This window comes from Nylanderia fulva, unplaced genomic scaffold, assembly GCF_048542155.1.
Source record: "Nylanderia fulva isolate GAGA-0341 unplaced genomic scaffold, ASM4854215v1 Scaffold14, whole genome shotgun sequence".
NCBI classification, from domain to species: domain Eukaryota; kingdom Metazoa; phylum Arthropoda; class Insecta; order Hymenoptera; family Formicidae; genus Nylanderia; species Nylanderia fulva.
Window position 1 is genome coordinate 719,794 of NW_028189622.1, and position 243,385 is coordinate 963,178.

Below are 243,385 nucleotides of genomic sequence, written 5' to 3' on the forward strand. Positions count from 1 at the left end.
AACAATAATTGTATTTAGAGTCAAAAGAAGTATAATTAGTTGAAGTTAAAAATTAATACATTTTAGTTGAAAGTTATAAACTTTTTAACTTTTTTAAAAACTTTTAACTATTATTACCCAACTCTGTATTTTGGATCTACCATATATATCGAACCCTATATACTTTCTATCCGCCCTTTCTCTCTACTTGTACTTGTTGTTGGAAGGTGAACGTCTTCGAAGGTATGAAAATGTGGACGTTGATTTTCGCATTGCAAGACAAATATTTTATTCTATAATGTATAAATGTATGGACATGCAGTCGCATTAAATCTGCATATAAAGACAAAGATATCCGACGATCCGAATTGATCGCAGAAAATATTTTGTCGTGTTGCATATCTGGTCGTTGCCTGATAATAAAAATTGAACGGCTATTTGAATTCAGTAGAACTTCCCTTTTGTAACTTGTAACTCACATGAGTAATTTTTTTCTTACTAGAGATTTCGATGAAAATTTCTGACAGTCGAATTTTATTCTGTAAAGTCCTATTTCAATTTTTGCAAGAAAAAAAATCTTGCCGGAGATCTTGATCTTTTCTATACACCGGTTAATCACAAGTTTCATTGTTTATCTTTTTTAATTAACGTCGCACAATGGTGATATAAAGTGACAAATGCACTCATGATGACAATTATTATGCGCGACCTCTTTTCGGTCAACAAGAGATGTCATTAAATTATACATTAATTACTTTTTCTTCTGCGAGTACGCGCACGTTTTCCCAACAGATTCTCTCGTAATAGCAGGGTTAATATGAGTATAATAGCGGATATTTCGCGGGAACCGTTAAAAGACGAGCGCATATGTCATGCAATGAAACTAGAGAGGAACAGAGAGATTCCACTTAAAAACAGTAATAAGGAACATATATATATATATATATATATATAATTATTACGAAGATCGCAAAACAGACTTTCCTACTCGGTTTAACCAGTTTTATCTGCAATGCACACGAGAAGTGCAACAACTTGTATATATATATATATTTTTTTTTTATTTAATATTATAAATTTATCTTCAGTGACTCTCAGCATCTTAAAACATAAAAAGCTTCTAACAATCTTGGTATTAATTGTCAATTATAATTTCTCGAGGCGGATTTGGGCGAAGGAAACCCTTTAAAAGGTATCAATTTAAATTTAATGAAATTCTGATCTGTCGGAATTGGCGGACAATATGCTAATTGAGTTTATGGATTCTAATGGTAGGCGCTTCGAACACGTATGATAAACTTCTTTTTCTTCCTCTTTTCCTTTGACAGTTAGAGCAATTTTAAGGAGTAGCGTAATTCGTGCGAATTAAAGGCGGACGATTATTATCGCATAAGCGGAGAGAGTAACACCAAAGTTTTTTTTTTTTTTTTTTTTTTTGAAGGACGATGGCGAATTTGTCCGACGAGACTGAGATCGAATCGGGATAAGAATCGAAAAAATGACAACTCGCATTGAGACGCGAGAGAAACGACGACGACGACGAGTCTATTTGAATACAATGCCACGAGAATATGCATTTTCTCGCATTTCTGCCTCCGCATGTCTTCCTTTAATACCAAAATAGCTGCCAAGAGTCGCGTGGTCGTTTAGGACTTTCGATTCCGTTACCCATATAGCGTTTTGCGACATCAAAATATATCAAAATTGATATCATATGCTCTGCCTTTTTTCTCATTAATATATATAATAGGAGAGTTAGTATAATATAATGATAAAAATTATTATATATTTTATATATTATTCTTATATTTATTACATATTATTAATACACTGAGAAAAATGACTAAATATTTATTTCAATACTGACAAATGAATAATTTATTTGAAATAAATAAATATTTGTTTTCAAAAGAATTTTCTTATATCGAATAAATATGTTTCATATATATCAAATCAATATTATTAGTTTCAAATAAATGATTCATTTGGCAATATTGAAATAAATACTTGTTCGAATTCGATACATTTTTTCAGTGTATAATATACAAGAAGTCCTCAAGTTTTAAATTTGCTAGTCGAGTAAAATAAATATATATAGAAATAAAGAAAAATAAAAAAGGATTAATATAATATACAAATAATAAGATGCAATTAAATTCGACGAAAAACTGGCTATTCATTTATCGAAAATAATTACACACTACGTTTCGACTCACATTCATACATAATTTGGCAAGCGAAATTAACATTACATTAACACTAAATTTAATATAGAAACGATATATTTAATTCGACCCAAACTAGCCAAGAAAATTTTTATTTTATTTCCACAACGTTTCGACCATCTGTTTTTGGTCCTTTTCAAGTGAAAAACTAGAATGGTACAATTAATTAAAATTAATTGAAAACGTTGTGGAAATAATAAAAAAATTTTCTTGGCTAGTTTGAGGGTCGAATTAAATATATCGTTCCTATTTTAAATACCACTAGCGTTTTAAGTATTCAATTTGACTAAATTTAGTGTTGATGTAATGTTAATTTCGCTTGTCAAATTGTATTCTAGCACTTGAAAAGGATTGGATTACGTAGTGTGTACTTATTTTCAACAAATGAATATCCAGTTTTTGGTCGAATTAAATTGCATCTTATTATTTGTCAAAATTTTATCACTGGCGATCAACAATTAATTATGAAGATAATATAAAAATATCTTATAGAATCTGTCCGAATTGGAAAAATCTAAGCGATCGCGTTGTTTACGCTTCGAATCTTTCACTATAAGGGTGGAAAAGTGGTCTTCGAGTCTCTCGCACGTTCTTTCGCGAGATCGAGGAGAGATAGGGTGCCAAATAATATTTTAAAATTAATGTCATGCGAGAGCCCATCCAAAGAAGTCCGGTAGGTTCCGCGCCACCCTTCCGTATAAGATAAAGAGCTCTTGACCACCGCGCGCGAGAAAGAAAAAGAGGGAACGAGGTATAAAGAGAGACTTGAGAGCAAGATGCACCGTGCTCGGAGAGAATCCCGCGAGATCGAGCGAGAGGAGACGAGAGAAAGCTCGAGGCGAAGAAAAAGAACAAAAGCGACGGAGGAAATAGGAACTCTGCGCGAGATAAAACGAGCCAGACGATCGTAATTCAGTGGAGCGAAAAGGGAGGAGAAAGCCGAGCGATACAGAGGGAGAAAACGGCGACAGCAGCAGGAAGAAAGGAGAGCGCAAGAGCGACGAAATCGGAAACGCGAGCGAGACGGAAGATGAAAGAATGAGAGGTATGTGAGAGACAAAACGGAAAGGTGGTGGGAAAGATAAACGAAGAGGAGGGAAGTTTTACGAAGTCGCGATAAAGGTGAAGGAGATGGAACGATAGAGAGAGAGAGAGAGAGCAAAAGAGACGATATGTGGATGTGGAGAGGAAGAATAGGAGTGTATAACACACGACGGAAAGAGGGAACAGGAATGCGCGAGAAAGAATAAAAGTGAAGGGAGAGAGAGAGAGAGAAGAGTTGGAGGCAAGGAATAACAGAAGGCATGAGTAAGCCGGAGTGAGAAATCGAGGATTATTGTAGCCGCGAATAGAGAGAACGAAGAAAAATGTATATATTTACATTCCGAAATATACGCGCGTGTGATGTTATATCTTCGGAATAATATTATTCTTAATAATTAAAAAGAGATGTATATTCTTAGGAAGAGAAAGATAAATACAATTGATATATCGAGATGAATATGGAGTTCTTAAACAATTGATATATGTTATAAAAGAATTAAAGGAGAAAAAAAGAAAATTATAATTAATAGAAATAAATAAAAGTTCAAAAAATGAGATTCAAGAAGAGCTTTCAGAAGAGAAATCCAAAGAGACTTGGCAACTTAAATCTTAATAATAAAAAATTGATTTTACCGATATAAATTATTTTAATAAAAAGAAAAGAGTTTTGATGGAAAGCACATGAAAAGAAAGAATAAAATATAGAACAACCTAACGAATCTTTCCACTATAAAAACAAACATGTATATAAAAAATTAATAAAATAAATAAAATATTTTAATTTAAAAAATTAGGGAAAAAATGAGAAGACAAAGTATATGTTGAAAGAGAAAAGAGCGAGATGAGAGGACTTTTCTACTATCTCTTCTTATATACATAATGACAAATATTGGAAAGTTGTAAAAAATGATGACCTTTTTCGACATTTTCGCCGAGGAAAAATCGTTCCCAAATTGACCAAAGAATCCATTTGTAATCGTTGGTCCGTTAGTTACCGGACACCTTGTATATAAAAATTTAATAAAATAAATAAAATATTTTAATTTCAAAAATTAGGGAAAAAATGAGAAAACAAAGTATACATATATGTTGAAAGAGAAAAGAGCGAGATGAGAGGACTTTCCTACTATCTCTTCTTCTATATCTTCAAGGCGATTGACTTAGGAAGAATAGAAGAGCGAGTTCTTCTCTCCCATACACGCATACACATATATTTTTGGAGAGTCCTCGACTTGGTAGAATTTCGACTCTCGACGAGGCTCTTACTCTCCTCTCAATCGTTCGTCGTCCTTCATCCTCGCATCTTCCGTCTCTCTCGGGCTTGGTTAATCCTGTCACTTCCATCGTTGACGACGTCCAGTTTTTCCTCCACCTTACTTTTCTATACTCTTTTCCAACGCCCTTCTGTATCTTTCTGTTTCGCCTTTCTTTCCTTTCTCTCTCGTTAATCATTTATCCCTGCTCTGCCCTCTTCTCTCGTTCTTTCTTGCGCAACTTCCTCGTCTCTCCCACATTTTTAATCTCCCATTCTTCTCTTCTCATTCGTTCCTCTTTCTTCATCCTCTCTACCTGGATTCCTCGAGACCAAAGTGTAGATGAGCGTTTCTTTCCTCTTCTCTTCCTAACTACCTCAATACTAATTCACGTTGACATCTCTAAGCAGCGAATAAACTATCCGAGGGATAGTCGCGAGGATCTTCCAAGGCTCGCATATATTACTATTCGATCGCATAAAAATCTCTTACGGCAAAAAGGATCTTGAAGCGACTTCCCGGTTGGATTTTTATTTTTGGACGACGATATTATTCGAGCATCACTTGAGATGTTACAATCTTCAAACAGATTGTTTACCTAAGATTAATCACGGGGTGATTCATCGCCGCGAAAGAACGCGGCCGAAGAAAAAAATCAACGATTGGGGAACGAAGGAGAAAGGTGGAGAAGAAGAGTTCGACAGATGAACGAATCCCTTGCTCTCGGGAGCACGGTAGACATGTAGTGATTCGTGTTCTTTGTCTCGAGTGTTTGTCTAGATCCTAAATAAATGTAAATCAAGCGCGGGTCGGTTTGGGCGATCGTCCAAGTGGACCAAACCGAATCTCCCCCATGTGTCATTCGATTTTACATTACACGTATGCTCACACCCGTGTCTGACCTTTTCTCTACCTCTGCTTTAGCGTGTCGCTACCTGCCCGAAGAGAGATGTACAGATAGATAGATATAGGTATAGAGAGAAGAAGAGAGAAAATGGTTTTATCCGTGTTTGTGTTTATAAGCGAAAGGATTAGATATACAGAAGGTCCAATTTTTAAAAGGTCCAAAATATATTTTTGGAAGCGCTATTTATCCAAAATATTGTCCCAAATAAAATTATTTCGTTTATATAATAAATGTGCGATATATCTTGCACAATGATTGTAATTCTATTATATATATTCTTTGTGTGTATGTATTTTTATTTATTTTTTCTATTGTTAATTTTTTCCCTTTCATTTATAGAAACATTTATAGAAAAACGTCGCAAAATAATAAATGAATAATGTAGACAGAAAATACATACACGAAATTGGAACGATTACAATTGATCAAACCGTATATATATATATATATATTTTGCGACATTTTTCTATAAATGTTGCCGTAAAAATTATATGTATATATAAAATTAAGAAGAGATGCATATTTTTAGAGTTTGCGTGAAAAGAAAGACACACAATCGCCTGAAATACAATCAATATAATAAAAGAATAAAATTGAAAGGGAAAAAATTAACAATAGAAAAAATAAATAAAAATACATACATACAAAGAATATATAATAGAATTACAAAAGAATTATATATATATATATATATAGGCACTTAATTATTTAATTCGAAATGAAGAGTAGCGCGCAACGCCGTTGTCCATTGAGAGGAAAATGAAAGTTGCCTCCATGGGGGGATGTGTGACAAAATTTGCGACTTTATTTCCCCGGGGTGCCACTTTACGACGCCTACACCCGCAATCTGCAAACCGCCAATTACAGACTCGGACGCGAGAGAGGCGATTCGCAACCGAGCGAAATCGTAACGCGATCGGCAATGCCGATTCACAACACACGTCCTTCGCGTACTGCTTATTAAATAATCGTGGCCATACAATGTGCATTTGTACGTGTACGAGAGCCCCGTGATACATCAATTTTATGTGAGATAAATGTGCGCTGAGAGAATAAAGTACGCGCGATCGCGACGTGTAAAAATGCCTGCTGCGCGATTTATTTGACAGTAAAATTCGAAATTGTTTCTAAAACATGATTGCAAAATCTCCAACATTGATATTAAATTAACTTTATATTTACTTTGTAATAGCAAAATTCTATCTATATACTTTTGTACTCACTGATAATCATATATAATTAATAAAATTAAGATCGTGCTTTAAATTCTATCCCAAATTATGAATCTTCTAAAATGCTTTTTAAATTGTAAGATAAATAAATTTAATAAAATATCGCCGATGTATGTGCTGTGTTAAAAGTCCAATGAACGACCTTAACTCGCGTGATACGATATACACATATATGTTTATGTAAGAATTCCGCCATTCGGATATATAATACAAGTAGAACGGATTGCGCAAAGTAATTGGATCGAGTTGTTACCTAATGATACGCTGAAAACTTGTAAAACGCGCAAAGTGAAGACTAGAAACTAGATCAAGAGTCTAGTGAAATGAATGAAAATCAGGATTTCCATGGTAAACAAATAAGAGTTGAAGCTTGATAGCGATGCATATCAGCACTGAAGAGAAACAAACTAATAATAACAGTTTATATATATATAGATATATATATTTAGTACAAATAAAATAAAAAAATAATTAAATATAGAATTTATTTAGTAGAAATAAAATAAAAAAATAAATATAGAATACGAATAAATAAATTAATTAAATTTTTATGTTTGCAGAGCCACGTGAAGGGCCAGCGTGATTTCCACAATTGGCGAATAATCATGCTGAAGCTGCGGTCAGGATTTATCGGGACAAAAAAGAAGGAAGACATGTATAGATTCCTCGTCGAAATCCGTGGAGATGCGCATCCCCGAAACGGTGAGTCTTCGTCGTATCTGACAGTCATTAGCGAATGCGCGCGCTTCTGAGCCAGAGCTTGAGATAAAAAGCGGAGGACCAACCGAGTAGTATTTTACCTCATGGGACACATAGTTCCCAGGGAATGATCACTATGCGAAGGTCGCCCGTGATTATGAACAGATACTGACTCTTCGGGGAATCGTTCTTTCTACAACGCGCCGCGTTTAAAAGTGCCTTCATTGCAGAAATTGATATGTCCCTACCCTTTAATGATCAACTGGGTAATTAAAGTGAATTAGCGACATCAAAAGACATAACGATTGAGAGAACGAGAAAAACGATTCTCGTTTCGCTATATAGATTATTTCTTACTTGCAATATTAATTGTCGTGATTATATAAATTTTTATCTAATTTTATATATATGCATTTTATTAATAATAATTATATTAATTATAAAAATATAATATTCGTTAAGACATACTTATGTGATGACAGTATTAATATATTTTTATCGTCGAATTTTATAAACAGTTGCACACGAATAATTTTCTTGAAAAACACATTAGCTTCTATTATACTGCAAGTTTTACGACGAAAAAATGTTTATTGGCGCGAGTAAATAGTATTCTATAAAATGATTAATTGTGCAAAACATAGTCTTTTTATCACGCATCTCTGAGAAGAAAAGGAAAAACCGTTTAATAAATGTTTTCGAAAACACAACTCTCTAATAACGTCATAATTGAACAATGTTTGTGATTCATTTCTTTTTCGATTCTTTAAATCGCATAAAAATATGAATGCCATCGAATATATAAACGCAAGTCAAACCTGCTCAATCTGTTGAATCGTTTTGTTCTCTTATAATCTGCGAGCAGGTGTTCGTAAAGACGAATATATATGTATTGTCCTGAAACTTAAAATTCTGAAACCAGGATTTTATTCTTCGAATAGTTTGATTTTTAGCTTCTCTCTCGGCGCGAACCAACCGAATAATCTTTTTTTTTATTCAAAAATTTCATTATTTCCGGTCATTCATAACGCTTAACGTGCGAAAAAGGACGAATAGGCTCTGTAGGTGAAATCTAGCATCTAATACCATCCAAGATTAAAATTGTCCCTCGTTCGAAAGTATCCGATGCTTGACAAGTGGTAGAAGATCTATCTGCCGCACAATAATGGGGTGTCCTCGTGTCAAATCTCGGCACAAGCAGGTAGGATTTACGGGCACACAATGAATACAACATACAATAAATACATTGGGAAATAACTCGAATCTTGATCGCACAAAGAGAAACTTTTCCAGAAGCTTATTGTGAAATACTAGATTCAGTTCGTGAGAGAAAACGAGTCATAAATAATTTTGCCATTTTTTATCGACATTTACAATAAAACAGATTTTGCGTGTTGCAAGGAGTTTTTAATTGATTCAATTAGGAATAATATTTCTTCTTCTATATACGTGATAAAATTATTAATTTTTCCTTGTTATTTTGACGTAAAACCACCGTTCAATCAGAATTATTATAGCGTTTTTCATTAATATTATTAATAATCGATCAACATATGCGAATTGTACTCGAGGATATTACATCTTCTGCCTTTTTTATATGTCCCCAATATTTGTGACAAAAAAAAAGAGAGAAGCAGGAGATCGAATTTTTTGCGAGCTATGCGAAGTTGAAAAATGCAATTGAATATCCGAAAAGAAACGACGCGTTCGCCAATTAGATGTTTCTCGTTGGATTTTATAAGAACCGCAAAGAGCTGCCGCAAAATTCAATTAATTCCGACAGAAAAGCGGATAAACATAATTTGACAAATCTGACATTTTCGCGCGATCAGCATTCCGAAACGAAAATGATTAATAATCAAATATTTACATATATTTTTTTATCACTACATAATCTAACATACATATTTATTATAACTTGTTTTTTTCATTAATAAAAAATATATGTTACATAATATAGAAATATTACATAATATATCTAAAAGTTGTAATACTTTCTTCTTATTATATCTTTCCAGTTTTATTTATTTATTTTTTAAATTATACACAGAGAATTTTCTCTTATAAAATTCACTAAATTAATATTTAATCCCACGATTACCATGATTTTCAAGGTAAATTCTAAGAGAGAATTCTCTCTGTGTATAATTAAAAAAATAAAATAAAATAAAAGAAATAAAAAGAAGAAAACATGTAATATTATGCAATATATAAATATATAATTTTTACGTCATATATAATCCTATATATTCATTTTTAAAAGATTCGCGTCGTTATTCATCCGAAATTAAGATATAACATCAACAAGTATCTAAATACCCGAATGCCCTTCGACACACAAAAAGACTGTGTGCGTGTACGATTATAAAATATCTATAAGTGTAGTCATAGATCAACGAGGTAGCCTCGCGCCTACCATAATCGCAGGATTCGTCAGGTTACCGACGAATTAGTGAGGTGTCCCGCTTGTACCTGCCTTGCCGAGTGTTTGCATCCGAGCGTCCAAGCAGGAGAGGAACAAGCAGGTAGAGATTATGAGTAACACACAATATGCCGCCGGTGCCCGTGCGTTTTCAGACGGGGCTGAGTGGCAGTAGAAGTGGAGGTTCTTTGAAAGAGCCCAGCCAGAAGGGAAGGGAGCCAGAGAGAGAGAAAGAGAGGAAGGAAAAAAGGGTAAAAAGAGAGTGAGAGAGAGAGAGAAAGATCCCGGAGAGATATTCTCTCACATACGACGGTCCGTGGAGAAACGGTATGCGGTTCTGGAATTTGGTCCTTTTTGTTGCACGCGCGGCGAACGTCTCTCGTGTGTGATTTCAATAGACGAATCTCGAAGTCGCCATAATGCAGTCCCGCTGCGCGCGAGTAGTATTCCACGGCGACAATTCTCTCCTTCTTGGGTCTTGGGACCTCGGGGATCCACGCAACCCGGGAGAAGAGAGTAATATTTCAACCGCGCCATCGAATCCGTCAGAAACGTCAGCCCCCGAAAAATTGCTCTATCGACGTCGCAATCTGCATCTTCTCTTCTCTGATATCGCAACATATTACACATTGCTCGATCTTATATTTAAGATCGTTTCAAGTCCGAACGTGGGACTTGAATGGGACTCAAACTAAACTTAACAATATATCCGCATCTTCTCTCCTATGTCTGATATCACAACATTACACATAGGCCGATCTTATATATTTAAGATTGTTTTAATTCCGAGCTTGAGATGCTACCATTTGAATAGGACCTCAAATCAAACTTAAGACAATCTTAAATACATAAGATCGGACTATAGGTAAATACCAGTCATGGATGCTACTTGATCAAAAAAGCGACTTTGATAATATATATTATTTTTCCGACTCGGCTTATCAACGGTGAGTGATAAGCAGCCGAGGGAGATGTTTCTCAATTCGCTCGCTACACTTCACGCCCGCTGATTCGATCCTCTTCCTCTTCTATACCCCTGCTGCCTCGTCCGATTCTTCTTCTTGCCGTGGCCTTCTAAAGAAGACGTTGAAAAATGAACGGGATGACGATTGTGATTACGAGCGGACGCGAACAACGGCGCGACGAGACAGACAGACAGACGGACGACGGCGGCGGCAGCGGTGGATGATGATGATGAGCAAGAGCAGAAGATTAGCGTAGCATTAAAGATGCCATTTCTCCTGCGTTCTTTCTTTAGTCCGACTCTCGTGAGTCGGATCGAGCAGCGTGCGTCCACTGTGTATAAGTGTATCGCGTCGGAGAAATCGTTCGTTTTCTGTTGTGCCATAAAACCCGTTGCCAGAGCCGGAAAGGTTCATTAACAGATAGACCGAACCCTGCTATTCTGCCCGTGACTAGCAACAAGATAAGTAATGGCGATAAGAACGCGGTCATAAGGTGCCGAAAATAGGGCGACCGCGAGAAGTCATGAGAAGTACTTATTTTTTTTTATCAATTTTCGTAGACGTTCTTTCACCATCCAGAATATCTACATCGAGAGAATTTATCCTGAAAATCATGCTAATTGTGGGACAATGTGATATTAGAAGAATTTTATTAGAGTTTCTCTGATTAATATTTACAAGAAAAAATATTAATAATGTGTACGTAGTAAACTTTACTATATATTAATATTTTTATTGTAGTATATATTTAATCAGAAAAACTCATATACAATTTTTCCAATACCATATTGTCTCATGATTGTTATTATTTTCAGGAAGCCTGAGAGAAAAGTCTGAGAGAAAATTTTTTCCGCGTATACGGACCACGATTTCTCGCGGTACTTTAATAAGATAATACTTGATTAAAGACACTTTAATAAACGTTTAATCCAAAAATCTTTACTAACAATAATAGCAGTTTTTATAATTTCTTTAGAAAAAAAATCAGGAGCGATCGCGTAGCATCTCTCTGATTTATCATAATGTAAGATTCTTTTCTTCTTTCTGTGAAGACTTCATCGTCGTCAAGGTCAACCTGCTTTTGTCAGAGACATCTTCACACGGTTCAATATTGATTTTGCATAATGGACTCGTATTTCAAATTAAAATTGATTTTAACGCGGATACAATATTGTCTCTCTTTCCCAAATTTGTATATATATTCTTTTTCAAGAAAAACCTAAAGTTACGTGTAAATGCAACTATACATGAGAATTAATAAATTAATGTATAGAATTTTTCAAAGAATTGAGAATTAAAGTATGGGCTTTAATTCTGTCTTTTCGGTATTCGACCTATCGCACATACTCGAATTGTGATGCTGGGATGACAGATGATCGAGACATCAAGTGGTCAAGTGAGCAGACGACGGCTCGCTAATACGAGAGAGGAGGCACCGAAAAGTATCCGCGAGCAGATATAGATATGAGATCATATCTGCGTATAATTAATTGCCTGTAAACTTCGTCCTGAATAATTAAGTGGAAACTTCGAATTCGCGAGCGCCGCTTTTTTCTTCTGTTCTTTTTTTTCGACAAACGTGCCGTATCTCTCGTCGAAGATCTTCCGATAGAAGCCAAGAGAGAGAGAGAGAGAGAGAAGGAAAGAGAGAGAGAGAGAGAGAGAGATAGGAAAAAATCGTCGTCCAACGAATCTTCAGATTTTTCCTTAGCCAGTCAGAATATAAAAGTACTAAATATCTTGGACATCAAAAGCGATTGTCTACGTTTTATCAGGCATTATTTGATATTAAATTCGTCGAAATATCTTCCGTTCGGAATACATGAAGAATGAATATGGAAATTGAATAACTAAAGTATTATTGTTAAAAAACGAAAATAAATAGCAGTAACGATACCTTCTCGTATATAAATAATAGACTTGTTCCCGATCAAAACTCAATTGAATGAAATAAAAATGTCTCTTAACCTTCTCCCTATAACATACTCGAGGAGGCCTTAAATTGGGAGCCTTTTAAATCAATGGCTCGAGCTGTCACTTTGTGGATAGCCCCGGACACGAAGTGGTTTATATCCTCGCATCGCTCTCGCGCAACCGTAACGGATAACAAATAATCTGCAAACACGCTAAAGCGATCGCGTAACGGCCGCGCGAGTCTGCGAAATAGAAAGAGTTAATTGCGGGGTTTAACGCGTTTAACCGTGCATTATTAATCACGACGGCCGGTCGTAATTATTGCCGGCTATTATTAGACACCTCGCTCTCCCGCGCGTTCGTGTATATACGTTATATAGCGCCCGACATTATGTTCCGTGCTCGTTCGTTCCATCCTCGTACGTAGATATATTTATCCGCCGGAAAAATGAATATCACGCCCACATTTCGCACGGGACCCACCTATGGCCGCGAGGACGGACGATTCGGATCTCGCAGCGCCTTTTGTACGAGAGCATACGTTAACATCACGTTTGCGGCCACTTTCTTAAATCAAACGCCTCGACGTCCTCGTTTCAGCTTGGCAAGACCGTATGGTATATGTAGTGGCTCTAACTACCCTCCTAATTGTCATTCTGACAAGCTGATCTCGATTAACTTATTCTAAAGTGATAGGAAAGTGTTATCAAATTGCTATTTTTTGGTCCCTTCGTATATCGTTTTTATTCAAGGTTTTTTTTCACAGAGAGAATTTTCTCTTGGAATTTATCCTGAAAAGTATGCGTAATCGTGGGACGATATTAGAAGAATTTTATGAGTTTCTCTGATTAATATTTATCACAATAAAAAATATTAAGTGGCTCTAACTACCCTCCTAATTGTCATTCTGACAAGCTGATCTCGATTAACTTATTCTAAAGTGATAGGAAAGTGTTATCAAATTGCTATTTTTTGGTCCCTTCGTATATCGTTTTTATTCAAGGTTTTTTTCACAGAGAGAATTTTCTCTTGGAATTTATCCTGAAAAGTATGCGTAATCGTGGGACGATATTAGAAGAATTTTATGAGTTTCTCTGATTAATATTTGTCACAATAAAAAATATTAAGTGGCTCTAACTATACCCTCCTAATTGTCATTCTGACGAGCTGATCTCGATTAACTTATTCTAAAGTGATAGGAAAATGTTATCAAATTGCTATTTTTTGGTTTCTTCGTATATTGTTTTTATACAAGGTTTTTTTCACAGAGAGAATTTTCTCTTGGAATTTATCCTGAAAAGTATGCGTAATCGTGGGACGATATTGGAAGAATTTTATGAGTTTCTCTATTTAATATTTGTCACAATAAAAAATATTAAGTGGCTCTAACTATACCCTCCTAATTGTCATTCTGACGAGCTGATCTCGATTAACTTATTCTAAAGTGATAGGAAAATGTTATCAAATTGCTATTTTTTGGTTTCTTCGTATATTGTTTTTATACAAGGTTTTTTTTCACAGAGGGAATTTTCTCTTGGAATTTATCCTGAAAAGTATGCGTAATCGTGGGACGATATTGGAAGAATTTTATGAGTTTCTCTGATTAATATTTATCACAATAAAAAATATTAATATGTACATAATAAATTTAATTGAACTTATTTTATATTATTGTGGTAAATATATTAATCAGAGAAATTCTTATAAAATTCTTTCTAAATTCTCTCTGTGTACCCCGAAATTTCTTAGCTAATATTAGATCAATTTTTCTCCTACAAAAATATAATTGTGTCGCAAATAAATAATTGAAGATAAAAGGAGACATACTGCACTGAACAAAAATTTATTGAATTCGAATAAATATTTATTTCAATACTGCCTAATAAATCATTTATTTAAAACATTGATTTGATGTGAAAAATATTTGTTTCAAATAAATGATTTATTAAGGCAGTATTGAAATAAATATTTATTAATCTAATAATTTTGTTCAATGTATAGCTAAAACCTTATAAGCTTTAGAAATGCATACTCAAAATTATTTACTTTAATATACATATATAGCTTATTTTTCTTACGGCCGCAATATTAAGTAAAAAAAAAAGGTGTTCAGAGTTTCGTTGAAACGAAAATGAAATTGAATAATTGCGATTAGATGAGCACATCCGATGGGAATTCTGGAGCGTTCCGTATACGTTTAATGGATCTCGAGGTTGAATATTCAGCGTGAGCAGAAAATTATTGCGTTCCTGAGGAGTCGAAGGCGCACGAACACACATGCGTTGAAGTCATTGGCGCGGCGGCATGGCATCGCGAGATATATACCTACTTCGCCGTGTACGTCTGGATCCAGACGCGAACCCCATTGCGCGATAATTGAAGTTACGCTTCGTGGGAAGCACGGCCTTCGCAGAGAGGCGAAGTGCCGTTCGGTACAAAGAGAGCTTAGATAAAGGGCGTGCTTCGGGGATTTCGACTCTATATATGACTCTTCGTATGAGAGAAAGAGAGAGAGAGGCCGCCTTCACAACCCCGTCGTGATCCACGGCGGCTCGAAGGCAAAAAGCCGTCGACGTAGACGAAGCCATGGATAATGCCGTCCGCGCGACGAAAAACAGCACAGCTTTGGCTCGTAAGAGAGGCCCGAACTGAACCGTCCCGGAGAGACCTCGAGAGGAGCGAGTCTCCGAAAGCGGAGCAAAAACGTTCGAACGGGAGAGTCGGCGATTCCTGAGGAATCGGGGATCCCACAGCGAGTAATCGATCGTAAGAGGAGAGGAAGACGCGACGAAAGAAGGAGAAATAGGGACGGAGAAAAAGAAACGACGCTATTTATCAAGAGACACGATAGTGTCTCTCGCGCAAAGTCACGCACCGCCGAGTGAACCCTGTATCTTATACACGAATCATCCCTCGCGCAATTGCAAGTTTATGTGGACGCCGTGGAATTTTCGATCGATCATTCATTTACCTAATTTTAGCACCCCTAATCACGATCTTCTGTATTAAAAATAATCAATGCAAGAAAAGCTTTTCTTAATTTATATGTAATATATTGATATTAATTTAATTTATAATTATAACACATATGTGTGATATTTCAATTTTCGCAGTACACAACAGTTGGAGACACGTATTAAAAATAATTTTTCCTTGCTAATCAAAATATTGCCATAGCAGCGCCAAGTTTCTTTCTGTGCACTAAATTTTATTATCTTTAATTATACCTACTTGGACCGTAGCATTTTTGCATCGATGCATATTATAAGGGGAGAAAAGATGAACGAAGACGAAGATACATAAAGAGAAGCCAAGGGCGACAGTAGATGAGAGAAGAATGGGGAGGAAGGGGCGAGGGGGAGAACGGGGAAAAGGATCTTCGGAACTAAATAAAGCGGCAAGTGGCGCACACCGGGAGAGGATAGAGATGGAACCGCGTCTGTCTCTCTTTCTCTCTCGACGGTTTTGAGATCCCGGCGCGAGCGCGGAGGTATAAGGGCTGCGCCCGCTCGTCCAAGATCAAGTTTTTCTCCCGAGTCCTCCGAGAACCTCCGGGAGAGCGAGAAGAAAGAGCACGGATGGGGCCCCGAACTCGAATCCGAGTTGATTTCGTGGCACGCGGTTCATCTTGTCGTTTATTCTCTCTCTCTCTCTCTCTCTCTCTGCTAAAGTCGCCTCCCTCATCTCTCACATCGAGCTCATCTACACTTCAATTCCGCGACAGGACTGGACGGGATAAGACCTCGAATTTTTTAAACAATTTCTTGCAAGATGTAAACGTAATAAAAAAATAGCGATATGCGCAGCAGAGAAAAAGGATTTTTTTTCAATTACACGAGCATTATGAAAAGATATTTTGTATTACACGTGCAGGCAAAGTGGCACTTTGTGTGCGTGTTTTCTGTGCGGAAAGCGGCCGATTTCCCACGCCTTCGGCTCGTGCGTCCTATCCCCCGCACTCGTGATCAATTGTCAACTTTCCGCACTTGATACACAATATACTATTTTTCGCAAATTGGAAGAAGAGGAATTTAAAGGTCGAGTGCGATATTGAAATGACACTTCTGTCCGGGAGATAAGATCGCGAATTACGGGACACCCTGTATAAGGGCAGAATAAAAGTGCGAATTAATTAGGATAGCTGTTTTCTGTGCGGAAAGCGGCCGATTTCCCACGCCTTCGGCTCGTGCGTCCATCCCCCGCACTCGTGACCAATTGTCAACTTTCCGCACTTGATACACAATATACTATTTTTCGCAAATTGGAAGAAGACGAATTTAAAGGTCGAGTGCGATATTGAAATGACACTTCTGTCCGGGAGATAAGATCGCGAATTACGGGACACCCTGTATAAGGGCAGAATAAAAGTGCGAATTAATTAGGATAGCTTCGTTCTAATAAAACGAGGCGAGATGGCGGCGGCGGTGGCGGCGAGATGCTTTCGTATAAATTTGAAACGCGCCCTGTAATTTGAGAAAACGTCCCTGATCCTAAACCCTATTTATGCAGCACTGAACCGGCTGTAAACCGTTCGTATTCACGATCTCCATCCTCCGCATCCTTTCTCCCTCTACTCGACGAAGGAAGCTTCATCCTTCCATCGCTTCTCGTCTCCCAAGAATATTTCTCTCTCTCTCTCTTTCTCTTTTACGAATGCGTTAGCTTCATGTTTTGAATAAAGAAAGATGCATATATTACACACGTACGTGCACGCATACAATACAATACGCTATGGTGATAGAAAACTGACGTGAAAAGAGATGTTATTTTCTAGGCTGTCTATTATTCAATATAAAATTGAATTATTTATTATTTTAGAATCAAAACACCCTTATTTGACAATTTTATATTTTTAGAGCCAATGTTGACAGGAAAACAAGAGCGACTTCGACGCATTTTTATTATTTGTTTTATCTTCGTAATATCGAACTAAATTTTTATAAGATCTATAATATATTACTATAAAATTTGAAAAACCAACGTCCCATTTATTTATCCGTAATTACTGGAGGATTTTAAATCAGAGTACTGTTCATTATATTACTCCATCAAAATTTAATACATAAAAAAATAAGTATAAACATGCAAAGACATTAATTGTTGTATCTGTATATTTAGGAAGGATGTAAACAAAAATTGGGGAATTCTTCTAATAAGATATTCCAGAAACCAAACCAATTCAAATAAAGTCTTTTTCTCCAACAAATAATTATTATCGAGATATCATACAGTAAAGAATGTGAAAAATTGTCAATCCTCGCAATATCATTACGATTAAAAGAATTATTTAATTTCACAGAGGAAGAAGAATTTTTTTCTACATAATAATAAAAAATGAAAAATTCCACATGTCTTTAATTATATAGAAAAAAAGAAATTTAATAAATAAAATATATATTAAAGTAAAACTTGTTTGTATATTTTTTGGACAATGAATATAACTTTAATTCTGTTTTGAGTATTCATTCAGTTAATTAGTATGCTTAATGTTTTAATCAATTTAATTGTTCATTTATATATAAATAAATACACTGAAGAAATTATTAAATTAATAAATATTTATTTCAATATACTGCCTTATAAATAATTTCTTTAAAACAAATAAATATTTTTCACCTCAAATCAATATTATTAGTTTCAAATAAATGATTTATAAGGCAGTATTGAAATAAATACTTGATCGAATTCAATAAATTTTTCTTTTCCAATACAAGAATAAATCTATATAGGAATTACGAAATTAATTGAAAAGACTCGAATCATTCTCTGTCGCTCGTCACACATCTATCCCACAAATACATAATTGTAGCAATTAAAACATCCCTGCCGAATCTCGCGCCGTCGATGACAATTCGGACTCGTTTCGCGAGAAAGGGTCTTATCCGGCAATCGAGAAATTACATTACGGGACGAGAGAGGAAAGAGAGGAAAAGAGAGGGGGAGTGGCGGAGACCGCACAAAAAGCACCGACTATCTTTCAGAAGCCGACGAAGGAAGCATCATTAATATCAGCGAGACGATCAATCAAAAAACCAAACGTAAACTCACTTTGGTGGACGTCGTACTGGGTCTGGTGCCGCCTATGCCGATGACGTAGACCTCGATCTCGTACCACTGGACGCCGGTTTCGCGGTCGAGCTTCGTCGCGGTGGACAGCACGCCGGTCTTCGCGTCGACGTCGAAGAGCCGATCGACCTGGGGGCCGCCGCCGGCAGTCACGTTCGTCACGTAATACTCGAGCTCGACGTTCGAGCGTCGAGGGCGCGCGCTCACACGCAGGATGCTGGTACCGACCGGTTCGTTCTCGTAAACGCTGCCCTCGATCTGACCCCGGTGTTGCCAGATCGGCTGATCGTCCCCGTCCTCGCCCGGCACGATCAAGGTCACGTAAGTCTCCGACGAGCGACGTTCCGTCTGGACAGCCTCGTCCGTCGCCCGGACCCCGACCTGGTATTTGAAGATTCGTTCGCTGTTTCCCTTCGGAACGGATCGTGGAGTTCTCATGGTCAGCCGACCGGTGCTACGATGGATCCGAAACATGTCCGAGTAGTTGACGTTCGAACGGAGCAACTCGTACGTCACCAGGCCGTTCGAGCTGGAGTCGAGATCGCGGGCGATCAGCTGGGTGACCACGATCTCCTTGGACGAGGATCGGTGGTGGTCCAGGTTGCCGGCGCGCGCTAGAGGCGGTAACACCACCGCGGACATGCTGACGAACAACGGCGCGTTGTCGTTGACGTCCTCGACGATGACGATCACCAGTTTCTCGGCGGACAAGCGAGCGCTCGGCGGCTGAGCTTGATCGGTCGCGACTACGATCAGTTTGAAGGTGTCTATTTCCTCGCGATCGATCGGTAACATGGTATAAATCACGCCGGTCGTCGGGTTGATATCGAAACGTCGCACCTGGTCTTCAGGATCCTGGCTGAGGATCGAGTAACTCACCATCCCGTTGTCGCCTGAATCCGGATCTTCGGCGGTGAAGTTGACGATCGGTATTTGCACCGAGATATCCTCCCTTATCTGACGCACTATCGCCGTGTTCGGAAATACCGGTGGATTGTCGTTGGTGTCGATTACCTGGACGGTTAGGCTCGTAACATTGCTGAGTCTCGGGTGGCCACCGTCGCTGCAGGTGACGTTGAGCGTGTAATGTTGTAGCTCTTCGTAGTCTAGCGGCTTTCTCAGATACAGGATACCGGTCAGAGGATCGATATAGAAGGCGTCTTTTCGGTTACCAGCCGAGATGGCGAACGTTAGCTCACTGTTGGCTCCTAGATCGTTGTCGGTGGCCTTGAATTGTAGCAGCTCGGTGTTGATCGGCGTGGTCTCCAGCACGGAAATTCGCGATTTAATGTCGATAAAGCGCGGCACGTTGTCGTTCTCGTCGAGTACTTCGATGTGGACAGTCGCACTGGATGATAAACGCTTCTCCAGACTGGCATCGCGAGCCACGACAGTCAATACATAGGTATCGGACGTTTCGCGATCGAGTACTTTCAGCAAGGAAATCTGCCCGGTAGCTTCTTCTATTGTGAAATGACCATGTTGATTACCGTCTTCTAATGAATAGAAGACGTCACCATTTAAACCCTCGTCGGCATCAGTTGTATATACCCTCAGAAGCTGCGTGCCGATCACCGCGCCTTCGCTCACCTGCACTCGATAAGGCAAACGTTGAAATTGTGGGACATTGTCGTTCACGTCCGTGACGTGAATGGTGACCTTGACGCGATCGCGAAGATGGTTGACACCGTTGTCGGTGACGGTGGCCTCCAAGGTGACGTAGCTGCCGCCGGTGTTGCTCACCAGGAGTTCGCGGTCGAACACGCGCAGCGATCTCACGAAACCGTTCCTCGGGTCGACCACGAAGTCCTGCTGGCTGCTAGGTAGCGAGAATATTAGATCAGCGTTACGGCCGACATCGCGATCGGTGGCCAGCAGCTTCCCGACGAAGGTGTCGGGTGGCTCGTTCTCCCGCAGATGGAAGCTGAAGCTGCTGTTGGTGAACTCGGGCGCGTTGTCGTTCTCGTCGATCACGTGCACCACCACCGGGACCATGGAGCTTCGCGAAGGACTGCCTTGATCGGACGCGGTGACCTCGAGCGCGTAATAGTCCTGTTCCTCGCGATCGAGCGCATTCTTCACGTAGAGCTGGCCGTCCGGGAAGATGCCGAAGCGATTCTCGACGTTGCCATCGGTCACGCTGTATAGTATCCTACCGTTGACGCCGAGGTCGACGTCGTGAGCTGTCAGCGAGAAAAATCGCTTGTTTACCGGCGTGGACTCCAGCAACGAGATCTCGTAGCTGGTCAACCCGAAGACCGGGGTGTGATCGTTAACGTCTTCGATCGTCACCTTGATCTGATGCTGAGCGAACAGGGACGGTTCACCGGAATCGGTCGCCGTGACTTCGAGATGGAGGATCGTGCCGGGTGTCGCTCGGATCGGCTTGTTTAGATAAATGATACCGGAATTTTCAGCGATTCTGAACTGCTCGCCCGGATTGTGCGTTAGAGAGTAAACGATTCTGGCGTTGGCGCCGGCGTCGCGATCCCTGGCACGAGCTAAACATATTTCCTGTCCCACCGCCGCGTTCTCCCGTAGAGAGATTTCGTCGCCTCGCTCGCCCCTGGGAAACCTGGGCGGATTGTCGTTAACATCTTGCACGGTGATGTTGACGGTCGTTTGACCGTACGCGAGATCGGCGCGGGCTGACAATTGCAGACTGTAATAAGCTACGCGCTCGCGATCCAGACAGCCGGCGGTGCTGATAACTCCGGTACTCTCGTCGATCCTGAAGTTGCCCTTGGAGTCGCCTAGAACAATGGCGTAGCTCACGTTGCCGGTATTGCTGTACTGCGTGACTTGTACGGAGCCAATTTTTCGACCGAATCCGGACGTGGAGTCGCAATCGCCATGATCCTCGGTGATGCGGAATTCATAGCCGTTGTAAGTTTCGAACTCGAGGTGTTCCAGAACCTCTTCGTGAATGATTTCCACCACGGCGTTCCGAGCTGCCTGTCGATCGCCGCTATCCTTGGCCGAGATGGTCAACTCGTAGAGGGTCTTACGCACAGTCAGCAAAGAATCTTCAAGAACGATCTCACCGGTTGTTTCATTCACTACGAAGAGACTTTCACCGCCAGACTCCAGAACGTATGTTATTTCAGCGTTTTCCCAGGCATCAGCGTCGGTCGCCGTCACTCTACCTATCGTCGTACCTGTGGGAGCATTTTCGGAGACAGACATCAGATATTTCCAAGGAAAGAAGACCGGTGAATTGTCGTTAACATCCTCCAACGTTAGCACCACAGTAGCGGTCGACGATTGCACTGGCGTACCCTGATCTTTCGCAATCACCAAAATTGTATATTCGGCTACTGTTTCCCGATCCAAAGCGATCTTGGTCGTCAACTGGCCGGTCAAGGCGTCCAACGCGAAAGTCTTGGGATAATCGCGCAAGACGCAGGAATGAAAGCTGTACGCGACGCTACCATTAGTACCCTGATCGTTGTCGACGGCCGTCAGGGTAGCTACTAGACTGTTGGGCGGCGTGTTTTCCGACAACCTGATTTCGAGGACGTTTTGGGAGAACCTAGGGCGCTTCGTCGTTCTCGTCGAGGATCGTCACCTTTAGTTCCGTGTTCGTGTACTTGGGGTTCGGGCCACCGTCAAACGCTACCACGTTCAACGCGATGCTACCTTTAACTTCGCGATCCAGGACGGCGACGGTGGTGACCAGGCCGGTGTCGCGGTCGATGACGAACCAGCCCTGGTCGTTGCCATTGTCGAATTCGTAGTAAATCCGCGCGTTCAACCCGGAATCCGCGTCCGTGGCCGAGATGCTGGCAACGAAGCTGCCGATCGGCGCGAGTTCCGACAGCACCGCCGAATATTCGCTCTGCTGAAACACCGGTTCGTGATCGTTTACGTCGTTTACGTGAATCACGAGATAGGCGATAGTCGATCTGGTCGGGATGCCCTTATCGGCGGCGATCACCGTGAGATTGTACTTGGGTATCTCTTCGCGATCCAGCCGGCCGTTGACCCGCACCATATATACGTTCTGCGTCTTCTCCAATCGAAAGTGATCCAGCTCGTTCCCAGCCCGAATCTCGATAATGGTCTCACCGTTCAAGCCCTCGTCGTCATCATGCACCGTCACCGCGGCGACGATATGATCCTTGACGCTGTTCTCGTCGACGGTGGCAAAAGCCGCGGTCAACGGGAAGTAAGTGAACTTGATGACGGGATCATGATCGTTCGCGTCGAGCAGATTCACCGTTACGTAGGTACGACCGTCCTGCCTGGGCGAACCGTGATCCCGAGCGAAGACGGTAATGACGCAGCTCTTGGGGCAACTGCCAACGGAATGCGCTACCGTGCAGCTCTGCTGAGGACATCTCAACGGCTCGGCCGTCGTGATCGTGCCTACTTCCGGGTCGATCGTGAACTTGCGCTCGTTGTCCGGTAGATAATACGTCAGCTTCGAATTGTCCTCCGAATCCTTGTCGATGGCATGCACCGTCAGAACGTTCGTGCCGACTGGTGCGCTCTCGTTTAACGCTACCACGTAATCGCTCTGTTGGAACACGGGCGGATTGTCGTTCACGTCCAGCACCGTCACGTTTACCAGCAAGTAACCTACGCGCGAAGGTTGACCGCGATCGCGCACGCAAATATTGAGGGAATAGAATTCTACCTGCTCGCGATCCAACTTGCCCGTGGTCTCGAGATATAAATACGAAGTCTCACCGGTAAGATTCCCCGTCACTTCCAGACGAAATTTATCGTCCGTATTACCGTTCACGATAAGGTAATCATCCAGCACGCCGTTCTCCGGCGTATCTCGGTCTGTCGCGGCGTCCAACAGAAGCTTGGTACCAACCACGGCTGATTCCGAGAAGCTCACCGCGATGCTAGGCTCCGGGAACTCCGGGTCGTTGTCGTTAATATCGAGTACCAAGATCCGGACTTCGATCGGATAAGTCGGTTGACTCGACAGTACGACGAAGTCGAAGCGATCGCTGCTCAGAGCTTCGCGGTCGAGGACCTTGACTGTCCTAATCTCACCTGTTTCCGGATCAAGCGCAAACTCCTGGGGCGGCTCGTTGAACCTGTAGGTGAAATCAGGCTTGACCGGTATCGTGCCGACCAGGGTGTCTTTGGGCTCGCCTTCCCTGACCTCGAGCTGGACCCGAGTGTCCACCGTTCTGCTCTGCATCGCCAGGCCCATCGTCGCGGCGCTGTCCTGCGGCAACATCGGTGACCTTCGAGGTAGATTATGCAAGGTGAAGTAATCGTTGGACGCCGCCATCGCCGTCGCCGTCGCCTCTTGGCCGACGACCCGGCCGCCATGTTGATCCGCGATGAGTCCCAGGAGCAGGGCCAGAAGCATCAATCCCCTTATGATCATCTCTTCTTATCTCACCGCGACACGCCCACCTGCTCTTAGCGAAATCCCGGCGAAATCACGGGTGGTATGATTCGTCGTCGACATAAAATCGGACGCTCCGATTCTGTCGCACTATCTGTCGTTCTTCCTCCTCATGATCGGCGATAATCCCGTCGTCATCCCCCACGTCTACGTATCGGCGCATCATTGCGCGTATCGCGACATCCTCCAAGGATTGGAGATCGTCCTCTGTTTGGCGTCGCGTCGCATTTTTTTTTTTTTTCTTTTTCCCCACCCTTTCGGATTCCGATTTAAACTCTCTCGACGGCTGTCAAAAGGTGGTGGGTGCTTTCTTTTCCGTTCTCTCTCGTCCTCCGGCTTGTGTCTTTCTTTCGTTTATCTCGGCTCTTCTCCTCCTCCCCTTCTCTCTCTCTCTTTCTCTCGCCGCTGAAAGTCAAGTGTACACCAGAGAAGACTTCACCCGGCAGAGGGGGCAGTGACCTGCCGAGAGCCGCGCCTCGCGAAATGCGCGTCTGCAGATGCTCGCGAACGCGAAAGCGGGACGTTCTAGATAGAACCTCTCCTTCGATCGCCGATTCGTGATCGATTAATCCAAGGAACGTCTCTTCTTCCCTCAGGGGGAACGGATCTTCAAGCTTATTCTCGAGAACACATACCTACGTATCACGTGTTAGTTTCTTCCCTTTGTCAGATCGCATTCCTCTCATACGTATCAATCTTCCCCGAGATGATCTTCGATGATGACGAACAATATCGGCTTCTTCGTGGCGATCTCGAAGAAGATCGCTCTCTCGCAATTCACAGTTTTATCACTGGCCCAAGGATGTAAACACTGCACAGAGACGAGAATACCGCGACATTATTACATACCTGAAGCACAGAAACACGATCGAATAATATACATATATATCCTCGAACGAGTTTAGTGACCGAGCCTCGAGTTTACGATTCACTCTCGAGTTGGCGACTCACCGCTGGACCCGCGCGGGATATCTCTCGCGAAAATCGTGAGGAAGTTCACGCGATGGCGAATACGAGAGCTCGTTCGAATTCGCCGCAGCACAACGGGTTCGCGCGCGCGCGCGCGCGCGTGCCCTTCGGGGTAGGCGTTTTATCAGGAGGGTTGGAGATCAAATCTCACGCGCGAGAAGCAACGATTGACAGCTGGGCGAGCGGAAGAAGAGATAGAGGAAGAAGATAAAAAAAAAAAATAAAAACGCGCGCGAAGGCCCCGAAAAATAAAAGGAAACGCAGAAAACGTGTACACCGCGGAATAGAATATTGCCTCCCCGAGGACTGACCTGACTCGACTGAATCGAGCCGGTCCCAGAACCAGGAGAGGCATTCTTCGGCCTGGCCGACGCCGTCCCTCTACGATCAGGTCCTTTCTCTCTCTCTTTATCCGTCTTCTCCCCGATCTCTCCTCGGGGCCCCTATCGATATCACCTTCTCTGTCCGCTTCGAGGAGCATCGTGACTTCCCTCGCTCTCTCTCTTTCGCGTGAAGAAACGCTCCATCTCCGTCCCTCATTTTCCTCGCTCTCTTACCTCGCTTCTCTTTCCCATCTCCCCTTCTTACACTTTCTCGTTCCCCTACCATTTCGCCATACCTTACGCTGCCTATCGGTGTACAAGTCTCTTCGTTCATCGCACGAGGGGCCTTTCTCTTCTACTCACTCGCACTCATACCTCCTTCACCATCTTCCACGCGGCGATCCTTCCACCTTCGACTTGCGCATCCCGTCCCGCTAAGATATTCTCCCTTTTGCCCTCGAGGAACGAGCAATGCAGAGGCTCAGGTATGCAAGATGGCCGCTGCACGCTGGAGCCCCATGCGACGAGAACGTTGCTTCGGGTTAACGGGAACGAGAAAGATGTAGAATGAGCGAGAGAGTAGGAGGGAAGTCGAAGAAACGAGAGAGCAAGAGCGATCCGCGAAGTAACGAGAGAAAGGGTGACAAGACCAGAGAACGAGAGATGAATAATGCGTGGGGGAGGAGAAGAAAATACCTGGAAGGGCAGGGGGACACCCCGACTTAGGGGGTGAGATCCGCGGACTCTCGTGGACCTATGGATATGTGTCCGCGGGCTTATGCTCACTTTTATAACTAATCCGTTACCTACGATCATGCGCGAGAATATGTTCCGCTTGCGATCCTCTCTTTCCCTTCGAATTAATTCGCTGTCTCGAGATCCTTTCTCGGCTCTCTTCTCATTTCAAAGCCTTGGAAATTCAAAGCCTTCGATTTCGGAACCGACACGTGCATACGAAAATTATTACTGATGTACGTTCGATATTTTTATAACAACATATAGGTACGATTTGTCAACTATAAGATTCTTGGCTGAATGCCTCATAGTCTGAAGGAATCTAATTTTTTTTTTTTTAATGGGAAATTATTATTCAAACGAATAGAAAAATACTTTTGCAACTTGAAAACTAGATATTTTTAGTGATAAAATTAAGATATAAAATATATTGAAACGAAAAAGTAATGGCATTCCAAGCAATATTATGCGCCTGTATAATGGACACTTTAGTCTTCATAAATTATCGAAAATATAAAAATAGAAACTCATAGTCTAAAGGAATCGAAATATTTTTTTAAAAATGTAAAATTATTATTCAAACAAATAGAAAAATACTTTTGCATTGAAAACTAGATATTTTTAGTGATAAAATTAAGATATAAAAGATATTGAAACGAAAAAGTAATGGCATTCCAAGCAATATTATGCGCCTGTATAATGGACACTTTAGTCTTCATAAATTATCGAAAATATAAAAATAGAAACTCATAGTCTAAAGGAATCAAAATATTTTTTTAAAAATGTAAAATTATTATTCAAACAAATAGAAAAATACTTTTGCATTAAAAACTAGATATTTTTAGTGATAAAATTAAGATATAAAATATATTGAAACGAAAAAGTAATGGCATTCCAAGCAATATTATGCGTCTGTATAATGGACACTTTAGTCTTCGTAAATTATCGAAAATATAAAAATAGAAACTCATAGTCTAAAGAAATCGAAATATTTTTTTAAAAATGTAAAATTATTATTCAAACAAATAGAAAAATACTTTTGCATTGAAAACTAGATATTTTTAGTGATAAAATTAAGATATAAAAGATATTGAAACGAAAAAGTAATGGCATTCCAAGCAATATTATGCGTCTGTATAATGGACACTTTAGTCTTCATAAATTATCGAAAATATAAAAATAGACGGTACATAAGTTGATCCTGATTTGGTCCACTGTTTTACGTACACACAGTAAAATGCATCTTCTCTTGCATTTTGTTTTAATTCGAACGGACTTAGATAAGTACAAGTTATTTTTTCGATTGAAAAAATATCCTAGAATAAGGATAAGGAAACGACCAGAATAAATGGACGAGTCTTGTTTCAGTTTGAAATAACAGTGAAAATTGGAGAAGAGTTCATTGATAATTGATAACAATGCATCGAATAATATGCGTTTCACGCTATCTTTAGGTTTGTGGAGCCTTAAGTGAAGTGCATCTGCATCGCTCTCAAATTACATCGAATCCTTACACGTGCGTCACGTCGACGTTAACTGTCAACGTGCAGCGATAAATATATAATTATTTTCCTACATCCAATAATTTATGAACCTGTACGGCGATGAGAAACATAGATGAAACGTGATTTCAATATTATATAAATTAGAAACGAGATTATAAATTTAACAATATAATCTCTTAATTATAATATATATGCGCATATATTATAATATATACGCTTTACTTTAATTTTGAATCTTTTTATTATATCTTCATTAATTACTACCAATCAAGAATGATGCGATAAACAATATTATCATATCATATACCTCGATGTGAAAAATAATTTTGAGTATCATTCGTTACTCGAGCGAAGCAAATTGAAAATTGATTCCAAGATTTATCCTTTGAAGAATGCAATGCAGGACATTGAATCGCTCATCGGACGTGTGATTAATATCCTGTGTAATTTCGTCACGGTAACATGCGCGTACGATTACGCATGTACGCTGTTCCTCGATATTAGAAAGATCACAACCTGAGAAAGAAGCCAGAGGAATCCCTACATTTATCCAGATGTAGAAAAGCCGTGACGTTTTGTACCCCGAAATTATCAATTATATTAATCCTCGCGTACATCGCGTATCCCGAAAAAATGGCGATACGCGCGAGAGCCTGATTAAGAGAAGCTGTTATATATCCGCATTTTTGCGTTAACAAAGTCACACAGATTCCGTTAAAATATCTAATTATATGATAAATAAAATATTTTACAAATAATTTTGAATATTATTCATTATTTGAAAGAAGCAAATGATGGAAAATTGATTAAGATTTATCCTAAGTGCGTATGTAAATTATTTAATATTTGTATATATGCATAAAAACGTACATATATATTTCATATTTCACCATTTTTTTATAAACTGGGAGAAGTGATAGAGGAAGTCATATACGCGATCATTTTTTTTCAATGATCCTTAAAATGTTTTTTCAGAAGATACAAGATACGAACATTTTTTAACAATATTTTTCAGTCGGAGTAATCGATAAATTCATTTTAATACTATTTTATTTTTTTCAATATTGCTGAACTCAAATGTTGGTTCAAATTTTAAAATGTAAATTTAATATAGCAGTCCTAATAAATTTTATACGATTTCGATCAAAATGACCCGATAAAGAATCTGGTTTTTATTAATAGCACTGCCCTTGAATTTAAAATCAAATTTAATCAAAAATAAGTAGATAAATTGATATAGAATGTAAATTACAAAATATTAAAGTAGAAATATTCTCTTTTAATTAAAAGAGAGAACAAAAATATTCTGTCATTGTGCCAGAGAGATAGATGAAAGGATGGAAAGAGAGATAAGCATGAGTTTGATAAAAATTGGAATGAAAAGGAAATAGATATATCTCAATCTGCTCTTTCTACTGTTGCACGTATGGATTTATCTTGTATATTTTATATAAACTTATATATATATACATACGAATTGAACATTATTTTTGCAGAAGAAATCACTCTCTTCTCTCAGTATAAATTTTATTTGTTTCTCCACCTATCTTAATAAGCTAAGTTATATTTTAGGCGCACCATAAGCGTCTGGCATTCGTTCTATCGTGTACCTGTGTTGAGATACATACATTATTGGCACACCTGGTATCTTTCGTATCCTTTGTTTCAAATCTTTATCATTAGTCGCAACAATATAACACTTGTGCTGAAATAATAACATAATGTACAATTTAATTTTATATTTATAGTATTGAACGAAATAAATATATCATCATTGTCAAATACAAATGCAAAATATTTGCTAATAATTGTTATAAGATTTTATGATTTATACTTACTTGCGTCACTCTGTTTACGAGACAGTCATCTGCATAGGTTCCTTTATGCAGGCATTTTAACCTTTCAAATCGTGGATCTTTGATGATTCTCAATGCCAATTTATACTTTTGTCCAAGCTTCTCCAATTCACCCATCACACAATCTGTTATATATGGTGTACATTTTGCACAGAGACATTCCATCATATTTTGTACAATATCCAATTTATTTTTAATGGAAAAGTTAATAAAGTTTGTGTCAACTAAAATATGATATGGTGGCCCGAGTTGTGTGTTATATTGAAAAAATAATGCTGAAGATTGTTGTGGCCTAAAATTATAAATACATAGTTTGTTTTAAAATATAAAATATAAATCATATTTTATGATAATCTTTCATAATGCTATGTAAAAATATCTGTTAAAATTAATGCAAATATTATTAGATTAAATGTGTAGCATTACTTACGTTTCTGTAATTTTTATCTTACTCTGATCTTCTTTTGGAGTTTTTTTAGATGGCAATCGTCTTTCTGGCTTTCTGTAAAAACAATTTATTTTTGATATTTTTAAATATATAACAATAATTCGTTAAAAATTGTATTTTGATCTAAACTTACATTCGCGAATCACTTAAACTAATCATCCTCTTCATCTTAGCAAATCTCTGCATCACAACTTTACGTGTTTTCTTATTTTTCGGCTGTAAAATAATTAATTTCATTGAAAATTTGTCTTTAAAATAGAACAGAAAACATACATAAAATAATAATATACAAAATATTAAGATCAATATAACCTCAATAATTCAAATCAAATTTAAGATTAAATAATATTTCATTGATTTAAAAAGTATATATTTGTTTTTATCGTAAGAAAAATATTCTTACCATTGTAATATATTTTTTATATATTTACAAAATGTCTTATAACAAATAATAATTAAATTTCCAAGACCACACGCTTCACGAGTCGCCAGTAAAGTCTGTGCTCGGGAGTTAAATGAAGATGCGTTCAAAAATCTTCCCGTAGGGTGAAGTAATTTTTGTTTGACCAATCGGAACGAAGGAAACAAAGATTTCCGGACAAAAGTGCTGAACCAAAAACGAACGAACTAATGACTGTGCACATTTAGGACCTTTTTACAATAGGATGCAAATATCCTCATTGCTAGTTGACAATTGCAGATCGACCAATCAGAGCAAAGCAACGTGTCAGCTGATTGGTTAATCCGCAACTGTCCACTTGCAACCTATCGTAGAATGGCCCTTACGCATGCGCGCATATTGTAATCGCTGAAAGGGAAGAACACCATTTTGTCATTCGATACAGTACGATCTATGCGAGTAGTTGACAAGAGGAAAAATGCCGAGAAAAGCGAATAAATCTTGGGGTGGCCGCAACGGACGCGGGAATAATTCTTCCGAGGACAAGCATTATTTCGGTAAAGTATTATTTTTCTATTTCCTCATTGCAATTTTGCGCCTCGCTCGCGTTCTCGCAGAAAGTGCGTTTTACGCAGCAAGACGCACAATGCTCTTTCAATGGATCCCACTGATGCGTTTTATCGATACACTGATTTTTCCAATTTAATCGTTCCTGCCCTTATTCTTTCATGCACCTCACATTTTTGACATTTGAGACTTACGTACGGAAAAACAATAGGCACGTATCATATTTTTACAGCTAATTTTACCGCAAATTTTTCATGTTATTTTTTCCTATATTAATCATTAAGAGATCATTTTCTATATTATATTATGTACGTGGTTTGCACACCAAAAATTTCTTTCATATAAATTGTATAAGAATTAATAATAAAGTAAATTTGAGTATATGGATGATGAAATGATTCAAAGAGGGACTAAGAAAAAGAGAAGGACAGCGAGAGAGGGTGAGTGGGGGTTAGAAGGAATGGGGGGGGGGGGGGGGAATACTAATTTGTAAATGAATATCTTTTTTGTATATGTTGAAAATTGTGAATTGTATTATGATTGGATACATTGTAATATACACATTTTATACATTTTAATTATTTAATAAAATTCTAATATGAAAATACTAATCACAAAAAAGGCATTGTATATAATAGCTTATTGTAAACTACAGATGTTGAACAGTAATATTAGGTACTTATAATGTGCTATTTAACAAATAAATGTATGTTTTACATAATTTCTACTATCCACTTATAGGTCATGATGATCGTATGGGAAGAAATAATGGACCTCATCTTGAAGGAACCAGGCCTCGTGTATCATTTAAAACACTTAGGCCCCATAGAGAACTGTCACGTAATTTAGCGCTGGCAAGCGTAGATGAAGATATTCCAATGACAGGCAACTGTAATAATAATAATAGACAAACGAGACAAGTGTATGTGACCAACATCTCAAGAAGGAAAGAAATGAAAGGATGGCCAAGAATAACTCGAGGAAGAAATAGCCCTCTACCGAACAGAAACTTCAAGGGAGGTCAATCTGGTTCTAGAATACAGCAAACACTTACAATAGGAGAATCTAATTGGTATAGAATCAGTGTAAGTGATAATTTTGTTACATCATAATATATGCTTATATATACATTAAAATTTAAATTAATTTTCTATTTCTGATATTGCTTATGTATTACAGATACCGTATGGACATAAATACGAAAAGGATTACATTTTGAGAACCCTACTAAATTTCATGGCACCTGAAGTGTTCATTCCAATAATGGTAAATATTTTTTTTAACCTCTAATTTTATTGAATATTTATATACTTTTTAATTTGACACATTTAGTAAGCAATTTATAAGTTCTTAATCCTTTACAACAATTACAATATTAAAAGTGAGCAATCAAAGTGATGTAATTTTTTCGTATAAAATGAATTCTTATAAATTAATATACATTTATATAATAAGAATTATCTTTATTTTAATACAAGAAATATATTTATATAATTTATGCCTTCTGATATTGTATCTAATCAAATATGATTGCAATAGGAGTAAAGCTTTAAATCATATAAGGTAGATGTAATACGGTAAAGACAATTTTTAAATTGTTGCTAAATTAAGGAATTTTTTTACAGTATAAGATTATGGCAAACGAAGCTAGCTTTTATGTCGATGATTTCAAGACAGCAAATGCATTACTAAAGTGTGATCGCAAAATCACGATGACAGATGGATTTAAACTACAAGTGAGAGCAAAACCAGGATTTCCACAATGCGAAATTGATGATAAATTGAAGGAACGATTGAAACAAGCTATGTCTAAAAGATATGTGCAAGAAACAAACGCTTTGGATTTGTCGAAGTTTCATCGAGATCCTGGTTAGAATTATGAAATTATAAATTTATTGAGAATAATATTAACTTTATAGATTTATAAGTAACTAATACAAATGACTACATGTATGGAATCTTACAGATCTTATTGGTGATTATTTTTGTGCATTGTTCCGCCCTGCAATGTTAATGACTGTGTTAGATATCGTGGGAGAGCATATACCAACTTTACAAGCCTTAAACTTAGAAGGCAATAAGCTGCAGAGTATTGACAAGCTCAATGTACTAAGTAAAAAATTTCCAAACTTGAAAATTTTATACGTCAGTGATAACAAAGTGAGTACAATAGCTTGTGATTGTATCATATATTTGATTCTATCATATAACACATGAATTATATATTGCAGATCAAGGATATCCATCAGTTAGATGCCATTAAAGACCTAAAATTAGAAGAATTGAAATTGATTGGAAACCCTGTCTGTAACAAGTACAAGTCTCGACAAAATGACTACATTAGGTAATGTATTGTTCTAACAAAATCTTTTCTTTTATTGAAAAGCAGAGTATGGAAAATAAACTAATGTTATTTGACATATAATATTAAAAGACACAATATCGCAACACTATTAATCTTTCTACTGTAATATGTTTAAAGTAGAGATTCTCAAAAATAGTTTAATTCTATATTCTGATAACAGTCGAAAATATTAGTAAAATTACAAATATATAAATAGATAATTAAAATTACATGTTTTCCCAAAATAATTTTTAGACATCAATCTTACACAAAATTAATTTAAATTACATCTATAAAACATTACATAATGAATTTATTTTGAATATTTTTCACTAAATTATTCATATACTTTCTCTTATATTATTTAATAATGAAGCATGTGTGTGTTCTTGTTATTACGATTAAAATGGAACTTGAGGACTTTTCTTTCTCGACCACAGCGACGTTCGGAAACGATTCCCGAGATTGCTGCGTCTGGTGAGTATATGCACTGTTACATATATGTATTGAAAACTATGTACCTTATGTATACACGTACGCATAAATTTTTGTTACATCGTTCGAAAGGACGACACAGAATTACCACGACCGATCGTATTCGATGTTGTTGACGAGGCCGCTAAAGTACCATCATCGCAGAGAATGTTCATTGCTGATACGAAAGCCCAGCAAATTGCAAGCCAGTTTTTGCAACAGTATTTCACAATATTTGATAGTGACAACCGTCAACCTCTACTTGACGCGTATGATGAACACGCGTGCTTTAGTATGACAATAACCACTTCTCACAATAACAAGTAAGTTTTGTTTATTACATATTTGAAAAGCGTATTATACTATCTTATTATTTTTAATTATTCTATTAAAAATATTTTATAAAATATATAATTTTAATATTTTTTTAGAATATTTTTCCTTTAATTACCATATTACTGTAATTAATATTCTTAATATAGAGTATTTAAAAATATTCATATTAAAAATAACATTTTTTTGTTGCTAGGTTAAATGGATATCTCATGGAGAACCGAAACTTGTTCAGAATATATGACACGGCCAGAAGACAGAAACTATTGAAACATGGTAGATTACCTGTAGTTTCTTTCATATCAGAAATGCCGCGAACAAGACATTTCTTAGATACCTTTACCATGGACATCTCTCTTGTTACAGTAAGTTATTAAATTATTCAACAATATTTGTATTGTTATATGTCAAATATTAAGCAAGAAATAGATTAATATTTTTATTATTTATTCACAGCAAGTTATGATGTTCATCACGATAACGGGTTATTTCCAAGAACTTAACAAGGAACAGCCCATTCGCCACTTCAATCGAACATTTATAATTGTTCCGGAAGGTGGCGGATATTGTATTCGTAACGAGCAGTTACATATTAGTCAACCGCCTGAGGCGCAACTGAAACAATTGAACCAGCTACTAAACAGTACTCCGATGCTGAATAATCAATCGGAGACACCAGCAATATTGCCACAAACATCAACGGAGCCAGCAAAGCCTATACTTTCGGAACTGAGCGAAGATGTAAAACAGCAGATGACAATGACATTGAGTCAGCAAACGAATATGAATTTAGAATGGAGTCTCAAGTGTTTACAAGAGACGCAATGGAACTACAATAATGCACTCTCTGCATTTCAAGAATTCTTCAAACGTAGTCAAATACCACCAGAAGCTTTTACAAAATAACATTCGTGAGTAAAAAAAATTGGTCACACTGTGATAATAATATTAAAAAACAGAGAATGCGATCTTCTTGTGAAACACACAATTTCGTAATATCATTCATATTCTTTTGCTTTCTCAAGACACAAAGTATATTTATGTTTCACATCAAAACCTAATGATAAAGAAATCGCTTATCCATCTTGTTTTAATTTGCTATTTTAACAGAAATTTTTGCAGTGTGTATGAGGAAAAATTTATTAAAAACTAAGCCAGATTATATTATATAATCTTAATATACGAAAGACAAAGTAATCTTCAATTTAATTGGTTTTTAATAAATTTCTGGCATAAATACTTATACTATTCAGCAGTATCAATTAGAGTATTGTAAAGTTATGAATTTTTAATAAAATTATTTTGAATAATTTTCTATCTAAAAGCTCAGATTTATTTATAAGAAAACTCGAAATAGAAAAAAGTTAAAAAAAAGTAATATAATAGTTATAAAATTAAAAAAAAATTTTTTGAGGTATATGATGATGTTATTTTCTAATTAAATATTAGAAACTGACTATAACTGAAAATACCACCCGCGAAAAAGATTATTCATACATTTTTCATTAATACTGCTGTGTATTAATAAGTGTATATGTATGTGTGTATGTGTGCGTATATTATAATGGAAATGTATAAATGATGAAAACTATCATAAAAACAAAGATTACCAGTGCGTTTGAAGATAAAACAAGACGGATCATATTCTAATTAATACAGACTATCATAATTTAATTATCTAATTAGTACAGAAAAATACTATTATGCTAAATAATTTTTACATTTGGTTATAGATCTCTTTTTCTTCAGGTTTTGATGTATGATAAAAATAAAAAAAAAAACTTAGTTATATTACAGAAAATAGATAGAAATATTAATACTATATTAAAATACAAAGTTTTTAGTATAATATCTAGATACTATAAATACCAAAAATATTTTTTGGTATGTAACGGAATAATCAATAACAACTATTATTCTCTCTTATCACACGCTCTTAGGCGTTTACAACGTATTGTACATTACAAATTTCAATGTATATCATGATCACACACACAATCCTTTTGATTTACATAAAGTACAAAAAAAAAAGAAATTATATTCCATAGTGCTTTTATACTGCCTGTTCATATTAATGTTTTGCGTATACAGTGACGATAGATATATATCACACTATAGAAAATTTTAATTAAACTTGCAAATAAGACAAGTAAAATATTAGATTTTCTGTGCAAAAAAAATGAAGAAAGGACATTTAGGGATATGAGAAAAATATCAACACAAATATATAAAACTTTATTTTATAAAGGATTTTTTATAAATTTGTATAAAAAATTCTTTGTAAGAAAAAATGTATAAAATTCCACAAAACACAATCTCTAGATCAACAAGATACTTAATTTAGCTAGAGACTTCTCTGTAACTGTCTAGCGTCACTGTGTAGTTAACATAAAAATCGTTATATATCAAAAGGATTAAATAGAGATAGATTAAATAGTTCCTTTATATATTTTAATCTGTATTACATTCTTGATCTAATAATATTAGATCTCATTATGCACATGGATTTGTGTCTACAAATATAAGTTTATAGTCTTTAATAATTATTTTAATTAGAAGAATATTTTCTTTTCTTCCGAAAAAATGTTTAAAATAGTGCAATTTTCTAGAAAATGATATACATATGTAGCAAACAATTTTTTGAAATTGTCATTTCACATGTATGACAGTGCTGTAATTTTTTATTAATTATTTTAGGTTGTATTAATCGTTGAAATGTGTAAATCATTATGCATATATCAGTTTAAAATAATTCGATTACATTATGTGAGTATAAATGATTTGCAATGTTCATGTATAAATTCAATTTTTTTTATTTTTTATTTTGCAATACATGTGTTAGCGATTCGCAAAAGCAATATGCGAAACGCAAAATTCTATATATATCAATTTTTTTCTATTAAAAATGTATTACATTTTACACAACACACGCATACCAATACACATGAGCGGAAGAACGAAGAATAAAAAATGAGAAAGGGGCTATTATACAGGACAGTATAAATTTCTAGTCCTGACTTTCTAACTCAAAGATTGATACATGCAATACATCACCGGGAGACGAATCGATTGCGGTTCGAATCCTAAATATCAGGTGGATGTTTATCGCATCGTGAAACGAGAAGCGGAGAAGAGCGGCACAACTTTCTTTTGAAGGATATCAAGTCCTCCAAACTATAAAGAGAGGTTGAACGTGATTACGAGAGCAGCAGTTGACTAAACAAGCATAGCAGCATTTCTACATCTTATGATATATGTATGCAGCTTATATTATCAATCTGCATTTCATCTGTCTTTGGAAGTAGAAAATCACCTGAAAATATGCTTGAAGAAACAGAAATGACCTTGGTGGCGTGTGAATGTGTCATTAATCATATATTTTTATTAATGACAAAATCGCGTAATAGCATTATGATTATAATATTGTTTAAGCAAGATGATTTTGAAAGAAAAAAGAATGCAAATAATTTATACTCACATATTTGTACATGTTATGCACACAAGTATGACAATTTTTTAATTAAAACAAAGTATATGTATACTTTAATTTGGATAACATGCGCAATAAGGAATGTCAAAATATCATTACTTACAATCATAATTTATTATCACAGATTATACAAACAATAGATAACTAGAAAAACCATGTCTTTTATGTTTTTATATGCAACAAACAATTATTAAGAGATCTTTGATTTGTGAGAAACTTGTATATGAATGGAAGAAATCTTCTTATATCATAAATGTTACATAAATATATTATTTCCCAAAGGAAAACATCATTGTAAATATTCATTTTATTAATATTTTTGGTGATAAGAAAATGTGAATGTTATATGAAATAATGTTATAGAAATACACACCTGGTATCATTAATAACACAAATCTTTGTATGGCAATGTACTATAACTATGTAATAATAAAAAGAATAATTTTTTTAAAAAATTATATTTATTTATATATATATATATATATATATATAATCTACAATATAATAATTTACGTAAATATATTTGCAAAATCTACTCTGATACATTTGTGATTTCCACTTTATTCACATCTTCTGTTATCTGTAAAAATGTTTTTATATATATATTTTAATTTATCAATTTCGTATATTATATGTATCGTTTTATACCTCATTCGTCTTTAAAGCAGATAGTTCTTCCTTAGTTATTCTTTTGAAAAAACCTGCCTATAATCGAAAGCAATAATCAATGATCCCGAACGTAAATTTGTACGTAAAAAGTAGTAACGCAACACAGAAAAGACTTACCATACTTAGTATAATAATAACAATATATAATAATATTAAACCCAACGAGACTGATACAAGCACAATCCATAATTGCAGTTTTTGTGTCTTTGCAGTGTTAATCAATTCTGTCGTAAGATTTATATTACGCCTGCAATTGTATATTTCTTAAATTAATTATTATTTACTAAATATCAGTAATTTATTATGACAACAATATCCACCTAGTGTCTACGCTGAAAATCCTATTTGCCGGGCGTATAATTTCGACGTAAGCATCCGTACTGAATTTTACGATCTTTATTTCATCCGATAGTTTGAAAGTATCTTAAATTATATAATCATTAAAAAAAATAAAAAATATCCATAATAATGACTCATTAGAGAAACTACGATATTTTTTTTTCGTTCAAGATAATTCCCTACCTTTGAGCTTTGTAACGTTGAGAATTAATTTCATCGTTAATCTGCCGACATCCTGACGTGTTTTTAACATACTGAGATCGCAGTATATCGTCGAACAATTGACACCGTATATTGAACAGTTCAAATATACAATGTTACTTTCTCGTACTGTCAGATTACCATTTGATACTTCTGATTTCACTGTTCCCGCATTATACAATAATTGTAACATACGAATCGTCATGCTCATACGATCGTTCACATCTCTCTTGAAGATATCGTGCGCTATATTTGGTAGTGTTTCGTTATCCGAATCATACGCGTACAAATCAGATGCTGTCTCCTCTCGAAACCAATTTTGTTCCACTAGATCTATCCCGCTCGATATACAGTTGTAATATTTTCCAGATATAAATATCTAAAAAAATATATTTAAATATCTTTATGAATTTCTTTAAAAAAATAATATTGTAACAGATAATTGTGATAATTTTCTATATATTAAGTTGTACAGAATAAATACCAACCCGTGGTTTATATAAGAATACTAGAGAACCTGTGTCTTCTGTGGCAGCTGGTACTTTAACAGTAAGACGTGCCTCGTCTATTGACGTTGCACCGAATTTTAGGATCTGATAAGTATGCTGAAACGTTATATTTAATTGATCCTGATCCAAATTAGGTAAATAATAACGTTCTTCAAGCGTTTTCCTGTAACAATTATGTATCTGTTATTATACAAGATATATTTTCCCCTTTTTTTAAATACTGACCCATTTATTGATAAAGACGCCTCACTAAGTAAAGTAAGCGAAGATTTAATCATATGGGTGCCATGATTTACGCTACGAGTTTGTATTTCCGTATTGAACTCCAGAATATGTCCGTGCAATAAACTGTCAGTTAAATGCTTCATATCCAGATCCAATTTTACAACTTTCTGCAAAAATAAAAATTAATTTTTTGAGAAAAATGTTTCTTTTAATATTTTTGTCCTTGTTAATCCTAGCACTGATTTACTCGAAATAATCGACAAGACGATATAGCGCTCTATTTTTATTGATAATATACCTGTTCATTCATTCCAAGCGGATTACCGACATTGCAAATAATTTTCAAGTTATCTCCATCTGTGTCCTCTTCGCAAAATGGTAAAATACTACGTAATATTATACCTTCCGGGAGGATAATTACAATTATCATAAGATACGCCGGTTCAGCTCGATTCTCCACGTGTATTTTGAAAGTAATATCATTAGAGCCAATCACCCATGAATTATTCTCCCTATATTTTATATTTCAATAAGACATAGATGATCCTTTTTGTGATAAACTTTTAACTCGATGTTACTTGCCTGACTCCCGCGAATTTTACTGTTGCAGATATATTGGAATTGCAAACTCTGTCCTCTCCACATCCAATATCGAAGGGAAGCAAAAGCGTTTGCGTACTTTTCGATTTACTGCTTTTACTCTCAATAGGACATACCTTGCAGAATTCAGACGCAGACGAATCGTTATATGTAAAATTGTGAGTTGCATAAATAGCGATTGGTTCGATAAAGTCTTGAATATTGTCCTGCATTTTGTCAAGAAGAGATATCGGTTATTATTAAAAAATTGCATAATACGACATTGAACATATAAATGTTTAATACCGAAAGTGTAACACTGGTATTTACACACATATGAACGGGAGGCTCCATTGAGAATAATTCCAATAAAGTCTTCTTGGTACGTTTATATCTCTTGTCCACAATAAGGGAAATCTTGAAAGCTATAAATTATACATTAAAATATATATTGTAATATAAAAAATAACAGTAATTTATTGACACTTTATTACAGCTTACCACGTGTATTTGCTATGTCGTAGCCGTGATAATCGACACACACTCTAATGAAAAAATCGCTGATGTTTCTTTGTAAAGTACTCGGAACAGTGTAAATGGTCAAATTTGTTTTTACGACTGGTTTGCTTCGAAGTACCACGGCATGTCCTGATTTATACGCGCCTATTGCGATGTCTACATACCTATACAAATCAGAGAACGTTGCAAATAATTAAAAATGAGGAATTCTAAAGGAGTTTAAATATGTTTTAATCCTTAAAAGGTACAGATAAAATTATATAACAAGAAATATTAAATCTGAAGATGAATCTATAAAGATATTGCGAATCTACATGTTATATTTTGTTTTAAGAAATAATTATTGCTCAAATTTATATGATATATATATATATATATATATATATATATATATATATAAAGTTACATATAATGATTTACCAACCCATTGTTATCTATATCGATTGGTTCGGATATCGAAAATCCAAAAGTTTGTATATCCACTCCTTTCGGAAGATTACGACCTGATTGCATTTTGACTCTTTGCGACACGAGAGGTCTTACTTTGTCCTTTAAACTTGCATCGCCATTATAAATGTAAATTACTCCAGATTCCTCCCAGGGTGCACCCACGATAATGTCTAGAATTCAGCATAAATAACGTATCATTACAGGTTCATCTGAGACATTGGAGAAATAATTTCAAATTTTAATTATAGGTGCAGTTTAATCACCACTAAATCCATCTCCATCTAAATCGCCGCTTGCTACCGCATAACCGAAGAGCGCATCCTCGCTAAGGCCTTCCAAAATGGTGATTGCCTCGAATTCTTCCTGTATCAAAATAAACTTGATGAAAACCTTCTATATAATATCAGAAAAATACTGATACTCTTCACTCGTTTTTATCGAGTATTTGCATTTAATTCCCGAGGGAATAATTTTCGTACAACAATAATAAAAGTTTACCTTCGGACTACCTAAATACACGTGGACTCTGCCGTTATCGTTTCCCCAATGCGGTGCTCCGATTACGAGATCATGCAGGCCATCCTTGTTTAAATCACCCGTAGCCAAACTCGCTCCGAAAAATTCGCCGATGTAAGTGCCCCAAAGACGGGTGATCATAGAATTTTTATCCGGATTAACTATAGCGACCTATTGCAAAATATTTAATGCATCACAAATTGCCATACTATAAATATAGCTCTCGTTTTCATGTACAGATAAAAGTAATGTTTTACCTGTCCCACATAGTCCCATCCTGGATCTGCGCAAGCATAAAGAAGTTTATTTCGGTCAAAATAGTATCCCGATGTTACCGCGTAGCCTGCAATAAAGATATCTTAATTGAAATTCATCCATCATATGTGATGAAAGTTTTCATTATAGAGAGAATTCGTACCAAACTGCGATAAGTTGTCGTTTACTGGAATATGTACAGTTTCCGTATATGTCTGAAAAAAATTACGTCTCGCAAAATATGCTATATTGATGCTGCCGCTGATATCGTCATTTGGTCTTCCTACGATACGATTTATTGCTCCTTCACCCTGATAATTAAATTACTTTGTCATTAATGCAATATAATGAAAATTTTAATAACAAATTTAGCAAAAGAAACCTGTCCATTGTATCAAAAAATAAAGAAGAGTACATGAACTGTTAATAAATAATGTTAATCATATATACCTGCAGTGATCCAAAGGTAACGGAGAAACCATGGATTGGATCAAACCATGCATCTTTGCTGTAATCTAATGTATAATTTAATATTAATTTATAGTGTATATATTTAATATTAATATTAATATTAATATTTAATATTAATATTATTCTCAAAAAAATATGGTGTATCCATTAATTATATTTTTCTACTAAATATAAAGTGCAAAATTAATAAAAAAAAATACAACTAAAAGCCATAGAGAAAGGCATTAAAAAGCGACAGAGAAATAACTACTACCAAAATATTCAATTTCAGACATTTCTGCATTTAATCTTGTCGACAACATCTGATTGCTGTAGCACATGCCCTGCATAGTTTCCACGTAATTATTCCCCTTGAGTATAATGCTCATAATTGTTCGTGGTGCGCATATCTATATGTAATGAGATAAATAATTAAAAGTTGTCACAAAACGAGGATGTATTTATATTAAAATTTGTTTAGACATTTTTTTAGTACCGTGAAAAAACCACTGTTTCTATCTATCGACATTGCACCACCGAACCAGGAATACTTCTTCCTTATATGTGCGCGCAAACCAAGTTGACTTATATATATTTCTTCATCCCTGACAACAGCAGGTTTGATCTCAATACACGGGCCCGGCAAATCACACCGATAAACCACACCAGGTTCGTTTAAAAAATTCATTCGATCATGCGATGGCTGCGAATAATTTCCTCGAGGTGCTCCTATGAACAGCCTATAAAAATAAAACAAATACATGTTTTTATATGGCTTTATAAAAAACTATAAAAACATCTTATATTTTATAAATATAATCAGAATTATATAAAGTAATCAGAGTTGAACAAAAATACTTTTTATAAAAATTAATTGATATACATTACCATGAAGAATTCCGCAACGAGTCATGATGCAACAGCACTGAATAGCCGAAATAACTGCGTTCATATCTTGTATAGAAATATTCATCCGCATTAGTAGCACTATTCGGATATAATATTGGATGATTTATATCAATGTTATACGCAGATACAATTAAAATATTAGAGATTAATATGAATCTTATCATCTCGCAATATAATTATTTGTTAACGATTATACACTTGGTCAAAATACTTGAATAATTATATAATACTCCTTTGTAAAATATAACATAATATTATTGAATGAAAATATCGCAATTTTTCTTATGTTAGTACATTCCAAAATTATAAAATAATTTTTATTATATTTCCTCTGTATTTGTAATTGAGTAGCACAGAACTTAACAAACAATAGTATGATTTGTCACTGACTAATTGATGAAATATAAATGAATAAATAATATGACTGTGCCATCAGAAGCAGAAGTACAGGAAGGACGATGATAAGACAATCTCAAATCACATTAGGCTATTCGTCATTTATCACATTAATAGAATTTTTGCGTAATTCGCATCCTCCAATTATATAGTAGACCTTATATACTATATATATATATATATATATACCATATATATATATATATATATATATATATAGACCTTATATACTATATATATATACCATATATATATATATATATATATATATATATATATATATATAAACTATAATAATCTATAATTTAAGAGATTAATGGAAGATTATAAATAATTTATATATTGTACATTTATTTTAAAAAATGTTTTATTCACAAATATAAATTTTCTTATTTAAAATAACTATGTACATTTTTTCAAATCAGATTAACAAAATTAATGAAACAAGAAAACAATTAAAATAAAACAATTTCGTATGATTTTATATTAAACATGATACTATACAATATTTACAGAACACTACATATTTCCATAGATACATTTATAATAATACTTTAATTAACTATTTATAATCTCAAATCTATAAATATATCTATATAAACTACATTTCTTTTTGTACTGAAAAAAAATAAATATATTGAAATTTTACTCACAGTTTAAGAATATTTTAATCTTTGAGAAAAAACTATGTTCATTGAGGCACGATAATTGGACGAAAGTCATTTGAGTCTTTGACTCTTCATGAAATGATTCCTTTCTGCCTAAAGTAAATTTCTTGTTCTTTTGGTGATCGTTGATAGAATTTATTTCTAGGATCTACTGCTGGCAATATTGGACACTGTAAATCAAATTAAAGAATTTTTATATGTACTATGTTAATAAAATAGTTTGTAGCAGATAGTATACAAAATGCAATAATGATAGTATTAATATGCATATAAGTTAAATAACATACTCCTGAATCTTTTCGTAATTCTATTGCCTTTGTCATTTCTTCGTTCAAATTTTTTTCTCTGTCTCCATGACTAGGATGTGATGATATCCATGATAATTCTGGAGGCAACAGATGCATTTCCGTAAGTGTTCTCATTGTAGCCCAAAATACAACTGCTTCACGAATATCAATACAAGCCTGTAAAAAATGGATATTATGCATATTTATCATGAACAATAATAATTAATTTTTAATATTAAATAAGCAATAATATAAAATATAATATTAAACTTTTATACACAACATTACATATGTACCTTTGCAGCCAGTGCAAGTCCTACTTCATCAGCTTCATTCTCCAAGACTCTACTATATGGAAGTTTGTACATAATATTCACAATTCGTTCTCCTATTATGTGAATTATAGCAGCTGTTACATCAGGAAATAATGCCCAAACCAATAAAATAGGTATTGCTATCAAAAAGTCCCACAATAGCTGATCAGACAATGACTCAAGCTGTTGACAGAAATCAGCAAAATTCATCATTGTAATTTCATTATAATGAATATGTTTAAAATTTTCTAGTATTACTTACCGAATGTAAAAGCAAAGAGTGTGCCATTTCATGTGCTAAAACAATACCTAATTGATCATCATTTTCAATAATTTTTAAAATATCCAAGGAGACAAAGATATTTCCACCCTAAAAAATACAAAAGAAGTAAAAATTTAGTATATAAAAGATCTTATTGAATATATTGCTGTATAATATTAATATATTTACTGGTAAGATGTATGAATTTGATAGTGGTGTATCAATAACAGTTAAAGTCCATTGTGTATCTCTTATCGACTTTAAGTCTTTATTAGCTGTCACAATTTTTTCAATCACCCTTAGGAGTCTCTTATAAGCAGGATGAGTCTTCGGTACCAAATCTTTTTTGTGAGCTTCTAAATGCTGAAATAAGATGATATAAACTTGAAAAATATTTTCAAACACACAACATCTTTTAGATCTTTAATATATATATATTTTTTGAATATTATATCATTTGTACTTACAACTTCAAGAACCATCTTTCCTAATTGGTTCTCCTGTTCCTTATTAAAGATGATAAATCTTGAGCGTTTGGTCAATGGATCAGTTTCGAGATGTGTTACATAATAGAGAAATAATATAAGACCGTACAGTCCAAAACAGCCTTTTAAACAATTTAAATTAATGAATATAATAAAAAGTTGTATTATAATGAAACTATTTAGCATTCTCAAGAGAATTCACCTAAAATTACATTGCTCCTGTCCTTGACCCATCGTTTGTATTCTCCCTTTTCTTTCTCAGACTTGCGGGCCCACCATTTCTTTATTCCACGTCCCATCAGGAACGCACCAATGCGTAAGGCAGGACGTAAAAACATAGCCACGAACGGTGGAATATGCAAGCTTGGTGTAGTGCGAAAATTGCATTTTTGCAGAGTAATTAAGCACTGTAATTTTCTGCAGTCAGCTGTGTTTCGACCAAGAATTTTCTTACGTTGCCAAGTGTGATTTCTTGTAGAACGAACAACGAATAAATGCTTCGTTGCACTTCGCTGAATATTGATCTGACACAAACTTCTTGATACCGAGAACATACTAATAAAGTTAATATATAAATAATTATATAATAATAAATAATTAGATTCTCAGAATAATCAGAATAAGAAAAGAAATATATACTTATATATCGAAGAGATTAACAGGAGTAATTTGAATCCGAATCGTTTGTTTTATACTTTATACTTTTATCATTGATCTTTGATTTTTATTATCTATAAAACATTTTAGCAGTATATTTTGAAAAAATATTTTAAATAAAAAACGACCAATACTGGATAAAAAATGATTCTCAGATTCTTCACAAATATTTAGTTTGAGTTTGCATTTTGAGTTTGTTCTTTGTTGCTGCACTGGTAAACTGGTGCAATAAATTAAAGTGAGACAAGTATATTTTGTTTCACTCTAACTTACTGCACCAGGGTGCACTAGTTTACCAGTGCAGCAATAAAGAACAAACCTTCTATTTCTCTTAGACCATAGAAAAAACAATTTAATAGATAGGTAATCTGTGTCTCGATATCTACCGGAGAAATAGATTTTCAAACACAATCTATTCAAAGTTTGCTGTTCATGGCTGTTTTTGTTTAGCCGCGATTGTTCGATTGTGTTTTTATAATTTATAAAGTGATATATTTATATATAATAAATTACAGTGCAACGATTTGCGCGTAATATTATAATAAGCATGATAATTTATTTTTCTATAAACGGAAAAGTAACTAGTTGACATGTCTTCTTTATTGAAAGAAAACAAATTTAACTGCCGGTTAGTTTTATGGTTATAATACATAAAATAATATATTAATATATAAAATATTACATAAAATAATGAACAGCTGGAAATAAGTTTGCTTGTAATAAGTAGCTTCTTTTTTTAATGATATAATTATAGAATTATAATAATATATATATATATATATATATATATATATAATTGTAGTATAGAGAGATAATAGAAGAGAAATATTTGCCTTATGATATTTTAATAATGATTTTAATAATGATAATTTAATAATAATTTATACTTTATAGAGTTAGTTCAGTGCTAAATAAGAATGTTCAATCTTATGGAAAGATGTACATGTTTGATAATTCCAATGAAACGTGTTGGAACTCTGATGCAGTGAGTAATTAAACTTTTGAACAAAACTCTTATTAGAAATTAACGTGATGAACAATATATCTTACAGGGAAGTCCACAATGGATTATAATCAATTTTGAAGAAGAATGCAATATTTCTAGTTTCGAAATAGAATTCCAAGGTGGATTTGCTGGAAAAGATTGCCATGTAGAGGCTGGCAATGATGGAAAAGACATAACAATTGTGGAAGCATTTTATCCAGATGATACCAATAAAGTACAACGATTCAATTTAAAGAATCAGATTAAAGCCAAGACTTTTAAATTCGTATTTAATCAAAGTACTGATTTGTTTGGCAGGATTATTATATACAATTTGTCATTATACTCGTGATATTAAATATTTAGTATTTTTATAATAGTATATACGATGCAAAAGATGTTCACAAAAATATTACATTTTACGGGCAGATCTATTTTATTTAATTCTGCAATATATTATACAATTTGTTCTATTTTCATTTATTAATACATGATAAGCAATATTAACTAAAAGTATATATAAATTTATTTGTTATTTTCTTAATTACATAAAGATTAATTGAAGTTAATTTATTCTATAACTAAAATTTTTATTTTATTTGCATTGTATTATTCTATTTTCTAACTATTATGCAATAATAATTAACATATTGTACACATAGTGTTACATATGCATTACCTATTGTATATGTAATAACATGTAATATTAAACATAAATGATGACTATAAGTTAATAAGAAAATAAAATTATTTTAATGTTACAAAAAACACAATTATTATGTAGTTTTTCTTATGTCTCGTTTACAATTGGTTGAGCATTGGCTGGTCGAGCTGAAAAAAGTAATATATATTTTTTATAACATTTATGTTTATCTTCATTATATTTTGTAATTCATCAGTCTTACTTCCGCAGGCTAAAGGCTGAAACTTGATATCATCAACAGCAAAACCTCCATTACTAGCACTTCCTTCGAGAATAAGTCGATATGGGGTTCGCGCTTCAATCGTCACTTGGGCTGGCATCCAAACTGGCCGTGGATTATTCAATCCTTTAGCTGTCAATGACCATAACTGTAATAATGAAGGTGACAAGTTTGAAATAAAAGTACATACTCCATTTCACAAAGAAAAGTAATACTCAATTTGTCCATTTGATACTAAACGTAAAAAGTAAAATAGAGATTGAAAATTATTAATTAAAATTATTAAAATATTAATTATTAAATTAAATATTTTTTTGCAATAAAATCAAAGATGAGTTAATACATTATAAGTGATATTCAATTTATATAGAGTTAACATATTATTAGTAATATTCAATTTATATAATTATATTCTATTTTTTCAATTTTATAGTTTCAACATATGTACCGATTGTTCCTGCTCCTCCTCATCTTGGCTTTCTTCATCAGCGCTCTCGCTGGGCATCTTGATCACTCGCAAAGCAGTGGATTCTTCCACACCAAAGGCAGCGTACCAGAAAGTAAAACACATGAACTCTTCATCGGGCGAAACGTTGATGACGGGCGATCGCAATTGAACCTCCGTCGATTGCTTATTTGTCGTGAAAATGTCGAAGAAGACGAAATCACCAGACGCGCCGAAGGTTCCTATCCAATAGTTGAGCCGGTCGATGAGTTTGAAACGCACGCTGCCACATCACAGATCGGTTATTTGCGGATACAGTTATGTTTTCCCATCCACACAAATTCTTCTCGAAACTGCAATCCTCCGCGCGAACGGTTGCACTCAATGGTTTTACTGTAATGTATGTAAAACATAGATTTATTATTTAAAGTAAGAAAGAAAATACTGGTATTGTGTGCTAACAAATCATTAATTTTTTAGGAGAAAGAGAAGAAATAAACTCGAAAAGGAAGAGAAAAATATTTACCGGTGCAATTGCCTGTATAAAAGGAGATATCATCGATTCCTATGCTACCACTCGCTCTATTCGGACCCCATGTGCCCTCGAAGATGATATTGAAATTCGTCTTTTCATTGATGTTAGCCTGAGCAAAACTCCACGTGGGACCTTGATTGTTGTACAGCTGCCATATCGGTTTGGCTTCCGTCGAAATATCGCCGACCGCTTGCACATATAATCGTAAGACTCCTATAAAATTGGAAAACATATTTTACCTATTTAAAGAATCAATCTATTCCGCGTCAAATTTAATTTTTAGATTTTTTTGTAAAAATTAATAATTAAGAAAAATGTTCCAATTAAATTTCTAATTTTTAAATAAGAATTAAAAATCTCTAAGCTAAATTTTTAAAATTAATTTTGCGATTTCAAAGATAAAAAATTGGATTTTACTGAACAAAAATTTTCTTAATTTTCTCTGTTAAAGGAAATCTACTCACCCAAACTGGGACCTGTGGAATCGATAAATGGCTCGAACATAAAGTACCAGAACGTAATGCAGAGCGGTTCTTCGCTGCCCTTCATCTCTCGACTAACTAATTGAGCGGTACCACCTCCGGACGATCGCGAGGCACCCCGAAGACGTGCGAGTCCTAGAAAGAATTCGTTGCGTCGATTGATCGTGTGTCCGTTACTGTACGGTTTCCTCTGATTTCTCGGGCTTAACACCTGGGTGGACACTCTCTCCCATTCGACGCGATCCGGATCCCGCGAATTGATCCACTCGCATTCGTCGACCTCGAAAGTGCAATCTCGTGGAATCGGACCGGCTACTTGCGGCGAAACTTTCGGACCAACATAAAATATTAGAAGAAAATTTGCAGAGACATTGAAATTTAATTTTCAATCATTAAAATTTTAATCGAACTTCAAGAACCTACCAGGACAAGCACCTGGCCCGTACGAGATATCATCGATAGCGATATCTCCCTGACCCGTATTCCCTACCGATGCTTCGAAAATTAGCTGAAAATCATCGAGGGAACTAATAGTGACTTGCGACATGAACCAGGCATTGCCGGCATTTCCAGAGAGACTCCAGATCTCCTGAGTGTCCGAACTGCGAAAGTGACGCAATAGGAGCTTCAGAAAGCCTACTCCGGATCCAAACATGTGAAACCAGAAGTGCATACACATTGGCGTATCAGCGCTAGTTGGCGGGAAGCTCGCGCTTATCAATTTCGCCGTGTCACCGGGTCTTCGTGGAAAGCTGGAGTCGATGAAAGCGTAACCACCTGCTGTGGCACGGTCACTGGAACTGTCCATTGCTGGCCCGGTCGTGGGATTTCCGCTTCCGCGACTCTGAAAATGTGCTTTCTCAAGGTATCCATTGCAAATAATTTATAATATATTATATATGATATATAATATATAATACATAATATTATATATAATATATATTTTATAAAAAAGTGAAAGAAACAATCTTTGTAAGAAACTTTTATATATATAATATTCTCTATTATATTATCTTTTTTTCACTTTGATAGTTCACTCACTATAGTCCAGTCAAAATCATCTTCCGCGTCGTTGTTCCAGTCGCAGAAACCACCGGCAAAGTTGCAGAATCCAATACATGACGTACCAGCTTGTAAATCTATGTCATCGACGGCAATATATCCACGATAGAGACGCGATGGGTCCGTGGAATCCACCGGAACGCCTTCAATAATCACCTAATTACCAAGATTTTGCCTGAGATTTTACAGAGATATTTATAATAAACTATTACACGAGACGTAAGAAGAATGATATTTTGCAAAAGAACAAAAATATATATCTATGAATAAATTTGCATACTTCTAATTAGTTGTATTAACTTATTCGTCAAATTATCATATTTTAGATGTTAAATTCCCATCATATCATTTGGATATAAAAAAATAGCTCTCTCAGAGTACAAATTTATTGATGTCAATTTATATTTGCTAATTAAATCTCTGACTGATTATAAGAATCAAGTTATATATAATAATGTACCGAGTGTATCTCAGGATAAGTGTACAATATTTGAGCTTGCTGCCATACTCCAAGTGTGTAATATTGTGCGTGCCATAGTACGCGCTCTTCCACGATTTCTACTGGTTCGCAGGGTCTCGTCACTGTGACATTGTCTATTCGAGGCAATTCCTCGGTTTCTTCCTTCTTAAATGAGAACTCGTCTACTCCGAGATGAAGCAATACCCGTAATCCTGCAATACTGAGACCATCCATGGTGTATTTGAACATGAAACAGGTACCAGTGACTCCAGTGCTACCCAGCTGAGGACTGTGAAGAAGACCTCCCGGGCTTCTGAACTTCAGATCTTTTGAAGATATCTCGGATGTCTCCAGAAAGGCATATCTAATACAATAATCCTCAAAATTATTCATTGAAACATGAATAGGAAATTAAAGATAGCTATTACATCTTTCTGGAGTATGTAATGGTATGTGAAAGAAAAATATTATTTATTTCTTAGCACAATTTTATATTGAAAATAATTAATTTTTTTACTGTTATTTTTCTTGAACATTTTTCTTCAATCTAATTAATCTTTACCCTCCGTCCATAGTGTTGGTCGTGGCGTCAGTCGATGGTCCACCTACCCAGTTTGTACCCATGCCTGTACCTGAAATCCAGTCCAAAGCGCCATTACCATTTTGCCACTCGCAAAGTGGCATTGATGGAACCGGTCCGAAATCGCAGAAGACTTCATCAACGGTGACCGTCGGAGGTGGTGCGGTAATCGTAGGATATCTTACAAATATAAAATTACAGGTATGTACAAGACCATTTAATCTTACATAATTACTATTATCATAGTTTGTAAATTATAAAATCGTTTCTATTAAATAATTACCCATATTATTACATTTAAAGCACAATCAAAATTAACTGAAAAATATAATTTTATATTCCTGAAGCATAATTAAGAAACCAACTTCCTTTTTATCACCTATTTATTACTCAACGTTAATAAATCTCTTATTCCTTAGGCTTTTCTTCATAATGCTTAAAAACCTTTGCGTGGAAGAATTTCTTTGCGCAGTAGGATGCAGAGATCTGGGTGATAAAGATGTTTCTGTGGTAAAAGGCGCTGTGCTGCGGGTGGGCAGGATATCCGGTCTGCCTGGCCATTGCCTGGGTTCGATGCGCTCCACTTCGTCCAGCGGTTCGCGATCGCGATCGACGGAATTGATGACGGGAGGCTGACCTGGATCGACGCCGGATTCTGAATCGTTCATCGCATCATTGAAGTCTTCATTGCTTGCGGTGTTTCTCGTCGAACCGGAAGTCACATTAACTGCGCCCACAAGATCGATTTGTTCTCCGAGCATAGCCGCTGGATACCAAGTCATACTCCAAGATAAGGAATACGACCAGCAGCTCAGTAATAAAATCCACCACATGTCTGGATACGATTGCACTATCTGAATTCACTTTGCCTATAAAGTGAGTTAGAATTAGACTCATCTAAGATTTTTAAGTTGTAAAATAAGTGTTAAATAAGTTCTTTCTTCGTAATCTTAAAGTTCTATTTTAAAATATCAGAAACTACAGATTTTGCAGTTTAAAATCTAACATTTTAAAATTGAAATAGGTATATATACATTTTCGTGTGTTTTCTTTTTTTTGTTGTTTTAATTATTGTCAAATTGAATATTTAATTTTATGAATTTCTCGCGACTTTTTTTAATTCACCTATTTCTTGCAGGATTTGCACTTGGATGCATACGTCATGTATCGTTTATTATTCGATCATCGGAATCTTCGAAGACCATCAACGATGATTTTGACATGGAGTTCGTCTGGCAGAATACTTTTCCCTAAAGTATACAAAGGAACTGTTTCATACGTAAAATACGATAACCGAATTATTGGAATAACGTTAAATGACAAAGATCAACTTTAAATCGATGGATTAAACGCAAGAGATAAAGCCACACTTTGTGTAAGCTCTATTTTAAATACCAAAAACTATATCTTACTTATGAATTGTTAGCTTATTTTTGCATTATACTCTTTGAGAACTCTTCTTTTATTTTCACTGTCGCGAACAAATGTTCGGATGGCACTAACAGACTGACAAAGTGATATCTGTACAAACGAAATGCAAACTGTAGGGTTTTTCAGGACCGCGATGGAACGAAGCGGTGTATCCACGTAGTTCCGGCCTTAACTTCCGGTCGTTACGCTTCCAGTATGTTTGGGGCTCGTTCGTCGCGATAGCCAGTCGAACAATGAAATTCCATCGAAGCAGAGTGCCGTAATAACGTCGAGATTAAAATCTGAGCATTTCCACTAGCGGTAAATCGGTTCCGCATATCGCTTCCGAAACGATGGGTTTTCAATCAGTAGACATAATGTGCGTTCAATCATTCATAATTTAATTTACAGAGGATTAATGTAGAGCATAATTACTTAAAAAAACACAGCTTACGTTATACGATATATTATAAAATATGAGAAATTATTAATTCAAAGAATCGCATATCACATGTATAGTTTTTTAGATATCACAATATACATAATATAAAGATAAAAACATTAATACATTATTAATAATATTTTTAAAAAAGTTTTATATGTGTTAAAGAAAAATGGAATAATTATTGAGCTATAATATAAAAATACAATTAACACGCGATAAAAAACTTTTATAAAGCTTAATCAATATTCTTCATTTAATGTATATTTTTTTTCATTCTAAAAATGCACATTAAATGAAGAATATTGATTGAGCTTTTATAAAAGTGCTTTTTATCGCGTGTTAATTGTATCTTCGTATCACAACTCAATGATTTTTCCATTCCTTCTTTAATTTATCTATCTAAAGATATTTATCCATCAGTGTTGTTTTGGTGAATTTAGAAATTTTAAAAAAAGATGCGGCCCAAAGTTTTCAGATTCTCGTTCGGCGACATTAATATTACGTCCGAGATTTAAATGTACTCGAATGATGTAAGGGACAAGAAAAGGGCAAAGTACGAGCTGATCAGTGCTGGGTCGACACGCACTTTGTTTCCTCAACATTTTCGATATGAGATTAACGAGGATTGCCGATGTTTGTGGTGGTAAAGGCCGTGGTGGACTGTTGTATACTAATTTCGTAATTTCCTCTAGACTCTGAAATAAAAAATTGAGAACATACTTTTACTCGTAGGGATATAAAGAGTACAATCTATTATAATGAAACAATACACATTGTAATTGTATTGTACATTTTCAATCACAATTACATTTATATAATTATATATATTTATATATATATATATATATATATATATATATATATATATATATATATAATTTATATGTATAATACTTTATTATTATATATAACTTATATATTAATTTATATATTTTATATATAATATATATACATGTATATATATATATATATATATATATATACATAATATAAATATATATTATAACTACTATATAATTTAATTTACACTTAGAATTTTACAATTGTAATAGTAAATTGCAAAATGTAAATGTAATGTAACTAATATGTTCAAAAATGGATAAATAAAAATATATTTTTGTCGTAAAATTGACTCATTGATGCACATTGACAATACACAATGACTAATACTCGCAATTAAACAATTTAATTTACCGTAGCTGGAAATGGAAGTCTTTTCGTAATCATTTCGTATAGTATAACGCCCATGCTCCATATGTCACACTTAAACTCGTACGGTTGTGCAGTGAGCATTTCTGGAGCCATATAATAATAAGATCCTGCGTGACAACTTATAGAATCTCTACAAAACATAATATGCAGAATAAAACAAGAGAATTATTACTTCATGTGGATATTAGTAGGCATTCGTTGTAATTTCAAAAGAATAGTTTAATACACATATCCTAATTAAATGATTAATGTGTGAAAAATGAATAAAAATATACTTTTTTTTATTGTAAAGTTTACTTATCAATGCATACTCTTGAATACTTTTTGCGAGACCAAAGTCACCGATTTTAACGATATCTCCGCGGCTACCAGTCAACATGATATTTTCCGGTTTTAGATCTCGATGAAGAATTTTGTTTGTGTGAATATGATGTACTCCCAAAGTAACTTGCGAAAATAAGTATAGTGCATCCTAAGAAAATAAGATTTCTTTGATATATTTTTCTCTTTTACAATTAACATAATTAAAGAAATTCAACATATTAAACAAAAAAAATTTTGAAAGATTCTTTTTATTAATTATCGCTGTAATTGCACTCTATCTCCCATATTACTATATCATCTATAATTACCTCCTCTTTAAGTGGTATGTTTCGTTTTTCCAGCAAATCTTTGAGAGTACATCGAGTTGCATATTCCATAAGAATATAGCTGTGATTATCTTTCTCCCAAGCTCCATAATAAAATACTATATTTGGATGTCTCAATTTTTTCAGGCATTGTATCTCTCCTAACGCTCTCTGAATTATAAAATAAATGTCGAATTTTATATATATTTTATTCAAATAGAAGAATTGATATTTTACGATTATATACCTTGGAGGGCGAATAGCTTGTCGCATTTAAATCTTGTATTTTTATAACAAACAGCTTTAAATCTTTCTTTCTTCTCACTAAGTACACAGTTCTAAAAGAACATATCTAATTATATTCCGTAAAAAAAAAATATATATATATATATTCGTTATACATATATATATATATATATAAAACAGTTATATCCATGTCCAAATATAATAAATATCTATAACACATATAAAACATCTCCCTCGTTATGCAAGAGTTCAATAATATATACCCAAACGTTCCCTTGCCGAGTGTACTTTCGAATGTATAATCGTCGATGGATGCATCCATTTTCACTTTCACAAAACAGTAAAAACTTTAAATTATTTTATTTAAAAGTGTTGAAATAATTCAACGTGTCTGCTGACACGTAACTCCTTATTGATGAACTCCAGTTCGTTGTGATAGACTATAGACAGTGACCTTTCTGTTTATCCCAAATAAAAACAAGCACAAATATTGCGACTTTCTTAATTTAATCAACACAAATTTATATGTATTGCTTACATTATATGTACATATATAAAATACAAATTTGCTTCAATCAATGTCAGATATATAACAAAATATAAATAAAAGTTTAAATAAATATCAATTTATTCTAATTAAAAATTAAGACTTACGTGTGATAAATTTTAGTTTTCAATAAAAACTCTCTCAATTATTTTTCTACAGACTTTAAGTTTAAGAAAATTTCTGACTCATTAAAAATATTTTATCGTAAAAATTAATTCAATTAAATTTAAGTAAAAAATATCGAAATTTAAATTTATAATTTAAAATAAAATTTGACATCAAATTTATTATTTATATTATGGCAATAACATTAAATTAAGAGAATGGTTATATTAAATATCAATAAAAATTATAATTATAATTATATATATATAGATGATACTTTTTTTATTTTGCTTCTGTTTTTTTACAACTGCAATGCAGATTTCTCTAAAGCATTGTGATCTAAACTATATTAAGGAAAAACATCACGATTTTATCAAACATATATATGTATATGTTTCTTTTACTTAAAAATTGCATAGTTTTATGAATGATAAATGTCAAATCCCAAAACACAGAAAAGTATAACATTAATCGTGATAAAACGTGGTTATCATACCAAAAAAAAACAAGAAATTTTCTTCAACAATATCAGAATGTGATGCAAACTATTTTTATCAATTTATAATATAAAGGTACACTGCGCAACAAAAAAAAGTTACGCGGCTACTTTATTAGTCTTAACAAAGCGCCTAATGACGTATGTACTAAAAAGTGCCATACGTATGTAATTGTAGCCGTATTGTTGAAAGAGAGATAAAACACGAAAGAGACAAGATAAAAAGAAGAAAACCAAATAGTGATTATTGCAACATTTACTCGAGGATAAGAAAGCAAATCACCTTATGCCCTAGCACAATATGGGATTAGATGATACTGCAATATATAAATGTAATATATATTTATACTCTGATATTTTTTGAACTTTGTCGTTACCGACTGCATTTCAAGAATTGTTAATAGCACTAGATTCTATCGTATTGGCGCCATCGCTTCCGGCAGACACGCGTGACTGCTTCAGACTATCCAAATATTCCTGCTGCGAAGTCGCCAACACTTGTGAAAGTATATGGCTGTCTTCCCAATCTGTCAGACCTAGGAAATCAGAAATTCAAACGTTATTCTATAAAATCTTTTTTTCAGATTTTGTTTTTATTGTGAGAAATAATTTAAATATTATATATATTATGTATATTATATTGTATTTTGATTATAGATATTACATATATATTAATTATATATAATAAGAATATTTTTAATTATATATGTTGTATATGAAACATAATTTAAATATTATTACCAAATACTTCAGGAGGAAGGCGATTGAACAATGAAATATCGGGTGACGCATTTGCTTCTTTGCTACTGCCCGGTACAGGCTCTTGCGATGTCACCTTTACTTCAAATTCTGGTGGCAAATGGGATATGCTAGACCCTTGAGTCGACTGATGCTGCGGCGATCGTTTGCTATATCGCACCGCGTCGCTCACCTAACAATCGCAACAGAAATATCCCTTATAAATAATGTCTGAAGCTTTCCTCACGCGAATAAAATGTAAGACGGACCTTTGGAGAATTACGTAAATTATCTTGGCTAGTTTGTGTCGTAGTCGGAGAAGAGGTATGGCTACGCTGTTGTCCACGACCTCCATGTGAATGAAAGTGTGAATGATTATGTTGCGCGCTCGTAACTGTGCTCGTACTGCTACTACTGGCTGAACGCTTGATTCAAAAGTCGTGACTGAGTCTTTTCGCTCCAATAAAAGAATGGCTAACATGATTTGATTGAATTTTTACTTACTGCCTTACGCATTTCATTATCGCGCAACCATTGTAAATAACTTTCCCTGGCTACTTGTTCTTCGATAGCTTCATTAGTCGCTTCCCAGTCAGTAGCTTTTATTTTATCTTCCAACATTGTCTTTTATATATAAAATCGAAATTTTAGAATGTTTTTTGAATATTTGTAAAGTTAAATTGAAGTGTAAAAGGGAATTCGAATTTGTGTATAAACTTATTATGATTACCTGTTCAATTTGTAATTCCTCACTCTGACGAACTGCATCCGAAATCAAGGCGCGATCAGCAGCACCGGGATTATACGATGGTAAACCAAGCCCAACGCCTATAGTGGCTTTGAATGGATCAACTATGCTGTTGTAATGGCTGCCACGCTGATACGACAACCTGATTGGTTCATTATCACTTTCCACCATAGTATGAAAGATATTGATAGGTTCTATAAAAAAAAATTATCAATAACATAATCAAGAGCAATTTAGAAAAAAACCTTATTGAATTAATAAAAGATGTACGTACCAGTACTATAACAGTACAATTGTATGCTACGATTGTACATTTCTGACATAGCTTGCATTTCTATATGATTTCCATGAACATATTCTTGCCTCTTCCTATCCACATAGGTGCTGAAATCCTCTGCTACAAAATGCGAGAAGAACTCCTGATTGGAAGACTAAAAAAAATATAAATTTAACCAAACTGTGTATGAAAAGAATATTATCTTATTTAGTTTATATACACTTACGATGTAATCCATACAGTGCTTTCGTACGATTCCATGCATTTCTTGATCTCCATAAACTTGATCCGCAACTGCTCTAAATAAGCATGCTCCATCCTCTGCCATCTTCTTTATTATAAGGCTCTTCTTCTTGAGACGCTTCTCAAACCATCTATCCCTCTAGATTGTTACAGATAAATAAAATATGAGATATACATCAATGCAAGATAAAAATCATATTTACTTGGAATATAAGTTTAATAATACTAACTTCTTGCCATTCCACTAATGTAAGATTATTTTCCGTACGTCCTGTGTATTCATCACCACTATTGTAGCCATTTGCCTCCTCCAAATTAGAGGCATTTCCAACAATGTTTACTCTCCCACTTACACTAGAATCTGTACCTAAATAAATCAAGTTTATATTTAATACTTCATTTTATGAATCACAATTTTTTATTTTAATAGTTTTTTGGTTTTGTGATAATAGTTTAATAATCATTTTTAATTGCAATACAAATATAAAAAAAATACATTACCTTGTGAATTGCAAGAAGCAGCTGGTGGTGTAGCTTGTCTTTCGCGTTCTCTTTCTCTCTCTCTCTCTCTGCCTCTGTCCCTTTCTCTGTCACGTTTTGCACGTGAAGGTCTGCTAATACAGCTATTAATTGATAGATCCCTCTTATTAAATGTATAAACATAAATTATAAGCATAAATCTAACTATCATTACAATCTTCTAGCTATTATGCACAATTTCTATATATCTTATTTTATATTAATTATGCATAAATTAAGTGTTGCAATATAAAGACACAATGTAATTTACACATTTTATAAAACATATTTTTTTATAAATTTTTGAACCAATTCAAGTACCTGTGAGGGCTGGCTCTTTGTCTGTGACGTTTCCCATGACTTGGACCACTCCCATCTTCAAAGTGTTTGTCTTCACGACGATCTACATTTGCCTGTAAATATGTATAAAGACATTATGAACCAATAAAAAATATAAATTATATGAATTAATTATATAATTATAAATATTCAATTGTGTAGCACTTGTAACTGTATATAACACAATATTGTGTAATATAATTGCTTATGTTTTTAAATAATAATGCTATTCTTCAACATAATTAATTAATTCACTGATTATTACACATTTACTAATATCATAATCATATTATTTAAGGTTTATGTCAGTCCAATGCACAAAGAGATGATATATGCAAGAGCAAGACATATCCAAGATAAGAAAAAAATAAGCCTCTTTGTTATATACCTCATACGAGTTGCCAGTCAACACTATAGGACCGTTGTGAGATCCGTGATCAGCTGGTACTCCATGTAGATCGAATCCACTGGCACCGCGTACCTAGTAAACGAGTTGACAAAAATATATTTTTTTAAATTGCTCCTTAAGTGAAAAAGAGCAAAGTCCTGGAAATCGCATTGCATCTTACCTGATAAGGACTGTTCGGTAGCGCGATGTTCCCGGAATTGTGCTCGTTCTGAACTACCCCGTGATGAACATCGACCTCTGGACCAGCGCCTGTCTCGCGCGTCCTATCTTTCGAGGCGTTTGTTTTCTTCTTCGATAGAATTGTCATGATCGAGACGTACGATCAATTTCCTCTCTAGCTTTCTCTTTCTCCTCGTTAAGTCGAATCTATGAATCATAAGTAAGGTGACCATCCATCCTTTATTTTTCATTTAATAGGACAGTCCTTTATTCAAGTAACTGTCCTTTAGATTTATACATTTTCCCAAAACTCAATTTTGCCTTTTATTTTAAAAATGTCCTTTATATTACAATTTTGTTCGTTATTTTTTATTATAATGTCTAATGTTGTAGTATTAACATGAGAATTAGTACGAAAACAATGGAACCTCTTTAAAAAATTAAGGATTTGTTTCAACATAGTCGAATCAGTTTCAAACTCTAAGAATATATAGAACTTCTGATAGTCACAGAATTATTATTTTTGCTTGTCAATCTCCATTTTGGTCGCACAAACTGATTTAGAAACCTGTTGAAACAAAATGTTCAGATATGTCCTTTATAATCTCTCAGAAAATATGGTTACCGTAGTCACCAGTCATTAGTCGTAAACAAATTGATCAATTGCAATCGATGATTTCCAAAATATTCTCTCAATAATTAACTATGAATAATTCATTTGCCAATGATTTCCAATCACTCCAATGCACAAAGAAATGATCTACCAAGCCAAAGATAAAAAAAAGAAATTCTCTTTGTTATATACCTAATTGCTGGGTCAGCACTATATAAGGACCCTCGTTGAGATCAGCTGGTATCCACTATTCCGTGATAGATCGACGGCGAATCCAGTGGCACCGCGTACCTGGTCGACGAGTTGGCAAAACACTTGTCTCTTAGAAATCTTTCCTTAAGTAGAGTAGAGAGTGCGCGTGAGACAGAAAGAGAGATAGATAGATATAGAGAGAGAGAGAGAGAGAGAAAGAGAGAAAGAGAGAGAGGGCAAAGCCCCGGAAATCGCGTTGCGCCTCACCTGATAGCTACTCCTAGACCTTCTATAAATCCTCGCCTTCTTGTCTCCTGTCCGAACCTCGCAATCGCGACAACCCCTCGTGATCGCGAACCCGATCCGCCCCCTTCTCTCACCACCTACGCCTATTTAATGCGATTTTTTTTTCACGTACAACCTGGCGATTCGAGACCAGAACTTTCCTCTCCGAGATTCTCTCTCTCTCTCCCTCGCGGTTCCTCCTCGTCGACTCCTCGTCGTTGCGTCACGCCGAAGCAAGAAACCCCGAGCGGTCAGGATGACGTCGTTCCACTGCGCAACATGTCCGCGAGCGAAAGCGATACACGGTGCCGTTGATCGCTGCTGCTATCTCGGAATGTTTTGTCAGGCGGCCATATTTACATTCGTCGCTTTGGCTTCTTCGGGAGAAACGCGAGAGCCATAGACAAGGCCGCGGGGTACCTAGTAACGCGACTCCCTTTATCGTGATCCTCGGCTATTACGTAATATTGATTGCGGAACGTGTGGGTGAAATTTCGGACGGTTTAGGAACGTACTGTCATCTGTTCGTTTCTCTTGACGTTTCGAAGCTTTCGAAGCGTTCGATTCGGCCAATCGGAGCAAAGAACTCTGTCCTTTTCTTCGCTTTTTTTCTCAGCTGTCAAACGAGCCTGACGTATATTATATTATAGGCTGATTACAACGAAAAGCGTATAATTAACGAAATAAAAATGCTTCGCGGATACGAGGGTGTGAGATATATTTCGGATAAGCAGATGATAATTTTTGATATTGGTAGTGCCTACACAAAGTGAGTATTCTGAAAAGATGTTTACAGAAGTTTTATTAGCTTCTTTGTCATTTTGGCACAATATATTTATTTATATATTATATATTTGATGGAATAAATAATATATTATTTATTTATACTATTATATATTTGATAGAATATTCTTATTTTGACACACATAAAATATATTTATTTATTTATATTATATATATATATATATATATATTTGATAGAATAAATAATATATTATTTATTTTTTTATTATATATGTGATCAAATATATAAATTTTATATTAATATAAATATATAAATATTTATATATATATATATATATATAATCCTATATAAAAAAAGTTATATATATATAATAAATATAATTTATAACATAATCCAACAGATTTGGCTATGCGGGAGAAGTTTCTCCACGTGGTATCATTCGAACAGAAGTGAGATGTCCAGAATCCAAAAAGATACGCAGAATTATTGATCATACGGATGTCGAGGACTTGTATCAACTTCTTGTAGAATTTCTTCATCTATTGTTCTTCAAGTAAGACAATACATTTCTACATTTTTATTTTATCCAATCTCTTGGCGTTTTTTTACTCAAAATAACTCTTCTCACACAGATACGTTGTGGTTAGTCCAAAAGACACAAGGATATTACTTTTAGAATCACCATTGGCAGTGACGTCGTTTAGAAATACCCTCGCAAAAGTGATGTTCAAGCACTTCGAAGTTGGTTCTATACTGTTTCTACCGAGCCATTTAGCAACAATTAGCACTCTTGGTATCGATACAGCTTTGATCCTAGATGTAGGATATCAAGATGCAACTTTAATTCCTATCTTTGAAGGAATACCCGTACTCAAGGCTTGGCAAGCTCTGCCTCTGGGTGGACAAGTTGTACACGAGTGAGTTTTCAACTTTTATAATACTTTTCCATTTTTATAACATTTATGTGACATTACTAATTCCATTCTTACAATTTGTAGAAACTTAAAAAGATATTTCAACAATATATCGAGCGATACAGATTTATCGGAAAAACTGCTAGAAGATATCAAAGTAAGAACATGTTTTGTAACTACATTGGAAAGATCTGCAAAGTTGGGAACAAAGGACGCTCCTACTCCACCTCCTGATGTTACATATCCAGGTGTTCAAAGAATTTTGATACCTGGAGAGATTAGAGAAAAGGCGTTTGAAGTACTATGGGAAAGGGACAATGATAATCTCTCGTTGCCGACTATGATACTTGATGCTATTGTTAAAGTAAGAATAATACTTCTGTTATAAAGTAATTTTATCATGTTAGTAATAATCTAAATCTATAACTGTATATATGTTTGTTACATTTAATATTATATCGACTAATTTTGATTCTAGTGTCCTTTGGATATGAGGAGAGTATTGGCTGAAAATATAGTACTCGTTGGTGGAACAACTATGGCAAAGGGTTTTGTAAGTCGCTTAAAATCGGAATTACTGGCTTTAGTCCAAAGCGATTTGTATGAAAGTAAATTAAAAGTACAGTCATTTAAATTTCACACAGCACCTAGTAAAGCAAATTATACAGCATGGTTAGGTGGTGCTATCTTTGGCACAACAGATTTACCATTGCGATGTTTAACAAAAGAAATATATTTAAAAACGAATCGAGTTCCTGATTGGCCCAATCTTATAGATAATCAAAAAGACGAAACATCTTACGAAGTATAAATGAATATGCTGCGATTTATCGACTTATAAAAAAGCAATTTATACTTATAATTATTTATAATTCGATATTTTGTATATATAATTGTGATTGTATCATTGTAGAATACTATTTAATTAATATAATCATTTTTTAAAAATATTGTTATAAATCTTAACAATTGATCAATATTAATAGGAATCAAAAATATATGAGAAATGGATCATTATTATTAATTTTCTGTTGCATTACACGTTTTTATACAAATAAAAAATTAAATATTTTAAATTATAGAGTTGTAAGTAGTGTCAGCTTTTCATTAAGTTGCAACTGTGTTTTTATCAATTGCGATAATGCAACAACCATCAAAAGATCTTTCACATTACTATTAAACATTTCGTCAAATTGATCGCTAGTCATTTTCGGCACAGAATGTACCATATCCAAAAGGGCTCTGCCAACCTAAAGCAACAGAAAATCATTGTATTGATTAAATAATAAACATTTAAAAAAAAGAATATATATTTACTTGATTATCCGGTAATTGTTTCCCTGCTAGAACATCATCAACATATGCAAGCACTTGTTCTAGCATTAAAGAAAGCTTGGAGCAAGCCTCCGAGACTTGTGCAAGGTCCATCATGGGTTCTATTCCTCCCGATTTCATTCCAGATGCTGGTATGTGGGATTGCACTTGAGTTTTGGAGCATAATTGCAGTCCTACAACCTCTGGCTCGTAGCATGTAATCTGTACAGAAAAATTTAACAATGTTAAAGACAGTCTCAAGATATCAAGGGCCATATTATGAGCTCACATCTATCTCTAAATATAAAATATAAGTCTCTCTAACTTTAAAGGTACATTTAAGAGATAGATGTTAACTCTAAATGTGCAATAAAAATATGATTGATTTTAATGTACATTTATTTGCATCCCTAACTTTAGAGGTACATCTAGAAATAGATGTAAATTCATATTATGGGCCAAAATGTTTTTATGATACTAATAAAATATATCTTGTTCAAAATCTGACAAACCTGAACTTTAACCGGTGTGAACATCGAGCCTTGTTTGCCATTAGGCACTCCTAATGGAACACATACATAAGCTTTGATCGCCATTCTAGTTGTATTTGTCAACGTAGTGTCAACAGTCAAATGCACCGGATTGTTACACTCTCGCACATAATATTCATGAATAACGGATGAATGTGTGGTGACCTAAAAATGCATTTTTGTCTGATTATTTTATATTCGCAGGAATACACATCTGGTAAAGGAAGTAAAGAGATTAAAGTTCAACCTCATTGCCGGTAGCCCACCAACCCACGATATTCTCTTGCGCATTAACTCGATGATTTAAATCATACAAGTCCATTCCATAGGTAAGATCAGCCTCTACCTGGCTCTCGGATTCCTTGTGCGGTACGCAAAAACAGTTGGTTACTTCAACTATTCCCTTTTCCACGGTACCTGAAGGAAAAACACGTGTTCACGCGTGGCTGTCAAAACTGTCACATTCCATCAAGACGAAAAATTTTTCGCATTCTTGTTCGACATATATATAAACATTACCTAATAAAGTTCCAATAACACGTAACGATTCCGCTTTTCGTCGTTCGTAAGCATCCACAATCTGGAATAAAACCACGGGATGCACTTTGACAGTAAGATTGAGCGCCATGTTTTCGACGATCTGTGCGGACCATAGAAAAATATGTGGTACCTAGAGGATGAATCAACGTTTTCGCTGCAAAAAAAATCGATATTTATCAACGTTCGATATCGAACGTTGATTGGCTGTTGCGGAAAAAACCTTAGAAATTCCCTATTCGACAGCCAATCAACGATTCGATATACGGGAGTTTCCCGCGGAAAGAGACGTGACGTCATGAAATTTTATAATCGTCGAGCACTTGAGCGAAATTTTGCGTAAATTAATTTTATGTTAATCTTTCCAATTATCACTTTTCGCATGAATTTCGCATGATGAGCTTTTCGCATTCATCAACATTGGACATATTCAAAGTGTATAATTGTAAAGTTTATTTTTACAACCTAATTAGCTTATAAATGGATTAATTTTTTTTTTTTTAATTATCAGGAATCAAACACATGGAAGTTTTTTTATTTAAATAATTAATTGCATTTTCTCTGAGTACGCGTTTAATTTTTTAAGGAACTATGAATTTTTTGTATGGTTGTATTTTTTAGGTTAGCCTGGAGCGAAGGCCGATTCTTGCGAGAGGATTACTGTTAACGATTGCTTATTCATTATTCACGAAATTTGCATGTCGCACAGCGTGATAATCAAATTACGTATAGTATGACGCTTCTCTGGAAATTGATGATTAATCCTGGTATGCTGCGAAAATCAGGATGCTGCGGTATCAATGTATCGAGGAAATACTTGTTCGGTTCTTGCTTAACGAGACACCAAAATATCAGGATATCGAGGAAAGGACGTGTATTTATCGAATTGAGACGTTATACGTCTAACGCCATCGGATCTGACACTTCAATATCCATCGTACGCTCAGTGAAGACGAAAAAAAGCTCGGAATTGAAGAACCTAATCTTGCTGGCCGCACCTGAAAAATGGACCCTGATGAAGGCCATCGCATTTCTACTCGTGTCTTCCAGTGTAACCATGGCTGTCCCGTTTTGTTTTGGCAAAGTGATAGATGTCATCAACACCATGGAAAAAACAAACATGAAAGAACAGCTGAATCAGCTGACGTTTGCTCTCTTTGTAGTATTTCTCATAGGTGGGCTGAGCAATTTTAGCAGAGTCTACTTGATGTCTAAAGCAGGACATAGAATTACGCAGTCTCTGAGGAAAAAGGCGTATGCTGCAATTTTACAACAGGAAACTGCAATGTTTGACAAGGAAAGTACAGGGGAACTAGTCGGCAGGTTAAGTGGTATATATCTTGTTGTTTTGTTGAAATATGTTGACCTTGCAATTTCTTCTTTCTAATTTTTTAATTTTTTTTTTAGGAGATACGCAACTTATTAGCTCTGCTGTTACATCTAATGTATCAGATGGCTTGCGCTCTGCTATTATGACTATCGCAGGAGTTTCTATGATGTTTTATGTGTCACCGTCACTTGCTCTACTTGGCCTAGCTATAGTACCGCCTGTTGTAATTGTCGCTGCCATTTTTGGACGTGTCTTGAGAAGAATAGCCAAGGATCTGCAGAGCAGTTTTGCGGTGCTCAACGCGACTGCGGAGGAAAGAATTAGTAATATAAGAACTGTTAAAGCATTTGCACAAGAGAACCGCGAAATTGACAGATATGGCACTAAGCTGCAAGAGGTTTTAAAAATGTGTTACAAGGAGAGCTTATATAGAGGAATGTTTTTCGGCATGACTGGTCTTTCTGGGAATGCTATTGTTCTTTCTGTCCTTTACAATGGAGTATTTATGGTCTCAAATTCCGAAATAACAATTGGAAGCTTAAGCGCCTTTTTGCTATATGCAGGATACGTTGGAATATCTTTAAATGGATTATCATCAGCTTACAGTGAGTTAAACAAGGCTCTAGGAGCGAATGCTCGTCTGTTCGAATTGATCAATCGACAGCCGCTTATTCCTATCCAGGGTGGACAAATATTAGAGAAGGAATTGTCGGGCAATGTGACGTTTCAAAACGTTTTCTTTGCTTATCCAACACGAGAAACGATACACGTATTGAAAGGCTTTAATTTAAATATAGACAAAAGTTCTATGACAGCTATCGTCGGTGCCTCAGGTTCTGGAAAATCTACCGTAGCATCACTCTTATTAAGACTGTACGATCCTACAAAGGGATCGATACTCTTAGATAATTACGATCTCTGTCTACTCGATCCTATATGGGTAAAATCACAAATTAGCATTGTATCCCAAGAACCAATTCTTTTTAGCGGCTCGATAAGGGACAATATATTATATGGGACGGAATCTGCGACGGATTCCGACGTAGAGGAAGCCGCCAAACAAGCACATGTGTTACAATTCACGGAAAAAATGACAGATGGATTAAATACAATAGTCGGAGAAAGGGGTATTACTCTTAGTGGTGGACAACGTCAGAGAGTCGCCATTGCCAGAGCATTAATAAAAGTAAACATTACTATATAATCACAATTTTATACATACATATATATATATATATATATATTTATAAATATTAATTTACGTAATCAATTATGTAATATAATTATTGAAATAATTCTTTTTATTGGAGCAAAAATATCTTTAATTCTTCTTTTTCTCTTTTAGAAACCAAGAATTTTAATATTGGACGAAGCGACTAGTGCCTTAGATGCGGAAAGCGAATATTTCGTTCAGGAGGCATTAGAACGTGCTATCCGTGGCAGAACGGTAATAACGATTGCTCACAGGCTTAGTACAATAAAAAACGCCGATAAAATCGTGGTACTCGACGGAGGACAAGTTGCGGAAACCGGCACTTATGTCGAATTAATGAACCTGGAGCATGGTTATTTCAAAAAGCTGGTAAAACATCAAACATTTGCATAGATAGATGTACAGAAATCACTAATTATTCCTTGATTTATTATAATGTTCTTTTTATGTACGGTGTCTGTCAGTGTATTATATGTACATATATATATACATATGTATATTTATCTAATTCAAATGTCTAAAATTAAAGTTTTATAATATTAGCATATTTTTTGGCGATAGTATATCATTAAGATGGAATAAAAATAGGGGAGTGCAATATTACACCTAATGCTGTATATTTATTGCTGAATGTTATAGAAAGATAACATATATATAATTCGCGGAAATGATTACAAACGACGGTATTATTTAAATACCCTGTTATTACATTGTGGGGAACGGCATTATGACGTTATCTGATTATTCAATCTGTTTCTTCAATTTTTTATTGAGAATATCAAGGTCAGGTACTCACTACGAATAAAAGATATAGATATTGACAATCTTATTTTTATATATTTTCTTATAAAATAATGTACAGCTATTCTTTTCAAATATCCACATTCGTGTATTATGTTTTTTTTATTAATCTATATTAATTCTTAAATTAATATCCCATTCCTACAGATATTTTTCTAATAACATTTTCATAGATCAGCAATGAATTCGAATCCGCTTGAAAACATTTTGTGCAAGTATATGTAATTGTATAAGCGGTTCGGAATAATCCTAACGGATTTTAATTCGTGAATCGATTTTAATAAGAATTGTATCAATTTGTAATGGGCTGCCTAAAGAGATTTTCGTTTAGATTCGCGCAGAGTCGATAACTTTTATATTTACCTGGAACCAGGATATTATATTTCAAGTCGTAAAGAAAAGTCAAAAAATCAAAAAGCTAAAAGTTGAAAATTTTAGCTTTATATTAATTTCTTTCACATTTTATATATAGCAAACGCTTATAAAAAAAAATACCTATTCACTGATGAAATCGTGAAATATACTTTATACACTGATTCCAGTTATAGGCATAGATACATCCGAAATATCGATCTTAAATTAGCTTAATCAAAGTTTTAATACACATCTTTTCGAAGCAACATTGTTTTAACATTTTCAAATGCTGTTGCGTAATATAGAAAGGTCGCAAGGAATATATTTTTGATCAATCTCGAATATATTTTTTCCGGAATTATTTTACAAAAATTCCAAGATAAATATTCCGAAATCGAAACTTAGTATAAGGCTGTGATTACACGAACGATGCCGTTTCATTTATCTTCGCGAAATGTTCCTCGAATGTGATCCTGGTCTCTCTTACGCACGTTATTTAAAAATTTATTTATTAGATATACTTGTGCAATATACATAATATTTATAGGCACAACCTTATTCTAAGCAGACATTTACGGTATTTGTATAAATCCATATTGAAACGTTTACCAAATCTGGCTTCTATACACAAGCAATTTTTTCAAGTATTACAATCTTTTTTAGGGAGTAGGCAGTGTTCTTTTTCTTTTAAGAGTTAGAAAATTCCTTTCGATAAATCTCTTTATAAGTGAATGCTGGAGCTTATTCAGTCTAATGATAAATCCAAAATAAATAGAAGAGCGAAAAATAATATTTAAGTTACAACTGTCAAGAAAAACTTGATTGAAGGCTACTTAATATTTACTCATAATTTAAATTTCACATATAATTAATAATTAACGGCTGTAGAAATTTATATGCCACGCACTTGCTCATGCGTAAAGATACTTATGTGTTGTGTGGCTCTTATTTCGATATCTATCTGTACAAACAGTAGATAGAATATCAAATGAGAGAGAAACAGCAATTGATTAGATTAGTTGGGATTAACTCTTTGACAATTCCTCCATTGTTTCTTGCTCCATAGGTTCATCCTGTTGAAACGTCGACAGTCCTTCCTCGTCATCGACGTCCATTAATTCCGTAGATTCATGTTCCTTTATACAAATTACACTTTCTATTACAGAAGACTGGTTTTCTTTTGTAGTAATACACACTGTTCCTTTATTATCTTGTGCATTGGTTAAACTATCATCTTGAATTTCTTCCGTTAACTTCTCATCCTTCAGAGATTGACAATTATTATCAGGGCTTTTTGTCATCTCGGCAGGAACAAATTTTTCAATTACGGATGTCGCTTCTTTAGGTTTGTCTATTATATTTATTGGAAGTGATACCATAGATTCGACAAGAGCAGTCTTGTCGTTGGAAATTTCCATGACTTTCATATTATCCATGCCGAATTCAGGAACCTGTACTTCTTCTTGTTCGTTATCATTGCTATTAGGAGACGCTACTCTAGGAACTGCTTCTATAACATTATCCGTTACTTCTGTATTCTCAATTTTTTGGCTTATGGGTTCATCGTGTATAAAACTTTCCTTGGAAGAAATCATCACAGACACCTCTTTAGAGTGTATCTCAGGTTTCTCTGGTTTGTACAACGCTTCACTGTTGCTTACAATGACTGCGCTCATACATGGGTAGGATGTAACTGTACTATCTATTTCTTCGAGTTCAGATTCGACGGATATAGCTGTTTTCGCGTTGTCGTCGCTCTTGGAACGCAAACTTTCCTCGTCCACATCCTCGATAATCGACGTACTCTCTTCCTCCGATTTATTTAAAACTATTTCCTCGGCATTTACACTCTCGGTATTATTATTTGCCAAAGTGTCCGGTCTCATATCAATATCAGTTTGTAATAAATTCTCGGTTAATCTATCTTCATTACAAGACATTTCATTCGAATCCATACATTCGGAATTCAATTTGTTCAACGTCGTTTCCTCGCTCTTCATGGAATGCCCGGCTCCTCCTTCTTCCACGCTGATCACCGTCGATGAAATTGGTGCTTTCTCATCGGATTTACTATCCAGACACTTGTTCTCGCTATCGGATTCAAAGCGTTTTGCTTGGAAGGCGGCCTGTAGATTCCGCGTAGTATCCGTCGTCAATGGTATCACCGTAGCCACCACAGTCACCGTCGTTGTCGCCGCTGATGACGTCGACGTCGCCGCCGACGTCGTCGACGGCGCTACCGTTGTCCCCGCTGTCGTCGTTACCGTTGTCGTCGTCGTCGTCGTGGAACTCGCCGTTGTCGCTGCTTCAACATCCTCGCTCTCCATATCTAGATTAGGTTGAGAGTTAGTGTCCTCGTTCATCATCACCTCCGCAATATCAGTAGCACCGACAGATGAGTCACCGGTGACCTTGTCGTTGATTATCGTCCCAACAGCTGGTAGACTCTGTACGATGGGAACTTCAGACGCGTCTGGCGATATCGGTTCGTGCGACTGTGAAGTTAAATTCGATATAGAAGAGAACTCTGCGGAAGTGGCAGAAATATAATTGGATTCTGATACTTCTGTCCTAGGAGAGGTCTCTCGTTCGACTTTCTCTCGAGTAGCAGCCTCATCCGTACTAAATATGCTCTTGGTCAATGGAGACTCAGAAGTAGGTGCTACGATATCAGGGTTCAGAAGAGAAGCTTCATTCTCAGCGACAGTGTGCACACTGATGGTGACGGTGGAGGTGCAATCCTTCTCCCAGTACTCCATCTCGACGTCCTGGGAAGTCGGTTGCGCAGATTGAGTCTGGGGTTGGATCTGCGACGACGGTGGCGGTGACGACGGCAACTGTGACGGCGACAGGGCTGGCGAAGGGGACGGAGGTGGTGGCGGTGGTTGCTGCTGGGTGACCGAGGCCGTGTCGTCCTCGACGGAACCGTTCACCATCCCGTCACCGGTCTCGCCGCGTCTAGCTATGGGTCCTGGCTCGCGCGTCGACACCACCAGGATGTTCTTCTCGATGGCGCGCATGAACTTGTCCACGCGGTTGTACTCCTTACGCGGAGCTGTCAAAAGCTCGCATATCCGCTGAACGGTGAACGGGGCGTTCGCGAAGGACTCGAGTCTCTCGAGGAGGGTGCTCTTCATCGCGTCGTAGTTGAAGTGCTCGACGTTCGGGCAGGTCGCGAACTCCAAATTGGGACAGTTTTCGTAGAAGTCCGTCATCACCCGGGTGAGCTTCTCCCGGAAGAGGGTCTTGATCAGCGGCCACTGGTAGACCGGGTCGCCGGTCTTCGCGACCCAGCAGAGATAATCCTCCAATTCCTGCGGGATCACCGTGGGGCGCATCTTCGCGAACTCATCGAGCGCCTGCAACACCTCCTCCAAATTTTCCATCTTCCCCGCCGCCGCCGACAACCACCTCCGACGTATCTCCCGCGTTTTCCGTCAATTATCTCGATTGTCGGTTGATGAATATCGTCGCGTAAAATACGAACTATTTCCGAGAGAAATGGCTCTACGCGAGAGAAACAACCAAAAATATAAACTAGCAAACACACCGGCCACAAAACAGCAACAATGAGAACTATGGCAAGGAGGGAGAATGGCAGTGGTGCCAACTGATGAGTCGCAATCTCCGACTGACAACCGCGAAAACCCTACTTTAAAGGCGCCTCCACAACGAACGCGTCACAAGCACGTACGACGCGACAGCCAATGAACTTTCAGCTTTCCGCGAGAACGAAAGATTGATTGGTTGGCGTGCCTCCTGCTACAACTTGCGTTGGTTCAATAAAAAATTAAAAAAAGAAAAAAAGAAAATACGTCTTGTTTATAGAAAAGAGATCTAAATTAAGATTTTTTTATCCATACAGAAATGTATAAAAATGCGTTTCTAATGCAAAAACAAAATTTGTTATACATTATGTAAATTATAATATCTCATGTTAATTTTATTCGATTCAAGATGACTCATTAATTATAGATTGATTAATTTTTTTAATTATGTATCTTTCCGACATACAAACATTAAACTTGTGACGTCATTGTAAATCAATTAAAAATAAAAAAAGAAAAAAGAGAGAGTACAAAGAAGAATGAAACGATGTTCTAAAAGCTAGTTAAAAAATGAATTATTGAAGCCAGACTAAATAAGTAAAATATTTTTGCGAAAATAAATATTATTGAAGAATATGGATGTAAAAAAAATATACATTATTGTAAAGTACATTTAATCTGAATAGGAGAAAGTCTATATTTTGCAAATTTATCTCACAATCAGAGAAAATTATATGCAATATTATATATACTAATTGTAAGTAATATATACATACATATACTAATATACAGATTAATTTCAATATATTTCACAATTTTAAACTTTAATTAGACATGATAAGATCATATAACATGTGAGTATACATAGAAACAATTAACAATGGTAAAATAAACTTATTTGTATTATAAATATCTTAATATACCTTGATATGATAAATTATTGTTTTAATAATCGTACATATGTAATATGTAATAAATAAATATCTAAATAAATAAATAAATCGCACATTCGAAAATTACAAACATCCAATGTCAATACACAGTTTATACACACAAGTCTTATACACACAAAGGTTAATCAAATAGATTCAATAGTTAATGTAACTCCATAAATTGTTCCAGTGTATCTTCTGAATGCACAATTTGGAATTGTTTATTAGAAATATAATATATATATATATATATATGAATAGCTGGATTATCTAACTTTTATAACTTTCCTCTAAAATATTAATAGCATTTAAAATAATATCCTTAAAGACTGATTGAAGTTATTAAGTATTTTAACGATATTATGTCGTTAAGGATAATATTAACAATTAGTTTTTTGAACAATGACAAAAGTACGACAAGTTATGGTATGGTGATTGTGTCAATAATACGAGATTTGATTTACTTTCATGTTTTTTTCACTAAAAATCATTAAAACAAACGTTAAATTAAATGCATTTATAGCCAAATTATGTTGTAGCAAGTGGTCGAAAAAAACATTCTCTAAGATTTCCAAAGAAAATCTTGAAAAGTTTTAAACACATAGTATTAAACTTGTAGTGCTAGTTTTAAAAGCTTTAATTATTTAAGATCATATTGTTGATCTTTATATTTAAAGGAACACATTAGATGATTTGATTTATTCCATAATATTTTTAACATATGACATCAAAATGAATCTGTATCTGTTGATCTAACATTCGTGCATGATACTATACTAGTCGGACATATCACGTAAATTTTGTTTGGATAGACTTGTAATGATCAAAGGCTTAAGAACAATAATTGTATAAGTTCACTCTAAACAGATCTTTGTTAGAACTATCCCATAAATCTGTTGTTATAATAGATTATTAATTTATAGATTTCAATTAAACATACCATATTTTGTAAAATTAAAAGTTCTTCACAAATTTGGTTCACTTAAACATCAACCACCATTTTCTTATGAATATCTGTATTACCAACAACCTAAAGAATGATTATATAGTAATAATGTATTATATGTTATGTAAAAAAAAATGATAGATGTATGTATTTACTTACAGAACAAAATTCTTCAAAACTAATCCTGCCATCTTCGTCTTTATCAGCAAACAATATTGTCTTGTCAACAATTTGCTGCAATTGTGTATCTTTCAAGTTATTTCCTACCATCATTTTTAAGACTTGGAATAGCTCTCCGTTGCTTATATAACCATCATTATCCATATCATAAATTCTAAATGCAAATCGCAATTTGCTTTCTTTGTCTCCCTAAATATTAATAATTTATATAACTATTGTATATATATAAACACATATATATATATAACACAATTGCTGCAGAAAAAGAAATGCTACCATGACACTAAATTGAGACACTCCATGAATAAATTCCTTAAAATCCACTTCTCCATTACCATCAGCATCAAATATGTCAATAACACGTTGCACCAATGGATTTTGTTGTAACTCAGGTAAAGACATAAATTCATCGATGCTAAGAGCTCCGCTATTATCCAAATCTAGCTTCCGAAATCTTTTTCCCAATCTTCTAATCTCATCTACGTCAACTAAAGCATCAATATTTAATATAAAATATATATATATATAAATTTTAAAAATTTAGTTATTTATATGTATTTTTAAAGACATCAAATTATATATAAAGTACAGAGATGCTCTCTAAATGTTTTTATATTCTAATATACAAGTAATTATATATTTATAGGTCTCAATTGCAAAACACTGTGATGAATAAAAATCAGGTTACTTTAAGAAATATATCAATTCACAATATTTCTTTGCAACTTACAGTTGGAACAAAGTTCCATAGGCAGCGAACTTTCATTACCCTGCAAGATAAATAATTTTTATGAGTTTTTTGTTTATATATGCGTACGAAAGATACTTTATAAATAAATTGCTCCGAAATTATTTTTGTAAGAGAATCTCGCGCGGGTTTTAATGGTTAAAAAAAATACAAGAGACGGTTTTGCAATCACGGAAAATTATGTCAACTCTGTATGTTTGAGAAGCACTTGATTACCATTTTGAACTAGTTTTGTGAGTCTGTCGCGAAAACTTCTTCGGAAACGGTAATATTTTCTAGCAGATAGGCTCGGTGGAGCTAATAACGCAATTGCCGTAAAGGGATGCTGCGAGCTGTTGCGAGCGTATCGACGTTTTGCCTGTTTTTCCGTGTTGGTCGATTATCGTTCGTTGCGAACGAACATTATGGTCCCATTTTTAACTGTTGCTGTCAACTGCAAAATCGTCCTTCTATATTAATCTCTTGTTTCATGTCTAACGTGAGTTCTTCATTATGATTGGTCAGACGCTTCGAAATTTTCGTACAAAAATATTTTTTTTGTCTTTTAAAATTTGAATATAAAAATATAACAGCAGAAAAATTCACGAAAAATATTAATATATTTTATTTTAGTAATATTAATATAATTGTTTAATTTTATAATAAATACGTACGTATATTATTACTTTATATACAGAACCTGCAATTATCTTTTACATTCATATAAATAAAAAACATAAAAAAGTTTAGCATTAATTAACTTAATTGTGTGTTAATTTTTTACTTCGATATTTTAATAAATATATATATATACAAAACTCACATAAGAAAAATTGTCTAAGAAATAATCATATATATGTAGTACACAAATAATAATATAAATTTTAATATAAATAAGATATAAATATATAATTAATATATTGTATAACACATTGTGTTAACAATCATTGTCATAAACATATATATGTGGATGTTGCTCGATGATTGCTATGTCTTTTTCGAGTTGTTTTAATTCGCGTTCCATCTTCGCTTTCTTTTGCGCTTTTGGTAGCGTGTCGGCAAGAAATGGTAATCCTTGAAATTGTTTCATCGCTTCTTCCCATTTTTTCTTCATATCCTGAATTTCCAAATACATATATATAATAATTATTTCCATTCAAATTAATTGAAAATTGCAACGTTACAAAAGCCTAATAAATCTATACCTACTTCTAATAATATTCTCCGTTCCTCTTTATCAATATATCGACACGATAAAGGTATTTTTGATATCTTATCTCCATTGAAATTAGGATGTGTAATTACTTCATCGGCTTTCATCGTATCGACAACGAATTTCGGTACTTTTCCATAATTCTGAAGAAAAACATATGACTTTCATTCAAAATATATATAGTATTAATAAAAGTGCAAAATGTATAATTGTAGTGCGTGTAAAGAAATAACGAAAGAATATGTAAATTAAAAAATAAGCGACATTAAGATATATTAAAATTTTTTTTCGTATGCAAATATATATATTCGTACTTTTTTGTGCACGTAAATTGGAAGTAATCCGCTCCTTTTTAAATCATGTGCATTTCCATAACGAGTATCGACGTATCGCTGTTTGGGTTCTGCAGGATAGGAACGTTTGACTTGAAGGATATTTTTTTTGACAAAATCCTTTTCTCGTTCGATGAGCAATTTCTTCGGCAGATCCATTTGTGTAAATTGTGTACGCTTTCATTTCGCCATAGAGAAAAAAAGAATAGAGGAGCACACAATATACATCATTTTTGACAGGTAGATTTTAACACATCTAGATGTAATTTGACACTTGACGTATCACGTCTATCAATTCTGAAGCCAATCAGGAAAAAGAAAATTTTAGTCCTTCCTTCCGATTGGTCGACTGAAAATATGTCACTTTTGACAGGTAGATTTTCGAACGCATCTAGGTGTAATATGACACATGACGTATCGCGTGGCTCAGTTCTGGAAGCTTCCGCGAATGGAATAGGCGCTCTTGTGAGCTCGTCTGCGACACTTTGGCCGCTTTCGTGCGTGACGCGTAGAAGAAAATCCACTTTCTATCGATCGCCGAGGTGAATTTTTCGAATCTCGTGTAGGAATTCTCAGAAACATCCAGCAAGATGTCTTTATTCGGATCCTTTATGGATGATGATATTTTCAATTTTTTTGGGTAAGCTTCACCGTGATTTCTATCTGACATATATGTGTGATACTTCAGATTGTGGTCTCTCTTTCTCTCTCTCTCTTCCACTTGGTGATGGATCGTGATGTCAGAGAAAGAGACACGTTGTTAATATATATTAATGACTTATTTTGCTTGACAATAAAATCTTAATTATCTTTGTCAGAGACATAACTTGCATTTTGATGCAAGAAATTGTTATATGTATCTTCAGAGCTGTGGAGATATATTTTCCTTGTTTCATTTTTTTCTACATAGAATATTTTATTCTAAATTCTAGAAAAACCATTTGACTGATCTCATTTTTTGTCACATAGGAATATGAGATGACTTTTAGCTTCAACTGATGATTTGTTACGAGTACTTTATACCATATTATACATACAACATTCTTATAAATAATTATATATTTTTTAGAAGATTCCTTCTCTCTCTCTCTCTCTACAAACATTTTATTTCTATTACACGCACTCATACGCACACACACATAATACTATAAATATGTAAATATATTTGATAAATATATTTAAATGTTAGATTTATCAATATTTTCATCTGTTTGAATATGTATAGCTCATATTTATAAATTCATATAAAAAAATTTGTTATTAATCCAAATCTTAAATATATAATCAAAATATCAAAGATATATTTTTTTTATATTTGAGGAAATATGTTTAATGAAATTATTTTTCTATAAAATATCTACTGAAATAAAGAGAAGAGAAAAAGAGAGAAAATATACCTAATTGTTTTTTAAATGGATTTGGTTTCCGTGATATGTGTGAAATATATATCACAATTATAATTACTTTTGTATAATTTACATTAAAAATGCAAATTTAAAAAAAAAGAAAGGTCATTATTTAAAAAATATAACACATGTAGCATTTTAATAAAATAATATTTAATAAATCTGAATATTATTAATTGAGAATGTATATTAAAAGACTAATAATTAATTTCAAAATAATTAATTTCTTAAATTTATGTATAATAATTTATATATAATATTAATATATACAATTATTTTTATACTAATGGGAGGTTTCTATAGTAATCAGTCCCTATAGTAATCAGTTATGTCATTTGTCTTCTTTTGTATCTTTAGCCAATAAAATTGATATGTTTTAATATTATTATGTTATATTTAAATTACAAAATCTACAAGTGAGAATATGAATTTTGAAATTATTATTTATGGTCAACAGATCTTCCATGAATACTATGAGGCAGATGAACAACATGATGATGAACTCCATGTTCCGTGATCCATTTGAGATGATGGGGCAAAATGCTCTTATGCCACATCATGGTAGAGTACCTCACAATAATATGCCACTCACCTTGTTTGATCCCCATTTTGGAAGATATGGTTTTGTAAGTATAATTTTAAATACTAATTAATTCACTCACCATTTGATAATAATCATGAACATTACTTTAAAATTATTTTTTACTACAATTTTTAGAACAACATGGCACCTGATGGAAATTGTCAATCATTTATGAGCCATTCTGTTATGACTATGTCCAGTGGTCCTGATGGACGTCCACAAGTTTATCAGGAGACCATGTCTACCAGAACAGCACCTGGTGGCATAAAAGAAACTAAGAAGACGGTAAGTGATTCTCGTACTGGAACAAGGAAAATGGCTATTGGTCATCACATTGGTGAGAGGGCACATATTCTTGAAAGAGAACGTAATATGCGTGGTGAGGAGGAAGAACGACAGGAATTTATCAATTTGGATGAAGGTAATTTTCTTGTAATCTCAAAAATAATAAAAATTACTGATAGAAAGGGAGGTAATTTTTTTATTCTATTATATATCTGTATATTGTAGAAGAGGCAGACTCTTTTAATCGCGAATGGGTATCACATACGCGACGTGCACATACTAGTGCAATTGATAATGGCAATTCAACTAGAGTTGCCAGTAATAGTAGGCACCGACCAGAACCAAGGCAATTGGCTTTACCATCTACTACAGATGCATCAGCAAGGTGAGTTTTAAATTCAAAACACTAAAATATAGTCATGAAATGAATAAAATCTTATATATATTCGCTCAAGGTAAGAATATTGAACATTTATTTTTTTTGCATTGGTAAATTATAAGATTGTATGATTACATATTTTTTTAAATATAATATTTCTTACTTTATTCATATTTTACACTTCCATCATTAATCTTTCATATTTACATACGTAATAGAAGTTTATTTTATCACATCTTAAATAAAAAAATATAATTGAGAATTATTTGAATATTAATATTAGTAGTTGTATATATTTATAACTAAATTAATTTGAAATAATCTGCAAATAATGATCTAGTATCTTAATAAGTTTATTAAATATATTATCAAATTTTAATCTTATGATGTCAATTTTGTTGATTGAATTATTAGTTATAAAAATAGTGCATTAAAAGATTGACATTAGTAATATTCAAAAATTTCATGTTTGCAAATAAAAAATATGGAGACAGATATATTAGAAAAAAATAATAGATAAAAATGGAGAATTTTGCCATATGGTCATGGGCTTTCTATTTTGTATATTTCAATTCTCTTTTTATGTGTATCCAGCTTTAAAATAGATATATGCATGTCTGCTTTTCCATATGTACTAGCATGTATGTTTTTATATTACAACATTATTTTTACAATTTTTTCTTTATATATATATATATTCTTTTTATTATTTTATATAGTAAACAATATTTTAAATTTATAGGAAAATAAGATCTTTATTTCTTCACAAATTAAATTAAAATACCTTATATTTATTACATATTTATTTGTTTGCAATTCTCTGTTGTCATTCCAAATGAAAGAAATAAAACGACTAAAGAATCAGTGACACAAAAAATTAATAATTATGATATATAAAATATTACTCTCATATAATACCTTTTTATTCATTCTTCATTCTTTGTATTGTTACTTATTCATCTATTAGAGCATTTTTCTAGTTTCCTTTGTTTATATATTGGTCTTGTTGTCATGTGCTTTTGTAGTCGACATTCTAATAAAGGTACAAGATGGATACCCGGTGCTAGACGTGCTATAAGGACCTTAAATCCTTCCAAAGTAAAAAATACACCTCCTTCTACACGGTAAGTTTAGCTTCTATTGATTTCTGCTTGCTGAATTAAAGATCAAAAGCTTACAATTTCTGTTTTTGAAAGCATGTCTTTGAAAAAGCAAAAATATGCGATTATTTTCATGTAATTACTTCACTTATTTATCAAATCTGTCTTCCATAAGTACATGCATCATTATCTAAAATCAAGAATAAAAATGCATTACAACATATTAGATATATATAGATGAATGATAATACTCTAATAATAAATATATATTTCACTATTGTTTTATTAATGAGTGACATCTTTATAATATATAAAATCATTCTTAGATCATTTCCAAAAGTATAAATTTTGTAAAGTTCTATATCAATTTTTAACGTTTTTTTAAGAATATTATTAGTCTTGTTTCACAATTTCATAAAAAATTTCCGTAAATTTCATCTAATTTCATCTACAGTTAATATAAATATCTCGTTTTTGTATATAATGTAAACAAGATATTTATATTATGACAGTGAAATGCAAGATTTTAATTAATGTTAGCATCTTTGTTATTAGTTTTATTTTTTTGTGATATCAATACTGTGATTTTAATCATATTTAAATTACAGTGTGTCATTATGGAATGCATAATTCGTAATGTAATAAATCTGTTAAGATTGATATAGAATATACCATCTTGTGTGTGTATTACAGGTACAGCCGCAAATATTAATAAGTTAAAAGCATAGTACATATATACAGCAGTGACACTTGTGCAACGTAAGTACGTTGCGCTTCGTTCTATTATTTATTATTTATTTTGTTCGTTTCAATTTTACTTTTGATACTAATCTGTAATTACAAACTGTTTAACATATTCTGACTAATAATATCTTTGATATCTTGATGTATTAGGATATATATATGTATATCACAACTTTTGGAATGAAAGTAATCAGTTCTATTATAACAGAATAGAAAGAAATATTAGATATTGGATATTATGTTATGCATTATATGCATCTTTATTTATCGAACTACAGAAAATGATTCAAATTTAATGGTGATATTTATAATCAACAATTGACATTAATTATAAGAGTATATAGTTGTACATTATATCACTGTGTTAGATTTCTTGTATGAATCAATCACGATCCAATACTACTTATGACACATTACTAAATATTTTTCAATATTGATAAATAATTGTAACAAATGCTGTTTTTCTTGTATTAGCTTGCAAATATTTTTAAAATGTCACTTATATAACAATATATATCCTTTGTTTATTTTTAAACAACAATATAATTGGAAGAACATAATAGCAATTTTATCTTATTATAAGACAGAAGCATGATTTGCTTATTCCGCTTGCATTCTTTTTTTTCTTGTTTTTTTTTTTGCACCTAAAATTGTACAAATCTTCAACATATCTTCTATCATTGTTCATGCTTCAGCTTCCTTTTTTAGACTTGTCTTCCTTCAATTTTCATGTAAAAATATCATGGCATTAATTTGTTATGTTTATAGCTTCAAGCCTGTAGAATCTGCAATGTCTTCGAGAGCTGAAGTATTATCGGCATCACCGTCTGCATCAGGATCTCGAAAACGCGAACATAAACCGGATAGACAAGTTAGTAATAAGCGTCATCAAGCTGTATCTGATAGTGACGACTAGGATATCTCTCAACCTATTATCTGCAAAACATATACTTTATCTACAACATACCTATAATAAAATCATATAAGATTTAAATTAAACAGAATAGGAATGTATTATTCTTTCTCATAAACATTAACAATTTTCCGTATATTTTTTTCTACAGTTATCTGTTTTCACATTCTCTCATAAGATATTATTTTGATAACCATTTAAATAGTTGCAATAAAATCATTAAATTATTTAAGTATCAAAGTCTTTTACCTTGTATATAAATATTTATTCAGATAGAATTGTGTGAATTTTAATTTCAGTTATGTTTAATTAAAAGTAGCATAAATTTTTCTTCTGTTTATAAAAAATATTGGTGATTAATGTAGCAATTTTTTTCAAATATGTTCTATTTTTTTAAAAATGTTTAATATATCGAGATGTTAAGTTACACAAGGTATCGATAAAAGTAAGAAAATACAATTGTTTAAGAAGTGCGATAACTATTATTAAGTTTTGTTAGATTTATAATTTCTGAGATTTGATATATAAAAAAATGTAGTTTAAATGTAATGAAATACTTGTATGTAATCAAAGATATGTTACACCAACTGACCACCAACTTTATCATCGACATTAGTTTCGCTATTATATAATGGAATATTAAAAAGTATAAAGGGAATAAATAATTTTTCTTGTTTCAAATACGTTTCTAAATGTTTAAATGTCCTGTACAATCAATTTTAAATCTTTTTATCAATAGAAATGTAAGATATTTATCATTTTAAAGTAAATTTATCAGATAGGTCGGGGATATTACCGGTAAAATACCTTTTGTCTCTCAAATTATTTATTCAAATAAAGTCAAATTCACTGTTCACAACTGAAAGATATACATATATAGTATATTATTCTAAAGAAGTAATAAAATAAAATTATCCCTTGTACCAATACAATTTTAGTGCAGTCTCCCCTACATAAATATAGTAATCTATAATTTGCTTTAAGTTCCATTACTCAAAGAAAATATCATCACACTATTATATTAGCATAAAATGCTAATATATAAGAATATAGCATATGAAAATTTATAGTATCCAAGTAAAATGATAAAATACAAAAAAAGCAAACTATAATTTAAAAAATGTTTAGATATTATCCTAACATAAAATGGTATAATCTTGGCCTGCATTCTGTGGATAAAAAAAAGCAAATATAAAATTATTAATCTTAAAAAATCATATATATATATATATATTTTATAAACATATCAATTAATATCTGTGAATTTTTGTTGAAATCATAAACAAAAACAAAATATATTATTGATAGTAAAATTAAAAAAAAATTCTCTTACAAGTCATTATACGGAATGCTTTGTTATATACAAATTAAGTCATGTAATTCAAGCAAGGTATCTCTTGTAGAATTAATGTTTAATATTTTTACATACAATAAAAACTATAGTAATTTTATTTTTTTGCATAAATGTATTTGAAAAATATGTATAATTGTTCCTTTTTAATAAATTTAAATAATTGTATTTTTTTATATTTTAATAAATTTTTCTTATTAGTCTTGTTAGTCTATGTATAAAAATATTAAGCTAAAACTCTTGCAAGATACTTTCTAAAACGTAACATGTTACAAATATTTTACAAGATTACATGACTTATCTTGTATATTTACAGATATTACAAAGTTGTGTAATAAAGTTTCTTATAAACTTCAAATAGTAGAACAGCTAATAAAATATCAAAAGTAATAAAAGAAAAAGAATATAAGAGGAAAGCCAGCAAAAGAATGAAATATAATGTTGTGTAGACTATATTGAGTAAAGTGACCTGTCTGTTAATTTGCCTCTGCTAAGGTGTTGATTCTCGCATTAATAGTCAATAGTTGCGTCACAAATGACGAATCGTTCATTATTGCAGCTAGAGCAGAGAGTATGTCCTTCAAAGCATCTTGCGAAATGTTAAGTTGTCGTGCACATTCCGTTAATACCTCCATTTCCTCGGCGTTAGGACTTATCTGTAATAAAGGATAAATTTCTGTTATTTCATCGAAACAATTTTCCATTTTGATTGATCTCGATATCAATATCAAGAGTTTACCTTATATGACTCGCAGAATTTATTAAATGCCATCTTAACCCGCTTCTTCCCATTATCAGTCTGATAGAAAATTGTGAAGGTCTGTGCTTCGTTCATGTCCATAACGGAGAAGTATATGCCAGCAGTAACGTGACCCTTTGTATCTCTGGCAAGGAGACTTCTGCGATTATAAACCAAGTTTCTACGCTCTGTAACGTCAATGGCAGTTAAATATGGCCTTGCCACATAAATGAGAGCGACTTGTGTTCTCTCCAAGGCACCAGGTTGAGTTCTCTTTTCATGCCATTCGACATAATCAGGATCGTTAGCACACAAACAGTAGTGGTACTCTTTCTTGCAAGTCGGCTCATCGGATTGCGTAAACCAGTTTGTATGAGGGTATGCTCTATCGGCCATTACAGTGATAACGCGCGCAACGTGGTAACCGGGGTCGAGTAGCATGACGCCGCGACGTTTACCAATCATGATTTTCAGGCACACTAATACATGCTCCTTCTCGCCGCTATCTGCCGCTGGTGGACCGCCAACATAGCCGGCAATATCACCAATCGTCTGTAACACAATTGATGAGTTAGCATCGAAGAATAAAAATGATTTCAATTAGTTGATAAAATTCAAAATATGTTGTCTATATAAGAGCTTTGAACACGCTATATATACCATCATAATTTTACTGATGTTTTAAAATAAAATATTTTGTTTTTACAGTACTACAATAACACATTTGTTGAAGTATTATTTGGATGTTTAAGGGGATCCTAAATGTCCTTGAGAAATCTCATATTTCTTGATTACAGAATTATAAATTCTTAAGAATTCACCAAGATAAATGAGACTATACAGATTGATAAATATTTTTCCTATACACAAATTAAAGTATCAATATTAACAAAGAGCGAAGCATTCTAATTTCAGGTAAAAAAACAATCTGTATAGCCAATAAATAGATTTATGGTTTATCTAATCTCATATTTTGTCAATAAAAAAGGAAAAACCACAGACTTCTTAAAGACTTTTTAAGACGTTTAGGATCATCTTAAATATGTTAAATATCTCAAACTTACTTCTTCACAAGATACTAAGTAGAGGCCACTTGCTATTCCTGGAAATCGCTTGTTCAAATTTGTTAATCGATGTAATAATTCAAATCCAAGACCGACGCAAGTATGGTGTTCATGTGTTATTAGAGGCTGATATTTTCGGTAAAATCGATCTAACGCTTTCTCTCCGCTTGCAATATAGTCCTTATAAAACCTGTTGTTGATATTGCTTGTATTACATCTATATATAGAATACATTAAGAATAATGATTAAAATGACAGATTACATACATACCTGAGGAAATTACCAATAGTATCATAGCGATGCTCACGCAATAAGCGTTGCGTTTCAAGTTCAACGCTGCTTGCTAATTCCTCATATTTTTCGACCTTCGAAAAGGTCAGGGCTGGTGACTCGTAATGGGCCCAGACCGGCAGGGGTAGCGGAACACCCCTGATCCAGGGCCCGCGTGCCTGCCCCTGTGGCTGGCACCATATCTCTGCCGTCTCGAGTCAACTCGGCCATTCGTTGCCCCAGCGACCAACCGTTGGCACAAATCCATGTTCGTCCCTGCAGCTGCTTATTGGCTCCACAGGGCTCTCTCCGTGTTTTATACTCTTCTCTCGCTCTGTAAGCATATGTAAATATTAGGAAACATAATTAACTCCTCATTTTATTCTTAAAATATGAAAAGGTATATAGATTTGCATTGCGAATAATCTTTTGAGCATGTTGTGTCTTCAACGACAACTTACAATATGATATATTATTTATAAGAACCTTGTTCCAAAGGTTCTATATATTCAATAAAATTAAATAAATATATTTTCTGAAAATATCTATATATAGATATTAATAAAAAGTGCAACATAGTAAAATAGACGTAATAACGCGTTTTGAAGAATTGTAACAAAAATCTGTCAAATATATATTTCCAATTGCAGAAATACAATTTCGATACCCCTTTTGGATCATGATATGATACACTATGATGCGATACAGTGCGTATGATATTCCTTACAAACAGACACAAGTTTCAATCGTAATGACGTAACAACGCTATGGCGCAACATCTCGATGAGACATTGGCGTTAAATTCCTCCAGTCACCCAGGTTATCTTCCGTACAAGAAAACAACAATACTGACGTAGACGATTACCGTAAGTCCACTGCTATTTGAGTACACGGATCAGCACAGTGCCGTAAGACAAGATCTGCGAAATTAGTGCGGAGAGGCGGATTGAATTTGTCATCGGCTCGGTATCCAACATGGTGGTATGACTCGCTCAGAGGACGCGCGTGGTGAATCAATACACGACCAAATAGATATGTAGCGCGTGCCACGTGTCTACTGGCGACCTTCGTCGTCACGTCTGCGATTTCGTCCGCTAAATACGCTGCGTCGTTTACCGCGCCAAGATACTCCGAGAGGGGTAAAAAAAAAAAAAAAAGAGGAAAGAGGAAAGAGAAATCGCAGAGGGAACACAAATCCGTTATCTGTGCTCTTTCTCGTCGGAGGAATTTCCGCCGTCACGACCCAGGATGCTACACTCTACGAAAACTTTTGTGCTCGATCACGACGAAACACAATCAGCTGTCAAAATTCGTCATACATGGATGACGAGTTTGACAGCCGAGAATCGTTAAATGTCAAACAAAGAAAAAAAGATTACGCGGGCTTCTCTTTTAATCAAAATAAAACTCGTCTCGATGACCTTTTGTACATATATATTTAATTATAATATTAATTGACAAATTAGCTTCCTATCACTTTTTCCCGCGCTGTTATCTTTATTAACGCTCACATTTGGATGCGATGATTCATGCGGATGATTAAAAAAAAATTAGAAATGTTTTCAAATGAAAAATAAGGATTTTCATAATAAAACGTCATACGTATAAGCACGTGTTTCTCTTAAAATCTACGAATCTCGATAAGCTCAATGATAAATAATAAATCTTGATGTTATTACTCGCATTAATCTGGAGCATCGTTCGCGAACACTTACCCATACAACGAGCGCACCAAACAAACAAAAACTTTCCCCTCGTGCGAGCTTTGTTCCGGAAACTCACGTGTCCGAACTCCAAGTAGAACTGAGAGGTAGGACGCGGGCAAGGTTTATATACGTTTCGCTACCCTCTCTCTGCCCCTTCCACCTCTTTCCTGTCTTTATTCGACCCTCCTCTTCACCGCTTACTCATCGTCGGCATGCTTTTATATGTGTGCGTTTTCCACGTGATTGCGATACCAGCATTTACTGAAAAATTCACCAATAAAATATTATATATTATATTGTCTCGCGCTGAGGTGCTTAAGATAGTTCTTTTTTTCTTTTAATTACTGTTCCAGAACAGCAGGCATCATCTAAAAGACATTCCAAAACATCTGATCGGAACTCTTCTTTTAAATATATAGGGTGTTTCTAAAATTGTCAGAGATTTTAAGGTCCTATTGTAGAAGTCAAAATAAGAAAAAAAGTTTTTATATAAACATGAGTCTAAAAATCTCCGAGTTATAACTCCCTTAAAGATGGGTGAAAAAATCGAAAAAAATATTTTAGCTTTATAGAAGAACTTTTTCACAGATCGAGAAAAAGATTTACTCAACGATCTGTAAAAAAGCCTCCGAGTTACAATACATTTAAACAATTTTTTCCCCAATTTTAGGAGCTATAACTCGGAGAAAAAGCATTTTTAGATTCATGTTTATGGGAATTTACTTTCTTATTTTAATTAGAAAACAACCTTAATAAAATCTCTGACATAATTTTAGAAATATCCTGTATATGCATGCGGTGTGAGGTAATTATCTTTCTGTTTTTTTACTCATACTACTTTAGGGAATAAATAGGTTCATCGTAATTAGATATATCCATTTAAAAATGATTAATCTTAATTAAGCCAAAAAAGTCAATGTGTATAATCAAATATAAATATTTTTCTTTTCCTCTGAGATATATTTACGCATAATAATAAGTTTATCAGGAACTTGCGTTATTCCGCGAAATATATATTGCTCAAATGTATGATTAAAGAGATTTCACAAAGAATTATAGATTTTAAAAGATTTAAAGGTCGTTTTTGCAGTAGAGAAACATCAACCTACAAATCAATACAATCTATACAAATACTTGTATATTCTCTTTTTTGTTCGCATATAGTCAACACACACATACATGTATAAGAAGTGTAATAACTCCAGCTGTGTTTCTTATTACACATAATTATCATGATCTTATAATAGGGGCTTAGGGGTGATGGAAAAATGAGGTCAGACTGGAATGTGATTGGTTGATGGCGTCGTGCCTCTCGAAATTATTTCTCAGCTGTTCGGATCATATATTCGTGACGTTACAATCATCGATTACGAAGGATTGCTTTCATTAAAAAGAACGAAAGCGAGAGATAAATTTAATTGCAACTGATTTTAAATATTAAAAATTAAAAAAATTAAGAGCTTAGAGCCTAAGGGAAAGAGAAGCCTTCTTCAGACATGGAAAAGCGTATTGGATAACTATCTTGGGTTTTCATTCTACTTCGCATGTCTTATTATTTCTCAGCAGCTATATTTCGAAAGACCTTGAACGTCACGCGATTACGCGGCTTCGATTAGCGCAGTCGCGCTTTTGAAACGTTATACATTATAGGCAATATGTTTTCGCGAAAGTTGCCAAAACTATAAATCATTGCGGGTTTGTTTGCGCAAGTTTTTACGCGAATAACTCTCGTATCCGAGATTAAAACGGAGCATATCATCTATGCAATGAACGACATGCAGAACAGAAGTTGCAAATCCCGCCAGCTGGCATAATTAAATTCTCTCTTATACAGATTCTTGTATTTATAATTTTAATATTATTTTTAATTCGAACGTCGTGAAAAAGAAGGAGCGATCATCAAAGATTCATTTCCGAAATGTCGATTTCTGCCTATTTTTTTCGATATCAACGAGATTATGGAGAAGTCACAGACCTCTTCTAAGAGAAATTTTTATATTAAATATGCCGACTATCAGCCACGTGATTACTGTATGACCCGATTAGAGCTGCGACGCAGTTCACTCATGAGAATTGGATACGAACCAATTGCCACGTTCTCTTCGTCTGCTGCGTAGAATATATTTCCCGTTTATGCATTTATTGTGTATGTTAATATGTGCGAATTAAATGGACGCGTTCTTTTGTAACATTGCGCAAGAGCTAAAAGTAAAGTTTTCGGAGCGGAGATATTTATCGCGTCACAATTGAGGGATTTAACTTATCTCTAATTTTATCTATAGTGGCAAATATAACGTTTTTATGACTTTATTATATTGCGTCTCTTTTATACGTATTATTTTTTTATATATTTGTCTAAAGTTTCTTATAAATTAATCAATATATATTCAATTACGTAAATTAAAAGGCATTATTTTCGTAATTGTGTACGTGCAGATTGTGCAATCAGCGATAACAGAAAGATCGATTGGAAATTTTCCTAGTATTTTTTATCTACAAGCAATTATTCACGAACATTCGTCGCAAATTTGCTGCGATTGATAAGCGGTACTTTTTTGTGTATCGTGCTTTATCCGGAGTTGTGACTCATGTATATAGTCATATATATGTATAGTGACGTAAATCACATTTACCGTTCACCACAGACACGTAATTAATCACGATCTTTTCCACAAACATTCGAAAGGAGGCTTTTATTTCCGTACCGTTCAGTTTCATCGAATAATTTCGGCTTAAAATGTAATTTCAGATTGTAATGCATAGTATATTTAAAATTTGAATATCTTAAAATCTGTCGAAGAAAAAACAATATAGAAAAAAATATATAATCGAATTAGTCTTTTTCTAAATATAAATGATACTTTTTTGTAACTTATTTTCAACGCACACGTTCGGTTTTGTTAACTATAGATTAGTATATACTTACTAATTAGAGAGAATTTGTTCACAGGGATGCAGCTTTATTCTTTTCTCGTTGGATGAGTATATTTTTTCAATGAACAGGAATTATTCGCAATTTGTGCGTCATCGATGAAATCTGAATACAAGATCCTCGGCGATATGCAACTTCAACAGTCAAATGAGCACCTAAATATATAAATATCTATATAGGAACTGCAATTACATACATCGAGGTGCTTACGTAAGCGAATATAACAGCACGCGTTGGCGTGGTTGAAGAATAAGAAAAAGTGTTTGTAGAAAATTATGTGGCTCAAGGAAAAAACTGTATGAAAAAACGGCATGTTATTTTGCAACGTACGCGTCATTGAATTGTAAAATTGCGGTTTAATTTTGCCAAGTGGATAACATATGATATACGTGAGCTTCATAACGTTAATATAATGATATCATGCTCACGTATATACTTATTAATATTTACGTGCTATTAACATGGTCTAAAACTAAATGATAATTTTTTAAAATCTTGTTTTTATACGATATACATTAGTTCTTTCGGATGAAAATATATTTGCAAGAAATATATAACAACAAGAATCAGTCAAAATGCGCTGGTTAATATATTATTTTCTTAATTTGTACATAAAGAGAATTTTCTCTTAGAATTTACCCTGAAAATCATGGTCATTTTGGAATAATATATGAAAGAATTTTAAGAGTTTCTCTGATTAATATTTTTACCACAATAAAAAATATTAATATTTACCACAATAAAATATACTCGATTAATTTTAATTACTATGTACACATGTAATAATGTATGATACATATTAATATTTATATTTTTATCTACATATGTATTTTTAAACAATATATTCGAATAATATATTTTGTACGCAGTATTTTAGAAATCGTGCTTACACTTCATCCGAAAGATATTTCATATTTTTTATGATACTTTAATGATCTTTTTTGTCATTTGTTATCGCATTTTAATAGCTTTTATGTTAATATATCTACGAGATATCTAAGAGATATATATGATTTATAAATGTTCTGAAGTGTATATGTTCAAGGAGACACACATGTGTAAATTTCTTACTAATTAATATTCAGATTTATTTAAGGAGATAGAAAGCGTAAAGAAAATATATGATGTAATCGGAAACGGAAACATTAATCAAAATAAAATCGCTACATATCTTCAAATAGAAAATATAAGTAATATAACGATAAGATTATAAAAAGTTAAATGAATAAATGACAGTAAATATATTAAAATTAAAAACATTATTAAAATTCGGAAATATTAATAGATTATTAAAAAAATACGTACACAAAATGTAGAGAAGTCGCCAGCAGTAAAATATAAAAAGTTAACTGAATGATAATATATGTTCCAATTTTTATTTTGATAATCTGATAATATCCCCATCTAAAAAGACAAAAGATAAAATTAATAACAACAATATTTAGAAAAGATTAATATAGATGTGGATAGAAATTGACACTCGCCAGTATTATAATAAAAATTAATGAACTCCTTATCTCTTGACCAAACTGGTAAATATATTTGTTAATTACAATCTCGACGTTTTGACCATTATTTTTAGGTCCTTTTCAAGCGATCTATATAGTGAAAAATGGAGAAAATTACAAGATATAGTAATCAATATACAAATAAATGAGAAAGATATAAACTTACAAGATGTAATTAGACAATTATAGGAGAAACTCCTTCTGTCAATTGATACACTTCAGGCACATTCGACAATTATTCATCAACTAAGCGATCTTTATTATTAAGTCATATATGTTATGAAGATTTTTGGTGTCCTTTTGTAAATTTATTGTGTTATTGTTTTTCTTGATATAGACCATTTCAATATATAAATATTTTTTGTATATTTTACATAAAGAAAAACATACTAAGAAAAGAGAGATTATGCTGAAATGTTCTATATTAAGAAAAACAATAACACAATAAATTTACAAAAGAATACCGAAAATCTTAATAACATATATATGACTTAATAATAAAGGTCGCTTAGTTGCTGAATAATTTTACTTATATATATATAAGTATAATATCACTTGAAATAAGAATAATTTCACTTGGAAAGAACCTAAAAATAATAGTCGAAACGTCATGATTGTAATTAACAAATATATTTGCCACTTTGGTCAAGTTCATTAATTTTTAGAAAAGATCTTTTATAATCTTTATATCTTCAGGTGTTAAAAGAAAAGTTTCAGATCTTCCGAGAGATACAAGTAACATGGCAATTAATTGGATTTATTGAAGCTCTAGAAAATTCATAATACACTGTTAAATAATCTTATCGTTCGATAATTGAGCACATAATATATCGCGATTATTTTTATATAATAAAACAATAATTTCTAGCAATAATTTTAATATGATATTTTAGTATGTGAAAAAGATTATCATCTTTGCATATTTAATGTTACATGTCAAATTGCGTTATAAATTTATATATTTTTAAAATATATATTACGAAAGATTATTTATATGTATATTTATCTAATATATTTTATTTTTTCCATAAAAAAATAATTAATTTATTAATGCTAAAAGTAATGCTTTAAATATATAGGAATACAAGATATAGTTTATAAATATTTTATAAGAAAAATGTTATATATATGTATAATACATTTTTGTGTAAATATATAAAGATATTGTATATGTATTAAATATTGATAAAAATTTATATCAACTTTCTATGTTTCTTAATTTAGGATGCAAATTATTCGGCATAACCATATAAAGCTGCATTGCGCTAAATTAAGGAGGTTATATATAAAAAGGATCGAAACGTTCAATTTAAATAGAAAAGTATTTTATAATAATAATTGTTGCTAATTTGTGCATTTTATTCTTAGTCTGTGTCCATCTTGAATTTGTATTTGCATCGAGCCTTTTCGATTTATTATAATAAATCAAATGTAACAAACCATGTATCTCTCCCTTCTTCACGTTCCGGCTAAGTGCTAACATTTTAAAAACTTACTCAGCTGAAATCAGCTGATTACACCTGAACACGTGACTGCTTCGCGCAAGTCATATGACGCGCAAGGAGCCAATTGCGGCGCACTTCGCTCGCTTGCTGAGACCGCCAATATTCGCGACTCGCGACTGCGCGGTTATCACCTGCGACGTGCGTGCAATGAATGGCGTACGTTATGCCGGACTTCGTCCTTGCGCCTAATGATTGATAGCAATCTCGATTCACATCTCTTGTTGCTAAAAATTGAGAATATTCGCCGGTACTCGGAAATTTTCCCTTCTTTTAACGCATTTTCGACTAGAAAAGCGTGTATTTCGAATGATCGACATATTTCTTACTATACAGTGACGTTTTAGGTATTTGTGCGATAAAGTGTCAAATCATCCTGTATATTTTATACTATCAAAACGTCTCGCTGTCTGAAATAACTTATTCTTTTTCTTTAACAAGAAAATAGTTTTTGATTTTACATAATTTTCATATCTTTACATGTGTGCACATATTGAAATACATATTTTTTACAATTGATTTTCACTTTCTCTAAACATATGTTACTAACAAATCTATTAAAGTGCAAAAGAATGAATGTGAAAGCATTAAAATTATATAAAGAACTAAAAGAAAACTCTTGTGTGTGATTACAGGTTCTTGTATTTTTAAAACAAGGATATTCTTTGTTTTATATTAATGGAAATATGAAAACTTCATATGAGTTTATTACACAAAAAGATTACTGTTACAGCATTAATTACGATATATTAAAGAGATGATATTTTATTGATATAACAGAAAGTAGAATTGTATTAATTTAGTAGAAAAAAATGGTATGTATATTATAGAAATAAAATAAATATCCTTTTTTATTATGCTACTTGCAAATTTATATTATATAAGATATTTCTTATCTTATACTTTTTTAAATTTTAGACTAAACAAGAAAGTGTACTATCAACTTATTTATCTTCGAACACCAATCAATATTCCACACAGACGGAGGATGAACCAACAGATAATTTATATCTTGCACTGATACAATGCTTTGGTATTATATTATGTGGGTAAGAATGCATTTATTGATTGTCTAAATAGTCAAATGGGGAAACTATTAAAAATTTGAATATAACATATTCTCAAACCTCTCAGACTGTAATATTGTTCTTCATTCTTTTCACATATTAAATATAAATTAAATGATTTATATAAATGATTAATTGAAATTTTTATACTAGTAATAATGAGAATATATATTTTACAGATATCTAGCAGGAAGGTTTGGTATGATGACCAAAACCGAAGCAAATGGTCTGAATACTTTTGTTGGCACTTTTGCTCTGCCATCATTAATCTTCATGTCTTTGGCTAAACTTGATTTCACATTGGTGAACTGGAAATTTCTGCTTGCTGTATTGCTTGCTAAGAGCAGTGTGTTTATTACTGTACTTGCAGTTTCATTAGTAATTAAAAAGCCATCGAATCCTGGACGTGCTGCTCTCTTTGCAATATTTACTACTCAAAGCAATGATTTTGCTATTGGATATCCCATGAGTGAGAACAATGGAATATTTACACATAATTCTATGCTATTTTATAGTATGTAATTTATTCACACTAAATATCGTCTTTTCAGTTAATGCTTTATATGGAAAAACTCATCCAGAATATGCTGCATATCTATATCTGATGGCGCCTATATCGCTGGCCATTTTAAATCCGATTGGTTTTGTACTGTTGGAAATAGGCAAGCGACGTGTGGAAGAGCACACAAATTGTAAAAATATGGTTTATTCCATTGTGAAAGGTGTCGTATTAAATCCAGTGCTGTTCATGACAGTCTTGGGCATTGTAGGCAATCTTATATTTAGTCACAGTGTACCACGCTTACTCGCCGCAATTCTTGAAGTACTTGGTAACGCTTTCTCTGCTAGCGCATTGTTCCTTCTTGGCTCAATGATGGTAGGAAAGATACACAAATTGAAAGGTACAGCGCTAGTTATACCGGGTATATTGATTTCGGTGAAATTGCTAGTCTTGCCTCTAGTCATAAGAGAATCTATTATTCTCTTGAATGCCGGAGATAACTTGACGGAAACGAGAAATTTGAGCACTTATGGTTTCCTGTATGGTACTATCCCGACAGCACCGGCTCTATTTATTTTCACTTTACGATATAATCTCGAAATCGATCTGATCGCCTCAGCAATGGTAGCTTGTACGTTTCTCTCTGCCCCGCTCATGTTTATATCGGCTAAAGTGATCAATGCAGTTTACGCTGGAAGTACGTCGGCTAATTATGCACGGCAATTAAATATTTTTTCCTTTGACATAAGCGTTGCGTCAGCAATAGCTTGCATATGGTTGTTGATATGTTTCCTTGGATTTGGACGGAAAAGATATAATCAAGTCACTCATCGATGCACCCTGTGTCTCGTAATTGCGCAGGTATATATATATATATAAAACAAATTATTAAGTTGTGTTTCTACATTGTATATAGTCAGTTTAATTTCATATACAATATATTTTTCATATATTTCAGCTTGCAGCAGCAGTGGGTGTGATAATTTGGTCAACACTGGACCCAAACGCTAATCGATCAACATTATGGTAATAAAAATGTTATACTATGATTATTTTCTATTAAATAGAATTTTATTATTAATCGTTTATATTAATTATAGGTATATTCAATTCATTTTAATAACTACTGGCGTATATGCAAGCAGAGTTTGGACGGCTGCAATTGCAGCAATATTACTATTTCTGAGTTCACGTTCGTTGTCCTTTGTTGAAAATCTACAAAAATGGTTTTATCCTATTGGTTGGGGGTAAGGATACATGTTTTTCTCTAATTTTTTATACAAATATTTCTACTCGCGATATATTTATATAATGTATAATAATTTACAGAATACCACTTTTAATGGTGATAATAATGTGCACGACTGTTACATTACCTCCTTCTGAATTTGATTTAAAAAATCCGAATTTTCAATTGGGCAGAACTCAAGCTGCTGCATCTTCATTCATATTAATATTCTGCTTTATAGGTACATTTTAATTAGAGATATTAATTCACATTTTTTATATTTAGCAACATGTATGTTTTAAATTAGTATTATAATATGTTGCTGTATTTTATGAAGACATTTTTAATATCTTAATGATATAGAATTTTTTTAATAACTATTTTTTATATAGTGACATTAGGTTGTTTGATCTTACAACAAAGATATCAAAGAAGGCACATTACAATAGAGTCATATGAACGTGTACGGAATAATACAGAAAATACTATAATTGAAAATAATGAGAGAAATATAGTAGATGTAGAAGATTTAGGTTCTCCATTAATTAATGCATCTCGGTAAGTTCATAAAATATAGAAATATGTGAATAAAAGTTTGCAAATTAACTATAAACAATATTTTCAGAATTGGCTGTGAATTTCAAAATGGTTGTTCCAATGGAGCATGCAGAGCTGATGATGTAGAGAGAGATTGCGATGAAGAAAATGAAACAAATACAGATAACGATCCGCAAATTTTACGACATCTCGTTTTCCTTATTTTACTATTGTGCTCCATGTTTGTTGTGCGTAAATTGCTTTTATCAATTGGACATTATTAAGATATTGTGAAATCAATGCTGACATATTATAGGGCTTATCGATATCTGTTGGAACATTAATAATGGAGCAATTAACTGGTATTTATGCCGAAGTTGCATTTTTGGATGTCGCGTTCAATTTTGGACAATCTTTAATAGCTTTTGCCATCTTTGGATTAGATCCTAGTTTGGGTAAATTAGGAAGTTGGTTGCAAAAAATGTGCAAGAAGTGGCAATCTGGTATGGTTTCTCTAACATAATACTCTAACATCATTTTATATACATTTCATATTTATACACAAGTTTATGTGTATTTATGCACATAAATTATGCACAATATATAAAATTATAACTAGGTTAATTTTTTTATAGAAAATGAACTTATTGATTGATACATGTATTGATTGATATATGTTAATAATATTTTATATTTACAGGAAAAGAATTACAATTACCTTGTGAAGATGCTCTCAGTTCAGAAGCAAGGACGATCCGAGAACAGTTTAATCGATGTCATTTAGAGGCATGTCGAGCACGTATATCTATGTGCCGTAGGCGATTGTTGAAAGTATACAAAGGAGTCTTTTCGGGATCAGATTTGGTCAACTGGTTGCTTGAAGTCGGAATTGTCAGCAGTCGAGAGGACGCTGTACAATATGGTCGTTGTTTGTTAGAGAGTAGAGTCCTGCAACATGTCGATGGTACACATCACTTTTATGATCAAAATCTTCTATATACGTTCAATATATAACTAAATTTTCGAATGTTTTCGACGAGGCAAATTAGTTCTATTTGTATCAATATTTCAAATATTGAATATTTGAATAAGAAAATCGAAAGAAATAACTTAATTATGATAATTTGTTATAAAATTGAAACTTCTATATTCTTTATGTTGATTTATGGCTTTAGATTGAATAATTTTCTTTAAGAGAAAAAGATCTCTACTATTCATAAAAGTAAGAATGAAATTAATATCAAAATAATGCATAGATGAAGATAAGTTTACTGGCTAAACTATCATGACTATGAATAGAATTTAACTGTGTTTGAAATTTTTTGAAAAGCACAACAAATTGTTTTATTTAATTTATTTACACAGTTTTTATTTTGTTAAAATTTTATTTATGTGGTGTAATTTATTTAGGACATCTCGGAAAAACGATCAAAAAGAGAAATATCTTTTTAAATATTTATGTTAATGAAACGCGACGCATAATTTTTTTGCACAGTAGGATAATATATTCCTATTCAGTGAAATTCAGCATCAGTATTAAATGGTTTTTTGTTAACTATTTACTACAATTAATTAATTATGTATCAAATGAGTAAAGGCTGTGTTTAATATATTATATACTTCACTCTCAATATACAGTTTAACATAGAGAAATCTCCTACAAAAAGGCTATTTTTATATGCTAAAATCTTAATTATTTAGTATAATATATTTAATTCAAAGTGTGATATAATGGAAATAATGATTGAAGAATAAAGAAGAAAATATAAAAAGTATTTTTAAACTATTGCAATGTTTATATCAAACATTTTACTTTTTTATTCTGCATTAATATTTAAAATATACACAAAAGATTTAATAGTTTATATTACTGATCATGACGAAAAATGTATGATAAGAAGTTTCGAGTAAGGTTTCTTCAATGAATACAATAGCTTGACATTTTTTATTAGACCGAATCTGATTTTATTTCTTATAATGTACTATTTATTGTTTTATTAATTTATTAGAATAAATCTTTATATATACTATGTATAATGCCGATAGATAATAAATACACGAATTATATCAAAAATGCAAATGCTTATTGATATACAAAATTATTTCCTCTTTTTTTTTATTATTATAAAATATATACTGGATGCTTAAAAAAAATTTGGAGAACAATAAATTACATAAAAGACAGTTTTATATAAAAATATGTATTATAAACATGTTTTTATAAATCAGAACTTTTACAAACCCCTAAAAACATAAATCATCATCAGGATCCTCTTCATCTATATCATCTACATCATCTGGATGATAAAATATTTTAGATGTATTTGTTGCATTTAGAGTATAAGGTAAAGGTGTTTTATCTCTTTGTTCCATTTCTCGAGCATTCATCTCTATCCTAAACGACGATTCAATTTTTACTGATTGATTTTCATTTACTTCTGACTTGCGACCATTTGTTGTTGCAATCTTTTCAGCATAAATCTGATAAGATATACTATCTTGTTTTATTATTTCTGTTTGACATATTAAAGAACTGCTCAATTTTCTAAAGATGAGTCTTGCAGTATAAATTAAATTGTTTGTTGAATTAATTCCAGTAAATTTCTCCAGCTTAACATAAGCAGTACCCAAAGTTTCAACTGCAGGAATTTTCTGTACAAGATCTCTCCGATAAATACATATAAGTTGCGACACCTGTTTACTTAATTGTTCTATGAATCGTAGGGCTTTTGCTAGACCTACATATAGAACTAAGGAACTCAAGCAATTGACAATAACTGTATTCCGAGGTTTCAACTTGACAGTTTTAAGTATATATTCAAGATTTTTCAAATCTTTCTTTGCAACTTCATTTACATTGACAGTATAATAATCGTGTAAATGTACATTTTTGGATGTAAGCGGTCCAGGTTCATTTTCATACCATAGTTTTGGATCAGAAAATGACAACCAATCGATACTATAGTTAAGATCTTTCTCTTTCCATGCCTGTAGCCATCCAGCTATCAATGCTCCTGCATACATTACATCTAATCCTGTGAAGTAATTAATATTTTTTTTGCAAAATATATATAAACTGTTGACTTAGATTGAGTAATTTATTTAAGAAATAACCAACCTTCATCTATAACAATTACTTTTGCTCCTTCTAGTATAGGCAATGTTTCTATGTATGCCATTCTGCGTAACACAATACGTAGTTGCACAAAGAAAAAAAAAGAGATAAAATATTTATGGCACAGTTGTGATAATTACGATGAAAAAAAAAAAAAATACAAAGAAAACCGATAATGTACTTAGAAAAGGTATGATTACGTCAACACTCACTGTGGATATGTGATATTGGATGCTATTTGATATACTTTGTGCAACTTTATCAATAAAATATTAGTAATATGTGTATTTAAACGTAATCATTACACAATGTATCACGCAGACGTCAAGTGACAAACTAATAATTCGACACATGTTGCTTCTTCGAACGCATATCGCATCGTATCGCACATAAGTCAACAAGCATAACCAATCATCCAAGTCATTGGGTTAAAACGGACATTTTATATGTCGAAATCGAATCATCGTTTAGTAAAATGATCACTAATTTTTATTCGAATCTCCAATAAAGATAATATATTTTTATTCAAGAGTCAATATATATAAAAAAAAAATAGATAAATATTTTCCATACACGCTAAATGCGATAATATCGATATTGAGTTTCGAGATAAATCGATTTTTCCAAAGATTGAAATCATCACTTCAAAAAAGTCCAGAAAGAAATATCTACTAAAAAATTCTATATATATATATATATATATATGTATATGTATAAAAGACGTTTATATTATAATAATTGCTTATTACTTTTAAATTCTAGAACACACTGCGCATATTAATTTTTTATACGCCTTTATCTCTCCAAATGAATCATCACAGATATATATATATATATATATATATATGTATATATATATATATATATTGATTCCTCAGCTTATTTCTGTCAAAATTTATTAGTGAATGTTTTTAAATAAAATATAAAATTATATAAATACCTGTAAATAAATATCAAATATCGGGTGTTTTTGTTTCAAAATGAGATTCTTTATAATTCTTACAAAATTCTATTTTTTCTTCTTCCAATATCCGGATATATATACTATAGTAAAAAGAGAAGAGAAGAAAAGAGGAAAATATATATACAAGAAGAAGACGCAAAAGCTGTAGACGTAAAATATCAATATTTCATTAAAAACATCGTGCTGGCTGATGCCTCTCCACGCGACACGAACAAACGAAAATAACAAAGAGAGTGCGTTCCTCGAGCGACGAGGGCGCGCGGTGATTGGCCTCCGCTCGTCGTGGAGGGCGTGTCGCGGGCGACTCGCCGACAGATGGCGTCGCGCTCGCGGACGAGACGGAGCGTCGAAAGGGGCGATCATCGTGATCGCGACTGACGTACGTGATCGAAGGCATAGGCGAAGATGAGTGCCAGAGTGTGTGTCACATCGAGGCAGTTTCGCTCACAATAGGGAGGTTTTATTTTGACAGTGCGATACGCGAGCGGGTAGCGCGATGTTCAGCACCACGACGCGTCCCTGAGCGAAGCCGAGTAGCGTCGATTAGCGCGCGTACGTCGCGTAAGATCAGAAATATCGTCGCTCCAGGTCTCAGCCAGTCGGAGACGAGCGGGCGCGCTGTGTGCACCTGCATGTGTCACTTGTGAGTGCAGTGCGACCAGGGCACGTAGTAGTACCCTACCCTATCCTACACGCGTATTCTTACGCACGAGTAAACGCGCGGTGCGCCGTTGTTTGCGACATTGTTATTATTATTATTATTACTATTGTTATTATTATTATTATTGTTGTTGTTGCTGCCACTGCCGTTGCGGTCTTCGTCTTCGTCGTCGTCATCGTCGCCGCCGCCGCTGTTCCTGTTGCTCCTGTAGCAGACACCGACGACGCTGCCGCTGTCGCCGCTGTTGTTTTCCTCGTACATCCTCACCACGAGTCACAGTACGTCGCCGGTCGTTGTCGTGGCGGGAGCCCGATGCGAGGCTGAAGGAAAGAGAGAGACAGAGAGACAGAGCATCATCGCCGTCGTCACCGATGAGTTTGGCCTGCTGTTCGCTGCTGCCTCTCTAACTAATCGCAAGCGTGTGTGATGCCCGGGAGCCGCTCCAGCACGGACCCAGAGCACAAGTCACCGCGGGAAAGTGGTGAAGACTCCGAGGATGAGAGCGAAATCCTGGAAGAGAGCCCGTGCGGGCGGTGGCTTAAACGCCGGGAAGAGGTACATCTTCCTTTCAATTATTACATTCATTCTGTACAGTTTCATACCTCTCCGCTGGTGTGGGGAGGGCTTTTGCACACTGGACCATTTTGCATTCGAGGCATTGCAACTTTCCACAGTATGCAACATTTTCTAACAAACATCACCGCAGAAAACATATCAGAAATGTTTTTGTTCTTTTGCACGTCATTTAGATGTCTTTTAAAACTTGATTAACATTTCTAATGTTTATTGTTGTTGGAACATAGATTAATAATATTGATTTGCTATATGATTTCTATATTGGTTTTTACTACTTGTTTAGCTGATTGTTCCAAGAGTGATTTTCTGTTTTTTTAGGTTCTTGCAGTCACTAGAATCATATGTTAAGTTATTTTATGTAAATTATTTTATTAATGATGTTTCTAATGTATAATGATCAATATTTTCATAACATAGTATAAGCAGGCTGTAATTATCATAAAAACACTCTGAGGACTTAATCGCATAATATTGCATTCACATCTTTCTTTATATCTTAATTTTATTTGCAATATATTTTTTCTGAAACAGTATCATTAACATGAATTTGTTTAAAATGATTTTGACAATGTATAGTAATAAATATTAGAACAACTTATTTCAAGTTGCATTTATACAGGTGGACGTATGTACACAGATGGTTCTATTATATGCAGATTATTGTGAATTTGCTTTTGTGTAACATAAATATTTCTTTTGTATTATTGAATATCTCTTATTATTTGGTATGCTTCATCTGTAGCTTAAGTCATAGCAGATTCTTGGCAAAAACATCTCACCAATATTAAGCTCATTCATATTTTATCCTAAAATTAGATTGCTGGCGTTCTGTTATCGAATATATAAATCAATGAAATTATTTTGATTATGCTTACCTCATCTCAGCACTTTCTAACATTATCCTTTATAAGTAAAATCATTTTTATCGCTTTAAAAGGCATTATAAAAGACTAGCTTTATACCTACATGAATTTTCTACAATTATGGTTTTGATTTTAATACGATTACATTTTGTGAATACTTTGCATATATTTTGCACATTTTTCTGTTATCTCAATATTAAAACTATGATAAATTTTTTGTTTATAAAAAATAATCTTACTATGCTTTAGGTATATGTATTTTATTTTTATGCTTCTAAACCACAGAGTAAAACTTATAATTTGATTATTATTTCCTTTAAATTAATGATATATGCTTTATAAAGTGTTATTTGTATTATAATATAATCTCTCTTAGCTTTTTTTTATTTTATGAAATAGCTTTAACATTATTTTATATACATCTGCATACGTGTATTTTTATATTTATAATGCCTATACATTTTACATTAATCATAAAAGATATATTTATTTCAGGTATATGTAGGTTCAAAATCTACGTTAGCTGAAGGTTCTAACTTTGGATCGACAAGAGGAATTGAAAACGAAGTCACTGAAATGGAAGTATGTAACATTGTGAAACAGGAAGCAGGATAATTTTTACGTTTCATTATACTTGTGTGCATTGAGTTGTTAGTTTCTCATTTCTTCAAAGCATTTTGCCGAGAATTATAATAATTTGAATGAAGACAATAACAATTTGCATATGTTATACTATTATGAACTAGCTGGACATTATTGTCTCTAATATCTGCGGTGGCAAGCCCTCCTTTGAATCATCTCCCCTCTTTAAATTCTTGACAAGGTCACATCCATGTAATAGTAAATAGGCGTTGAAATCGTTTCAATGTGCCACTTTAAGTACGTTTAAAATGGATGATTACAGTAATGCAATCCATTATACCTATATATAGACCTATAAATTGTATCAAATAAATCTGTTCAAATCGCAGCCTACGATATGCATTTATAATGCATTTACAATAAAGTATTATAAATAATATCTAAAATATCTAGATAATTGTGAACTTAAAGATATTATTAATAAGAAAGATATTATTAAGAATCTCTCATTTAGTCCTTATAAATATGACTGAATGATCTTGGGCTATCTGAATAATATTTTTAAATTTCTTAATATTTGAATGCAGCAAGAGAGATTATTTTCATATTATATACAGTGCCATATATCTGCAAATTTTTATAATAAAATAATTTCATATTTTTTTCATTTATTTTTTGTTAAGAAATATACAGGAATTAATACTTGTTTTTGTGTCTGTAGGTGGAACAGAGAGATGTTTCTGGAATTGACTGTGCTTATCTAGCAATGGACACAGAGGAGGGTGTGGAAGTAGTGTGGAACGAGGTGCAATTTTCGGAAAGAAAAAATTTCAAAGCCCAGGAAGAAAAAATACAACTCGTTTTTGAGAATCTCACGCAGTTGGAGCATCCTAACATTGTTAAATTTCATAGGTATTGGACAGATACCCATAATGACAAACCCCGAGTAAGTGCATGAATTTCTTCGTTTATATGTAAATATAGTTTATGTATATATTATTAATGAGTTTTTCTTTTATATTATTTTTCAGGTTATATTTATAACAGAATATATGTCATCCGGGTCCCTGAAACAGTTCCTAAAACGAACAAAGCGCAATGTAAAAAAGTTGCCTCTACAAGCGTGGAAACGGTGGTGTACGCAAATACTTTCTGCGCTTAGGTAATATAAACAATACTATAATGTATCATGCAAATGCAATATTTATTTCCAATTTATATATATATATATATATATATATATATATATATATATATGTTTAAAATGTTTCAGTTATTTGCATTCCTGTTCGCCTCCCATTATACATGGAAATCTTACCTGTGACACTATATTTATTCAACATAATGGTCTTGTAAAAATTGGTTCAGGTAAGTACTTGTGTAAGAAAAAAAATATAATGAACTTTCTCTGTTACATTAAATGCATAATGTATACAGAAATATCATTTTATATTTAAACAGATAGCATGTCTGTGCATTCTATTTGAATTTATAAAATCTGGTAAAAACAGATTGTCATATGGCAGGATTATTATTTTCTGAATGAAATAATCACAATTATATATCAAGATGAGACTATATGTGAGGTATCTCCATTTTTTCTCATTTGCAGGGTTATTAAAATTATACATCTTTATTTTATTAACTTTGTTTTATTAATTTCTCATAGCAAAGTAGCAAATATTACACTAATTTTTTGTCTGAGAAATGTACAAAGAGAATAGAGCACAAATTGTAATCTTAAAAACTCTCTACTACTCTTTTCTCTATTTATATATATCGTTTAAAAATGAAGAGGGTATGTTGAACTTACACTAAATTGAATGAAAATTGCAAATCTATGTTTAACATTTTTTATTCAATTTAAGTACTGAATACTGCGCCTTCCAATTCCTAAACTCTTTGTTTAACATGCTGTATTTAAAAATATAGGTGAAGCAGATATTTTTAGAATTATATTACATGCTTTTAATTTACTTTCATTATTCAATTGAAAGTAAATAAAATTTATATATGACTCAGCTTCTGATTGAACAAACATGACAAATAATACAATTCATCTTATTGTGTGCTAAAATAGGTACTTGTTTAAAGTGGCACACATGGAACTATTTTCATAAAGAAATATGTATATTTCAATTATTCTTATAAAAAAATTTTTTTTTTGAATAATTATAATTATAGGATAGTGTATATTATTAATTTTGAAGATAAATATCTTTAAAATGATATTTATTAATGTTATGTAATACACACAGGGATGCATAAAACATGAAATTATGTATTATTTAATTGTAAATAGTTAAATTTTCTTTTTTTTTTAGCATTTTCTAATAATATATATTTATATATATATATATATATATATATATATATTATATAAATATATATTTATTACATACATTATATATATATATATATATATATATATATATATATATATATATACATACATACATACATACATACATACATACATACATACATACATACATACATATATATTTATATATATGCTATATGAATGTACAAAACTATGTATGTTAAGAATCGAATATTGATTGTGATGGGAATGAATGTGGTTCTATTGAATTATATTTATTTTTGAAATAATGTTTATAATTATTTATATATATTACTACTCTTTAGATTATAAAACATTTCTCCTTGCATTTCTTTATAATGTTAGTAACATGAGTCCATTAGAAAGATTGTGTTTAAACTACCTTTTCATATTAGGAGTAACTTGAGTCCTCATTTTTAATTGTAGCAAATAGGCTAATCTAGATAATGAAAAAAACACAGCAAAGCCTTTGAAGAGAGAGGAAGTACAAATCGTACTTTCGTCCATCAAGAGGATAAATCCACCAACGTCGGTGTCCTTCAATTGGTGTTATTGTCAAAAGTGGTGAATATTCAAGAAAAAAATCTCATTTGGCAGATTGTCATCATCTAATGTCAGCTAAGTAAATTAGGAAGAGAGGTAAACAATTTCTATATTAATTATATAAGTAGTTTCTCGCGTTAAATATACAAATAATTAAAATTTATTAAAATTTTTTTCATTAGAGTGCCATTATGTTGCATTATTAATTTTCTGATTATTATTAATTGTATTTAACTATAAGAAGGGCAAAGTTTACTTGTATATCTCTTTGTCCTTTTCACAATCATCTAGCGCACGCCTTTTCATTGTATTTTAATATATATACATTTTTTTATTCGTATATCCTATAATCCTTGATAAAAAAAGAGTTCCTCAAAATTTTTCCGCTCCCAACATTTATATTTATTTTTATTCAATGAAAGTGGCTCTTTATATATAGCAGAACTGCAGTCAAATATGTAAAGCTACTTTTTCAATAAAATAATCATTTATGTTTTATTTGTACATTTTTCAAAAAAAATATATATATACTTCTCTTTTCAGAGGCACTTTCACACATGTGTATATGCGAGAATTATAATTAATTGTATGAGGACTCAAGTTATTCTTAGGATAAATATTTAGCAGAAACACAATTTTTCTAGAGTGATTTCATTCATCTCGATGTAGTCAGCAAACATACAGAACGTGTTACAAATATGTATCTAAAATATATTTGATTAATTATTAGATCATATACAATTCTGTTTGATGGCTGTCCTACAAAATTTTCTAACACATTATCAAATGCGTTCACATTAATATGTCATTTTTATGTTGATACTTAGTTTGAAATGGAACAGTTTATAAAAATGACAATAATCTTTTTCTAATTACAGTGGCTCCAGATGCAATTCATCATCACATCAAAACATGTAGGACAAATATGAAGAATACGCATTTTGTAGCCCCAGAATATGGAAGTAAGTGTATTATTTATATCTTTATACACAGATTATATATTTAATTTAAATCTTTTATTGTGTCTTTCTTTAAGATTCCGTCACACCAGCCATCGATATTTATTCGTTTGGGATGTGCGCTCTGGAAATGGCCGCGCTGGAAATTCAGGGAAACGGTGATACGGGTACAATCGTTACCGAAGAGAACATCCAGAAGACAATAGAATCTTTAGACGATGTTCAACAAAAAGATTTTATTCGTAAATGTCTTCAGGTGGACCCGCTTAGTAGACCGAGTGCAAGAGAGCTGCTATTTCATCCTCTTCTATTCGAAGTACATTCTCTCAAGTTGCTCGCAGCGCATGCCTTGGTCAACTCAGCTAGTAAGTTGAAAAGCAATTTCATTCAATAATTTGTTATTTTACTAGATGTAAAAAATAATTATGATTATATGAAATTATTTAATTATCTAAATCTTGTCTCTAATTTAATGTTGATGTTTTACAGCTAACATTTCGGAAACAATCACAGACGAAGTGTTACAAAGGCTATATGGACCAGACACTGTAGTTGTCGAAGTAAAATATCAAGGGATGTCCCCGCAACAAATTCGTTTAAGTGATATTCCGGTTACGGAAAAATTAGAAAAATTTGTTGAAGATGTAAAGTGAGTATCTCAATCACACGTGAGATACATCGGTCTGGTCTCTTACTACATCGGATAAATTGGTAACCAGTGATTTTACATTGCCAGGTATGGAATATATCCATTGACTGCGTTTATGGCGAAATTGCCCCCGCCTGTCCGACCGAGGGCGATATCGCCCGAAGTGACAGAATCGGTTAAATCGGTTACACCCGAGCCCGTGGACGTGGAGTCTCGAAGAGTAGTTAATATGATGTGTAATGTTAAGCCTAGAGAAGATAGTAGTGAATTACTTGTGAGTGGCATGCATAGAATATTTTTAGTATGCGAGATAATCTATATTATAAATAAAGCGATCTCATATCTTAAATCGATCAATTTTGCAGATGACAATATTGTTACGAATGGATGACAAGATGAATAGGCAATTGACGTGTCCTGTGAGCCAAACAGACACTTCGATGCTTCTTGCACAGGAACTTGTACATTTTGGGTTTATTAATGAGGTAGGAAATTTTTCTCGTTTTATGTAATCTGTTAGAGTTTCGGATCTACGAGCAACTTTGCACAAAATATTATATGAAATGTTACAGAACGATCGTGATAAAATAGCCAATTTAATCGAAGAGGCATTGAGGAGATATTTCAACAAGCAAATGGTGACGCCAGGAATAGTATCTTTAACTAATCTTCCTACTCAAACTACTTTATTGCTGCCCGGTTCGGAATTCCCATGTCTGCAACACTTTGACAATTCCATGTGCAACGCCACAACATCCAATAGTGATAGTGCAACTAACCTGCTGCCAAAAACCTCAGGTATATCCGTGTCAAGTAACAAGACGAATCAACGTCATGATGACGCAGAACCGCCGACAATCAGCGAGAGCGGCAGTTAACCATCCAGGATAACGTCTGATAACTCAGTTCACTGTGCCACTTTGCACGCTTTATGTATAGACTGGCTATGTATTTTTATATTTAAGTAAACGAAAAGGGAGAAAGAGTGAACGTAAAGGTGGGAGGGTGCCGTGGCTATATATATATATATATATATATATATATATATATATATATATATATATATATATATATATATATATATGTATATGTATACATACTACTCTAAGCTAAAAACGATTGCAAATTAGGGATTGCTTAGAACGTCTTTATTTTCATTTTTTCTAGACTATCAAAGTAATAACTCTGTTGTCAAATTTCGTTGTCCATCTATATGTCTAGAGTTTTTTTACGTTACACAGGCTATAACCTGTTACATAGATACATGATAAATTGACAAAGAGTGTACGAATCTAATGTAAAAAGACCAAATACTTGTGATTGTATAATTAAGAGGATAGTTAGGGGGCTTGCTGGATATTGATTCATATTTACACGAAGCTACGTACAATTTGATACTTATCTGTCGTAATTTAATCTATCAAGATATAGAGTTACGAGAATTTATTATGTATCGCGTGTTTCTCATGTCTCTAGAATTGCAAAAAGGTGAACATTAATATTTGTCGGAATTCTATATCCTGCTTTTCAAAGTGATCATATGTGTCTCATAAAATTTATTTCGTGTATACAAAAATCGAGCAGAATCAATTTAATCATGCGTACAAAACTATCTCTTCATTGTACAGCTGTTATAAAATTCATTTTAATATTTTAAAAAATATTACAAAATTTATTTTAATATTTTAAAAAATATTACGATGTACGCTCAGTTTCTTTCGAATGAATTTTGATCTCTCACCACTCTTGTTACTTTCACCAAAATACTCAGTCTATTATAAAGTCTGTCTAAAAGTGAGCGAACATACATATACAAGCGTTCACAAGAGAGAGAGAGGGGGGGGAGGGGGGGAGGGAGGAGAGGGAGAGAGAGAGAGAGAGAGAGAGAGAGAGAGAGAGAGAGAGAGAGAGAGAGAGAGAGAGAGAGAGAGAGAGAGAGAAAGTACAGTAACGTTTATTTACCATATTTTTAATTTCATAGGCAAGATTATGTGAATACTGGCTCAATAGAGTAATTTGGTAGTAATCGGATAAAGCCACGGCTCTACTCTATACTTGGGTATTATTGATGTGATTAAACCAAGGTTTATAAAATCTCGATAAAATTAGCTGAAAAATCCTTGTAAATATTTTATATTTTTAAGAAAAATCTGTTGAGACAGAAAAAAACTAGTCATATAGGTATATTTGAATGCTAACAGACTAACACAGATCTTATTATGTCTTTTGCATTTATAACACGTGCTTGGCCAAGAGATACCGCTCCAATTTCTTACCTCGGTCGAATTAATTTTCAGTGAAGCATTTTTCATTAAGTAAACGACTAACCCTAACTAGAGGTATCTGCTACCTACAACAACATAAACTTCGATCTTAAGTATGTAAGTAGATTATCAAACTAAATTGAATGTGTATAGCTTTATAATACAAATTATAAACGACGAAAAAAACGCGACGACTGACTCGTGGATATTATGAAAGGGCTGTACGATGACAGTGATAAATAAATACTTTAACTCGGAAGTACTATTACTTGGCTTACCTCATCTCTTTTGAAAATTTACGTCCTACACGTGAGAGAATCACGCGAAATTTTACGTAGTACACTGTACGTTTGATTGTTATATTCGTTTATTGGAAGGGATACGATGAGTCTCCTCATACGACATACAATGGACGTAAATATAAATACAGCATGAAAAGTTTAAGATTAAACTTAATTCCGATGAATAGAATATGATTATAATCACTTTTCGCATCGTTCCTTTACGATTTATCGATTCATAATCAGCGAAATTAAAAAAGATGATCATTTTAAATCTTGATTTACAGCTTTCAAGTACGATCGTGTATATACGTTACAACGTATTATACGTGTCACGTCTAGTCTTACATAGCGACACAAATGCAAAAAAAGTTTTTTGAAATATTCTATATAAATAAACTACACTTTACACTGCGAGATAAATTACGATTATCTTATCCATGCATGGAAATATTTGAGACGAAATTTCTTTTGTACAAAGTACCTCGCACTAATTTTATGTGAAATAGATTTTGGTTAAATCAGCTGGTTTTTTTATATGTTGTAGCTTATAACCTTCTAAACAAAACATTCAATAGTCTCAAAGCTAATAATAGACAATTATTGAGTTACAGCCAGTAGAGAGTTTTTCATGTAAATCAGTAACTATCTATTATTTAACTTTAAACCTATTACATTTTTTGTTCAGTAGATTATAAGTTACAACCTATGAGAAAAGCAACTGATTTTATTGAGATTTCAATTTCATCTAGGATTTTATATAAATTCAAAAATTCCGCACTAATTCTATATAAAATTGAATTTTAGTACAATCTGCTAGTTTTCTCATATGTTGTAGCTTATGATCTGCTAACAACAAAATGTAATAGACTTCAAGTTAAATAATAGACAGTTACTGATTTACGCCAGTCAAATACGAAAAACTCAGATTCTACGAGTTTGACAGCTGGAGCTCAATAACTGTTCATTATTTAGCTTTGAGGCTATTATTCATATATCTTTTATTCAGCAGGTCATAAGCTGTAACATATGAAAGAATTAACTGATTTAACCGAAATCCATTTTACATAAGATTAGTGTGGAGTACTTTAATAATCTACACTCGTTTACTTGACATACGTTCCTCAACTTCCTCAGTCTCAATCTTCAAGCTCCCTCTTTGGCGTGCGTGCGATTAAGCAAATAGTCGAGATCGTGAGAGATACGATCCAGCATACCGCTGGTCGTGCTGTCGCAGCCAGCGGTCACCACGATCTCCGGAGTCTTCTCCTCGCCATCGGGCTGTTTCCGCTCGCTCGTATTGGCGATGTCCGGGATTGCGCTCACCACATGCTCTCGACTCTTCAGCTCTGCGTTCGTCCGTGATGACAGCTCGACGTCGCTCTTCACGGCCAACGTGACGTCCGGCATGGCACTCAATCGCGATTCCACATCGGCGCTACAGAGAACTTTGGCCGAGGGACATTCAGAGGACACGCTCGCCACCGGCAGAAAGATCTTACCATCGCCGCGGTACTCGTTACGGAAGCTGCAACAATCACCGCCGTAGGCCACCACATCGTTGACGCAGCGAGAACCGCGTGCAGAAAAGTTCGGGTCGACGAACACGGTCGACGGTTCCTGGTACTTGCGCGGACTTGTACTGTAATTCTCCAGATCTATGTTGTCCGAATGGTCCACTCGGATTTCCGGCAGGAATCTGCCGGTTACTGGAACGGGGACGGATTTCGCGTATCCGGACGACGATTCGGAATTCATAAACTCGCGCATATCTATGCTACCCACGGCGACGCCTCGCACCTCCCGGTACGGTATGTCGCCGACGATCGAGGAGGATGCTGGTGGAAGTGCCGAATCATTCTCCACTTCTGCGTCAGCTTTCGAGCACACTAACGAAGATAACGTGGTAAGATTCATATTTTTGTAATACATACTTTTTAAATTTCTTTGTTTCTTGTTCAATGTAATGTTATAATATATAGAATATCGAGCATCTTCGACGAATATCGTAATACCTTTGATAGGTTCTGACGTGTGTTCTTCATCCTCGTTGCGTTTCCATCTAATTCTTCGCAACATTGGCCCAATGATAGCACTCTCGCCATTAACGATGTATACAATTATTATTTTGAAGCCCTGTGCAATTATATAATAATTTTAACGTATCTGCTACTGGAAAATATGTAATTATTGTTGTGAAACTTACCAGGGCAAAGGATAAGGACGCGAATACATAGTGAAAAATCACGGATGATGAATTTATGTAAAAAATAGAGGATGCCTCCATGGCGATGATGCCACATATAACGATAGCCGCACGATGTAATACTCGTATTCTGTGAATATAATAAGTGAATGTAAAAAAAATGTATAAGAAAAATCGAGGTGGTTTGTAAAAGGATCACGCAACTTTTGTTACAGATCTTACGTAGAATTCTGCGTCCATACCTCATTTCTACAGCTTCTCTCTTCATCACGTTCTCTTCGACTAATGTGTGAACTTTGTGAAGCACCCCCATGTACAATAACATGAATACCAAAAACATCATCGTGGCACAGCTGACGAATATGTTGTAAACGCCACTGCCATATATGAGCCACCAGGATTCATGTCGCCATCCAGTACTCTTATGTGTTAGCTCGGTCGCGAATACAGCCAAGATCGGAACACCTAAGATGAAACACATGCAGCTATAAGTGATACGAGAAATTTTATACACGCGAAATTATTTATTTAAATGCACGTACCGGTTATCACGGCGATTACTGTCGGCTGAAGATGCTGACTCGGTCGAATCTGCGTGAGTTCGGCATATACTATTAGAGCCTCGGAAATAGGCGCAGACATACCTACGAGAAGACATGCTTCCAGTCCGATTGCTACGAGCGAATAAAATGACTGAAACACGTAAGAAAATATTAATGAAAATGTTTAAAATCAATTAAATTTATAAGGTCTTTTGAAATACGAAATTGTATCCAAAATAAAAAGTATCTATATTAAATTAATTTACAGAAACTATAACAAGAGTTTATTTTATAAGGACCACTTAATAAAAGAAATGAAAGATAGAATATTATTTAAAATAGACCTTGCAAATTATTTTAACTCTTAATGAGGATATAATTACTTCTGGCAGATTAGTGTGGACGGCATAAATGAAGATTGCCATCGCGCCGATTAATGCACCGCAGCATTGGAGTTTTAAGAAATTCAGCCAGCTTTTGTGTTTCCACCAAAAGGTGCCTAGTATCAGGGCAGACAGCAAACACTGAACGAGGCAACTTCCGCATCCGAATATTATAATAAACGTAGTCTGTTCCGTTTTTGCCAATACTACCTATAACATTCGAAAAATTAGTAATACAAATATTTTTTCATTATAAGAAATTTTATGATATGCAGTTTCTACTTTTTTAAATGAAAATTTAAGATGATTTAGAAATAAGATTGTTAATTATAGAAATTTAATGGAATATATATGTACTAAAAAGTGAAACTTCTTTAAATTGAAGTCATACTTTTATTGCACGAGTTGTTAAGAAAACAGCGATGGTACCCGTAGTAGGGCACAGACATTGCGTTGTTACATCGCCGGATTTAGTATTTGCTATGCAAGTATTGAGATCCCACGATCCGGTATTATCCATTAGACCGCACGACGTATTCCAGGAACCCGTTTGATTTTGTAAATGTCGAATTTGTAGATCAACCCAGATTTTGTTGTGTTTATCGGCGCCGAAAGAGGGAACTGCGACGGTGATTACTCGAGAATTTATGCGAAACTCCAAATCCGTGCCATCGCTATAAATTATAAAAAATCATTTTATTATATATTTTAACAATCTGAAGAAATTAATTTTAAAATTGTCCAAATTTAGTTTGATTATAATTTTACTCCATAAAAAAAAATTTATAAAAAAATAGATGAAATTATTCTTGCAGACGTAAACTGATCTTTCGCAAATAAATCAACTTACTCGAGCTCTTTAACGTACGCTTTTGGTATAAAGTGCGACATATTTTTATACATGATAACGATTCCAATAAATGTGTTGTTAGATTTTACGTTGCGCTGTCTTTTCATCGATAATCGTATAGTTATTTTGTCCTCGTACCAATCAGGATATCTGCCAAAAATAAAAGATTATTTGCAAAACGAAAATGTAAAAGTTGGTTTGTTTAAATATGATTTTGAATATAGACAGAATATAGACAAAAATATATTATTCTCAGGACAAGAGTCTTGCCAAGGAACAATAATAAAATAGATATGATCTATAAATGTATGGAATAATTACACATAATTGGTTGAAGGTATCTCAAGAGAATGAGTGATACTGTCCCCATTGTGAGACTGTAGTTGTTGAATATCTACAACCATAGATGATAAAGATAGATGTTTGTATACGTCTTTTAATTGTTCGGACCAGTGAATTAAATTGCGTTGCGTAAGCTGAAGCAGCACCGATAGCTTCTGAGAAAAAACATGTGAAAATTTATCATTTACAATTAGTTTAATCGAACTTGCAATAGATAGAAGAGAGAAGGACAGCTTTGAACACGAAACAGTTTTAAATAATAACTGAATAACAATATTTTTTGTCTGAGTTTATACCAGAATAAACTTTGCAGCCAACAACAAACTCGAAAAAGATGTTTTAAAATTGATAGAAAAAACTTATTAAAATCTATTATTCGAAACTGTTCCTCGCTTGACATTATAACTCTGTCTTTACCTCTTGACTCAAGATTGAATATTCGTCGCTCAATATACGATTCGTTATATGAGTCAAAGCTTCCGCAGAGATATACGCATCCGGTGGATCGATGCTATACTGATACCGTTCGATTTCCGCTAACATACTCATTATGCGATCACCTTCGCCAGGATAGAGAGTCAATGTTCGCTTGCTCAAAATTTTCCAAAAGGCGAGGATTGTGTCTGAACTCGTGGTATTTTGATAACCCAATGTCAGACTTCGAAACTATAAATTAAATTGATTTCATTAGCCATACATATATGCTGCCTAGATATCAAATTAATCTTTAATCAATTGTGACAAATCATAATAATTAATCGTTTACAAATTAAAATAAAAAGCTATTATGTTTGATTAATTTTTTATGTTTCATTTTTTATTAAACTATAACAATGCTTATTTTCAAACTTTCAAGAATAGTGCATTATAAATATTTAAAATAATATAATTTTAACATAAAATATAAATGAGGTGTAAAAGCTTTGTACTAGTACTCATCATATTTTAAGTATTGCAATCTACATTTAAATTTAACAAATTATTGCGACTCGTCAATCTCAAATCAATAATAGATTGTAAAGTGTTATAAAAAATGCTTACGTTATTATAGGGTGTAAGCAATGGTTCGTACAAACAGGGTGAGAAATCCGGTATCTGCCATTCCGGTGTGGTAGCATCCTTCATCGAACACAGCCTGGATACTCGTCGACCTATGAAATATCGAGGACATTCCAGCAACGCTTCCGATCCCGGTGCAGTAATCGGCCATTGTAAACCCCAGGATTCTCCGTTGTGGCATATCGGTATCAATGTTCGATTCATGACTTCAACTCGGACGGACATGGATTTGTGCGCTACATTGCAGGTATAGATTGCGGATTTCTGAAACATCAAACAATCACTTTAAATTTTCGAAACGACGATTATTATCAAAAATATTTACTAAATGATTTTCTTTAATATCTGTTAATTCTATCAAGCAAATGAATAGAATAGAAAAAAGATTTCTACAAAGTCATCGAAATGGAGAATTAAGAGAATATAGTCAAGATTTCTATAATATTTTAACACTTTTAATAATAAATATTAAATAAATATTAGTTATTATTATTAAATTAAAATGTTTATCATTTTTTGTAAACAATTAAATATGTTTATAAGATAGAGAACAATTTTTAAATATTTTATAGAGAGTAATCGGTGATCGGTTTGTCTACCTGAATATTACTGATTTTTAAAATGCTACCCGCTGGATATAGATCTTCCCAAACTGCTTGACCGGGCTCCAATTTTAACAAGGCGCGATTCTTAGTCCAACCGAATCCGATGCCGATGTTACGCATGTTGGGGGTCATACATGTCAATTGTATATTGCTACCCTGAACAAACAATCGTTTATATAATATATGTCTTCTTCGAAATTTAAATTTTTCATGCATTCCCAGATAGCAGAAAATCATTATGAGCTCAAAAAGAATTAATTTTTCATAATTTTTTATGAAAAAATGAATGTAATCTGTTCAAAAAGGATTCAACATTCTTGTGGAATATAAAATAAATTTTATATACATTTCAAAAATAATTCAGAATTGGTGACACAAATAAATTCGTTGTGCTATCTGGGCAGAGGCATAAATCGCAGTTTACTTTTTCTATAGTGGCGCTCATCGGTACCACCTTCACGTCTGGTTCGTTTCTGACTTCGATATAGACACTTTTGCACTGCTGGACACTCCAATCCATCACTTGACACGTGTACTGACCAGCATCGAGCAGAGTCGCCTTCTCGATCGTCAACACCGACGTGTATACATCCGATCCATCGTTTGGCAAATCGCTGATCCATATTTCTCTAAAATGTCGAAATGATTGAAATGTATAAGTCGAAAAAATCATTATTTTATTAAAAAAAAAAAAATGAATCATACATATTTTTTAGTGCGACGTGTTTTCAGTTACCTGGTAGCTTTGCTCATGTTCACCAACATGCCATCTTTGTACCAAGTGAAGTTGATACTTCCTTGAGCCACGCACGACAAGACGATTTGCTCTCCCAAATGAATCTCGTAATCGTTTATTTGATTAAATCTCAGACTCTAAAACGCAATAATTTTCTAATAATTTTTAATCGTGTGCAGCAATTAATCTCATTCATATTAATTAAAATGTCGGTTACATTAAACTGAGATTTAATTAATCTTTTCTTTCAGAAAAAATAGAAAAAGAGAATGATTTCTAAATCTCGTAACTTTAATTATATAATGTTTATACAAACACGATTATATTCTGACGTCATGATGATATTGAGATATCGAGCGATCCACTGCAATTACATACATAGGTACCTGTAATTTAAGAGCGGGCTTCTGTTGAAACGTAAAGTGCGTGGATTCCAATGCGATTTCGCTGAGACGTCGACGTTGTACGAGTCGATTGAGGGATTCACGAATTTTATCACCGTCATCGGAATTTCCGAAGAAATGAAAAATTACTTCGGCCATGGGTCTATTGAAGAAAATAGCACACAGTAAAATGGCTTTAAGTTAGTGACTTTTTTTGTACAATAATATATTTCAATTGCCTCGAAGATATCTTTTAATTTACGACAAGTAATAATTATAATTCCAAAAACTCAAAATCATTTGAAATGCAATCCGTTTTATTTGCATACGACTGTACTTTTTTATCCTTAAATAAGTACCTACTCACGTCACGTTCAGAATTTTTAAATCCTCCATAAAAGTGATATTGGAGTTCCTTAAATATTTTGCAAGCTACGAGAAAAAGTTCGAACGAATTAAGCAAAATTCTCGATTATAGAATAAGATATAATGTAGGATATAAGGTGGGAGGAAAGAAATTAAGAGATTCTCTTTTGTATCTTGTTAAAATATCATGTAATCTTTTATTATCAATGAGATGGTATTATAAAATCTTTTTTATTCGACAACGCTTCGGCTGTCGATTTTTACAAAGCATACACAACGCAGATTAGTTTGTCTCGCGACAAACTGTACATTGAATTGTACACTGAATTGTACATTGAAGAATATACATATTACATTAATCAATATTTCTTATTCAACAATCATCAAGTGAAACATCACTCGCTTGGTACAAAGTCATAATCATGTTCATAATCATGGTCTAACGATAATAGGTCTGCTCTTTTCAGCTGCTTGACACTTTTCTCAAATAGTTGTAGGAAAAAGGGAGAAAGAGGAAGATTGAGAAAAGTGCTTTGAAGACAGACGGAAGAGAACAGACTTAATAGCGAGATGGATAGATGAATATGTCTCGCTGTTTACAATATAAAATGTCCATCATCAGCAGCCTCGTTAGTAGGACACGTAGGACACATCGCATGCTTAAACAAAGCTTCCTCCTTTGTCTTCCGATGCAGATTTCCTCGATGCGGAGACGGTCTTCTTCGATAAAAGACCGCACGTAATTTTCGGTCCTTAAATTTCAACTTTCTCAAGGATGAGTGTTCAAGTTTCACTTCGGTAGCTTCGGCATGAAAAATGGATCGTCGTTCGTAACCAGAACGCATGACAGATCCGTGTCACCTGGGCACAAATGGGCCTCTATTGTCTCCTTGGACACGCTCAACACCTTGATTCCTATCTCCCGGCAATAAGCCTCGAGAAGGGTCATTTGAAGGTGACTGGCTGCATCCATCTCGATGTTGATAGGCACGAGGCAAATGCTTCCTCGGCTATTGCAGCCTCTGGAAGCTAGCTCCCTTAGGGTCGGCAACATGCCGCATATGATGGTGCTTCCGTAGCGGTGCGTCTCCTCGCACCATGATGATTTTCCGCTGTAAGACATTCTCGATCAATCATCCGCGCGTCACGTTACATAAGCCGGCGCGACACACAGTGTAAAGCGATGCTTGGAATTTCGCGAATTGCAATGACGCAACAGCGGGTATTAATTTATGTACTTATACGCTTATCGCTAAAAGGCGTAACGTTTTAACATTCTTCTGTATCTTTGACTCTAATAATTTCTACAGTGTTAAAATTCTACGGTGCGAAACGAAAAACGCAGCAAATTCTACGATATTTTTCTCTTTTGCAAATCTTAGATTACTCTTTAGGTATATATAAATTTTTATCGGGAATATCGAAAATGTGCAAAGTAATGCTATATATTGCTTTCGATTGCACAATTGCGAAGCTTCGATTTGCCGAGAGATAAATGAAAAGTCATTTGTTAACAGCGTGACCAAGCATCTCTTTATCACTTTGTCATCGACAGAGAACCACACGGTTATCGCGCAACCCGTCGTTTCGAGGGGTTGTCGAGTGATAGCCACGTGGAAATCCCGCGTATCGCTTATGATAGCTACCTGTCGGTCATCGTGGGCTGGGCGTGATAAACTTGCGATTCCTGGCAACGAGTCATATCGGTCAGCAATTTCTCCTTTTGGTCCTCGTTCGGTGGATTAATCCTCAATGCGTCTCTTTTGCACACTTCACTGAACGTAGGAATTTTCGAATCCTCGTTGGTACCCGTTGGACGAATTAGCTTCAACTTTTGTTGAAAGTATAATTTTACAGCTTTAGCTTCTTCACTGAATCACTGGCGGCTTTCTCTCGCTCCGCTTTCACTCGATTTGATTCTGATGCAAACTCGCGCAACTCGCAAACTTTACTTCAACTGAATAGAGCTCTCTGTTTCTCTCTTGATATATCAACGTGTTTCCTCCACAAGGTTCTGACTGAGTATGACCTCATAGTTTGGCGCGCGCACCTTTTATAGCGTCCACTCCCTACCACTTTATCACCCACGTTCCTACCAGTTTATACCACGGATATTCCGAATGCACCGTCTCTGGGGCATATATACATACATGAAAGATTCTTTATCGGCCGGCGTGAACTTTACCGGGAAACCCGAGGAAAAAGGCCGCACGAATAAAGAAACATAATTGAGTTAAACCCCCACGTTAGTTAACTGAGTTTTTCCCGGACGAGATAGTAGGACAGTGATTTTATTTTTATTTTCTTCGAGCATAGATTTTCTGAGTTTGATATTTGAATCTAAGGAAGACGGATCAAAAAATATGAATTAAAAAGCAATCTAATCAATATCTCTATATATATGAAATTGGGAATTGAATAATAGATCTTAAGATCTGTGTGAAAATTATGCCTGAGGAAGACACATACACATATATATTACAGATATTGTAATATTAGACAATAAAATTGCATTGATGATTAGACAATAAAGTTGAATATCGAAGACTAATATCTGATTATCGAAAGAGGTCGAATATCTGGCAGAAAGAATTTTGAGATAAGAAGTAACAGTGAAATATTGTTGATAGGAAAATAAACTGACTCGTGGAGTCTCGTGTTGTATGATTCATTCTAACGCCACCTAAAGTATATATTATATTATGCACGCTGATCGATAAACAACTATAAGCATCAGATTTTGCATGTATAGCTTTTTAAATGCGATTCGGTGAAACCGGTTGAACATAAGTTCAAGGTAAGCTTAGGAGAATTATATAAACTCATTTTTCATTGTATTCCTCTGAACATAATTAATTATGCAATAGCGTATATGCATATTAGAAATGAGACATGATATAGAAGTTTGATGGACAAGACGAACACTTTTTTATAATAAATGCTACATGCATCATCTCAAATTTTTTCAAAAATATATATATTGACCAATAAATAAAATCAGAATTTAACAAATAACTTTCTTATTTAAAAATTCTTCAGAGTTAATGAATTAATGTCTCATTTCGCTTGTACTTTTGAATATCGTAGTGGAAAACAGTGCTGTTAATTCCAACAAGTCATAAATATCTATTAAGCATATTTAAATAATCTCGTAAATCATTTGTTAAATCCAGCGAAAAGAAAATTTTGTTGGAATCTACCGAGAACCAGTTGTGGAGGAAACATAATTACTTGGTAGCAGTGCAAACAGATTTGCGAGAAATTGCATTCACACAGGTCGGGGTCACGCATTATATCAAGTTATCTGATCAATTTATCTAGCGATCTCATATCCGATCTTTCGTCCAACGTCTTCGATGCACAAATGTTATATGCAGATTACGATGACATTGCGTTTTCTAACAAAGTTCACCGCCAACATTGCGTTTTCTAGCAAAGTTCACTGACAATTGAAACGTTCACTGCAAAAAAGAAAATAAGTTTGAAAAAGAATTCTTGTTTGATTATTTTGTATAATTAAAAACATAAATTGCAAGAGAAGAAAATACTTATAAATTCTTGCTTACAAGTTGCATCATACAAGTGTATGGTATAAATGCGTCCTGTTTCATCATCCGCAAGCACTTGATCAGGAACAGCCACGTTGATCGATTCTGTGGATCAACAAACTTCATTTTGGCACAACCTGCGACCACGTGAAACACTTGATCGAGTATACGTGTACTCGCGTTAAAATTGTATATATACGCCCTGTGAAGATGATGCAAGTCACGAATGCTTCATTTCATCAGCTGCGCAATTTCTGCGCGATAACGGGAAAGCCTAATAAAATTCATTTCGAACAGCTAGTATGGATTCAGTAGAGGATCCTCTGATAAATTCGCCACACGGCGTTATTAATTTAATGACGCATAGTCTCATACTTTTGCCTAAATTAATAATGCAAAATAAAATAATTAGATATAGAATAAAAATAAAACTTTTCAAATTAATATGACAATTATTTACAAAAATAAAATAGAAATTTTTTAGAATCTGTTTTTTTTGTACAAATAACATGTATAATAATTTGAAAAATATTTCTTATTTTAAGTATTTAAAAAAAATAAAAAGTGGTATTATTATAATATAATATTGATGTTATGAGAGCGATAGAAACCATAATATTAAATTTTAAATAAAACTCTATTGATAGTAATAACAATTGCGAAGAAACTATTACATAAATTTCATATATGTTCTATTTTAATCATATATAAATCACAGAAATTCACGGCTTGCTTTTATAATCATATTTATTACTCTTTGTAGAGATCCTCTTTGTAACGAATATAATGAATTAAATCTGCTAACATTATTACTAAAAAGTACGTGCAATGCAGATTGCGTAACAAATGCGTTTATTTCGGCGATATAACATGGAAAACTAGGTCAACTGAGAGAGAGCAATTATTTTGAAAAACATTGTTAAAGCGGATTAAAACCTCTAAAAATAAATAAGTTGAGGTAAAGTGAAAAGAAAATTTATTCATATAAAGAGTTAAATATAGCTTGTAATTCTCAAAATCAAATGTAAAATATTATCATATTTACTTTGCTTGAATTTATTAAAAGTATTAACATATAAAATGAGAAAAAATACAAAATTAAAAAATTCTCAAGTTATTCTATGATTAAAAATATAACAAGCGTCATAAAGAGAAAGAAGCAAAAAAATTGTAACTTATAATTTAACAGGACGATGTTAAAGATACTTGTTCATTATTGAGAACCGAGACATTTAGTCGGTCAAAAACCTCGCAGACGTTCCTTCATATCTGTCAACACAGTATAAGGGATATTTTAACGAGGAATCATCTGGGAAATCCCAAGTCTGGTACACAGACTGTCACCTTCAAAGTCCTTTCACATTAAGGTCGATTATCCGTAAAAACTGCGTATAAAGGCAGTTAAATATATCGCGCAGTTGATAATCGACCGCCTAAAGTCAATTCATTAATTAATTTGTGACAAGGGATAACAAAAAAAAATGATAATTAACAATAAGATTAGTCGAGTTATACTTAAATATGCGTTTTAAACATATGTTTTTTTAAACTGAAACAAATCATCTGAGATTGTCTCGAAATAAAATATGCAACTAGATTATTTAATTATGCATATACAATTCTTTGCCATCGCATCGTCTGTATTTGTTTTTTTCCTTCTTTTAACTTACGAATGCCGTTTGCATAATGTAAATTTCTCCGGGGAAATAACCGTAACGTCAATTCGACTGATATAATATTGAAATTAAACGGAAAAATATGTATTTCTCGTGTTTAACGTGAAGAATTTCGAAAAATATTTTCAATGCTTAATAATAAAGTTTTTTTGAAAATCTATCAAGATTGAAAATTGGCGCATGTTTCTAAAATAAATAAATGATGAACATATTAATTTTCTGCATTTACAATTCTTAAGACAAACGTGATAAGATAGTCGTTCAATTAATCTTATCGTATAGATATGAAAGACATGAACGTGTCACTATTGCGATTTCTTTGAAGATAATTGCTTATCCGCGTTTTCATTGGAAAACGGAAGTAATCAATGTATGATTATGTCTCTGTTTCTTTAATATACCACGATAAAACAAATAATAAATTTGTGTCCATTGTGTGTGATTTATAAATAAATATATTTTTAGATTTTCTCGATAATCGCTCGTACTATGAACAAACTATTATTAATCTCTTTCTAGGTTTCGAGACTGACGATGCTTGCCAGAACAATCGTGTGTTTGAGGAAAAATCTTTTCGCATGAAAATTTTCAAAAAGTACAAAGGAAACATGAGACAATTTCTTGCGTAATAATTATAAAACATCGTTTAGAAAATAAAAAAAATATTACTCGTAATTATTTTACTTTGGATTTAAGAAGAATTGTTTCTTATATCGCGAACCCTTCATCGACAAATGTGAGGATAGCAGATTCGATCCCTCGACCAGAAACATATTCCAGGACCTGTTTCGGTCCACATATGTATTGGTCTGAAGGTCAAACACGAGATTCATTCTCGATAAAAGAAAAAAAATTTAGGACGCACAACAAAAAAGGATGCATTAAAGTTGGATTTAGATTAACGAAATTAACGATCAGGACCTGCAAATTATTGAGAAAAAGTTAGTACGTAATATATAAAAGTTATTAATTAATCCTCGAGCCTGGATTTTTTATCAGGTATACTTTAAAAGTTTTTAACATCTCGATATTTTTAAATAAAAAATATATAATATAATTTTATACTATATTAAATAAAACGCAAAATTAAAACAAAGTATCAAGACTTTTTTGTCTTATATGTAGACTCGACATACTCGTGACTCGCTAGATTAAAAGTATAATGCCCTTGCTTGATAACCGATAACGTGCGGTTACTTAGATACATACGTGGTTAGATACAAAAAAATTCCACACATAAGAGATCGAATTGAGATAAATCAAATAATCTGAAAAAATATATCATTTAGATATTTAAACAGTAATGCATGTTGCAATACTTGCGATACTACAGTAAATATGACATCGCAGTATTTTTAAATGATGTAATATTGGTAGAGCACTTCTCAATTGCTTATTTTATGATATTCATTATATAAAGCTATCAACTATCGTTTTAAATAATTTTATAAAAAATGTTAGAGAGAGATTCACCGTGAAAAATATTATCACTACGCGTTTGATTATAATAATCTACGTATTTTATATATATAATTGCGTTGAAAGATTATTGCGACAAGTCGTATAAACAGAATAAATATGCATATCAACACGTCACAGATAATGCAATACCGTGCACAAGCAATATTGCATTTGTTCACAATTTGCTCGAAACGATGAAAAACGAAGCGAGAACTTTTGCTCTTTGCGACAAAGTTTATTGAGCGTGAAAAAAGGATGAGAGAAACAACATATGAGGACTATCTTGATTGCTATTCGGGCCAAGTTCGAGAGAATAAGAAAATTATGGCGAAATCAGTGGCGTAGTGTCAAGGGGATCATCTATGGATTTAGGTTTTTGGCAAAAAATGCTGCAACCAATAAGTCACCAGAGAACCCTTTTCTCTCTCTCTCTTTCTTATTATTATGTGCTTTTACGTACTTGCGTTGCTATATACCTATATTCCGTAATATAATTTTCAAATTTATAAATTTATTGGTGTAATTAACAAGGTTTCTCGTTACAAGACGAGTTTTGACGTCAGAGATTCCTCTCAGAAAAGAGAAAAATGCAAAGAGAAAAACTAGAAAGATGGAATGTCGAATCCGTGTTTCGTAAAATCATTCATGATATATATTTTAAAGATTTCTATCCTTTGTTACCCAATTGTCATGAAAATTTCCCGAAATTTGTCTCTTTTCTGAGAAGTCGTCTCTTTCGAGAGACGGGAATTCCCTGGTAAAGTGGAATGCATCCGCCAGTTACATCATTGGGAGAATGTCGACGCAGTCACAGGAAATTAAGAGAGATTGAGGATCTCCGAAAAGAAAGTCCCTTTGACGTCACTCGCGGCTTCTCATGTGTGTATTGATCTGTTGATAAATAGATGTATGTACGTATATGTATATACAGTATGATTGGGACGAATTCAGATGAGAGTATGAAACCGAATTCCACGAGGATGATTCAGAAAAAAATATGCGCCCGAATGCATACGTTCGCGTGCCTACGATATCGAGCAAAAACAATGCTGATAGTGAATTTGCATTTTTTATATTATTCGCGTGATATATAGAATTTATTTTTAATTTTGCTCCCAGTGTGTTTCTATCAATCAACGTCGGCAATCCTCTCTCGTGACGTTCACAACTCGACGTTCACGACTTGCGTCTTTTTTCTTCGCCGAATATTGATCGAAGCTTTCCTCAGCTTATTGCAAAAGTTGTCAATTCTTAATGCAACGCTGCACCTGTTGCAGTTAAAGAGACTGCAGTGACAAACGTGACATTTCGACGAAGAGAATTTTTTCTTAGTATTTATTTTATATCTTATTGTGATAGATATTAACATCTTATAAAATTCTTCCAATACTATATTGTCCCATGGTTATCATGATTTTCAGGGTAAATTCTAAGAGAAAATTCTTTCTGTGTATTTATCTATATTTGTTAATAAAATTATTTTCTTATTATGCCACTTATTTTGTTGGAGAATTTAAGATTAAATTATTCTTTTGTGATTTAAATTTGAAAAATTAACGCGATTTCTTTTCTTTCCCTTGTCTAATTAGATCGATGTTATTTCAGATGGAAAAATCACCTTGGACGGAGAAAATTTTACAATACAAATTACGTGAAAAAATTACATTTTTTTAAATAATATTTATTGTAAAGAAATATAACGACAGTAAGATATTTATAAAAATTGTAAATTATGCATTTGTTCGTGCATCAAAATATTTGAACAATCACACATTTCTTTGTAAAAAATACAATACGCATAATATTTTTTAATAAGAATAATGATTTCTCTTATGTTAATATTTTCCACTATTACAAAAAAAATATATCAATTTTTATTATAATATTTTCTCCGTGCATTTACGTCTCCGGAAGATTAAGTAGGCCAAAAAAGTAACATACAAGACACTTAGAAGCTGGATTTCCCAGGACTTTACGCGGACATATGGTAAAGAGAAAGGGTTTGCCCCTCGTGCGTCAGAAAAGATTAATATTCCAAGTATTGCATTTACACGTGACATGCTAATCGACAACTTACATTCTTTTTCAGTAAGAAAGACAGAAAGTTGAAAGATATTACAGAGATATAATTACATTAAAGTACACAATGGACTTTAATAACTGCGTTTATGAAAGACAAATATTGAAACTAATATGATATCTACATTTATATATTTGAACGTTATAATTTTAATATCATGAACCATGACATTTTGGATCATGATTAGAAATCGCATGATTTCTAAGAAATGAGATCCAAAACGGTCTAAACGAAAAAGGAAAGATAAATATAATATCATGCGATTTTCTGTTAATTCTGGTTTGTTTACGTACAGAAGGCATCCAACGAAAATGTTATATAACAAACGGGCTTTCCAACAGTTGTAACTTCTCGCAAATTTAAAATTCGCGGAATAAGATTATTCGAATGGCATTTCACATTAATCTCTGACACGCTTTCGATTCAAATCGATACGGAGACAAGGACGTTATATTTACACAAGGACGATCTTCAATGTCCGTCAGCTACATCGAAAATCAGTTACATCGATTAATAAAAATTCATCGATTAAAAAAAATGTATTTTGGGATCAATATCTAAAAATTTTATTTTTTTCTTAATTATCTCTACGGCTATTCAGAGGTAAAGATTGCTTTACAATCTGATTCTTGTCTGAGATAAACGTATCATTTATCACACATCAACTTCGAATAAGTGTTTGAATAATATAGATAATGTTTCATATTATTAACAGGTGCCTTTTATTTGTTCATGCCTTAAATGGGTATAGAATAGTGTTTGTGATGTATATGAAAAATGATACTCATGATTTTATGAATAACTTTTATATTAGGCCTTGCGTATAATAGAAAAAATATTAGGAATAAATATTAAATATTAGGAATTATTTTAAAATAAAATTGAAATCTGATATACAAATACAAATTCAGGTATATAAAGTGCTCCTACTAGTTTATTAGCCCTTATTATATCCGAATTTTATTTTTATATCAGAGTTTTCGATTTTGTTATTTAAAAAAATTCTTATTCCTCATATTTAATATTTATTCCTAATATGTTCTCTATTTGTATGCAGGACCTTATTTTTGAATTATTTTTAACAATAGAGAGGGAAACATTGTTATAATCCAATTAAAATTTCTCTATTAAAAAATTTCATTCCTTAACAAAAATTCCAGTTCTCGAATAATTTTTGAGCAATAATTTTCGGGGAGCACAATTGTTAGAGACCCTATGTGACATTAAAACCAAGTAATAAAGTCAATGGCAATGTCAATAATAGATTAAAAAAAAGCGACGAGTATTCAGGAATACACCTATTAATAGAGCGTATGAGTCAGACTTATATAAGATATACCATGTGATAACTGCGTATGCGCGGTCAGTTACCTGTGAAAGAATGTGTCTCGATCATGTAGCAATGTGAGTGTCATATATTGTAATAAGATTAAAATTTGCGTTTTGGACAATTAAATAATATAAAATTGTCCATTTAATTAAAACAATTTTGTAACTGCAAAGCTATTTTTATTACAATAATTATAAAAGAGCCACTAAAATACCCAAGTAGAACAGAAAGTCAAAATAATGTCAATTTGACGTCATATTGACCAAATTTAAACTCCAAATTTGATCAATATGACGTCAAAATGATATTATTTTGATTTTCTGTTCTACTTGGGTATAGAGTAAAAATGCATTTAACAAATATTAAGAATATTAACACTCAAAACATATCATTTAAAATATATCGTATACGAACCCAATATGCATCATTTAATTATTTTTTATTTTATTCAATTATCTTTTAAAATTTTAAATTATCTATTAGCAATGCAATATGAAAATAATGACATTGAGGTGTCATGGAAAAACCTGCATGTTGAAAAATTACCGGAACACTCTAATTCCGTGATTGAAACAATTAGTACGAATGCGCACACATACAAATACGCGAATTTATCTGGGAGATCTGGGAAAGATTAAAAAGATCTTAGAAAAGAAATGAGATTGTTACAGCGATATTCTTTGTCTGAGAATATCAAAAAAGAAAATTAATTATAATATAATCACCGTACAAGAATTTAATCTGATTTGAATTATTAATGTATGTAGAATTTTAATATAGAAACAGAGAAAGAGAATACATGTATAATATATTATAGATGTTCTAATATAAAAAAATGTAATATTTTTTATATTAGATATTGTATAATTTAAATATTATTTTATATATAAAATATTATTTTATAATAATAGCAAAGAATTGTAAGTTTTCAAATGTTATTTATATTAATGTTAGATACAAAATAATTTATTTTTAAAAAATGTATCACGAAGAATTATATTTCAAGAAACATAAATGCGTTTAGGAAATATAAATTGACTAACTTTCAAGTATGTATATGTATGTATGAACTTAATGTTCTATTCCAACATTGGATCCTTCTAATATTTATATTTTTTGATATTGGCTATCTTTTCATTTTTATGAAGTACGTCATGAAAGTACGTTATGAAAAACGTACGTCAAGTCGTGCGTAATAGCTAATCAACTGCTCTTCTCATTATATTGGATTATAAGTATTGGCGTATGTTTGTATTCAAATACGTTTGCGCTTAGAAATCCTTCAGCATATTGACGTAAATGCACAAAAATTGTTACGACACACGTATGTATATAAATATCTTGTGGCTGTATATAACAACAACAATTTGAAATTCACCGCATATGACGAAGATCACATGCGATGTCATACCTTTGCTTACGTGAAACACGAGGAAATCTTTATGTTTCCAACGAAATACGTCTGTACACGTGCGTATGTGCTATTTTAATAGCAGGGAATTATATTTCCTTATGTAATCCGCGTGCATATTGTTGTCATATAAATACGCGTGTATATGTGCCAAAGCATGCGTGATCACATATTCTTATCATAAATATTTATAAACTGTATATCATCTCGTAATAGACGGAGTCTGCGTTATTTTAATGAACTATTGTTGTTATATAAACGCAAATCTGAGTATAATTTTATCGAAACATTTATATAAACTATATGTTTGACGTAATAAGTTGTTCATTACTCACCTGTTTGCTGACGATCGATTCCAAACTTCCGTGTTGCGATATCAGGCCTGTGCGGAGGGATGTAACATTCGACAATTTGATTCTGCATTCGTATCTCGATCGATCTGTATACATATAATCCATGCGTTGTACAAGATGTTTAAAATTTGCAATTTTCTTGATTTAGACATTCTTGCAGCAATTCGGAAATTTATTCTTCATTTATTTATTTTTCTATTTATTTTAATAGCATTTCAATATATTTGGAAATTGGTTGTATAAATATTTGATATATGTATATATATATATATATATATATATATATATATATATTTGAAATAAATATTTGACATAAAATATAAATAAATAAAATTTTTCTCCTCCCTCAAAAAAATTAAAATTAATTAAAAAGTCTACAGCTATAAAAATTGCAATATTCTGCATGAATGTAAAATGCAATAATAAAAAATTATACTTTTGATAATATGACAATAAACTATATACATGTAAGATGTTAAGAAACTCACTGTTATATATTTTCGTACTGTCTTTACAAGTGCATGGTTGTTGTTGATTGTCGAGTGGACATTGTAGTATGCAATTTTCTGAAGCGCATTCTGCAAAGAGATAATTAGTCGGTTAAAAAATCGGATAAAAATCATGTATAAAATTCTATAAATTTTTGTTTCAACGCGATTTCTACTCATCTACTTTAATCGGTCTTATCATCAATACACGATAAATATGAATAATCCGCAAGCGAGGTAAAACAAATAAAGTTATCTGATTGAGATAAAATATTACCTGTGTCTAAAGTATCCAAAAGACGAGTTTCGCAATTGTGCCCGACATAGCCGCGCGGACAATCGCAGTGCATTGCTTCCGCCCCAATTTGTCTATAAAAAATGAACAAAGCAATTGTTATTATTAATTTCGCAAGCCGAAACATTAACATTGTTGTAGAAATTTTTATTTTTATATATTTCTATTAAACATATATCTTTTTGGAACATTATTCTTTTTGATTTTTATGAAAAGAAAATAGCTTTTTATTTTTTATTTTTTATTTTTTTTATATTTTTTATACATTTATAATATGTTATCCTATTATGAGTTGCAAAAATTTTTATTTAAAAATTACTTCGTCTAAATCAATAGGATATAGAGTACATAGCTATTTAATTTATTGCGAAATAAATAAAATTTTTTAATATTATTGATTATATAATGTATTGATATATTCATACCTGCATGTAGCTTCATTTTGACAAACTGGATTATGTTCATCTTTGAAACATAATGGACCTTCATTGCAGCTTCTTCCATCGAAACCGTCGAAACAGTCGCACCAGAAAGACCTGTGATAGAAAAAACATAATCATAAAAATTATGCACTTTCCATGAGAAAATAAAGAATATAATAAATACAGAAACATAAATAGCAAGATTTGTAATTTCACAATATTATAATTATCTTTTGTAAATATTCGTTTAACATTTTTTTATATTTCTTCAGATAAAAATTTCCGGAAGCTTTCGTAAATCGAGAATAATGTGCAAAATAGCGATTTTTTTAAAGCTGTTTCACAAATATTCAATGAAATTAAAATATAAAATAAAAAGTCTGCATATTAAAATCAATAGGAAAGAAACTATTTCGTTTAAATTTTCATATCATTTATAAAATATCCTTCATAGCTATAACGATATACTGAAACGAGAGATTATTAAATTTATAACTTAAAACTATCTGTTATGACTCTTACGGACTAGTAAATGAGAATTAAAGAGCTTTAACAATTAAATTTGTAGCTTATATCTTAGTGCAAGTTTACGTCTCATATACGTATATTAAATTCACTCTTAGACTTTCTTAATTAATTCAATTAATCTTCTACTCTGATGCTAATTGCACTTTCGCATGTCAAAGTTGTTTGAAAAGTTTCTCTTCAACTTTCAACGCAGATGCTCTTTACGCTAATTTCGTTTTTGCAAATACTTGTAAAAGAATTTTTAATCAATATTAATTTAAAGTTTTTACAAATTGTCATCACTATATTTAAGTATCATTTATCTTATTGTTAGAGAGTCATCTTCTAAAACTATTTATCATTATTACATTACTGTGTTACTTTACAACTGTTTTGTATAAGTAAATACGATTTTAAATACGCTTTTAAATTGATTAAAAATTAATTTATATGCAGACATACTGTACATGTACATATACTGTATCAGAATAATATAAAGACTCAAAGAACTCACGTGTAATCCGCGGTGACGAGACAGTTTCCGACGAAGGAGCAGTCGCGCACGGTACAGGATTCAGAATTTGGATCTTCCTCGGTCGTTTCGTATGTCACGTTGAACCCGTACACGTCAAGCAGATCGTTCAACACCCTGACGTGATTGCCCTCGAGCCGATCGAGTTCGAAATCGATCACCAAAAACGGTCTGAATGTCCTGAAACGTCGATACTCGAAGACGTTGCCCTCGGTCACCTCCTTTATCAGGGCCGCTCCGAAGTTCATGGTCTCGGACTCGTAGTACGCGTATTCAGTGAAGCGAAGTCCCTTGTAGACGTAGAGCTGCGTCAGGTAGACGACGATGGAGCTGTTGGTCGACGGTATGTCGGAGACGTCGATCACCCAGCGACACTTGATCGGGACGGGAAACGGTCCGGGAAAATTCGGTGTGTGTATGACGCCCTTAGGATCTGTCAGATGACCACCGCAAACCGAGTCGAGATTTGTGGTGACACTCGGCAAATTGACGCAGCAGAGATACAGAAGAAGGATGCCGGGGATGGTCGACTTCATCTTGTTCGATGATTTAATTATCTATCAATTTATCTAGATGAAACAAAATAATACATTACAATTAATATAAGACATTATTCCCTTGTAAATGCGTTTTTAAATTTGTGTCTATTGTATAATAATAAAATATTAATAGTATTATTTAGTTTTTAATATTATTAATAGCTAGTATTATTTATTATATTTTCTAGCATATAATAATATTAATGTTTGAATAATGTTCATATTTCTGATTCAAAAACCATATTATCTGAATTCATATATATGTATATCCCCGGTTATTTCAGACATTATTTAAATTTCGGTTGACGTTCAAGAATCCGGATATTTTGATATAAATGTATGGCAATACATATATCAGTGTTTGACATTATCAGAAATAACCGGTCAAATATTCAATATCCATTATTCATCCTCTATCTATATTTATGAAATAATAAATAAAAAAGAGCTATTATTTTTCAATAAAATGGAATAAAAAATAATTAAATATTTAAAAAATCACATTTTATCGAAAACGCATTTCAAAATTATTAAAATTGTATTGCGTTTTTATCAATTTCGAATAAGATTTTAGAAATTTGTTATAAATTTATTATTTCATTTTTATAGTCAAGGTATATTATAAATATATGTTATATATGTTACATTACATATTATATATTACGTATTATAATATACCTTGTAAACACATTATATCTTATATTACATATTATATCATATTTATACATGTTTTTGTTATAAAATTACAAGTTACATGTTTATAATTACAATAAAAATTAGAAAAAAAAATAAAAGGCTGTACTCAAAATCGTAAATACTCATACATATACCATTAATTTTTTTTCATTATAATAAATTTTGCTATAATGCCAAATCCGAATAATGATTCGTTGCCATAAAGTAAACATGTAATTAATGCAACATCTCCTCACCTTGTTTATAGCTCCGCGCTTATTATTATCTTTCGCAATACTCCAAAATGAACGACCGCGAGTTGTCTCGGTCGCCTTCTCCGTTTCCGTTCAATTGACTACCCTCCTTGTTTCTTTTCGCATCGAAGATGCTTCAGCATGACTTACATCGCTGATATCCCCGGACAGGAGACCTAGAGATCTCGTGCTTAATTCGGCTCACTCGCGAGTACCGCGCGAAGTGCGAATTTCCGGTGTATCTGGATCGATTCCATCGCCCATCGTCGAGATGGGAGAAGCGATTCGTAACTCGACATTTCGTCCCGCAAAGTGGCGATAGAAGATGAACGCAAACGTGAAATTTTCAGCCGGAGAGAACCTTCGATTTGACCTTGCGAACGAGGTCGTACGCACTGATACTGATCGCTCTTCCAATACCTTATCACGGGGATACGCAAAGTCGCGCGATCTGCCGGGCTGCTGGGCGTTAGCCCTCTTTCACGCATCGCCGAATCTGTCCGCGCACAACCCCGGTGCACCCTACGCAGACTAACTTAACGCTCCGTACATGTATATGCATCGCCGCTTAGAAGGGAGAAGGGAGAAAAGGCCGCAGCGTAGATCTAACAATGAACAATTCGTTAATTTATATAATCCCGTTTGTTTCCCGTCCTGAATTTATTCGGATGAGTAAATTACTCTCATATATATTATAGATATTAATATATATATACTCTCTTATATTCGGCTGTTCGAAATTGACTGATAACGAACGCTTGTTTAGAGTATTTGAACCTGGCGCCGATTTATTTTGTAAAGTATATCAAATAATATATGCGACTAATTGGGATATTTTAAAAAATTTTCCTAATTTATATTCCTAGTTATATCTTAATTTTATGTACAATTTGTATCTACTTATTACATAAAGGCAAATAATAGGGATATCAAAAAAGAAAATTTGTAGGATGCAGGGGTGATAGTACAATAATATTCGATATTGGGAAAAAAGTTGTTGAGAATTCGTTATCTACAAACGCATAAGGTATTATCAGTAGCGAGATTAAGTGACATCGTAACATACGTAAAATGTAAATAGCTCGAGATAGGAGTCCATATTAAATACAAACATCATTTGAAATGATGAAACTCGTTATGGATTATACAAGTTTGCAGTAAAATGCATATACAAAAGAAAAAAAACAATGTGAAATTATTGCGTAATAAAGTGAATGTATTTTTTAAAATAAAAATAACGTGTGACGCGCTTATAACTTACGATTATAGTTCATGTACAGCTTTATTGAAAAAGGCAATGGTAATTGTTGTATCTTTTCCCTCATGTAAACGGCGAACACGTTACTGTCCACAAAATGCATGGCAGTTGCAATCTGGCGGGAGGTAGGGTCTTTCGGCGTGGAACGAGAGCCGCATGTACTTCTGCAAGAACTGTAAACCGCATCAGGCAGCTCCACGTCCATCGCGTCGCCCGCGTCCGTTGTATCAGTGATGTCGGAGTCGGATTGGTTGGTGTTCGAGCTGGAACTGCCGTCTTCGAAATTCATATCATCCACTATACCGCTATCCGTCTTCTCGCGTTTCGCGATTTTCTTGCGTTGCACGAAAGCATTCTCCTGCTCAGCGTCACTCTCGCTGTCACTCATGTTTGAATACGCGGTTACCGACTTCCTCGCGTTTCTTTCGCTTCTCTCCTCGTTGTTGTTGTCATTATCTATAGTCATGGTAGTGGAACTATGACCCGCGGCGTTTGTGCCGTCTGTGCTTGTACTTGAAGTTGAATTCTTCACGGAAGATTTTCTTCTTTGTTGACGTACGTTCGTGGTTGCAGCGGTGTCTCGAGTCTCTTCGCTAACGTTGCTCGAGATCCGTTGATTTTCTTCTCTATCGTTCTGATTCGGTTGTATGACAGCTCGTACCAACTGAAGAGTGGTCGTAATAGCTTCCCCAGGATGTGCATCGGCAAGACTCGCATTTAGCAAGAAGCGCGCTCTTCCAATTTCCTGTTCGTCGTCGGATAAGGCCTCATCGGATTCCTCGAAGATCGGTATTACGAAACGTCTGAGAGTACGTTGTTGTGTAGTTTGTCTTTCCTGTATCTGTGGTGAGGTATCTAAAGGCTTTTCGGTCTCGAGTTCAGGATGTTCGCGCCAGATATTTTGACGTAGATAATGTCGAATCCTACCACGACATAATTCTTGCAGAGGTAAAGGATTGCACTCCGCTGCAAAATACAATTTCACAAAAATATATTTCTTTTTCCTTAAAAAAAGAAAAATAATAATAAGTATTTGTTTATTAAGTATAAGATTACGTACGTAGGTGAAATAAATTGTGTTCTGAAGCTGGAGGTATGACTAGAGTTGCGAATGATACAGGAAGCATTGTGCGTTCGTCCCACTCAACCTCATTCACTCTTTGCGCACGTAACAATTGATCTTTAAAAGGCATTACCAATATACCTCCAATACGTACAAATTGCTTAATAAATAATTCGTGACTTTCAGGGCATGCTGCTCCGCAATATACTCTGTCATACTGTCTTCCAGGTATGACACTAAGACAATTTCCTATTGGATATATTATGTAATTAATATAACACTTGACACAAATCCACACATACATTGTGAGTCACTTTTCTATTGTTCAATTACCTTGTGTAAATATTGGTTCACAGAAATCAAACTCATTTAGAGCCAATGATTTTTGTTTAAACTCCTCTAATCTATCATATGCATATTGTAGACAATCTTGATGCAATTCGATGCCATGATTTGTTCCATGTTGTTCTAAAAAAAGATACAAAAATATTACATACATTCAATGTATTATAAATATGTATATATATATATATATATATATATAAATGTACATATTAAAACAACAACTTTCTTACGCAATAACAATCCTGCCATTGTGCTGAGGTAGCCAGTTCCAGATCCAAGATTTAGGAAACTTAAGCCAGGTTCTAAACTGAGTCCTTCCAATACTTCACTATATATACAAGGAGCTGATAAATGTAGATTTCCATGTTTCCATGCTAGATCCTGATAAGCGCCTTCTCGACAAGAGGATAGAACATAATCGGCTCTATCCACAGCTCTAAAAACTTGTTCGACTTTCTTCGTTTTGATATATCCTGATTCCATTAAATTATCCACTAATTCATCATTGTCCTGTCCAGTGCTTACAGCTCCTCCCATGTTTGTCAAAGTACCAAGAATTCTATGATATATTCATATCAATAATAAGCATAATGATTTACCATTACATCATTACAAAAAAAAATTAATGTATAAATAAAAAAAATAGAAGAATCTAGCTTGAAAAATAACATAATTATTATAGTAAACCAGCAATTAAATAAGAAGCTGATAAAAAAATGCTCATTTATCCAAGTCTGTAATGAGGATGTTATAAACATTTGATGCATGATTATTGCGTGTCTCACACAAAGGGCATCACCTTTTATATCAGCTTATTGTTAATAAAAAGTAATGACTCAGATATAACTAAAATTCTAATTTAAACTAGCGCTTTGGCAAGTTCCATTACAAAATTGTTGCTCAAATATTCTTCATGATTTATGTAACAGGAATTCAATGGATTCACGACATATTTTTCAAATACTAGAAAATAATTGAACTCATACACACACACACACACACACATACAGTCCATAAATGCGCAGATTTGGCTTTAAAAATAGCTCATCAGGTCAAAGTACATATAAAGCATTAATTATGAATAACATGAAAGTCATACCAATGCATTAACAACGTCGTTGCGTTAATCTAACTTAATATCTCAATCCATTAATTCGATTATCCTCGATAATCCGATGCGACAGATGACATCGCGGCCTGTTCATTTAAAAATAACGAATAAAACAATAAACCCGCAATCTATGATAAAAGCAAGCACGCGAGATACAAACTTATGTTTATTTACGATAACAATGTCTTCACGCTTCTCTCGCGCATTGAACGATGACCCGGGAACAACGATTTTAATAGTAAGCGAACAAAGTATCACACGAAGTTAGGAAGCGCGTCGAGGAATTTTTGGCAGAGTAATGTCTTATTTGATAAATTTCTCAGCACACAACGACGTCGTTGACGCTTAACGGCGTTACGTTATATAGGCATAGGGTTGTGAAGCCACATACGTAACATGCAGCGACACACGGGTCGTTAATTAGAAAGTTAGATAACAGGCATTACCGCACAAATCAAAAGACGATTCGACGATGACAGCGGATATGGAGTCGATGAATCGTTAAAGGGGAAAAAAAATTCTGTCTCGACGCTATTATGTCTTCGACAGCGATGGAGAACGTTGTTGGCATATTACGACGTTGACCACACGATACGACGTACTGCCGTGGCACACACTAGAACGGCCTCCGCGGTGGGATTTGTGTTTTTATAACGCGAAAGGTTCATCAAGTCCATCAGCTGATACTACAAAACAAACCGAGAGCGACTGACAGACTCCTACGCCATTGGACGAAAATCGTCCGAGGGATGTTGCGGTCCGCTAACGCCCTCGCGCGGAATTTATTTGAAATTCTTACTGAAAACAGTCGGTAATGTCAGTACTCTTCAATTATCTCGAGCGTCAATAAAATTTTATAAATTTATAATTCTATATATATGTACAAAATTATAAATTTTTAATTATATTCCTCGAACTAATATATCCTAATTAAAATAGACAGTTTATTATTCTTCTAATTGATCTTTTAATACCACGTTTATCATTTTTCTAATTGATTTTTTGTCTCGAGATAATTAATAAAAAATAATAAATAAATAAAATAATAAATACAAAAAATAAAACAAAAAGTAATAAATAAAACTAATAATAATAATAAATATATAAATATAAGAATATATATATGCGAGGTTATAATTATATATTTACAGATAATTGCAATAAAAAAAAATCAGAATTTTGACAACTATAGTCTCTTTCAATCGAAAACTTTTTCAGCTATTTATTCTAGCCTTCTCGAGAAATATAATTTAATAAAAAATATATATATATTTACAACTGATGAGAAGACTGACGAAGTATGGTATCGCATCACGCAAGCGTGAGAGATACTTTTCTCACCCAGCGTCTCATTGGATACTGCGGTTCACTCGACGTTACAGGTGCTTCAAGGTGCAATTTTAATTGCATTATTTGGATTCGCGTGGACCTGTGTTACGGGATAACACAAAAGTGTAGGAGCATTCGGAAACGTCAAGCGGATCGCGTCCATTCATACCGTACATTGACAAGAGTTCTTCACCTTCGTATGATGGCTTCCGAACGACTGCTTTAAAACGTGAGTTCTGCATTCGTACAATTTCCTGTGTATGTAACGCGTCGTCGATACGTAAAATAGTTAATCGTACTCATGGAGCATCGTCCGTCACTCAGGATTGTTCGCAGTCACCCTTGATCGCTCCCCAGAAGCGTGTGTTGCTAAAATCGTCGCTCCTTTTTACTTAGACCCCGATATATATACTCCAGTTCTCTCTAGTAAGTATATCACAAAATAAGTATATATCGTAACTATAGACACGCGAGATGTTTGCATTCGTGCAATATATGCAAGCACGGTTATGAATTCAACGCGATACTTGTGATAACATATATAACTAAATATGTATATATTTGCACTTTGTGTTCTGTAGTAATAGCGTACATTGTACGTGGATATATGGGATTCTTTTTTTTTTATTTGACATAATTTACTCGAATTGCTATCGAACATGCACTTTTAATTTAGATATCGCGATATGATCATATTGCATTAATTTTTTTTGCGCCGCGACTCATCCGAGAAATAATGTTGAATTACACTTTATTATGACACTTTCATTGAACTTTTCGTTAAACTTTCTCTCTTATTTTTTTATGATATAAAAGATTTAAGTAGATATTTTAGTTCATACAAATCTGAAAAATTTATTATTTAAATATTCCTTCTACACATGTGTGACACGTAAAATATTTTTTATACTTGAAAAGCCATATTTTTTTGTTGTATACTTTACAATTTTGCTTATACACGACGCGCTATGCAAATTGCATTTTTTTACATCTAACATTTGCAGGATTTAGCAAAATTTTGCTAGTAAGTATAATAATGTTTGGCCACGTAAATATATATATATATATAATAGTGTTTTATTTTATGACAAGTGTAATTTTAATATATATCTGTCAAATTAACGAATATAAACCGGAGATGAGCATGTTCGGGATATTTATGACGATATTTATATATTATAATTACTCTTGATTCATCGAAATACTTCCAGAAATTATACACATGTAAAACTGAGTATGACAAGATTTTGTGGTTTAGAGGTTAAAGAGGCAGTTTTAACCGCGCGAGGGCAATTCTTTTTTGCATTTAATATAACGTAATCAGCTGATATCTGTCATATATTACGCGTATCATCAAGAAAAGTATCGACCGACAGAATAATTAGTGAAATTTCGAGAAATTGTCAAATCTTACGCATATGTTCACGGAATAAGTAATTCGAACTTTTCAAGGATTGCGAGATACTTGCCATGTCGCAGTTACATGTAGAGAGAGAGAAAGTATATTACCTTTCGATTTACATATATCGATATCACAATAAGAGAGAGACGGAATTATCTCGCGCCATGCTATCTCGAGTCAAGTTAGGTACGTTTGGGGCGTATTCGAACCGACTGCAAATAATTCTGTCTAAATATTCGTTTATCGTCAGTTAAACAAGTTAAAACTGTATCTTTGCTTATTGATTTAATATAGTGCGGGAGCCGTTATTTAGTTTTCAATCTTCAACATGTGCTAAATATATATTTATAGACGTCGAAATTGTAAGTCAGAAAATTCTCATAGTCATAAAATGCACGAATACCTAGACGCGATGCGCATGCTCGGATATCGAAATTGATGCAACTCGCATTTTCGATCATAGACTATATAGGAAGAATATAGATAGGAAAGTCGAGGAACGAAAAAAACAGAGGTAAATACAGAACCGACCAATCGTAGAGATGGATCGTCTTTCGACTACGCAAACGCATAAAAAAAGACACAAAATCCATATTTTTATTATATTTTCTCTCTTTATTTATGTCTCTTATTATTCTCTCTTCATCGTCAAAGTATTATTTGCGCTTGGTCCGCTCTTGCGATATAATACAATATAATAAAATATTCGTTGAACGAGAGAGGGAGAGAAAGTAAAGTGCACTCGAGTGTTGGCAAAACGAACAGACCTTATATCGACGATAATAAGGACGGTTCCGGTTCTACCATCACGAATGCATCGTGCGCATATCATATAATTATTCGTGTGCATCGGGTGAGTGTTGCTTAAAAAAAATCTAAAATTATATATTTATTAGTTAACTTAATATTGTATTGTATAACCTATCGTACGATCTATTGCTCTTTAAACGAGGAACTGCATGTGTCAATGTGAATTTTGGTAAGAGATACATTATTTTTACTTGTGCGATGTATTCTATCATTTTTTTTCGTAACAGAGTTGTAAGTATATCGGTCTCGTGTAACGTGAAACTTTCGATTATTACTTTTGTCTTTTTCGATCGAACGTATATCGTTATTTATTTATTTTCGGCCTTATATTTAATCTTTCGGACGTATCACGCGAATACGGTTATAAATCGCGCTTTGATATCATCTCTAAAACAAGCAGACTCTGTACAACAAATATCGATCGTATCTATGTCACCGCAAACAGTTTCGAAAACAACAAAAATTCATATCGTATTTCGCGTCTCGTCTATCAGCTGATCGTCTAAAATGTATAAAGTCGCGTCGAACTTTGCTGTTCATGTCATTGTAAGTAATATTTCTCGTTAATTCTCGTTAAAAGTATTGATGAATATATACTAAATGTACAGTCATTATAGCAAGTATATAGATTAAAGTATATATAGAAGAGACACTTAATCGGTACTTTGTAATTTGGTAGGAAATATTAAAACAAAGAAATAAAAGAAATTAACGAAAGAAAGGGTTGTGGAAATAAGAATAAATTAATAATTTTGATAAATATCTAACCATCTGTGTTTTAGATAAAATATATATGTATATCTCATGTCATTGTTGTCACTATATAGAGATCTATATTCAGACGGATTTACATAGATTTGCATCTACATGTGCATAAAGAAATCTTAACCAATCACGCGAATTTAAGATAAAAGATGCCACATTGTTGCGTATATGCACGTTATGATATCTGTTCCTTTTAGCTACACTTTTTGCACTTCGAATGTTACACTCTATACTGCAATAATACTCCGTGTTAGATATTGCAATATATCAAGTGATTTGTTTATAAGGTACATTTCTAACGTAAATTATAATGAATAATTCTGTGAAATCTTAAAAAGTCTGGATCATATTCGGTAGCATCGGATTTTATTCTTTTCCGCCTTCAAGAAATACATAGATATGACGTATTTGTGCAATTTTGAGAAGAGAGAAAAAGTGGAGTAATTAGAGTTATATATTTACGAAGATAAAATCGTGACAAATTCACAATTCACAATTCAATCGCATAATCAGCTGATATTTAAAAACACGGTGTAATATATCATTGTTTTAATAGCGATATATATACCGGCCTGTATATATATATATATATATTTAGCATATATTCCACTCATGTAATATAATCTTGTCGACTCGATCGTGTGACGTGACTGTCGCACAGAATCGAAGACACCGAGATATTCCACGTGTCGCAGGTCGCAGATATATTTCAGGCGGTGTAACATATATACATCATATATATCATTACGCTAGCATTCTGGCCAAAATGTCGATGCCGTTTATCATGGTTCTTTTTTTTCCGCGAAACATCGCGCGGGAGGCAGAGCTCGAGACTCCTCCTTATCCAAGAAGATAAATTCTCGGGTAATTAATAGCTCGTGAATGTCGTCGCGCGGTTCGCGATCGCGTGAGGGTGCGAGGAAGTCGAGCAATTTCCGAAATTTGAAAAGAAGTCGGAAGAGTCGTCGTGACAGGCAGCATCGCTGTCGGCCGCCGAGTCGACGCTGATTGGTCGGCGCCGCCGCGGCCGCTCGCTGCGCCGCTCGCGGCGGCCAATGGGAAACGACTCGCCGCGTCGTCGCTACCGCGCGTCCGGCCTATGGGGACGTAGCTGTCGTACTGGAGGCTCGAACGCTCAAAAGATGTGTGAGGATTTTTGTTAAAAGTGCGTGTGCTCGCGTATTCGCGATTCCCTCGTCGTTTCCACGGATCGGAAAAACGTTGCCCGCGCACGGGGAGTCGCGCCCACGGCGATGACTTTCACGTGAGATCGATCGCGCCTGTCGGTTTATTCTCCGGTTAGGAGAAAAGTGCGTGAGTGTGCCGCGCAAGAGTTGCCTCCTTCATCGACGAGTGGGCTGACGATGCGCGACAGACACCGGATTTGCAAAAGTATTTGAATAGCAGAGGTATCGCGATGGACCGCTTTTTTTCGCTGTCACGAGAGACGTGTATTCCCGGATCGTTCAGGAGGCGTTGAAACTCCGCACCGTCCTGTCTACGGTGATTTTCAAAGCGTGAAAAGTGTTTTCGAGTGTGACTAAGCTGTGTACTACGGCTGTAACGCAGTTCGGCGCGCCATTTAAACCGCGCTTCTTATCAGAAACTCTCTTCTTCGACGGAGTGCATTAAACGCAATTTTTTTATTAACGAGTAAATTCGTACGATAATATTTTATTACGATCGCCTGACTGTCCGTGTTTTTTTTTCTTAAGAGGGAAATTTTTCTCAATTTCCTTCGCGAATTATGTAACAACCCTAACAACGCGATATGCCGATGATAAACACTATGTCCACTAGGTTCGTAAAATATACTTGCACTGGTCTCTCTTTGAATAAATGTATCATGTATTAGATCTTTTCTAATAATAGCATATGATTTATTTATTAAAACAATGAAATAAATTACATTTGAGTGTGTAATTGAATATTTATTGAATAATTATGCGAAAATAGAAACTGTTAGATAATTTTAAATATATTTTTAATTTAAATACTTTGAATTAAACAAAAACTTTTTTATATTAACAAAATTTTTTTATATGAAGAAAATAAAATTCAAACAATTAAACAAAAATAATTATGTATTTAATTATCTTAACTTGCTGATTTATAAAACAATCCACGAATTAGTTATCAAACAGTATTATGTCCTTTTTGTCAACAGAATGGAAGAAGAAATAGTAGTAGACGATGTTGATGAGAATGGTAGTGCAGAGACGCAGCAAAGGGACGGTTCTAAAACTCCCGTAATGCCTTTGCTGTATATCCAACAAAATAAATTACGTGCTGCCCAATCAACAAATGCAAATCAAGCCCTTGTTTCACCTAGTACCCAACTTACTGCCATTATTAATCCAGTTAATAATCAGGTAATAATTATTTGATGCATACAGTATGTGCATAATGCGCATCTTATTTATTACCTTTTCTTGTAATTTATATTGCAAATAGAGATTGAGAACCTTTCTACTAAAGATTAATATTTGTAACTTGTGTTTTATGTAAGAATAATGCTTATAAGAATAGAATGTGTTATATAGAACAAAAAAATACATAAATTATTCATAATAACCTAGAATTGAATTTTTACAGTTAATCAAACTTTCTAAGATTAATTAAGCTTTTGTAAAAAATATATTTTAATAATTTGCATTACATTACATTTATATGTATTTCTGGAGCAAAATATGACAGTACTAAATATAGCTCATACTTAGTGTACACATATATAGGTCTTGGAATCTTATTAGTTCCCATGTATAGGTGGTATCCTAGTGAGTGTATGTGCATGGTGCATCTTTTCATAGTAAATATAGATTTAGTCAGAGACATTGTGCAGTGTCTGAATGCACATAAAATTAATTTCTCAAGTTACAAATATATATTTAAATAAAATTATATTAAATAAAAGGCATTTAAATACTTATAACAATTAAAGTTTTCTAAAGTTCAGATATCTTATGTGTTATGTTAAATATATCTTATTTATAATATATAAATATATCCTAGTTACTGAATATACTGGCAGATAAGAAATGAATGTTGATTAATTTAAAATGTTCATACAATTGTATGTGTTAAAATTTGCAGTTTGTAGTTTAAAATGTTCATACAGTTGTGTATGTTAGAATGCTTGCAGTTAATATGACGTATTATACAAAAAGTTTTTTTATTCTAATAAGTTTCGAGAATGATAGTGACTCTTTTATTTTTTTTCTAATTAATTTTAAATATTAATATGTTATTTAAAATTTTTATTCTAGATTGTGACTGGACAAAATAAGGTGTTTATACAAGGATCAGGGCAGGTAGCTACGTCTCAAAGCAAACAACATATTGTAATACATCGACCAATAAATACTGTGAGCTCTGTAGCAACCTCACAGTCTCAAAAACATATAGTACTTAGAAAGTCAACATCTACAGCTCAGATAGTGCCCTTGAGTACAACTCAAGGAAGTCAAACCAATGCGCAAGTAGGGAAGCATACATTTGCATATCTGGGAACCCTTATTAAACCTAACAAGTCACGAGAATCTGTTGTTATACCAGCAGGTAATAAATTTCTACATTATATAATCTATAAATTCTAGAATAAAGCTGCTTTATGCCAATTTATATAACGTAGAAAAACAATTAAATATTATACATATTAATGTGTTTGATAATAATATATTTGCATATTTAATTATATAATATTATATTTTTTAGGTGCTCTAACATCGACTCAAATAGCCAATAAGCCAAAATTAGTAATTACTCCAGTAATTTCTCAATTAGCTCAGACATCAACTAGTAGCACAAGTGGTTCAAGTCAACCCCCTAAACATATGGCGAACTTACTATTACCAGTCAACATTCCCCAGCAGAGTGGTACAACAAAACCTAGCATGTTTAATCTAAAAATAAATAATGGTCAACTCAGTACAGAAAGCAAAGGAACTATAACAGGTATAGATATAAGTTTTTCTTATTGTTAGTAATATATGTATATATTTACAATATATTAAAATACAAGAGATAATTTTGCATTTCTCATTATAGTATTACGTGAGTCAAAAACGACGAATTCAACAACACATCCTCCACCATTGCATCCAATAGCAAAAATGAGTCTTTTGAATGCAAATAAGGGCAATTCTAATTCCATAGATAGTATAAAAATTACTGAAAATCCAGATTCAGCTGTAATCACACCTATTCCAAAAAAAGAAGACAATCCACCAGAAAAGCGGAAAAAGACCATTAGCAACATATTACGAGGTTCTGCGGAAAAACGAATGAAAAAGCAAAATCTTACGAAATCTCAAGACAGTCTAGCTGATACTAATTATGCACTAAGCAGTCCAGAATCTGAACAGGACAAGGATAAGAAGGCTCAAAATGATGACGATATTACATTGATAAAAGCTGTTCCTAGCGAGGATAAAATTTCAAAACTTAATACAAATGTGGATGATGATATAAAAATAGAGATTATTAAAACTCCGACGAATTGTACCGTTGAAGCAGTGCCAGACAATAAGAACGAAGCAAAGGGTAATAATCATGATGAAACAAAAGAACAATTAAATACTTTGAATCAAAACAATACCAATTTTGATGCAACTAAAGTTTTAGACTGGAAAGACGGTGTTGGTACTTTACCTGGGAGTAATTTACAAGTAAGAAAATCATATTATAATATTAAGAAAAATATTGATTATAATATATTTAAAACATAAAATTTAAAATATCTGTATGTGAAGACCATGTAATTATATGAACATAATATATTTCACATTTAAAAATTCTTCTATGTATGTACATGTATGAATAATTTATTTAATATTTATATAGTTTCGTATGAATGAATTTGGTATTATGGAAGTAGTTGAAGATGACGAAAGCGGTAAACAAAAAGATGGTATTGGTGATAAAGAAAATGTATGTTTGACACAAAATTCTTCAAAGAGCAATCCAGGAATTATTAATAACACTAATGTAGAGAAAAAGGGTAAATTAACAAATAATACATCTTCATGATTCAAATATAAGTATTTATATGACTATAGCAAAAAAAACATTTGATTTAGCTGAGGATAGAAAATCGAGATCAATGGCTGCAGACACAATGTATCATTGTGAATCTTGCGGATGTTATGGATTGGCTGCTGAATTTGAAAGTCCAATATCATGTAGTCCTTCCTGCACAGAAATAATAGAAGCTAAAAAACAATCTATAAGTAGAAAGGAAAAGGAGTTGAAGTATGTATTGTGTACATGTAAATAATAATAATATAGAATAATTAAGAAGGTGGAAAATTTATATAAATTTATATTATTTATAGAGAAATACGTATGAAAAAGAAACGCAAGAGATTATTACAAGAACCACAATGGTCAAAGGATATGGATGAGAAGGTTGATGAAAAAACAGATAAGGCAAAGTCAGAGACGGATGAGGAGAAAGATCCACTAGCTTTAGATGATGAGAGCCAAGGAGATTCATCAGAATCCAAGGTATGAATTAAATGTAAATATAGTAATTAGATTATTAAAATTATTTACCACATATAAAAGATTAAAACATAATAATTAAACTTTTCAAATCTTGTTTTATGTGCAGTATCCTTGGCAAAGAGGAAAATTGGGTTTTTCATGGCCAAAATATCTTGAACATTGTAAAGCAAAAGCAGCGCCTGTTAAATTATTCAAGGATCCTTTTCCCTATACCAAAAGTCAATTTAGAGTTGGAATGAAGTTGGAAGGTATAGATCCGGAACGTCCTTCTCGATATTGCGTTCTAACTATCGTCGAGATTGTAGGTAAGTTGTTAGGGATGATATGTATATAATGTATTATAGTATCGTAATATAAAATCTATATAATGAATGATGTGCAATTTGTTATATAACATGTATTGTGTGATATATAGGTTATCGAATGCGTTTGCACTTTGATGGCTATCCAGAAAATTATGATTTCTGGGTAAATGCAGATAGTATGAATATCTTTCCTGCTGGTTGGGCTGAGAAGAACGGCAAGAAATTAGATCCACCAAAGGGTTATGTAACTGGCAATTTTAATTGGAATGCCTATTTAAAAATGTGTAAAGCAACTGCAGCAGCAAAAAATATATTTCCGAATAAAAGCGTGCTGCAAACAGTCTTTCCAACTGGTTTTCGAGTCGGTATGAAGTTAGAGGCCGTAGATAGAAAGCATTCTTCATTACTTTGTGTTGCCAGCATAGCAGGTTTAATGGATTCCCGAATATTGGTCCACTTCGATTCCTGGGATGAAGTGTATGATTACTGGGCTGATGCTAGTTCACCATATATTCATCCTGTAGGATGGTCTCATCACAATGGACGTCTCTTGATGCCACCAAATAGTAAGAAATCTGAAATCAATACTTTATAATTTAGTTATATTCTCCTGTACATAATTATAATGTATAAATAATTATAATGTCATATTTAGATTATAAAGATTCCAAATCTTTTACCTGGGATGCATATCTAAGAGAAACCGGCACGACAGCGGCACCATCTAGAGCGTTCAAGCAGCGACCACCTTGTGCATTCAAACGTGGCATGAAACTGGAAGCGATGGATAAACGAGTCCCTCGACTAATTAGAGTGGCAACAGTTGAAGATGTGAAAGATCATCAGTTTGTATTAACCATATATATATATTTTATCAATTTTTTTATATCATGAGATAATAATTACGTATTTTTCATATACAGATTGAAAATAAGATTTGATGGTTGGCCTGAAACTCATGCGTATTGGGTTGATGATGATTCACCTGATATTCATCCCGTGGGCTGGTGTTCGAAAACTAGTCATCGATTGGAACCACCACTTAGTAAATATCCGTTTTTATTTTGCGTATGTATTACAAAATATTATTCAATGTTACTGATTTATTTTACTACTGCGCAGCGCCTGATAATTTGAACGATCGACCGGAATGTGGCACATATGGTTGCCGAGGTATAGGACATATAAAGGGACCTAAATTTGCAACGCATAACTCGGCATCCGGTTGTCCGTATTCTCCTCAAAATCTTAATAAATCAATACAGATGCCTGATAGACTTAGTTCGTCAAGACACGAAGCCTATGACTTTGAGGAGGAAATGCAAGAAAAATTGAAATTAGAGAAGATTGACAGAATAAAAATGGAAAAGTATGATAAACCTGATAAACTTTTGTTCATCGATGAAAGGCTATTAATAGTTGAGAAGGATATTAAACAAGAAGATGGAGATTTGTCTGATAGGAATGACAAATTTGAAAATAGATCAGAAAATTCAGAAAAGTATGTTCCAATATATAGTAAAGTAAAATTATATGAATATTGTGAATCGAATAAATATTATTTATTGATTTTTCTTTCATAGATCGAACAAATCCAAACATTTGCATAGTGATGGACAAACGGATGATGATGAAATTTCGAGAAAACGAAAGAAAAGGTTTGTTGGAAAATATTAATTTTTTTTCTCTTATCTTTATATAAAATTATAATTTAATATTAAATTCTAGACACCCAATTTCGGAGGAGTCTTTGTTGTCTGTTTCTGATATTGCATATAGTCATCTACATTGGAATCCTAGTTCATATGCTGCAAATATACCAGATAAGCAATTGCGTAAAGAATTGTATCAATCTGTATATAATCCGGGATATAATCCATTGCCAAATGCACCACATGTATGGGCAAAACATAGTAATGCCTTAAACAGAGTTGTAGCGAGGCAGACCACAAATCCACGACGATGGTCTAACGAAGAAGTGATTAAGTTTATACAAAGTATGCCTAATTGTGCAGAAGCTGGAAATATTTTTAGACAGCACGTAAGTTTTAAAGCAAATGCAATAATAATAAGAAGTTAGTCAGAGTTACAATATAAACATTGTATATTATTTTGTAACATTACATTGCAGAATATTGATGGCGAAGCATTTTTAATGTTGACGCAAGAGGATTTAATATCAGTACTGTGTTTACGACTTGGGCCTGCAATTAAGTTGTATAATAGTATAGTTTTATTACGTCAGAAAGCATCATGAATTACGCGTGAGCAAAGCATGTATTATTGATACTGACAAATCATGGAATATGGCAGCTATTGTGTGACAAGATATCGCCCATTTAAAACATTATTAAGGTAATATAAAGTAAATTTTTTTTTATCATTAATTATCACAATTGTCGTTTTTTCAATGCTAATACAAACGAGCAAGCTGAAAGAGGGAAACGCAATGTATCATAAGCGTCTGATTAAACAGCTCTAAGATATTTATTAAAAATCTTATATTAAAATTTTTTGTTTTTTATTTTTAATCGAAAATTGAGAAAGAATAATAATTATTGCAAAATTAAATAATACTATATAATGTTTTAATTCAACAATTCTGTATATCAATTCTATTGATTGCAATGTGTGCGACAATTCAGAATCATGCATTGCTCATAAGTACTTACACATATTACAAACATATGACAATTTTTCGTATAAAATAAGTATTGTGGATCGTGTACAAATGTAAATATTGTTTTAATCATTAAGTATTGTAATAAAAATACTTATGCAACCTTTCCACCTAATCATACCGCATATATTTCAAAGTTTAGAAATCAAATTCACATTATATAAAAAGCTCACGTCAGTAACAAAGTAAAACGATTGATATTTAAATATTATGTAAGATATATTTCATTTTTTTTAGATCGAATATTTAGATTTATTTTTTATAGATGCATGATATTAACATTTATTTATGTGAAATAAGATATATTGTTTTAAAAAAGTAAATAAATAAAATACATGCAACTGCAAAGAACTAATCTATATAAGTTATATATTGCGATTTTGAATTGCGATTATCGATATATCGATATATCGATAGTTTCGATACTTCGAGAATCGCAATTTTGCTCTTCGATTTCAAGTCGCAGTCAGTCTCAACGCGCCATGATGGATTGTAGAGGTAGAGTCGCATTCGAATTCTGTATTTTTCACGATTATTTGTCGTCTAAAAGTGAATTTTGTGCGCGAACAATTAACGAGAGTATCAAGTGATAGATACTAATTATTTCGGTGCATTAAATACGTCGCGTGTAATCATCATTATATGCTATTAGTTTCGATATCGACAATTCGTTTTCGTGTATTCGAAATTAACCAATATTTTTTTTTCACTTTTTCGCCGATGTATAAATATACAGTTGTGAGTAATATTCGGAAGGGAGATGCTGGGTACGTATCGTATAATTAATCGCGTTGACACATGTTTTCCATTCCTATTGCACTAAAAATATTATTTTGAAATTGCCATTTACAGTATAATTCGATAATATATTTAGTAGTCAAAATAATAAATCATTACATTTATATATATATATATATATATATATATATATATATATATATGTATGTATGTATGTATGTATGTATTTAAACTATTATATTTTTATTCATATATATATGTATCTAAAATATATTTACATTAATATTTTTGTTTTATATTGTTAACATTAAGAAATATTTTATGAATTATTTTAATTAAATATAAAATATTAAATTTGAATTTTTTATTTATATAGGGCCAAATCTATAATAAAGGCGATGTACGTCGGTTATTGCGATGTTACCGACGAAAAGCTGTATCAAGAATCTTGAAATATCCCTAGGTATACATCGAGTTCAGGTAGCTACAAAATTTTGTTCAATGACATTTTGATAGAATTTTATAATTACAGTTATAATTTTATTATGTATATAATGTGCATCGTCATTGTTAAGATGCATATTAATATACTTGATATATATATATATATCTTTATGAATATGTTCAATTTTTTTTTGAGCAAAATGTTCGACTGAAGGTTTATTATCTACTGCTGTTCTGTAGTATCATTTAATTAAGTTGCATTAATATTTCCATATGCGTGTTTTATATATATATATATATATATATATAATCAGATTTTTCATATATCAAACAATCATTAATTTGTATTAAATTGAAGCAATCGATTACGATAAAGATTAGCAAAGTTAATCTACCATATAGATAATTATGAAAAAATATTTAATAATATCTCATAAAAAATATTATAATTTTTTAACGAAAGGATCTTCCACAGTTACTGCTAGATTATATTATATAAATGACAGGGACTTTTTTATTTATAACATGATTGGAATATTAAACTAAATATTTTTTTTTACAGTTTTTGCTATATAACATACATGTACGTAGTAGAAAACTTTCTTAACACTACTAATTATCGTTTGTATTGAATCATTTTATTTATTTTCTGGTGTGATACGTTCTATAATTATATATGAACACAAGAACTTCGAGAAAGACTGCTACATTTAATTAAAAGTACAATTTATTATATGCTATCAAAAAATTAGTTAATATCAGATAGACAATGAAAATTTAAAAAAAGAAACTTTTTTTATAAGACACGCGAGATTTTAAAGTATATACATTCTATATAAATACTTTATGTATATATTTATTTAGATAATAAATTATAAAAAAATCTTTATTTTATTGACAATGAGTGTAATCTGGCATCTTTCTCTTAGTGTATTTTCTGCAAAAAATTAATTCTGAAAAAATTATATACGAATCGCTGGAATTTGAAGATTTCAATCAGAATTTAACAATCATTTGTGACATATATGTTTTTGTTGAAGCTTGTTCTTTTTAAAAATTATTCCTAAAGCTTCGCAATTATTTTATAAATGCGCAATAAACTAGACATAGTTAATAAAATTAATTCTTCACGAGGCGATTTATTTATATAGTAATATAAATTTTAGAAAGATATATATATATCTTTCTCTTATTATATATATATATATATATATAATATGTAGGACTAGCGTAATATATGTATATATACATTTTTTAATATTCTTATAAATCAAAATACACATATATTTTTATTCGAAACATTCCTCCGTCCTCCCTCACAATCGCGTGTTTGAAAAAAAAAAAAAAAAAAAAACACGTATACATTTCTCGCGCGCTCCCCTCTCGCGCGGCTGTTGGCACCACTTTTCTCCCCCCTCCCACCTACCCGGCGTAGTGCCTACCATGGCGATGTTTACAGCGTAGTCACGGCAACGGCTCATGTGATCAGTCGTCGGACCGTCGCGCGCCGGGCAACAGGGGATATTCGTGCCGGTGTAAGACTCGAATTGGCGTTTCGCGCCGCCGCAACCTGTTACTCTCGAAGGTTTGACAGCTCGACAGTCGTACGGACAATTTTCGATTTTCGATGAAACGCGAAGTGGATGACTCGTTGCTTCGTTGCACTCCGATTCGATAGTTCGCGACGTCCGAGGGAAAAGTGACCGCGCGCGAATGTGGATATATCCGACAAGTGCGAGTGCGTGAGTTGCGTCATCGATGTGATAGTTTTCGTCGTCTCTTTTTAACGCGATGTCGTGAAAAGAGTTTCGTCGTCGAAACTGTTCTTCGGAAGAACCGAACAACGAGAATAAAAGTCGTTCGATTTGCGTAGAACGCTCGAAATCGCTATACGAAATGAAGTGTGCCGCGAGACGTCAGCGCCGAATGACGTCGCCGCGAGATTCGAAACTCATTGAACGCATTATTGCCAAGTGATGTAAGTGATTGATACGGGATCAATTGATGCGAAATATGACGCGTCGCGTCGACGAATTCGCGATCGTGATTCGCGTGCGTGAATATGATTGACGGGACAATCGAGGAGCTTCGGAAATTCGCGAGGGAGAAGAAGAGAGAGAGAGAGAGAGAAGAGAAGAAAGGGTGTTTTCCGTTGCCACGCGACGTGACGTTTTGGCGGGAAAAATCGGCGGAGTGATACGCTGACAATCGAAGGGACACGCGGGTGAAATAGATTCGTGGGGTGTTATGGTGCGCGCGTTTTCGTCGATGAACCTCGAGGATAGATGCCTGGATCTTACGGTGGTGGTGGGACAAGGGTGGTCCTGCAAGTCCGTTAGCAGCCCTCAGGCTCCTCGTACGCCGCACGTCGCCGCCGACGTCGTCGGCGCCGGCATGATGCCACGAGGTCTGCCGACGAGACGTGGCCTCCAGACGTTAGCGCTCGTCATCGCGACCGCTTACGCTACAATCCTCCTCTACCAGGCTGTTGCAGCGCGTCAGGTAATTGGAGCAATCGTTGTCGTCATTCCTGGCGTATACGATTTTATGTCTACTTTGCGCAAATCAATATCTTGTCAAAACCTATATTTGTATAATCTATACATATACAAGGGAAAATAAGGTTATATTCATCAACCGCATTTGCAATTAATAATCTGCAATTTTGATAATATATGAATATCTACGAGAGCTCTTTAAATATGATTATCATGATGCCATGCATATTTATGTATATATTTGATATAATCAAATAAATAAATACAATATCTATATGTAAAATAATTATATTAATAATTGTATATAAAATAAATAAGATAGAATTTTTATATACAGGGCGTTATAAAAGTACCGGAACAGCAGAATAATTCGAAAAATATGAGTTCTAGAAAAAATCATAGCTGTTCCGGTACTTTTATAACACCCTCTATATATGTATATTGATAATAATTGATAGCTCTAGTTGGATAATAATTGTGACGTGGAGTTTCGTTGAAAAAATTAATGCATTCTGATAAATTGCGTTCCAGTGGATCGACGAGATGAACGTGGCGGAAGTGAATAGCCGTAGCGTGATAGTGGAAGTGCCGGCGTTGAGGAAGTTAATCAGCGAGGAGTCGCCGGTGACTCCGCCGGTGGCGACGGCGACGATGGCACCGTTCGCCACGAATCTCAACGACGTATTTATCAGTGTGAAGACCACCAAACATTATCATCATTCGCGTTTACCGGCCATCATCGACACGTGGTTCCAATTCGCCAAGAATCAGGTGAGTCTCGGCTTATTAGATCCGTGTAATGTCCGATATCCCGGATTAATTAGCGTCACCTGGTCGCTCCGTTTCTTGCGCTTACAAGACTCCGATCTTGTCTTGTGGTAGTCTTGTTACAAATGTAGCGTAACAGACTATGATAATATCTTTGAACCTCGGGAGAACATCGTTCATTATCTCCAATATATACATATATAAGAGATATTTTTTACTTATTTCAATCATATATATTAACGATATAATTGATGATATATATTAATTAATTTTATTTGCGTTATGTATTAATTATCTTTATTAGACGTTGGATAAATTCTATCAGCTTTATACGAATTATCGCGTACTTCCCTGTCATCGTGGATCTATTTAAATTAAATCTATTTATTAATTAATATATAAATATATAAAATTACACATTATTAATTAATAATTGGATTTAAATCCACGATGACAGCGAAGTACGCGGTAATTCGTAAAGAGCAGATAGAATTTATCCAACTCTAATAAAGATAATTAATACATAACGTTAATAAAAATTAATTAATATATTATCAATTATATATCGTTGATATAAAATATATATATATATATATATAAAATTATAGAAATTTTTTTATTTTGACTACATTTTACTAAATTTATTATTATTAAATAATTAATATTTAATAATGTTTATAACATTCAATTTGATATTGATTTTTACGCGGATATAATACATTCAAGAATCATAAGAATAAATGATATCTTTTACGATTTTTCGGAAACTATTATTTTCAAAGAGAATTCGAGCGAGCAGGGTAAGGGTTAATCGTGTTAAAGAGTGATAAATGCACGTATAGTCTTATCGCAGCGTTTTCATCATTGAGAGATTCATCTACACGCTTTCTGCAGGAACGGAATAGGCAACACTTTGTATACGATTCGTTGAGTCTTATCCAAGGGTATCGAAGCGTATTCACGCGTATTTACAGTAGATCTTGTCGCGAAAGATCAGCGTGAATTCGCAATCTCTTGCGCCGTGGGAATGAGATTTGTTCCATTTTTCCTGCCTCTACAATTTCCCATTTGCCTTTTCACAAAATGTCGCTGCTTCCTTTTATGCTCTTCGTAAGCAAATGATATCTTATTTCGCGAATATGATTTATTCGATGTTGTAGAATCAGATTGATTGTGTTTTTACATTAAAACAGCGCCAAGTTTAATAATAATAAATATTTCTTTTTCTTGATACTTTCCCTTACGATTTCTTATATAATAATATAATAATATAATATGTAATATCGTTTTTTTGCTTACATGAAAGTTACACGGTAAAAAACATTTCGTATTTCTGTTGAAATTATCTTGTGTAGAAATTTTTGTGTTAAATTTTTAACATACTCTTATGTTAATATTATATAACATATTGTCGTTATGTTATTTTGACATTTGTCTGTTGAGTTAATATTCACTATTTTTAAGTGTTAAAACAACACAATTAAATGAAAATGTACGAATTTTTGTTTATATTATATTTTTATTTTTATATTTTTGTGTTATTTTTTCACATATTACGTGTGTTATTTATTTACATATTTGTCTTCTGTTAAAATGACATTAAAATTAGAGTAGATAAATGGAGACATGTGAAATGTGTTAAATTTAACATAAATTTTTTTACTGTGTATGTAAAAATATATGCTTGTTTTTTAGATTTAAATTAATTGTAAATTATAGCTCTTATGTAGAGTACATGTAATATTTATATATTTTGCAGAGAATCTTGATAAATTGTTATTCGGTTTTTATGAGAATTGATACGACAATGAATTTCTTGAACAAATGATAATTAACACCGATAAAGAGATCTTGAGAAGTTCTCACACACCGGTACAATGAATAAAGAAACGGATATATAAAGAAATAACTCTCGTGCATCAGCAGCTTCCGCGTCCTTTGGTGTTTCTCCGGGTTAATATACCGTTCCTGCAGGTAATTGCTACTTGGATTTGTGTGCACGAGTTCACGCATTTCCTGTATTCTCAGCTGATTCTCTTTTTCGTATTGTATGGAATAAAAGCATGTACAAGATGTCAGTCAGATCAGGAAACACTGTCTTGTATAGATATTTTGACAATTTTATTTGTCAATTTCTGAGTTCATGCTCGATTTGTTAAAATAAATAAATGTAGCCTATCTTTTATTCAATTCTCACAATTTATAACTCTATTATAAATTAACATTTTATGTATTTTCTCTCTTTCTCTTCAAACAAGAATACAATTTATACATACATGTATACATATAAGAAAAGTTGTTTTTCTAAAGATCTATCTCACTTTTTTCCTTTTTTGAAATATGTGTGTATATGATTATATTTTACCGTAAAGTGAATAACATATTATTTTATAAAATTATTTTAATGAATTGAATGGAATAAAAGATAATAGACATTTGTAAATTTTCTCGAAAGATTATAAAAAATGTATGGGGGTTCAAAGTAAATTGTAGGATTATTTTTTCCATTAAGTAAGAAATTCGTAATTTTCATGTCTTTATTCACTTTATATTCCCAATTATTCTTTGCTTCCGACTATCTCACGCTTTTTCTTCGCGTACGCTCGCGTTATTCATGATTTGCGGTACGCATTTTCCGCGACGCGAACGAGAAAAGGGACGATGGGAATAATAAAAGTCTGTGTCCGGCTGTGCACGGTTTCTGTTTCGTGGGAAGATCTCACGATTTACCTCCGACCCTGACGACCTCCGCGTTAACCGACTTAGTCCACCCACGAGCATTCTCAACCAACTCACCTTTTCGTTGTTCCTTTCTTGATAATTAAGCGATGCGCCGCGATTATTTGAGTCGACCGGAACCGATCGTTCTTTTATTCGCAAGAGTGATCGAGAACATCGAAATGATCGAGATCATCTCACGTATTCATTATTGCAGAGCTTCGATGCATTTATTGTGTCAGTATGGAATATCGTACAAAAATTAATTATAATTTGATAAAAACATTTTTACATTGTAAAGAGTCGATTCAAATCGTTTGTTTGATATATATTTATAGCTACACAGTAAAAAAATTTATGTTAAATTTAACACATTTCACATGTCTCAATTTATCTACTCTAATTTTAATGTCATTTTAACAGAGGACAAATATGTAAATAAATAACACACGTAATATGTGAAAAAATAACACAAAAATATAAAAATAAAAATATAATATAAGCAAAAATTCGTACATTTTCATTTAATTGTGTTGTTTTAACACTTAAAAATAGTGAATATTAACTCAACAGACAAATGTCAAAATAACATAACGACAATATGTTATATTAACATAAGAGTATGTTAAAAATTTAACACAAAAATTTCTACACAAGATAATTTCAACAGAAATACGAAATGTTTTTTACCGTGTAATTAATTGCATAATGAATCAAATCTACTTTTAAAAGAGAAATGAATGATTTAGTTATACATGTATAATTAAAGTTTGGATGCGTTTCAGATATTAATAAAATACATACTCGAGAGAAATATATTTTGCCGAATAATAAATCAATAATTTCTAACGGTTAAAAAGAGCCCATTTCATTTTGAAGAATTAAAAATTCACGATTCATTTTACGGTAGATGATTTATCGCAGTGAGGATAATAGACTCGGCTAGAAACCTAACCACTTGAGGTTTCAAATTATCTGCGGGCCAATATGTCTTGAAAATGCAGATCGGTTTCTTTAGATGCTCTCAAATTTCTTTTGTTTTCACAAAACAATCTTACTAAAATAGATAGCAGTATCGTGAAACGAAAAACGTTTTCGAACAAAACAACTGTAGGTATATAGAAAAAAGAAAATTAGCTCATTAAATTTAAATTAAAATTGTGAAATATAAAATTATTTTTGTTTTATGTTTTTATTTTTTGACAATTTTTTGTATGAATTTCGCGTAAGAAAATCTTTGTTAGAAAACTGTTTCCGAAATATTAGCTAGACAATATTGCAATTAATAATATTATCAATAAAAATTGTCTTAAAAAAGATTCAGAGTTATATAGAAAAATCTGATATTTTAGTTAGTGTTTTCTAATGGTGGCTTGCATTTCTGACTTTTTAATTATAATATAATTTATTTTATTATTTTTATATACTTTCTTTCCCCTTTTTGTATTTTTAAAATCTGCAATTTCTCCAAAAAGAAGAAAGTACCGCGTATAGCAATTCACTTAAGTGTTAGGTTTCCCTCTCAAATTGGATAGAGGTGAGCGAGAGAGGTCGCAATGTTTTGATTATTAATACGTCGTATATCTCGAGGAACGCGTTTTAATAATGCGCTCCATTGAGGAGGAACATTTATTACGTATTTAGTGTTGGCACAATCCCTATATTCGTCTTTCTCCCCTCGGCTACCACCTTACCTTACGGCGTTGTTAATGGTCTTTAATGGCCTCATTTATACATTTCGCTACCTATTTCTTTTCTTGTTCTTACGTGCCCGTTATTTTATGTGGCATATAATAGGGTCAAGTCGTTAATAGTCACCCGACTCGCTTAAATTGCTTCCCTCTCGAGATCTGCCCAGAAAACGCGAATGCAATATATATTTTTTAGGGTTTACGCCTTGTTATAATATCCCTTTTATAATGTGTCACTATATGTATAACAATTATTTACTCACGAACATTTTTTGTACAGTGACTGTTCCAAAATTCTAAATTTAAGTTATAATGACAATATATTCGACCATTTATTGTAATCTTATGAAACATCTTAATAATTTGTTGGCAAAATTTTATAATAGATCAACTTTTGCTATTTTTAAAATATTGCATTTTAGAAGTACGATTTACGAGGAAATCTTTCTTTAGAATCTTACTGAAGTAATTTTACGTTTTGTAATGTTTTTTTTCCTTTGAAGTCTCAAACTGTTTCGAGCCATTATTATAAGGTTCACAATTCAACGGAATCTTTTATTATGCTTTTCTTTAAATTTAGATAGTCATGCCGTCCGATTGTCGTGTCATAAAACGGAGGTGTGGATACACATTTCTAGGTACAAATTTTCGTGATTCATAAAAAGAACCCCTTGAAATTCTCGACAGGTCGATCGTGGGTCAAAGTCTGATGTCGTTACTTAGAATGACTCGGCCGATACTGCAATCCCCCAATTGGCGAAGGCCGTTCTCCATCAGTCGGAACTGACTTCGGATAATTGGTTGATTATTCGGTTATTTAAGCAAGTCTCAAAAGGTCCGGCACAATTTCGCACGGCGCGATGCGGAGCACCAATGAGAATTCGCTGCAAATTATATTTCCCCCTAATTTACATTGCTTTTATATGTTCGGTGATGAGACGCAGCTGCGATTTGCAATTTACTCGATGCGATATAATCGCACATCATCGATATTTATTTAATCTTTTCTAATTGAAGACTACCGAATTTGTACGTCAAGAATATTTTGGACAGACACATTAAAAAAATAAAAAACAAAGAAATATTATATCTCTTTTATAGCAATTTTTAAGTAATTTTTAAGTAATATATTTTTATATTCTATTTTTTATTTATTTGCTTATATATTAGATTTGTTTATATGTTATATTTATTTATGGAGAATTTTAATGGAGGCATTTTTAAATATAACAATTTTGTTGCACATTGCTTTTAATGCAGACATTACTAATTAATAGCATCTGTTAATTAAATTTTTTAAAATTCCAATTAGTTAATTTTTTATTATATAATAAATATTCTCTATATTTTATTATATATGAAGCCTTTTGATATTTTTCATTTTATATATTGCATATGAGTTAAAAGCTTCTCTCATATTTTATCAAACATTATCATGATATTGATAGAACTAGTATTTATTTCATCAAGAAATTTATATTTTTTGCTAAAAAAATTTCAAGTTTTTGACATAATTTAATTATATAATTTATATATATATATTAAAATTATATATTTAAAAGAAATTCTTGTTCCATTTTGGAGATCATCGTCTTGTTCCATTTTGGAGATTGGCAGTAGGCGATGTTTGCATTTCACATAGAACGATTTAAGTTCCTTTAACACTATAAGACGAATTTGCCTCGTTTAATTAGACGTAACGAGCGAGACTTAATACGGTTCTACGCTCCTTATACATAAGTGCCGAGTATCGTACTTGATATAACTTAGGAGCGAAATAACCGACACTCGGGACGGCTTAACGAATTCCCGCGAAAAGCCCGAAGATCAGCTTGATGACGGCTCTTTTAAGCAGGACGTACGTGTGAGATTAATGCAATTATATCGATGTAATGCGACGCCGGTGCCACTGACGTCATCGCGACACTCGTCTCTTATTTTTGTACACGACGTTTATTCGTTCTACCGGATATTCATGTTCTTTCTGGGAATGCTGACGAGTTTTTCGATTTCTCTCTCTCTTCCTTTTTTCTCCATCTGCATGCCTCAGATAAACACGTCACAATTGCAGTGCCTTCTTCCTCGCGCTATTTTTACGTTCGTTGCACCTCCGGATATCCGCTAAAATCACACTCGAAAATGTCGGCGTAATTTAAATGTCGAAACGCAATTTATTAATCCTAAAACATTGCTGCTTAGCAAATCGATGAAATTTGCATTTAAAAACTATGCCATTGATTAGATCGTGTGCGATTTATTTAATGTCTCGTATAGTTGAAATAAACGTTTAAATTCCATTTTGAATTAAGATAGAACGAGCAACTGGTGATTCAATGTCAGCCGACGTAAAACATCGGAAAATATAATTATAATTTATAATGAATTAATTTTGTTTATTTTTTTTCTTAAGCAGCCATTTTATAATAAAATTACACTGAAATCACGCGTGTTTCCTCTTGGAATTTTCTTCGGCTGGCTTTTTCGGCGTTTTATGGGACCGGTGCGAGATATTGTCGCGTGAAAATCATTGGGACATTGTCTCTGACGTCTGGAGCACCATCTCACATTCGTTCTTGCTCGTTCACTTCCTGAAGGGAACTGCTCTACTCTTGGGAACTAAAAATAAGCGACTACTTTAACACGTGCACGCCGATCGTAACGTAACGACGCTGCGATATGTTCGAGTCCCAGATGCAACGGAAGGATGATGTGCGATGCGACAGATACAAATGGAAAGTCTCAACTCGCGGTGCTTCGAAATAAATTTTTCAATGCGATAGAACACACGAGTGTAACTCGAATCATCTGTGATCGAACGTATCATTTTATCATAGTTTCATGCCTACCATATGCTGCTTTCGCTCTGTAAATATTTGACAATTTTTAACCAAATTTTTGTTTAATCAAATATTAAAATCACCGAACATTCTAATAATTAATTATTATTTTGTTTCCTTTTTGAGGAATTTTATTTTATAACAGCTCTTTGTACATCTATAATGATTATTAGAAAAAATCTTGAAATTATATGAACGAAATTATGCATGTAAGAGATACATAAATCATTTGGCAACGAATATTCCTTAAAATATTCTCATTTAACATTTTTCCTTGCTCAGAATTTAATGTTTAACATTTGTAGATCTAGTATTTATAACCTTACTTGGATTATTTCATTTAATGATTATAATAGATTTTTTGATGAATTATTTCTAAATAAAAGAAATATCGTTATTTATACTGATGTCGCTTATAGCAAGATTGAAACATTATTCTTTTTTATCGAATATTTGTTTTTATCTCGTGTCCTATATTTATGATTTCGTCTCGCTAATAATACAAATGAAAGGAGTGTATTGCAGAGTTGCTTCAAGGCTATAAGATTTATTATGTATTACTGACGCGGATGGAGCGATTCGTTTTGAAGGGGTAAGAAAGGGATTGAAATTTATGATCGATACGTGCTGCGTGTTGTTTGGGCTCGATAGTCTGTGGTAAACAATCAAGCGCGTACGTGCTAGAGCCGTGATTATTGCGCTGCATCGGGTGTGGAATCGAAAAAGGACTGCGTATAATCAAAATATAACAATTCTTTTTTCTTTCTGTTTACAGACCTGGTTCTTCACCGATAAAGACGACCTGTACTTCCAAAATCAAACTAGTGAGTACTTGCCAATCGTTTTTTCTCAAACTAATTAAATCTTGCATGACCAAAACAGATTTTCTATAAAATTCTTTAATTATTTATACTTCGCGATTATCTTACTTTATAAATTTTATTTAGATAAATCAGTTTTTAATTCTGTTTAAAAATTTAACAAAATTTTAAAACATATAGAGGTAATCATTTTGCACCTACAGTGTAATGTATTAATAAACTAAATAAAAATGAATTATGTGATACATGTATGTGTCAAAAACAATTTTTAATTAATTTATAAAATTTAATTTGAATGGTATTATATCGTAATAAATCACAATCGATGCTTCTCGTTAGTTCATTAAATATTAAAAATTAGTATTTGGTCCTGTGAATTTATGCTATAAAATTAATAAGCTAATTATTGAAATTGATTCAGAATTAATTAATCCTGAATTAATTAATCCTGAATTAATTAACTTGAAGGTTTAATCATGAAATTATCGATTTTTTCTGTGTTCAATTGAATACGATTGCAATAATACTACAAACGGAATAATAATTTCATTTTGTTTGTTATATCATATTTGTTCGTCGATATTATCTCGTAATCAACAATCTCGAGATCACGAAATCTTTTTCGATGTGCGAGCACGTAAACGGTTAACATACAAATGGTTCTATATTTAAAAAAAAAACCCGAACGAAATATGAATATTTCTCTCTGTAATACGAGTCACAGATAATTACGACAGCGGGTTTTAATGGCTGGCCTCGTTTATGCGATAATTGCTAACGAAACGAAGGCGTATATATGCAGGAGCTCGTCTTGTTCGTTCGTAGAAGCCAAGTTGCTCGTCAATCATTTCGAAAATTTAGTCACATCTACGTCTCGGTCGTCTGTTCGGAGTTGAATTATATAAGATGCTGTTTATTTGGATAATTGCTTGGTGCGTCTTCGAATTGAGAGCTCCGAAACAATGGAGAAGTGATGCTTCTATCTGCTTATTTTAGTGTTTAATAAAACATGATTGATCATAAATTTTTAGCAAATAGTTCAATTAAATTAATTTAATAAATTTGATAATTTTGTTAAACTCAATCTCGCAATTTGTTATTATCGCATGTTTTGTAATTTTTTCCTATTATAAATTTATTAAAATAGTTTAGCCAAGTTTATGTATAATAATATATTATGCAACAGATCGATTGTATTCTCGTATATTTATGAGTATGTTGTTTAAAAATACTAAAGAAATCTTTTCATTTCATTATACGAATTTGTAAACAGCCTTTATGGAATAATTAATCGATCAATCAATTAAATGTGAAAATTTAAAATTCAATGACAAGTTCTTGAAATAAAAATATATGATATATATAATTTAAAAAATATACACATGATATATGTATATATTTTAAAAAATACAATATATTAATAATCATATAAATTGTTTTAAAACAATTACATTTTATACTTAAAAAAATAGCAGATTGTTTTAATAAAACATGCATATTGAAGCTTTTCCTCGACAGATGATAAAAATTTACACAATCGTGTTTTTTCCCTATATTTTCAAACGTCAGTTAAGAGTGAACTTAAATCTCTGAGATAATAACGGCAACACGGCGAATTCTAACCGGCAATATCATTGCCAGCCTACTATATAGAATGCATCTCAATTGCACCCTCGGGCGCGGATGCAAATGACGAGCAGGCGGAGAGAGCCAATGATGAGAAACGGCCGACGAAGGGCGGAAAGATGCATCGGGAACGCGAATAATATTACGCATCGGACGAAGTGAGAGGCAAGTTTCCATTCGTGTTGTTTCGCTCATTTTTGGGCACGTGGTATTGTCCGAGGAGAATATAAAAAACCGATAAAAAAAATAGACATTTACAAAGGAAAGTCAGGGTGTCTAGCGGTCAGGGAAATCTGAAAAACCAGGCATTGTCAGGGGATTTTATAAATCTGGAATTGTCAGGAAATTTTACTATTCATCTGGTTTTTTCCACATTATTCTACAATTATCTCAGTAATTTGAAATTTTTTTATTAAATAAACTTTTCCTTCCCGCAGCACGCTAATTTTCTGTGCGTATTCATTAATTTATATTTTCATCGTCGTGTTATTTTATTTCAATGTGTTTAATAGAGAAAAAACTAAAAAAGTTTAATATAATATAAATAAAAAAGGTAAAAAAGGTATTTAAATAGTTTATAGTGACATGTTTGTTTCGATTATTGTATGTACATAATGCAGATTGTATAATCGATTTAAACTTTTGATTTTTTTAACTTCCCAATCTTTTCATTGTTGACAAAAATATCTAAAGGATTTCATGATTTAACATTTAATTAATTTATCATATAGATATATGCAAATTATAAATTTGGAAAAAATAATCCTAAAAAGTCAGGGAAAAAAATTAATTTCTGGTCTTGGAAAATCTGAAAAAGTCAGGGAATTTTTTTCATCGAGTCTGCTGGACACCTAGTCATTTAAATGACGAATACAAAAGTATGACCCTCGCGTGTGAAAAGGAAAAGATGACGAAATTGACGCGGATTATTATGGGCGCCCCTTAATAAAGCTCGGCATTATTTCATACCTCGCTCATAACTCGGACGACGCATTAGTCACGAGCGGAGGCAGGGAACGTGGGTGGACACGAGTTCTGAGAAGGATAATATCGGGTGCGGAAGATTCGCAGGAGGAGGGGATGAGCACGCGAACCCTCGGGCACCGTCCGACATTTGACCTCACCACGCGCTCTGCACCGGTTTGCACCTCCGCATCGGCCATTTCTCATTACCGTTTCTACCTGACTCGAACTCGATCCATCCTTTGCGGTTCACCCAGTTGTGGGATGTTGCTGACAACATCGCATACTGGAGATCTCGCGTAATATCACTTTTTGGGAACTATTATTTATAGAAATTCTAATTTTCGCGCTAATGTCTTTTTCTTCCGTTAATTATACGTTGAGAAATGTACAGTGCAATTTTCTAACTTTTTAATTTTAATAGATAAAAAATTAAGTTCTGTACTTATATGTAGATAGATATTATATATAATATTATTGATATAAATTATACATATATTTTCGGGTCTTTATCATAATTAATGAGATTTTATATGTAATATATATATTATATTTGACTCTTAGTATTTAAAAAAAATACTGTTTGTATAAAAATTGCAACGAAACGATATTATAATTTGCATTCTTGCATGTGCATATGTACATATACATATCTTTTATTCGATTATTTATTATTCGACTTTTCGACTATATAGTTCGAATTGAAAATACGTAATAAAATAATCGAATCGAATATTTAACATAATAATAATAATAAGCTTTGTGATACATTCAATTATCTAATAAATTAATTAATTTCTAGACTATAAAATACTTACCTAATTTAATAGTCTTTGGTAAATAATTCTTTGACAAATTTTTATTTCGCGTTTTCTCTTTTCCTTTGCCGAATTTAATTTAAATTAAGACAATTACCTCCGACTTACACTATTGATGGATTTACAAAGGATATACTTTTAATATGTGCGTGTGTGTTGTAGCACATCGCGATATAGGTATCCTCGAAAAGATGATAGCGCTTCTGAAGAAGCGAGAACCATTAGCCCGAATTAATTAGACCGCCGTAGCAGCGGCTCACGAGGATAATTATTAACCTCTTAATTAATTGCACGCCCACCCTACATTCATCTCGCTCCCTTTGCTTTCAGATGGCCACATGATCAACACCAAGTGCTCGTCCTCGCACAATCGGCGGGCTCTTTGCTGCAAAATGTCTGTGGAATTCGACAGATTTCTCGACAGCGGCCGAAAGTGAGTACATTTTCAATCTGAATAAATTACATGCCCCCGTATTACTACTGACGCCGAAAGATTTTAATCCTCATGTGTAGGATGATATATGCAAATTTAAAAATTGCAAATACAAATCGTATACCACATACATTCACACACAGCAAATAATTTAACGATTGATATCAGCTTATTAGAATTTTGTAGCATTTTTTCGTTCTTTTAAATATTAAAAGCGTGATAAAAGTATATAGTAATAATTTATGTGCGTGTGAAAGTATATTTGTAACGAATTGTGTTTAAGTGTGAATTTTATGAAAAAATAGTAAAATATGATTAAAATTAATTCCATCTCCGATACATTAAAATCAATATAATTGTATACGGGTTCTTCAAACATACATATATGGCATTCTCGCAACGATGCTCTTGAAATGTCATTTTCTTGTCAGACAGAAATTATTCGTTTAATTAGCATGAACGCTTTCGTCGGTCTCGCCGAAGGGCTCAACAGGTTGATTTTTTTTACACGTTCTTTATATCGTCCCGGCGTGCTCGTCTCGTTTATTAAGATTTATATTTCCTTTCGCGCGTTTGAAGATTCAGGAAGATCTTATTTAATTCGCGCATCTATGCAATGAGCAAATATTTACGGATTAGTGCGCTTTCTTTTTCCCCCCTTAAGGAGATTCTAAACGTCCTTGAGAAATCTGTTGTTTCTTTCCTGTTTTATCGACAAAATGTGAGGTTAGATAAACTATAAATCTATTGGCTATACGGATTGTTTTTTACCTGAAATTAGAACGATTGTTGTACAAATTAAAGTATTAATATTAACAAAGGGCAAAGCGTTCTAATTTCAGGTAAAAAACAATCCGTATGGCCAATAAATAGATTTATAGTTTATCTAACCTCACATTTTGTCGATAAAACAGGAAATAAGAAACAACAGACTTCTCAAGGACGTTTCCCTTAAAGAATGAAGAGCTGCAATAAAATAAGACTACTCGCAATCACATTTATATCTGCTTTTGCATTTTATTTCGTTCGTACCGCAGTCTTAACATTCTAATAAGATTTTTTATGCAATGATGTGTCGCGCACGTAAGAAGGAATGCATTGTTGCGAACTGTTCTCGGAACAATCATCCGATCTTGAACGCGGCCGAGTGATCCGATAAGCCGTAAATACACTGGCTCATATCGCCATCCGGACAAATAAATAAACCTCCGGTGAAGACGGGTTTTATCCGACGTCGAGGTTATCCGATGCCATAGTCATATCTCTTCTTCGAATAGGCGTCTGGGTCACCATTACCGGTTCGATCGGACGTTGACAATATCCGATATCTGTCCAATCGAATGAATTTGATTCTATATTTGTGAGCCATATATATATACACATGTGGTAAATAATTGATAAACATTGACAATTCAATATCCCAAATTACGCGCGAGCGGATAAATAGGTATTATTGACAAGAGATTATTAAATTATTCTTATGATATATACACTGAAAAAAGCTATTGATTTCAAATAAATGTGTATTATCCAGAAATTTAATTATATTTTGAAATTACAATCTTTTTTTGCATTCTTTAATTTAGTGTTACATACGATTTCTTCTATTTTCAATATTAAATATAATTTTTTGAAATTAATTTTTCGAACTCATAATATTTAATTTATTTTTCGGCGGAATCTCTTTATAAGAAATCTTAATTCGATTCTGCCCCATTGTAGATTTTTCAGAATTTGACGTTTTTATTTTCTCTTCTCTTAAGCCGAATCGAATATGCACAAGTGACGCGCCTATCGCTCCCATCGAACAATCTCGAGGTATGAAGAGACGTTAATGGATTTGCATAGGTGCGCTTTTTTCGAATGGAGAGAAAGCGGCAGCCGAAAAAAAGAGCACGAGATTTTTTGTTCGTGACGGTAAACGCGACTATATATACGCTTAGATATACGGTTAACTTTGGTAACCTGCCTCGGGTACTTCCGCGTTTGTTTGCGAACCAAGTGTTATTGCTGCGACTTGACCGTCGGAAATTCGTGTTTGCACAAGGTGGCCTAAACGCCCACTAACGTGATGCGCGGCTTCGCGCGAAGCATCGTCAAAATATTATCTCTATGCGGAGAGTGGTAGCGCTTAGAAAAACATGTCTAATGGCTCGTCGCCGTCGTCTGATGACTCGTCGCAAACCAATTAACGTAGTCCCGAATCACAGTCGGCGTCTCCTTTCATTTTTTTCGAGGGAAAAACATCTTCCTTTTCTCTATATAACGATTTATCCATCCCCGTTGCTGAAAGCTTTAAAGCGAGAAAAATCCAGAGATGCAACGTGATTTTATGCAACGTCTTGAAGAAATTCTTCAAGTATAGCAGGATATAATTAGCGCGATATTTATTTTTCCGTCTAAGCTTTTGCATTACACGTGTTAGACATCTGATTGTGGGAGAGATGTTACCACAATAAAGTATTAAGTTTTCTTTATACGGTTTTATAGATGTTTTTTTAAGTTTCGCTATAACGTTTTTAAAACGGAAGACTTCGTCTCTTTTTGATCTCTTTAGTGTATAACATTGTCGTACATCATCATATGCTTGCCTTCCTCCTGGTTTACTTGTTCTAGCGGCTGCTTAAACAAGCGGTCTAAGTACTGATGATAGATTGTTATGGGAAATTAGACTACTGATTTTCCAGTACAATGTGTCGTTTATATCTTGGAGTAAATCGTTTTAATCACTTAATATTAATTTAATTTTTAAATAACAATATTTTGTGTTTACATACATTTTCATATTTATCCAATTTCTGAAAATGTATAGGAAAATATATATCTTACATAATATCTTATGCATCATATATCACCATATAACTCGTTGACATTAGTCATTGAAAATTGAAATATATAGGAATGCTCTTTTAAAGCAGTTAATATCATTTTTTTCGTGAATGAATATGAATACGCATTCTTCGTGGTTCTCTTGGACTACTTCATAGTAGTTCGCAGAAAGAACATCCTTTTGTGCTCTTTCAAAAAGTTTACAATGCGCCGCGATCTGTGGTACGAAAACGACGAGAGAGAAGAGGAAGAAAAGAAAAGGAGGGTGGGTTGTCTTTCGTCGGAGCTCTCGTTCCTATGTCGTGAAGACGAGACAGGCGGGGAGAGATTAAAGACGGAGAGAAGTGGTACCAGCTGGTCAGGAGGAGACGATTCAATCTCTTTCTCTTCCTCCTTCTTACCAGCCGAAGCCTTTCGAGAGGGCATCGAGAGGATGACAGGAGATAGCCAGGGAGAGAGAAAAAGTGTCTCGAATGTCACATGCGGGCTTTGCTATGCTTCTTATTGCTCTTTCCGTCGTTAACCACCTTCCTTCGCTTCCACTGGAACTCTATCCCTGTTGTCTTTCTAGCCTAGGGTTTACTTTTCTCCCTCTTTTGCATACGCCGCATAAAAAAGACTGAGAAGTGGTAGTATTTTTTATTTTTAGTAATAATTTTTTTTGTACACGAAAGTAGGTAAAGGAAAAATTTGATATAAAATAATGACGCAAGTTAGATAATTATTAATAAAAATTTTTTTTAAATTATCTTAAATTTTTCAAATATTTACACGTGACAACATTTAAAAAAAATGTAAGAAGAAATGGATAAATAATATTGTTCCAAATTTAAAGTAATAAACAATACGTAATTTAATTTTTATAAGGTAAAAAATAAGCTTATTCATGATTATGAACCTCCTGAAGATACTATCGAGATGTTTTCGTAATCATAAGATTAGCTCAGCTATAAGATAACACGTGTTCTTTTTCCATGGTATGCTGGAATTTTAGTGTTTTATTGCTGAACGCGTTACGACTTCTTATTCGTTTAAATTATCGCCGACGATTTCACACCTTGCTTCGTCTAATTATACAGGTGTTTTACGCACAGTCATTCAGATTCTTGGCGTCGATAAAGAATAGCGGTAAAATGACCGTGGCGCAAATTTGCAGAAGAGACCATATCGAGATATTTTACGACAGAACTTTTTAGGGGAGCAAATGCTCTCCTTGATTAGTTTAATTAAAATTTTACTCTTTTTGTTATTTTTAGTAAAAATAAATCGTCGGCAATAATTTAAATTAATTTGTAGTGTAGTATAAATATAAATCTTGTCACGTATTTATTTCTTTCTTTCTTTTTACATTAGAGTTAATATATTTTCCTTTAACCGTGCAATTAATTTGCAATATAATCTTGGAATATAATAGTCATGAAAAAAATAACTATTTTTACTATTCTATTATTTTGAGAGGCTCTCCATGAAGAGTGTGTGGTATTTTAGGTCATCTTATCGCATTTTCAACAAGATCGCGCAGTTTGCTCAGTGATACCATCTATCATGTTCAAATATTTTTTTCCGAGAAATTTTACAGCTGAATGTTTGAGAGATAGAGAAATTAAATCTTTTTAATTTTCAATATTTATAACTATGTTATATTTAAACATGGCAAACTTTGGGAGTTGTGCGTGATCCATTTATGCACACGAATATATATTGAGAGCAAATAAAGCACGTGATTTATAAGGTGTACTTAATACACGCGATTTTGTAATTAAAGTCGATTTTACAAATTATGCCCCACATGTGTTGAACATAGGCGTCCGCAGGCAGGGCTCCTCTTGGAATCAGGACAAAAATTAAGCATTTGCTCTTTGAATAAATACTGAAATTTATTTGCATATTTAATATAAAAAAAAAACTAAAAATAATAAAATAATAAAAAATTAAATTTAAAAAAATTAAGAAAGAAAAAATGAAAAAAAATGTCAGTCATGCTCTGGAAAAAATCTAACGGACGCCGATGGATGTCGAACATGTTCTACTTTGAACCGCGACATATCGATGCTCGTACAAGTGTGTATTCACATGTCGATCTCTGACTTTAACACGCGATATGCAGCAGAAAGATCAGAGAAGAAGGGAAACTTCTCTTCCGTTTTTTTCGCACTACTTTGCTCTCCCGGGTACACCGCTGGACGGGATGGTTTCTTGGTAATTACGGCGGATATCCTTGGATACAATTACAAGAGCCACGAGCGCGCTGTGCATCGGGAAGCAAAAAACTTGCACCGCTCCTGGACACGGAGTTCCCGCAATGGTTAACGTCGCGTGACCGCGTATTACACGTATATAGGGCTGCCGGTAATGCCGCATAATAAGCGTTTAGAGATGTCGGAAGGGGACCTCGACCGCCTTGCGCTTTTCCCCGTCTCTTTTCTTTCTTTCTCTCGGTACATCACCGTGATTTTACCTCCGTGTGGGCACTGCACTCTGCGTGCATCGCGTTTGGAATTTCTCGACACGTTTGACACGTAACAAATAGCACACTTGGCACGTTTCTGTCATACTAATTTCTACATGGAAAAAAAATTTATTGAATTCGAATAAATATTTATTTCAATACTGCTGTATAAATCATTTATTTGAATTTGAAACTAATAATATTGATTTGATGTGAAAAAATATTTATTTGATATAAGAAAATTATCTTCAAAACAGATATATATTTATTTGTTTGAAATAAATGATTTATAGGGCAGTATTGAAATAAATATTTATTAATTTAATAATTTTTTTAGTGTAGAAATTTAATTAAAGGGATGATACTGCACTCTTTATTAAATTATTTACTCTATAAAATTATTTGTTGATTATTACACAGGAATTAAAAACTTTATTAAAATTAATTATGTGGAAATAATCAGTAGAATGGAAAATCGTCACTTACATACGAGAAGATATAGAACAGTCTGGTTATATTCATAAAGATTAAACATATTTTGGAGAAAAGTGATATATGAATTTCTTGAACATCTTTCTCAAACAGTTTTTGAATGCTTAAACATGCAGTTTTATGACATCGTGACTAATGGAAAAGCTGTATTTTTCAACTTAAAGTTACTTTTATAATGTTTCAAGTCTTTAAAATGTTTGTAATTGTTCTTACAGATGTTTTACCATAAGACAAAATTAATATATATATTTATATATATAATATAAAGTATTTGATATAAATCATATATAACACATATTAATTAATTCTCTGCTTAATTTCGGTTTCGATTCTTTCAACAACATCGCGAATAAATCTTTGTTACAACAGACAGTCGAATGAATCTCGTTTCTCCTAATTCTCATCGATGTGTTGTCCTGGTTCAGACGTGGGTCGTTGAATCGAAAAATCGTGCGATTTAGAGATGTCCAATGTAATCCCACCTTAAACAGACGTGTTCTTATAACGGCAGGTGTATCTTGTAAGCGTCCGTAAACGTGACACGAATTCCATCGTCTTCGCGCTAGAATAGCGTGGAATATTCTGTCTTCTAACTGCAATCTTAAAATGCGATGTGCATATATAATAAATATAAACTTGCACTCCTAATATTCGCGATATCTCGTAACGTAGAATATTTTTTTTTAACATATGTTTTTTAAAGAATATTTCTGCGAAGTTAGCACATCCCACTTAAGAAAATCAAATTGCAAACTGTGTAAAGTAAAATAGACAGGGTGTCTAGCGGTTAGGGAAAACTGGAAAACCGGGCATTGTCAGTGAATTTTATAAATCTGGAATTGTCAGGAAATTTTACTATTTATCTGGATTTTTCCACATTATTCTACATTTGTCTCAATAATTTGGAATTTTTTATTAAATAAATATAAACTTTTCCTTGACTCTCAGCACGCTAATTTTCTGTGTTGCTAAAAATCGATTCATCTACAGCGTGTTTGTTAATTTATATTTTTATCGTCGTGTTATTTTATTTCAATGTGTTTAATAGAGATAAAACTAAAAAATTTGATATAATATAAATAAAAAAGGTGATTATTTAAATAGTTTATAGTGACATGTTTGTTTCGATATAGTACATAATGCAGATTGTATAATTGATTTAAACTTTTGTTTTTTTTTTACTTTCGAACCTTTTCATTGTTGAAAAAAATATCTCAAGAATTTCATGATTTAACATTTAATTGATTTATCATATAGATATATGCAAATTATAAATTTGGAAAAAATAATCCTAAAAGTCAAGGAAAAAATTAATTTCTGGTCTTGGAAAATCTGAAAAAGTCAAGGAATTTTTTTTATTGAGTCTGCTGCGAACACCCTGATAGATAGCCTCGAATAAAAGGGATTTAATTGATATTGTTTCAAGTTATTTTTATTAACGAGCATTTGTCGTAATTGATCTTTTTTACGAAGCCATATTTAAAACGTCGCGTTCTATTTTATTATACATGCGTGAATGTGCGTTTGAAATGTCAGCATATATCGCCATCGATCATTTAACCGGATCGGTCATTCGTCAGAGCGTACAATTGATTTATTTAACGCTCGATCGTTGAACCGCAGCCGTGGCAATTGCTTAGATTTGCCGTTGCGTAACGGCAATAAAATTAATCGCCGTCATTACGATCGCCGCGCGTCATTATGGAAATCGTCAACTCGTTGCATAGAATATATCGCGGTTAATGTCTGCGTGCATTAAGCGCGCGATTTTGCTGCCGGTTTATTTTACTCGGCGATTGATCGCAACTTCCTTTCAGTAATCTCCGGACCGCGTAATTCCGAGATCCTCGAAGATATGGACGAGGAGGTTACATTAAGGATAACAAAAAGGGCAAAGCATATTCTTGAAGCGAAATGCATAATTGTGCGTAAAGATTGATGTAAAAAACTGCAAGTATTTGCATATGTCAGCTTTTATCTTTACAGAAATTTATTAAAGATCTTTATGTATAAATATTTAAATAACTATTGCATCGTATTGTAAGTTGTTAATATTTTAATTGCTCTGATTGCGTTATTTAAATAATAAATTTTAAAAACAAGTTTATATAAACTTAATAATTTTATCTCTTTTTTTCTCTCAATATGAAATGCACAAAGTGCATTACAGTCTCGATTAAACGTAGGATTTCTTAATAAAAATAAATGTATAATACATGTGCTAATAATTCCTTTACAACAGATGTGTTGTATATCGCGGTTTACGAGCGATCTTTCACAAGTTCATCGACATGTTAATGATTTGAATAAAATAGGGAAATATATGGGTCGCTCGTATCTTTTAGCGCGCTCGACGATACAATCCTCCGGTATATACATAATTGGTGTTTATGAAATCTCGCGGGATATACTGCAAAATTCCGAAATCGTTTACGACCACGCGATATACATATACCGCAGGCTATAAAATCACGGTCTCTCTCTCTCTCTCTCTCTCTCTCGCGATGTGAGTTATTTTATATTCAGACTTCTCGACGAGAAGAGAGAATGCGTTTGTGAAATTACGAGAGTAACACGCGGTACTATGTGTGCGCGCTTCTCAAAGTTGCAACGGAGTTACATCGTTGCACGAACTCGTTCGTATAGCTCGGGTGCATATATATGTATATATGCATACACGTACATACACATTTGAGTGCGTGTCGCCATTTGAGTGCAGATCGCCGATGCACGATGCGGTCTCTCTTTTATATGCACCGAAACTGGTTTGCACCTGATACCGACCTCGCGATCGAATGACGCGTTTCAATGCACTCTCTCTTTCTTTCTCTCTCTCTTTCTATCTGTGTCCGTTCCTCTCGATTCTCCTTCTTGATCGTCCTCGTCGTCTTCTTCTTCTGCTTCTTCTTCTTCTGGTACCCGCCCTTTGGAGAGATATCACGCGAATCCCCTCGGGCTCATGTGATTCGTTCTTTCGTACCGCGATATTTGCTCTCGCAGGATTCGATATCCCGATGATTGTCGAGACGATGTGCAACAACGTATTAAAGGCACACAGACTCGCGCGAATTTTTTTTTACTGCGCTTTGTGCTTGAAATTTATCCGTCGATTAAATCACGCTTATATAATGATTTTTACAAAATACCTAATTATAAAAATTATGTTTTATTATTTCTCGAGCTCCGTTTCTATTGCATTTATAAGATAATGATGTATAGTCAACTCCGATATAAGCTACGTCAAGCGTATCGCGATTTTTCGCCTGTGAGGTTTCTTCTCCATAAATAAAATGTGCAAACGTCGATTGCAATTCAATACATACTTTATGCTTTATGATCCGTGGACATTTAATGTCCGCGAGGCCATCCAGTTATCTTGCAAGCTGTGTCAGAATAGCTTTCATATGTTCTACCGTTGCTCACATTGACATAGAGTAACTGTCTCGAACTAAAATAAAATCCGCGACATGTATATATATATATATATATATATAGTATTATTTTATTTATTTATTATTAATAAATTTGTTAGTTTTTTTTTATAAAATTAGAACACTGTTTAATTTTTATTTAAATTTTTTTTACATTTTCTATTATTTAAGAGTTATGTGAAATTAATTATTTAGCAAAATTAATTATGTAATATTAAGTATCTAATATTTTTAATATTTACAATTGGAACATAGCTCGAGTTATATGTATATTAATATAGATTGCAAACTGTCGTTTACAAGTTCCTAGAATATCCGATGAGCTCGAGCGAACCCATTTAGTATGGGCTTTTTTTTGCGCATCTCATATCGACAATATACAACTATGGTTCTCCGCATGAATGATTCCATTGAGAATCACGCGAGCGGGGCAGATTGAGAAGGCAGTCTGTGTAGAAAAATTAATGGTTTCGCGAGAGTGGATCAATCTGTTTCTTTTATCGAAAATGCTCAAGTTTTGAGCCCCCAAAAAGCATGCAAGATATAAATTACTTAAATTCCGTGAATACTTATAGGGTAAAAAAGTGAATAACTTAATGCAAATGAGTCAGTTCTCATTTCTTCTTATACTTTAATATTTTTTTTCAAAATTGATTTAATTATCAGGTCACAGTAGGTTTAGTTTCAAGTTTCGAACGATTCGATTGATAGATTATTTTCAATTTTCGATCACATTATAATTGCAAAATCTTAAGCAAATTATTTTTCATACACGAATAAAAAGAGATTACTTACTCTTTTACATGTCTATATATCGAAAATTTAAATTCGAAATTTATTCGTCACAATATTCGATATACATGTGTGGTACCGAATATCTTCGCGGCTCCGTTTTTTGGCCAGAGAAACGTCTTTGCCATCCATCGCGAACACTTGGAAGGCAATTTCTGTTATCAATGTAATATTCTGCAACGAGAGAGGCCCCGGAAATGGCTCATTGACTCTCGCCACGCCGCTCATTGGTACATCCGGTGCGATGCTTGCCGGTACACAATGTAACTTGATATACTCGAAAGTGGAACAAAAGAGTCTGTACTGATACACGGCCTGTGAATTCGTGTGTCCGCTTAATCGATAATTGTGTTCCTTCCCTTTAATTCTACCGCGCATCCATCTTTGCGATCGCGATGCATTTCCTCTGTTCATCGTCTTCTCGTGCAGGTCTTTGTACAGAATGTTTAGTAATAAGCACTTTTATATAACTATAAATAGGGCGATATTCCTTTGTGAAAACTGGAACGGAATTTCCGCTTTATTAAGATTTCATTGAAAAGCGTATTTCCTTGTATATTTGAAGTTATATATATAATATTTAATTCTTTTAATAAAACTTCTATATTATGTGTAGGTATACAAATAATTTTATTGAATTGTATATTAAAAGCTAATATATTCCTTTCAGTTCTCAGCACGTATCCCATATTGTTCAAAAATTATAGACGTTATAACTAAAAAAAGTTTAATTCATTTTTTAAATAGCTTCAGAGTTGTGTGTTTCTCAATCAGATTATGCTTAGAATCACGCGTTCTTGGGTTTAGGTGATTTACACACGCCATATCGTTCACGATCGTTTATTATCGCATTTTTTATGATGGTTTAATTGGACACGATCTCGGAGTTGCGTTATTACTTTGACCACGCGCGATCGGATTTACTCCTGATTAACCTTACCATGCTTTCTACTTACAATCAGTTTATCTCGACGCCGCCACGCCCTCGATTTCAGAGAACGTATATAGGTATAACTGAGATATAGCATCATGTTTGACTGGAATTCGGTAGATTTGACAGTAGAAAGTGTATTTCAAACTTTATATCGGCGCGTTCTAGTTTGAGGACTGAAAACTAACTTTCTCGTCGAAATATTCACAAAACGTTCTCTTGACTTTAGAATCTGAGTACTTCGCAATCTTTGTTCAAAAAATTACTCGCGATATGCTGTTATTTTTTACTCCAAATTGATATAAAGCTCTTATTGTTAGCAGAATCGAATATTTGATGATCATGAAGTATTATTTATGTAACATTATAGTTCTTGCATTTTACATACACGCATAGCTTGCTTCTAAATTTAACAACAGTTTTAAAGCTTTTAAATAATCAATAAAATTATTATATGCTTTTGTGAATAAATTAATTCGAAATGTTTATTATTATATTTACGATGTTTTCATTATATCGATAGGTAATATTTCGCGTTTTGATAATGTTTATGGTCGTGATATTTTTTTATAATATTTATGGTCGTGATATTTTTGGTATTAGATTTATCGCGTTTATTGAATATATGAAGAAAACATACTTTTGTGAAACTGGATATATATCTGTAATTTATAAGAGATTGTACAACCTAACATAACAAGTTGCCGAAGTAGTTCGACTTATTGGAAATGAGAGTCATATACGACAGCTCGTGAAATCGTATCTACGTAACAAAATATTCTCGAGATTGTGAAAAAGAAAATCTTATGGTCGATGTATAAAACCTGGCTTGTATAGCGAATGTACTTGAATGTCCCATAGTTCGATGTTTCGCAACTTTTGCGTTTCTTTCCTTCTTTATTTTCTTTTTCTACTCAAATACTTCACATCACATATTCGATATCACATTTATTCATGCATATTTCGTGGTTATTTTTCTTTTATTATAGTATTAAAAAGACAAGAAACGGAATAATATGGTTTGATTTCAAAATAATACATTAATATAAATTAATAATACATTAATATTTATATTAATATTTATTTTTATTTATTTTTATATATATTTTGTTGCATATTTTATAAATTTTATTTTTAATAATTTTTTACCATATATTACCTATGAGATACCATATTACCTATTCTTTTTTCTAAAAAAATTTTTTTAATTACATATCTTATTATTATTCCCACTATGACAAGCATATGTTTAAACTATAAATGTTTAGATATTTCAAATTATAGTTTCAGATTATAGGTATGTTATTATATTTCTACATTATTTTTTATTAAGATTTCAAAGTTGAACATTTTAATGGTTGTAATATTTTTCCGGAATACTCTTTAATTAAACGTGGAGTTTGCTTTAGCCCTGTAGGCTCTCTCAAAATTTCGAAATGCGCAGAATCGTTTGTGCCTTTCTCGGTGCATACGTAACAACGTCTGCGTGTAAACGGAGGCAAAGCCCGCGGCGGAATATTGCGAATGGTCGTTCGTAAGGGATAAAAGCCTGTTCTGATATTCACGGTTAATTCTTGGCAAGGTGCGTGTAATTCTCATCAGTTCCGCACAAGACAACGCGCTGCCACGGTGGTAGCGATGCAGCGATGCACCGACGCGGTTGCAGTCCATTCAGTTTAATGTCGATGCATACACTGAAAAAATTATTGAATTCGAATTAATAAATATTTATTAAATAATTATAAAAATAATTATTTATTTCAATACTGTCTAATAAATCATTTATTTGAAACTAATAATTCTGATTTAAAAAATATTATTATATAATATTATAATATATAATAATTTTTGATATAAGAAAATTCTTTTTCAAACAAAAATATTTATTTGTTTCAAATAAATGATTTATTAGGTAACATTGAAAAATATTTATTAATTTAATAACGTCAAAAGAATGTCTATCTGTGCGTGACTGATAAATGGAAAGGTTTTATTAATCTTTGATTATATTTATACCTTCTATTAAGATAAATATTCTGAAATATAATTATAATTGTAATAATCTGGAATTATTATTTATTATTATTTCCCTATATTTATCATAAAGAATCGTGCCGTCAACGATATGATAATTTCTATCTCTATAGTTTGTAATATCTAATTTTTATTTGTAATTTGTTAGTAATGTTGGTAATTAGAATTTCATCAAATATTCCGATGAATGTATATTGAAATTCTAAAAACATAGGATATTAATTTTAACAAATGATTATTTAGTTTAATGAAATTCAACATTTATAATAGTGCATGGATGCAATACTAATTATAAATGGCACGTAATATTGGAATATTGAAGTAATTAAATTTTATTCTCAATGCATCCTATTTGATGTAATTGTGTGTTTATGGATATATGATTTTATGATTGTGGTCGGAAAATAACAACTTTATGATTGTTCACTGATCAGATTTATTATGATATTTACACTTCGCTGCCACATAAATTAATGATTTATATTCATCTTTGCTTTGCTTTAATAAGTGTTATTATACTCGCATAATGATGCTTAATTTTACAAAAATATTTTGTATAATTATTTGAATATATACGTCCGGCTTATATAATTAGTAATCAGCAAAATGAATCACGTATGATGTGGCTAGCAAATATATATCCAGTTTAATTAAAATACTTTGCAGGACTTTTATTATAAAGTTAGACATTTGCATAATTATTTGTCAACTTTTATATTTTTTAATCTCATTTAGAGACTAAATAAATATACATAAAGTTTTATTAAATAATTTTTACGTTAATTGGCAACAGTAATTTTCATACAGAATAAAAAATTAATTAAGCACATTTTAATGATTTAGAAAATTAAGATAGTTACAAAAAATTTCTCTTTCTGGAGAATAACTTATATAAATAAATAAATCGATATTAATTGGAATATTTCACAATCATTCTTCGATTATCATATGTTTAACCATCGGCTACGACACTATTCCTTCAAATATTTGAAGGAGACGTGTTTTTCGAGAGATTTCACGAGATATCGCGACGAAGCGAAAATCGATCGCTCGAAGAGGAGCGCTATCGTTTCGCGATAGTTATAGCGCGCCGCCAGGCCCGAGTTTAATAATCAATAATTTCCTCTCTCCGGGGCTGCACGTGTCGGACGTGCGGCGGGAATTTTGTCCATCATCGATCCGCGGTCGCGTCATTATCTGGACGATACTTTTGCGGCGATCAACCCCGGAGGGGGCTGGTCTCTCCCCCTTCGAAACTCGGCTTTATCGTGATCGTTTTATTTGACAAACACTGCGCCCAAGCTATGCACACTTCCTCCGAGAATCTTGACTTTCATCTGACTGAACGCCGTTCCCGATTTTCGATGCTCTTTCGCGCCCCCAGGCCGCCGATCTATATTATCGTCGCCGGACTCGTCGTCAGAAATTGATGAGAATGGGAGGCTAAAAGGTAATCGTTGTTAAGGTCGGTTTATTGGCAGCACGGCCGTGTATAATAATCTGGTAGGTCACGCTCGGCCACTTGTGGAAAATTGAGAAACACGCGTTATCGAGGTCTTTCCTGGTTCCCAAATCGATCATCATCAATCACGATATCTACATGTTACGTTTTTATGTTGAAATTAATTTTGTTTTTATAATTTGGTTTGATTAAAATCAAAATTATATAATTTGTCGCGGAACGAAAGTGCCTCGCGCGCGAAATTGTATTCCTCTCGATAAAACGTGACACTTCTGGTTTCACCTGAGCGGGTTTGTATCGGGTGACTAATCGGCTGCCGCTTGCAAGATGTTACGAAGCCCGAGGGCTCCGAAGATTGACCTAACTCGCGACCTTCGTTCCCCTGCAGTCTCCCTGTCTTCGAGACGATAGATCACACAACTGCGAACTTTCATTGCGAGATATAATGCGTTGGTCGTGCTTTCTTTATCGTGTACTTTGCGTTGTTTTTAGCGCATATACATGTGTATTATATTATATCATTTTTGGATGGATTGAGATCATATTTTTTTTGATAGAGGATATTTTAAAACCTTTACCTGTATTTAGTACATTTTGTTTAATACTTTTTATTATCGAATGTTGCACATTCATATTTTCAATTCTCTATACGCTTTCAAAGCACACAATAGGATCTACTTTTAATAAATTCGCATTATCATGTTATGTGTACATACATTCACAGCTGGCAACCTATATTCCTGACATTATTTGCATGGCGATGTGATAAAATCTCACTCGTATATGCCAGGATATATAGGAAACTCGAACAGATCTCCCCTCCGTTACGTGATAGTATCAATTCGTTGTTAACGAGTCTATTCATCCAGTTCTATCGCACCAAGCCAACATTATTTTACATTTTATATTATTGAATGCGCTAACCTCCTACTTATTTTTGCCAAGAAAAAATTGATTTTAAATTCATGAAACTTTATAAAATGTTTACTTACATCAGTTTTAAGAGTTCAACTTTGTCTAGAACCATTACACGTGATTTGCATTGTCCTCCTTTATTGCTCTTTCTATAATCCTTTCTCATCTGGAAAGAAACCACTATTGCTATTCCCAGCGGTATCCAGTAAGGTCGCTTCATTATTTTCTATTGTGATCCCATGGTTCGTGGTTACGCGGTTACCTGTTCGTCCTCTACGAGTGCAGGTGCAGAGAGTCTCTATATCGTGTTCTTTATAATTTACGCGGTTGAGACGGTTCGAGACGATAAGATAAGATCACAGTCGTGCATATCCCGAAAGGCAGCGAAACGAACGACATTGAAAATATGGAGTGATATTTTATTTTTGCTTCTTCTCTATCTTTACGGTTTCCATATAGCACCTTGACTTCAACTTTATCATTTTTTTATGCCAGCTGCAATACACATAATACGTAACATAATTGCATATTTAATATGACACTGAACACAGGTTTCTTTTAATTTAGGAACCTCTTGGTTAATTACTTAGCAACCATACACACAAGTAGCATATTAAAGCTGGTGCATTAATTTCGCTTATCACAAGGCGAGAGACTATCGTGAAAGGTTTTCTGTGATATGCTCTCTCACGAGATGTTTTCCTCGCTCTTTAATCGAACGGTTTATTTTATTACTCGCATAATTGCCGTAAAATATCGATACTTGATTTTCTATTTGTGGTTTTTAACGTACCGATAACGACGTTTTAGCGATCTTACCTGTGTGTGCGTGTTCCAATGTTGTGCCACATTGCAATATTATACTTGGACTTAATGTCAGCCGCTGTATCGTTAAACGCCTACTTAAGGATTATGCGAAAACATTAATGCAGGAATTAATAGGTTGTGTATTTTGTTCCGGGAATCAGGGTATATTTCTTGCAGCATATTGCGTGATTATTCAAAACCGCGACAAAGTATAATTTAATCATAATAGGAATGTTTCATTATATTTTGGAAAGAAAGAAGAGAACAATAATTTTTAATTACATTCGTCACACGTATTTAATAAAGCAGAAAATTTAATTCCAGCATGATATTTAACTCTTGAATCGTAATTGATTTTTAAAAAATAATGCTAATTTAAAATTTAATTGTACATACATTTATTATCATTGTTTACTATAAACTAATATTAATAATACTATTTTTATATTCTACATTTTAAAAGATAAAATTTTGTATTTCAAATGTTTACTTAGCATATTCCGGTTTAAAATTTAATTTTTAACAATAAAGTTTAATTTTTAGGCATGCTTTTTTATGTATATAAAAAATATACCATTAAATTTGCAGTAAAAACATTTAATGATTTTTTTAAATGATCGCTTTATTGTAATATATCGAAGATAATATTTACGATGTATTTATTATTCGATTAATTTTTTAATGCATATAATCGATAAATCATACGCTCGATTAAGCATGCGAAAACCACCTGGTTGACTGGAAAATTAGCGACAAGTTGTGAAAAACGATTGGATGCAAAATTACTAACAATTACCGACGCGAACGGAAACATATTTTGAACGATCGATCTTATAATAATAGTGCAATTAACAAGATAATCTCGGAAAATTTTTCGCAGTAATAGCGTGCCTGCGTGACACGCGCTCGCTAGTATCATTTGTTTAATTAATGTTTGCTGCAACTGTGCAATCGCGCCGCGCCTAGCTATCATTCTGTGGAATTCGCAAATGAATCATCGAAGTGACTAACTGCCGTCGCGATAAACGTTATTATTAACCGACAATTAGTTGCGATACAAATCAGTCCAGTACTTGCCATTATATCATCGCCACGCAGTTCTTTAATAAGGTAAACGCAACAACAAATAACCGGTTATGAGAACATTTTTGAAAAAAAAACCTTGTCGAATAAAAAAATATTATTTCACGTCGTAAGTATATAGTCACCTTTCAGGTATGAAAGCTGTGAATTTTGTATGAGAAACACATATTATTATTTTATGATATTAAAATCAGAAAATCTTATGCAAATCAGGCTTAATTCCAAAACAGGTTCCTTTAAAATTATACAGTGTTATAGTGTTTGTTAATTTGAAAATAAAATATATACTTAAATATATTTTTTATATATCGCCGTGCACAAGAAAATATATATACATTGTTCAGTTGTTGAATCTAAAAGATTCATTTCTCTCGAAAGAAATATCCGTTCTTTGGTCTCGTTTCTCGTTTTCTACCTTCGCATTTTTGATTTTTTCCACGCCTTTTCTCTCGGCCTTCGTAGTCCGGAGAATAGCTTCTGATAATCGTAGCAGCCGAGACGGCTCGTTACCTTTACAAATCGAACCGGCCGATCAGATTCGCGCCGGATGTGTGCAACAGGTGAAATTACATGTCGAGAAAATTGCCGATCCTCAATCTCTCCTCTCGCTTCTCCACCTGACCGGATTCTTCCTCCTTTCTACTCGCCTTGTGGCCATCATCAAAAAAGCCTATTTTAATTAAACTTTTATTGTTCCTTTCAATTTTTATATCATTGGTATTTGAATATAATTTTGATTTGTTTTAATTTAAAACGATCAATGAAAATAATTTTTTTTTTTTCAATATCTCTGGATTATAGTAACACATTTTATTGTTATTACAATAATATGCGTAAATATAAAACAATTCGTCACACCCTTTTTAATGGAATTCTTTTTCCATTAAAAATGTTACGTTATTGATATTTAAATAATATTTTATTTCGATTTAAAATAATGGATGTAAAATAATTTTTTTTCAATATCTCTTGGTCATACATTTATACATATTATTATTATTATTACAAACATCACATTTATCAAAAATGCCAAGAAATATAATAGCACATTTGTACGCAATTGAATATCGGAAACGTTTAAATCGGGATCAATTATAAATTGTATATGCATCGACTTTGAGTACTTGGGTATTACAGCGATATCTGTACTAATAATGAGAGCAGTGATTCAAACTTCATGATGGACGATGTGCTATTTCGATTAGTATCCGCGTTGCATCCCGTTATTCTACGTATCAGAATTTAATATCGCGGAAATATGTACACGCGCGAGTCGCTATTCCATTAATCTCTCTCTCTCGCGAGTATATGTACATATATGTATATCCGAATATCGGAGCATAAATAGAAACGATCAGCTTTAACACGTGGGGGTCGTGCTCCCGGCACGAACGTGATTTAATATACGTTTGGATCGTGAGCACCATGCCCGTCATAACGACGGCACACGCCAGGCCCTGACCTTTTCCACATAAGATCCTTCCTCGTAAGATCGAGAGAGATTGCGGCTCCCAGCCGTGATCGGCGCGAATGATGCCTTTATACGGGACCCGGGTTTCGGCGCGCGCCATTTTTACCCGGGGCCGACCTCCTCCTCGGTAGGAATTAATTAAAAATAACGTGCTTTTTACCGCCGAGGCGTTTCATTCCCCGGCAGTCTTGTCTGCTACACGCTCGAGAGGAGCGCAATCCGAAAGTAACGAGTCACGCTCGTACACATCTTTTTGCCGGCCAATTTAATTATAATCACCGCCCCGGTGCATCATCTTATTCAGCAGATTATTTGACAAGGCACACATTTTCTGATACACATTACGCGCGCGCATTATATATAAAATTATTTATTATTGATATCTACGCTTATATCAGTTATATGCGGAAGCAATTATAAGTAGAAATCACGGTATTCGATCTATCTTTCGGTTAAATCTTTATTACGAGATATTATTAAAAATGAAAAACTCCAGGTTCACTTTTAATTTTATAATATTTTATAACACACACATACGTACTAAGCAATATAGGTATAATAAAATTAGAATTAAATGAGTAATTCAATAAGACAAATTTAATAAGAAAAAGAAAAATGCAAATACAGCTGGATGAATGGCAAGAAATTATATTAAGACGGAAATAAATCACTTGTTACGAGGTAACAGTTGTCGCAACATGCATCTATTATGATAATCCGCTTGTTACATTCAAATAAGAATGTATTGTATAGAAATATTTTCTATCAAACATACGTATATAATTAGATTACAATTTATATCGAAGAGTTTTTTTGACTATAGATTTTTATCTAGTATATGAAACAGTTTTTAAATAGAAATGTAATTTTCTAATATCACAACATTTCTGATTTATGATTGCGGCACGTTCATTAGATTGATTGCAAATTATTCGAAAGTCTCTTGATGGGAATAGTTTGTTTGATGGGAATCGAGCCACGATCAGTTCCCACAGTAAACTACCCTTTGCAGTTGCAATTTTCATCCCCCTAATTCATGTCTGCTTTGTTGACAAGTGGTCACATTCGATCGATAGTAATATGGTAACTCCTTACATCGTTTCATGAATTATAAATACTTATGATTATGCGTTACATTCATTTTATTTTAAACAATCATCTCGATAGAGGAACATCATATCACAATTATCATCAAAGAATTACAAGTTGCGAAACAATTCTATTTTATATTTTCTCATTTGTAGCACATAAATTTGAAAAAAGTATATATACATAAATTTATGTACATATACTTTTATATATATTATATATTAATATATAATTATATATATTATTATATATATTATATATATAATTTTATATATAATAAGGTATGTATTTTTTTAAACAAGAGATAAAACAAGGTTTCTAAGGTATGATAAAGCAGCAATCCGGACGTTTCTTTAAAAGCCGGATTTGTTTCATTATAAAAAGCGAATAATTTATCGAAAGATATTAATGCATCTTAAGCGCAAGGGGCTGTTGTGGGACACCGCGTATACACGAGACAAAGTTGATTCGGGAGGCACGCGTGTCGTTGCACGTGTGAAGCTTTGCGGAGCTTCCGGCGAGTGACGACGACGAGTCGGCTTTTTAAAAGCCCCGCTGCTGCTGCACGCGTGTGCAGCCACGTATGGGGGTCCTGCGGGTTTCCCACGGCGGGTGTGCACCGAAGTACGTAACGCGTACCGCTGCGCTGCACCGCGCCGGGACGATCGTCGTTAACAGAACCACTCGGTCACATGCCACGGGGTTGCCGACCCAGCGGCAGCGAGCCGTTCTTCACGCCCTCGTGCACACGTGACACACGCCGCCGCGCCGCTCTGACTTACGCTGTTCTATGCTAATTGCGAGCGCAGGTGGTCACTTCGCGCTTGACATATTATATATGTATGTAACATGTGAAATGTTTGCAGATACACTCGCAAAAATGACCCAGTTTCACCATCTTAACTTCTCGGCTGATTAAATTTCTTATAGAATTGCCAAGCAAGACTTCCAAACCTGTGTTAGTTTGTCATTTTTTATCTATTATAAAAAAAGTAGAAAATAAAATATTTAATAATAAAAAAATTGTGAGATTTTTCAATAATATATTGTCAAGTAAAATAGGATGTCTGGATGGGTGAAGATGATGAATTTTAAGCTTTGCAGTTGACAATTTTTTAATTTAATCGGTTAAGTTAATCGGAGATGATGAAACTAATATTCTATCTCTCTGGATATATTTACTTAATTAATAAGTCGAGTTCTCTGAATATCGATGAAAATATATATCAAAGAAATCATAAGACGATTATTGATAAGATGTAAAAATATTTACTTAATTAATAAGTCGAATTCTCTCAATATCGATGAAAATATATATCAAAGGAAATCATAAGACGATTACTAATAAGACGTAAAAATATTGACTTAATTAACAAGTCGAATTTTCTGAATATCGATGAAAATATATATCAAGAAAGTCATAAGACGATTATTGATAAGATGTAAAAGTATCGAGTTATGTGAATAACGTGTTACTTGGTAAATTACTTGATGTTACTATCCATCGCGCGCTGTAAATTCGGGATTATATTCTTTCAGAAGATGCAGACATTTTTCGAAGCAATGAGGCGTTACTTGCGGAGGTTTCTTACCCACAAGAACCTTGGAACTTGTTCTTTCTTACGATATTTATCCACGCACGATCGAATTCCGCGGTTTGGGGCAAAATCGAGACAGCGCTCCGAAACAATATTCCATTCGTGTTTGAAACGAAAGTAATTCCATCAATTTTTGCACATCCGGTCTCCTCGACCTTCTCGTGAAAGTAAATCGGTCGTTTACTCGGTAATTAATAATGCGCCGCACCCATGTCTCATTAAGTCCAAGGGAAATGTCAATTTTATCTGCCTCTCTGATTATTTCGAACACGTGCGCTCTCGCAAACGATTGTTGTACAAATGCGTTGTACAATTTCCATAAATAAAATCGTCTAAATTTAATTGCTGCGGCAAAGAGGACCGTGATTTATTACGGGACAAAGTATTTTCGAACAATCGTTTAAGTCCTTCGAATCCATTGAGAGGAGTCATTAATATCTATCGACATTCGGATGTGTATTATTAATGACACGAGTGTGTTGTAGCGTTACTCTTAATAGAAATCATATACCGAATACGGATCTGTTACGTTCATGGATATGAAGGACGATTTATCACATTCGATTCGTTGATTATTCGAGTCAATGCCGACGACTCATTGAGAAACAGAAAGTGTTTAATTGTTTTTCCATCTGCATGATTGCCAATTCTTGCATAATTGCGAGACGTTATATTTAATTAAAGATGTCGTCCCGATTTTAAGTGATTTTGAAGAATCAACATGCTTAGCTTATTGAGAAACGTAATTCTCGTATATTTTTAGAGACAGGTAAAATTAGTTTTTAAATTGAATATTTTATTATCTGGAAAATATGCGATTTATATGACACATACCTTAATTGTACTCGAGAAAATAATTCGCCTTGCTTAATTATTTACTTTTTCAAAAAGCGACGTTTCGTTCATTATAAGTTAAATCTAATTGAAATGTACGTACGTATCTCCATATTTATATATACGATATTTTTTGCTGTATAAGAACTCCACGCAATCTGCGTTTTGTGTGCAGAAAAGAAATAGGAGAAATTTCATATCTCTGTTTTCTTCTTTCGATTAGTTTCGCCCTCTTTGTGAATTTACACGTTACTGCAGACAGATTCTAATATATATGCAGATACGAAATCCTCTCTGATTTTACATACATTGCAATTCCTTCTATGGAATATATATATATAATTCTCATTCAAAATTATTGCATACATATTTCCTTACTCCATTTAAGAGAGCATTTTACTTTAATGAAAGTTCAAATATATTATGAAAAAGTGAATCAATTATTTGTTTAAATATGCTGCTATTATTAAAAAAAGAAACTATATATTTTTGATATTTATTTGCGTTGGATGTTGGATCTCTCTCTATCTTTAATCGGGCGTATATTTATTGATTAGGAGTTGATGAGATGAAATTTTGATCTCGCTACACGGAAAGAATTTTCTCTTAGAATTTACCCTAAAAATCATGGTAATGGAATTTTATGAGTTTCTCTGATCTTATTGTGATCGATTGTTAATATTTTTTATTGCGATAAATATTAATCAGAGAGACTTATAAAATTCTTTCAATACCACATTGTCCTACAATTATCACAAAATATTTACCACAAAAAAAATATTTATAATCTTATTGTGATAGATTATTAATATTGTTTATTGTAAATATTAATCAGACCGACTCTTATAAAATTTTTCCAATTGTCCCACAATTACCATGATTTTCAGGATAAATTCTAAGAGAAAATTCTCTCCACTTAGATGTTAGGGATGCAATAGCAATCCCAATTCAACATGGTAATAGAATTTTTGTAAGAGTTTCTTCGATAAATATTTACCATAAAAAATATTTATAATCTCATTGTGATAAATTATTAATATTGTTTATTGTGGTAAATATGAATCAGAGAAACTCTTATAAAATTCTTCCAATTGTTCCACAATTGCCATAATTTTCAGGATAAATTCTAAGAGAAAATTCTCTCCACTTAGATGTTAGGGATGCAATAGCAATCCCGATTCAACATGGTAATAGAATTTTTGTAAGAGTTTCTCCGATTAATATTTACCATAAAAAATATTTATAATCTCATTGTGATAAATTATTAATATTGTTTATTGTGGTAAATATGAATCAGAGAAACTCTTATAAAATTCTTCCAATTGTCCCACAATTGCCATGATTTTCAGGATAAATTCTAAGAGAAAATTCTCTCCACTTAGATGTTAGGGATGCAATAGCAATCCTGATTCAACATGGTAATAGAATTTTTGTAAGAGTTTCTCCGATTAATATTTACCATAAAAAATATTTATAATCTCATTGTGATAAATTATTAATATTGTTTATTGTGGTAAATATGAATCAGAGAAACTCTTATAAAATTCTTCCAATTGTCCCACAATTGCCATGATTTTCAGGATAAATTCTAAGAGAAAATTCTCTCCACTTAGATGTTAGGGATGCAATAGCAATCCCGATTCAACATGGTAATAGAATTTTTGTAAGAGTTTCTTCGATAAATATTTACCATAAAAAATATTTATAATCTTATTGTGATAAATTATTAATATTGTTTATTGTGGTAAATATGTATCAGAGAAGCTCTTATAAAATTCTTCCAATTGTTCCACAATTGCCATAATTTTCAGGATAAATTGTAAGAGAAAATTCGCTCCGCATGTTAGGAATGCAATAGCAATCCCGATTCATCCGAAGATTCTACAAAATGTTTTTCCTTCATATTGTTGCATCAGACGCGATTGGTTTGCACATGGGTGGAACGCACCGAACGCCGATCGCGAACAGTGCAAACACCGTTCTGGCTCACGCCGGGAGATACGATCTCGCGCATATAGGAACAGCAACGTCCTCGGCCGAGAGCGGATCCCTCTCCCGTTGTAAGCCGGCTACGCCATTAAGCTGGAATTCAGGTGTATTAACGATGCTGAGCCGCAGGTACGTAGCGACCACCCGTGGGCACCCGGTAGCGCATTAATGGCAGGAACTGTTCGTTAGAGAGAGAGAGAGAAAGAGATTCGTTTCATTTCGCCTATCTTAGACGTTCGCGATCTCAACTACACGTTTACTGACTCTGACACGGAGCCTTTATCTCCTGGAGTCGGTGGGAAAGGGTTACGGAGATGTTGGTCAGCTGCTGTCACACTTGGGCTAAAAAGAGGTCGAAAGGTTTTCGCTCTTACGATATTTTAAGAAACGAGATCTGAGATCTTGTCGTTCCATTATCTAATTACCATCTCCACGTGTTTTAGTTGGAGAACATATATTAATTATAATAAGGATGTTAGCAAGAGGCTTTCGCGGTTTTCATAAGTCAGTCTCGAGATTATTGCCATCTTTCTAATTATTGTGTTATTTTTTTCCGAGTAAAAAACAGATTCGTATATATCTATGGTATATTCTTTGTGTGTTTCTCGCGCGCAGCAAACCGCGGAAACACGCCGATGCGAATAATCCCGCGAGAATATAAGCAAAGCGGGTCGTCCCTATGCTCTTATTTGAATTCTGCGCTCTAAGCGGCATCCTCGTTATCGAGAAATTCCAACAGCGGTTCCGCAGGTGTTACGCGTAAATAAATGAAGGTCGACGCATCCGTTGAATTATTAATTTTTGCTTTCCAAGAAAGGATACATAAATTCTGTCGTAATAATTACACTTGTTACTGTAAAAATTGCAAGTATTTTATTTTTAGTATATATACCTCTATATATATATATGTATGTATATAACAGATTTTGATTTATCTAAGGTCAATACTTATTGTTAGACTGATATAAAGATTCTTTTGTTACTAATTTGGTACATTTATAATTATATGCATCTACTAGATATATTTTCAAAGTCCTATGGATTTTAATTTTAATATTTTTTGAAGAATTCGAAAACTTTTGTACTAGAACACGATTTTCGAAGAAAAGAATATTATTATAGGCATAAATTAGAGAGCTGCGTATTGTTTTGCCAAGAAGCATCTAAATTTTTAATAAAGTAAAATGATCTAAGTTCAAATTATAAAAATTTATGCAGAAAATAATACATGCGTAATTAACGTGAATATAATTAACAGAACAGAATAATTATAACATTTATTTATCATATCGTAATTGTATGTTAATGTGTTTCGTTACAAAAATATAGAAATGATTAAATTTTTAATAAAGTAAAATTATAGATAATTTTTATGAAAAAAAATTACGCAGGAAATAATACATCTGTTAATAACATACAATATATATGAATAATTAAGCCAGAATACGTACATTTATTATATTGTACTTCTATTATGTGTTTCAGATGGTTCTGCCATTTCGATGACGATAATTACGTGAATGTGCCACGCCTGTTGAAGCTCCTGGACAATTATAGCCCGCGAGAGGATTGGTACCTTGGCAAGCCCTCGATACCTGCGCCCTTGGAGATCATCAGGCAGGGCCCGGAGCCGCAAAAGCGACCGGTGAGTGCAGATCAATCATAAACTTTCTCTTTTTTCTGATACGTTTTTTTCGGACTTTTGAATATATCCGTATGAATTACATACGGTTCACTAAAAAGAAAAAGCGTTTGCGTCCGGAGATAGGAAGCAGTACGTATACATATATTGCAAAATTGCACGAGAGATGCGGATCTTGAATAATTTTTGTTGTTGCTGGACCGATGGATATTTTTATCGTCCTGAATAATTTAATACAGATTATTATAAATTATTCTTTGCCGACTTTTTCAAGATTTTTAGCGTGATAGATCTATTTTGCATATGAATCGGCAATTTCTTTATAATAATTACATTTGCATATAATATCGAGGCCCTGAAAATTTTTGTAGAATATTTATCGACTGATCCAACTGTACGACGTCTTTATTCCGGTCATCTGGCTCTGGATGTAAACTTCCTCGGACCGTAATTACACGCTTCTCCGAAAATCAACTTAATTACGCGCGCCTTTTGCGCGCGGTTCAAGGTGTCCCTCGAGGATTTATTTAGCGTCGTAATACCAAGAGTAGCAATTTAAAGCCATGACAATAACGAGCGCTTTGCTGCCCAGCTTGCGAAAGATACCGCAGACGTGAAATTCGTCTGACCGTCTTTGAGGCTTCCGGTGGATCTCGCGAATGAAATTAAACGCGCCGACAGAGAAAAAAAGGCGGGAAATGGAAAGAGACGGGATGGGGTAGTTGAAGAAAAAAAGGGAGTAAGGATTATTCAAAGAAATATTTTCTTCCATTTCCTCTACCGTCTTTACGCGAGAGAAGAAACATTACCTTCACTAACGGGTGGTCTTATCGAATTTATGCATCCGCGAGACGACGGCTTCCGGCGAAGTCGAGCGTGCACATGTCTTGGCAGGAGCATGCACAGGTATAAATAGGAATCGCTCCGCTTTTGTAAGCAGGTCCGTTCGAAGCCGCGCAATGTGCGAGGAAAATGCACACGATAACGTCTATTCTTTTTTAATGCTACCCTCCGGCGCAACGGTGTGTCTTCTTCGCGCGCCGCGAATTTCAAGCTATTATCTCGCGCGCCTACTCGCATATATATATATATATCTCTTTTATCCCCTTGAATGCGAGTACGCGATGGGTTTTTACGAGTAGATCTCGTCTCGCGAGCTCTCGCGCCCGTGAAATTTCGATTTTCTTTCACGGAAGACCGTGCGCGAGGGATTTACTGTTCTTCTCGGATATTCAATCTATACGATACTTTTTGCTCGCGCGTCGTATCCGCGAAATTGCTCTCGGAGATTTTTGGCGTATTACATATGGTTTTCGTAGTTTTTTAAATTGGATTTAAAAATGTTGTGAATTAAAGAAATAATTTTTTTATTATTGCGATGCATTTTTCAATTGCACGACATTACTTTTAATTAATAGATCATAATGATTTTTTTTTATGTCATTTCCATGAAATTCGGAAATTGAATTTCAAATGAATAAATTATTATAATAAATTTCAAACTTGAGAGATCAATGCGTTCGTAAACGAGAACGAAGTGTGCAGCGGAGCGGTTTTTTTCGAGGCATAGCAAGCGGAGAAACTCGCCCGTGCACAATCACGAATCGATAAAAGCCTGTCTCGCGTACTGCTTTAAAGAGATACACGATGCGATTCGGATGTCGCCGATATGATCGCTGACGCTCGGCAGCCGACGGTTAAAGGAAGCCCGCGATCTTATCACACGGCGATGTCATGCTATGAGGCCATTAATCCTTTTTCTTCTGCCGAGATGAGAAATGAAAAAGGAGAGAGTAGTCTCTCTTTCTCTCTCTGTAACGTCGCTCACAATCGAGAAAGGACCGGTCGATGTGTCTCGGGAAAAAATTCCAGGATACGCACGTCATCCGCTTTAGAAATTGATAACCGTTTTAATCCACTTGTTCGGGAATGTAAAATAAAATTCCATTTTTTTGCGCCACTCTGCACGCGTCGAATCAATTTTTAATCGCCGATCGCTTTTTACGCTCGCGCGAGATTTGCATTTCGCGATTGAGAATAGGACAAACTAGAAATTGGAAAAGCCGTTCTCTCGCTTCTTTCATCGCGGAGGAAAAAAAGATACGAGGGGAAAATAGATAAAGATGAGTAAGGTTTCGTGTGGTGTGCTCCCAAGATGAAACGATAAATCTTGCAAAGCCCGTAGGATCCGTTCCACCTTCTGAGATTAACCGCTTCTTATAAGGTCTGATCGAAGCCATTCATCAAGCGCCTTTCCTTTGATATCTCTTTCCCTGATTTCTCTCTGCTGCTCGTTAAAGTCTAATAATACGGATCCACTGATTCTCTCCCTTTTTACCATCCGTGAACTTCGCGCGATCTGCGATCGCGGATAATCGATCGCGTCTTTTACTACTGAATAAGACTACTGCGTAGTCTTCACGTAGATATTGAACGAGTAAAGACTACGAAATTTATATATAAATTACTCATTTTATTGAACAGTTCATTTATTATTCCGAAATATCACGTGGAAATCTATTTTTTAAGTTCTGATTTTACATAATGTATATAGAAAGTATTCTCGGTCTATTACAATTTTAAGGAACATAAGGAAAGAATTTTTTTCTTTCTTCCCGACAATTTCCAAAAAAGTCCTTCTTTTGCTTTTAGTATTAAATATTTTAAACTTTGAATTAAAAAAATGTTATTAAAATAAAGTCCGTTTTAAATAACCAATTTTTTAATGGTTTTAGTCTCTTTAAGAAAAAAAAATTGATTACAGAGATTGATGATTTAAAGAATCTTGTAAAGTAAGTAAAACATTTTCAGTTTTTTTTCCAATAATAATAAATATAATTAACATCGGAAACGCCGCGAGAGTTTGATCAATGGTCTAAAAAAAGACGTTGACGTAAAAATCCTAATGTACAAGGATTCGAGGAAAGCCTCTTACACGCTTTATCCGAGCGTTCGATCCACTTTTCACGCCATTATTTCATATTAGGTCCGTCGTCGTCGTCGAGATCCGGTCCGGCAACTAGCGGAACCAGTCATACAACGAACTCATTACCTGTCCGACGAAAAGATCGCACGCACGAGACGCGATCGATCGTATATTGTATACGTGCATGTTAGCATATCGATCGTCGCGTAGTAACCCATTTAAGATGATGCAGTATTCATGCGGAATTTAAATTGGCCGATATCCTCCGACACGCGCTTTCCTGGCAGCACTTAATCCATCAAGTATACTCGATAGAATTAGCGTTGAATACCCCAGAGATTTTCTTTGTGCCCCGTTGAGCATTGAGAGAGTTTATTGAAATAATTGAGAGAAGATCTCTCGGTGAATCGATCATTAATTTTTAGCAAATTTTGGATATGAGAAATTAATTGCGGAAAATATAAACGCGATATTTTTAATTTTAGAAATCTTTCGCGAAATTATGCTATCTTAAACTAAACCATCTTTTTTATACAAACTATACATGGAAATATTAGTTATCATGCCTAAATCTTAGCTAGTTTAACGAAGAATTCTCCGTTTAATTATAGTTAAAAAATATTAGTTACTGATTAGAGTTACATTGTTCAAATTTTAGGTGTAATATAGGAAACAAACTTTTAATATTAAAGTTTTGGCATAAATTTTTTCTTTAAACCAAGAGGACGTTAAATGATTAATCTTTTATTATTTGATATTATATTTACAAATAAAAATGTCATCTATATTTTTCTCGAAAAATGTAGATCTCGTAAAATCGCCTGTTTTAATCTGATTATATATATATCTGTCAGAATCTCGGTATACATAATATTATACATATTACGTGAGATTTACGTGAGGTGACCAGTCCAAGATCGTTTTATTTCAGTTTTATTACGCAGCTATTTGGCACAGTATGTCCTGCACGTTGAATGAACATTGCGCGGTGCGTATAAAAGGCTCTTGACTCGATCTCGGTCGTTTTTCTGTCCTCTACGTGGTCCTCTTTCTTCGCGGTTCTCTTCATTCAGCCTTCTTACGATCTGGTTGGACCAGTATTCAGTGCAAACCTCTTGAAAACCTCGATCGACGGCGGTTCCTGTAAGCACAAGTACCGATCGTAACACTCATGCTAACCAATTTCGATCTTTTCGGCTTTATATACGAAGCTCCTTCTCATGCAAATGACGTTTACGTCGTGTGTGATATTAATTAAAATAAAAATTATAAATCCTCTCCCCCCGATTGTGTGCTATCTCCTTATACCGAGATTGTCCCGCCCTTTAATTAGATAAAGAAGTGCAGTCCCTTGCTCCTTTTATTCATTTCGTAAAAAAGATAATTTGCATACATGAAAAAGTCGTCGGGTTCTACTAAAGCGCTCGATCGAGAGATGAATCTTACTTGCGAACCAGCCTGTTAATATTAACATTTTTAAACATCAGTTTTTCTTCGAAAAATAATTTTAAACTGATTGAGAAATATTTATATTAGTTCTATTTGATTTTCTTTCTTTCTCTCTCTCTCTCAGATATTTTATAATGGCCAATATACAGTACCCTTTACAAACATCTTCCATTTTACAGTTAAACAATCGCATGACAGCGATCTGCGTAGATTTTTTGCATGAATAAATCGTAAGATATTTAAATGACATTTTTACATTAAAAATGTCATATTTAAATTTCTTATTAATATCTTACGATTTATTCATGCAAAAAATTGCACAGATCGTATAAGATATTAAACATTAGAGATATTTTTACATTAAAAATGTCATTTAAATATATCTTACGATTTATTCATGCAAAAAATTTGCGCAGATCGTAAGGTGTTTAACATTAGAGATATTTTTACATTAAAAATGTCATTTAAATATATCTTACGATTTATTCATGCAAAACATTTGCACAGATCGTAAGGTGTTTAACATTAGAGATATTTTTACGTTAAAAATGTCATTTAAATATATCTCACGATTTATTCATGCAAAACATTTGCATAGATCGTAAGGTATTTAACATTAGAGATATTTTTACGTTAAAAATGTCATTTAAATATATCTCACGATTTATTCATGCAAAAAATCTGCACAGATCGTAAGATATTTAAATGACAGATCGCTGCCATGCGATTGTTTATATTTATAACTGTAAAACGTAAGGTGTACTGTATACCTGAAAATATAAATGTATCACCCAAGATAAACAACAGATTGACCACGGCAAAAATTCAATTAAACATTTGAATTCCGCGCGAAGGAAATGAATTCGGTTGCGACGTTTTCCTCCGCGTATGCAGCTGCATTTCTGTCCCCTTATCTCTATCCATGCAAAAAATTTGCACAGATCGTAAGGTATTTAACATTAGAGATATTTTTACGTTAAAAATGTCATTTAATAAATATATCTCACGATTTATTCATGCAAAACATTTGCATAGATCGTAAGGTATTTAACATTAGAGATATTTACGTTAAAATGTCATTTAAATATATCTTACGATTATTCATGCAAACATTTGCACAGATCGTAGGTGTTTAACATTAGAGATATTTTACGTTAAAATGTCATTTAAATATATCTCACGATTTATTCATGCAAAAAATCTGCACAGATCGTAAGATATTTAAATGACAGATCGCTGCCATGCGATTGTTATTTATAACTGTAAAACGTAAGGGTATCCAACCTCCTTTTGAGGGTACTGTATACCTGAAAATATAAATGTATCACCCAAGATAAACAACAGATTGACCACGGCAAAAATTCAATTAGACATTTGAATTCCGCGCGAAGGAAATGAATTCAGTTGCGACGCTTTCCTCCGCGTATGCAGATGCATTTCTGTCCCCTTATCTCCATCCATGCAAAAAATTTGCACAGATCGTAAGGTATTTAACATTAGAGATATTTTTACGTTAAAAATGTCATTTAAATATATCTCACGATTTATTCATGCAAAAAATCTGCACAGATCGTAAGATATTTAAATGACAGATCGCTGCCGTGCGATTGTTTATATTTATAACTGTAAAACGTAAGGTGTACTGTATACCTGAAAATATAAATGTATCACCCAAGATAAACAACAGATTGACCACGGCAAAAATTCAATTAAACATTTGAATTCCGCGCGAAGGAAATGAATTCGGTCGCGACGCTTTCCTCCGCGTATGCAGATGCATTTCTGTCCCCTTATCTCGGGCGCGCATCGCGATCCATACGGACCCTGCGCGGACTCTCGTATGTAATACATACACGCGGGTGAAAGGTGGTTACGACCGGAGAAGTACATACTCTTGTATTATATCCGTACGGCCGCCTTCCCGGTGCCCAGCATCGTCCGGGACCGAAGCTATCTCTCTCCCGACCCCCCATGGGTGTGGTACCATCTTCCAGCCGAGATTATGGTCTCCGTCGTGGACGTTGTTCCCCGCGGGCTTCGCGTACTCGTATATTATATTTGCCCGAGAAATCCTCGGGCTCTCGCTCGTCGCACACGTGTGCTCGCGAATATCCACCGTGTGCTCGGGAAGAATCGGCTCGTTACCGGCCCGGATTTTTGCCTCCTCGCGCGAACGGTATAATATTTAAAAGATGCGCGATTAGCGAAGAGGGAAGATAAAACCCGGCGATTATTTTTTCACAAAGGCGCGTCAGCGTGTCGTTTCGCGCGTACCATTTTTTTGCCCGCCCAAGCAAAATTTTCGGGACACCCCATAGCCCGTAAGTAAGCATTTAGAGACCTGCCATCAACCACAGGAAGCCGAGATAGCCCCGCTAATGCGGCGCGTTGTATCGTTAACGTCTTCGTGGTTTTTTTTCATCCCAAGAATTTTCAACGAGCTAACCGATTTTTAAGTGGATCACCGAGCGAGATAAATATCTGCGGGTTATTGCCGCTTCATGAAATATGCAAGGACACTTGTATCAATTGATGCTCATCAACAACCGCTCAAATATATCTGGAATTTGATTGGTGTTAATGAATTTTGTACAATACAAGGGAATATATGGTCTAAATTGATACGCGATCCAACCTCTCTCTTCCATCATAGGATAACAGATTCATTTCCGATATACGCGCACGTCATTCGCGTCGCGAAAAGCTGCGCGGCCAGGTTACGATTAATCTGTCCGCGGAGATTGACAAATGGTCTCGATAGACAATCGATCCATATAAAAGCGTGAGAGTACGGCAACTAGATGCACGATATGTCGAAGGGATAATTAACTCCGGGTACGCGCGGATCGTTAGTTTGGATTCTTTCTGGTGGCCACAATTCTCTCGGCTCGGTGGTGCAAAACCGCGCTTAGTGAAAGGCGCGCCCGTCCGTCCGTCTGCGCGGTGGATGAATGAGCGTATTCCGCAAATTGATAGGCAAAGTGAACCTAGACGGCACAACGAACGGGTTTGCCCGTTACGCTTGTAGGTCAATGCTGCTACGGGGATAATTTGTTAATCGCACGTTGCCTCGGAAACTTGGCGCGATAGTGCGATTGCCCGCGAGGCACCGACCCATATCGACATCGAATATATATCCTTCGTCCTGGCATTTTACCGCGAGAAATTCGCACATATGTAATGGCTTCGATCCGATAAGATTTCTTCGACGCTTTCTAATTAACTGTATTTTTGCTTTTCTTTCTTCTCTGTTTCTTTTGTTTATTCAGGGTGTCTAGCGGTTAGGGAAAACCGGGCATTGTCAGGGAATTTTACTATTTATCTGGATTCTTTTACATTATTCTACATTTATCTCAATAATTTGACATTTTTTATTAAATAAACTTTTCCTTGATTCCTAGTACGCTAATTTTTTATTTTGTTAAAAATTGATTCATCTACAGCGTGTTCGTTCATTTATATTTTCATCGTCGTGTTATTTTAATTCAATATGTTTAATAGAGATAAAATTAAAATTTTTGTTCTTTTTTAACTTCCGAACCTTTTCATCGTTGACAAAAATATCTCAAGGATTTTATGATTTAACATTTAGGTAATTAATTTATTATATAGATATATGCAAATTATATATTTGTAAAAAATAATACTAAAAAGTCAGGGAAAAAATTAATTTCTGATCTTGGAAAATCTGAAAAGGTCAGGGAATTTTTTTCGTTGAATCTGCTGGACATCTTGTTATTATTTTAATTTTTAGCAACGTGTATATCATCTTTCATACAGAGGGAATTTTCTGCTAGAATTTACCCTGAAAATTATGGTAATGGAATTTTATAAGAGTTTCTCTGATTAATATTTACCACAAAAAAACATTAGTATCTATCATAATAAGATACAAAATATGTTCGATTAATTTTACTATGTATTTTATATCTTATTGTGGTAGATATTAATATTTATTATTGCGGTAAATATTATTTCAGAGAAACTCTTATAAAATTCCATTATCATAATTTTCAGGATAAATTCTAAGAGGAAATTCTACATTTGATGTTTCACACATGATCTAAAATATTAAAATAAAAAAATGATTCTTTTTTCCGATTTTTAGGGACAAACTATATTTTGCTTTGCTCTTCTATTCCCATTTCTTTCTATCATTCAATCTTTTTAAACATCCTTTATACCTCTTCCTGCGCTTTATATCGAATACTACGAGGATTAATTGAATTTGCAGTACAAAGCGGATTTATTGTTATACTATTTGATTGTGCCAACTCTTGTATCTCGACAATCTTTCGCCCTGAAAGAAAGAGATAGAAACGCGGTCCGTTACAACGATCGCCCCGAAGAGCGATTAATCCTCTCCCTCGGGCGAGGATCGACGTCGGTGATCGTTACTTTACATTTTCCCCAGCGGCGTCGTAATTGCGCCCGTAGGAGCGCGATATCTCGCGCACCACGCCTCTAGGTGAAAGGGTGAGCGTGCTGACGTATCGATGCGCAAAATGCGGCGCGTTGTGGTGGTGAAAAAGCACTGGCAGGAATAGAAAGGCATCGGCCTCTATCTCGCTGCTGCGCGTCGTCTCGTGCATTCGAGGCTGAAAAGCCGTGCACGAGACGGTCATTTTAGTCGGACGGTAGGCCGATCCACCCAAGGGATAACCTGCCGATGAACCGTAAACCAGGAACTTATTACCTGACTGTATATAGGTACGGACGCTTTATTATTACGACTACCATTAGCGTATAGAGTGGAGAAAGAGAGAGAAGACGTGCCCGCTAGATCTTCAAGATTATATTGCGTCCTTAATATCTTCCTGCTAACTCCACGACTTTGCTCGTTTCAAATGTTTACTGTTGTTCTCTCCTGCGAGATGCTTCGCAAACGGTTCTTTTACAGGCGGTTAGAGAAATTATATACGATTTGACTGCCTTGTAGTCGACTTTAATAGATTCAATTCTAGGCTCTGCCGAAAGATCGAAATGAGCTTGACTAGAGAGTGAGCTAAGATAATCTCATGTGGTGGAAGTGCATTGCCAGAGGATATCATAGTACGCACGAGTGAAATATGTCGTACTGTGTATGGAGTGTTTCCAGAGAACGATAGCGTTTCGGCCAGAATTACGCACTGTAAATCTTTCATATTCTACAGCATACTCGTCAAAATAATTTAACTTATTCTACATAGTTGTGGAATCCGCTTCGGGCATGATTTGTAAAGCTGCTCGAGCTAATCCTCAGGAATTTCAGACCCTTATTGCTTCGAAATAGCTTGAAAATGTAATTGGTATATAGTATTTATTCATAATTTGTGAGGGCTTTTTCTAACGGGATAAATTTGATAGACTAACGTTTTCAGTTGCGCAATTAACTCCGTTATTTTGCAGAAACGATTATTAGTGAAAAATAATAAATTTCTAAAAAAAAAAAAATAAATAAAAAATGTGAAGCAGAGAATCATTCTGTTAAGAAAACAAGCTTATTTTGCTATCTTCATATTTCTTAGCATCTCCTTTTCTTTATGCTATGAATAATCACTTTTTTCATAATTAAATGTCTCCATAGTAAAACGCACGATTTTCTGCGAGCTATATTCGTCGATAGATCGTTTTTCTTCTTCTTTGTTCCGTCGTTAATTGATATCGAATAAATACACCAACGTCGACATGGCGACGTATATATCGTCATTTCCGCTTGTAATTTAAATTACGCTTACAATTAAGCTCATAATAAATTCATCAGTCACCTGCAACGCTTGCCCTCCGGCTCTCGATTAATTACCATCGGGAAAGAGGAGGTCTCTTAAGTGTTTCGACACGGATCTTTTTCATCCTCGATTCCTGGTACCGGTCACCTTATAATTCTCTTGCTCGTCGCTCCGCTTTTTATCGGCAAACTTACCGCGAAAGTTTGCCAATTAATTGATATTGTTCATCAAGGTGAGACAGCATTTTATCGAATTTTATTATTACCCGGTTAATCGACCCATAAGTAGGACAGAATTTAATAATGTCGGCGATCAATAATGTCAGTCGCTAATAGCCTTTATCTGTGCCTTTTTTGTAGTCTGTTTTAAAATATTTTTAAATTGTTTCTTTCCCCCCTAGGTGATTTGCATACATATATATATATATTTTTTTTTTTCTTAAGTTAGGATATGCAAATTATACCCTGTCAGATGTACGAAGCAACACATAAATCTTTGATATATTTTTGCATTGCATTAAATGACATAACTAACAAACAATATATTTCACATGGTAATTTTTGTATCATGATACAATTAGTCGTCTAATTAAAAGTGCGCGCACTTTGCAAAAATCAATAAGCTTCACTTAATGCAAGCATGATCTTGTTGCTAAATTTTCCCGCGCTTTTCGTCGTTTTGCACCGCTGTAAAACAAACCCCAGTCTCGCGTTACATCGCGCGTACACGAAGCCCGATGCATAAAATGCATCTTTTCACGTCGTCGGTTATCCCGCTCGTCGTTAGTCTGCCCACAAACGATGAACCGACGCGGTCAATAACGATGATGCACGGATAATAGTAATAACAGCGGTAATAACTATAATTACGCGTTATTGTTGCCGCTTATTATCGTTACCGTTAGCAGGGTGCTTCTCTCGCGCGAAATCGATGCAGGTATAATGCACCTGTCGTCTATTTTCTAACATCAACGTAGAGTTGATAATTATCGGTGCGTAATCTTGCTTTTTATTTTTTTTTTAATTATACGACTATAGAACCTATATATATATATATATATATATATATATATATATATATATAATAATTGAAAAATATACGAGAAATGTGTAATAATAGTTTATAAAAAAATCATTCAGCTTTATTTTCGTATATATTCCAATATAACTTGAGATTTTGTAAAGTTCATTTTTAAGACCGTCATATTTTTGCGATGGAAAAATTTAATATAAATTTTTTGTACGAGGATATATTTTTGTCCGTGTTCGCGATAGCTCTTAATTATTGCGGTACCATATCTGTCAAGGAGTATCTCGCGAGAAAAAAAAAAACGGATGGTGATATATGTGGCTCTTAACTGCTTCGGTACTGGATGCGATCGTGACGTCAGATATTGCCTCGGTTCTGGCTGTAATTAACAGGTAGATAGTAGAACGCAGGATGCCGTAACTCTGTATAGGGTGTTGACTAGCTTAATAGCCTATCAACGGTGTTTTTCTTTCGTCCAGCTACTCCTCTCGTTTCGTTTCATTTGAGCGATTTAAGTGTACGAGACTCTGTGGACTCGTACGGCATCGTATATTAGATGATTTAATGCGAGTTTAGCTTGGACCGAAATGAATTTCTGTTATCCGATTTAAAAATCAACATTACAGTTGATTGCTAATGGATTCATGTAATTATCGTTTATATTACTTCGACATTATTATGCTTAGATCGGAGAACGTAACCAACATACCGGTGTCTCAATCAAATGGCAATAAATTATACGCATTGGAATTTATATGCATACATATTGAAAGAATATTGAAAACGTTATAAATATAATTTTTTTTGCCTATTTGTTCTTTCTTCTTTTTTTTCTTTCTCTTTCTGACAAAGAGAGACATATTTATAAAATAAAAAAAAGTTAAAAAATAATAAGCTCAAAACTAATAATTAATTTTTTTATACTTTATGAAATATTGATAATAGAATGAGATTTTATGTTCAATCTTATTTCAGTTCTAATTATGGAAACTTGATTTTGAATATTTCAGATATGTTTATTTCGATAAACTCAGCGCGATATTGAATATGTAAAGCCATGTGTATTAAATAGTACCTAGCACGTTTTGAAATTCGTATCATATGATTTGTGAAAATTAATACAGGTGTGCATAATTAAAATCAAAGGAGATTAATACGATACTTTTAGGTAGCGTGGCGGTTACCTAAATGAGAAAAGCTGCAAAAAATTGATACATTAGTCATAATTGCGAAATTTTGCTCGACGTTGCTATATCATGACACTGACAAGAGTTTAATCTCGTAAAAAACTGAATGGATTTTTAAATTGAAAAATATATTATTTATATGAAAGCAAGTCAGAAAAATACGAGAAATCAATACGATGTCACTCGTTATAAAAAATTATATCAATTGTAAATTAATATTAAAGTGATATCTTAGAGGAAGAATGTATGTAAATAGTCTTACTCTGATAGAGAAATTATTTATCTCGAGCGATTTATCTCAAAAAGCTGTTTTTGCTGAATATTTGAATCTGTCGTAATTGACGAGTGATAGTTTTTCGAAGCGGAAAAATCCTTTAGTTCTTTCCTGACGGTAATAATGGTTCTATTATACTCGATTCGAATTCCGCGAATATCTAGAAATAAATCGACCTCGCTCTCGCGATTTCTTCCTTTCTCGAAAGCTGTCAGTTGGATATGCCGTGTCAATTCTTACTCTTCGTCGATTTCTCAGCTATCTTTGGACTCGTGAAATATGCCTCGGTAATGGTTATTTGAGCTTTGTGATTGACATTCGGGAAATAAAAAAAAGTCCCGACTCTGTCGTGACGCGTCTCGTTCGTGCGTTCGTCATCGTGAAAAGCGTGAAATCGAGCGACGTCTCATCGTACTGTACAGTCCTTTTTTCTAATTAAGTTTCTTCTGTTCTGTTCACGCGTCGGTGACAAGTCTATTATGATTAGCGACAAAACCCCGGAGGACTATACGGCGAGCAAATGAAAGAGATGTTATTAAATTGTTTCGCAACATTCTGACGTTGACCTATTTCACTTAGAAGAGATTTCATTAGATGGTACTCGCACAATTTTACGCGCATCATCATGCAGCGTCAAATTTATTTACTTTATTAACTTACGTTTTAAGGGGATTATTAGTAGTCGCGATATAGATGAAAAGAGCACTGTTAAATTTCACTCAATTTGAGTTATTTTTAACCATCCCTATAGGTCGCCACTGCTCCTACTCAATATGTTAATTTAACTAAAACAATGGAGTTAAATAATTTAATTTAAAAAATGTGTCAAATTTGACTAAAATTTAATTTATTATTTACTAGATGTATAAGTTAATGTAACTCTTTGACTTAATAAAAATGTTAACTATATATTGTCTGTTGAAATAATAAATTTGATACATATGGTAGTTAAACAAATTTAACTCAACAAATTGGTTCACATTTAATCCTTTCGTATTTAACAGTGAGCGTGTATCGATTTTTCGACTTGATGATCGATTCGTTTAAATCGATTAATTAAAAAAATGTGTCAAATTTGACTAAAATTTAATTTATTATTTACTAGATGTATAAGTTAATGTAACTCTTTGACTTAATAAAAATGTTAACTATATATTTTCTGTTAAAATAATAAATTTGATACATATGGTAGTTAAACAAATTTAACTCAACAAATTGGTTCACATTTAATCCTTTCGTATTTAACAGTGAGCGTGTATCGATTTTTCGACTTGATGATCGATTCGCCATCGGAAGTGGCGATTGGCATCCCGCGGAAATATTCTAGGCGTGTCTGAAGCGAAGTCTCGGAGCCGCGGTTTTATACTATATTGCAGAGGTCGTAAACGAAGAACACGACGGAAGGCAGAGGATGACGAAAAGATATAGGTGTAGGTGCTATATGTATAGGTAGAACGAAACGAGATGGAAGGAAAGAGAACGGTAGGTGGCCGCAGCAGGAAGGCAGTAAACTCGCAGCGCGCCAGTGGCCGTATTAATCATTCGGAGGGTAGAAAGAGAGAGAAAGAGAGACAGGACCAGGAGAAAGATAGCGCATGGCAGGAAGGAGGCGGGCGAAATCTCTTATGAAATACGAGACATTTTATTAAACCTATTCGTCGGATCCACGGCTCGACCGCAGCCGATAATTATCGGCTACTATTCGTTTTAATTAAGAGCAGAAGGTGTGTCCTCTCTTTCTCTCTCAGAGAGCCCCCTTTCTGTTAACATTCCAATCGGGAATCTGAATTTTGTTTATACTCGAGCATATATTACTATAGTTGTCATTTTTATTTTTTACTATTTTTTTTCCTCCTCGAAATGTCACTGGTTTCTTCTAAAACAAGTCTTTCTAAATAACACATAATTCTCTCGTGTGTGGCTTCGAACGGACTCGATTTCTTGGCTGTTGACTTTGCTCGAGTGAACGTGGAGAGTTTAGTCGTATGAAGTTCAGGACGTGATCTTGCGTGCGTAATGTTTATTCCTCCTTTTTTTTGCGACGGCGATAGGGAGAAACCACAAGGAAATCGTTCGTAGAGAACATGCCGCCACTCTCTGAGGCAAATAACTGACGTTGCTTCGTGGTGAACGCGGCCTTCTAATGTAAGATCAAGGTCGATGGGGAAGTGCATCGGCAAACATCTTGTCGAGTCCTACGCGCTTGCATGCTACGCGTTCTTTCGCGCTGGCATCAGTTACGGGAATCGCTTTATTTTCTATCGTCTTTTTAGCTCTGCAACATACGAGCGATGATTGGAGAAGTGAGGGAAAATACGCGGTTCTAGAGAAAAAATGTAAAACACTATTAATCAGATATATGAATTTCAACAGATAAAAATCTGTCATATTAAAAATAATTTTAAAATATAAGATTTTAGAAAAGATTATTAAAGATTAAATAATTAATAAGGAAAAATTAATTTGATAATTAAATTATGTTTTAAATAGAGGGGATTTCATTATAACTATGATTAATTGGAGGATATGGTCTTAATCATTCTAGAAATAAATTTAAAAAAATTAAATGTTATATTAATAAAATAATCAGATATGTATATTAGTTTATGAATTTCAACAGATAAAAATCTGTCATATTAAAAATAATTTTAAAATAAAAGATTTTAGAAAAGATTATTAAAGATTAAATAATTAATAAGGAAAAATTAATTTGTGATAATTAAATTATGTTTTAAATAGAGGGGATTTCATTATAACTATGATTAATTGGAGGATATGGTCTTAATCATTCTAGAAATGAATTTAAAAAAGTTAAATGTTATATTAATAAAATAATATTTTGTGTAATACATGCAATAAGTTTTGCTATAGTTTAATATACAGATTAATTACTTTTTTAATTGCTGAATATCGATTAAAACATGATTTGTAATAATTTATTACGTTTTTCGCGTTCTTAGCTAATGCTCAATCTAAAAATTAAAAACGAAATAAGGTATCAGTTATTATATGAGATGAAAATTGTATATTGCAAGTCACATGTTATCTTTACTTGCAATTTACGAGAAAATCGCAATATATGTGCGGTCTGAAACGAAAGGACACGGATGTGCGCCATATGTCGTACGTTCTGTGGCGAACCTCTTTAGTCATCTTTACTCTATTTATGTTTTTTTTTCGACTATTTTGCACCTCTCTCACCGATCGAATCATTGCATTTAACAAGCTTCGTCGTTTTAGCTCTATCTTTTTTTTTATTTTTTTTAATTGCAAGCATGCACACATTTAGCAAAAATTATAATACATTTTTTTGCGACAAAATTAAGGAAATTTTTAATTTAATGAATAAATACATGCACAATTTATGACTTTTTGTAGGGAATTTTAGGAGCTACAATTTTGATAATAACTATGTTTCTCGAAAAATTGATAGTTTTCGAGATAATGGCAAAAAACTAAAATTTACTCGCCATAAAAAAAAATCTTAAACTCTTCTGTTCTCGAAACAATTTGACACGGTTGAATTTTTACGATATACCTTTTTCTTGTTTTTGTACCAATATACTTTTGTCGAAGATTGTAGAGCTATAGTCATCCTGGGAAGATTCTTGCAATATTTTCCCAATTTTCTGTCGCATTACAAAAGAGATATCCCTTGGCTGAGTTCGGTCGAGGCAGGTAAAAATTAGCTAGCGTCAGCCAGGTCAGAAAAATAAGCTGTGACATTTCTTTAAAGTCGTTGACCAGAAACAAGTATGAGCCGAAATCCTTCGAAAAAAATATCTATTATTGATTTTTTATTTTTTTGAACATTCCCTTCTCATCTGTCACTTCCTCAAGACGACAAAGAAATCAATGTACATACATTTCTTGGTTTGCATTTTAACTTCAACTTTTTAACTTTAAAAATGAATTTGCAATAGACATTGGAGTAGGCGGAAAAAAATTAAATGCAATATTTATGCCAATTATCTGATCTACATCTAAAACGTTTTACATTTTCCTATTATTATTTGTCAACACATTAATAATTTTCTGCTGATAGTTTCTGATATTTTCAACTGCGACGCGTATGAAGCAAAGAATAAATGCTGCTACGCTATTGGGAATTGCGATATGATAAGATTGTCTTTTATGAATGGTATTTATTTATGAGATTTTTTCATGCGAGAATTCCTGTAAATGATAGTACTCAAATTCCAGAAGAGAATATTTCATATATGTGTTTTAAAATAATATTTCGCACTTTTCAAAGGCTAAGAGATTTTTTAAAATTATCTTATAAATTAATTTTTTAAATTATCTCGTATGATATCATTATTTTATGAGTCAGGAATTATAAATCTGGGTAATATATTCTATATTTTTTTGTTTGCAATTTTAAAAAAAACTTAAAATAGCGATTCTTTTTTATAACGTTCAGTGTAAAGATTAAATAATAATATATTCATAGCTGAAACACCCACAGCCAGACACACATAATTACACATTCCAGAAGCGAAAGAGTTCCGAGATGAAATATTAGGACTTGCCAATTGAGCGCAACAATTAGTCATTTTGCGAAGGGATACTGCATTTACGCCACATGTTGACCATATCGTGAATGTTCTCTGCTGCCTTTTTGCAAGTTTTGCCTGCCTATCCCCTGTCGATCGTTCATTTTCTTATAATGAGTCTCGTCCGTCCTAAGTATATAAATCTTCCGATAGATTTTCATGATATCCCCTTGCAAGCGCGAGAATAATACGCGATTAGAACACGTGTTCTCATTCTGGAATCTCGAGAAGAAAAGAGGATAAAAATAACTCCGTAATCTTTCGTTATTTTGAAAAAAAAAAAAAAATACTGCTCTTACTCGCCACATGTCGTGCATTTCTTCCACTCCAGCTCTTTCACGTCCTTCTACCGCCAGTCTTATGAATTATTATTTAATGAGTCTCGCATTTCTGCGGCTCCTCTTCTCGACTTGCTTACGTTCTTATATTCGTTGTGGTTTCGGGACGAGAGAGAAAAAGATCCGGCCGAGCAAGAGAGAGAATATACTGGAGGAGGCCGACGAGACGAGCGAGGGAACGATCGATCGTAATCATCGTGTATCGTAAAGAGAGTGCGGTGGATTTTCGAACACGCCACTCCTCGGTGTGTTCCGCGGTTGGCAATTTTTTCGGCAACTCGATCGCCCGGTTCTCGTCGATATGCAATCACTTTTGCGCCGCGTTGCCGGGTCGCTGATCTCTATAATTTGCGCCACTAAAATAAGATCGCTCCATTGCCTGTCGACATTATGATTAGCAATACAAAAAAGTAGTACGAAAATCGCACTCATATTTCTTGAGGAAGAGCACTCATTATCCGGTGAAAAAGAGAACGTTTTTTTTTTATAATTCTCTCTTATATTTCTAATTAAAAAAAAATTAAATCAGTGTAATTTCGATGTTGTACGTACACAGATATCGGGTGATATAAATTTTACGCTGTTTTTTTTTTAGATATTATATAAGGCATTTTTCGTATAATCTCGTCTAGCGCATTGAGATCTGCAGACTCGTGAAAATTCCAGCGATTTAAATCTCTGCTCGCGAGATGTTTATGGCGAATACGAGAAATGGTTGGGATTTGAAAAAGTTTATTCCACGGGCAAATGCGGACAAGAATGAGAAACTCGACCTAATAAAAGCCGCAATGAGCCGCTTATCTAGCAGGCTGTTGCACCTTTGCTGCATCCTATTAAACGAAGGCGTTAAGGTTGAGATACGGTCGTCTGGCTGCTGCTAAATAAAATTGCATTTATGTATCACATGAATGTATAGTCAGATATATTGTCAGATATCTCTTTCCTTTTCTCTTTCCGACTCAGCTGCTTTGGTAGGTAGGTGAACGGATATTTCAGATATGTTTTTCTCATTTATAGATCTGATACGTACTTATTGTCGCCTCGATGAATGCACGGAAGTTGGTTTTAATTAACCAAACCCTTGGGCTCTTGGCATATCGAATCATCTCACATAAAATATATCTGCGTGCTAGGAGCGTAATTGAAATTAGAATTGCGCGTCACAGATTATTATTAGTTGGTTTCTTCGGTAGATCGATATTCGATGTCATAACTTATTACGAAATTTATGATTGTCCATAATTAGCTTTTTAATGATAACATTTTTACAGATTATTATTAGTTGGTTTCTTCGGTAGATCGATATTCGATGTCATAACTTATTACGAAATTTATGATTGTCCATAATTAGCTTTTTAATGATAACATTTTCTTAGTCTATCACGTTTCTTTTTAAGTATATTTATTGCATTTTATTGTGCAAACTTTCACTTCAATAATCTATATTTTATTTTTAGCGGAAAATTGTTTTAAATATTTTTAATTTAGTAATATTACTGTTATTTCGCTTCAGGCTGTTATACTAGACTTTTTTTATCTTTTGTCACAGATTATTATTAGTTGATGCTTCTTCATTAAATCGATATTTGATGTCATAAAGTCAAACATTATACAAAATTTATTATGACTATTCATAATTAGCTTTTTAATGATAAAATTTTCTAAGTCTATCATGTTTTTTTTTTAGTACATTTTATTGTAACTATTTTTTTTTTTTACGTATAATTGTAAACTTTTTGCAGTAATTTATATTTTATTTTTAACAGAAAAATTTTAAAAATATTATTGCTATTTCGTTTCAGTTATATTTTCTCTCGATTTCTCTCGATCTTCCCTGATTTGCTTAGCTACCTGTTTGTTGATCTACTCGGCCGATATCGCATTCGATTTCTTTCTTTACTGCATCTCTAACGCATGCCACGGCACCGTACGAGCATCGTGAATAAAAAAAATATGAATGAGAAGGAGGTAGAGTACCTAACGTGAAATTCAGGAGCGGAATGCGGCGCCGAATTGCTCTCGCGGCTAATTGCATTAAGATAATTAAATCGAGACGGACCATGGAGATTCCGCGTAATTACGATATGCGCCACAGAATGCCAACGTTATTTCTCTCGTTCCGGTCAGGTCGTTGAAATATCCTGAAATTTACGGGCTACGCAATTATACCCGCAGAAATAACGACGTTATGTTTATGGAAGGGTATTTTCGAGCGGTATTTCTCGGATCGTCTTCTTCCGCGATGATATTATTTGACGATAATTTTCAGTTAAATAATCTCGCGCGAAATCTTGCCAATTTCCGCGTCCAAATTATCGTCGAAACGATATGATTATCATTTTTGCGCAAATAAATATCGTATGCATAAAAATTAAAAAATCGTGTATATCTTAGATTTCCATCTTAATTATCCTAAAAAGATTTGCCTGGGTGCGCTTGTCCCTAAACTTCTTGAAGGCAGAACGCGTTACGAACGTGGGAATCGTGTTCAAGGTGCACGACGCCGTGAAACAATTCAGTGCCGGTAACATCTCGGTGTTTACTCCGCCGGAAAATCAATATTATTCATGAGTGTTCGCTCGAGCGCGATTCTAGTAAAATTGTAAAAAAAAAAAAAAAAAAAAAAATTAGTACGCCTTCTTTCCTGCGGCGGAATAAATTAGATAACGATCAAATAATTTTTCTCTTCTTATTTTTCACTGCGATCGCTCTTTCGCGTTTTGCCGCCCTTTTTTCGCGCAAATCGCGAGAAGACTCTAGAAATCGCAAACGATGCATTTCGCGAGCGAATGTGTTCGGTTACGCATTTTCTTCGCGCACGACTGCATCTCTCCTACCATTTATGCACCTTATTGAGGCGTTTTATCGCCTCGCGGGAACTGTAGTAAAGCGCCGCTTCACCTGGCGATGCATTTAAAGAGGAAAGAGAATAAGAAGAAGAAGAAGCTTTAAAAAGACCTGGTCGACATTAGCATGTTGCGGTCTGTCGGACGCGCCTTTGTGGCTTTTTTTTTCCCGGGAGAAAAGTCGCGATTATGTAGATATACACGCGCGAATTATCGATGCGTTTTCACGAGGCATGCGGAAGACTCCGACTAAACGATTATATTCTACTTTTATATATACATCAGGTAGTAACGAGGGTAGCTATTTTGTTAGAGGAGCCCCAGGTGATTTTAACGAAGCTCTCTCGTAATTACAGTAGGTATGCATTGTTCCGTAGGTTCGGTCCTGGGAATACAATGGACGAGTTAACGTGACCCGTGACGACGACCGTACGGTATTCGCCGATGTTGTGAAAAATGGGAATGCGTCGGCTTTGCCATTACAAAAAAAAAAAAAAAAAAAAGAAAGAAAGTTGGCTACGCGAGATTTTCGGCTTAATTATGTCGGGACAATGCGCGAACCGAAGGAGGAAGTTTTCAAGAGGCGCACAATGGGAACCACCGCATAATTTCGAACTAATTAACGTCGGTTGGAATAATACGAGAATTATACGGGAGAAATTCTGGGATTCGCGGAGCTGGATGTTAAAAATCGCGATTTTATATTTTTATTTAAATTATATAGACAATATTTTTTTTTATTATATGATGTCATATTCTAAGATGGAATTTTTATGGTTGCGTATTAACGTGTGAATGTTTCTATATATTTTATTATTTTTATATTTATTTTTCTAATAATCGTTAAGGGCCGAAACGTTGTGAAAATTCAATAAATTTACTTATTTACCAGAATTGGTCGATTGAATTATTACCATTTTTTAATTATCATCTGTCGACTTCATAGTTTTATATCATTTAATCTTTTTTTTCTTAATACGCTTCTCTATACGCGCGTCTTGTAAACGCGTATTCTCGCAATTGGTCATACGATATACGAGTAATACATCTTTGATGATGTTCCTCGTCGTTAAATTGTTTAACGAGCTCGGCCGTAATAAATCATGCACCGTCATTCTTCTGCGACCTCTAACTCTTTCACCTCCGCAACTGCCTATACACCCTGTATATGCGATTAGATGTCGGATATAAAAAAAATCAGCGGAATGAAAAGAGGACACGGCAAGAGAGAAGAAGAATGGTCGAAAGACGCGCGAGGCAGCTCGGATGGGAGATGCGCTCGTGACCCATGACGGCCCTCGTGGGCAAGATGCGGAAAAGATGTATATCTGTTCCGACACGGCGAAAGACACGGCGTAAGGGCGAAAGGGGATTGACTGATGTTTCCCTGTGCCGCGCGTATATATACGCTACCTCCATTACTCCGATATTATTATACCTGTTGCTTTATATGCATATATCTCACGGCAGCATCTTTGTTTTGCAACGCATCCGGTGCACCAACTGCATCGCGTATATGTATGTACAATATATATGCGATACAGATCGCGTTCTGCTTTATCGGTTTCTTTTTATCGCTATTTCGATCATTGTTGCTTCTGCATATACATTTATGCGTGTCGGAAAATTTATTGCGTTTTTATATGTTAATCAAAATTTATATTTTATACTTGCAAAATATTATATATTTATATACAATACGTTAAAGTTTTATATAATTTTTGTAATGCGCACACAGAGAGAATTTTGTTAGTATTTACTCTGAAAATCATGGTAATTGTGGAACAATATATGATATTGAAAGAATTTCTACATATACTTCTGCATATACATTTATGCGTGTCGGAAAATTTATTGCGTTTTTATATGTTAATCAAAATTTATACTTTATACTTGCAAATCTATATATATTTATATATAATGCGTTAAAATTTTATATAATTGTAATGTGTACACAGAGAGAATTTTGTTAGTATTTAATCATGGTAATTGTGGAACAATATATGATATTGAAAGACTTTTATAAGAGTTTTTCCGATTAAATATTTATTGCAATAAAAAATATTCATATCTATCACAATAAGATATAAAATATGTTCGATTAATTTTACTATGTACATATTAATATTGATTTTTTATTGCGATAAATATTTAATCTGAGAAGCTCTTATAAAATTCTTCGAGTAAATGCTAACAATAAGAGAAAATTCTTTTCGTGTATTTATAATTATATTTTTTATATTATTACGCAATAAAAAATACATATTATTTTAATAATTAAATACGTAATAATAAATATATAAAATGAAAATATATTTGTAAGGGAATTTTTAACGAAGAACGACTTTCGATAATTTGTGTAAAAATTAAAGTTTTGCCTCGAAATAAAACCCGAACGAGATATTTCTAGCAGCTCTCCCGCGTCTCTGCTTACTTTGCTAGTATTTATTTAGAAAAACTGGTCGGCAACCTTGTTTGGGAGCCTACCGATATTTGCATGTGCACGTGCTCTCTGAATCTCGAGAGGTTGGCCAAGGATCGCAAAGTGGATTCCACTCATAGCAGCTTCAGGAGCATACTAGTTCCTTTTACATCTCTCAAGGGACTTTATCCTGTCGTCCGAGGAAATTCGAGAGCCCGACTCTCTCGTACAATTTTGTTAATTATTTGTTCGCAAATCTTCAATCTGTCTGCAAGAGTCCAAAGGGATGTAATTATATTAATAACTTTTAATTGCCACAAAGTACATCGTACATTGTTTATTCGAAGTATTTATATTATATTAATATTTATATTAGATTTTTGTTTTAATAACCAAAATAGAGAGGCTTGTTTAAATTGTAGAAATATTAAAAATAAAGTTAGGGCTCTTAAATAATTTGAGTTTCCGCGAAATACTACGTGAGTTTTACAGGTAATTAATCAATATTCTTGTAATCAAGATAAATTAAGACATCAAGTTTATTTGATATTTTTGATCATTTTTTCTCTTCAGAATTTATATTTTCCAAGTTTATATCTTTTTAAAAGTTGATATCTGCGTAGAGGATTCTCATACATTCTCTTCATACTTTTTTTTATTTTGACAAAACTTTTGTAGATTTGTGTCATTGTGCGGAAGAGGGCTATATCTCTTGTAACCATGCACGCGAGCGTTCTTCAAACTACGAAGAGCAGGTATTGTCTCTAGATAGATTTATTCGTTCCGGTTAAATACGGTATTGTGTTCGATATTGAAAAACGCTTCACGAGGGAATTTATGGAAACATCGCGTGGCATCTCTATCGCGTTTTATATGCCGCGGGATACGCTCGAAACAAGAGCAAGAGCTTTCTATCCTGTAGATATCAGCTTGATAAATCCACGTGGAAGTGCGGATGACTGTGCATACAAATTGTAAGCTATCGGTCTTGCAACGCAGGGGTTGCAAAATGCGGCGTTCAAAAGAAGCGAGATATAATACGCAAGAAAAAAAGTTTCGAAAGATCGAACGTTATTTCATGATAATTTAATTAGATCTGCATCTCATACATTGCTTAGAAAAATACGCGATTCGATCGCGAGAGAAAATTATTAACAGTTTTATGATACGAAAAAAAAAGATTTCCGAGAGAGAAGAATGCATCGTCTATTATCGCGACATTTATTTCTCTCTACGAGATTGAGATTCGATTCTGTTTTTTCTCCTTTTGTTTCTTCATTATGTAGGCGATACGGATGCAGCGAATTTTTTAGTACGTGTAGCTTCGCACATCTGCCGTTTGTGGGGTCATATCGGGGTCTCTAATCTGTTCATTAGTCCTAATATACCGACCAACCATATACCCTTCATCAAATATTACTCGCCATGTCATTCAGCCTTGGTTTTGATCTCGAAAACGATCCGTTCGTTCCACGAAGAAAATAATCGGTGGTTGCAGCTTTTTTTTTTTTTTTTTGAGCGATGTTTGGACGGTTAGGCTACGATAAACGTTTGGTGCATATTAAATAAAATGTTTAAACCGCTTAAAATATATATAAAATTTCAGTCAGGAAATTTTATTATTTATCTGGATTTTATGAAGATTGTATAATTGATTTAAATTTTTGTTTTTTTAACTTCTGAATTTTTTTATTGTTGACAAAAATATCAAGAATTTCATGATTTAACATTTAATTGATTTATCATATAGATATATGCAAATTATATATATTTGGAACAAAATTGAATCTATTTTACTTGAGAAAAGAGATAGAATCGTGTGGATCTCGATCATAAAATGATATACATTTGACGCGGTGAAAAATTCAGTTACATCGGAAGATGATGTAACGGAGAGTTCTTATGTAAGAGCGAAGCGAGAGAATATTAACGTAATTAAGTTGAAATAAGAGAGGCAGGGAGAGACAGCATAATCCCGAATAACTGCATATCCGTTCGACGATAACAGGTCGAGGAAGGCCAATCAAATCGCGAAACATATCTACGGGCCTTCGCTGCCAATCCGTCCGTACATAATTGGATATAGAATCGTGCGGGGCCTTTACTTCGCATATACGCTATTCCCTCGGCGACGTGCACCCGACTTCGGGTTAGGAATGTAATTAGTCAGAGGACCCGCTGCTACAATCTTAGCCGTCGATCAGTAAGAGTCCCTTCGTTACTGGTGATGCCCTCGAGATTGCCGCGTCCGAGATGAAGCGATTCCCAGTCGTAAATATATACGCGCGCGATAATTAAAATTACTGGATGATGATTGCTGGATCTCGTCGAATTGCGCTCGCGCGAGATTCGCTGATCGGACAAAAATATCATGCAGCATCCGAATCTCATGCGTGATGAATATCCATCCCGGTCTTTATCCGCGTCTTCATTACATCGGCCTCGTTTTTATTACATCGTGATTGACATCGTGCTTCTCATGGTTCTACGAAGCCCAGACATTAAGATAGAATGTAATGATAATATTTGAAACGTGCTTAAATATATTATTGTGTATCTGATATTTCAAAATTGCTTTTGCTATAAAATCACGAGTATTATTTTTAATTATATTTTTATTAACAATAATACGAAATCAGGGTGTCTAGCGATCAGGGAAATCTGGAAAACCGGGTATTGTCAGGGAATTTTATAATTCAGGAATTGTCGGTGAAAAGTCGGGAAATTTTATTATTTATCTGGATTTTATGCAGATTGTATAATTGATTTAAATTTTGTTTTTTTGACTTCTGAATTTTTTTATTGTTGACAAAAATATCAAGAATTTCATGATTTAACATTTAATTGATTTATCAGCATATAGATATATGCAAATTATATATATATATTTGGAACAAGTAAGAAAAAAAATAAATTACTGGTCTTGGAAAATCTGAAAAAGTCAGGGAATTTCTTTCATTGAGTCCGCTGGACACCCTGGAATAATCACGTATCATTTTTAATTATTATATAGCTGCATTAAAATTAAAAATATATTATCTTGTGAAAAAAACATGCTTGGTACTTATTTTTTATTTAATATCGAAAAGAGAAACTTGAAAAGAAATAACGACAAAGATGGGTTCAACTTGCATGAAAATAGAATGCGACACAATGTGGGATGCAGCTTTAGAATTACGTCAAATATTGGTTCGCGAGGAATCGTTCCGTATTTTACGTATACGTTCTCTCATGACGATAAGAATGAGTTCACCTCGGAAGGATGAGCTCGGAATTCTCGCGTCCCGAATCGCGCCGGTGGCGTATTTTCCTCTCGTGACTCCGCGCGCTCGCAACACGATGTTGTGTTATTCAAATGGACCCGAAAGAGAGAAATAAAGAATAGCTTCCCTCTTGTAAAAGCGCTCCGATACTATCTCGGGCTACCTCTATCGCGTCGTGTACATCTAATGCGCCGGTGAGGTCCCGTCTGTTTCTCCTCTTTTTGATATCTGTCGCTCGATATACCTTCATAAAGCGAATGATGTTGCCCGTGGAACGAGACAAGAGAGAGTGCGAAACAAATATTCGAATCATTTCCATTAAATTTAATTTAATTTAATTTATTTAAATATTAATTACATTGTAAATGATTTTATACATATAATTAATACATAATTAAAAATACAGTATTTTTTTTAATAAGTGAAGAGAATTGTTGCGATTCCGATAAATTCACCTAAAACTATATTACTGATCAAAGCTGATTTAAAAATTACATATTTTTATCTCTCTTTCTGTAATTTCCTCAAATTGGTTATAATTTCAAATTTGTCAATGGCTGAAAATGCTTTGCAGAGAAGATTAATGACAGATTGATTCAAGTATTTACATCATCGAGATAAAATCGGCGGTTTTTTCAGGACGTACTCGTATATACCCAGATACGTGATTGGAAAGTAGTAATATGGTGTGTGTCGGAATAAGTCGCGACTCGCAAATCGCAGCGAGGCGCGGCAAGACACGATATTATCGGTGCAATTTCTACGTCTTCAGGCCCGGTAGGCCTTTACTGGTTATCTTATTGCAGCGGGACAAAATTGTAGACTCAAACGGAATGCGGGAGAGCGATTATACCGCACGCGCACTCTCTTTCTCTCTCTCTCATCTGTTGGGCGTAGATAGGTTTTCTCCTATACGTATAACGGTAACGTTGCACCGATCGCCTTGTCAGCTGACCTTATGGATATATCACGAGGTATGGTCGTATATCCGTGACTGCCGTACACCTTCTACCACGCCCAGAAAAGAAGCCGATGTCAAAGAGATAAACATCAATGAATCGTAGATTAACATCGGCGGCGTAGAATTTTTTGCGTTCGAGACATGACATTCTGGATCTATCGAAAAGAACAAGATAAGCTTGAAAGAAGTTACATATTATTTTCTTACATCCGGAATGTTCTCTCTAAAATAAATGAATAGCGACGACGGATTCTTTAGACAAGAAACGCGATGAATCAACGCGATGGAATGCTAAGTTATCAGCAATAAAGTCGATTTTCTCTTTCGCGTGTTCAATTAAGTCAATTAATCGCCGCGACTAATTTCTCATTACGAGATCTGGCTCGCTTAATTCGCACCTCGTTGAATTATTTCGGTCGTAGGGAGGTTTAATGCAAACTCGTCGACGTTTCGCGACGTCGTGCGAGCAAGAACTCGCGAGAGTTTTATCAGCGAACCCATATATTGCGTACCTATACATTGCGTCCTGGCTGTTGTCTTGCTCAGCTCGTTCGTACACCACGCCTCCTCGAAGGCGATTCTCTACGGTCTTATACCGGTATTAAGATAGTATCGGTCCGCGTGGATCGCGCTCAGGCTGCCTAGAAGTCCGGCTATAATAGCCTGCAGCCACGGCAATCGGCCAGAAATCGCTCGTACCTCAGCATGTTGTGCTTTTCGCACTCGCATATGTGTATGTGTGTGCGGCTCGTATGTCCATCATGCACGAGAGAACGTTTCCTGGGGCAAAGTTTCCAGGTCACCGGGAAAAGGACCAATAAACCTTTCTCGACGCTCTGTGTCGTGTGCAATTTTTTTTTTTTTTTTTTTTTATTATTTACGTCATCGATCGGCAGACTTCTTCGTACCATTATTTATTTCTCCGAATAAATAATTATTAATTAGACTACCACGGTGGTCGCGTGATTGCTCCATCGATGAAGCCGTATTTAATTCCGCGAATGTCCTCAAAGCGAAAGTCGAGAATCAAGTCTCTGGTTCGCCGAAATATGACTTCGTTCTTTTTTTTTTTTTTTTTTTTTTTATTTATGCTCCCGAGGTAGCGTGACACTCGACGATATGTCAAGATACAATCTATCCTGGTCCCTAATTCTCAAGTCATTCTTTCTTAATCGGTTAATAACGATCGTCGAATGATCGCCGGTATACTTCGACGACGATCGATCATTTGGTTTCGATATCGGATCGATGTATCGTATAATTACGATGGCGGCTGCCGCCGCGATTTCTTTCAAAGTCATTATTTTCTCTTCTTTTCTGTTTCAGCAAAAGGTGAAGTTCTGGTTCGCCACGGGTGGTGCTGGATTCTGTCTCAGTCGAGCACTGGCACTCAAGATGACACCGGTTGCCGGGTGAGTTTTTATCTTCTTTCTGTCGTTTACAATTTATTATTCATTTTGTAGACTGCCGTAAAAACCGAGGACACTAATTGCCTTAGTAAAATTTGGCCGAAATTCTATTTTAATAACACAAAATTCTTCTCACACGAGAAAAACATTTAGAATTATGTATATAAATTTAATTCCGGTCATTTTATTGAACGTCGAGATATAGTCGTAAGCCATTGAAGAAAAAAATAAGTTTTATAAAGTCTCATTTATCATCATTTTATACATATATAAAATTTCCTAGATTATATGGCGGCATTAATTATACCGATCAAAAAATCGACTTTCTCTCAGCGAGTTTTTCAATATCACCGCACGATTATTAGGAAAAAATGCTTAGATGACTGATTCACTAAATTAACATAGACTCTCTTATTCGATTTTTTTATGCGCGGCAGGTGTCTTCTATCGTAGAAATCTCCATATGCGTTTGGTCACGCATGACACGCGTGACACGTGTTACGTTGCACATCGTGTCGTGGCTCTCTTCGAACTTAATTTAACGTGAAAACGTATATTATCGATCGCATCCTCCCGAATACTTATTCATCTCTTTTTCCGTACACTTGTCTCCATCCTATTTTTACCTGCGGAGGATCAAACGAGGTCTGCGACCTTGCCGAGTCACGCATACGCGATTGATGCTACCTATTACAAAGATTAGGGTGTCTAGCAGTCAGGGAATTTGATAAATCTGGAATTGTCAGGGAAAAGTCAGGAAATTTTACCATTTATCTGGATTTTTTCACATTATTCTACATTTGTTTCTCAATAATTTGACATTTTTTATTAAATAAATATAAACTTTTCCTTGACTCTCAGCACGCTAATTTTCGTCGTGTTGAAAATCGATTCATCTACAGCATTAATTTAGATTTTCATCATCATGTTATTTTATTTCAATGTGTTTGATAGAGACAAAACTACAAAATTGGATATAATATAAATAAAAAAGGCGATTATTTAAATAGTTTATAGTGACATGTTTGTTTCGTTTATCGTGCATAATGCAGATTGTATAATTGATTTAAAGTTTTGTTTTTTAACTTCCGAACCTTTTCATCGTTGACAAAAAATATCTTAAGGATTTCATGATTTAACACCTAATTGATTTATCATATAGATATATATGCAACTTATAAATTTGGAAAAAATAATACTAAGAAATCAGGAAAAAAATAAATTTCTGGTCTTGGAAAATCTTTGACATTTTTTATTAAATAATATAACTTTCCTTGACTCTCAGCACGCTAATTTTCGTCGTGTTGAAAATCGATTCATCTACAGCATTAATTTAGATTTTCATCATCATGTTATTTTATTTCAATGTGTTTGATAGAGACAAAACTACAAAATTGGATATAATATAAATAAAAAAGGTGATTATTTAAATAGTTTATAGTGACATGTTTGTTTCGTTTATCGTGCATAATGCAGATTGTATAATTGATTTAAAGTTTTGTTTTTTAACTTCCGAACCTTTTCATCGTTGACAAAAAATATCTTAAGGATTTCATGATTTAACACCTAATTGATTTATCATATATGCAAATTATAAATTTGGAAAAAATAATACTAAGAAGTCAGGAAAAAAATAAATTTCTGGTCTTGGAAAATCTGAAAAAATCGGGAAATTTTTTTCACCGAGTCTGCTGGACACCCTGGAAGGACCAAACGAGGTCTACGCCTTGCCGAGTCAGGATCGGTGCTACCTATTACAAAGATTGATTGACACACATTACAATTGTAATAATTATATATAAAAGTATCTTTCCTTTGCATAAAAATTGCGCGTTATTAAATCGTTGCGAGATTCGCGTCCCGGTTGTCGAAGCGTGGAAACTAAGTGAAGATAATAAAAATAAATCGTCGATCATTACGAGGGACCCGTAACGACGGACAATTACGGCCGCCATTATCGACGTCGCTCTCGATAAACGCTCCTCGATAGCGGCAGCATTGCAGTTAGCACGTATGACATTTATATACCCTGCGTGATCATCGAGATCGCCGATGCGATGGAAGGTCGAAAGCGTTCGCGCGCGCTCGTAAATCACCGTTTATGGTGATCGGCCAATTGTTTATCCTCGGTCCTCGATAACGTCACTGGTCACGTACGAACCCGTCGATCGTTTATTATCATTAACGATGTAAAAATGGACGGGAGCCACATGCGATACAGACTTGGATTTTCTCGCGCAGCGCCAGGAATGACGTTTCGTCTGTCGGAAATTGGATCTCGAATCTTGCGGTCTCTATCGGTTTATAATGCAGGTTCTCCGAAATTCCTTCTTTTTTCCTTCTCTCCCCTGTTTACATCCTGGTCCTCGGCTTCCTTATACGGACAGATTCGGTGGCGAAACGAACGCGAGGATGGACACGAACGTATTCGGCAAAAAGCCGACACCTGGGAGGCCTTTGCCTGCAGGTTGTTGTTCAGTCGTACTTCATCTTTTTTCTTCACTTCTAGCTCTTCCGTTCATTCTGAGATACCTACGGTCCCAGTATTATTCTGTCATCCGTATATACATTCGTTCGTTTTCGTGTGACGATGATACAGAAGGGCGAGAAAAAGAGGGCACAGAACGGGACAAGTACACCGAATGGTTCTCTCAATCGGTGGACGAGATGAATCGACTGTGCTGTGAACGGTCGACACCATTTTATTTCATACATCGGCGATTATATGTATGCAATCTCTGGCGACGTAGTCCGTATCTCACGATTTATCGTGGTTATAAACCGTCGATGACAATTGGTAAATTTATACATGCTTGTTCGAATAATTTATACTTTTTTCCTCGCGAAAATAATATCTCGGCTCTAAATGTCTTCGCGCCTGTCGCGAGAAAAGGGGTGAAAATTTCGCAATCAGTCGCGCGAGTTACTGCTGTACTGTGGAATTTTCACGTATTTCTCGCGAACATTTTATTCCGCTCGTGTTCTCTGGCCTCTCTCTCTCTCTCGCGTGTATCGCGAGAAATAAACTTGGGTGAATTCAGCCCCGTTTCGGGTTACTGTCAGCTCTACGCGTCAGCTTTACATTACTTTTACGTTACTCCAGACGCGTCAGGACGATTCTTGGGCGACTTTAAGTACGGTAATTCCACTTGTCTTTCTTCCCCGAGAACGGCGCGATTACGTTCGCGCGCGCTTTAATTTATTCCGCTCAAGATTCGCGTTGCGCCTTGTCCTGTTTTAAGAGAGCAACGGAGATATCATGCCGTCACATTTCATATCGCGAGAGAGGAACATTCTTTATCGCCGGATAGCTGAAAAGAAAACGCTTTTAGCTTTCTTTTTCCCTCATATCTTTCTTACCCAGTCCCAACTATTTACGATCTTATTTCGTTGCGGGCAGAAAGAAAAGAAAGCACGACCGCTTTTAGCCTTTCCTTTATTCTTTCCGTTATTTAGCTAAAAGTACGTGATACTATTGTCTCTTTGTTATTTTATATTCTTTCACTTTTATCACATCTTAGATTTCTTTCGTACACTCTTTTGACAGATCTGTATTTGAGATAAATACAATGGAATACAAATTGATTTATGAAGACGAGAATTCTTTTTCTCTTCTTCTTGTTAATCAAGTCAGTATTCTTTTGATACGATAATGGCCCGATTTTTTATTTGATTTCTGTTTATTCGGTTGATTGTTAGGTTTTCGAAGATTATGTATGTATGTATTTCTGATGTGTTGTTTCTTGTACGACCAATTATCGTGGTCAGCCGAGCGGGTTCGACCTTCGACTTCAACAAGTTCTCACGCGTTCATTTTAAGATTTAACTCAAGTTCTACTGGACGTTACGGACGTTGCTTCTAGATTGTCATACATATTCACATCCTGCTAACTATCTTTCACATTATCGCATCGATACCGTAACAAAACACAGCGAATTATGTCCGAGTAATCAGAAATTATAGCTTGTAATTTCTAAGAAAAAGGAAACAAATAATTATATAATCTTGAGAATCAAACATCGCAAGATCTAATTTATAGTATTTTTTTATAGTTGTTATAAACATTTTCAAATAAAATTTCTTTCTATAATTTAATTTGTAAAGAAGTCTAGTAAACTTTTACGTTAAAGTAAAATAATTTTTTTTATTATATTTCCGTTGAAATTACTTCGAATGGCTCTTCAAACTAGTGGCAGAAATAAAGTTGCAGTCGAAAAGAACTTAATGAGCCTGCATTAAACGTTAACTAACGTTTAACCTTTAATTTAACTTCTAACTTAACTTCAATCAATGACCAATGACAAGTCGAGGTACTTTCTCGTGAAGTCAGACTCGCGCGACTCTCTTTTCGCAAACTTTTCCATTGCGACGCGAATTTTAACAGAGAGATTGAAATTATTACAGCTGCGATAAAATCATCCTTTTATTCTAAAAGCATCTAGTATCGATTTCTATTGTCATGAATCAACAATATCCTAAAATTTTGGACTTTCTGAAATTATCCTGGTCGTATAATCAATCATATCATATAATCAATATTTTCCGTGAAGAAAGAAAAATCGCAACGGAATGGTTCGCGTAAGCCGTTAATCGAGTAATAAAGGGGGATAATGGTCGGGTTATTTAACGGCTCTCGCAAGGATGGATCTTAATTAATGGTGAACGCAAGAAACCGTCGTTCGTTACAATGGGACTGTTGAGACGGGCTGATTGCCACCCACGTGCAGATGCAGGAAAGTGCAACAGCAAGACATGCGTACGCCCGCTTATATGTATATACCTATATTTACATCATTTCCTTGTTAGCGCAGAGTGCGCATGCGGAAGGAGGAGGTTGAAGAAGGAAGAGGGCAATAAATAAAAGGGATTACAGCGCAAGGAGACGATGAACGCGATATTCTCGCGACAGTTCGAATCAACTCGGTGCTCGCTGTAATTTATAGGGAGTGTCCGAGAAAATCCCAATGTCGGATGTTGTTATACGCTAAAATATAGTTCAGGGTGTTTAGCCATCAGGGAAATCTGGAAAATCGGGCATTGTCAGGGAAAAGTCAGGAAATACTATTTATCTAGATTTTTTCACATTATTCTACATTTGTCTCAATAATGTGACATTTTTTTTATTAAATAAATATAAACTTTTTCTTTTGATTCCCAGTACGCTAATTTTCTGTGTTGTTAAAAATCGATTTATCTACAGCGTGTTCGTTCATTTATATTTTCATCGTCGTGTTAGATCATGTAAATTATATGTTTGGAAAAAATAATACTAAGCAGTCAGGGAAAAAATTAATTTCTGCTCTTGGAAAATTTGAAAAAGTCAGGGATATTTTTTCATTGAGTCTGCTGGACATTCTGATGGTTAAAGGAATTTTAATCATTGGATATATACACACAAGGATAGTTTATTTAGTATCGAATTAGAATCTGAGCTTCGAAGGTATAAATAACAAGAGCTTACTTTTCAATTAATTGTTTTACTTTATATAATTTTAGCTTCCAAGAATAAATATAATTTAATTTCCGAATAATTCAATCTTGAGCGAAATATTGAATGTTCAAGATAAGGATGCGATTAAAAATGCATGCGTTTCACAAAATATATCGTTTTTTTGTATATAGATTCTTTATTTTTGTTTTATTTATTGCTATTAATTTAATGCGTTCTCCTTTCCGCATGTTATTTTTACATTGAAAAAGATAGAAATGAAAATATGAAATAAAAAAACTATCCAATTCTCTCCTCATACCGTTCTTAAGTTTTACGATCCTTATATCGGTTGTGGTCATCGAAAAAAAAGAAGTTCGAAATGCCAACATTCTTAAACGGGTATTAAAACCCAAACTCTCAGTTGAGTTGAGGTTTCGACACTCTCTATAAATGTAAATGATGTCCATATTTTCATTTCCGACAACAAAAATACAAACAGCTCGCCTAAGCTCTGCAGCTTCTCTGCTCTGGTAGCCTAAAAAGTATGGAAAATAAAATTTATTTCAATTATATCGATTCTTCTTCTCCGCAGCTATTAATATAATTTTGTGACTACGGTTATCGATAGTTTTGGAATGCTAGTTTGGTATCTGCTAGTCGACTTCGCCGTCTTGCTATTTTTTCCTTTTTATTTTCGATCCCTCTTTCGTTTCGTTCGGTGTTTATGTATATATATATATACATACGTGTACCTGTTCGTCGAGCACTTTTATTGCCCTTAAAAAACTTGAAGGTGTGCACCTGCGAGTGACCGCTTAGTCTCGCTCGCCGACAGCTTCCTCTTTTGATACGTCGGAGTCCGGCTTAATCGTGACCGGTTGCTCTGTGGGATCTTTGGGAGACTTCTCCCAGCGATGACACGCAAAATCAGATTCAAGAATTACAACAGTTGTAATTTCCTGCTTGATTTGCAAATGTTGCAAATCCGGTTTGGATTTATGAATTTTTTTATGAGACAGGAAATTAAATTGATTGTATAGAAGTTTTAAAATCTACCTTATATCATTCTAAAAACAACATCGTTTATATGTATATCAAATTGTAAGGTTATACATTTTATACAAAGTAGCCATATTAAATTAAATAATTGACAATAGAAAAATAATAGAAAGTTAGTAGATCGAGAATTTATTGGAATTTTGCAATTTTTTTATATATGCGTTTATTATGTTACTATTTACTAAAGTGAGAAGATAAATAAATTTGTATGTGAAAAGGCGATTAAATAGATTATAAATCCCTTATTTGCTTATTTGACATGTTTAATGCCCATTAGAGATAAGATGTACATTTTTTCAAAAGAGAGAATGATGTTATCTTCGCTAAGATGCTATACTTGAGGGAAAAACCTTGTATTTTATCCTAAGAAAAGTACAAGAGCAGGCAAAGAGGGTCTTCCCATAAATCTTCCTTTAGGGAAAAAGAGATTTCACACGTGCGTGATGTGCACAACAGACATATTTAAGATGTCCTCGTAAAATTTTTCGGATTCTTACCATAATCAGGTTACGTTCTCAAAATGTACTTGTATTCTTTCTCTGCTCTCAATATAATAAATAACATAAAACATATAAAAATAACGAACAAAGTGGAAAAGATCGGGCGATACTTTTTTTCCACTTAATTCACATTCTTGAAATTTATTATTTACGAATCTAATTGATCTCATTATGATTCTACAATAATTAGAAAATTCATTAATTTATTATTTATCATCTTCCGAAGCAATTACATTACATTCTCTATCGGGTTTCATTATTGAGCGTCTCATAAAGTGGGATTTGTATTTCGGTCATAAATTGGAGACATTTAATCTTATCGGGACCAACGAATTAAAATCGTCCCACGGGTTTTGCTCCGGTCCAAAAGTCCCGATAATAAACGTGTCGAAGTAATTCCGCGGTCGGCGAGAAACGAAAAAAAGAGTCGTCGGGTCGAGTCGCGGACGAGAAGAACACAGGGGAATATCGGAGGGATTCGACGAAGCTCGCGTCCAAGGATCTCCTCGATTCCCTTATTGCTCGCCTAATTGGATTCCTCTCTACCATCGGCGCGATCGCCGCGTATACATCTATCAGCCCCGCGGCTCGTGAAACCAATTTGGGCATTCCTATATATATAAATACAATATATATTTCTGCGTGTGAGTAGTTGGGATCCGCGTAGTGATCTATAAATCGAAAACTACAGCGATCATTCCTCTGTTTTCTGCATCTTGATCTTCTTCTTCGATGCGTGTGTCAGAATGCATTTTCTGATTTTTTAAAAGACGTTCTAGTTTATTATTATAAAATTAAGTTTTCAAATTTTTTAACCTTTATTTTTTCCTGTGATTATTTTTAAATTTTGAGTAGTTGGGATCCGCGTAGCGATCTATAAGTCGAAAACTACAGCGATCATTCCTCTGTTTTCTGCATCTTGATCTTCTTCTTCGATGCGTGTGTCAGAATGCATTTTCTGATTTTTTAAAAGACGTTCTAGTTTATTATTATAAAATTAAGTTTTCAAATTTTTTAACCTTTATTTTTTCCTGTAATTATTTTTAAATTTTGAGTAGTTGGGATCCGCGTAGCGATTTATGAATCGAAAACTGCAGCGATCATTCCTCTGTTTTCTGCATCTTGATCTTCTTCTTCGATGCGTGTGTCAGAATGCATTTTCTGATTTTTTAAAAGACGTTCTAGTTTATTATTATAAAATTAAGTTTTCAAATTTTTTAACCTTTATTTTTTCCTGTGATTATTTTTAAATTTTGAGTAGTTGGGATCCGCGTAGCGATTTATGAATCGAAAACTACAGCGATCATTCCTCTGTTTTCTGCATCTTGATCTTCTTCTTCGATGCGTGTGTCAGAATGCATTTTCTGATTTTTTAAAAGACGTTCTAGTTTATTATTATAAAATTAAGTTTTCAAATTTTTTAACCTTTATTTTTTCCTGTGATTATTTTTAAATTTTGAGTAGTTGGGAATCCGCGTAGCGATTTATGAATCGAAAACTGCAGCGATCATTCCTCTGTTTTCTGCATCTTGATCTTCTTCTTCGATGCGTGTGTCAGAATGCATTTTCTGATTTTTTAAAAGACGTTCTAGTTTATTATTATTATAAAATTAAGTTTTCAAATTTTTTAACCTTTATTTTTTCTGTGATTATTTTTAAATTTTCGACTTTCAATATCGATAAAAATTGACAACTGAATTACATGAAATATCGGGATTAGAATTGCATCGTGTGCATACGCACGCGTAGACATCTCAATTACACGTTTAAACTTACGCTGTAGCTGTGTTTTATTGCTCGGTCTTCGTGTACTGTTCAGCTCGATCGATATCGATTCAATTGCGAGACGATTCACGATTTGTTTCTACGATCAATCGGTGACTATACTTTACCTTTCTTCCCTCAGATTGGAAACGAGCTGATAAAGTTGTAAAATTACGCGTGAATTATTTATAAATCTCAATTTTATTTTTTAAATTCGATTTTTCACAGAAAATTAAATTGCAATATAATCGGAGAAACTTAATTAAAATATTAATCAAGCCTAAAATTAAAATTTTTGAAAATGTACCTAATGTTCATTTAAAAGAAACTGAAGGAATGTGGTTTTGATCAATTTTATTTATAATAAAATTTTTCTATTAGACACTCGGAAAATAAGTATGTAATAAAATCCGGCAAGTCGACAAACAATCTTTTTTTAATTCGACTCTGATATTAACGCCGCGTCAAACCGCGTTCGATGAAAATCGATATCAAGCATGTTGCGTTTAAAAGCATGCACTATAAAGCACGAACTAATAGGCTTTATAAATTTACTTGATTCGATCGATACGCGCGCGCTTGTATCTACGAGTATGCATATTTGACGATCGATAAAACGCACTTTCAACCGACGATCCGAACGCTATTTCGCGAGCTGGAACGAATAATGCGACGTAAAAGCAGAAAGACACGGAACATAAATCCTTTACAGGCGACAGGCCAAGTACGTGCACCGTCGGGATTACCTCGCCTTTAATTCATATCAGTTTGTAAATCGTATTACGCAAATTGCATCTAGATATGTACATGAAATTTATCGAAACATCTATCCTAATTGTATATATATGTACCATTCTATCTTCGATCGAAGAAATTATTTCCAACTCTTTTTTATTTATTTTTCTCCGATAATATTTTTCATTCGAACCATTTCTTATCCATTTTTTAATTTTTCACATGATTAATTTAATGAATAATTATGACTATCTGCTTCTATGTCAGGACGTTGATGACGCGCTTCTACAAAGAGCCGAAGGGAACATTCGAAATGGTAGAACGCTAATCAGAGGACGGTCCTTTCCTCGAACTTGTTCGCGTCGCGTGTTTGTACGTCTTACGAACAAACAAAGGCGAGAGGATGCGCCTCCAAGGACGCAGGCGAGGATTCCCTCGCGATTCTTTTTCCTTATAAACCTGAAATTTCGATTTCGTTACCGCCAGGTATTTTAACGAGGCCGATATTCCCCGTGTCGGCGAGATGCGCCGAAAGGACGCTTTGGGTGACGAACGGGGGTGAATTCGTACACGAATTCGGGACTAATCTGGCCAATTAAAAAGGACCACGGTAGACAGGCGCAGATTCGAGAATCCGCCGATGGTATTCGCTAATGAGTGCGACTCCTCTAGTCCTTTCCGTCCCATTCTTTCCCATCTCTCTTTCTCTCGTCGGATTTCTTTGGTCCAGATTTCTTTCTCGGTTACGTGTCTAAGGAGGCCGCGATCCATGGGAGGAGGAGGTACTGGAAAACGTTAATTAAACTCGCCACTTCCGAGCACTTTGCGTAGATCGTCGCTAATTGGACGGTCGCCACCGAGAGACTTTCGGCGAGTTATCTCGTCGCGAAGCGTGAGAATATCGTGCAGAGAGTAATTTCGACAAAACCGGTCGCTCATCTCCACGAGACCGGAGGATTTGTTCGAGCTAAGATATTCCGCGAGATTTATGAAGCGAGCTTTTAATGATCGAGGACTTAATCCTTTATTACACATTGCTCTCGCCGCGCTTCATACATTTTCAATTTTAAGAAGCGTAATCAAAATACTTACCAAAAATTTGATATGGAAAACCATTGTTTAGGTGACTTGTAAATTTAAGCAATATATATTTATATTTAATTTGATTGAATTTTATAGATAATTGTCACTCAATATGTATCTCGGGACATTAAACATCTTATACTTAGGTATTTAATTTCTGCATTAAAAAAAAAAGAGAATGTTATCGCGTTCAATTACAGAAGATTAATTGCATCTAAGTGCTGATATATATAGCTTGTCTAATTTTTTAAGTGATCGATTTTTAAAGGATAAATGGGATGTTTTTGCACTTTTCGCTATTATTCGGAAAATATTTCGTTAATTAGAGGATGTTCACGAATGTCAAACCCTTCCGAAGATAGGCGTACGGATCCTCTCTGTCACAGGATATTAAACGACATAGTGGGCCCTGCTTCGCGAGTACTTCATTTCGTGGTTATCTTATTTTACCCTGTCGAGCGCGTGCACCTGCTCTCCCTCTTTTGCCTTCTTCTTCTTCTTCTTCTTCTTCTTCTTCTTCTCCGTCCGTTCGGCCGGTTGAAAGAGGCTCTCGTTGCATCGCAAATGTATGCAGGTCGTGCACGACCTAGCCTAAGAAATGTATTTCTGGTTCCATGCATTCAGCGGCGGCGATGCTACGAGAGATGTAGGATTACATCCCCCGATGGTCGGCCTAACAAATAAGCAGGGTGATCCGCCATTGTCGTAAGAGAACAGAAGAGAGCTTCTGTCCGGTTAATCCGCTAGATCTCATTTTCAAGCGGAATTAACTCCAATGACCCTGAATTTCCATACGTCATTCTTTCGCGTCCTTCGAACCTTGAGATTTAACTTGCGAAATTTCGAATTACTGTACATGGACGTTCAATTTTTTATTTACCGATTGCAAACTGGAGACTTTAGTTCTAATTTAGTTGCTCGATTTTTCGGAGTGGTCTCTTTTTTTTTTTTTACATTCAACATACCGAACATGCGTCCCATTCCGCGAGCTCTTCGTGATCTTCGGCGGCGCTCCTTTGAGACATTTCGTTCGTTCGTCTCTTTCGCGTGTTCGTGACACGCAATCTTTCCCTTTCTCTCACGAAGGTGCCGATATATATATGGGCTCGGTCACCAAAGTTGTGACTACCTGCCGTCGCCTCTAATTGGCACGATTTATGTCCCGCGTGGATCGCGCATCTCTCGCCTCGCGTTCTCGCAGCCATCAACTCTTATATTCGCTCGTCGAAATCTCCGACAATTCGACGTCTCCTTTCCGCCGATAGATCGCGACCACCTATTGTAAGGCTTGGACGCTCTTAACGAATATAATCGGGATTTTATCCATGTTTTAACGCATCATTTTTACCTTTCTATTAATGCATATATATGGGTACCAACTGCGTCCTTGTTTGGAGTACTCGGTTAATTTGACACTGAAAAAGAAAATTAAATTAATAAATATTTATTTAATAATAAGTATTATTAGTTTCAAATAAATGATTTATAAGGCAGTATATTGAAATAAATATTTATTAATTTAATTTTTTTTTTCAGTGTCAAACTGACGTCATTCTTTTGTGCGTCCTTTGTATTTTGTTTGGAGTACTCGGTCAGTTTGACACTGAAAAAGAAAATTAAATTAATAAATATTTATTTAATAATAAGTATTATTAGTTTCAAATAAATGATTTATAAGGCAGTATATATTGAAATAAATATTTATTCAAATTCAATAATTTTTTTATAGTGCAGAAAAGAGAGTTAACAGCGTTTCGCGCGATTCTAAACGAGGGCTATCGCGATACAAGCGAGCAGGAGAAATCGGTTCCGCGTTCCTTAATGGAAACTACGTGTTCGCGTCGAGGTGGTGCGATCCGAAAAATAATTTCGCGGTTCAATCTTGCGTGAATCCTGCTTCGCGATCTGTTATGGCCGCGCTATCGTCATTATACTTAACGCGACGACGGTGGTTTCGATGGGCTGGATTAATGATGCAGAATCGAGTCGATAACGCGGATTAGCGGACTAATCGACGGAAATTCATTACCGCGAATCGACCGTCCAGATATCGCTTTGCAGCACGCGCTTAAATAGATGCGACACGACGCTGTATAAATGCCAACCAGTTTGAAGTCGGTAGCCGATCGTGCAACAGCAGTTACGGGCAGCAGGTGCCTTTCTTGCACGTTCTAATCTACATGAGCGGAATGCAGCCGAATTAAAGTTCCTTAGTCTTGTTGTTGCGCGGTTTACTGTCATTACCGTCCTGGCAATTAAGTATTTGCATCACGCGCATCGAAATCGCGCGAGATTTCCCCGTCTCTGTCTTGTCATTTCTTAGGGTGTCTAGCTGTCAGGGAATTTGATAAATCTGGAATTGTCAGGGAAGCCAGGAAATTTTACTATTTTTATCTGGATTTTTTTACATTTGTCTCAATAATTTGAAATTTTTTTATTAAATAAATATAAACTTTTCCTTGACTCCCAGCACGCTAATTTTCTGTGTTCTTAAAAATCGATTCATCTAGCGTGTTCGTTTATTTATATCTTCAGCGTCGTGTTATTTTATTTCTCAATGTGTTTAATAGAGACAAAATTAAAAAATTTGATATAATAAAAGAGGTGATTATTTACATAGTTTATAGTGACATGTTTCGATTATCGTACATAATGCAGATTGTATAATTGATTTAAAGTTTTGTTTTTTAACTTCCGAACCTTTTCATCGTTGACAAAAATCTCTCAAGGATTTCATGATTTAACATTTAATTGATTTATCATATAGATATATGCAAATGATATATTTGGAAAAAATAATACTAAAAAGTCTAAATAAATTTAAATAATACTAAAAAATAATATTAAATAATACTAAAAATATAACACTGAAAGGGAAAAAAATGAATTTCTGGTCTTGGAAAATCTGAAAAAATCAGGGAATTTTTTTTCATTGAGTCTGCTGGACATCCTGTTTACTGTCATTACCGTCCTGGCAATTAAGTATTTGCATCACGCGCACCGAAATCGTGCGAGATCTCTGTCTCGTCATCTCTCTTCGCGTCCTATCTTTCGTGGATTACAAGTTTGCGAGAGAGAGGCCCCGTTTAATCGTAAACGCGTTAGGCTGTGAAATAACGATCGCGTCGGACGTGCGCGTTATTGTGTGAAAAGCGATCGTTACTTTGCGGGCGAAACGTGCTCTAGCATTCATCCTCTTTGATTAATGTCGAGATTAATGAAGAGTATGACGGTGAGAAATGAGCGTTAATGTTTCACATGCGCGATGATCGATCCTCCAAGACTGCACGAGTTATTTATGGGGCTTGGAATGATCGAATTACCGATTATCATTGTATTTACGTATGATGGAGCGTCCTTTTTTACACGAATAGCGAAATTGACCCGTGGACTGACTTGTAAAGTGTTTCAGCACAAGCACAAGTAGAGTTCTACATAAGGAAAAAATAATTATCTCAAAAAAAAAGTAGAAATGAAATACACTCTCGGTGGATTAAATGTATTATATAGATATAAATAAAATAATAATTATAAACAGTAGGCACTTTAATTATTTTAGATCCATTTATTTTTGTCATTTATTTCACGATAATATTATGTTTATTTAATATGATATATTTAAATTATAACAATATGTTGCTTCTATAAGAAATTGAAGAAATGATATGAAGATATACTACGTAATTGCTCTCGTTTCACGATTCCATATATCCAAAACGTTGTCCATCGAGCCAATTATCCCTTCCTCAATCATTTTTTTGCGACAATCTCCCTCTATACCCAGAAGCGAGACTTTTGCATTGGCGGTTTTCTGCCGCCGCATTTCCGGCCGACCTTAATCGCGCATGCGTGTCGGCTGCCACGCGAAAGACTCTCGAGGACCTTAGTCGGCATCGCGTGACTTTCTGGGCGGCGTGTGCAGGGCAAGGTAATTTTATTCCCGCCGGGGACCCTGTCCAGCGATTCCGTGACGTGTCTCCGCTTTTTTCCCCTATAATTCGCCGCGCGCGGAGGAACGACCGTCGCGAAAGGGTTAGCGAGGAGAGACAGGACCCTTCTGCGGGTGCGCGGACGCTTAAGGTGCGTGGCGCTATATGGGAATGAGTTAATTACTTCATACGCACCCGGCCGATGCAGGCCGGTAATTATTTCGTTTATAACAGATGTCCGTGACGTTGAACGTATACGAGCCGCATAATCGATAAATTACGTACATTAATTTTGCACCTTTATTTTATAACTCTTTTAAAGTTCAACTAATTATTATTAATTATGCGCTCTCGTTTAATTGCGAAAATATATATATATATATATATATATTATAATTATGAAAATTCTAGTGACACCGAAAAAGCGAGTCTGTCTCTTAAAAAATATTTTTGTCGGTATTTCTAAAATTAATTATATCACGTTGAAATTATTTGCATACACATTTCTCGCAGTAATTTATTTAAATTTATTTAAAATCATTTATATTTCTATATATTTTATACATTTATGTTTTATTTGCTATATTTATATTAAATCTCTGCAAATTTCAATTATTATAGTACTTTTTTTACTAGCTTATTTTATCAATAAACAAAATAAGAAAAATTGACAACTAAATTAACTAAAATTATAAAAATTAATTTGCTATAAAATATTTAATTTGTCTTATACAATATAATACTATTGAGGCGATCGTTTTGATTCATTAAATTTGTCGCTCTCTCATGTCATTAAATGAAAGGGCCTTCGCCACAAAATAAATACGGATGAAGTTTCGATAAAGCACGAGTTATCGTCATACCTGCCAGCTGAGTCTGTGCCTTAACAATATATCTGAACGAAGATCGTCGGTCGGAGTAACTAAGTTTGTAACGGCGACGTTTAATGATTTTCCATCTTCCTCTGTGACAGCGACTATCAGATTTCCAATCCGAATACCGGTCTCTCGGTGATATCACCTTTTTCTACATTCGTCCTTCGTTGAAAAAAAAATCAGATAATGAAGATTTTATGATTGGCTTTACGACGCTCAACTCTTCAGCATTTAGTATTTAGTAATTTATGCATGATGTTAATCGTAGGTCCTTCAAAGATCATTATATAAATATCTCTTCCCGAGACATTTATTAAAACGAAACATAAAAAGGAGGACATTTAATACTGAAGAATTTGATTTTTAAATATTTCTTAATAGATTTGAGATAACTTATATGTGACGGTATTACAAGTATATATGTCATATATATGTAGAATAAAAGTCTCAACATATTAGCTATGTATATTTTTATTGCATTATTATAATATTCATAATATATTTTGCAAATATAATATTAGACACGCATATACATATATTGAAAAAAAGATAAAATAATTTAAGGGGATTTAGCATGCCTCAAAATAAGTTTGTCTTAATAAACGGGTTCGCAAATGAGCCATTATTGATATTTGCAATATATCATATAATTTAATTTACCCATATTCACACGAATAAAGTAATAAGAAAAATAATAAAAATTTTAAATAAAAAATAAAGATGATAAAAAGAAATATCCCAAAAAATGTTTCCAAAAATAAAAAATATCGAAAACGATTTATTTGCGGACTCAATGTTTATTGAGGTTTTTTGGCTTGTTTTAGGTATATATACTAAATCTTCTAAAAAAATATTTTATATTTTTTTTTCCAACATCCTGTATGTTTTCAAAGGGTCGTTTTTGAAACGCAAATTTACATTTTCCTTTGCTCTCTTTCACTCTCTTTCTCTTTATTTTACTTTCATGGACACTCACAATAAAAGAAAATAATAAACACTGGACGCAATTCTCGTACATAGTATATCCCTCGCGATGTGGGCGCGGTGCATGCTGACAGGATCAAAAGAGAGCACAGAAAGGTAAAAGTGTTACAAGAGGGATAATCCTATATCCACGTCGCAGCGGATTGAATGCAGTCGACATAAATGCGTGACTGAATCAAAGGAAAAGAGAAAAGAAAGAAACTGTCACGTCGGTTCCATCAGAGATGTTTACACGGACTATTTCTTTTTCAAACATTTCGCTTCCAAGTGTAGTACATAATTGCTCCAATTCGAACATTTTTTCTTATTAGAAAGTAGTGGAAAAAATTTAGGGAAATTGAGAGAGAAAAATACAGTAGTGCATTGATAGGATTGTGTCAATTATAACGAATTGAGTTATATACACTGTAAAAAAGATATGTAAAATTACATTAAAAATATGTAAAATTACATAAATAATAAATGTAAAATTACATGATAAATAATGAAAAGGTAAACATTTCTATTATTTATCGTGTAATTTTACACTTATTATTTATGTAATTTTACATATTTTTGTGCAATATATTACATATTTTTTTACAGTGTATATATATATATATATATGTATGTATGTCCAACGTGATATTATACATATTTTATTGAAATGCGTGAATTATAAATTGGATTACTTACGTTTGTTTTAGCGGAGGAAAATTCATCACCGTCGGCGACAGAATCAGATTACCAGATGATGTAACGATGGGGTACATTATCGAATATCTGTTGAAAAAACAACTCACAGTCGTAGAACAGTTTCACTCGCATCTTGAGCCAATGAAGTTCCTGAATAAGGATACCTTTCACGAACAGGTAATTAAGCACAATATGTCGTTCTTTAAATTCTATTTCGAGTGAAAAATTGCACCATCTCTTTTGAAAAAAATTAATTATGAACAAAATTAAATCACTCTTAGATTAAGTAAGATTTTTTATCGTGAAATTTCGCGAATTTTTGCAAACTTAGATTAAGATAACTTTGTTTCAATGATATTCAATAATAATTTCATGTCCATTATAATTTCAATGGATATTCGCAAAAAAGTAGTCTGTCATGATGCAAGATATAAGTAGCCAAAATTAATGCACGCGACGCATTCTGAGTACATAAGGGTCATGATAAATAGCATGATGATAAATAATGGAAGGATAATAGAATGATTTGAAGCAAACACGATGAATCACAGACCACGCGCACCGAGTGCATCATCTGTTTTATTTTACATAATGTAATAGCTATTTATTTAATCGTATAGTTTCCGTTTATTATAAGTTCTCAGACTATATATCATAATAGGAGCAATCACAAGCATATAAAAATACATGTCCTATCGTCGACGTCAGGTATTAACTAAATTGCCTCATATGCATTTCTTATTCTCCTTTGCATATCATTACATACAGTAAATATTTTGTTTGAAAAATAAAAAATCTATTTAACATGTTCATTATTTAATAATCGATGTAAACATTTTTATCACACACACATAATTACATTAGATGCGAATCAGAATCTCTTTCTAATAAGATACCTTTTTCTAATAAGATCATTTCTCGACATGTGTGTATCACATAAACAATTTTTATCAAAAATTATTATTTGATTTTTAAATTTTTCATTTGTGATATTACAATAAAGACTATGAATTATTTATAAATTGTTCGTCAAAGTGTTGTAATATATGCGTTAAGCTCGAGTTACAAGGTATGTGAGTGATCGCATGGTCGGCGAAAACATGCGTGATGTTGTGCAAAACGTTGGCACAAAAAGTATTTTCTTTCACGACCAGCATTATGCTTTAGGGTCTCGGATTTCGCAGAATATACGTGGACAAAATGAGAGTGCGCATATGCATATGCGATGCGTCAAAATAAATGAAGTCACTTTCGACATTGCTCGGTTTCTGATATACAATCCTCTGCCGAGGAAATTAAAGATCTTTGAATTAAAATCTTTTTTGCATTTTATTTGTTCTAGGTTTCTTTTAGTTATTCCAAGGGACCTAGAGATGAATGGAATATCCTGAAGATAGACGGTTTTGACATGAAGGACGACCCAAAGAGGTAAAGCATTTTGTTTCATATTATATATTGCTTTATAATTTTATTTCTTTTTTTATTTCGGATATTTTTCCATTTGTAGGAGAATATTTTTTGCCTGTAATATTTGATTTATTTGTGAATTTTGAACGGTGCCGCTAGTGTTATTGCAAAAACACTATCGGTATTTAGATCGAGAGTGTTTTTGCAATAACACTATCGGCGCCGTTCGAAATTTAGATGTGCATTTTCACATTTAAATTGAATCATTTTCGTGGCGGAACGCGGGAAGTTCTGTCTGCAATCTTCAATTTCCTGTTTCTTTGAATCCTCTTCCCTGACGCAACATTGCATCAAAGCCTCAATTACTTCTATAATTGCCACCTTCACCTAGAGTGCTCGCGTAGAATGCCGGTTTGGACACCAGAAGAAATTCTTTAAGAGAAATAACTAAATTAAAGAATATTTTTATAATATTTGTACGAAGATAAATATAATACTGCAAAATATCGTGACATTTATTTTACATTTTTTGCAACAATTTTTTACACATTGGTTAAAGATTATATTTTTATTCGAAATATTATATATGATTAATTAATTAGATATTAATTAAATTAAGGAATGTACAGATTAAGAAATGTTGTCCTTAGTTTTCAGATGTCTTTAATATAAAATTTAAAAATAAGTGAAATATATATTAAATATATAAAGCACGTAAAAAATTATTTAAATTTACACGATTGATGTATGTCATTTCAGAAGCATAATAATTCGAATAATAGATGCGGTTTCATCTTGAATAATTCAACTCTTTATATACGCGCGAGTATAAAATGACATTTTGCGAAATGACACGTGCAGTCTACGTGACGTTAAGTGTAAACATTTGTAATTAGCATTCTCATTATTTAACAATGCGAAATATTTCCTGACGTTTTCTTTCGTGTAATTGGCATCAGTGAAAGACGGAAGGGAGATGAATAATTACGCGTCATTGCAATGTGTCTTGTAAGTTTTAATTGACTTAATAATAATTGCGATTTTTACGAACCTCTCTTTCCTTCACTGTTTCTGTTTCATATTTCTGACGAGAAAAATGGCTCATTTCCTATTAATGCAAATTTTTGCACCGCTCGCCACGAATATCTTTTCAGATTATTTATTTAGCATTGCAAGGGAAGAGCAAAGTTTTGCGTTTTCGAATATTAATGATTAAGAAAATATTACAGTCAAGTCGCTGCTAGTTAAGTAGGTATATCCGATGGCTTGTTTATATCGAGAGGGCACGTATTACGGATATTAAATCGTATTTTCTTTCCTTTTGTTATATTCTTCATGGATGACGTTTTATTAAAAGTTTATATTACGCAAGTTTGCCACATTGATCTTATTGATCATAATTTGCAAGTGGCTTTCATAGTCTGTCGGATTTTCAATATGCGGATTGAAGTATCTTGCATTATAATTTAATTTATTCTTTTTCATAGACTATATAAAATATCCGTAAATTCTTTGATTTTTTTTCAATGTATCGAGACTTATCCATATTTATTATTGCAAAAGGTATCTAGATTTTAATTCCAAAAATAACAATGCAAATGTATATTATTAAATATTTTTTTGCATCAAATTTGCTAACTTTGATTCTGTCGCATATTTCCAATTTTGAATTACGTTATTAGGCAACAGCCTTTTAACACGTAACTATACTTTTTTGTTCCAGATTCAGGTCCATTCACTGTCATCTGTTTCCTCATGTTCCTTATTGTCCGCACAGATGATACAAGATCGCGCGGCAAATGTAAAAATAAAAAAAGTCGAACTTACTGATCTTTTGTTGTGTTAGAAAAAACATGGGGAGAAAACGTAAGTTCTCGTTAAAGAGGATGAGAGCAGAGAGTATTTCCTGATTGCATACAGAGAGGAAACATGAAAGGTCAACATACGGTAAGGAGCATAACTTAATTAATATCGATATTTTAAGAAAAAAAATTATTAAAATTATTCTTATTCTTTAGATATATATATATAATACATGTACGAAGAAAATTATTCTTCTATATGTATATATATATATATATATATATATAATAAAAAATAGAAAAATGAACAATATTAACTATATCAAAGTTTAGTCGATTGCATATATTAAAAAATACTCTGAAATATAAATATACTCTTATACGCAGAGAATATATGCGTAATAAAAATAATGAAATATTCAGTAAAAGAATGAACAATATAAACACGAGAAGAAATTTTTTAATTTTTATTGGTATATTGCATCGATTTTGATAATAATAATTTTTCTTTCTTATAAAATATATTATTTTACACACATTCATATATAAATTGTTAGGCTCCTTATTTGTTGATTAGTGACTACAATATGATTGGAAAAACGCGCGATGAGAATTTTGGTTTGTAAATTCTCTTGTTATTCTGAGCTTGTTATATATATGTTACTTCTTTTTGTCTTTTAAAATATTTGTATAAAGTTGTACATATACATATAGGTAATTATTTCTTCGATTTGTTCTAATAGTTTTTGTGCAGTGCAAGCAAAATTGCCAGAGTTGACATTTTTAAAAATTAATATATATATATATATATAATATATATTATTCAATATATATTATCTATATAATGTTTTATATAAGTAATATTTATATACTTCTATTAATATTTACATATTTATATGCACAAAGTGAGCAAAAGAAAATATGGAAAGTGAAAAAAGGTTAAAGAGGAGCACACGACGAAATAATGACAGATGTCACATGGCATTTCTGTTTTTCCACGTACTATATAATGTAACTTGCACTAGCAAGCGTGTAGGCGTATATATTAACAGCTGCATCTGTGCAATACGATACATGTAATTGTAATTCGCTGACAGTTTCGTCAACGCGAAATGGAATTAAGCTAGTCCCTCGCAGAATGACAGATAGCAGTATATAATGTGATATTTAGCGCGCGCGAATTTTTATATGTACATGTATATCTTTTAAATGTCTCTTCTTTTCATAGGATTTTACATCGTTAATTTTTTACGATGCTATAAAAAAATATTTATATGCGATATGTCGAAATATGTGTGCAATATGGAATATATATGAGATACGTTTATTTTCAAAGTTGTGTGAGTTATTCTTGAAATTTTAAGAATTATTAGTGAAATGTATATATGTCGAAAAATTATCGCAATTAGACTTACACTATTTTGAAAATGAACTATTCATATTATTATTGATTGCTTTGAACGAATTTGGTAATTAATTTGAGAAGAGCGCGAGGGAAGTCTTATCATTAAATAGGTGGGATCTCAATGTATATTTATCAATAAGATGTATCGCGTTACATGTGTATTACAATTACACATGTAACGTGATACATGGAAGGAACGCGCGAAAGCTATATATAATGACGTCGACGTTGTTACTTCGATATAATAACGACATATTGAATTGTACGATATTGATTATATGCTGTGCGATTATGTTTTATAATAGATTATGTATATGCACAATGTGATTACAGGATTTTTGATGTTGATCTTGGCCCGTCACACCTGCATCCTTCAATCTCCACAACGTTTTACGTCACCGTAAAAAAATATTTAATACGCCATTTCCACATTTTTCCTATTTATTTAACGCATTTTCATCTTTTCAGAGCTATTTAGTTGCAATTACAATTTTTAGTATTATTATACAATTTCCATCTTTTTGCAGTTATTTATGAAATTATTACATTTAAAGATATAAATTATTGTGTTATTATATCGGACTTTAGATTTTATTCAATACATTTATTTATAAATTTGATACATATTATTTACATAACAAAAGCTTTAAAGCATTAAATTTTCTCTTTCAGATCAGATTTTCAATCATATTTTATCAATTAATATTAAATAATAAATTTAACGACGCGAGTCCTATAAAGCAGTCGTCGAGTTTTAGTTCAACGGAAAGAGACAACTGACCTAATATCGTCAAATTAATATTTATTGATGGATACAATGATGTATAAGGTACTTTCGAAATACCCTCATCTGTTATAGTCAACCTGAAGCAAGGCTGCTGGTCGATAAACTAGACCGCTGTCGCTGTCTTCAGGATACAAGAGCGAGCAGTGACAATTAGCAACAGCCAGTACGAGTTGATCCTCCTCTCGTGATAATTGTTCTATTTCATCGCATCAATAATACCAATAAAAGC

At 33.6% G+C, this 243,385-nt stretch overlaps 24 protein-coding genes, 1 long non-coding RNA gene and 2 pseudogenes across 54 annotated transcripts; 10 read left to right on the forward strand and 17 right to left on the reverse strand.

The window, feature by feature from the left end:
• Positions 1–18,083: 18,083 nt before the first annotated feature.
• On the reverse strand, positions 18,084–24,059 carry LOC114929222 (cadherin-related tumor suppressor pseudogene; annotated as a pseudogene).
• Positions 24,060–29,037: 4,978 nt separating this feature from the next.
• Positions 29,038–30,439, reverse strand: Bka (FCF1 rRNA-processing protein Bka). Its single transcript, XM_029300736.2, has 5 exons — positions 30,320–30,439; positions 30,050–30,132; positions 29,899–29,970; positions 29,451–29,760; positions 29,038–29,317 (listed from the first exon to the last, which is right to left on the reverse strand). Exons 1-5 carry the CDS (start codon positions 30,320–30,322, stop codon positions 29,174–29,176), a joined length of 612 nt encoding a protein of 203 aa, XP_029156569.2. The 5' UTR covers positions 30,323–30,439; the 3' UTR covers positions 29,038–29,173.
• A 286-nt stretch (positions 30,440–30,725) lies between these two features.
• LOC114929123 (nuclear RNA export factor 1) lies at positions 30,726–37,811 on the forward strand. Its single transcript, XM_029300535.2, has 10 exons — positions 30,726–30,873; positions 31,625–31,968; positions 32,063–32,149; positions 32,509–32,752; positions 32,850–33,043; positions 33,115–33,227; positions 33,668–33,704; positions 33,795–34,024; positions 34,231–34,399; positions 34,491–37,811. The coding sequence occupies exons 1-10, from the start codon at positions 30,795–30,797 to the stop codon at positions 34,938–34,940; spliced, it is 1,947 nt and encodes a 648-aa protein (XP_029156368.1). The 5' UTR covers positions 30,726–30,794; the 3' UTR covers positions 34,941–37,811.
• Positions 37,812–38,023: 212 nt separating this feature from the next.
• On the reverse strand, positions 38,024–43,309 carry LOC114929161 (integrin alpha-9). The gene is made up of 20 exons (XM_029300584.2): positions 43,125–43,309; positions 42,733–42,976; positions 42,511–42,646; positions 42,237–42,301; positions 41,950–42,097; positions 41,789–41,874; positions 41,514–41,702; positions 41,279–41,378; positions 40,990–41,185; positions 40,548–40,729; positions 40,353–40,471; positions 40,050–40,273; positions 39,766–39,979; positions 39,468–39,634; positions 39,222–39,405; positions 38,716–39,112; positions 38,514–38,616; positions 38,311–38,440; positions 38,173–38,229; positions 38,024–38,104 (listed from the first exon to the last, which is right to left on the reverse strand). Exons 1-20 carry the CDS (start codon positions 43,307–43,309, stop codon positions 38,057–38,059), a joined length of 3,174 nt encoding a protein of 1,057 aa, XP_029156417.2. The 3' UTR covers positions 38,024–38,056.
• On the reverse strand, positions 43,157–46,508 carry LOC114929211 (metalloendopeptidase OMA1, mitochondrial-like). Of its 2 annotated transcripts, XR_014924132.1 has the most exons (9): positions 46,197–46,508; positions 45,760–46,112; positions 45,540–45,679; positions 45,262–45,435; positions 45,073–45,180; positions 44,793–44,993; positions 44,497–44,673; positions 44,195–44,379; positions 43,157–43,223 (listed from the first exon to the last, which is right to left on the reverse strand). XR_014924132.1 is itself a non-coding variant. In XM_029300675.2 (8 exons), the coding sequence occupies exons 2-8, from the start codon at positions 46,109–46,111 to the stop codon at positions 44,281–44,283; spliced, it is 1,251 nt and encodes a 416-aa protein (XP_029156508.1). In that variant the 5' UTR covers position 46,112; positions 46,197–46,508; the 3' UTR covers positions 43,903–44,280. The 2 variants fall into 2 exon arrangements, 1 of the variants encoding a protein (XP_029156508.1); XM_029300675.2 differs by lacking the exon at positions 43,157–43,223 and having other exon boundaries at positions 43,903–44,379.
• Positions 46,509–46,623: 115 nt separating this feature from the next.
• Positions 46,624–54,338, forward strand: LOC114929217 (nuclear receptor 2C2-associated protein). 5 transcript variants are annotated; one of them, XR_003819215.2, is made up of 11 exons: positions 47,554–48,039; positions 48,113–48,284; positions 48,556–48,967; positions 49,048–49,306; positions 49,554–50,449; positions 50,666–50,865; positions 50,973–51,555; positions 51,682–51,887; positions 52,106–52,562; positions 52,825–53,061; positions 53,234–54,338. XR_003819215.2 is itself a non-coding variant. In XM_085480084.1 (8 exons), exons 1-3 carry the CDS (start codon positions 46,805–46,807, stop codon positions 47,549–47,551), a joined length of 414 nt encoding a protein of 137 aa, XP_085336210.1. In that variant the 5' UTR covers positions 46,624–46,804; the 3' UTR covers positions 47,552–48,039; positions 48,113–48,304; positions 48,556–48,967; positions 49,048–49,306; positions 49,554–50,449; positions 50,666–50,865. The 5 variants fall into 5 exon arrangements, 2 of the variants coding, with proteins under 2 accessions (XP_085336210.1, XP_085336209.1); XR_003819213.2 differs by having other exon boundaries at positions 53,244–54,338; XR_003819212.2 differs by having other exon boundaries at positions 51,219–51,555; positions 52,825–54,338.
• LOC146724286 (MAM and LDL-receptor class A domain-containing protein 1) lies at positions 47,926–52,531 on the reverse strand. The gene is given in 11 exon segments (XM_085480085.1): positions 47,926–48,030; positions 48,105–48,270; positions 48,571–48,807; positions 48,809–48,960; positions 49,094–49,315; positions 49,567–49,911; positions 50,008–50,428; positions 50,626–50,802; positions 51,107–51,470; positions 51,669–51,866; positions 52,131–52,531. Coding segments are annotated over 11 exon segments (2,712 nt in total). The 5' UTR covers positions 52,520–52,531; the 3' UTR covers positions 47,926–47,989.
• LOC114929216 (serine/threonine-protein kinase Nek8) lies at positions 53,477–56,155 on the reverse strand. Of its 2 annotated transcripts, none has more exons than XM_029300680.2 (6): positions 55,892–56,155; positions 55,630–55,720; positions 55,386–55,553; positions 55,029–55,225; positions 54,736–54,883; positions 53,477–54,236 (listed from the first exon to the last, which is right to left on the reverse strand). In XM_029300680.2, the coding sequence occupies exons 1-6, from the start codon at positions 55,948–55,950 to the stop codon at positions 53,958–53,960; spliced, it is 942 nt and encodes a 313-aa protein (XP_029156513.1). In that variant the 5' UTR covers positions 55,951–56,155; the 3' UTR covers positions 53,477–53,957. The 2 variants fall into 2 exon arrangements, with proteins under 2 accessions (XP_029156513.1, XP_029156514.1); XM_029300681.2 differs by having other exon boundaries at positions 55,065–55,225; positions 55,892–56,146.
• Positions 56,156–57,014: 859 nt separating this feature from the next.
• On the reverse strand, positions 57,015–61,724 carry Duba (Deubiquitinating enzyme A). Of its 4 annotated transcripts, none has more exons than XM_029300879.2 (14): positions 61,281–61,723; positions 61,014–61,112; positions 60,210–60,415; positions 60,029–60,121; positions 59,623–59,714; positions 59,284–59,405; positions 59,013–59,149; positions 58,766–58,921; positions 58,537–58,693; positions 58,245–58,456; positions 58,019–58,138; positions 57,784–57,939; positions 57,518–57,707; positions 57,015–57,312 (listed from the first exon to the last, which is right to left on the reverse strand). In XM_029300879.2, exons 3-14 carry the CDS (start codon positions 60,354–60,356, stop codon positions 57,164–57,166), a joined length of 1,731 nt encoding a protein of 576 aa, XP_029156712.1. In that variant the 5' UTR covers positions 60,357–60,415; positions 61,014–61,112; positions 61,281–61,723; the 3' UTR covers positions 57,015–57,163. The 4 variants fall into 4 exon arrangements, with proteins under 4 accessions (XP_029156712.1, XP_029156711.1, XP_029156710.1 ...); XM_029300878.2 differs by having other exon boundaries at positions 61,014–61,151; XM_029300877.2 differs by having other exon boundaries at positions 61,014–61,156.
• Arp10 (Actin-related protein 10) lies at positions 61,541–63,905 on the forward strand. Its single transcript, XM_029300881.1, has 5 exons — positions 61,541–62,067; positions 62,444–62,596; positions 62,676–62,960; positions 63,042–63,321; positions 63,436–63,905. Exons 1-5 carry the CDS (start codon positions 61,988–61,990, stop codon positions 63,766–63,768), a joined length of 1,131 nt encoding a protein of 376 aa, XP_029156714.1. The 5' UTR covers positions 61,541–61,987; the 3' UTR covers positions 63,769–63,905.
• A 48-nt stretch (positions 63,906–63,953) lies between these two features.
• On the reverse strand, positions 63,954–65,455 carry eIF3f1 (eukaryotic translation initiation factor 3 subunit f1). Its single transcript, XM_029300882.2, has 5 exons — positions 65,321–65,455; positions 65,049–65,218; positions 64,784–64,966; positions 64,275–64,493; positions 63,954–64,207 (listed from the first exon to the last, which is right to left on the reverse strand). Exons 1-5 carry the CDS (start codon positions 65,427–65,429, stop codon positions 64,034–64,036), a joined length of 855 nt encoding a protein of 284 aa, XP_029156715.1. The 5' UTR covers positions 65,430–65,455; the 3' UTR covers positions 63,954–64,033.
• A 171-nt stretch (positions 65,456–65,626) lies between these two features.
• Positions 65,627–68,776, forward strand: LOC114929337 (ATP-binding cassette sub-family B member 10, mitochondrial). 3 transcript variants are annotated; one of them, XM_029300872.2, is made up of 4 exons: positions 65,627–65,783; positions 65,960–66,669; positions 66,746–67,854; positions 68,014–68,776. In XM_029300872.2, exons 2-4 carry the CDS (start codon positions 66,072–66,074, stop codon positions 68,272–68,274), a joined length of 1,968 nt encoding a protein of 655 aa, XP_029156705.1. In that variant the 5' UTR covers positions 65,627–65,783; positions 65,960–66,071; the 3' UTR covers positions 68,275–68,776. The 3 variants fall into 3 exon arrangements, with proteins under 3 accessions (XP_029156705.1, XP_029156706.1, XP_029156708.1); XM_029300873.2 differs by having other exon boundaries at positions 65,627–65,775; XM_029300875.2 differs by having other exon boundaries at positions 65,659–65,677.
• On the reverse strand, positions 68,697–72,646 carry LOC114929335 (uncharacterized). Its single transcript, XM_029300871.2, has one exon. The coding sequence runs from the start codon at positions 72,420–72,422 to the stop codon at positions 70,062–70,064; it is 2,361 nt and encodes a 786-aa protein (XP_029156704.2). The 5' UTR covers positions 72,423–72,646; the 3' UTR covers positions 68,697–70,061.
• Positions 72,647–73,387: 741 nt separating this feature from the next.
• Positions 73,388–75,766, reverse strand: LOC114929168 (calcineurin subunit B type 1). The gene is made up of 5 exons (XM_029300593.2): positions 75,607–75,766; positions 75,373–75,412; positions 74,919–75,130; positions 74,622–74,831; positions 73,388–74,546 (listed from the first exon to the last, which is right to left on the reverse strand). The coding sequence occupies exons 1-5, from the start codon at positions 75,607–75,609 to the stop codon at positions 74,499–74,501; spliced, it is 513 nt and encodes a 170-aa protein (XP_029156426.2). The 5' UTR covers positions 75,610–75,766; the 3' UTR covers positions 73,388–74,498.
• Positions 75,767–76,141: 375 nt separating this feature from the next.
• LOC114929293 (enkurin) lies at positions 76,142–77,131 on the reverse strand. The gene is made up of 3 exons (XM_029300788.2): positions 76,897–77,131; positions 76,579–76,725; positions 76,142–76,486 (listed from the first exon to the last, which is right to left on the reverse strand). Exons 1-3 carry the CDS (start codon positions 77,071–77,073, stop codon positions 76,307–76,309), a joined length of 504 nt encoding a protein of 167 aa, XP_029156621.1. The 5' UTR covers positions 77,074–77,131; the 3' UTR covers positions 76,142–76,306.
• Positions 77,132–77,340: 209 nt separating this feature from the next.
• On the forward strand, positions 77,341–83,005 carry Mlf (myeloid leukemia factor). 3 transcript variants are annotated; one of them, XM_029300704.2, is made up of 7 exons: positions 77,341–77,554; positions 78,778–78,946; positions 79,039–79,324; positions 79,414–79,573; positions 80,593–80,691; positions 81,361–81,426; positions 82,180–82,246. In XM_029300704.2, exons 1-6 carry the CDS (start codon positions 77,505–77,507, stop codon positions 81,377–81,379), a joined length of 783 nt encoding a protein of 260 aa, XP_029156537.2. In that variant the 5' UTR covers positions 77,341–77,504; the 3' UTR covers positions 81,380–81,426; positions 82,180–82,246. The 3 variants fall into 3 exon arrangements, with proteins under 3 accessions (XP_029156537.2, XP_029156534.2, XP_029156536.2); XM_029300701.2 differs by lacking the exon at positions 81,361–81,426 and having other exon boundaries at positions 82,180–83,005; XM_029300703.2 differs by lacking the exons at positions 80,593–80,691; positions 81,361–81,426 and having other exon boundaries at positions 77,342–77,554; positions 82,180–83,005.
• A 498-nt stretch (positions 83,006–83,503) lies between these two features.
• Positions 83,504–85,967, reverse strand: LOC114929227 (uncharacterized; the record flags this gene model as incomplete). Its single annotated transcript, XM_085480262.1, has 4 exons — positions 83,504–84,331; positions 84,415–84,966; positions 85,479–85,668; positions 85,750–85,967. Coding segments are annotated over 4 exons (1,140 nt in total), but the record flags the coding sequence as incomplete, so codon positions are not given.
• A 7,542-nt stretch (positions 85,968–93,509) lies between these two features.
• Positions 93,510–98,804, forward strand: anchor (integral membrane protein GPR155 homolog anchor). Of its 2 annotated transcripts, none has more exons than XM_029300695.2 (12): positions 93,510–93,744; positions 94,033–94,212; positions 94,316–94,446; positions 94,644–94,933; positions 95,016–95,827; positions 95,925–95,992; positions 96,067–96,213; positions 96,296–96,435; positions 96,587–96,752; positions 96,820–96,979; positions 97,048–97,234; positions 97,432–98,804. In XM_029300695.2, the coding sequence occupies exons 2-12, from the start codon at positions 94,210–94,212 to the stop codon at positions 97,743–97,745; spliced, it is 2,418 nt and encodes an 805-aa protein (XP_029156528.1). In that variant the 5' UTR covers positions 93,510–93,744; positions 94,033–94,209; the 3' UTR covers positions 97,746–98,804. The 2 variants fall into 2 exon arrangements, with proteins under 2 accessions (XP_029156528.1, XP_029156529.1); XM_029300696.2 differs by having other exon boundaries at positions 93,510–93,647.
• Elp5 (Elongator complex protein 5) lies at positions 97,048–100,940 on the reverse strand. Of its 3 annotated transcripts, none has more exons than XM_029300707.2 (4): positions 100,787–100,940; positions 99,850–99,911; positions 98,974–99,766; positions 97,048–97,679 (listed from the first exon to the last, which is right to left on the reverse strand). In XM_029300707.2, the coding sequence occupies exons 2-3, from the start codon at positions 99,908–99,910 to the stop codon at positions 98,976–98,978; spliced, it is 852 nt and encodes a 283-aa protein (XP_029156540.2). In that variant the 5' UTR covers position 99,911; positions 100,787–100,940; the 3' UTR covers positions 97,048–97,679; positions 98,974–98,975. The 3 variants fall into 3 exon arrangements, with proteins under 3 accessions (XP_029156540.2, XP_029156539.2, XP_029156538.2); XM_029300706.2 differs by lacking the exon at positions 100,787–100,940 and adding an exon at positions 100,059–100,429; XM_029300705.2 differs by lacking the exon at positions 100,787–100,940 and having other exon boundaries at positions 99,850–100,429.
• Positions 100,941–101,165: 225 nt separating this feature from the next.
• Positions 101,166–109,905, forward strand: Madm (MLF1-adaptor molecule). Of its 3 annotated transcripts, none has more exons than XM_029300698.2 (12): positions 101,166–101,453; positions 101,683–102,026; positions 103,406–103,492; positions 104,214–104,438; positions 104,524–104,654; positions 104,766–104,860; positions 107,258–107,341; positions 107,416–107,703; positions 107,828–107,987; positions 108,075–108,261; positions 108,353–108,472; positions 108,560–109,905. In XM_029300698.2, the coding sequence occupies exons 2-12, from the start codon at positions 101,898–101,900 to the stop codon at positions 108,863–108,865; spliced, it is 1,812 nt and encodes a 603-aa protein (XP_029156531.2). In that variant the 5' UTR covers positions 101,166–101,453; positions 101,683–101,897; the 3' UTR covers positions 108,866–109,905. The 3 variants fall into 3 exon arrangements, with proteins under 3 accessions (XP_029156531.2, XP_029156532.2, XP_029156530.2); XM_029300699.2 differs by having other exon boundaries at positions 101,686–102,026; XM_029300697.2 differs by having other exon boundaries at positions 101,166–102,026.
• A 16-nt stretch (positions 109,906–109,921) lies between these two features.
• Positions 109,922–134,709, reverse strand: LOC114929139 (uncharacterized). Of its 2 annotated transcripts, none has more exons than XM_029300556.2 (22): positions 133,579–134,709; positions 132,090–132,676; positions 131,072–131,182; positions 130,629–130,720; positions 130,352–130,441; positions 129,846–129,949; positions 118,006–118,070; positions 117,642–117,801; positions 117,256–117,392; positions 116,944–117,148; positions 116,514–116,675; positions 115,897–116,178; positions 115,273–115,521; positions 114,835–115,007; positions 114,514–114,663; positions 114,055–114,337; positions 113,664–113,873; positions 113,281–113,431; positions 112,981–113,203; positions 112,739–112,868; positions 112,548–112,668; positions 109,922–112,421 (listed from the first exon to the last, which is right to left on the reverse strand). In XM_029300556.2, the coding sequence occupies exons 2-22, from the start codon at positions 132,641–132,643 to the stop codon at positions 111,679–111,681; spliced, it is 4,395 nt and encodes a 1,464-aa protein (XP_029156389.2). In that variant the 5' UTR covers positions 132,644–132,676; positions 133,579–134,709; the 3' UTR covers positions 109,922–111,678. The 2 variants fall into 2 exon arrangements, with proteins under 2 accessions (XP_029156389.2, XP_029156388.2); XM_029300555.2 differs by having other exon boundaries at positions 114,835–115,010.
• On the reverse strand, positions 118,355–119,870 carry LOC114929144 (uncharacterized). Its single transcript, XM_029300565.2, has 2 exons — positions 119,651–119,870; positions 118,355–119,116 (listed from the first exon to the last, which is right to left on the reverse strand). Exons 1-2 carry the CDS (start codon positions 119,704–119,706, stop codon positions 118,795–118,797), a joined length of 378 nt encoding a protein of 125 aa, XP_029156398.1. The 5' UTR covers positions 119,707–119,870; the 3' UTR covers positions 118,355–118,794.
• LOC146724287 (uncharacterized) lies at positions 123,763–128,888 on the forward strand (annotated as a pseudogene).
• A 61-nt stretch (positions 134,710–134,770) lies between the features above and the next one.
• Positions 134,771–139,096, reverse strand: LOC114929142 (protein-L-isoaspartate O-methyltransferase domain-containing protein 1). Of its 3 annotated transcripts, none has more exons than XM_029300561.2 (5): positions 138,875–139,096; positions 136,472–136,800; positions 136,230–136,364; positions 135,894–136,145; positions 134,771–135,799 (listed from the first exon to the last, which is right to left on the reverse strand). In XM_029300561.2, the coding sequence occupies exons 2-5, from the start codon at positions 136,776–136,778 to the stop codon at positions 134,826–134,828; spliced, it is 1,668 nt and encodes a 555-aa protein (XP_029156394.1). In that variant the 5' UTR covers positions 136,779–136,800; positions 138,875–139,096; the 3' UTR covers positions 134,771–134,825. The 3 variants fall into 3 exon arrangements, with proteins under 3 accessions (XP_029156394.1, XP_029156391.1, XP_029156392.1); XM_029300558.2 differs by lacking the exon at positions 138,875–139,096 and adding an exon at positions 137,799–138,146; XM_029300559.2 differs by lacking the exon at positions 138,875–139,096 and adding an exon at positions 137,341–137,784.
• Positions 138,708–150,263, forward strand: l(3)mbt (lethal (3) malignant brain tumor). Of its 7 annotated transcripts, none has more exons than XM_085480089.1 (17): positions 138,708–138,910; positions 139,006–139,107; positions 143,826–144,030; positions 144,925–145,216; positions 145,373–145,612; positions 145,706–146,325; positions 146,501–146,657; positions 146,737–146,908; positions 146,992–147,163; positions 147,270–147,468; positions 147,579–148,034; positions 148,124–148,313; positions 148,392–148,513; positions 148,591–148,969; positions 149,052–149,126; positions 149,197–149,509; positions 149,600–150,263. In XM_085480089.1, the coding sequence occupies exons 3-17, from the start codon at positions 143,827–143,829 to the stop codon at positions 149,723–149,725; spliced, it is 3,717 nt and encodes a 1,238-aa protein (XP_085336215.1). In that variant the 5' UTR covers positions 138,708–138,910; positions 139,006–139,107; position 143,826; the 3' UTR covers positions 149,726–150,263. The 7 variants fall into 7 exon arrangements, with proteins under 7 accessions (XP_085336215.1, XP_085336218.1, XP_085336217.1 ...); XM_085480088.1 differs by lacking the exons at positions 138,708–138,910; positions 139,006–139,107 and adding an exon at positions 141,821–141,945 and having other exon boundaries at positions 145,706–146,200; positions 146,276–146,325; XM_085480092.1 differs by lacking the exon at positions 139,006–139,107.
• On the forward strand, positions 149,760–242,696 carry fng (Fringe glycosyltransferase). Of its 3 annotated transcripts, none has more exons than XM_029300563.2 (10): positions 149,760–149,823; positions 151,263–151,366; positions 154,360–154,599; positions 162,618–162,666; positions 166,401–166,503; positions 192,195–192,354; positions 220,637–220,722; positions 237,767–237,932; positions 239,098–239,183; positions 240,886–242,696. In XM_029300563.2, the coding sequence occupies exons 2-10, from the start codon at positions 151,304–151,306 to the stop codon at positions 240,941–240,943; spliced, it is 1,011 nt and encodes a 336-aa protein (XP_029156396.1). In that variant the 5' UTR covers positions 149,760–149,823; positions 151,263–151,303; the 3' UTR covers positions 240,944–242,696. The 3 variants fall into 3 exon arrangements, with proteins under 3 accessions (XP_029156396.1, XP_029156397.1, XP_029156395.1); XM_029300564.2 differs by lacking the exon at positions 149,760–149,823 and adding an exon at positions 150,342–150,915; XM_029300562.2 differs by lacking the exons at positions 149,760–149,823; positions 151,263–151,366 and adding an exon at positions 152,790–153,832.
• Positions 178,799–182,143, reverse strand: LOC114929145 (uncharacterized). The gene is made up of 3 exons (XR_003819204.2): positions 181,916–182,143; positions 181,640–181,794; positions 178,799–179,121 (listed from the first exon to the last, which is right to left on the reverse strand). It is a non-coding gene; the product is annotated as an uncharacterized LOC114929145 (long non-coding RNA).
• Positions 242,697–243,385: the final 689 nt, after the last annotated feature.

Coding starts and splice junctions, on each gene's coding strand:
- Bka (XM_029300736.2), bottom strand. Junction 29,971..30,049: donor AGTTTAAGTGATTCGCGAAT/GTAAGTTTAGAT, acceptor TTGTTTTTACAG/AAAGCCAGAAAGACGATTGC. Junction 29,761..29,898: donor AAGATAAAAATTACAGAAAC/GTAAGTAATGCT, acceptor TTATAATTTTAG/GCCACAACAATCTTCAGCAT.
- LOC114929123 (XM_029300535.2), top strand. CDS start 30,795: ATGCCGAGAAAAGCGAATAAATCTTGGGGTGGCCGCAACGGACGCGGG. Junction 33,044..33,114: donor TATACGTCAGTGATAACAAA/GTGAGTACAATA, acceptor TATATATTGCAG/ATCAAGGATATCCATCAGTT. Junction 34,400..34,490: donor TGGACATCTCTCTTGTTACA/GTAAGTTATTAA, acceptor ATTTATTCACAG/CAAGTTATGATGTTCATCAC.
- LOC114929161 (XM_029300584.2), bottom strand. CDS start 43,309: ATGATAAGATTCATATTAATCTCTAATATTTTAATTGTATCTGCGTAT. Junction 41,703..41,788: donor GATGGGACTATGTGGGACAG/GTAAAACATTAC, acceptor ATTTTGCAATAG/GTCGCTATAGTTAATCCGGA. Junction 40,730..40,989: donor ATCGATATAGATAACAATGG/GTTGGTAAATCA, acceptor TGATTTGTATAG/GTATGTAGACATCGCAATAG.
- LOC114929211 (XM_029300675.2), bottom strand. CDS start 46,111: ATGTTCTCGGTATCAAGAAGTTTGTGTCAGATCAATATTCAGCGAAGT. Junction 45,680..45,759: donor CAGGAGCAATGTAATTTTAG/GTGAATTCTCTT, acceptor ATTGTTTAAAAG/GCTGTTTTGGACTGTACGGT. Junction 45,436..45,539: donor GAAAGATGGTTCTTGAAGTT/GTAAGTACAAAT, acceptor ATCTTATTTCAG/CATTTAGAAGCTCACAAAAA.
- LOC114929217 (XM_085480084.1), top strand. CDS start 46,805: ATGTCTTCTTTATTGAAAGAAAACAAATTTAACTGCCG. Junction 46,843..47,108: donor GAAAACAAATTTAACTGCCG/GTTAGTTTTATG, acceptor TATACTTTATAG/AGTTAGTTCAGTGCTAAATA. Junction 47,200..47,266: donor CGTGTTGGAACTCTGATGCA/GTGAGTAATTAA, acceptor TATATCTTACAG/GGAAGTCCACAATGGATTAT.
- LOC114929216 (XM_029300680.2), bottom strand. CDS start 55,950: ATGGATGCATCCATCGACGATTATACATTCGAAAGTACACTCGGCAAG. Junction 55,226..55,385: donor ACATACCACTTAAAGAGGAG/GTAATTATAGAT, acceptor TTATTTTCTTAG/GATGCACTATACTTATTTTC. Junction 54,884..55,028: donor AAACTTTACAATAAAAAAAA/GTATATTTTTAT, acceptor TATGTTTTGTAG/AGATTCTATAAGTTGTCACG.
- Duba (XM_029300879.2), bottom strand. CDS start 60,356: ATGACAATTCTATCGAAGAAGAAAACAAACGCCTCGAAAGATAGGACG. Junction 58,922..59,012: donor CATTAGTGGAATGGCAAGAA/GTTAGTATTATT, acceptor GTAACAATCTAG/AGGGATAGATGGTTTGAGAA. Junction 57,940..58,018: donor ATAATGAAATGCGTAAGGCA/GTAAGTAAAAAT, acceptor TTTTGAATCAAG/CGTTCAGCCAGTAGTAGCAG.
- Arp10 (XM_029300881.1), top strand. CDS start 61,988: ATGCTTCGCGGATACGAGGGTGTGAGATATATTTCGGATAAGCAGATG. Junction 62,068..62,443: donor ATTGGTAGTGCCTACACAAA/GTGAGTATTCTG, acceptor ATAATCCAACAG/ATTTGGCTATGCGGGAGAAG. Junction 62,597..62,675: donor CTTCATCTATTGTTCTTCAA/GTAAGACAATAC, acceptor CTTCTCACACAG/ATACGTTGTGGTTAGTCCAA.
- eIF3f1 (XM_029300882.2), bottom strand. CDS start 65,429: ATGGCGCTCAATCTTACTGTCAAAGTGCATCCCGTGGTTTTATTCCAG. Junction 65,219..65,320: donor TGTTATTGGAACTTTATTAG/GTAATGTTTATA, acceptor TTTTTCCTTCAG/GTACCGTGGAAAAGGGAATA. Junction 64,967..65,048: donor GGTGGGCTACCGGCAATGAG/GTTGAACTTTAA, acceptor ATGCATTTTTAG/GTCACCACACATTCATCCGT.
- LOC114929337 (XM_029300872.2), top strand. CDS start 66,072: ATGACGCTTCTCTGGAAATTGATGATTAATCCTGGTATGCTGCGAAAA. Junction 66,670..66,745: donor ACTAGTCGGCAGGTTAAGTG/GTATATATCTTG, acceptor TTTTTTTTTTAG/GAGATACGCAACTTATTAGC. Junction 67,855..68,013: donor TTGCCAGAGCATTAATAAAA/GTAAACATTACT, acceptor TTTCTCTTTTAG/AAACCAAGAATTTTAATATT.
- LOC114929335 (XM_029300871.2), bottom strand. CDS start 72,422: ATGGAAAATTTGGAGGAGGTGTTGCAGGCGCTCGATGAGTTCGCGAAG.
- LOC114929168 (XM_029300593.2), bottom strand. Junction 75,131..75,372: donor TATGGAACTTTGTTCCAACT/GTAAGTTGCAAA, acceptor TTGATGCTTTAG/TTGACGTAGATGAGATTAGA. Junction 74,832..74,918: donor TGTCTCAATTTAGTGTCATG/GTAGCATTTCTT, acceptor ATTAATATTTAG/GGAGACAAAGAAAGCAAATT.
- LOC114929293 (XM_029300788.2), bottom strand. CDS start 77,073: ATGGATCTGCCGAAGAAATTGCTCATCGAACGAGAAAAGGATTTTGTC. Junction 76,726..76,896: donor CAATTTACGTGCACAAAAAA/GTACGAATATAT, acceptor GTTTTTCTTCAG/AATTATGGAAAAGTACCGAA. Junction 76,487..76,578: donor AACGGAGAATATTATTAGAA/GTAGGTATAGAT, acceptor TTGGAAATTCAG/GATATGAAGAAAAAATGGGA.
- Mlf (XM_029300701.2), top strand. CDS start 77,505: ATGTCTTTATTCGGATCCTTTATGGATGATGATATTTTCAATTTTTTT. Junction 77,555..78,777: donor GATATTTTCAATTTTTTTGG/GTAAGCTTCACC, acceptor TATGGTCAACAG/ATCTTCCATGAATACTATGA. Junction 78,947..79,038: donor ATTTTGGAAGATATGGTTTT/GTAAGTATAATT, acceptor TACAATTTTTAG/AACAACATGGCACCTGATGG.
- anchor (XM_029300695.2), top strand. Junction 94,934..95,015: donor TGCTATTGGATATCCCATGA/GTGAGAACAATG, acceptor TCGTCTTTTCAG/TTAATGCTTTATATGGAAAA. Junction 96,214..96,295: donor TTTTATCCTATTGGTTGGGG/GTAAGGATACAT, acceptor AATAATTTACAG/AATACCACTTTTAATGGTGA.
- Elp5 (XM_029300707.2), bottom strand. CDS start 99,910: ATGGCATACATAGAAACATTGCCTATACTAGAAGGAGCAAAAGTAATT. Junction 99,767..99,849: donor AGTAATTGTTATAGATGAAG/GTTGGTTATTTC, acceptor ATTACTTCACAG/GATTAGATGTAATGTATGCA.
- Madm (XM_029300697.2), top strand. CDS start 101,898: ATGCCCGGGAGCCGCTCCAGCACGGACCCAGAGCACAAGTCACCGCGG. Junction 103,493..104,213: donor ACGAAGTCACTGAAATGGAA/GTATGTAACATT, acceptor TTGTGTCTGTAG/GTGGAACAGAGAGATGTTTC. Junction 104,861..107,257: donor TCTTGTAAAAATTGGTTCAG/GTAAGTACTTGT, acceptor TTCTAATTACAG/TGGCTCCAGATGCAATTCAT.
- LOC114929144 (XM_029300565.2), bottom strand. CDS start 119,706: ATGACTCGTTGCCAGGAATCGCAAGTTTATCACGCCCAGCCCACGATG. Junction 119,117..119,650: donor CAGCCCACGATGACCGACAG/GTAGCTATCATA, acceptor AATGTCTTACAG/CGGAAAATCATCATGGTGCG.
- LOC114929139 (XM_029300555.2), bottom strand. CDS start 132,643: ATGAAGTCGACCATCCCCGGCATCCTTCTTCTGTATCTCTGCTGCGTC. Junction 130,721..131,071: donor CAAAATGAAGCTACATGCAG/GTATGAATATAT, acceptor CATTTTTTATAG/ACAAATTGGGGCGGAAGCAA. Junction 117,393..117,641: donor AGCCCGCTCTTAAATTACAG/GTACCTATGTAT, acceptor ATTGCGTTTTAG/AGTCTGAGATTTAATCAAAT.
- LOC114929142 (XM_029300561.2), bottom strand. CDS start 136,778: ATGGGAGGAGCTGTAAGCACTGGACAGGACAATGATGAATTAGTGGAT. Junction 136,146..136,229: donor TGAACCAATATTTACACAAG/GTAATTGAACAA, acceptor TATATCCAATAG/GAAATTGTCTTAGTGTCATA. Junction 135,800..135,893: donor ACACAATTTATTTCACCTAC/GTACGTAATCTT, acceptor TGTATTTTGCAG/CGGAGTGCAATCCTTTACCT.
- fng (XM_029300562.2), top strand. CDS start 153,578: ATGGTGCGCGCGTTTTCGTCGATGAACCTCGAGGATAGATGCCTGGAT. Junction 166,504..192,194: donor TTTCTCGACAGCGGCCGAAA/GTGAGTACATTT, acceptor TATGTGTTTCAG/ATGGTTCTGCCATTTCGATG. Junction 237,933..239,097: donor AGGATACCTTTCACGAACAG/GTAATTAAGCAC, acceptor TATTTGTTCTAG/GTTTCTTTTAGTTATTCCAA.